General features: G+C 38.4%; 4 protein-coding genes, 1 long non-coding RNA gene and 2 pseudogenes across 7 annotated transcripts; 2 read left to right on the plus strand and 5 right to left on the minus strand.

Annotated features, from left to right (window-relative positions):
- Positions 1-35,033: 35,033 nt before the first annotated feature.
- LOC144375024 (uncharacterized) lies at positions 35,034-41,389 on the minus strand. Its single transcript, XR_013434318.1, has 2 exons — positions 40,999-41,389; positions 35,034-38,421 (listed from the first exon to the last, which is right to left on the minus strand). It is a non-coding gene; the product is annotated as an uncharacterized LOC144375024 (long non-coding RNA).
- A 220-nt stretch (positions 41,390-41,609) lies between these two features.
- On the minus strand, positions 41,610-48,605 carry Hhex (hematopoietically expressed homeobox). The gene is made up of 4 exons (XM_005333728.5): positions 48,084-48,605; positions 45,694-45,872; positions 45,344-45,394; positions 41,610-42,709 (listed from the first exon to the last, which is right to left on the minus strand). Exons 1-4 carry the CDS (start codon positions 48,448-48,450, stop codon positions 42,488-42,490), a joined length of 819 nt encoding a protein of 272 aa, XP_005333785.1. The 5' UTR covers positions 48,451-48,605; the 3' UTR covers positions 41,610-42,487.
- An 18,782-nt stretch (positions 48,606-67,387) lies between these two features.
- On the minus strand, positions 67,388-118,742 carry Kif11 (kinesin family member 11). Its single transcript, XM_005333730.5, has 22 exons — positions 118,347-118,742; positions 107,141-107,273; positions 106,816-106,913; positions 106,642-106,720; positions 104,586-104,771; positions 104,348-104,472; positions 103,254-103,344; positions 102,632-102,874; positions 101,062-101,157; positions 97,265-97,353; positions 94,311-94,398; positions 92,075-92,263; positions 91,222-91,429; positions 89,987-90,159; positions 87,126-87,251; positions 86,750-86,908; positions 83,198-83,304; positions 77,937-78,216; positions 75,137-75,359; positions 73,792-73,943; positions 73,347-73,463; positions 67,388-68,954 (listed from the first exon to the last, which is right to left on the minus strand). The coding sequence occupies exons 1-22, from the start codon at positions 118,421-118,423 to the stop codon at positions 68,823-68,825; spliced, it is 3,171 nt and encodes a 1,056-aa protein (XP_005333787.1). The 5' UTR covers positions 118,424-118,742; the 3' UTR covers positions 67,388-68,822.
- On the plus strand, positions 80,298-80,740 carry LOC101978706 (large ribosomal subunit protein eL36). The gene has a single exon (XM_040272867.2). The coding sequence runs from the start codon at positions 80,359-80,361 to the stop codon at positions 80,662-80,664; it is 306 nt and encodes a 101-aa protein (XP_040128801.1). The 5' UTR covers positions 80,298-80,358; the 3' UTR covers positions 80,665-80,740.
- Positions 118,743-134,875: 16,133 nt separating the features above from the next.
- Positions 134,876-223,105, plus strand: Ide (insulin degrading enzyme). Of its 3 annotated transcripts, XM_078038060.1 has the most exons (26): positions 135,217-135,365; positions 144,706-144,935; positions 154,505-154,689; positions 156,191-156,398; positions 159,357-159,526; positions 170,794-170,916; positions 173,463-173,575; positions 174,635-174,797; positions 175,647-175,739; positions 176,177-176,268; positions 177,250-177,330; positions 178,811-178,914; positions 190,987-191,089; positions 192,583-192,705; positions 195,589-195,671; positions 199,231-199,375; positions 201,917-202,027; positions 203,014-203,134; positions 204,952-205,043; positions 206,029-206,140; positions 210,114-210,281; positions 211,845-212,117; positions 214,317-214,378; positions 219,421-219,493; positions 220,163-220,230; positions 220,845-223,105. In XM_078038060.1, the coding sequence occupies exons 3-26, from the start codon at positions 154,530-154,532 to the stop codon at positions 220,938-220,940; spliced, it is 2,937 nt and encodes a 978-aa protein (XP_077894186.1). In that variant the 5' UTR covers positions 135,217-135,365; positions 144,706-144,935; positions 154,505-154,529; the 3' UTR covers positions 220,941-223,105. The 3 variants fall into 3 exon arrangements, with proteins under 3 accessions (XP_013217601.1, XP_005333788.1, XP_077894186.1); XM_013362147.4 differs by lacking the exons at positions 144,706-144,935; positions 199,231-199,375 and adding an exon at positions 199,862-200,006 and having other exon boundaries at positions 134,876-135,365; XM_005333731.4 differs by lacking the exon at positions 144,706-144,935 and having other exon boundaries at positions 134,879-135,365.
- A 1,980-nt stretch (positions 223,106-225,085) lies between these two features.
- Positions 225,086-225,920, minus strand: LOC101966925 (cell division control protein 42 homolog pseudogene; annotated as a pseudogene).
- A 183-nt stretch (positions 225,921-226,103) lies between these two features.
- On the minus strand, positions 226,104-226,915 carry LOC101967217 (CDP-diacylglycerol--inositol 3-phosphatidyltransferase-like; annotated as a pseudogene).
- Positions 226,916-288,358: the final 61,443 nt, after the last annotated feature.

Consider the following 288,358-nt stretch of genomic DNA (forward strand, 5'->3'; position numbering starts at 1 on the left):
CACTGTATACACTCAATTTTTTTCCAAATTTTTTATTGGTGCAGTGTAGTTGCACATAATGATGGAATTTGTTGTTACATACTCATACATGCACACAATGTAATTTGGCCAATATCATTCCCCAGCACTTCCCCCCATTCCTCCCCACTTCCACCCTTGGTCCCTTTTCTCTAGTGATCTCCTTTTGACTTCTACTCATAAAAATCCATCCCCGCCTTTCTTTTCCTTTTTCATTTCCAGCTTCCACATATGAGAAAAAACATGAACTTTGACCTTCTGAGTTTGACTTATTTTGGTTAACATAATGTTCTCTAATTCCATCTATTTTCCTGCAAATGACATAATCTCATTTTTCTTTATGGCTGAATAAAACTCCATTGCTACACACTCATTTGGGTATTTCCCCTCCAACAATGTGTCTTCTTCACATCCCTCATGTAGATATTTGTTTGGCTAGAAAGGGAGCAATTGAAACTCTCCATGCATCCATCAAATGAAAGAGCCAATTCTGCTGTGAACTGGGAAATCAAAAGATTTTTGTAAGATGAATCAAGAACGCAAAGAATGGCTCAGTGGGTAGCTCAGTGGTAGAGCAATTGCTTGACATATGCAAGGCCCTAGGTTCATTTCCCAGCACCACAAAACAAAATGAAGGAACACAAGGGATTCATAAAGTAACTATTCTAGAGAGAAGTTAGAACTCAGGGGCTGGAGTGACTTGTGAGGAGGAAGATGGTTTCCTTAACAAGGACATGACAAGTGTGATAAGTCAAAGGCTCAAGCAGATGAATCATGAAGCATAGGCAACAAGAAGATAACCAACAGGACATGCCCTCATCTGAGAATTTTTTTTTCATTTATTACTACTGCCTTAATTATCTCAGTTCATCAAACATGCATTGACCACTATCTATGTGCCAGAAATTCTGGTAAAATCTGATATTCTTCCCTGCCCTACAGGAGAGGAGAAAAAATATTACTGCTAGATGGAACTCCAGAGGACACCTATTCATTTTAGAGTTAAGGATAATATGGTCCAGAAAAATTGAATGGCTCCCTATTTTTGAGCACAAAGATTCAGACTTTTCATAAATGGTGCTAAGCCATGCAAATGAAAAGCGAAAAAGTCCCAACGGGGTTTCATTATCTATGTAATATTAAACATATTAATATTAAACATATTAATTAATAGAAAAAGTCACGACAAGATCCTGGGTCTTCGGAGTCTTGAACGCATAGAACCCTAAACAAAATCCTGGAGATCTGGGTGGAGACCATCTTCTCACCAGGGCAGTTCCTCCGGGTCAGAAGAGACAGGGTTTTGTGGTTACCACGTTGTTTTGTTTGTTTGTTTACAACTGACTTACCATGTTCAAAGTCATACCATTTGAAAATTATCCCCACTTTTCAACCTGCTGGGTTATTTTTCTTTGCTTTGCTGTCATCAAACATGTACCAGCTAAAACCTGGTTGACAATTCCTCTCCACCACGCCTGGATGAATCTACCCAAAGCCAATCACTCTGTTCTGCTCCCAGCCCTTTCTCCTGTATGCAGCTTCCTCTGGTTCCTCCCTTCTCTTCAACACCTCCAAGCACATCCACCAGGTTGATCTGCACTTGCTAATTTTAATGGACCCGTGATGCTCTGATGTCATATCAGAGGCTCCTTCATCCGGGAAACAAAGGCAGCACTGCTCATGGGCTAAAGGTTTGCAATGAAATTTCAATTGGACTTCTGCCATTTTCTGTATGGACTTTGGGAAATTATTTAACATCATGGAGTGTCAGGCTTTTTGTGTGTATTATAATAAGGATAACTACCTACTTTATAAGAGTGATGCAAAAATTTACTGAGACAACATATCATAAAGCACTGATTGGTATAAAGAGTCACACTAGTATGAAGTCAGGGTTCAACATGTACCTATTATGATTGTTTTATTTCTTCCCACTATGGCTTTCCTCCAAAGAAGATCTATCCCATTTTATCTTCCAGACTTGAGTTCAAATTCCTAGTTCTTCTACAGAAGCAATTCCCATGACCTCTCTGAGTCTCCTAGAACAAAGCCCGGCTGTGGATCACACCCAGTACTTACCAAATGAATACAATACAGTTTCCTTATGAATAGCCCAGGGATAATAAATCTCATCTCACCTCACTTTTTGCCAGAGTTAAACAAAGTACCTGCTTTGTTTCTCTTCTTTAGCTTAATTGATGAACTAGTTGCCTAGGAAGGGAGTAGATTCCATCGAGAGTCATGTGATGTCTTATTACTTATCCATATTTTTTATTTCCCCAAATAGCTCTTGGGGAACAGTGTGTTGAAGATATGTAACACCCTCTTCTCCATCTGAGTTCTAGTTAAACTGAGAAAGAAGATAAGAAATAATTAAATGGGGGCCAAATAACCACTTTACTAAGCTGATGTGAAGATGGTGGCTGATAAGGGAAAAAGTTCTCCTCAGTGTTAGGTAGACCTATCTACCCTGAAGGCCTTCCTCACCCTCTCTCCTGAAGAGCTGCCCCTGGAGGAGCAGAACAAAATGTGAAGAAGATAGGCCATGTCTGACCCTTTCCCGTCCCTCGCAAGTGACCCACTCAATCTCCCCAGGGGAGGAGTGAAGGTGAGATAGAGGTTGGGGTGTTCAGGCGAACCTCTCATCTTTAAAACAAAAAGTGGGCAAGAAGCAATTCCTGCCTAGCCTTCTCTATGCAGTATGGATTGCATGAGCATGCTTAGTTCCTCAAAAAAAGTTAGGAGATACATCAAACAGGGGTTAAGAGCCAGGCTGGGGACAGGCTGCTTGGTTTTGAATGTAGGTTCTGACACTTACTAGCTATGTGACCTTGAGCGAGTTATTTATCATTTCTGAGCCCCTTCCTTCCTTCCTTCCTTCCTCTCTTTTTAATTTGAAGTTTTGATATATATCTTGATATATTTAGGGAAGTGATTACTATAGACAAAAAAAATTGTCATAGCTCATATTTCATAGTTACTTTTCTTTTTTGGCCTGGGGTAGGAGAACTTAAAATATACCCTTTGGGCAGATAGCAGTGTACTATACATTATTATTAACTACAGTGCTCGTGGTCTGCATTATATCTCTAAATTTATTCATCCCATGTAACTTTGTTTTTTTAAGTGTGTGTGTGTGTGTGTGTGTGTGTGTGTGTGTGTGTGTGTGTGTTTGAAATAGGGTCTTAGTATGTTGCCCAGGCTGGTCTTGAACTCTTAGGCTCAAGTGATCCTCCCAGTTCAGTTTTCTGAGTAATTGGGACTAGAGGCAAATGCCATTCCTGGGACTGTATATCTTTTGTGAGCCTCTGTCTTATCATCTATGAAATGCCGGTAATGATAGTAGCTTCCTCACAGGATGGTTGTAAGATTAAATGAAAGAAGTTCTACAAAATACTTAAAATAGAAAAGGGTAAGGGCAAAATAAATATGAGTTTTATTACCATGAGGTTAGTGACTTTGTCTTATAAAAAAAACTTTAGGCTGGTCTGGGGATATGGCTGAGTGGTAAAATATGTGCCTGGCATGCATGAAGCCCTGGGTTCGATCCCTAGCACCACAAATAAATAAATAAAGATATACAATAGTGCTTCTGGCTTTGTGTAGGTACCTGTAAATGAGGGGAAAAAAATGTTTTAACACTGCAGGCTTCTGTATTTTAAAAGGTGAAATAAAATACCATCCTAGTTAAGAGTTGCAAATTAATTAATGCACTTGAACCCAAATCAAAAATAATTATAGTTAATTCCTGATCATTTCTGTGATCTTGTAAGAGTAAAATAAATTGAAGTAAAAGACCGGGTATTGTAAAGTTTCTAAGCTGCAGAGCCTGAGTTAAAATGTAAAGGACCAGGTATTGTTAAGTTCCTATGCTATACCCAAAAACCTGAAATTCCTGTAGCTGTTAGGACAATTCCCAGGACTGCCCAGTAGATATTCCCCCTGACCATTTAGTTGTTTAATAACCTAGGACCCTGTGCAGCTTGGCACGTAGGCATTCAGGGCCCAAACCAATCAGTTTGAATGTATCCCCTCCTTAGGATTGACCTATCACTCCCGCCCGACCTGTTCCGGCCAATGAATGTACTAATCATGTTCAGGAATTGTTGTTTGATTTTGCCATGGTGTATGATGATTTGTTAAAGGGGACCATGACGTATGTAAAGTTCCTACCCTCCCCAAAAAGTGTACTTAAGCACTGCTCAACCCCTGCTCGGGGCTCTGGGCCGCTCTCCCTTGTTGAGTGAGCACGGAGCCCCAGCAAGCTGGATTCTCAATAAACCCCCTTCTGCGGTTGCATGAGTTGGTCTCTTGGTGGTCTCTTCCTCCGACGTTTGCTGGACCCTTACAATCTCAGACCATGCAAACCATCTCTCTCAAATGTGTAGATAATTTTGTATCACTGTGACAAAATGCCTGAGGTAAACAACTTATAAGGAGGAAAAAGTTATTTTTACTCAAAGTTTCAGAGATTTTAATCTATGGTTACTTGGCCCTGTTGCCTTTGGGCCTGTGGCTATGTAGCACATCATGGTGGGAAGCATGTGGCAGAGGAAACCTATTTACCTCATGGCAGCTGGAAAGCAAATAAAGAGACAAGAAGAGTGTGTGGGGGGAGGGGGTCCCAAGATTCCCTTCTAGAACATTCCCCATGATCTAACTTCCTCCCCCTAGGTCACACCTCTAAAGATTCCACCATCTCCCAACAGCACCACAGGCTAGTGGCCAAGTCTTTAATGTATGGGTGTTTGGGAGACATTTAAGATCCAAACCATAACAGAGAGTCACCACTTCCTGCCCTAAACTCCCCCACAAAATTACATTCTTCATGTTTTTAAATCGAAGTCTCTTTGATCCTCCCAAATCCCATCACATAACTCTTTTGTCTTGGTCCTTTTAGATTACTGTCTGCTTTTATAGATAGTTGTGAGGGGACTGTTTAAAAAGAAAAAAACCTTATGAGATATATACACACAAACACACACATATATACATATATATATATTTTTTCATTCTTCAGTCAGTGCTTCTGCTAAGCAGTGAAGTTGGCTGAGATAAAAAGCTATGGCTGTTTTGAGACTTGTGACATGAGTATGAACTGTGACTCACCAAAAAGGAGTGGCCAGTTAGCTGCACTGCCCAAGGAAGATTTCTGGTCATCAGCATTATGAGGGCAGTGGGTATTTAAGAAAGGAAAATTGAGAATGATTCCAACTTGGAGGAGACTGGAAATTGTTTCCTTTTCTATCACTTTTTAATATTTTAATATTAGTCTAAATTTTATGTTGTAAGTATCCATTCAAGATTGAGACCTGATTACATAGATCCTTCTTCCCAGAACAGACATACATAAGATGATAGTTTTATGTGTGCAAGTGTTTTTTGTTTTTGTTTTTATTTTTGGTACTGGGTCACTTTACCACTGAGCTTTTTATTTTTTTATTTTTTTTAAATTTTGAAACAGTGTTATGGTTTAGATATGAAGTATCCTCCAAAAGTTTATTTGTGATACAATGCAAGAAAGGTAAGAGGTGAAATGACTGGGTTATGAGAGATTTAACTGAATTAGCACATTAATCCACTGATAAGGATTAACTAGGTGGTAACTGTAGGCAGGTAGTATGATTGGAAGACCTGGATCACTGGAGGTGTGCCTTTGGGGTTTATATTTTGTCTGTGATGAGGGGAACTCTCTCTGTTTCCTGATTGTCATGTCCTAATCTGTTTTTCTCTGTCATGCCTTTCTTCCGCTCATATTCTGCCTCACCTCATACACAGAGCAATGGAGTGGGCCATCTGTGGACTGAGACCTCTGAAACTGTGAGCACCAAATAAATTTTTCCTCCTCTAAAATTTCTTGTCTTTTGGTCATAGCTGCGAAAAAGCCGACTTAAAACAGACTGGGTCTTGCTAAATGGCATAGGCTGCCCTTCAACTTGGGATCCTCCTGCTTCAGCCTCCTGAATTGCTGGAATCACAGGTAGGTACCACCATACCAGCACCATTTCTTTCTCTTATGACTCTGGGTGACTCAATTGTCAGTGTCCCTCTGCATAAAAGTGAAATAATACTGTCTCTTTATGAGACTATGAAGATAATTAAATAATGCAATGCATGTAAAGTTTGCACATATCTGTGCCCACTAAATGAAAGCTGTTACTATTACTATACATAATAGTGAAAGCAATGAATATGCTTCATATGGAAAACTTCCAGGTTTATTCTTAGAGAGCTATGCAGAGGTTATTTTCTTCCTCATTGTGGCAAGTGGATCAAACTTAACTCCAGAAATTAAGTCTAAGAAATAACTCCCAGAAATTATCATGAATTCTCATTGTTTCTGGTCCACATAATCTATCAAGTCACAACATGTATCCTATGAAGGTTATGCTTCTAATTACCATACTTGTTTCCTATGTTGAACCAGTTCTTATATTCTTACTGCTATCAAAACTTTAGGGCAAGGGGAAATACTGAGGAATGCTATTGGCCAAATTATATTGTTACAAAATTGTGTGTAGGTATGAATATATAAGAATCCCTCCATTGTGTACAATTAAAATGCACCAATAAAAAATATGGGCGAAAAAACCCTTAAGGCACTTAGAATTTCATCAGCTGAGTAACCGGAGACATGGAGAGAACAAATGGTGAACTTTACACATAATCCAAAATTTTAATTTGGCCCAACAGTTTAAATTATCGCTCTTTCCTTTCTTTTCCAGATCTATCTAGAGGGTAACCTTGAGCTCACACATACGATGCCTTTGTAGCCCACAGCCCTCAGTGGGTCTGCAGTGGGAGGCTTGGAAAGAAGAGGGAGCCTCTTCCTTAGGGTTCCAGAGCCCTGGAAGGAACCAAAACTTGGCAGGTGGGGGTGGGCTGGATCTCAGCTCAGTCTACCTTCTCAACCAGGTGTCCTTGTGAAGCACACAAACTGCACAACTGTACACAGCAGCCCTGTTTAGCTATCGTGGTAATTTTGGATTATGTATCTGTTTCTCCCCTCTCTCCAATTCAAGATGAAAACAGTCTTGCTCCAAAGGAGTCATGAAACAGGTCAAGTGGAGAAACTCTGAATAATGGACTTGACTATTCTGAACCCTCAACATCCACTGATCCACCTTCCTTCTCTCATTCTAAACCCACAGACTCAGCTGAAAAACCAAGAGTGTATTTGCCTAGGATGGATTCCACCACAAACTATCTGAATTAATGTGGGAAGACCTGACTCGACTTTGATCTACCAGAGCAGAAACAGTGCTAATCTGGCTCACCATTGTTTCCCCAGCTCTTCACTAGTACTTGATCAATTAAAAAGGGTTAGATAAATACTTATTGCTGAACTGATTTTTTAAATAGGGGAATAGTAAAGCCAATTGTGATTCTGCTTATCACTGTTATTCTTACAGTTTAGGCATGTCAAAAAATGCTTCAAACAATTCTTAAAAATGTATAGGGCAGTGGGAAAGAAATGCATTGGATTAAATCTTCAACAAGCCATGTTTGGTAGTTAAAAACAGGAACTTTGGCTTCTCAAATTTTTATATGTTAAGGTGGGGACACTACAGTCTCAGCTTCCTCATCTCTAGAATGGGGCTAAGAATGCTGAGTTCAGTTGAGATAAATTAAATGACAATATATGTGAGAAACATTTAGTACAGTTACTGGCATATAGTAAACAATCAATGGTAGCTGATGCTTCCATGCTTTCAAAAGGCTAGAAAAAAAATTAAGTAAAAGAGGAAAAAATATCATATAAACATGGCAAAATCTGGACAACTGATGATCCCTGGGCATGTGCATGTAGAAGTTCACTGTATCATGCACTCTACTTTTATGTACATTTGAAACCTTTCATTTATTTCTAAGCCAAAAAGCAGTAAATCTGCAATTTCCTCTAAACCACCCAAATACTCAGTCAAGACTTCAACTATTGCCTCAACAAATATTTATTACATGCTGCCTGCCAGGACTTTGTGTGGTACTACTACATGGGAGGGTGGGGGCCCTACATTCAGGGCACCTATAGTCCAATTGGAAGAAAGACACTAAACACATAATCCCACATCCCACAAGTTACAGAAAATCCTCTAAGAGAAATGATCTGACTCTGTTGAGAGTGAAGAACTGTGTTCAGAGAAGAAAAGTAAGAAAGGCCCCTCTGAACAAGTGATGTGAAAACAGACTTGAAGGAGCTTCTCTAGAAGATGGAAGAGGGGAGAGCACAGGTGGTTGGCTGTCAGTAAGAATGGAGCCTAATACAAGCAGAAAGGTGCTCTGAGGGGAGGCTAAAGAACTAGCAGAGCTTCGGAGGCCCCAGTAGCATTCAGACCCTTGTTCTGCATGCATTGGGAAGCCTCAAAAAGGAATAACAGAGTCGATGTTCATTAAAAGAATGCTCTCTGGTCACAGAACAGGTTGAAGGGGGATCGTGAATATGCATTGAATCTCCAAAGGATACACAAGAAGCCATTAGTAATGGCTGCCTCCGAGAGTGGGAACTGGGGGACTCGATAACAGAGGTTGGAGAGGGAGATGTGATTTTCATTGTAGATGCTGGGATTTGTTTTTCCTTAGGGATAATTTTATTATTTTCATGTCAATAAAAAACTCAACAATGGAGGCTGGGGTTGTGGCTCAGCAGTAGAGCGCTCACCTTGCACGCGCAAAGTGCTGGGTTCAATCCTCAGCACCACATAAAAATAAATAAATAAAGATTGTCTCCAACTATTATAAAAATTAAAAAACAAAAAAAACTCAACAGTGCACATTTAACCCAGTTTAGTGACAAGTTCTTCAGCCTCTGCTTTTTCCAGTTTGGCAAGGTGAGCCTCAGAGTTTTGAACACAGGACACCCTCTCCTCAGTGATCTATTATTGTGATTGATATTGTTCATTGGCTTAGCCAGAGCTCCTGGATTCCAAGTTGACCTGTGTAAAGGCAATTGTGACTTACTTCTTCCGTGGACTATGTGTTCCAGTCTAGCTTTCTTTGATGGTATGGTATCCAGCTAGATAGAATCCACCTCATGTACAGTTACCACCAACTGAGCCTTCTTATTCACCCCAAGGTGAATAAGAAGCTGACAGTATTAACCCCTGCTGGAAGGACGGATGATCTCTTAATAAGGATACCACCTTTGCCTACAGCTTTCTTCTCAGCCAGGGACTCTGCTCTTGCTGTGTCTCTATACTTCTGGGTTAGCTTCTGCAACTGAGTGGCTGTCTGGTGGTCCCAAGCTTGAGCATATGAATGGCAGAAAGCATCTTCAGTCACTGAGAGAGGGAATCCTTTGCCACTGCAGCCAAGGTAGCAGGCCCATTTGACAAAGCTGGTAAGGTTCCTTCTGGGCTGGATGTTCTATTCGGTGCCAAAATCCTTAGGCCTTTCCTCAAATGGGATTTATCACCTGCTTGGCCTCCTGCTTCTTCATGGCAGCAGAACCTGAGCCACCTTCTTCCTCTTGGCCTTCCTTCCTCCCAACATCCTGGGCAGCTGGAGGAGAGTGATACCCATGCCCTTTTGTACCGTTGATGGGTTTTCTATTAAAAACAAATAAAAACTCATTGTAAGAGAAAAACAATCACCTCTGTCAAATGAAAAAAAAAATCTAAACCACACATCACAAGCACACACTTACACATACACACACACACACACACACACACACACACACACACACACAGCATCGCAATAGAGTAGAAGACAGGCTGACAACAGATTTCCGCCAAACAAAAGCTTCCCCAGTGATTTGACTTCATTTGTCTTTTTGCCTTCCGGCAGCATGGCCCTCCAGAAGGTCCACGAAGGATGTTTCCAAAGAGAATGCTGGAGTTTTTGAGAGTCTTTTAAGGCCATGACTCTTGGAGCACTATTCCTGAGAGACTGCCTGAAGAAAAGTGTTGAAGCACTCAGAGGTGGCTGGTTCCTGGAGGGTTTTTCTAGGGCAGGTGCTGGGCTTTGGAAGGTCCTTGAGAGGCTTGCCCAAGGCTTGGAGATGGGGCTTAGAGCAAGGTAAAGATGATGCCTATGGGTCAGGGTGAAGGAGGGGCCTAATAGGGTCCTCATCTTTGGGAACTGCCATTCTGCTGGCAGCAAAATATGCAACTTACTAAAGGAATCAGATGGTAGCTGATTTTATTCTGTGTGACCTTCCCCATGGCCTTTCTTTTTCTCCCTGTCATCCAATCATTTGATTACAATTTGCTTGAAGATTTTCTTTGTGAAACGTAAGAATATGGCTCAAAATATGTAAACCAGAGACTGCTTCGTGGTGGAATTACAGGTTACATGTTTGTTCTTCCTCATATCTGAATTTTCTCCAACATGTCTACTTTTTTAGAAGAGATGAACATTGACCTTATCTTTCTCAAAGTTTGTATGCACTTTGTCACCAAGAAATTGGAAACTTCAACTTCATGCTTTCGTATCAGAAATACAATATAAAAAAAAAAATCAGGGTGTAGAACAGGTAAGGGATAGATACTGCCAAGGCTTTGAGCTTACATCCATACTTTTGTCTTTTCACCTTTTTTTTTTTCTTTTTGAGGTTTCTTGTACCTCAAAGTTACAAGATTTTTTTTCTTGAATCTCCAGCTCTACATCCCCTGCCCCCACCTTATTCCCCCAACACCTGCAGCTGGGTCACCCTCTTGAACCATATTCTTCACTTCAGCTGCCTTTATAAATTAACTTTCTAAACTGGGAAAGCAATACTCCACACCGCTAAGCAGAAGCAGTTTCACAAAGGCAGATGGAAACAGAGAAATGGGACCACATTCACTTGGTGATTTGCATAGGGCCAGACTCTGAAAGCAGGGGCCTCTATATTCAGCCAAGGCATTCTCACAACTCCTGAAAAGTTACCCCTCCCCTTGGTATGGGGCCTTATCTGATGATCCTCCACCCCTTTAGGGCTGTAGCTGTAGGAGTAAGTAGGTAGGGGCTGAGTACTTGCCCCAGAGCCAAGCTGCCTGGTTTCAAATCCTCACGCTGCCAATTCAGCTCTGTGCAATCAAATGACTTCATTTCACTGAACCTCTATTTCTTCATTGGAAAAATGGGGGCAATATGAAATAAGTGAGATAATGCACGTGGCACCTAGTGAGTTCTTAGTGGATGTGAAGTATTTTAAATTTCAGTAATTCTTCCACTTCTTCCTGCAACTTCTCAACTCTCAAATATAAATTTCTCTCCTTTAGATGTCAGTTTTTAATTAAAGAAAAAAAATTATATATATATATATATATATTCCCCTTCTCCCAGGGCATGGGGGTGCACACTTATAGTCCCAGGTATCCAGGGGGCTGAGAAAGGAGGATTTCTTGAAACCAGGAGTTCAAGGCCAGCCTGGTCAAAATTTCATCTGGATTGCTTCTGACGTGTCACTAGCATAAGCGAGAAAGAATAACCTGATTATTTGTTGAGCTATGATTGAATAGTTTCTCAGAACAGTGTTCTGTGTGTGGAAGAAGAAGAAAGCGGAGGAGGAGACATTGTAGACTGAGTTCTCACCAGAGAGGGGACAGATGAAGGAATCAGTCAGGAAGGCCCCCTGCAGGAGTTCAATGTTTAATTGTCTTAAATGATGGTATGATAGTGCCGCAGTCTGGCTGGGCACAAGATCACGAGCCACTCACAGCTTTGTAGATTCAAACAGCAATTCTTTATTCCCGAACTCACACCGGCCTCTACACACGTTCTGGGGAAATCCAAGTTCTGCCCGCCCAATTCACGTACTCCACCAGGCTTTTTTATCCCAAATACTTTCTGAATTCCACGAGAACTCAACGGGAACTCAGGCAGCAGGAATCGCCCTATTCCCAGTAGGAATAATCTTAAACCTGGAACTGCCCTAAACCCAAGGACGGGATACTCCCTAAAACCTGATCAGCTCTAAACCCGGATCCACCCTGGTCCTTGAGCAAGGTCACCTTTCTCAAACATACATGCAATGTCACAGCGAATGTTCAAGGCAAGTCCATTTCCACGAGTCCTTCCTCTAAGCAACATGGGGTACGCTGGCAAAGAAATTTCAATGCGTCATTCCTACTTGGCAATGGCCCTCAGCATGATAGGACAGACAGAGCCATGGTCAGTGATTCGAGATTTAGAACTGTAGATCTCTAGAACAATAGTTCTCAACTGGTGGCAACTTTGCTCCTCAGGTACATTTGACAATTTCTAAAGATCTTTTTCTTATCACAACTGGATGGGGGAGGGGTGCTACTGGCATCAACTAGGCAGAGGATAAACATCCTACCTGCCCAGGACAGCTCCCTACAACAAAGAATTGTCCAGCCCCAAATGCCAATAGTGCCAAGAAAATGAATTAGTAGGTTTTTGCTTTTTGAGATAAATAAATAAATGTATGCATTGAGCACTTATTATGGCAACTGCTCAAGGCACCCTCCTTTGGACCATTTAATTCTTGCAACATCTGTGAGGCCAGTTATTATACATCTCTGCATTACAGACAAAGAGAGTCTTTGGAAACAGGGATCAGAAGCCCTCCTTTGTTCACCAGCATTCTTAAAATATGTTTTCAATTTTTTTTTTTTTTTAATTTCTGGCAACAGTGTTTTCAGACTCAGCTGGTAATAGCAGCCTCTTTTCCCATCATCGCATCTAGGTCTCATCCTCACTCACCTAATGCCCATACCCCTACAAATGCTTCTTTTTCTTGGAGAAAGGAATCAAAATGCAGAAAAGCAGTAGCCACATGTGTTAATGATTATGTGATATCACCATAAAATTCCAGTCCCAGCAGCCTTCTCATCAATGCGTCTTTAGATAAGTCAAGATACTTCACCCCAATGGGCTTCTGTCCAAGCAGATTAAATTAAAAGAGCTTATAGCACACTAGAAAGAAACTTATCAACATGATTAATCAGAAAGAGTTTCCCTGGCTGTTTGTTAACGCATTTTACCAATCAAACAACTGAGGAATGTGACTGCTGGCTGCTGACCCCGGTAACCCAACACCACTGTGCTGCTAAATTGATAAATTAGTTTAAAAGAATGTTTACCTTCTTTACTGTATGGCTCAACTGGATATACTTTTATAAGAGGATGAGCCTGGCTTCCAAGTGTCTGGTGTGAAAGGCAAAAGACACAAAGAAAACTGAACTTACCATGTGAATGTACCACCTCAGACTCAGGTCCCTTGAGGGCAAAAGGCCACATCCTTTCTTAGAAGTCCCCAAGGAAGAATATAGATGGTCTTTCCATAAAGCCATGAGTGTCTCAGTCGGGAACATTGGGATGTGACCTCCAATCACACTCCCTTTCAGAACTACTTGACTTTGGTAGCTAATTCAGGTCTGAGATGTGCAAAGCAAACACAAACGGTATTGCATCACTGAACAGGAATTTAAGTAAAGCAACAGCTTAGTGGCATTTGTAAGAGCTAATGAACATGTTGTAGTTTAAGGACTGAGTGTTTGAAAGGAGCTGGCACTCCTGAGCCAGACTGAATGACTTAATGGCTAACAACCACAGCTACTATTTATTGAGCACTTATTATGGCAACTGCTCAAGGCACTCTCCTTTGAACCATTTAATTCTTGCAACATCTGTGAGGCCAGTGTTATTCTACATCTCTACATTACAGACAGAGAGAGTCTTGGGAAACAGGGATTAGGAAGAATGCTCACAAAATTTGCCTCTGCAGATCGGATTGAGTGGCAGGTGTGGTGAAGTGCTGGCTCAAGAGCCCTGAGAGAGAATGCAAGAAGACAAAGTCAGAAAGGGAGGGTGCAGCCTGGGCACTCAAAGTAAGGCAAAAGAGGCTTGAGTGGTCTGACTAGAAGACCATCTGCCAGGGTCCAGAGCTCCAAAGTGTAGTGTGCAAATATTTTTGGTATAAAAGGTCAATGTAGGTGTTTAATAACAGTAAATCACTTAAAGAAGTTATTCACTTTTCAGTTGTCATGCCTTTGGATTAATTCAAGGTGGAAAAATATCTGAGTCTGGTGCTGATATGTTTTTAAAGTTTAACGCATGATACTTTTTTTTTTTTTTTTTTTAGCTAAGAGAAAGTAGGTCTTAGAGATTCTTTCTCTCATTACTGTTTGTGGGATTTTGTTTGTTTGTTTTGCTTTGCTTTTTAGACATGGTCTCACTATGTTTCCCAGGCTGGTTTTACACTCCTGGACACAAGGTATCCTCCTGCCTTAGTCTCTTGTGTAGCTAGGACTACAGATGCGCACCACTGCACCCAGCTTAGCTTGAGATTTTTTCCTTCTTTTTGGTTGGGGGAAGTTCAGGGAGTTAGACCCATGGGCACTTTACCACTAAGCCATACCCCTAGCCCATTTTTATTTATTTTTTTTTATTTTGAGATAGGGCCTCACTAAGTTGCTTAGGGGCTCACGAAGTTGCTGAGGCTGGCCTCAAACTTGTCATCCTCCTGCCTCAACCTCCTGAATCGATAGGATTACAGGTGTGTGAAACTGTGCCTAACTAGACTGAGATTCTTCATAGGAAATCCAGCTAGAATCTAGGAACATTGTTTTGTTTTCATTGTATTTATTTTTTATGTTACCTTTTATTTATCATGAGTGATAACTGGTTACCATAAATAATACTTATGGTAATTATATAAAGTCTTATTTAAAGATGAAGAACTCCCTTTGAACGTGGGAGGCAGTGTGGGGACCTCAAGGGAAAGAAGAGAGGACCCTGAAGCCCACTGTGCCTGCTTCCTCATTTTGCTCAGGGTCACGCCAGCTGGGATTAATATGAGCCACCAGCGGACATCTGTCAAGGATAGCTTGGTTCATCTCTGTTGTGAAATATTTCAAACATATAAGAAGTTAACGGAATACTCTAATCATTAGTTACATAGTCATCACCTACATTGAATATTATTAACATTTTCAGCTCTATTTCAAGAGTCATCTTTGAGAATGGTGTTAGAAGTGTGGTCCTTAAGAGGCTCTGGAGTACATCACCTGGGAAAGAAGGCCTTAGATACTGTCCAGAGCTACCCCAATGTTACTAAACATAATTCACATGGAATTAATGCTCTGATGAGAAGAGACCTGAGAGAGCTTCCTTTCTCTCCCTTTCTCTCTGCCACATGAGGACAAAGACAGAAGACAACCATCTATGAACCAAGAAGCAGGCCCTTACCAGCACTGGATCTATCAGCACCTTGATCTCAGACTTCTCCAGTCTCCAGAACTAAGATATTAATGCTCAAGTCACTTAGTGGGTGTTATATTAGAGCAGCCCAAAGTGATTAAGAGACCCTACAAATAACAAGAAATCAAAGGCCAAGAGTAGTGAAGGTGTGGCAAACACCCAGAGCCACACCTACACCCAGGCCTCCTGACTCTCCTTGGAGCCTCTTCCCCTCCACAGCCACCCACAGTTTTCCAGTAATGGATGGATACCTGCTCCCCCCTCTGCCCTTCAGAATCCTCAGGCTCAACCCAAAATCTGACTTCTCTATCATCTTATTTACATTTTTCTTTTCTAAATCTAGAATAAGTTCTACTGGCCTCCTCTCTCTCATAAAAGCTCTTTGGATAGAGCTATTTCCTGACCTATTAATCAGAGAGGCTCATGTTTCTTTAAAAGTCACACTAATGTTAACAGTAATCATGGCAGTAATTAACATCCATTCAGTGCCCACTCTGTGCCAGGCCCTCTGCTGAGGGCTTTGTAGGCCTTGTCCATTGACCCTCCACAGAAGTATTCTGAGGTCATTACTAGATTTCCACTTTAGAGCTGAGGTAGCAGAGGCTCTGAGATGTTAAGGCTCAATCATGGGCACAGCTAGAAAGAGCTGGGATGCCACACCTGCAGGCCCCACTGGAGCACGGGTGGAGCTCATGTGCTTTGCCAGCTGGTCTCCTCTTATCTCCTCTCTCTCCTCATCACCTAAACCAAGGGGATCCCCAGGCCTAGCTGCCTCAAGAAACACTCAGGAGTTTCTTAAAAACCAGGCACGGTGGCGCACTCCTGTCATCCCAGTGACTCTGGAGGCAGAGGCAGGAGGATTGAAAATTCAAAACCAGCTTCAGCAATTTAGCAAGATCCTGTCTCAGAAAAGAGGGCTGGGGATGTAGCTCAATGGTTAAGTGTCCCTGCATTCAAATCCCAGTACAATCAATCAATCAATCAATCAATAGCTATCTACTGAGGGCTGAAGGGGCAGCTCACTGTAGAGCACTTGCCAGCATGCACAAAGTCCGTAATTCGATCCTCAGCACTAAAATGAAATAAAATAAATAGATTCTGCCACATAGACACACACAGGCTCCTTGCCCCTCACCACGTGATGCCCTGCACCACCTGGGGACGCACCCTCAAGAAGGTCATTGCCCAGTGGTGCAAGCCTATAATCCCAGAGTCTCGGGAGGTTGAGGCAGGAGGATCTCAGCAATGGCAAGACACTAAGTAACTCAGTGAGTCCCTGTCTATAAATAAAATATGAAATACAAATAAAATAAAATAAAAATATAAATAAAATATAAAATATAAATAAAATGAAATATAAATATAAATAAAATATTAAATATAAATAAAATAAAATAAAAATATAAATAAAATATAAAATAGGGCTTAGTGGTTGAGCATCCCTGAGTTCAATCCCTGGTACCAAAAACAAACAAAAAAAGGTCATTGCCAAATGTGGCCCCTCAACCTTGTACCTCCAAAGCCAAATTGACGAGTGAATCTTGTATGAAAGTGCAGACAGTCCACAGAATCTTTTTTTTGTTAATATACTCTTTTTTTAAAAAAAAAATATCTTTATTTCATTTGTTTGATTCTCTTGTGATGCCAGGGATTGAACTCAGTGCTTCACGAATGCTAGGCAAGCCCTCTGCCACTGAGCCACAACCCAGCCCCCAAACAATCTTAACAAAGACGAAGTTGGAAGACTCACACTTTTCAATTTCACAGTTTACTATATATCATCTATTGTTATTTCCCCAGCTTCTGAGTTGTATATAATTGCAATAAATATTGTAAGCAATTGGTTAATATTATAATAATAATTATTCTTATAATATATAATATAAATTTATATAATGTAAATATTATATAATATTTATATAGTTATAATCTTATAATATTTATATAATATTATATATAAAACAGAATATTTATATAATAATGATAATTATTATAATATATATTATACCATAGGCCCACCATTCGCTCGCTGAATGTTCTAGGCCACAGCCCAAGAATCTGTACTTAGAACAATCTTCCCAGGTGCTGCTGGGGCACACCAGGCTTGGGGACCTCTGTTAGAGCTGTTGACTTTTCCAGCTGGCTGGAGCCAGGCTGTGAGACCTCCTGCCCTTCTCTTCCCCCTCACACTGGCTGCTCGGGTAATTTCATTTATACCCACTTGTCATGTCCTTTAGTGAGAACAAAGGTGCTGTGTCAGGACTGGAGTCCTGTAAAATACCTGGCTGCTTAAGAAAATTCAGACGTGGGACCCTCCTGCCACTTGCCCCCTACAGAGGGAAAGCTGTTATATGGAAGCAGAGGCCAGGGGCCCAGGAGCTGGGGGAAACATAACCACCACCAATTGTCTCACCTTCTCCTTTTCCTGGGGAAGACAGTTCTTCTCTGCACATCTTTCAACCCTCCTAGTCAGTGGGTATCCAGCCAGGTCTTGAGTCAGGAAGTCTAGGACATTTGGGTCAATATTATTGAATTGATTTCATAGCATCCCAGGCGAGGCAGAGGCATGAGAAGTTAGAGGGGAGACTGAGAGTCATTTGGTCATTTTATGGATAGAAAATTTGAGTTTCAGAAACAGGAATATGCTTTCATTTTGGAGGAAGGTATCCAAATTTTAACACATATTTACCTATGAGCAGATTCAGGGCTTACCCTGAGCCAGATAATGTTAACTTAGCAAGTAGAAGAGTTGGTTAACTATCCATAACAAAGAATAGAGTGTTCCCCTGGGGTTACCAAATTAGCTCTCTGAAGTGTTTGAAACTTTCTCTCTGGTACATATTGATTGGGTAGATCTGGAAAGTATTTCACTTGTCAATGGGTACACAATTATTTGGAAAGTCATTCTCAAAAGCTATATTCATATTACTTAGAAACTTTGTCCCTACAAAAACTTCCTGTCAATATCCAGGATTGGAATTGAAGAGTGGACCGTGGACTCCAGGTATGTGACAAACCCAGGACTTGCCAATACCTGGGCCTGAGCTTTCCTCAGTCATGTCTTTGTCCATGATCTTATGTGATTGGTATTATTCAATGGCTCTTGAACTTTGTCAGCTCAGCTATTACTCAATCAAAACAATCTTCCTGTTGAAAAAAAATTTAGAATTGTAGACAATCAAGTGCCACACGGTTTCCTGTCTGTGCTGTAAAATCTCCAACTTTTTCAGGAAAAAAAATAGCCAATGTCATTGAAAATGTTGAGCATTTTCCATGCACTAGGCACTGTTCTAAGCACTATGTGTGCCCTCTGTCACTGGACTTTGCAACAATCTTTTGAAATAGTTACTTCTATTATCCCTTACTGCTATTATCATTTTATAAAGTAAGGAATCTGAAACTCCATCCCTGGGATGCAACCCTAGCCAATCTTACTGCCAAACCTGTCCCCTTGAAGATAGTACACTTCCTCATTCTGGAAGTGAGATTTGAGATGTTGAGAACTATCTACTTTATAATGATTTTAATGAAAAAAAAAACTTATTGAGTGTCTTTGATAGGGAAAATCGTGAAGTGGATACAAAGGTATTTAAGAGACAGCACTTTCAAGGGGAGTCAAATAGGTATTCAATTAATATATTAAAAGGCAAAATATTCAAGGACTACATTGGAGGCCTAGATGAAGTGCAATAAAAACATCAAAGAGGGATGGTCAATGGGCAGGCAGTCCGCAATGATTCCCTGGAGGAGGTAGCCTTTGTGATCTCCTTGAATGACAAATAATGTACTTTTGGTGAAAAGAGAGGATGGGTAGTCCCCAGCTGCCGGACAGTGTGGACTCACCAGCTGTGAAGCTTCATCTTGGGACCCCAATTTCCTCCTCAGGCCAAGTGGAGGGTAGTTCTGTGGGTCATTGTGAAGATAATGCATCTCCAACAGCACACAAGAGGGGTTTACTGATGCTGTGTTCCCTTTTGGGCTCACTGAGTCATTTCCGAACCCATCGCTCTGGGGCCCCTGCCCAGCAAAGCTATACTCTGGCCAAATATTCAAAAACAGCTGAGCCACTTAAACTCAACAGGATTTGTAAAGGAAATGAGCACTGTGGCTCAACCTCAGTGGTGTGGCAAGGAGCTATCGTAACAGGACAAATGGATTGTTTATCAGCTTTCTATCTGTCCCTAACAAAACCATGTGAAATGAGGCATTAAACCGGGTTTTTTAAAAAAGATGACAAACACTGGCTAATTTACTGGAGTAGAACATATTGAGCCAAATGTTTAGTTTTGCATTAAATCTATATCTAGCATTTGCATTAAAAGGAGCAAAATGTAGACTTTATTGATGCTTCAGCGCCCATTTCAGATTAATGCTTAGCATTGAAAACTGTGCATGAAATTGCAAATGTATCAGCAAACACATCAGAAGGGGCAGGCTAAGTGCTCTGTGCTTATTCATAGCCAGCCCTTGCCAAGGCTGCCGATGTGTTATTGCAGGGCTCATTTGGCCACGCTTGCCTAGGCTGTGTATAATTAATACCCCTCATTGCCTAGCTAAATATCCTCCTAGATAGATAGATAGTGAGGAGACATAGAAGACATGGGGGACCATATCATTTTTGTGTAATAAACAATTAAGTCATGGTATACTTCTTTTGTTGTGTTGTTGTTGTTGTTATTTTGGGGTGAGGGGATTGGCATTGGGGATGAAACCCAGGGGTGGTTAACCACTCAGCTACATCCTCATCCATTTTTATTTTTTATTTTGAGACAGGGTCTTGCTCAGTTGCTTAGGGCCTATCTAAGTTGCTGAGGCTGGCTTTGAACCTGCCATCCTCCTACCTCAACCTTCCAAATCACTGGGATTACAGGTATGAGCCGTCATGCCTGGCTATGATATACTTTTTGATTCATACTTGATGTTCTCAATATAATTAGATTAGTATCTTCTGAACAAGCTGTTAGCTTCCATAATCATTATTTATGGTCACAGTTTAGCTGACATAGCCAAGAAATAAAAAGGACTAACAATCAATAAAATAAAATAATAAAAATAATCATTTAAAAAATAGAACCTGGGGCTGGGGTTGTGGCTCAGAAGCAGAGCGCTTGCTTACCATGCGTGAGGCACCAGGTTCGATCCTCAGCACCACATAAGAATAAAGTAAAGATACTGTGTCCACCTATAACTAAACAATAAGTATTTAAAACTTTTTTTTTTTTGAGAATTTTTAATATTTATTTTTTAGTTCTTGGCGGACACAACATCTTTGTTGGTATGTGGTGCTGAGGATCGAACCCGGGCCGCACGCATGCCAGGCGAGCACGCTACCACTTGAGCCACATCCCCAGCCCTTAAAACTTTTTTAAAAATTAAAAATAGAACCTAATTTTTGCCATGGCTAAAACTAGGAAGATGAAACTTTTTCCCATTACGAAATGAGAACTTTTATTTATTTTTTTTTATACTCTTAAATCTTGATTCTGGCATGCGTGCAGCCCGGGTTCGATCCTCAGCACCACATACAAAGAAGTTGTGTCTGCCCAAACTAAAGAAAAAATAAATATTAAAATTCTCTCTCTCTCTCTCTCTCTTTCTAAAAAAAAAAAAAAAGATATAATAATGTAACTGAGGAAATAGAGGGCAGGAACAAAGGCCCACTCTTAAGTCCATAGGGCTAACCAAAGCCAAGAGGTTAAAGATTTAATAAAAAGCTGAGGAATCATTTCTGACAACAATGAGGATCCATAAAATAGGTTCACATCCAGCCCTAATTTACCAAACCAACTCCATATTCAGCGTTTGCCCCACCCATTGCAGGTTGGTGATCACATCAGATCAAGCTGTATAAATATAGTGGCCAGGAAGAGATTTCTTTTTTAAAAAAATTTTATTTCTTGAGCGTAGATGGACACAACACAATGCCTTTGTTTTTATGTGGTGCTGAGGATGGAACCCCGGTTCCACGCTAGGCAAGTGCTCTACTGCTGAGCCACAATCCCAGCCACCCCCCACCCCCAAGAGATTTCTTGTTGGTTTTAGAGAGCAAAGTGGAATATGTCAGAGAGGAGAGGTGATAGAATTGTCTACAGACCTCCAGACACTTCATTTTGATTTTATGTTCCATCTTCGTGTTTCACTCAGGCAGGTAGTCTCTCTGAAGTCATAGCATACCAGATTAAATACTAGGACTACTGACATACGCCATTGCTGAGGGTGTCAGTATCACCCAGGACTCAATTTCAGGGTGCTTTGGTTCTAGGAATATCTCCCAAGGATTCTTGTACTGTTTTGAGGGATCCTTGCTCTGTGTTTTGATCCCAGAGAATAGAACACCATCAGCAAGGTCTCTATTTCCCAAAACTGGGTTCAAATTATAGAGATACTTTGTTAAATATATTTTTGTCTTCTATAGAACTCAGAGCTTTCAAGATGTTAATGTGCTGCATAAATATCCAAAAGAGAGTAAGATACACCAAATTTAATCCTGGAATAACTCTCTTAGGCTAGTCTTTCTTTCTTTTTTCCTTTCCTTTTATTTTGTTTGTTTGTTTGTTCATTTGTTAAGAGATAGGGTCTTCTTATGTTGCCCAGGCTGGCCTCAAATTCCTAAGCTCAATTGATCCTCCTGCCTCAGCCTCCCAAGAAGCAGGGACTACCGGTATGCACTATCATGCCTGGCATAGGCTAGTATATTTCTAACATTTCCTATGAAAGCCATTTTTCTAAGCTTTGAATGTGGGAGGTTCCACTTTTACTTAATGTAAAAAGCCAAAAGGGGATGTTCCTTCCACATTGATAAGCAGAAGATAGATAACCTACAAAACCATAAATTGTTTGAGCCCATCAGAGAAGTAACCAAGGAAACTAAATTCCAAAAGATGATAGACCCTTCCAAGGAGACAGGGCATATCAACTGTTTCTCTTTTGACAGAGAATGGGAATAAGAAATAAAACTGGTTAAGAAGAAAACAAATTCTTACAGGCTAAATGTAAACTAACATGGCAGATTAGAATTCCTGTGTACTCCAGATCCAAGAGAAATCTCCATCTACTTTCCATCCCTTTTCTGTTGGCCTCCACTTGGTGCCCATAAGAAATATCGAAAGCTGGACCTGAGAGGACTTTTCCCTGTGGTGGTACAGCCCTGAAGCACCTGCTAAGGTTTGAGGATGAAGCAAGAATACCTGGAGAAGCCCATTGGAGCTCCGGCCCTGTATGAGAACAAAGTGGTACTTGTCTGCCCTAGAAAAGGGACAAGAAGCACATTCACACCTTGTAGATTCAAACAGCAACTCTTTATTCTCAAACTGTCACTGGCACTCTACACACACGTTCTGGGGAAAATCCACACGCACTCTGCATCCCAAACACTCTCTCAATCTGGCGAGAACTCAAGGGGAACTCAAGGAGCGGGCAGGCCGGTGCCTGAGGCAGAAGGATACGCCCTATTCCCAGCAAGGTCCACCTTAAACCTGAAACAGCCCTAAACCCAAGGAGCAGGATACTCCCTATTCCCAGCAGGGTACACCCTAAACCTGGACCCACCCTAATCCAGCAGGATCCTCCCTAAACCCGGATCCACCCTGGTCCTTGAGCAGGGTCACCTTACTCAAACAAGCCCAATTCCACAATGGAGAGTCCTCCCTCTAAGCAACATGGGGTAGGCTGACAAGGAAATTGCCATGCATTATTCTTACTTAGCTATGGCTCTTTCAGCATCTCCCCCCTTCTGATTAATTAAACAACAAGCAACGTGGCTTAGGGACCATGCCTGGTAGGTTGTCCAATTCAACATATGGTTTCTTACCCATCATGGGATGAACTGACCTCTAGGTGATAGCCTCCTGTCAGGTTGATACCACTGAAATTGGATCATACCCGTCACTGACTACCGGTCCAGCATACAGCCATGCTTGTGGATAGGCCTATGCACCAGTGGGGGGGGGGGGGTCTTTGCCTCACCTCTGTTGGCCCCCAAATTTGGCCTTGGTGCCAGTGGGGGGGTGAGGTTCTTTGCCTCACCTCTGTTGGCCCCCAAATTTTAGACCATCACTAGCAGAAGGGAAGAGGATACAGAAATGCCACGACACGAAGCCAATTGACAGCTCCTTTGGAAAAATTGCATCACTGGTGACACCATCAGCAAAGATATGCCAGCACTACCACAATTCGATGCACCAAACAATAGTTCACAATGTATACAAGTGATACATAGTCCAGGCAAGTTCTGCAAGCAGTTCAAAGTGGAGGAGTCTATCAATATGTCCATTTCCTCCCAAAGTAAGTTGACTCCTTGATTGAGCATTACTTGTTGAGTTATATTCATTGATGCATCAGTTTATACAGCTTACTGTGATAGCTATCATAGAAGCTGTAGTTTGGTTCTATCTTTGTCTTCACTGGCACTGGGATGAAGATAGGAATTCTGGCAATGATGCTAAAGAGACATTATCCTAAACAGAATTATTAAATATAATGAAAAGGAAAGGTGAAATTAAACAAACAGATCTGTTAACCTCCTTTAAAAAAATCCTTAACAGCTGTTTACCTAATTTAAATTAAACCATTAAAATCACGTGAATAAAAAAAAATCGGATCCATTTTTTCATGAGCACTCCTCATATATGAAATGTGGACATAGGCACATACAGACATACAACACAAAACACAAGAGTGCACACAAACGTACAACACACAAGACAATAGTAAAGGCCTTGTAGCTTTACCTAGGTGAAATCTCCATTGCAATGTTTTAAAACTCCACAGTCAAAAAATAAAACTGATCAGAAAAACATTAACCTATGTATGAGCTCAAAAAATAAAATAGAACTTTATGATGTGGGAAAAGGCAATAATAAAATAGATATTGAAAAAAGTATCTGGTTAATCACTGTCACAGATGTAAGAATAGCCAAGCTGGAGCTCTGGATATCAGCTGTTATGGATTTGAGTCAAATCATCTTCTTTTTGGTCTGTAGAAATTGTTTTGGTTAGTCTCTCTGGAATCCAAATCGGCTGCTAGTCTCCCTGTGGAAACACACAAACAGAACCCCGACTCCAGACAATCACTGGGTCGGAACCTTTCCATTGTCCTGTTAGAATATCCTTCCAAAGTACCTTAGGCTTATGTACATTTTTTGGACACATATGGCTTTCCGCAGCACCAAGCCCTGATGAATCCAAATTTAAAAAGTTTAGAGTAAAAAGGGTTATTTTAAGTTTATCTTTGGGGGATATATACCCCTTTCCAATTCCCTCTTTTTGCTTTAATAAATACATTTTAATAGTTTGATGAGCTCTTTCAACTCTGCTTTGTCCCTGTGGATATTATGGGATTCCTGTTAAGTAAAACATTAACTGATTTTTCTTCAGGGATGATGTTCCAAAATATCCTATATGTATCCTTTGGAAATTTAAAGATCCTTTTAAATTTAAGTCTTCCAAAAGCATTTTGCCTTAGTTTTTAGAATTACTTTAGTCCTTTTAATTTTTTGATGTGGTTTTAAACCAATTTCCTTCTAGTTTAACATTTTCTAAATTGGCTCTTGTCTATAAATTTTAACACCCTCATCTGAGACTTCTAATTTCTGCACCATCAGAAATTAAAGTTGATGGGCTTTTTGAAAAAATTACTAATAATCTCCTTGTTCTTTTATTTTATCCAATATTTGACTTTAAACTTCTCTCTTCTACCTTTTTTTATCTTGAATGCCTGTATCTAACAGTTGTCTCAGCTTTTTGTATTTTTTATCTGAAATACCTTTATTTGACATTTTTAACCATCTTTTTTATCTTGTTTCTATCTTCTAAGGTTTGTACATTCACCCTTAGTTGCTTCTTTTTTCTCTTAGTTTTTTTTTGTTTCCTATTTTGTGGGTTTAAAATTCTTGTCTTCCTACATCTTTTCTACCTTTCTACATCTTCTTTATCTTTTTTTCTTTTTAACTTTCTATACTTCTGTCTTTAAAGTTTTTCACTTCAAATTTTTAATCTTCTTTATCCAAATATCTTTTATCCTATTATCTTCCCATTTTCATGGGTTTTCTTTCCTCAGTCATGAAGGCATCTTAACCACCTTCAATTTGACCTTTTAAAGCCTTTTGCAACTTTCTTAGACATTTTACAACTTTTTACTTTACCACACAAAGATTATCTTGTAAGGGACCGGCGAAGTGTCAGAGGAAGAGACCACCAAGAGACCACTCATGCAATTGGCAGAAGGGGATTTATTGTTCCAGCATGCTGGAGCTCCATGCCCACTCAAGAAGGGAGAGCAGCCCAGAGCCCCAGGCAGAGGTTGAGCAGTGCTTAAGTACACTTTTTGGGGAGGGCGGGGACTTTACACACATCACAGTCTCCTTTAACAAATCACCAGACACCGAGGGAAAATAAAACAAGAAGTCTTAGACTTGATTAGTACATTCATTGGCGGGAACATGGCGGACGGGGGTGATTGGTCACTCCTAGCGGGGTATACATTCAAACTGATTGGTTTGGGCCTTGAATGCCTACGTGCCAGGCTACACAGGGTCCTAGGTTATAAATCAACTAAATGGCCAGTAGGGCATTGTCTTAACTGCCTCAGGAATTTAACCCAGGCTTTGCAGTTTAGAAGCAGGTTTACAATGCCTGGTCCTTTACATTTTAACTCAGGCTTTGCAGCTTAGAAACTTTACCCTTTCAATCTCATCTAGAAACATTTCTTTTTCTTTTAACCTTCCATATTAAAATATATTTCCACATCTTGAATCTTTTTATATCTCTTTTTTCTTTTTTCTGCCATGAAGGTATCTCAACCACCTTCAATTTAACCTTTTAAAGCCTTCCAATTATCATCTATACTGTACTTTTAAATGTACTTTTTCACCACCTACAGCTTCACTCTTTTAAACGAGGCTTAGATTCTATTTAAATCGCTTAATGTTAGTTTACGTGGCTGCCCTTCAACTAAAGGCTTTTTTTTGTTTTTACTCCATTAAGAAGCTTTGTCTCAATCTGCCATGTACAAATACCTTCTTTTTTCTTTTTTTCTTTCTCAAGCTTTTAAAGTCTAGTTTCCTCAAAATCTTTTGTCCAGAGTTCAACTCTGATATAAACCAGTGATCTCTGGTGATGGTGAGAGACAGGAGACTGTTGAGCTGGATCCTCTATCAATAAAAAAACAGGTGAAATAGGAGGGGGGTCAAGACATCTTCCTGTACTCTAGATCCAAAACTTAATTGCCACAGTCTGGCTGGGCACAAATAACCAAACCACCACAAAGCCTTGTAGGTTCAAACAGCAATTCTTTATTCCCCACTCTCACGGGCGCTGCACACACACTACTCGGGAACACACTCCTTCGGCCGCCCAATCTCTCCGAACCTGCCAGGACTCCAAAGTAACGGGCAACGGAGGCAGATTCCCGGAGCCACTCTATTCCCCGGAGCAGGGTCCATATACAACTCAATCAATCTGACTTGGCTATGGCTCTCAACACTTAATAGGAGCCAGAGGTCGTCTGCCATTGGGGAAAGTGCTGAAATACTGATGACTCCAAGCCCCACCCCAAGAACGCATCCATGTCAATGAAAGGGTCAAGTTGAAGTAGAAAGAGAATGGGCTGTCTGGTTCATAGTAGGGGAAAAATAACAGCATGTATAGTGACTCCTGGGGTAGGCACTGAAGTCAGAAGATCTGGCCTGGGATCCAGGGTCCAAATCTTAGTTCTCCATGAAAATTAAGGATGAGAATAATACTATCTTCTCCAGAGGGTTTTGAGAAATTTGGGGTCATATAAGACACCTGGGACACCATCTGGCCCACAGAAAGCTCTCGATAAAAGGTGGTCACTGCCTCAATTCAGGTGGTTGTTGGAAACTGATAAAAACAAATTGCAAAATGGGAAGGGGGCAGATAGCTCCTAGGTTCAGTTCCTCCATACTGCAAAATTCAAAAACAAAAACATGTTAAGATAACAATAACATAAGTTCCAGACCACGAAAAAATATGTACAAATCATATATCTGACAAAACAATTATATCCAGAACATATAAAGAACTTTCAAAACTAAGTAAAAATAAAGCACCAATTTTTCTTAAATAGGCAAAAGATTTGAATCTACACTTCACCAGATATACAAATGGCAAATAAGTATATAGAAAGATTCTCAACATTATCAGACATTACAGAAATGCATCGCCTAACCACAACAAGACACCATTACTCACCTTTTAGAATGGGCTTTAAAAAATAAAATAAAAAACCTGACGACAATGAGTGCTTGAGGGAGAAGCTGGAACTCTCTGACACAGCTGGTGAGAATGGAACATGGTACAGCCACTACATAGAAACAGTAGGTTGAATGGTGCCCCCCCAAGATTCATGTTCACCCTAACCCTCAAGATATGACTTTATTTGAAAATAGGGTCTTTGGGCTAGGGATATAGCTCTTGGTAGAGTGCTTGCCACACATGCACAAGGACCTGGGTTCAATCCCCAGCACCACAAAAAAAAAAAAAGAAAAAGAAAACAAGGTCTTTGCAGATTTAAGACCATACGGGATTAGGATGGGCCTTAAACCCAATGGCTGTCTGGCTGTCTCCTTAAAAGAAGAAAAGAAGCCAGGCGCAGTGGCACACACCTGTAATCCCAGTGGTTCAGGAGGCTAAGGCAGGAGGATCCCAAGTTCAAAGCCAGCCTCAGCAAAAGCGAGGTGCTAAGTTCAGTGAGACCCTGTCTCTAAATAAAATACAAAATAGGGCTGGAAAGATGTGGCTCCGTGGTTGAGGGCCCCTGAGTTCAATCCCTGGGACCCCAAAAAAGAAGAAAAGAGGACACAGAGAGGCACGTAAGAGAAGGCTATATGAAGACTGGCCTCCTTGACTGCAAGTCAAGAGATGCCAAGGATTTCCAGGAACCCCCAGAAGCTCAGAAGAGGCAAGGAAGGATTCATCCCTAGAACCTTCAGTGATAATATGGCTCCATCAACACCCAGATTTCAGACTTTTAGCCTACAGAACTAAGAGGTAATTGTTATAATTTATGGCAGCTCTAGGAATCTGAAAAAAAAATCCACAGTTTCAAATTCTGTTAACACTGCATTTATCACATAACTCAAGAATCCTATTCCTAGATATCTTCCCAAGAGAAATGAAAGCTTATGCTTATACAAAGACCTTTACATGAACAGTTTATAGCAGCTTTATATGTATCCACCAAAGATTGGAAATAATCCAAATGTCCTCCAAGTGGGAAATGGATAAAACAAACTGTGGTATATTCACACAATGGAATATACTCAGCAATAAAAGAAAATAACTGTTGATAATCATAAGAACATGGAGGAATCACAAATGCAGTCTTCTTCTTGAAAAAAATACATTCAAAAGACTTCACACTTTATGATTCTATTTACATGACCTTCTAAAAGAGGAAAAACTATAGGGACAGAGAAGAAATGAGTGGTTACCAGTGACTGGGCTTAGGACTTGGCCTCAAAGGGACAGCAAGAAGTGGAGGGGATTTCTTGGGATGCAGGAACTATTCTATATCCTGTGTGTTGCAGGGTTACCCAATCCTATGCCTGACTCCAAACTCACAGACGATTGAACAACGAGTGAATTTTACTGCATGTAGAATATAAATAGATCAATAGAAACTACATCAAAGATATAGAAACGTTCAGGCATAGTGGCACATCCCTGTAATCTCAGCAGCTCCAGAGGCAGGAGGATCAAGAGTTCAAAGCCAGCCTCAGCAACTTAGCAGCCCTAAGCAACTTAGTAAGACCCTGTCTCTAAATTAAAAATATAAAAGAGGGCTGAGGATGTGATTCAGTGGTTAAGCTCCTCCGGATTCAACCCCTGTACCAAAAAAAAAAAAAAAAAAAAAGATATAGAAACAGCTTGCTGGTATAAAAAATGCATCTTGTATTTACTTTTTTAATTTTATGGATACTTACAACAGAAAAAAAAATTTTTTATAATGCTCTGGTCCACCTAAAGAAGTTGAGACTTCTCAACAATCAATTAGCTTGAAACACATTAAAGCCAAACATGGTGGTGCACACCTGTAATCTCAGATACTCGGGAAGCGGAGGCAGAAGGATTGCAAGTTGGAGGCCAGCCTGAGCAACTTAATTCACTGTCTCAAAATAAAAAGGACTGGATATGTGGCTCAGTGGTAGAGTACTTGTCCAGCATGTGCTAGGCCCTGGTTCAATCCCCAGCACTCCAAAAACAAAACAAAACATTCTTGGGCATCACCCACATGCAGTAGTTTTCCATCCAATGAAGGAAATTAACAAGAGCTCACGGTTTGACAATGCAGAAGACTTCAACAGGAACCACTTTTTGAGCTGTTGTGATAATAAATCAGATTTGTGCAATTTTCTCAAAATAGATAATAACCTCAAAACATCCATCTGAAGAAATAAGATCACAAAAAGAGGAAGGCAGAAGAGGATGCAAAACTATCAGAGCAGTCACAAACCTCATAAAAATTAAGTCTTGAATGTGAAAAGAAAAATGGGTTTCAGTGTATTTATCAGTCTGTGGGTTACCAATTAAGAAATGTTCACTAGTACAAACAGATTTTTAACCTTTTTGTTTACCTAACCTTTTGTAAACCTAAAGTAAATAACATCATTAGCTCCAGTGGTCTCTCCTCTTTGACAGACAATATCTATAATTCTTAAGAAAGTGGGCTTGAGAGTGAGATAACCTTGGCTTTAATCCTAGACCTACCACCAGATCTGTAACCCTGGACAAATTGCTTAGCCTGTCAAATGCAGATGTGCATATCTACGGTACAGATTTGTATTATTCAGAACAGAATTGCACAACTCTGTTATATAATTCATCACACAGATTATATAACACAATGTATGCTAAGGTTCATAATAGTATCTAGCATATAATCAGCTCTTAGCCAAAACAATCTTGAAAAAGAACAAAGTTGGAAAACTCATACTTCCCAATTTCAAAATTATTACAAAGATACAGTAACCAAAATAGTGTGGGACTAGCATAAGGATAGAGCTAACGACCAATAAACTAGAATGAAAAGTCCAGACACAAATCCATACATCTATTTTCTTTCTTTTTGTTTTTGTTTTTTGGGCAAGAGTCATATGGGCCAATTTATTGTAGATAAATATACATATCTATCTATCTATTCTATCTATTTATCTATCTCTCTTTCTCTTTCTCTCTCTCTTTCATTTTTCCATAAAGAATATTAACACACACACATACACACATACACACACCTACACACACACACACACACACACACACACACACACACACACCAAAGGGGAAGCAGGGATTCAGAATCAAGAGATAGAGTGGTTAGATAACCTTGGCTTGAATCCTAGACCAGATCTGCAACCCTGGACAAATTGCTTGGACCAACTGATTTTCAGCAAGGGTGCCAACATCTTTCAATAGTGCCAACATCATTCAAAAAGAATCTTTCTAAGTGGTGTTCAGACAACTGGATACCTGCATAAAAAAGAATCATGTTGATCCCTGCTTCATGCCATAGCCAAAACTTAAAACTGATCAACAACTAAAATATAAGAATGAAAATCATAAAACTCTTAGAAGAAATCATAAGGGTAAATCTTTATGACCTTATATTTGGCAATGGATTCTTAGATGTGACACCAAAAGCATGAGCATCAACAAATAAGACTTCATCAGAACAAAAACTTGCCAGGCATGGTGGCACGTGCTTGTAACCCAGCGGCTCAGGAAGCTGAGACAGGAGGATCTGGAGTTCAAAGCCAGCCTCAGCAACTCAGCAAGGTTTTGTGAGACCCTGTCTCAAAATAAAAAAATAAGAAGGACTGGGGATGTGGTTCAGTGGTTAAGCGCCCAGGGGTTTGCTCTCCGGTACCAAAAAACAAAACTAAAAATTTTTGTACATCAAAGGACATTATAACAAAATTAAATAGGACAACCTATGAAATGGGAGAAAATCATTGCAAGTTATATATCTGGTAAGGCTCTTATATCCAGAAAATGCAAAGAACTCTTACAATTCAACAACAAAAAGACAAATAACTCAATTTTTTAAATAGGGAGAGGAATGGAATATCTGTAGGGAGGACAGATAGTTCTACAAAGAAGATAAATAAATTGCAAGTAAGCATATAAAAGATGCTCAACATAATTATCATTAGGGAAACATAAATTAAAACCACAATGAGATACCATTTCATACCCATGAGGAAGACTATACTTCTAAGAAAATGGAAAAGATGTGTGAGTGAAGATAGGGAAATTAGAATTCTTGTACATTGCTGATGGGCATGTAAAATAGTGCAGTAAAAGTGGAATACAATTTGGCAGTTCCTCAAAGAGTTGAATATAGAATTACCATATGATCTAGGAATTCTACTCCTTAGTATATACCCCAAATAACTGAAAACTGATGCTCAAATAGATACTTGTTCACACATATTCAGAGCAAAAAACCAAACAGCCCTGTCAACCGAAGAAAGGATAAGCAAACTTTGGTATATTCATACAATTGAATATTATCCAGTCATCAAAGGAATGAGATACTGATATGTGCTACAACTTGGATGAACCTTGAAATATTGTGCTAATGTATTAGAAACTAAACACAAAGGATCATATATTGTATTATTCAATTTATATGAAATTCCCAGAATAGGTAAATCCTAAGATATAAAAAGCAGCTGGTGGGCTGGGGTTGTAGCTCAGTGGTAGAGCACTTACCATGCATGAGGCACTGGGTTCTATCCCCAGCACCACATAAAAATAAATTAATAAAGATATTGTGTTCATCTACAACTAAAAAAAAAATTTTTTTTAAAAAGCAGCTAGTGGAGCCAGAAGCTGGACAGAACACAGAAACCTACAAACAGTGGGTTTTATTTTAGAGAAATAGAAATGTTTTGGAAGTAGATAAAGGTGATGGCTGTACAACATTATGAATGTAAAAAATGCCATGGAATTTTTCAGTCTTAAGTGGTTCATTTTATACCATGTAAATTTCATTTCAATAAATTTTTAAAAATTAATGAGTATGAATTATAAAAGAAAATCTATTGAGGACATTAATAACGATTTAAAGAAATGGGGAAAATACAAGCCTTCAGTAAGTGTTAGCTATTTTTTTTTAATCTAAGTTTTTTTTTTTCCTAGTACAATGCTGAAGTGACTTAATTTAAAATATGAATGGACTGGAGGGCGAGACTTGACCCTGCATGTCAGAGATTTCAGCCAAGGACACACATAAAGCTTCCTAAGTTCTATGCTTATCAAATTTGGTGCTTTGTATGTTTGACAGTCCTTTCATCTATAGTGCAAGAGGCAGGAACAGCAAGACCCAGACACAGTAGAATCTGATGCAGGGCTAGCTATTGCCATTTAAAAGTCAGCCCACACCTTAGAAGGAAGAGAAAGCTGATTATCTGTTGGGAGGACCAGAGACTCTCCTCCTTCTATAGCAAAAAGTAAATTCTAATCCTAGCCTAGCCAAGAGGCGCACTCACTGTAGGAACCAATTATAAACACATTGCAATTAGCCCAGAAACTCATGTATTTTCAGACATCTAATGAAAGAAAAGGGATAAAAAGGAATGATTCTGGAATTAATGGGACAGTTGGTTAGATCTTTGAGGGGAAAAAAATTTTTTTGGGTTCCTCATTTGATACTGTGGAGCCAAATAAATTCCACCATCAAGTGGAAAGTGGGGAAGAGGAAGGAGAAGAGTCTTAAAGGAAGGGTTTTTGTTCTATTTGGGTTTTGTTTTTGTTGTCTGTTTATTTTCTAACGCAGGCAGGTGTTGATTTGTTCTCTGAATGAAGAAAGCCTTTAACCTTAAGAGAAATGGAAGCAATCATAGAGGGGACATCGTTACACTTGATAACACAAAAATTTTCAGTTTTTCTAGATTGAAAGTAGAAGTACAATTTTTAATAAATGTGAAATATTTTGCAGTAACTTGGGGGGAGAAGCTCATCTCCTCCAACAAAAAGAGTTCAAATAAAACTCTAGGAATAAAGGACTAAGACACGAAAGTCAAAATGCTAAAGGAGAAAAAGAAATAGCAAGAGTTAGCATACAACATAATTCAACCTTAGTTATAATAAAAGACATGGAATACAAAACAAATATAATTCTTCCCCACAATTAAGAATATTAGGAAAAGAGTATTCCCCAAATAACCGAAATGAGGCAGCTGGTGGGGCCAGAGGCTGAACAGAACCCAGAAACCCACTTCCTAAAATGATAGAACTTTCTCCAGAAATCATTTCACAGTATTTATCAAATATTCATCCCTTTTGGATTAATGAACCATTTTCTATTAGTGCACTCTAGAAGAAATTGGACTGAAATGGAGGCAATTGTGCTAATGTTTTTTAAGAAATTGTAACTACAAACCAGCGCAGGGGCTGGGAGTATAGCTCAATGGTAGAGTGCTTGCCCAGGGTGGGCAAAACACTGGATGGATCTCTGGTAACACACAAACACACACACACACACACACACACACACAACTCAACAAAGGAATTATGGTATCGGTATGTGAGAACACATTATGCAACTACTAAAATCATATTTAGAAAAGAATATATTTACATACAATATTAGCATTTTTTAAAACAAGAAATAAAATTGCATGTTCAGTATAATCTCAATGATGATAAAATATAGAGTGAATGGGCAACATTTCTCTGGATAAAAAGTACACATACCTCAATTCCACTTCTAAGATTTTGTCCTAAATATGCCAGAGCAGACATGAAACATGTACAAGATATTTATTGTAACATTGTTTGTAGTAGCATCAAAATGGACAACAAATGGGTTAGAATTCAGACATGAAATAACCTAAAAACACAACCAGCCAAGAGTGGTGGGGGGAACACCTCATTCTATATTAATACTATATCTTTATTGATATGGAGTGTCTTCAAGATCTATTGCTCAATGAAAAAAGCAAGATGTAGGGGGAAAAAGTATAGTCCACAATCATTTGCATTGAGGAGAAGGAGCTAGTTACAAGTGTGCTCACCTAAACACACACATACACATATATATATATGTATTTATATATATGTATGTGTATATATACATTGTATTTATTTATATATTTATTGGTACCAGAGATTTAATCCAGGGGAGCTTAACCACTGAGCTACGTCTCTGGATCTTTTTGCATTTTATTTAGAGACAGGGTCTCACTAAGTTGCTTAGGGCCTCGCTAAGTTGCTGAGGCTGGCTGAGAACTCGAGAACCTCCTGCCTCAGCCTTCCAAGCCTCTAGGGTTACAGGTGTGCACCACCACACCTGGCTAGTCATTTGTTTCTTGACAATTTGATGTATGCCTGGTCTTTTTGCTCCCTTGCATTTGTCTGTACTAAGGATTCTCAGAATAACACATGGATCATGCCTTTTGAAAATAAGCATAGGCACTGGGAAATGATGTTAGCCAAATAATATTGTTATATCATGTGCATGTGCAAATATGTAACAATGAATCCCACTATTATGTATGATTATAATGCACCAATAAAAATATGGGAAAAAGAAGTGTATGGTCAGAAAATGTAAACAGCATTATTTGTAAATTCTATGATATAGTTCTCACACTTAGATCTAGTATTCAAAGTAGCATAAGAGAACTCGGGGTGTGGTTCTGTAATAGAGCACTTACCTAGCATGCTCAAGGTCCTGGATTTGGTCCCCCACACTGTCCACAGGAGAAGAAAAACAGCATGAAAATTCATAAAATGGGGCCTGTTATTGTAGCTAAGTGGTAGAGTGCTTGCCAGGCACGTGTGAGGCACTGGGTTTGATTCTCAGGGCTGCATATAAATAAATACAATAAAGGTCCATCGACAGCTAAAAAATTTTTTTTAATTCATACAATGGATTACTATACAGCAGTAAACACGAACAAACAGCACAAATGAATTTTATCAACAAAAGAAATTAAAAAGTGGAAGATAAAAGGGAAAACACTGTCATTGTATTAAAGTTCAAAAATTAATCCACACCATTTAGAATCAGGATAATGGTGTCCTTGAGGTGGTATATAGGGATACTGACAGAAAGGGCCTTCTAGGTGTCTGGTAATGTTCTATTTTATTACAGATTCCCAACTACATGGTATATTTGTTTTATGGCTACATACCTATCATGTGTGATTTTCTTGGTTTGTTTGACTTTAATAAAAAGTTTCTTTCAAAATAAAATCAGGGGCTGGGGTAGGGGCTCAGTGATAGAGTGCTTGCCTAGCATGTATGAGGCACTAGGTTTGATTCTCAGCACCGCATAAAAATAAATAAATAAAATAAACGTATTGTGTCCACTTATAACTAAAAAATTAATAAATAAATAAAATCAACATGCCCATCTTTTTAAAATAATTTTACTTGTTAAAAAATCTATATTTTGTAAACGTGGTGCTTTAATATTTTTAAGTAAACCACTGTGCAAATGTAAATATATTTTAGTGCTCCAGGTTCAGACAAGATGGATAATACTGAATAATATGTACCAGTAATTGCATGCTTAAATTCTCTGGTCACCATTAGCATTGTGTATTTCTTAATGCCTGAAATAATATCTAAACAAGGGGCAGCTGCTTCAAGCAAAATGACATTTAGGTGATTTTAAAGACTTTAATGAGATCAGATAATTGCTTGGTGAAGCTAAAAATTTTACCTTCAATTAACTAATCAACAGCACCATACATCATCATAACTATTTCACTCCCTTCCACCTACGTACCATCAAGTCAACATAGGGGAGGCAGGTGTCTAAGAAACCACTTCCTCTAGATGTCTGAACCTGCACTCAGGGGTCATATTTTAAACATTTATTGAATTAGTTCAGTCTAATTTACAATTAATGGAAAGTCTGTTGTAATGCACATTCCATAAGCAGCTAAGGAAAGCTAAAACTTTGAATCAGTATGTGGAGCAAGCACACTATGTTCTCTGCAATTTATGAAATATTTTCAGAAATCATTTAAAACATCTGGGTTTCCTGTTGCCACTTGTTAAATTAATGATACTGATAAAAAATAATAGTACTAACAGGCTATTTCAAATGGTGTCATTTTTCAGTCAATTGGTATATGGTAAATAAAACTCTTGACTGAAATTGAGAAGTGCGAATTGGACATTGAAAGACATTGCCAAGTCTAAAGGGAAAGATGGCCAATATAAACCACAAAAACACTTCCTCTTGAATGCATGTCGGTAAAACAAAAAGAGGGGGGCGGGAGAACATCTTTTAGTGCTTTTTAGGCTTAAATAGACCTACGCCTGTCTTCTCCCACAGTGACCCAAACCTGGTACAGACTCTATGGTATTTGTAGCCACTACTTACTGTGATTTATGCTGTGCTCCTGGAACCACTTAGGGAAGCCCTGTTTCCTTGTGGCCAAGGAATGGGACATACAATGAGGGTGCAGGGCTCAGGGAAGGAGGAAAGTGTCTCTCCTCTCTTTGGGGAAGGACAAACAGCTTTCAATTTCATTCTAGTGTAATATTTTTTAAAAGCTTACTGTAATGCTAGATACTGGTCACATAACAGTAAGCCACTATGCTACTACTGTGTTTAGAGTCCTTTGAGGAACATGTTATCAATGGGTCAGACCAAATAATAGGATACTGAACAGTTTATACAGGGCAAACATCAAATTAATGGACCAAAAGGCAGACATTTTTTAGTGCTTTGAGAATTATAAAGTGTATTTTATTATGCTCATTTCCAGCTGAAAACAAGAGGAAAATGGTGCCCCAAATGGGTTAGTTTCCCAGTCTATAATAGAATAAAGGGCAACATCCACAAAAGCTGCTATCACCTATTTTGTACTGCAGTGCCTTCTGGATTTAATGCTAGACTTGAGTTAAGATTAAATAAAATTAAAAAAAAAACAACTCAACTCTCACCAGGTACAATGGTGCACATCTGTAATTCTAGCAGCTCAGGAGGCTGAGACAGGAAGATCGAAATTCCAAGTCAGCCTCAGCAACTTAGCGAGAGACTCTGTCTCAAAATAAAAAAATGGAAAAGGCTGCATTTTATTTAGAGACGGGGTCCCAATGAGTTGCTTAGTACCTTTCTTTTGCTGAGGCTGGCTTTGAACTCACGATCCTCCTGCCTCAGCTTCCCCAGATGCTAGGATTACAGGTGAGCATCACAGCACTTAGCTCCATTTTCTATGCTTTTTTTTTTTTTTAGTTGTCAATGGACCTTTGTTTTAATCATTTATTTATATGTGGGGCTGAGAATCAAACCCAGTGCTTCACACATTCAAGGCAAGCGCTCTACCACTAAGCCACAACCCTAGCCCCCATTTTCTATTTTTTTAAAATTTTTTTAGATGTTGATGGATCTTTATTTTATTCATTTATTTAAATGTGGCGATGAGAACCAAACCCAGGGCCTCATACATGCTAGGCAAGTGCTCTACCATTGAGCCACAACTCCAGCCCCCATTTTCTATTCTTCATGGGGAAATAAGCTAAATGAGGAAAAGGAATCATAAGAGGGAGGTGGAATATAGGGGAAAGGGAATGAATAAAAAGAAAAATAGAGAGAAAAGATGGAATGGCATAATTCAACTATCAAAGGAAAAATAAAAACAAGGTGAGACAAACTCAATAGGCATCTCTCTTCTTGCAGGTATTTATGAATATGGGGAGGGAACCCTTTACCCTGAACTCTTTTCTGTGTTCATCTGAGATGTGTCTTCAGAGAGTAATGAGATTTGAGAGGCAGGGGATGGGTCTGCTAAATTCCAGAGACTGGCCTCCAACTCAAGATCTTGTCTCAACCTCCTGAGTACTTGACATTACAGTGGGGCACCACCATGCCCAACTGGAGATTTTTTAATATTTAAGATTTTTCAATAATATCAGCCTCCCTTTCAAATTAAAAAGTATTCTAATTAATGGTTAGAAAATATGCATTCAACAACAACGACAAAAATTAAATGGGAAGCAGCCCCGCTGGCTTTCATGTGGAAAATCGCCTGAAGTTGGCAATGACTTTTCTTTTTTTCTTTCATCATCTTGGTCTTTTTTAAACCGCTACACAGGAAAGTGTTCGTTCGCCTCGAAAACCTCATGGGCGACCGCCTGCCGGATGCTCCAAAGTCAAGATCCTCCACAGACAGGAAATGCCTTTGCCAGCTCCAAGGTCTCCTTCCCTCTCCATTGTCTGCAGAGATCTGTGTACATCCGACTTCTGCAGAGGTTTCCCGCCTGTAACTGTGAATCAAAGAGCTGTCTCAAAAGAAGGGAATCACTGAGGCTTTCTAGCTTTGGGGCTAACACTTGGCGCCTGCTGGGTGCCAGGTATTGATTCCTACTCTCAGGTGTGCTGCCCACAACTCCAGGAACTGAGGGTTGGAGGCTGAAAATTGTTTGCCAAGGGTTCTCCACACCTGCCCCACCCACACCAGCAAGGGGCTTGCAGGGGACCCCATCTGTTTTTCTTCCATCTCGGCTCTTATCCAGGAAAATATCTGTGGAGAGGAATTTCCTACAACCATATTGAAAGGGTAGCTGGTGTTCTAAGATCTTGGAGCCCAGATACTTGGGTAAGTAGGAGGACTCTGCAAAGTGCTTCTCAATGCAACTTAACAACAGAACCAAAAAAGTATCAAAGGACAAAATTAGATGAGATGCTTTCAGAATGCATCTGGAATTTCATAAAACCCAAAGGGATGAAAGGTAAAAATGTAAGTAGAATATGTTATTATTTTGACCACAAGATACCAAACTCCTAACCATTTTCAAGCATCTGGGTGATTTTTACTTTTCTACATTCTGTCCCATGTTATCCAGAGTCACATGAATATGACCTCCAATCACAGATTTAAAGAACTATTAATTAGTAGATTTTAAAGAGAAATTAAAAGGGTGAGCTGTTGAATTCATGTTCTCTTCCACAAGGAAGTATAACTAGAAGGGGAAGCTTGGATCTGCCCCCAGCAACATGCATTTCTCGCAAAGTCCAAATATTCATGTTTTCTTGAATCCCTGTCCTGTTCCCACTAAGATGAATATTCACAGTAATAAGCCCACAAACAAAAAGCATGTCAGAAATATTGAAAGAGAATAGGTACTTTCACTATCAGAGATGGTTTCCTCTTTTCCCACAAGATGTCTTATCAGCTTTCACCCGAGAAAACCATAAAGAGCAAGAAAAAGAAAACTTATGCAATAGTTCTGTAAATAAAATACTATACAACAGGCTAGTCATCCCTAAAAGTGATGTTGTTTAAAGAGTCAAAGTACATCATCCAACAAAATCAATATCCTATTAAGTTAGAAAGTTTTCTGAATATCAAAGACCAACAAACTGAATAACTGAAAGTATGAGTACATGACCCAGGGGATTAATCACACACTGTCATGATGAAATTAGGGCAATTCTTCCAATCATTAACGTTTTGCTTACAAAAATGTGCTTTTCTATTTGACTTTCTGCTAAATGATAACCGTTTTCAAGTTGAATCTCCTGATAAAAAGAGTTAAAAACAAGACAGGAGTTGTGCTGTAAAGGTCATACATGCCGCTTCAACATGAAATAGCCAAAAGACAAACAAATGAAAAATGCTTGGATTGTAGGAAGAATTTGTAAATATTCATTGGCAGTCTGCAGTGGGGCACTATAGAAGAGTTAGAGCCAACCTGTGTCCTTGGGAGTACTGAACCTCCTCCACTTAACATGCTCTTGATTCTGAAGGACATGTTTAGATTCAGATGAGCAATTTGAAGGGAGCTGGGGTTAGCTTTAAACCTGGTTTCAGGGAAGTGTCTACTTTAAAACAAGAATTCTCAAGTTTTCTAGTGTCAATCAATACATAAGCTGGTATTTCTCTACTTAATAGTTATGATACAATTACTCCTAAGAATAAACATTAACCAGAGGTTATCTCTGGTAGCAAAACATACAAATTACAGCATTACTTTAACTCAATATCAGATCCACAAGCCTCCTATTCTCCAAAAATCTGATACAGACAGTTGCTTTTTCAGACAAGACTGATTGTGACCTTTGAAACCTTGATGTAACCTGTTAGGCAGAGTCAGGAGCTTGGAGCCTGCAGCCCATGGGAAGGAACACTCTCCCACTGGCTGGCTACTTTCAGCTCCAACACTGAGTAAGGGGGAATAATAAAGAGCATAAACTGAATTGGGGATTGGGAAGCAAGAAGAGGTCACGTAAATCAAGTAGGCCATCTTTGTTTTACAGATGAGAGAACTCAGGTCAAAGACTAAAACTGCAACTCAACTCTTCAAACATCCAGGCCTATCCACACCTCTCCACTTAAGGACCAGAACTAAGAACACAGGATGTGACAACCACTAAGAGCAGTGACTTTTTCAGTCTTCACCTGAGTGTCGCTGTCTGGAGAGCCACAACCCTGTCAGCCAGGTCAGGGATAGGGTCATTCTGTCACAGGCTCTCACCACAAAAACTAGAGGACTCTATAGAGGCCAAGGCTAGAGGTTGAGGTTTCGGGCTCTCCCTCTAGAGGTCTCTCAAGGTTTTCCCGGAATGTCAGAGACCCAATGGCTCAACTAGGCAGGTAGATGGATGAGAGCTAGCAACCAGGACTGTCAGAAGTCTCAACCCACAGCCACCTTCACCTCAGCAATATCATTCTCCCCCATCTCACAATTCCAGAACCCTGAACCCTCCTCTACTCAGCCATCAAGTCTCACTCCCACCCACTTCCCTCTGTTCTCTCCCTCTCAGACCCTCATCTCCCAGGTTAGAGTAGCTTTGAGGGAAGCAGGCAAGCGAGGCTAGGAGTGGAGAAGTACTGGTCTCACCTGCTTCTTCGTGGTAGGAGCACCCTAGAACAGTGGCTTTCAGAGTGTGCGCTCTGGGTCAGTAGCTTCGGCATCACCTGGACATTTGTAGGTATGCAATTCCCGCGCCCACCCTACACCTACCAAACTGTAGGGATGCGGCGGGAGTGTGTGACCACCTGCTGTTCCTCCCGCCGGGGGTCCCCCATCCCCCACCTGCCGAGCGGGCTCCAGAGCCTGGGCCACTCAGGGATGACGCAGTGTTGACTCACACCGGTCAAGGACAGCGGCCGGGCCAGCCCGGCAGCGGAAGCTAATCGATGGGGCGCAGGCGGTCCTGCGCTCTGCGGCGAGCCACCTGGGTCCGGGCTCCTCCCGCCACCCGCAGACCGCGGGTCCCGCGAATAGGAGCCGCCCCTTGCCCCCGAGACTTACACGTCCCCAGGTCCCCAGCAAACACCTTAAGAAAGGCTCACACTCGTGTCCCAGGCGACCCCCGCTAGCCCACTCCAAGAGCGCTAGGAGCTGGAGCCCCAGCAAGCTCAGCGCCCAGCACCGCTCCGGCACCCGGGGCGCTTTAAGGGAAGGTGTGGGTTTTGTTTTGTTTTTAAACCAAAGAAAGAGACGTCCGACAAGGTCAGTCGTCCCATGGACGGGTTTATTTTATAAACAAGTAATTCATTAAAAAACAAAACAACATTTTGGTCATTTTTTTTTACAGTGACAATTCTATATACACACTTTATAGACATTGTTTGATATAAAACACAATATCTACAATCTACTTACACTTAACCTGCGAGTTCTAGTTTATCTGTGATTAATCACCAGCGAGTCAGTTTCTCTGCCTGTAGGACGGTACTATATCCCCTTAACACTTTGGTCAAATGGATACTAAATGACAGTGCAAAACAACCATTTAGGTCTAGTCTTACCAATTCTTGCTTTTGAAACAAAAGGAACACACACCCCAAGACAAGAGATGGCTTTGGATTTAAGGCAGCAGTGCAAGAATGTCATAGAAAAGTAAAGAATGTCTCTCTTTATAGTATTCCAAGGCTGCCTGAAACATGGGTCCCCTTTCCAAGGCGTACCTATGAATTTGGGGTATTTCTTTGCTTTCTCATTAAGTAGGATGTAGACACAGATTATGAAAAGTCTTTCAAGAAAAAAAACCCATTAAAACCATTAAAGTTATAACTTAAAAATTTAACAAAAGTTCAAAATTATTTTTTATGAATAGAAAATATCAATTTACTTTTTTAAAAAATGGGGGTGAATTTAGTCACTTTATCAAAAAACCTAAAATCAGTACATATGCCATTGGTTAAGTCAAAATTAAGGTTTCAATGTAGGTTTGTTAATTAGCCAGTGCACCAAATATTTTAGGTTTCCAGAACACCAGAAAATTGATTTCCCTTTTTCATATTGCTTTCTAGTTCTTCTGTGTTTTCTGTAGCAAAATGTTATTTCCCATCCAATTTTCTGAACATGCTAATGCCAGTGATCATCATCCAGTGTTAAAATAGCCTTTGTCTCCCTCGATGTCCACTTCCTGATCAGAATCCTCAGAAATCTCTGAATCAAGGTCTTCCTGGGAGGCAGGGGAGGGCGAACAATGAGAACTATCCAAAGAAGCACCTTTATTCTGTTCACTGGATAAGTCTTGCCTCTGCTCACAGGGATTGTCCAAACTTTCCAGTTCATCCTTTTTATTGCTTTGAGGGTTCTCCTAAATGAAGAGAATGAAAATGGAGATTGGTAGGATCTTGAAATATGAAGAGGCATAAATCAAAATGACTTTTCATCCAGCACCATCCTTTCAATATTTTATTTATCAAATGTCTTCAGCTATAGGGGCTGGGGTGGTGGCTCAGTGGTAGAGTGCTCACCTAGCATGCATGAGGCGCCGAGTTTGATCCTAAGCACCACATAAAAACACACTAATGTATCCACCTAAAACTAAAGATACATAAATAAATAAATATTTTTTAAAATGTTTTAAAAATACTTCAGCTGTAATCTTTTTACTTAGAAAACACATACTTGGGGGGCTGGGGTTATAGTTCAGCGGTAGAGCACTTGTCTCGTGCATGTGAGGCACTGGGTTAGATCCTCAGCACCACATAAAAATAAATAAAATATTTTAAATAAAGATATTGTGGCCATCTTTAAAAAAAAAACTTTTCTTTAAAAACAAGAAAATACATACTTGGGATTCCTTATTTGAAGGAGAAGCTTGTCACTTCAGAGAAAGATATAGTCTTATAAGACTATCAGTCACAAATATAAGGTATTATAGCAGTGAAACACTTAAAACCAGCCCTGACCCATGTTCTCAAGAGTCTTAAAAGCTTAGGGGGAAACCTTAGATCACTATATTATCTTAATTTTTTAAATACTTCAAACTTGGGCTAGCACTCAGTGGTAGAGTTCTTGGTAGCACTTGTGAAACCCTAGGTTTGAGCCTCAGCACCGCATAAAAATAAATAAAATACAGGTATTGTATCATCTCCAACTCAAAAAGAAAAAAAGGATTTAAATACTTGAAGTTCTCTAGACATTTTAAGAATAAGAATGTTAAAAGCTAGGGGTATATCATATGTAAATCCCTGAGTTCCATAACACACACACATACACACACACACAGACACACACACAGACACACACACAGAGTGAAGTAATTAATGATGAATTAAGAAAAAAAATTAAATTATTAATTATTAGACTGAATTCCTTTTCAATCATTTTCTGGAGTAAATTCATGAACATCTACACACACAAATCATGGATGGCAAAGAAAAATGCAGAATTTGAAGAATGCTGCCAACTAATAAGAGAAACAATTAACTACAATTTGCTTAAAATCTGAGGCGAATTTCTGAAAAAATCTTCCCATATTACATAGAAACTAGAAATCCCTGGCAAGTCAGGTGTGACAGTGTGCACCTGTAATCCCAGCAGCATAAGGATCACAAGTTCAAAGCCAGCCTGAACAGTTTAGTGAGGCCCTAAGCAACTTAGTGAGACTCTATCTCAAAATAAAAAATAAAAAGGGATGGGGATGTGGCTCAGCAGTAGAGTACCTCTGGGTTCAATCCCTAGAAATGAAAAGGAAGAATGCCTCTAGGTACACTATAGCCAAGTCTTTGAATAAAAACTAATCAGTGAATTTTTAATTCTGAGTTTGTCTAAAATGGATATAAATATTACACAGGGACATTATGATATACTAAGTGTTTTGAAAACATATACTAAGTTTTTTTGAGTAATATATTCACCAAATTTGCAATTACAAAACAAGGTCAGCAACTGAGAGGAAATCTGTGAATCTTTTAAATCATGTTAGAATAATGAAATTACAGGAATTTTATTTTCTGTTTCAGAATAGCCTTTGGGATGGGGCTGGGGATGTGGCTCAAGCGGTAGCGTGCTGGCCTGGCATGCGTGGGGCCTGGGTTCGATCCTCAGCACCACATACAAACAAAGATGTTGTGTCCGCCAAATACTAAAAAATAAATATTAAATTATCTCTCCCTCTCTCCCTCTCTCTCACTCTTTCTTTTAAAAAAAAAAAAAGAATAGCCTTTGGGATATCATCTTGTTTTAATAAAAAAGAAATAATTAATAAATTTTAAACTACACATTAAATTTTCCCACTCACATTATTTCAATGTGTTGTATTTATTATTTAAAAGCATATATACATTGGCAAATAAACAACTCATCAATTGTCAGACAACTTTGAAACATCAGGAATAGGACATTAAAAAAACCCCTTTAGCTTTAAGTCAATAGAGCTTCTTTAAAAACTGAATTAGCCTTTACTTGGATGTTTTCTTGTATGTTTAATATTCATTTTAAGAGCTAGCCTTAGCAGAAAAATAATTTTAAACTCTTTGATATTTAATTATTCTAAAAAACAGTGCAAACAAGACTTAAAAGTGTTTGTTTCCTTCTATTTACCCTTGAGTTCTGCCTGGTTTTATTATGGCTGTGTAAATAAAAGAAACAATTTTCTCCCAAAGATAACTGCTTAAGTCATTTACTGTCAATTACTTTATCTTTCCTGCGTTAATTAGATAAACAACATATGGGGGTTTATAAAACAATTAGCTGGGAGTTTTACTAGCCAGTGTGTGAAAACCTAAGCATAATTGATATAGGACCTGCATTAGGTGCTTTTAGCATTACTGCCACCTGAGCAACTCATCCTGAATTTCAGCAGGACTATTTGTCTTTTTAATCAAGGTGAAGAGGTTAAATAGTCTCTCAAATGACTTTTGCATACAACCCATAACAGGCCTCGCATTGAGATAACATGATACAAATATTTATTTCCATAGAAACGGAATCATGTCGATACCTGCTTTAGTCTTCTCCATTTAGCTCGTCGATTCTGAAACCAGGTTTTGACCTACAAGAGAAGAAAGAAATAAAGAGGGGGACACAAAATAAAGAGGGGACACACACACACACACAAAAAAAAAAAAAAAAAAAAAAACCACCAAACTTGCAAAGAGCCCAGAATCTCGAGGGACCCAGGGAGGACAGGGGCGATGGGTGCAGATCGACGGATGGAACCGGGGTGGAACCGAATCGGACCTTGCCGACCTTGCCGGAGCGCACAGTGGCTTCAGCCTGTCCACTGCTCTCTTCAGCCTTGATGACCCCAGCCCCAGCAGCCTGCCGCGGGAGGAGACCCAAGTAGCCTACCTGTCTCTCGCTGAGCTGCAGCATCTTGGCCAGACGCTTCCGCTCGGGCGGGGAGAGGTATTTCTGGGTCTCGAACTTCTTCTCCAGCTCGATGGTCTGGTCGTTGGAGAACCTCACCTGGCCGCCTTTCCTTTTATGCAGAGGCCTCTGTAAGAAGGGACTCCAGAGCAAGGGTTTGCCTGCGAGCAAGAAGAGCGGCAGTTAGCGAAGGCTCTGGAGCGGCCTAACCAAACCCCGGACCTGCCTGGCCCAAGGGGTGACAAGGTGAGGAATGAGAAGCCAGGAGACCACGCAACAAGACGCGTGTAACGGGAGCCCAACACGCTCCCACTAATCTCCCCCAACACACAGACACACAGAGCTACAGATGACACATAGCAACCATAACACCTATGTCTAGGATACAAACACAAATGTTTTAATCTCCAAAAGAATGCTCAGTACAAGCTGCGCTTCGAACACCACGACGCGCTTTCACCTGTCGCTCTTGAATTTATGCACAACTTTTTTATACCCCTAAGTCCTCTCCCATAGTGAACCGCACTTTCCAATTATCCGAATATGTGCGTTTTGGGGAGCAGCGGGGTTGGGACACCATCAAAGGTAATGCTGCGCGAGAACAGCTCAGGCTCAGACCCAGGCCCGCGCCGAGTTCGACCCACACGTGGATCCTCCTCCAATCCTGGCCCCAGGGGGCCGTGGCCTCCTCTGATTTCACACCCGACCCGCGGGGGCGGCCAGTTAGAGCCACGCCGTGGGCTATGGCAACATTTCCGTCAATGTGTTTCCTGTTGGTCTATCTCAAAAAACCCTTTGCTTCCTCCTGCGCGGTCCCAACAGTAACCCAAGGAAACCCAGGGCGCGCTTTGTGAAAACGTTCGCCCCCAGACCGGCCCTTCTGAGGGTCTGTCTCCCTCTGGGCCTAGCAGAAGAGCAGAGCTACACCGGGGCCCATGGCACCAAATCCTGGAGGCTGGAATTTTGAAAATACAAATGTAATAGCCAAAAAAAAAAAAAGCTGTAAGACACAAATCCCAGAATTCTGACGGTGAAAAGGAAAAGTGGAGGACTGAGCTAAAGATCGCGCTTAATAACACTGACATTCAAATGTTAATTGTCGGGGCTGGACTTTTGGCTCAGTGGTAGAGCACTTGCCTGGCATGGGTAAGGCCCTGGGTTGGATCCTCAGCACCTCGTATGAATAAATAAATGTTATAAAAGATCCACTTACAACTAAAATATATTTTTTAAAAAAATGTTAATTGTCTCTGGGGTCCCTACTGAATCTGCCAATAACAGTTGATTTAAAACCCTGGTGGCCCCAGGCAAGGCTCCCGTTTCCTTATTTACCCTAGGGCTTTAGACCCCAGAGGCGCCAAGGGCCACCGGAACCCAGTCACTTATTTCTCAGGCACCCCACCCCCTGCACTGAGGGGACAAGTCCCACAAATTCTATGTGCCCAGAGTGTCCACATTGCCCTTCCTAACTGGTGCCCGGGGTCTGCATCTTCCTACTCCAAAGAGTTGTCTGTCAGTCCGTCCGTCGGTGTGTCTGCAGGCCTGCGCCTAAACGCTTTGAAAGCTGGCATTGTTTTTTCGAGATTTTGCTTGCGTCAGGCTTCAGACTGGTGCAAAACAGCCTCGAAAAAAAAAAATAGGAAGCAACTGGTTATTTTAGCTGCCATAAAGTCACATCCCACACAGAGGAAATGAACAATATCAGAAAAACGGATCCCGGCTATCAGAAGTCGAGTGTTTCCTGAATTTGTCTGTATTGAGGATGTCGATAAAATAATCAGCAGCGTGCACTACTCCGGGGGAAGGGTCTGCTTCGTGCAGCCAGGAAAACACTTAACAGCTTCTGAAACCAGATTTACTCCTATCGAGAACTCAAGATTTCCTGTATGAACGGAAAGGGTCAGGCTCTTTCACTACACAAGCTTGTTGAACCAAGTCCAGCCCCGTAACCACCCGGGGCCCAGCAGTTATCCCTGTCCCGCAGAGGCCGGCCCAGGACGCCTCAACACCCTCCTCCCCGTCCCTTTCCTAAAGAGGCACCACCCCGGACTACACGCGCAGCCCGGGGCTATCCTCCTCCGCTAGCTCTGGCGGCAGCGCCCGAAGTCTCAGCCAGGCCCGAGTGCCCCGACGCCTGCAAGGTGCAGGAAAACCAATCTGAGTCACTGTGCGGTCAGCCCCGGCTGCGCGATGCCGGTGTCCGCGCCTCCTGTCCCTGCGCGCGCCCGAGAGCCGCTTTTCAATAGCTTTTGCCACAACTTTCTATTGCCTCTCCCCTCCGCCACCGCCGACTCCCGGGCGCTGCCACCTGCCGGGTGGCGCCTTCCCAGCCGTCGCCCCGACTTGGCCTCACTGTGACCTGGCCGCCTTACCCAGGGGGTCGTGGCGAAGCAAGGCGTGCGTGTAGTCGTTCACTGTCCGCGGGAAGGGGTATAGAGGACCTCCGAAGCCACCGGGGCCGTAGGCGGCGGCCAGCGCAGCGGCGGGGTGGTGCGAGAAGGCGGGATGGATCGGCGTGGGCTCGTACACTGGGGTCCGGTAGGAGGACACGAGGCTGGTGAAGGAGGAGTTGGGGGACGGCAGCGTGGGGGTGGGCGTGGGAGCGGCGGGCCCACGGCCCAGAATGTCCTCGATGTAGAACGGCGTCGGGTGAGCAGGCTGCAGCAGCGGCGTGGGCGCGTACAGCGGCACCCCCACGGCGCCCGCCGCGGCCGGCGGCCCGGGGTGAGGGTACTGCATGGTTCCGCTGCGCTCCGGCCCCTCGGAGAGCTGCCCGCCCGCACTTCGGCGCTACATTTATCCGCGCTCCGAACTCCCGGCGATAGGCTCCGCGGGCCACGGGGTGGGGCCCGCTCACTGGCCCCTTCCTGCCGCCAGGCCCTGCGGCCAATGGCGCGGGGACCTAAGAGCCGCCTCCCGCCCCCAGCCCTGGCCCGCCCCCGCCGGCCGAGCTCCCCGCCCCCGGGACTCGCCGGTTCCCTGGCTTCTGGAACCCTGTGCCCAGGTGATCCGCCACCGCCAACGCCACTGAATCTCCGACACCCTTGCCGAGGACCCCCTCCAGGAAAGCCGGGCAGCGTGAGTGCGTCGGAGAGGTGCGAGGAAAGAAGCTGTCAAGAGCCAGGACCCAAGCAGCTGTAGCCCCAGCCAGGAAGCATCTCTAACGAAACTCGGGAGCACTGTCCAGGCCTGCCTCAGGGTGGCAGGAGACGGGCCTAGGCGAGGGGCGCGGAGGATGGTAACAGGGCCGTCCCTTCACGGACCCGAGAGAAACTTCCCTTGGTTGGCGCGCTCCCTGGAATAACGGTGGTACTGGCTATTGCCTCAGGCGCCTCCCAAATTCAGAGCTAGATTGTACCAGCAGTTCCTAGCGCTGTCCCAAAGTAAAAGAGCGGCAGTCCTTAGGTGGTGCAAACGACTAGACTTCAGGTGTTCCGGGCTTCAGGCTGTTGCAGCTAGTTTCATTTGGGGACCCCCCGGACTCAGACTCTTCCCTAGGATGCTGGCAGAAGCTGATCTACAGGACTCAAGAGAAGGCCGGGATCCTGAGGCTCCAGGAGGAGGCTATGCAATCCAAGAAAGCTGACCCATGTCCTCTGTCCCTGAGCCTTGGCGGTGGCAGCTACGCGCAGCCTTGCTCCTGCTTTTTGCACGTGTTTTCTATTGGAGAGGTGGCGCTGGCCCGCGTGGCCGCGGCCCAGTGCGCCTCTACTCGCCTCGGGGGCAAAGGGGAATTTTCTTGATTGACGCCCTCCTGCGGTGGTCACACCTCTCGGTGAGCTGTTTCTGCTAAGGTTCTCTATTAGTCGTGTCTATAGAAAGACTTATCGAGCTTTTTCTGTGTGTCTTTTTCTGTGTAGGGGTTAATTTACATCCTTGAAATATTATTTCTTCAACTGAAGTGGGTCCGAAGTAGGAAGAGTTGACTGGGAGCCGGACATCCTGGATTCGAGTTTCACTTCGTACATTTTGAGCAATTGTTGTGTGCCAGCAGTGAACAAGACAGATCTAATCCCTGAATTCACGGAGACAGGAAACATTTAACACTAATATATACGTGCTGGAATCTTACAACAAGGGACATCACCTAGTTGTGGGGGCAGGGAGGAGGGAAGAGCATTAAGAAAAACAAAGACTTCCCCACAGAAGCTATGTTTGAAAGATGAATAGGTGACAACAAGCCAAAGTCAGAGGACCAACATCCAAGTCCAGAGTGTTACCAAAGCTGCATGTGTTAGCTCATGCAGCTTTGGTAAATTTACCACCCTGGACTTTTCTCATCTGAAACATTTAACCTAAAGGGTCTTCCTAATCGTTCTGGGATAGGTCATAGGCATCTTTCAGAATCTAATGACAATGAAGAGCTACAAGTACAGACAACCCCAGTAAATGTATATGTTATAATTTAGTCAAAATACTGGGGACCAGTAAGAATATATCTGTGTATTTGCTTTATTACATAAACTATCTATGGAAGAATAACAGAAAATTAATACCTTTGGCTGTCCATGAAGAGAGGGATGAGGTCAGAGGGAGAATATACCTCTTGAATATTTGGAGAATTGAGCCATCAGCATCTGTGACCTATTCATGGAGTAAGTCCTTGAAGTAACTAATTCTAGGTCTAGGAAGATACAAGAAATGTTCATGGATACCCTTTGTCAGAAACCATGGAAAGAAAACAGGCTGCCTTGAAGGGACTCCCACTGGCTGAACTTGGGAAGATTTAAGCTTCAAAAATACATTACAGATTTTTACACTTTAATTATAACAATTCATGAATCCATAGTGATGCATTTTTAAGTATATTTTTTAGTTGTTGATAGACCTTTATTTTATTTATTTATATGCGGTGCTGAGAATCGAACCCAGTGCCTCACACACGCCAGGCAAGTGCGCTACCACTACTGAGCCTCAGTTCCAGCCCCTATAGTGATACTTAAAGTGAGAGAAAGGGATGGTGGATGGGAAAACTGCAAGAATTCCTTCCAACAAATGTAGAAAATTTGCTAAAATCGGAAAATATAATAATTCATTTAAGAAAAAAATCATTGAACACCTCAACTCATGGGTAAAATGTTAAAGATGAGGATTTCCACAAGGTCTCATAGTATCACCCCAATTCATTGGATTCTGGGTTTTTTAAAAACCCATGGGAAATTTAATATGAATTATATGTTAGACAACAGTATTAATATCCTCTTAGATGTGTGTTATATGAGAAAATGTTCTTATTCTTGGGAAGATGCAAACTAAAGTTTTTGGTGGTGATGGGTCATAATATCAGCAACTTACTTTCAAATATTTTAACATTCAACACATGTGCACACATTGTATATATGCCTATGTATACCATCTGTGTAAGTATGCATAGATATATACATGAAGAGGGAGGTAAACCAAATATAGAAAGTTATTATTTGGTGGCTTGAGGTGAAGAGAATATGGATTTTTAAGTTAATTAATTTATTTATTTTAATTGGTATACATGACAGCAGAATGCATTTTGATTCAGTGTACACAATTGCAGCACGACTTTTCATTTCTCTGGTTGTACACGATGTAGCGTCGCATTCTATGAGAGAATATGGATGTTTGTTGTAGTATAGTTTCAGCTTCCCTGTTTTCAATATAAAAACTGGGAAAAAATAAGCATGATTTTATCTTTAAAAATGAATGTACCACCTCATTCTGTAAAGGTAAAAAAATTTTGAATTATTTGTTAAGTCTGTATATAATTTCAGGTGGTGCCTTGCCCCTGGAAAACATCAGTGAGGGGACTGGATTGGAGAATCTTCAATCTCTGTGGGTCAACTCTGATGTTTGTTAGTTCCACCAGCATCATTATCATGTGGCCTGATGGAGAATTAGGTATTTTCTTCGGTGTTCCAGGGACAGGCACAGTCTCTGAGGACTAAGAAAGGACAGTACCATCTAATGTTTAAATGTGCCTTCTAAAGTTATATTTGAGTTTTCAAAGAGTGAGACCTCAGCAAACTAAGCAGATAACTAATTGTTTTTCTCACAGAAGGTTTCCCCTCCTATGTTTTTCTCCTTTTCCCTGCCCCTTCTATCTAGCAAATACCTGGGATGATTCCTCTAATGCATTTAATGCCTTTACAGAAATTACTATTGAACTTTCATTTTCCATCTTCAATAATAGTATGTGTTGGGCCAGGGACGGTGACACACACCTGTAATCTCAGCGGCTAAGGAGTCTGAGGCAGGAGGATCTGGTGTTCAAAGCCAGCCTCAGCAAAAGTGAGGTACTAAGCAACTCAGTGAGACCCTGTCTCTAAATAAAATGCAAAATAGGGTTGGAGATGTGGCTCAGTGGTCGAGTGCCCCTGAGTTCAATCTCCGGGACTCCACCCCCCCTACAAAAATTGGTATGGGTTGGGCTGTGGATGTAGCTCAGTGGCAGAGTGGTTGCATGAGGCCCTGGGTTCAATCTCTATACCGCCAAAAAAAAAAAAAAAAAGTATGCATTTATAGTACTTGTTTATTCTGTGCTTGATGCAGCCACCATCCAAAAAGGTCTAAATCTCTGAACTTTCAAAAATGAATATTAGACATGCTAAGAAAATAACCAATAATATAGAATTAGTAAATAGTTATTAATAAAGGAAGACCATTACTTTCTTTGATGTAGCCATAGGCCCTGGGAAATGGATGGAGATCTTACAGTCATTGGTATAACATTCCAACTCAGCTACATAATCCTCACCAACAAATTGAAGCACTTAATTCTTTTAAGCTATATAACACTACCTTTTCTAAATCCAATCATCAGATCCATGTTCACTTTGCTGTTGTTTAAAAAAATTACAACCACATTTGTGAATGTCACATTTATTGAACTACATAATTTTTAATATCACTTGTGTAGGTTTTATAGTTTGTTTTATTGTTTTAAAAGTCATTTGGGGCTCTAAAAGAACTAGATTTTTCCAAAGTTGTCCTTATGATTTTTTTCACACAGTCAGAACTAATAAAACAAAACTGTTGTAGCTATTTAATTCAAAATCTCTTGGAGTTTCAATATTTTTTCTCTGCTGGATACTAAAACCAATAAAGCTACATGAGATTTTAATTATATACTGAATTAAACAAGACTCCAAAAATTTGGCACCATTTATTCTAGTCATTGCTATTGTGCAAGGAACCAAATTTTGTAAGAAGAAAAGGTAGTTCTCACCTCCAATTTATCAAGTAGGAATTTAGGTGTTTTGCAACTTATTTTCAATAATTAAATATACGCAGAGGTAAAATGTCAAATTAGCTATAGCTTGAAAGCATCAGTACATTTTGTTATAGCAACTTAGTTCTGTTTGATAATACAAGTTTTATTACCTTCAACTGTTGGAATGGCATTTAATTAATTAAATAATTTCATTATATTTTATTTAATATTTGACAAAATCTAATTAGAGTTTTCATGTTTTTCTAACTTATGAAATGCAAATCTGAACCACTAGAAACATCTATGTCATGAATGCCTTGAAGTACATGGGCAGTAGTCACCCTGATATCTCTTCCCCGTGTTCTTTTTGCTTATTTTGCACACTACAGTGTGCTTTACATAGCACTGTGATGTGGGTGTGCTTTACTGACCAAGGAGCTTTAGGTGGAGTTCATGTTATTTATTTGTTCAGTTTAAAAAGTGATGAAGATCTAACTCAATAATAAGATCATCAATTTTTAAAATATTTTTTTAGTTGTCATTGGACCCAATATCTTTATTTTATTTATTTTTATGTGGTGCTAAGGATTGAACCCACGGCCTTGCACTTGCTAAGTGAGCACTCTACCACTGAGCCACAATCCCAGCCTCTGGAGCACCCAGTTGTTAAAATGGGCTCAAGATCTGAATAGGCAGTTCTTCAAAAAAGATATACAAATGTTCAATAAGCACACAAAAAGATGTTCAGCATCATTAGTCATCAGGGAAATGCAAATCAAAACCATAATGAGATACCATTTCACACATGGTAGGATAACCATAATAATTTTTAAAAAATGTTGATGAAGATACGGTGATTTGGAACCCTTATCCTTTGCTGGTGACAATGTAAAATGAAATGGCTGTTTTGGAAAACCATCTGGCAGTTCCTGAAAAGGCTAAACAGGATAAACAGCACCTGGAATACCAGTTGCAATAGACTACTATAATTCCACTCCTAGAAATATACCCAAGGAATGAAAACATGTTCACACAAAAACTTGTTTTCAAATGTTCACAGCAGAATTATTCCTAATAGGCAAAAAGTAGAAAGCAGCTATTATGATTTGCATATGAGGTGCCTTTCAATCTCATGTTAAGTAATGCAGGGATGTTCAGAGGTGATATGATTGGATTATAACCAGGGATTATTCCATTTGATGAATTAATAATTTGAATGGATTACTGGGTAGTATCTGTAGGCAGGTGGGGCATTACTGGAGGAAGTAACTAGGGCATGAGCTTGCGGAGTATATTTTGTCCCTGGCTCTTGGCTAGTGTTCTCTCTATCTCTACCTCTATCTATCTATAGCTCTATTTCTATCTTCCCCCTGCCCTCACCTTTCTGGTTGCCATAAGCTGAGTAGCTTTCCTCCACTATGCCCTTATGTCATGATGTTCTGCCCAGAGCTGTGGAGTCAGCCAACCATGGACTGAAACTCTGAAACCATGAGCCAAAATTGACTTTTCCTTCTCTAAGTTGCTCTTGTCAGATCTTTTGGTCACAGTGATACAACACTGACTAAAACATCCTGATTTTAAAGTTTTCATGAAGCCATTTGAGATCTCATGAACACAAAATTCCCCCATCCTTAACTCTAAAGATTCTGTTCTGAGAAAAGGAAAAAGCAACGACTGTCACAATGCCAGGTCCACAAAGAAGTCACAGGACCTGTGTTCTTCAGGGCTGCTGGTGTCGGAGACCTCAATTCAGAGAGAATGGCAGGAAAACATTGTGGCCATCTGAGGTAGGCGGATCTATGAAGGGTGGCAATGTTCTCCTAGAAAAATGAAGGCTTCTGGGTAAAAACACAATAAGTTAACCTACAGGAACTTACCCTGCTGTTTCACAAAGACTTCCTCTCAGTTCAAACCATCAGCTGTCCTCCAGAGGTCATGTTTTCCACTAGCTGTGAAATGGGCCTGAAATACTGAATTATTTAAGATTAGCTCATCAAAGAAGTCTGGGACTATTAGGAGAGTTGAGGGATATTACATCAAATCGACCTACTGTAATGGTCAACTTGAATTATTCACCTGATTTGGATTAAGAGTTTTATGGGTGTGTCAATGAGAGTGTGTCTAGGAATGATTGGCATTTGGGATAGCCAACTGAAATGGAGACCCTCCCTAAGCATGGGCAGCACCGTCCAAGAGGATGATGGGTTGGATGGAATAAAAGTTGAAGCACAGGGAGGCCCCAGCAGATGCAAGCTCTTCTACCAGTTCTGCTATGGTCATCTGAGGATATCAGACTCTTGCCTCTTCACTTTTCCAAAGCGGATTCTCCAGAAGCCTTCCATCTGGGATTAGGGTAGTGCCATTGATCCCTCTTGTTCTGGGACTTCAGCCCTTGGACTTCACAGCTACTGGTTCTTCCAGCTCTCCAGCCTACAGATGGCCATTGTGGACTATCCAGTCTCTGGTTGCATAAGCCAACCTGATAAATTCCCTTATTATACTTCCTGTTGATTCTGTTCCTCTAGAGAACCCTAATACACATACCTAGCTGAAATGACAGGTCTCCCAAGAAATTGGCAGCATAGGTTGCTTAGAAGAAGAAAACTGGGTAGTGTGGGGACATGGAGGAGAATAAGGTAAAAAGTAGCCTTATGAAGCATCCCATTCTGCACTTTCTGAATTTTGAAGCCTGTCCCTAAACTGGTATGCAGGAAGGGAGTAAGGGCTTGATGGATACTTTTGAAAAAGTGAATTAGTGTAGTATCCATCATTTTTACTTTGGTTTTTATTAGGTTTAATTTGTTTATTTGGGGGGAACTGGGGATTGAACTCAGGGGCACTCAACCCCTGAGCCACATCCCCAGCCCTATTTTCTATTTTATTTAGAGACAGGGTCTCACTGAATTGCTTAGCACCTCACCATTGCTGAGGCTGGCTTTGAACTTGTGATCCTCTTGTCTTAGCCTCCCAGATGTTACTGAGCTACATCCCCAGATCTGATGAATTTCTTAAAATCTCTGGGCTCCTGTTTCCTTAATAGTAGCACATGGATTGTAATACTCTCTCCTCATTAAATTATGTGGATTAAATGAGTTGTTACATGTAAATCGCTAGTATACAGTAACCACTCAATACATGGTGGTCACTGTGATGATGGTAATGCCGCTGTTGCCAATCACGACTACAACGATGGAGAAGAAGTTATCTGAGGGGCTCTCCTGACTCTTAGGATAATATGATATTGATCTAGTTAAATAATGCTTGGAATTAGTACACAAAATATGGATTTTGGAAATCTTTGACTAGAATAAAGTCCATTGTAAATTCACAGTTCTAACACACGAGATTTAAATCTTTAGTGGGAGCTATAAAGGTTGATAGGACAAGGTTCCTGCCCTGGAAAAGCTTTGTTAGACTAGGATTAATAAATAAATGTCTCAAAAACAAACTCAAGATTGTCTGATATTTTTGTTATTGTAATGGATTTAATTATAATGAACACATAACATGAAGATTCAAAATTAGAAATGCAATGAAACTGCTACTCAAGATTCTGTAGTCAGTAGAGTGGGAAGGATCTGGATATCCATGGACAATATTCTAATCTTCTTAGGTTTCTTCGCTTAGCATCTGGACATTTGTGTAATCTTTATATATATTCATAGAAGGTAGGTGGCCCAGTGTTCTCTCTCAATCTGTTTTGTATTATTGTTTTGTTTTCAGCCTTTAAAAAAGAAGCCAGGCTAATAATCACACCTTCATCATATGGTTATAAGAATTAAATGTACTATGCTTTAAAAAGTTTTAGTCTCCATGCCCAAACTAGTAAGTTCTCAACTTCCGTTTGAGGGGAATAAATTTTGCCTGGTGGCAGAACAACAGCTGTTACTTCAGCCCATCTTCCCTTCTCTGAATTTGAAGGGTAAAATATTTTTGGCTGATTTAATTTTTTTAGCCTGATAAACTATGCAAAAAAATTGTTGTGCATGACTTTTGTTGAGGAAAAACAGAAACTGACAACAGAGATAGGTTTCCTAAGCCTTTGATAGTTTGAAAAGATTATTCTGAATGGTTCTTCATGGGTTCCCTTTCTTGACTATTGGTATCTCCAACCACACAGTCACTCAAGCTAGAAAGGAAAGAGCCATGTTTGATATCTGGAAGAGGGAAAGTAGAGAGAAAAAGGGATTGAATGGTTAAAGCAGAAATAGCTTAAAAAGGAAAAAAGCTGATGAATGCCCAGATTGATGTAGGGGACTGGATTTAGTAAAATAGGGAATAGTCCCCAAGATCAGAGAGGACACCATTGGACTAATGGTTCTCAAAGAGCAGGCACTATGTCTTGGTTATCCCTGTCCCCTCATCCCCCAGCACCGTACCTGGCACCAGGTAGGCATCATCAAGCGTGGGTCACCATCACCCCTGCAGGAGTACTCAGGCTGAAAGCCCAACTTTGTGTACAAGGGGCTTCATGGGCTTCTAGTGAGAAATAGTCTATTATGTTTCTCTAGGAGGTAAGGTGAATATCCAGTGGAGTGGAATATGGAAGAATTCTCAGAAGAAATGAGGACACAAGGGATATAGACAGGAGCAGCAATAATTGTAGTGATAGCTGTGGCATTGCTGTTGTGGCTGCAACAGCAGTAATGACAATGACAATATCATTACAGGATGGAAAGTAGCTTCTCCTAAACTCTAATGACTCATGGCACTGAGCTAGAGTTTATAAGACCCTTCTCTTTCATGATCTTCAGGAGCATTGGTTGTGGAGGTAGACAGGAGGTTATCACATGGAGTTCCAGCCTTGGAACTGACGTGAGACCAGCCACCATGTGACTACAGGCTCATTATTTTCAACCTACCTTCAAGCCTGGCAGCCTCAGAAACTTTTGCTACATTTTGAGAATTCAGCAGACAATAATTCCATTTTACAAGTGAGGAAATAGGTCTAGAGAGGTTAGGCAACTTGTTCAAAGGCACAGAGGTAATAAACAGTGAAGCAAGGATTTAATCTCAAGTAAGGGCTTTCTGTGGCTCCAGAGACCCTTCGGTATTGTTTCAGCAATGGTAACACATGGAAGAAACTTTATGAACTAGAAACCCATAGCTTTCTGTATTCCCTGGATGTGCACCCATATGGGTCAGCTTAGATATAAAGGTGAAAGCCAGGAAATCTCTACAAAAGAAAAAAAAGCAAAGTTTTTTTTTTTAATCAAATCTAAATGTATATGCAAATTATGTTGCCTATTATAATCAGGCACCTAAGTATATTATTCAAAATTATTTAAATAAATTTGATTTCTACTTTTTATTTGAAAAAATACAAAAATTACAAGCTACTTAAAATATCACATATTATGTATAATATTATTATGATACATAATATTTCAATTACTGAATATTTTAATTAAGTAATTTTTTCATACTAAAGATATATATAGGCTCATTGTCTCTATAGAAGACTCAGGAAAGATTATTAGGTTTACCAATTCATAGTTTAATCCTATTGATAAAAAGAAATATTGGAGTGATTCTAGAAGGGTAACTGATTTTGTCTTTACCAGCTTAATTTTGACTTATCCAGCCAACTCATCTACAATTGACAGTAACAACAGTGAGAGGGAACATGTCCTAAATGAGATCTGCCCCTGATGCTTCTGCTGAACAAAAACCACCTGCTTCATTAGTTATTTTACCAATCTAAGGCATAGCAGCAAAGGTTTAAGTCTCCTTCAAAACAAAAGCTTTTGAATAAGGAAGTTAGGTTAGATTAACAGGATATCAGATCAAATACTTATTTTCTTAGGTTTTTCAAGTATACATTGGAGATGTATACTTGGAAGGCAAGGAAGGGATCCATGAAAGACTTTGGGTGGGCAAGAGGCTAGAAGATAATATAGTAAATAGACAGTTAAAAAGGCAAGGACATTTGGGGATGGTGCCATTTTGTTAGTCTGTTCAAGCTTTTTATTTATTTCTCTTTTTAGTCCTGTGAACTTTTGCTTTTTTGTGTTTTAATATTGTTAGTTGCTTGCAATGTCATATTTTCCTAGTGGATTGACTTTTACCATCTATAAATTAAATATTTTTATTTTCAGTACTACTTTTTGACACTCTGTGGTGATTTGGTTTGTTTGATGTTTTGCAACGAGGGATGATGGTTATAAAACCCAAGGCCTCAAAGGTGCTAGGCAAGTACTCATCTACAGAGCTACAACCCAGCCCTCAACTTTACTTTGATTAGAAGAACTTTTCACATCTTTGTAAAAGATGACTCTTGTAGGCAATATATAGTTGAATTTCACTTAATCCATTTTTTATAATCCTTACTTTTTAACTTGAATTATTTTACCATTTAGATTTAGCATAATTAGATATATTTGGTTTAAAAATCTACCCTCTTATCTATTGCTTTCTAGATGTTCCTTTTGTGTGTTCTGTGTTTATTCTTTCTCTCCTTTTGGATTATTTGGAAAATTTCATCTTCCCTTTGTATTAGCTTTTTAGTTTAGATTCTTTTACTATTCTTTCAATGGTTATCTGAAACAATTAAAATTTTACTTATCAATGTCTAAATTTACTTTATACTTTACTTACGAAAGTCTAACATTAATCAGAAACTTTACCATGTCCCTGACAACCAAAGGAGCTTAGAAACTCTTGCCTTTTTCCCATCTTGCAGATTTTAATTTCATACAAATTTTAGGCTCTACAAAACATTGTTATTGTTTTAGAGTGATTAATTTACCTTTTCCAATGCATTTATATTTTCCATTGCTCTTCATTCTTTTCTAGGTTTCTGAGATGGTATTTGGTAATTTTTTTTTCTGCTTAATGAACACATTTTACTATTTCTTTTAATTAACATTGGCAGTTTCATGATGCCAAGCTCAAATTTCATTTCTTAAGACACATGAACTGCCAGGTATGATAGCACATGCCTGTAATTCCAGCTTCTTGATAGTTTGAGGCCAGCTGGCCTCAGCAATTTAACAAGACTCTGTCTCAAAGTAAAATAAAAAAGGATAGGTTGGGATGTAACTCAGTGGTAAAGTGCTTGTATAGCATGCACAAGGCCCAGGATTTGATTCAGTACTTAATTCCTTATCATTCAAAGAAAATACTTTTATTAGATATACAGTGCTATGATGACAGTCAGTTTTCTTTCTCTTCTTCTTCTTCTTCTTTTTTTTTTTTTTAGTACTGGGCATTGAACTCAGAAAGCCCTCTACCAATGAGGTACATCTTCTCCCTTTTTAAAATTTTGAGACAGAGTGGCTGAGGCTGCCCACCAACTTGCCGTTCTCTTGCCTTAGCCTCCCAGGTAACTGGGATTACAGGCATTTACCACCACACCAAGCTGTTTATGATAATCTTTAATTATTTCTTTCTTGGGTTTCAAGTTTTGCTCTTCTTTTTTCCTACCTTCTTCTTTCTCTTCCTCCCATAACCCATTCCCTTTTCTCCCCTTCTCCTTCTCCTTCTGGAGATTTAACCCAGGAGTACTTTATCACTGAGCTACATTCCCAGCTCTTTTCATATTTGAAACAGGGTCTCACTGAGTTGCTAAGGGCCTTGCTAAGTTGCTGAGCTGGCTCTGAACTTGTGACTCTCCTGACTTAGCCTCGAGCTGCTGGAATTATAGGTGTTTACCACCTTGTCTGGACCTTTTTGTAGAAGTTTAGGCCTTTGACTTAAGAACTTTCTTCCTCTTTGCTTATAAGCACTGCTTAAGTGTGTCCTGTAAGTTTGATATTCTGTGTATTTGTTCTCATTCCTAAGTATTTTCTAATTTCTCTTATGATTTCTTCTTTGAACACCTGGTTATTTAGGAATATGGATTCTAATTGCCACAGATTTGTGAATTTCTCAAATGTCCTTCTGTTGTCAATTGTTTTTAGTTGTGGTCAGACACAATACCTTTATTTTATTTATTTATTTATTTTTGTGTGGTGCTGAGGATCGAACCCAGCACCTCCCATGTGCTAGGCGAGTGTTCTACCAATGAGCCACAACCTGAGCCTCCTGTTGTCAATTTTTAATTTCATTCCATTATGATTGAACAACCTACTCTATGATTTCAGGTTCTTTAAATTTGTTGAGGCATGTTTCATGTTTAAGACCTAACCTATGGTCTATCCCAGAGCACTCCATAAACATTTAAGAAGATTGTGTTTTGCTACTATGAATGAAGTGTTCTATAAATATACGTTAGGGAGCTGGGGTTGTAGCTCAGTGGTAGAGTGCTTGCCTCACATGTGTGAGGCACTGGGTTCAATCCTCAGCACCACATTAAAAATAAATAAAAACAAAGATATTGTGTCCATCTACAACTAAAAACAATTTTTTTTTCTTTTAGAGAGAGAGAGAGAGAGAGAGAATTTTTTAATATTTATTTATTTTTTTCTTAGTTTTCGGCAGATACAACATCTTTGTTTGTATGTGGTGCTGAGGATCGAACCCGGGCCGCATGCATGCCAGGCGAGCGCGCTACCGCTTGAGCCACATCCCCAGTCCCTAAAAACAATTTTTTAAAATGTCTGTTAGATCTTTTTTCCCATTTTAATATATTAATATATTCTTTTTTCTTTCCACATCTGTTACTTCTAATTGGCATTTTATTCCTGTTTTCTATTTCTTTGGACACAATACCTTTACTAGGCCACTGAGCCACAATTCCAGACCTCTATTTTTTTTTTTAGATATATACTTTTTTATAACTTACATATTTATTTATTTAATGTGGCGCTGATAATTGAACCCAGGGCCTCACAGATGCTAGGCAAGCACTCTACCACTGAGCCACACAACCCCAGCCCTCTATTTCTTTCTTGACCTCCTATTTGTTCTATTATGAAAAGTAACAAATTGAAGTTTCCAACTGTTATTCTTTGTTTCTTTTTTCAGTTCTATCAGTTTTTGGAGTATTTGGGCTGTTAATTACATATGCTTATAATTATTACATCTTACTGATGAACTGATCCTTTTATCAATAAAGTATGTCCCTTTTTCTGGACATTAGTAGTATATACCTACAGCCCCAGCATTCAGTGGGCTGAGGTGGGAGAATCATTTGAGCCCAGGAATTTGAGACCAGCATGGGCAACACAGTGAAAACCCATCTTAAAAAAATGCCAGCCCAGTCATTTATTTTCTTTACGTGTACATATATTGAATCATTCCTTTTGTTTATAAGGATTATAATTAATATCTAATATAACAGTGTAGTTCAGATTAATGCCAATATCAACAGTGTACAAAACCTTGCTCACATATAACTGTCCCCTTCCCCTTCTGTGATGTTGTCATGCAAATTACATAATCATACATTGGTGACCAACAGCACAGATTCATGATAGTTATGTATGCAGTTGTCTTTTAAATCAGAAAGGAGGAAAAAAGAATTATAAACAAGGGGCTGGCGTTGTGGCTCAGTGGTAGAATGCTCATCTAGCATGCATGAGACACTGGGTTTGATCCTCAGCACCGCAAAAAATATGATAAAGATATTATGTTCACCTAAAACTAAAAAATTTAAAAAAGATTTACAAACAAAAATATATTATATTGTCTTTTATTAACCTAGTTACTTTAACCAGTATTCTTTGTTTTTTTCACATGGACTCGTGTTACTCTCCAGTGTTTTTTCATCTCATCACAATGGACTACCTTGAATATTTCTTGTGTGGCAGGTTTCCTAATCACAAATTGCCTCAGTTTTGTTTTTCTTGGAATGACTTATAGTCTCATTTTTGAAGGATAGTTTTGTCAGATGTAGAATTTTTGGTTGACAGTGATTTTCTTTCAGTACTTTAAATGTCTTTTCATGGACTTCTGGTCTCCATGGTTTGTGATGACAAATCAGCTGTTAATCTTCTGAAAGATCCATGTGATCAAATGCTTTTGTCTCTTTTCTTTTGGGTATTAGTAGTTGAATTATAATAGTATGGATATGGACCTTTTTTGAGTTTGTCCTACTTGGGGTTTGATGGGTTTCTTGTGTATATAATGTTTTCCAGCAAATTTAGAAGGTTTTCATTGTTTTTTCAAATATCCTGTCCATTTCTCTTCTTCTAGGACTCCAATGATGTCTAAGTTAGTATGTATGACAATGTCCCATAGGTTTCTGATGCTCAGAACTTTTCTTCATTCTTCTTTTCTATTTCTGGGTCAATCTCAGCTGACCTATTTTCAAGTTTGCTGAGTCTTTGTTTTGCTTAAGCAGATCTGCGCTTGAGTCTAATAAATTTACTTTAGTTATTGCACCCCCCCTTTTTCTTTTGTACTGAGAATTGAACCCAGTGGTGCTTTACTGCTGAGCTACACCCTCAGCCCTTTTAATTTTTTTAAATTTTGAGACAGGGTATCACTAAATTGCTGAGGCTAGCTTTAAATTTATAATCCTCCCACCTGAGCCTTCTGAGGCACTGAGATTACAAGCATGTGCCACTGCACCCTGCTAGTTATTGCAATTTTCAACTCCAGAATTTCCTTTTGGTTCCTCATCATTTCTATCTCCTTATTGATACTCTCTATTTGTTGAGACATTAGTTTCTTACTTAAGAACTCTTCAATCTCATGCTTCTCTTGATTTAACAAACAAACAAATATGGTATCCTTTAGCTCTTCAAATACATTTAAAATAGCTGAAAACTACTAAGTTTTTTGAGCACACAATACATTGCTTAAATTGTACTATTTTTAAAAAAAATTAATCTGCCAACAATATCGATGTCTTGAATTTTTGATGCTGTTTGATATTTTCAATGAGTCTTTTTAGGTGAGTTCATATTATATAAAGACAACCATTTTAAAATATGTAATTCAGTGGCATTTAGTATATTTTAATAAGGTACCTGGGTAGCTCAGTTGGTAGAGCATAAGACTATTAATATGTTCAAGTGTTTTTCATCTACCACCTCTACCTATTTCTAATACCCTAAAGAAAATCACATATCTCTTAGGTAATCACTCCCAGATTCCCCCCTCACTCCAGTCTTGTTTCTATGTTTACCTATTCTGTTTCTATGTATTTACCTATTCTGAATATTTCATAAAAATGGAATCATGCAATATGCAAGCTTTGTCTGACTTAATTCACTGAGCACAATGTTTTTGAGTTTCTTCCACATAATGCACCAGTACTTAATTTTTATGGCTAAGTAGTCCATCACATGTATATGCCACATTTTGTCTAGCTATTCATAAACTGATGGATATTTGGCTGTTTTAAGTGGTGCTGCTATATTTATCTACTGATTTTTGTATGGGTGCATGTTTTATTTTCTTGTGGCAAATACCTATGAGTGAAATTGCTGAGCAATCCTAATTTTTTAAAACTCACCTTCTTTCACAGTGTTAGGCCATTTTACATTCCCACTAGCAACATACAAGAGTTCCCCTATCCCAAAAGCCTCATCAACACTTGATCTTTTTCTTTATTTTTTAGTGAGGTCATTCTCATGAACGTAAAGTGATCTCTCTTTTGTGGGTTTTTTTTTTTTTTTTTTTTGTACCGGGGATTGAATTTAGGGGCATTTGACCACTGATCCACATCCCCAGCCCCATTTTGTATTTTATTTGGAGACAGGGTCTCACAGAGTTGCTAGCACCTCGCTTTTGCTGAAGCAGGCTTTGAACTGCCTTAGCCTCCCAAGCCACTGGGATTACAGGCATGTACCACCACGCCCAGCTATCCTGTGGCTTTGAGTTGCATTTTTCTTATGATTACTTTAGTAGCATGGATTTCTTCTGAATTTATCCTGTTTGGAATTTGATAAACTTCTTGGGTATGTAGATTCAAAAATTTTTTTAACAAATTTGAAGTGTTTGGGATCATTATTTCTTCAAATATTCTTTCTGTCCCTTTGTCTCTCTTTTCTCTTTGAACTCCAATTTTGCAAATGTTGATATGTTTGTTGGCACACCACAGATCTCCTGTTGGATAATTTCTAACAACCTAGTCTGAGCTCCACTGATTCTTTCTACTGCTTCTACAGTTTGCTCACATCTGCTATTAAAATCCTTTAGTGATTTTTTTCACTCATTATTATACTTTCCAGATCTTAATTTGTCCATCTCCTTTTAATAATTTCTTTATTGATAGTCTGTATTTGTGGAGACATTGCTTTCCTGGATTCCTTTAGCTCTTTGAATATATTTGAAATAGTTGCTTAAAATTTTTTGTCTAGCACTGATAGGAGTAAGAGTAAGAAATTATGATGTCCTATTGCACAGTAGGGTTGACAATAGATAACATTATACTGTACATTTCAATAAATCTAGAAGAAAGGATTTGGAATATTTGCACCATAAGGAAATGAAAATTGGCTGGGTGCAGTGGTACACACTTGTAATACAAGTGAGTTGGGAGGCTGCGGCAAGAGTATTCCAAGTTTGAGGCCAGCCTCAGCAACTCAGCAAGACCCTAAGCAACTTAAGTGAGGCCTTGTCTCAAAAAATAAAAAAGGCTAGTGGTAAAGTGCCCCATAGTTCAATCTCCAGTACAAGTTAAAAAAAAAAAAAAAGGAGATAGATATGTTGAATTGATGGTAAACATTATACAAGGTATACATGTATTGAAATATCACATGGTACTCCATAAATGTATGTACTTTTTAGATTTTATGTATGTTTAAAAATTTAAAGAAAAATCACTTTCAGAATTAAAAAAAAAAGTCCAATGTGTACTTTCTCAGCGTTTATTCTTTGTTCCGTGAATGAGTCATGTATTATTTTGTTGAAAGGTGAGCATTTTGAATCTTTAATATGGTAAATCAAAATCATCCTTTAGTTCTCAGAGGCTTTATTGTTTGCTGTGGGTTATAGTAGCCTAGTGACTTTTTTAAGCTGTTTTTTTTTAACTTATGTGGTCTCTAAGGTCTCTTCTTTTTGCTTATGTTCAGCTCATGTATTGACAGGTTTCCTTGAAGACCCAGTCATCCAAAATATAAATAAAACAAAAACCCTCCTAGATTTGTAGATTGGCTGTATTGGGCTGCACCTTCAGCACTTAGCCAGGCCATTTAAAATCTGGCAAGGCCTTTACTTCTTTTTTTTTTTTTTTTTTTTACTTCTTGCTTACACAGCCTGGAGAGCTGACAGGTGGAAGCTAAGGCTCAGATCTTTTCTCACTTTGCAATTTGCCATGGGCATGTAGCTTCCTAGATTCTCCAGCACATTTGTGGGTACTTTGGATGATCTAATTTCCCTAAAAAATTCTCTCCACTGCATTTCCTCTCAGGCTTTCAGCACTTCTTCCCTTGCCTCAATTGTAACTGTTGGCCCCAGAGGGCAGTGAGTTGTTCATTTGCCTTATGGGTGTTTTTTGTTGTTGTTTTGGTTTTTTTGGGTACTGGGGACTGAACTCAGGGGCACTGAACCACTGAGCCATATCCCCAGTCCTATTTTGTATTTTCTTTAAAGACAGGATCTCACTGAGTTGCTTAGTGCCTTGCTTTTGCTGAGGCTCGCTTTGAACTTGCAATCCTCTGTCTGCCTCAGCCTCCCAAACTGCTGGGTTTACAGGTGTGCACCACCATGCCATGTTGCCTTGTTTTTGAGAAATGCTTGCCTCTTTTCTACCTTGAGTTTTGAGTTAGTGAAACAAAAGCAATTCCCTCAGTTGTCTCAAATTAGAACAATCTTTTGAGAATAAAGCCTCTTTGCTCCCTAGAAACCAGGGACCACCAGAAACCCATGAGGAGAACATGGGCTGCCCTTTTTAGGACTACTGAAGAGACTTCAAAATGGGGAGGGGATGGTGAAGACCACATAAAACACAACACTTTCCTACTGTTTTGGGATTACCTTCTTCTTGACTCAGCATATAAACTGTTTTCCAAGTTAAGACATTGTTTCTCAATGTTTTTGCTTCATTTTTTTTTTCATTGTTTCTGTGAAAGAACATGTCCTTGTAGTAATAACTACTACAAGTAATACTTACCCTACCCTGCTTTTAACAGTCCTGGGAATTGAACCCAGGAGTGCTCTACCATCATGCTACATCCCAGCTTTTTTTTTTTGAGACAGGGTCTCACTAAATTGCCTAGGCTGGCTTCCAACTTATGATCCTCTTGTTTTCAGCCTCCTGAATTGCTGGGATTACAATACTATGCCACTTTAGTGGATGCAACTCTTGGTTACTTTTTGAGTGCCTAACACTGTATATGAATATTTATTTGTATAGCTAATTTATGTCTCTAGAAGTTAAAATTTTATGGATTGTTTTTCCTTCTGTCAGGCAGTTAAATTAGGTGCATTAATAGTCTCAAGTTTAAAATAGATAGAATGAGATGATTTAAAGCTAAACTGCAATCTATTTCTCATTAATCTTATACCTAAGGAATAGCCCCTTGGAATGCAACTGGAAGCTTGGCATGTTTACCAGGGATATTATTCCTTGGTGGTACCTATGTAGAAGTACATTTTAGTAGTACTAAGGCAGTTTGTTAAACTCAATAATTGCCAGATAAGAATTATAAGGCAAGCAAATTAATGAGGAAACCAAATTTATTAATTATGGATGTTCCAACGGCATTTTATTAGATATTATGATAGTTTACGTTGACACCTGTTTGCAGAAAAAATTATATCCCTTATTTCTATTAAAATAATTAATACTTCTGCGAGGTAAATTTAATTCCTTGAAGTAGCAAATTTTCTAATTCTCCAATATGGCACAGTTTTATATCATTAATCAAAAATCATCTTTCTAAAATGTATATACTAAACTTGATGTAGACACAAAATTCTATATGCTCTGGTTCTTCATGTTGAAATACCTCAACTTCCAGAAATATGGTCACCAGATCAAAAATGCCAGGGTTCTTTTCAAGGTTAAGATTTCAACAGAGAAGAAGAAGAAGAAGAAAAAAAAAATATATATATATATATATATATACACAAATTTATTATATACAAAGATAAGCAAAAGAATATAAACTTTAGTCATAATTGACAGTTTTGAAAATTCTTTAAATTATGGTGACCTTCTCCAAAAGACATGGCCTTTAGAGTGGTGCCACAAAGCCATGAATCAGAATTCTAGGCAGTTTGCCCATAATAGCAATTTATACTGTAGAAAAGTTGGGTTTTGTGGGGGCTAATAAAGGAATGAAATGCTTTTATATCTAGGGAAAAGCAATTAAAATATCCCTGAAGAGGGGCTGGGGCTATGGCTCAGTGATAGAGCACTCACCTGGCACACATGAGGCACTGGGTTCAATCCTCAGCATCACATAAAAATAAAAAAATAAAATAAAGATATTATGTCCACCTAAAACTAAATATATATATATAAATTTTTTTAATTATCCCTGAAGGAAGGGATACTCTCAGGGGTATATTTATCAGTAACAGTAATTTTAGACATAATCACTGAACAATAGTTTAAGATTTCTGGGTAAAATTCTGGTTTTCTAATAATAAGAAAGGAAACTTTGTAGTTCAACATATGGTTTGGTGACAAATTAAAAGGGATAAAGTAAGCTGAGGAGAAGGCAACAGGGTTTATGGAAGAGGCAAAAAAATATAGATAAGTCTCATCAAGAAAATAAATGAGTTGGTCCTTTCCAAGGCCAAGTGTTGGAAATATTTATCTACGTAAGTTCAAGCCTAAAACAACACAATTCACATACGTTTTATATTTAATAATATACAAGAAAAATACTTTTCATTTGTTGTAGAAAGGCTACTTTATATGAAAAGCAAGAAACATACTATACTTACTCAATAAAAATCCCAAATGAAATCCAACTTAATATAGGAAATTATAGGGATGACCAAACAATTGATTAAAATTCAACTACATTTACTGTACTGTCTTGAAATATTCTACTCCTTTTTAATCTGTACACAAGGCTCAAGTTCTAGGGTTTCAGGTTTTATTTTTGATTTTTCTTAAAAATAATATCAACTCTCAAATTAACTAAATATTTATCTGGGCTCGTAATGGTAATCTGCTCTTTGTAACAGAGTTCTCTGTAGATTCTTCCACTTTAGACCTCTCCACTGGGTTAAAGCCTTTGTTTTCTTTGTCTTTTCCATGTGATTTTTTATGCTGTGGATTTAAGAGGAGAAATTAAGTCAATATAATGTTTTTTTTTGTTTTTGTTTTTGTTTTTTGGTACTAGGAATTGAACTCAGGGACACTCAACCCACTGAGCCTCATCCCCAGCCCTATTTTGTATTTTATTTAGAGACAGGATCTCACTGAGTTGCTAAGCGCTTTGCCATTGCTGAGGCTGGCTTTGAACTCCTGATCCTCCTGTCTCAGCCTCCAGAGCTGCTGGGATTACAGATGTGTGCACCGCACCCGGCAATATAATGTTTTATACACATTAATTATACTTTAATTTCAAAGTTTTCTGGGTTGTAGGCATGACAGCTTAAGTATGGAAAAATTCAGAAAAAGTTCAACACAAATTTGAGCAAACTGTATTTCTGGCAAGTACAGGTGAATGTCTTCTTTATAATACCAATGGAAGGAATCGGATAAAAGAAATATTAGTTTTCTGCATTATTTTCTAAGACAAAACTGCAAATTATACTGTACAGTAGTGGTTCTCAATAGGGAGTGATTTTTCTACCCAATGGACATGTGGCAATGTCTGAAGACATTTTGGGGCAGTTAACTAGGAAGTGGGTGCTACTGAATTCTAGTGAGTAAAAACCACAAATGCTACTAAACATTATACAATTATAATAAAATTTATCCAGTTTAAATATAAATATTGCTGCTGAGATATCCTGCTTAGGGAAACAAAGATTATTTATAAAAATCAATTCTATTTTTGACAGAGAAGCTAGTACATAGGCTATTTAAGAAACTTATTTAGAAACAAACCCATATACATACAGTTATCTCATACTAGACAAAGCCACCATAAATATATATTAGAGAAAAGGTATCCTCTTCCAACAAATGAATAGATCTGGGAAAACTGGAAACCCACATGAAGCAAAATGAAATTAAACCTCTATCTCTCACCTTGCACAAAACTCAACTCAATGTAGATTGAGGACCTACGCATTTGACCAGAGAGACCCTGTGCCTCCTAGAAGAAAAAGTAGGCCCAAATATCTAGCATGTCAGCTTAGGAACTAAATTCTTCAACAAGACTCCTAGAGCATAAGAAGTAAAATCAAGAATCAATAAGATAGCATCAAACTAAAGAGCTTCTTCCCAGCAAAGGATACAATCAAGAATATGAAAAGAGAGCTCACAGAATGGAAGAAAATCTTTGCCACCTCAGAGCATTATTCTCCAGGATATAGAGAGAACTCAAAAAACTTTACACCAAAAAAGCAAACAACCCAATCAATAAATGGACAAATGAACTGAACAGGCACTTCACCAAAGAAGAAATATGAATGGTGAACAAATATATGAAAAACTATTCAACATCTCTAGCAATTAGAGAAATGCAAATTAAAAGCACACTGAGATTCTAGCTCACTCTAGACAGAATGGCAATTATCAAAAATACAAAAAATGCTGGCGAGGATGTAGAGAAAAGTTACACTCATACATTGCTGGTGGGGCTGCAAACTGGTGCAACAACTCTGGAAAAAAGTATGGAGATTCCTCAGATAACTTGGAGGAATCAACATTTGACCCAGCTATCCCACTCCTCGGTTTATACCCAAAGGACTTCAAATCAACATGGTACAGTGACACAGCCACATCAATGTTTATAGCAGCTCAATTCACAATGTTTAATCTATTGAACCCACCAAGGTGCCCTTCAACATATGAATGGAAAAAGAAAATATGGTGTACACACAATGGAATATTACTCAGCCATAAAAAAGAATGAAATTATGGCATTTGCCAGTAAATGGATGAAACTGGGGACTATCACACTAAGTGAAATAAGCCAATCCCCCAAAAATAAAGGCCAAATGTTCTCTGATATGTGGATGCCAACACACAATGGGGCAGGGTTAGGGGGTGGAGAATAGAAGTTCAGTGGAGGGGCTGGGATTATGGCTCAGTGGTGGAGTGCTCACCTAGCATGCTAGAGGCACTGGGTTCAATCCTCAGCACCACATAAATATAAAATAAAGATATTGTGTCCACCTAAAACTTAGGAATAAATATTTAAAAAAAAAAAAAAGTTCAGTGGATTAGACAAAGTGGAGTGAAGGAAGGGAGGAAGGATGGGAATAGGAAAGACATAAAATGAATTGGACATAACTTTCCTACATTCATATATGAATACATAACAAGTGTAACTCCACATCATGTACAACCACAAGAATATAATCCTAATTAGAATAAGTTATATTCTATGTATGTATAATACATCAAAATATACTTACTATACTGTCATGTATATCTAAAAAGAATAAATAAAAATATTTTAAAAACTAAAAGGTTGAAAAAACAAAAAAGAGAAACTTTGGTGTATCTTGTTTTTAAAAATTTATTTCACATTTCTCATTTGAGAGTTTTATTTCATTGGAATCCTCCTACTTGCCCATAAGAAATTGGTGATAATTGGGTGTATAATTATACCTATAATCCCTATAATTAAACCTATAATCCCAGCAACTTTGGAGGCTAAGGCAGGAGGATCAGAAGCTTGAGGACAACCTTGGCAATTTAGTGAGATCCTGTCTCAAAATAAAAAGATGTAGCTCAGTCATTAAGCACCATGGTTAAGCACCAATCCCTAGTACTACTACTAAAAAAAAAAAAAAAAAAGAAAGATAGTGGTGACATTGATTGTGTACTCAGTCGTCGATGTTAAGACAAATCCTAAACTAACTTTCAAGTTTTAGACCCAGCACAGGGCTGGGGATGAGCTCAGTGGTAAAACACTTGCATAGGGCTGGTATTGTGGTTCAGCGGTAGAGCGCTCGCCTAGCATGGGCGGGACCCAGGTTGGATCCTCAGCACCACATAAAAATAAAGGCATTGTGTTGTGTCCATCTACACTTACAAATAAATATTAAAAAACAAAACAAAACACTTGCATATATATCAGGCTGTGGGCTCAACCCCCAGCACAGCAAAAATAAAGCTCTCACAAAAAAAAAAAAAAAAAAAAAAAATTTTTTAGACCCAGAGAAATTTTCCATATCACTGTCTTTTAAATCCAGCAAACACTCCACATCAGACTGCTATTAGAGAAAAAATCACCTCTAGATTTCACCTAAACATCTAAAACCAAACCCCAAAGCCTTCCAATACTGTAGGGACTTCCTTGCTGTAGCTAAGTCACTAAGTCTAACCTTTAAAATGCCACAAACAATACAATTAAAGGATTTCTGACCAGGGATTAAGTGATCACTAAGGTTCTATCTTTCCCCCTTTCCCTAACTTCATAAGAAAAAGAAAGGGGTCAAAAACTAAAATATACTCACAGTTCTTAAAAAACAAAAAAGTAAAGCAAAAGATAGGAAGAATTTGGAGATGAAATTGCCCTGAGGTAGACAGAGAGGAATTTAAGGGCATCTGTGCTAGAATTTTTAACAGTTTAAATCAGGGATAGAGGAAGAATGTTTGGACCTTGAGGAAAAAAGACCTGCAAATCTATTAAAAACAGGTACCCGCAATACCTATCAGAAGCAGCTCTCTAACTGAAAACTGTAGATGTCAATGTCTTACATAAGGAAATCCATATTTTACCTATGCTCATATCTTCAAAATAGAGGGAAAGATGATAATTTATAGTGCCATGTTTCTAACAGTGTTAAAAAGAGGATAAGGAGAGGTCATAGGATTTAACTGCATAAGATCAGGGCAGTTAAGGAGCTCAGGAAACTTTGAGGAATAGTTAATAAGAGGAGCCTCAGGCAGGATAAATCACTAATAGAAGAGGACTTCACTCTAAAAACTGCTTAAGCCTTCAAAATTTAATGGGCAGATACAAGATCTAGGCCTTCCACGTCAAGATCTATAAGGTTTGGGAGAAGGAAGGCAGAAGGAAGAGAAAAATGACTTCTCTTAGTATCTATTCTGAGTATATAAGGAGGAGAAAGGGGATAAATGTAATAGCTAAAAATTACCAGCTAAGTATATAGATTAAGTAAAAATTTGCCTTCATTTATCCAATAGAAAACCCCTTATCAATATCAGACTATAGGGCTGGGGATGTGGCTCAAGCGGTAGCGCGCTCGCCTAGCATGCGTGCGGCCCGGGTTCGATCCTCAGCAGCACCACATACCAACAAAGATGTTGTGTCCGCCGAGAACTAAGAAAAAATAAATAAATGTTAAAAAATTCTCTCTCTCTCTCTGTCCCCCCCTCTCACTCTCTCTTTAAAAAAAAAAAAAAAAAATCAGACTATATAAATAAGTTAAATCAGAAAAGTCAATAAGCCATCCCAAAGCAATGACTGAAAATTTGTTATGGTACACCAAGAGTAATGCCTTTACACTGAATAGTAAGTGACTGACTTGTGGGAGATGTGGAAGAATTATATGAAATTATATAATCAGATACCTGGAAAAACGGAACCCCACCACTTGAAGAACAATCCACACTGGTATCTATAGATGGCTCTTGATTTAGAGGTTCTTCAATGTATTGCACCAGAACCGTCTTTTCTTCATCCATGTCCTAAAATAATAAGTCAGATGAGTGATTAAGTCCAACGCTTAAAAATCATCACAAAAAAGGGTTAGATAGGGACTGGGGTTGTGGCGTAGTGGCAGAGCACTTGCTTAGCATGTGTGACGCACTGAGTTAAATCCTCAGCACTACATATAAATAAATTAAAAAATAAAGGTACATCAACAACTAAAAAAATATTTAAAAAGCGGGGGGTGGGTGTAGATAACTATGAGATGCAGGGCAGGTTTGAAGGGTAAATAATAACATTTTTCACGTGAAATCAATCACGTCAAGATTAAGGGAGATTCTAAAATTATGATACTTTAAATTTTACCTGATTATTTTCTTCTTTATTGTTTTCTGAACAACCCGTCATCATTAACAGCTCAGGCTGATTCTTTTTCAGCTGATCAAGGAGCTGTTCACGTGGTTTGGTTCTTACTAATGTTGATGGGTATGAATAATTCTTTCTCTGTGGTGTTGTGCCTATAGTGAACATTAGACAAGTACGGAAAGTAGAAGTTTGAGATATAAATAATTTTTATTTTTTAAAATAAGTTAAAAAAAAGTTTGGTGGTACTCGGGATTGAAATCTAGGGGTGCTATACAATTAGCTACATCTTCACACCTTTTTATTATTTGGCTCTTGCTTTTCATTCAACATTTTAACAAAATTCTTAATTTCACTGATAGGTGAACAATAACCTTATAGGTCTTTGGCTGAAAAAATAAACTAACTTTTTTTTTCTTTCAGAGATGGGGTCTCAGCATGCTGCCCTGAGTGGTCCCAAACTCATGGACTCAAGTGATCCTCCTTAACCTTCTGAGAAGCTGGGACTACAGGCATGTGCCACCATGTCCAGCAGCTAACCCAACATCCTTTAGCACAATCTTCTTTTATAGTTGCTTCTTTAAAAAAAAAAAAAAAGCTTTGAGGTATAATTCACATACCATAAAGTTCACTTACTTTAAATGTACAATTCAATGATTTTTGGTGAATTTACAGGGTGTGCAACTATCACCACAATCTAAAGAATAATCCAATTATTTGTCCTGCATAAAATCTTTTTCATGAAGGACTCTGAATCATTATGATCTACTGATATTTGCCATGTCTGATCTCTCAAATGGTAATAATTCCTATTTGCTAATAGTCCACAACAAAATGAGAGGGACACATAACAAAATGCACAATGTGGTAAACTTTGCATTAAACTGGATTTAGTCAACAAATTCCTCCAATACTCTTGATATTCAAATATTATTTTATAGGGTTGGGCATTTAACTTAGTGGCAAGAATTCTTGCCTAGGACACACCCTGGGTTCAGTCCTTGGTCCTGAAAAAAAAAATATCATTTTACAGAGTGCTAGATAGATGGCTGGTCAGTTTTATGATTTATTTTTAAAATGCCCTTTCTTAGATTAGTCAGTTCCTTGAATGTGAAATTTTACTAAATTATGATGCTAAATTTTGTATATACCAGCTATATCATGACACCTAATACTTGATATTAAACTATTTTGAGGTTCTAATTTTTCCATTATTAAATTGATTACAGTGAGGTGAAAAATTCATATCATGCAATTGATCAGCATCAGTTTTAAATAACATCTAACACTGTATAGCATTAAATTCAATTTCAAAAAATTTAACAATTCTATTTCCTTTTGAAATTACCTGTCGGGATATCCAGTTTCAGATCCTGTTGCAGAAAGCAATTAAGCTTAGATAAACCAATTTTTATACTTTCATTAAGCTCTAGACTTTGTTCTATCAACTGCTTTTCATCAGTAGTTATCTGACCAAGAAAAATATTATGTTGGTTCTCATTAGCTTCTTTATGTCCACTTAATTTTTCAGTGATCTCTGAACTTGAAGTCTCACAACATTGGTTTACAACCTGTAATTGACACAAATAAGCTTTCATTACTAAAATTAAAGTTATCGAGTGCTTTATTCAACATGTCATATCCCTTTACCTTGAAACTGTCCATTATAAAATTTAAAAACGTATACAAAAGTAAAGAGAACAAGATAATTAACCTCTTGTATTCATCACCCAGTCTCAACATTTATCAACACGTGGGCACAGATAAAATAAGACTGACCTCCCAGTCCTCATCATAAGGATCATTTTGAAGCAAATTCCACATCATTTCATCTATTTACTTCAGCATATGTCTAAGAATTAAGAGCACTTTAAGACAAATATCCTATTTAAAAATTTAACATTTATTCCTATAGATCAAATGTCTAGAGTATTCAAATCTCACCAAATGTTTTCCCCAATTGGTTTGTATGAACCAGAATTCATCACTAGACACTGAATATATCTTAATTAAGTGACTATATAATTTTTATCCAAACTAGGACACTTTTCAAAGCAATAAGCCCTATTCCTAATAATTACTCCAACATAACAGATATAAGGAAGGATTGTCTCAAGCAAACTAAGACTTAAGATTCTTTTGATCTACAAGTTATCCTTCCTCATCTTTTTTCCTTTAAAACTATTGTTGAAAAAAATCAGGTTTTTACCCTTTTGGATATCTCAAATTCTGGATTTGGTCTATTGCATTGCTATCCCATATATATTCCTATGTTCATCTGTATTTTCTATAAACTGGTTAAATTTACAGGCTTGATCTAATTCAGGTTTAATTTCTGTAGGCCTATTTCACAGGTGGTACTTCAGGCATACAATGCCCTGGTTATATCTGAAAGATTAATAGTGGGGCCAGATGAGGTGGTGCACACCTGTAATCCCAGAGGCTTGAAAACCTGAGGTAGGAGGATCACGAATTCAAAGCCAGCCTCAGCAAAAGCGAGGCACTAAGCAACTCAGTGAGACCCTGTCTCCAAGTAAAATACAAAACAGGGCTGGGGATGTGGCTCAGTGGTCTAGTGCCCCTGAGTTCAATTCCTGGAACCCTGACTCTTTATATTATATATATATATATATATATATATTAATCACTGGGTTCAGAAGTAGTTACTCTATTAGAAAGTTCCTCTTAATCTCTCCCTTAACTCTTGAACATCTGATAAAATGATTTACCAATCATTAATGGCCACAGAGGTTATTTCATTGGGAGTTGCAAAGTGATGATATTCTAATTGTATCATTTTTCCTTCATTTTACTTGCTGAGATTCTATGAAATACTTTTCTTTATCAATTATCCTGTTAAACCAAGATATGGCTCTTTGAAGAAAAAATAAATGGATGTTGTTTCTCCTTATTTACCTGTTTTCAAAATAATGCATTGTTTCCCTAGCATGATCCAAAAGAAACCCCTGAAATTTTAATGAATTAATTAGCTTTAATATAATTGATGTGTTTTTATCTATTGTAGTCATTAATTTTTTTTTTTTTTTTTTTTTTGGTGGTGGTAGTGCTGGGGCTTGAACCCAGGTGCTTGTGCATGCAAGGCAAGCACTCTACTGAGCTATATATCCCCAGCCCTCATAATTGTTGTTTTTTTAATGGTTTTTTTAGTTGTCGATGGACCTTTTATTTATTTATTTATTTATATGTGGTGCTGAGAATCCAACCCAGTGCCTCACACATGCTAGACAAGAGGTCCACTACTGAGCCACAACTCCAGCCCTAATTATTCTTATTGATGCTCCATTAAACCATCTTAGAGCAGGGGAATGCTAGCAGGTTGGCTATTAAATTCTTTGGACACAACTTCAAGATTCTTTCATAGCTTCCTTCTGGTATGACTTGTTGTCTAGGCTCATAATCCTGTATGTTTTATTGTCTGTTATTTCTCTATGAACCCTGGTTCTTCTCCTTATCCCAGGTTGTTTATATAACTTAAAATACTTAAATTCTTTGAGTCTACTTTCTGAGAACATAGTGAAATCCTTTTATTGATCAGAAAAGAAAAACAAATCATAAAGGGCTTAAGCAAGTGTTAAGTTCAAGCAAACCCACAAGCCTATCAAGTATCCTTTGAGCAACCAAACCAAATCCTAAATTCTTAAAACAACAATAGGCTTGAAAGTACCTGGAGAAAAGTAAATACAAATGGAAAGTATTAAATATTTAAAGACAGAGTGCCCTTCCCTAAAGAAATAAGTAAAAAAATCAAGGTTAGATATAAGACAGAAATTGGATATTACATTAGGCATGTAGAAGACACATACCAAAGCATAAAACAAGATCATGTATAAGCATACCAAGTATTTTACTTAAAAGTTTAAGTCGGGCTTGGGTTGTGGCTCAGCAGTAGAGCGCTCACCTAGCACGTTCGAGGCCCTGGGTTCGATCCTCAGCACCACACAAAAATAAATAAGTAAAATAAAGGTATTGTGTCCAACTACAATTGAAAAATAAATATTTTTTTTAAAAAGTTAAGTCATTATGTCTTAAAATATAATTTGTTTTGAAATCAGTTCTAAGCTAAGAATATTTAATTTTCTGATTATAACTATTCTCCCCAAAGTAGGTTCCAGGTACAAAATTATTACCTCCAACATGTTCTGGAGTTCCTCTTCCCTTTTATTTAAGCAAGATACCCACTGTTCAGAAAAACAAGCTGTGCTTGTAGTCAGAGACTTGCATCTCTGTTCAGTCTCTTGAAATATTTTTTCCAGGTTACTACTGAGTGTATCACAGTGTTTCACAGACTCTTCAACCAATTTTCTACCTTTTTGGTTAAAATGTCTGAGTTCTTGAGACAAACCATCGGAATTAGTACCAAATTTTTTACTGTGAAAAGTTGTTTTCTTGATTATATCCTTAGATTTCCTAGAAAAAAGAAAATATCATTGTTGAAATGGGAAACTAAGACTCAAAGGATATATACCTTCCCAAGATTATATACCTCTCAAGTGACAGATTTGATGCAGGTAGTGTGGCTCCTGCTCTAAATGAATCTTCTAAATTCATAAAGAGCAGACTGACATCACCTCTACCATTAAATGACTTTTGAAAAAGTGGTCATTTCTCATAAAACCTTTCCCAGCCCTCTTCCAGATATGATGCTTCTGTTTGTAGTTCTCACAGTATTTATCTAGATAGTTACTAAAATGTCAAAAGCAGTTATAATCATTGTACATGAGTATCACCCAGATTTCCTAGGTAATTCTAGTGAGTATACACATAGCATATATAAAATATAGGAAAATAATGACACAGGCACAGGAAGAAATGGGAATATACTATTATAAAGCCATTTTATTAACATGAAAGAACAGATTATTTGATGATAGATTTAAGTTATTTTAAAACACTATATGAGGTATAAGTCAATGTAAGAGAGAAAATGAAAATATAAAAATGTTCAATTTAAATTAAGAAAAAGAAAGGGGAAAAATGAAATAAAGAACAAATGATGCAAGAAATAGAAAACAGCAGATCTACAGATTTTAATATGATTATGTTAACTTTCATTTTAAATGCAAGTGGTCTAAATATATGATTAGAGCCACAAATTGGGGGCTCTGGCATGGTAGCACTTGCTTAGCATGTATGAGGTCTGGAGTTTGCTCCTCAGCACCATACAAAAGAAAAAAGGAAAAAAAAAAGAAGTCCATATTGTTAAGTTTGACAAAAAAGAGCAGCTAGCTATATTTTGTCTATAAAAAACATATTTTAAATATAAATATTTAGGCCAAAAGTAAAGGGATGGAGAAAGATACATCATGCAAATAGCTACCAAAGGAAAGCTGAAGTACCTATATTAATTTCAGATAAAACAGACCAGAACACGGAGGATTACCAGGGATAAAAAGGGATCTTTGCTGGGAATGGTAGCACATGCAATAGAGGCAAAAGGATCCTAAACTGCCAGGTGCTGTGGCACACACCTATCATCCCAGTTGCTTGGAAGGCTGAGGCAGTAGGATTGCAATTTCAAAGCCAGACTCAGCAAAATCAAGGTGCTAAGCAACTCAATGAGACCCGTCTCTAAATAAAATACAAAATAGGGCTAGGAATGTGGCTCAGTGGTCAGGTTCCCCTGAGTTCAATCCCTGGTACAAAAAAAAATCCTAAATTCCAGGCCAGCCCCAGCAACTTATAAAGTTGATTATAAAATAAAAGTTACAAAATGGGTTATAAAAATGCAATAATAAATAAAATACCTTACTGATGAGTTCAACAGTAGTTTAGAAATTATAGAGGAAGACTAAGTGAACTTGAAGAGAGGTCAATAGAATTGACTGAATTTGAACAAGAAAGATGTATGTTTATCTACTTATCTGAATAAAAGATATAAAGCTTTCTCTTCAGGGGCCATAATAAAAGAGCTAACATTATGTCATCAAAAGTCACAGAAGGAAGCTGGGTGTGTAATCTCACAAGCCTTAATGTAATCCCAGTGACCTGGGAGGCTGAGGCAGGAGGATAGAGAGTTCAAAGCCAGCCTCAGCAACAGCAAGGCACTAAGCAACTCAGTGAGACCCTATTTCTAACTAAAGTACAAAATAGGGCTAGAGATGTGGCTCAGTGGTCAAGTGCCCCTGAGTTCAATCTCCAGTACCAAAAAAAAAAAAAAAAGGTCACAGAAGGAGAGGACAGAGTGTACGGGTCTAGAAAATATTCAAAGAAATAATAGATGAAAATTTCCACATTTGGTGAAAGGCACAGCCAACAGATTACAGAAGCTGAACAAATCGAATAGGGCACACTGAAATAAATACATTAAATAGACATGTAATTATATTTCTAAAAATTAAAGATGAAGAAAAAATTTTTAGAAGCAGCTGCAGATAATCTGCCAATAGGGGAACAATTACTTTAATAATGAAAATCTGATCTTATGGAGGCCAGAAGGAAATGGAAGAACATATTTCAAATACTGAAAAAAAGAACTCAATCCTGAATATTACATACAATAAAAATATCTTTCAGGCTTTCCGCTCCGGGAGCCATTGGAGAGCAGCAGCCATGGCTCTGCGCTACTCCACGGCCGTAGGCCTCAACAAGGGCCACAAGGTGACCAAGAAAGTGAGCAAGCTGAGGCACAGCCGCCGCCACGGGCACACCAGGTTCGTGCGGGACATGATCCAGGAGGTGTGTGGCTTTGCCCCCTATCAGCATTGGGCCATGGAGCTGCTCAAGGTCTCCAAGGACAAAGGGGCCCTCAAGTTCATCAAGAAAAGAGTGGGAACACACATTCGGGCCAAGAGGAAGCGAGAGAAGCCGAGCAACGTCCTGGCCGCCATGAGAAAGGCAGCTGCCAAGAAGGACTGAGCCCCCTTTCCTCAATAAATCATCCCAGAAAACCAAAAAAAAAAAAAAAAAAAAAAAAAAAAAAAAAAAGTCTTTCAGGGATGAAGGTGAAATCAAGACATTCTCAGACAAAGGAAAACAGAATCTGTGGCTTGTAAACTTGTCCTATTCTAAAGGAAGCTTGAGATTTCCATAAGGAAAAATTAAAAGGGTAAAAATATGGGTAAGTAGAATATCCTTCTCATGAATTTAAAATATACATAGGAAAAAAAATTGAAACTTAACAAATCTTATGAACTTTTAAATACATATGTATACATACTTTAAAATAGATCATGGACTTAATGACTGTAAAATATTGAGATGGGAGTGGGTATAGCTCAATGGTAGAGCACTTGCCTATCATGTGTCAAGGGCTCTAGGTTTGATCTCTAATACCAAACATACATACACCAACCTAAATTTAATTTCAAGTAAAACATGAAATTCTAAAACTGCTAAAAGAAAACATAGGGGATACAGCTCAGTAGCAGGGCACTTGCCTATCATTGAGGTCCTGGGTTCAATATGGTAAGTATACAGGACTGACAAGCAATGAGGCTATAAAACCACAGAAAACCCTAATGCAGGTATAAGCATTAGGCTTTTTCTTAAAAAGCCAGACGTAAAGTATTTTAGGTTTATGGTGCAATGATTCTGATGACAACTATACTGCTGCAGTGCACAGGCAGTCAAAGACAACATGTAAACAAACAGGTAAATTATAAACAAATTGTTTATGATTACAGGAATCCAGCCCATCAGCCATTGTTTACCTAACCCTATTCCAGTTAGTAAGCATATTTTTTTAATCAGTGATGTAGATTAGAAATTTTGAAATTACTCAACATGTATTTTAAGACTGAAAAATAAGAAAATATATTGGGCTGGGGTTGTGGCTCAGTGGTAGAGTGCGTGTCTAACATGCGTGAGGCCATGGGTTCAATCTTCAGCACCACATAAAAATAAATAAATAAAGTAAACGTGTTATTTAAAAAAAAATAAGAAAATATATTAACTCTTAGCATAAGAGTTAATAATAATGGGACTTACTTAAACTAAAAAGTTTTTTCTCAGCAAGAGAAACAATAAGAGAGGTAAATAGGGAGCCTACATCATGGGAACAAATTTTGACTCCTCACACTTCAGATACAGCCCTAATATCCAGAATATACAAAGAACTCAAAAAATTAGACAATAAGATAACAAATAACCCAATCAACAAATGGGCCAAGGACCTGAACAAACACTTCTCAAGAGGAGGACATACAATCAATCAACAAGTACATGAAAAAATGCTCACCATCTCTAGCAGTCAGAGAAATGCAAATCCAAACCACCCAAAGATACCATCTCACTCCAGTAAGATTGGCAGCCATTATGAAGTCAAACAACAATAAGTGTTGGCGAGGATGTGGGGAAAAGGGTACTCTTGTACATTGCTGGTGGGACTGCAAATTGGTGCAGCCAATTTGGAAAGCAGTATGGAGATTCCTAGGAAAGCTGGGAATGGAACCACCATTTGACCCAGCTATTGCCCTTCTCGGACTATTCCCTGAAGACCTTAAAACAGTGTACTACAGGGACACTGCCACATCGATGTTCATAGCAGCACAATTCACAATAGCTAGACTGTGGAACCAACCCAGATGCCCTTCAATAGATGGATCATCAATGGATTAAAAAAAATGTGGCATTTATACACAATGGAGTACTACGCAGTACTAAAAAACGACAAAATCATGGAATTTGCAGGGAAATGGATGGCACTAGAGCAGATTAGGCTAAGTGAAGCTAGACAATCCCTAAAAAATAAATGCCAAATGTCTTCTTTGATATAATGAGAGCAACTAAGAACAGAGCAGGGAGGAAGAGCAGGAGGAAAAGATTAACATTAAACAGAGACATGAGGTGGGAGGGAAAGGGAGAGAAAAGGGAAATTGCATGGAAATGGAAGGAGACCCACATTGTTATACAAAATTACATATAAGAGGTTATGAGGGGAATGGGATAATAAATAAGGAGGAAAATGAATTACAGTAGATGGGGTAGAGAGAGAAGATGGGAGGGGAGGGGAGGGGGGATAGTAGAGGATAGGAAAGGTAGCAGAATACAACAGTTACTAATATGGCACTATGTAAAAATGTGGATGTGTAACCGATGTGATTCTGCAATCTGTATTTGGGGTAAAAATGGGAGTTCATAACCCACTTGAATCTAATGTATGAAATATGATATGTCAAGAGCTTTGTAATGTTTTGAACAACCAATAAAAAAAAAGAAAATATGTGAACAAGAGTCAAATTTTTCACTGCCTGAAAAAGAAGCACAAATATGGATAGAAAGCTATTTATGTGTTTATACACTTAAGTTATACCCACATACATACTAACTTGTTAACAAATGAGAAATTTACTTGAAAATATATAAGAACTATATGCACTATTTGAAACTTTTTTTCTAAAATAATTCAGAAGACTTATAGAAAGTTGAAAAGAATTTAAAAATAGCTTACTGCTCTGTATTTTCTTGGACATTCTTGAGTGGTTTCTGGATGTTTTTACACTTTTCCTCCAAAGTACAGAATCTCTCTGCCCAAAGATTGATTAACTGGCAAAGCTCCTATAAGAAGATGGGAGAAAGGGAAAAGACTTGTAATTATGACAGTTGAACACTTTTTTCTGCATATGACTGATGGATGACATGAAGTCTTCTTCTCTAGGTGAGAATAATATAAATTCTTGAGAAGCTCTTTAACTTCACTTCTCTCCCATAGAGGAAAGAAGTGAAAGTGATTCCAAAAGGGTAGTATTTATAGATATTTTTTAAAAAGTAAATAATTATAATTGCAAACTTTGCTGTTTTAATTGTTAGTAACAAATTACTTTTATTATACTTCAAAACACATATCACATTATGTTTGAGAACCATTGTGACAGGTACATAGTTACTTTCTAACTGATGATAATACCAGAAAGGGAAATTAATGATGATAACTTAATGGGTCAAGCAATCCAAAAATATTAATTACTGAAACTAAAAAAATTTATAGGATCTAGCTGAGTTTTATTAATAAAATATAATTAGATTCTTATATTTTTACTTATACATAATATCTTTAAAAACAAGTTCTTATAGGCACATAACATGCCACATTGCAAAATGAAGAAGCTACACTAAAGATTACAAGGAGGGCTGGGGATGTGGCTCAAGTGGTAGCGCGCTCGCCTGGCATGCGTGCAGCCTGGGTTCGATCCTCAGCACCACATACAAACAGAGATATTGTGTCCACCGAAAGCTGAAAAATAAACATTAAAAAAAAATTCTCTCTCTCTCTCTCTAAAAAAAAAAAAGATTACAAGGAAGAGTTGGAAACATATCCAGGACTTATATTTACTGTTCATTCCACTTAATATCTCTTAATATATACCTAACATTCTGATTGTGAAAAAGTCTGTTAGTAATTCTACTAGTCCAAAAGTAGAGGGTAATACAGTATTATCAGATTTATCTACAATATGTGTTCAAAGTTTACACAATTGTTTCATTAGTGTTCACTTTAAATTCTAGAAAACCTAAGGAATAGTTCACTTAGTAAATTTGCTTCTTTAAAGCCAGGGAAATCAAAGCATTCATGTAAGATATATTTTGGATCAAGTTTCCTATTTGGCTACCAATTTTAAGCATTACAAAACAGCTAATTTATTAAAAAATGATCGGCCTTAGAATATGACATATATTTTTTTGCAAGCTTAAAAGTAGCTTAAAGACAAATCGATGGAATTTACCAAATCTCAACAACAAATCTATATACATATATATAAAAGAAAGAGAAAGATCTATACAACTCTTCCCTCAGGAATTACATACAATAAAAGATCTATATATGTATAGGTATCTACAAAGTTGTAAATAGATTTAAGGCAGATACCCTACATAGAGGTATAAGAAATTACTGCAATTTCAAATTGCCAAGAAATGTATAAAAGAGGCACTCACAAATGAATGCCTTTTAGGCATATGTAATATGTAAAATGAAATATTGTTTGAGCTCCCAAGGTCTCAGTGTCATCATTAGAAAACTAGGCAAGTCATAGAATCTGTATCTGTATTGATGGGAGGAATAAACAGAATACACAAATGTTAAGTATAATTTTTACTAATTTCTGATGTTAATCCTCCCTGAAAAGTTTCATGCTTATCTATTTCAAAAACTAATATTCTATTTTAAAGTTGTTGTATTTCATAACTAAAAACCTTGATGTGTTTCCCCCTCTCGTTTTGATTGACATAGATATGAATTCCTCCCCACCTCCAAAGAAAAAGAACTCTTTTTTGCTCACTAAATCATGTCAACAGTTTTCAGTTTTATTGACCACAGTGCTGTCATTTCATGATAGGCTAATTTAATAAAACTTTAGATTTTCATTATTACTCAAATCTTTTTTTTTTTTTTAGAATTTTTAATATTTATTTTTTAGTTTTTGGTGGACATAACATCTTTATTTGTATGTGGTGCTAAGGATCGAACTCAGGCCGCAAGCATGCCAGGCAAGCGCGCTACCGCTTGAGCTACATCCCCAGCCCCATTTCTCAAATCTTAATCATAATAGAAGTTTTTTCCCATATATCTGGTAATAGAGATTATGGTTTGAAGGTTTGGCTTTAGTTTAAAGCTGCACATATTGAAAAATAGTTTACATGGAAGAGAAGTCATGAATTATATTTATAATCAATCATTAAAAATTAAAAATTGTATTAATTTACTAGAATTTAAATATCTGTCACCAATGAGACAGAAATAATAAAGAGAGCAGGTGCAGTGGCGCACGCCTATAATCCCAGCAGTTGGGGAGGCTGAGATAAGAGGATTGCAAACTCAAAGCCAGCCTCAGCAACTCAGCAAGGCCGTCAGTAACTTAGGAAGACCCTGTCTCAATATGAAAAATATAAAAGACTGGGGATGTGAGTCAGTGACTAACTGTCCCTGGGCTCAATTCCCAGTACAAAAAAGGAGAAAAAAAAAAGACATAATGAAGAGAAAGTAGGGCTTAGTTTATGAAAGATACTAACTACTACCCATGTCATATAAGAGAAAAGAACTTGCAACATCATGTTCAGTTTAACTGTTATAATCATCTTTCTCTAAAGATATTTTTTTCTTTTTTGCTAATCTTTCATCTTGGTGTAAAGAAAGGCTGTTGTGTCATAATGTGCTTCAGCATAGGGTTCTACATGTAGCAATTTCTCAAATGTTAACTGATGAAGAGAAGTATTTTCAAATATTTGACATTAATTATTGTTATAAGAAACAATGGCTATGGAACTTACAAGCTTCCTGCCTCAGCCTCCCCAGTCACAAGGATTACAGATGTGCTCCACTGCACCTGACTTTGCTTTGATTTTGGATTCTCTGTTTTGGTTACTAAAATATACTGCATTCCACTGGGACAGGTTTTCTAAATTGGTTTTACAACATTCAGATTGTGTAACAGATCATTAAACCATATCAAGCCATCACAATGGGGCTGGGGATGTGGCTCAAGCGGTAGCGCGCTAGCCTGGCGTGTGTGCGGCCCGGGTTCGATCCTCAGCACCACATACAAAGATGTTGTGTCCGCCGAAAACTAAAAAATAAATATTAAAATTCTCTCACTCTCTCTCTCACTCTCCTCTCTCTCTTTAAAAAAAAAAAAAAAAAAACAAAACCATCACAAAACTTTCGTTTTACATTCTCATGTCAGTTAAAGATGATACCTGTGAGGGCTGGGGCTGTAGCTCAGTGGTAGAATGCTTGATCTAGCACGTGTGCACTGGGTTCAATCCTCAGCACCACATATAAATAAATAAAAAATAAAGGTACATCAACAACTAAAAGATATGTTTTGAAAATATTTATTTTTTAGTTGTAGTTGGACACAATATCTTTATTTATTTATTTATTTTTATGTGGTGCTGAGGATAGAACCCAAGGCTCCATACATGCTAGATGAACACTCTACCGCTGAGCCAAAACTCCAGCCTCAACAACTAAAAAAATTTTAAAAAACAAAAAAGAAGAAGATACCTGTGAATGGGATTGTTTTATGGTATTCAGGTCTTCACTTAAGTTTTCACAAAGTGTCTGTGATTCAATCAAGGAGGAAACTGTATTTTCTTGTAGTTCATGTAGATTGTTACACAATGTACTGAGAAAGCCATCCATCTCTTTTTTCTGATCTTCTATCTTTGAAGGAAAAAAACACGTTAGTTTCTTTCTTAAATAGCACATAAATTTTGACATATAAAGAACATAAACAGGGGCTGGTGTTGTGGCCCAGTGGTAGAGCGCTCGCCTAGCACTTGCAAGGCACTGGGTTCGATCCTCAGCACCACATAAAAATAAATAAAGTAAATAAAGGTATTTTTAAAAATTAAAAAAAAAAGAACATAACATTTGTTACCTTATCAGCCACTGTCAATGAAGTCTTGAAACTATGCTTCAGTTGACTATTGATCTCCAATATATGCACCACAGCAGGTTTTAAAATTGTCTCCAGTGAACTTAGAATGCCAGTTGAAAATTCATTCTGGTTTTAAAAATAAGCAAACAGGTCTTTGTAAAAAGTATTTTACTTCCATAATCCTGGCTGGTTATATAATAATATCTTAAAATCTTCAGCAACTAAACATGAACATTAAAATTCTAAACTGACATTCTCTATTTTTTATAATCTACTAAGATATCTGATCTGTATATCTAAAATTAATATTCAGCATAAGTCACTTAGTCCTACATCTAGTAATTAAGAAAATGGTCAGTTGGTCCATAATATATTCTTTTTATTTTATTTTTTAGTTGTAGATGGATAGCAAACCTTTATTTTATTTACTTTTATGCAGTGATAATGGATAGAACCCAGTGCTTCACACATGCTACTAGGCAAGTACTCTACCACTGAGCCACAATTCCAGCCCACATAGTATATTCCTAACAGTCTAATGAAACAACAATTTCAACTAAGTTTAGGTTACCAGTCAGAAAGATTGAGTACAAATAGTTACCAAGAGTAGGCTTTGGGCTAGAGGTGTTTGACTCTGAAGGTCTGATGACTAAGAGGCTAATCTATCAGAAGAACTTGTGAAGTTCTTGTTCTTATCAAGTTATATGGAAAATTAACAATGTAGTGTAGACTAGAAAGTTCTATAAAAAGAGAAAAAAAGCTGGGCACTATGGAGCATGCCTATAATCCCAGCAGTTTGGGAGGTAGAGGTAGTAGAATCCCAATTTCAAAGCCAGTCTCAGAAACTTAGTGAGGCCCTAAGCAATTTAGCGAAACCCTGTCTCAAAATAAAAAATAAACAAAAAGGGCTGGGGTTGTGGCTCAGTGGTAGAGCGCTTGCCTAACATGCGTGAGGCACTGGGTTCGATTCTCAGCACCAAATACAAACAAATAAAATAAAGATCCATAAACAACTTTTTTAAAAAAATTTTTTTAAAAAGGGCTGGGAATGTGGCTAAGTGGTTAAGCACTCCTGAGTTCAACCCCTAATATCAAAAAATTAAAACATAAATTCTGATCTAAACTTCTTTTCACTAAGGAAGGGAAAACAAAAACAGAAATAAATTAGTAAGTACTTAAGCTTGAATAAATAAATAAATTAGTAAGTACTTAAACTTGAAAAACTAAATAAATAAATTAGTAAGTACTTAAAAGAATACTGGTTTTCTTTGGAAAACTAATTCCAACTAATTCTGTGGGAGCAATAGTCATCTCTTCTTTTGATTTAGGCAATGTTTTCACCTTGTTATCCAGGAAAACATCCATAAATAAAGACTACCATTTAGTGAATAAATCAATTTCTGAAACATTAGTAATGACAAAATATGTTTAACTTTGTCAATTTCAATGAGGGTCAGCTAACATTTATAATATTTATTTGGAAAATACTGAATAAATATTGTTAACCTCAAAAAGGGAGGCAGAGAGCCTGCATAGGAAAAAAACAGAATATGATCAAGAACTTCCTAGCAATCCATATAATTATAGTATAAAAAATATAAATCAGGTATGAAAGAGGTAATATTAAGTATAATTACATGAGTGATTTCTATAGAGTCATGGGGAAAAGCTTTAGAATCAAAGGTTTGGGATTGGGGTTCAGCAGTAGAGCACTCACCTAGCATGTGCGAGGTTTGATCCTCAGCACCACATAGAAAAAAAATAAATAAAGATATTGTGCCCAATCACAACTAAAAAATAAATATTAAAAAAAGAAAGAAAGAAAGAAAAAAAGACTTGGTCACACAGATCTAAACCTGGAAACTGTTATATGTACTCCTAGAATTCGTTTTTGTTTTTTTGTTTTTTTTTTTGGGCAATGGGGATTGAACCCAGGACCACTTAACCACATAAGCCACATCTCCAGCCCTTTTTTATATTTTATTTAGAGACAAGGTCTCAGTGGAGTTACTTAGGCCCTCACTAAATTGCTGAGGCTGACTTTGAACTCACCATCCTCCTGCCTCTGCCTCCCAAGCCATTGGGATTCTAGGCGTGCACCAGCATGCCTGGTTGTGCTCCTAGAATCCTATTTACTATTTTTCTTAAATTACTATTACATATGACTATTACTATCACACATTACTATTATTATCATACACTATATAGTTTAAAAATTATCCAATATCCCCTTTCTGGTTGAAAGTTAGTTTAACAAGATTATGCCAAAGACCCTTGAAATGAGGAGGGCGTGCCAACTAACTAAATGAGTCTCTTTGATTCATTTTGGAGTTAAAGCTACCCTTTACTTATTAGAAAGCTTATTGATAACTCCTATTCTTAACCATACCAGATACAAGTGAAAAAAGTGTCAGAACTTAATTACATACATTTGGAAAACATTCTTTTGGGGAGGTGGGGGGGAATATAGTGGAAGCTGGCATGGTGGCATATGCCTATATAATTCCAGTGAATCAGGAGTCTGAGACAGAAGGATTTCAAGTTCGAGGCCAACCTCAGCAATTTAGCAAGGCCCTAAACAACCTAGTGAGACCTTGTCTCAGAATTTTTTTAAAAAGTGTGGGTTGGGGGGCGGGTGGCAATGTAGCTCAGTGATAAAGCATCCCTGAGTTCAATCCCTAGTACCAAGAAAAAAACAAAACAATGGAGAGACTTGTCTCTAAAACTGTAAATATACTCTTTCAAAGAGATGTATATCATTGTGTCTAGCAAAGCTTAAGATAAAAGAAGAGTAGTTAACATTGTTTTTTGATGACTTATCAAATAAAGCCCTTCAAAAATAATTAAAGATATTTACTAACAATAAATTTCTGCAGTACAGTTTTAGTTTCTGCTGCTAATGATTGTTCTTCTAATATCATATTAGAAATTTGAGAAATATGTGTCGACACATTTTCTGGAACAGATGTGAGAGATCCAAGTGCTACTGTAGTAATAGTGTCTAATGCAGAGACACTAGAAGACATCAGATTTCCTATAACAATGACAAAAAAAAAAAAAGGAAAGAAATATGTAAATTTTGACATAAATAAACATATTTAAATACAGATAGACCCACTTCAAAAAGGTAGCCAAAATTATATCCTTGTTGTAGAATTTGTAATAATACAAAAGCTTAAAAGAAATGGCTCCCTACTGAAGGAAGAAAAGATTTTAAATACATCTTATATATGTCCTATAGTGTTCTATAAGCCCTTGACATATTTACAAGTATATCAAACTTAACTATAACAGTAAACCAAAAATTAGAATATACTAAAATTAATCTCTAAAATGTAGAAGAGAAATGAACTAGAAATCAATACAAAAATTTATAGTGATTGGCTGAATGTGACTATAATCTAGATGATTTAAAAATTTTTACATTTCTGGACCTTCTAAATTTTCTGAGTATATTTTAAAAAAAAGTAAACTAATACTTTTAGGCATGTTCTTTCTAAAAGGAGAGAGCAATGGAACAGTTAAAAATAATGACACACATATATATTCTGAGAGTAAAGCAAACTTTTAAGATATATATTCCCAAAAGAGGAAAAAAAATAAGAGTTGCAAAATGTTTGTGTGGAGGAAATTTCTATAATAAGAGCTCAATAAATTTAAGAGTACTAAATCCCCAGGGTCAGGAAAAAAGGGAACTTCTAAATTTATATGATTATTTAACAAACATATATAGAAAACAGGAGGAATTTACCCTTAAGGTTTGTTTTGTTTAGCTCAAAAAAGCATTAATCTTGGGGCTAGGGTTGTAGCTCTATGGTAGAGCACTTGCCTTGCATGTGTGAGGCACTGGGTTTGTTCCTCAGCACCACATAAAAATAAATAAAAGTATTGTGTCTATGTACAACAACAACAACAACAAAAAAAACAATTAAAAAAAAAAAGCATTAATCTCCACTCTAAATAAATAGTGTGTGCCTTGGGGAGAGTACTAGAGATACTGTCATCTGATTATTTTCCTATATTAAATTATTAGTTTTGAAATTCGCCTCACATGGAACACATAAAGTCTAGAATAATTAGAAATACTGAAACTTACCAAACAAAGTCTTGTGAACTTCTAGCATGGCCTTTTGTTTTGAGCTGCCATCCTTAATTAATTCCTCCATATCATTAAATAGACTATTCAGGTTTTTGCCAAAAATATCCTGAGCTTCTGCATTATGTTGGTCAATTGCCTTCTTACGATCCAGTTTGGAATGGAGACCAGATACATCTGTTGTTGTTTCTTTAACTGTGTTGAGCAACTATATAAAATTTAAAAAAAAATAATAAATATTGAATAACAACAAATCTGACCATTATGTACCAATAAAAAAACATGGAAAAATGTTAAGATAAAAGCAATCTAATGAAAATATGTATGCTACATAAGAATTTCTCTATGAGAACTGGTAAATTTTAGACATCAAAAGAAATGCTTATATGGTAATTTATCCAAATCTCTAGTAATGTTTATTTCTCCTCAGCCATCTATACAAGGAAATTGACTTTGCAAATTTATTGCAGTAATCATATCCCCTCACATTTTTTTCTATTATGTTTTACTATCTCCTCAAAGTACACCTAATTAAAAAATGCAATACTTTCATCATCTTCCATCATTAGAAGACAGCAAAATCTTAATGACTATTTAGTTTGTCTTCACCACAAAGCAAAATATAAGTGTCCACAAAATATAAAGTCATGCTCCATTTTAACTTTTGACTTGAGTCAGCATCTAATGTGAGAAAAATATAGATAAAATAGTACAACAATATTCTTTAAATTGACACAAATGTCATTTATGTTGAATAAACAGAATCTCATAGTTAATATGTAAGCATAGAAAGTTACTTCTACCCATTCTCTAATTTCTTTAATACAAGTACAAATCAAAACAAAGGACAAACCTTGCTGGCAGTATCATGAAGTTTCTCTTCAGTACTTTCCAAAGCTGATGAGATATATTCTTCTTTAACAAGTTGTAATTTAGTTTCTTGCAAATGTTTTTGAGTGGTTTCAAGTTCCTGTGTCTTATTTTGCAGGTCAGATTTACATTGGTCAAGTTCATTTTTATTATCCATAAATAACTCTGTAACCTAAATATAATACATTAAACATTTAAAAATTTTAAAAATCCTGGGGCTAGCTAGGCATTGTGGTATGCACCTGTAATCCCAGCAATTTGGAAGGTTGAGACAGGAGGATCACAAGTTCAAGACCAGTCTCAGCTGGATGAGGTGGCTCGTGCCTGTAATCCCATTGGCTCAGGAGGCTAAGATAGGAGAATCCCAAATTCAAAGCCAGTCTCAGCAACAACGAGGCACTAAGCAACTCAGTGAGACCCTGTCTCTAAATAAAATACAAAACAAAGCTGGGGATGTGGCTCAGTGGTCAAGTGCCCCTGAGTTCAACCCTGTACCAAAAAAAAAGACCAATCTCAGCAACTTAGCAAGGCCATAACTCAGTGAGACTCTGTGTCAAAAATAACAAGTCCTGGGGACATAGATCCAGTAGTAAAGCATCCCTGGATTCAATCACCAAAAACAAAATGAGGCTGGTGAGAGAGCTCAGTCGTAGAGTTACTTGCTTTACATGTGAGGCCCTGGGTTTGATCCCTAGCACCACAGCACAACCAAAAAAAAAAAAAAAAAAAAGCAAAGCTGAACTCATTGGTTAGTTACCTGGTTAGTTCAGGAGAATAAAACAAATTATTCCTAGGTAAAAGTTATAACAAATTACCAGGCAGGTTAGCACATTTTATATGGCATCTGGTTTCTTCCTGTAAGTTTACTCAAAACTTTAGAAATTATATAACAGATCTATGCAGTGGTGTTAATTCTTCAGTTTTCTTCCAACACTGTCAGTGGATCTGTGTTATAAAGGTGTTAATGTGAGGACATATGGCAGAGTCAGGTCTCCCCCCTAATCTAATACTTTTATTTAACACCCAATCTCTCCCAATCTCTGTATTCCTTTATCTGATAAACATGTTAACAAAAACTCCTCAGCATTAACTTTACAACTTTAACAACTCTAAAAGTTCAGTTACTCATCTGCTGCATAATGATGTTTCAGTCAACAACAGACTGTGTGACAGTCCTATAAGATTATAACAAGCCAGGGACTAGCAGTATAGCTGAGTAGTAGAATGTTTGCCTAACAGGCATAAGACCCTAGATTCAATCCCCAGTACTGATGAGAGAGAAAAGATTATAATGGAACTGAAAATTTTCTATCACCTAGTGAAGCCAGAGCTGTCATAATGTTATTACTCATGTGTTTGTGATGATGCTAGTATAAACAAACTCACTGTGCTGCCAGTCATATTAAAAAACAACACAATCGTGTATAAACCATAATAAATGATAATAAATGACTATGTTTCTGGTTTATGTATTTACTGTACTATATACTCTATCTAGAGTGTACTCCTAGTTAATAATAAAACAGCCATAGGTAGGTGCTTAGGCACCTCACTTTAGAAGGTCAAGGCATTATAATCAAAGGAGATGACAGCTCACTGTGTGTTTATTGCCCCTTTACTTGGTTCCTTTCCAGGGAACCAAGATGTGAAGGTAGAAGAAAATGATATTCATGATTCTCACCCTTTATAGGCCTAGGCTAATGTGTATGTTTGTCCTAACTTTTAACAAAAAAAATTTGAAAAGTAAAAGAATAAATATATAAATAAAAATTGGCTGTACTGTATATTCTAGATGTATAGGCTTGTATATGATATTTGTGCAACAAAGAAATCACCTAATCTAACAATGCATTTCTCAGAAAATATCCCAGTCATTAAACAACACCTGGCTAAATTTTTGTAGCTTTTTCATTAACATTAATAATAGTAAAATTATGATATAATTTACTTTCAGCATAAGAGCCAGAAAAAAAAAATCCTTAAAAGAGAAAAATGGGGGGCTGGGGAGGTGGCTCAAGCGGTAGTGTGCTTGCTTGGCATGCGCAGGTGCTGGGTTCAATCCTCAACACCACATAAAAATAAAAAAGATATTGTGTCCACCTAAAAAAAAAAAACAACCTAAAAATTAAAAAAAAGAAAAGAAAAATGGGTCCTTCCCATTCTAAAGTTTTATTTTAATATTTGCTTTTCAAGTAACATTTAAAGTTTCGAATGCTTACCCTATTTAGTTCCTCCTCAACAGCACCAATTTTTTCAATCAATTCTACAATTTGTTCTTCTTGAATAGTTAATTTTCCATTCATGGCTCTAAAATAAAGTTTAATGAGTTTAACAGTTAATATTTTTTTCCAATCCTACGAAATATTAGAATATAACATAATGATGACAGTTACACAAACTCATCTCCACCACTTAGCACCATTATGAAATAACACCTAAGTTTTGATAGGCAATAAACATAAATTGCAAAAAACAAATGTTTTCTCAGTCTTTGTTTTATAAATGAAACATTTTTCTTTTGACTCCAATTCTGAAACTGAAACCAACATATAAAGGTAAAGCATGTGTGTGTGTACATCAAATTTGAGAAGCCAGAAAGCTAAAAGAGGGCTGTAATTCACTTACAATAGAGACAGGAGGGATACAACCTAAGAGTCTATAATTAGGGATATGGAATATAAAGATGCCTTCCCAGAATGCTGAAAAGACTTGATACTTGAAGACATCTGATATCACGAGAGGAAGAGATAAGGGAGAACTAAAGCAGCAGGCATGATAATATCATCTCCTAGCCCCTGTATGTTATGCCCACCCCAAGAAACAAATATCATCATCACACCAGCACATAAACCCTCATGAGATAAAAGGATTATACAATAGGGCAGCATTTTTCAGCCTCAACACTACTGACATTTTGTGCCAATAATTCTTTGGTATGGAAATATCCTATGCATTTTAGGATGTTGAGTAGCATCCACTGGTTGCCAGTAGTGCTCCGCAACCCTACCAGTGATAACCATCAGAAATATACTAGCCAGGCATGATGATGCATGCCTGTAATCCCAGCACTCAGGAGGCTTAAATAGAAGAAACCCGAGTTCCAGGCCAGTAATTTAGTGAGGCTGTAAGCAACTTAGTGAGACTCTATCTCAAAAAAATAAAATAAAATAAAATTAGAAAAAAAGAAAGAAAAGAGAAAGAGGTCTGTGGATGTAGATCAGTGGTAAAGGCCCCTGGGTTCAATTCCTAGTACCAAAAAAAAAAAAAAAGATATTATTGAATATCCTCTAGAGGGCATCATCCCCCCTTCCTTGAGAGCCATTGGTCTACCTCACTACCTGAACTTCCAGTGTCACTTTCATTAAACCCAAATGGGAGTGAAAATAAGGCTTAGGGTCTGGAGACTGGCATTTAAATGAAAATTCACATACTAAATAATGGGCTAATTTTATAAGTGATGTTACTTAGCCAGTTTTGGACAGAAGAAAAGGACAGACAGTTTCTCATCTGCACTGGGCATAATGAGAAATCACAGAACAACTATGTGGCTGACCATTGTTCATGATGAAAAGCCAGCCCTATGAGAAAGCCACCAATCAGGAAAGCAATGTGAGGAGACAGAAACTGGACCCTACAGCCCAGATCAAATAAGTTCACTGGGTTTTTCATACTTATGAGCCAATTAAATCCCCTTGTTATTTTTAAGACAGTTTAAGTTGGAGTTTCTACCAGGCAAGGGAATTCTGATATCAAACTTAAATATAAACAATTTTTACTGAATAAAAATCAAAGTATAAAAAACATAAAAGTGGTAGATATAGGGACTTCTGTAAAATGAAGCAATTAAAAAACATAATATAACACTAAAAAAGAAAAGAAAAAAATGAAATGTTTACTATGATGAAATATATATGAACACTACAGAGAAACAGAAAAAAAATAATAAAATATAAAGTTTTAAGAAGTTAAGTACAGACAATAGAGTTTTATTTAGCCATAAAGAAGAATAAAATTTTCAGGAAAATGGATGGATCTTGAGAATATTTTGTCAAGCTAAATAAGAAAGTCAAAAGTCAAGGGTCATGGGGCTGGGGTTGTGGCAAAGCACTTGCCTCACACATGTGAGGCACTAGGTTCAATCCTCAGAACCACATAAAAATAAATAAACAAAATAAAGGTATTTAAAAAAAACTCAAGGATCATATGTTTTCTCTCATATGAGAAAGACAGAGAAGAAAAAAAGAAAAAGAACAGGGATGGGCCAGGGATCTCATGAAAACAGAAGGGATACCAGTAAAGTAGAAGACCAGGGCAAGGGAGGAGGAAAGGGAAAAGAAAAGGTACTGTGGAATGAAGCTGACAAACATTACCTTGTTCTGTTGTGTACATTTATGAATATGTAACAATAAATCCCAGTACTGTGTATAATTATAATGCATCACTAAAGAAAAAGGAAATTCCCTCTTTCCTCTCCCACAAAAAAAACAACAAAAGAAAGAATTAAGTGCAAGGGCTGGGGATGTAGCTCAGTGGTAGAGTGCATGCCTACCACAGGAAACCCTGAGTTTGATTCCCAGGAATCTCTTGACCTGATTTCATTTTTCCCATCGAGTATCACAGATGTATAAAATTGCATAGAACTATATACACTCATCCTACCAATGTCAATTTCCTGGTTTTGCTATTAAGCCATAGGAAGGTAAGAGGTAATAATTGGGGAAAACTGGAAGCATAATACATTGGGACCTCCCTGTACTCTTCTTGCACTTTCATGTAAATCAATAATTACTTAAAATAAAAAGTTAGCTTGGCGCAATAAAAAATCAGCTTGCACACCGATAATCCCAGCTACTTGGGAGGTTGAGGTAGGAGGATCACAAGTTCAAGGACAAAATTAAAAATAAAAAAGGCTGAGGATTATAGTTCAGTGGTTAGAGTGTCTCTGGGTTCAACCCCAATTACTACAAAAAGAAAATAAATAAGTAAATAAAAAGTCAGATAAAAGATTTTCTAAAAACTCTTTGATAACTACCTTTAAATGTTAAAAACAAAAGAAGCATTTATAAACATTAGATATACTTTTCTTATTGCTATATTGATAAATTTTATTTCAAACAGCCTGTTATCAGCAAATGCTAATTCTTGGAAATTAACTCCATAGCAAGGGATTTACCTAAAATTTTCTTCAGAAATGTATACTCCATTTTTCTCACGAGCTGCAGCAAGATCTCGTTTCAGACGCTCTATCTCTTCTGTATATTCCTGCAAAAGAGGAAGGTTGTAGGTGTTAATTTAGTATTTTTTTTTCCCATTCAGTTTGCGGAACACATACAACAAATAAAATATGGTTCAATTTTTATGTTTGTCTTTTTTAAAAATCACCACTATATTTTTAATCAATATTAATTGGTTTAGAAACAGTCTTTCAATGGTCTTTAAAGTTACTTTTAATGTACTCATTATATACTTCCATTTAAACTGTCCACCCAATTTCAAGAATCATTATATAGCTCCAACAATTAAAGCTGGGTAATACTGGTAGAAGGACAGATGAATAAATCAAACCTCAAATATATGCAAACCTTTGTATGCAAAAATTAGTATTTAGAATATATTACAAACTCTCAAACCACAACAATAAAAAATAAATAATCCAATTAGAAAATTGGCCTAAAGATATGAACAGACATTTCACCAAGCAAGATATACAAATATCAGATAAGCAGATGAAAAGATGTTCAACATTGTTGGCCATTAGAGAAATATAAGTTAAACCATAGTGAGATATCTAACATGATCACACATATCAAAATAGCTAAAACAAAAAATAATTATAACATCAAATGCTGGTGAGGATGTGGAGAAATTATATGACACATGTTGCTCATGGAAATGTAAAATGGTACAGCACCTAAAATACGGTTTGGGAGGGCTGGAGTTGTGGCTCAGTGGTAGAGCGATTGCCAGGCATGTGTGAGGCCCTGGGTTCAACCCTCAGCACCACATATAAATAAATAAAAGATCCACTGACAACTAAAAAATATTAAAAAAAAAAAAGTGTGGCAGTTCCTTAACCCACTTTGTCCCATCATTCCAGATATGGAACATCTATAAATCTGAAATAGAATATACAATATATAATAAGAAGAATATAATTATAATATTTATAATAATATTAATAATCTTATATATAAGCTCTAGACTATGATTTCCAACCATTTTAATGTACCTATGTCAGTTTCTCTGAAATATTGGCAGAATTGAAAATTTGGGGACTTACTGGGTTGAAAAAATGAAACATTCAAGTTGTCATTCAACCCAGCAAACATATTCAAATAATAACCCCAAAGAAATAAAAATTTGTTTATACAAATCACTATAAATGGATGCTAATAGTTTTATTTGTAATAGCAAAAATTAAAGTCATGTTTCAATTACACAAACTATATCAAGTACACAAGTAACATGGAATATAACAATACTAAAAAGGCTTACTGATACAACAACGTGGTAAATCCCCAATATTTATTTAAAGTAAAAAAATAAATTAAATAACAAAAATTTATATATTGTACAATTCCATTTGATAACTTTTAAAATGACAAAATTTTATAAATAGAGGCAAGATTAGTGGGTAACAGCAATTAGGGATGGGAGGTAAGGGGTAAAAAAGAGGTAGTCATATGAGGAATCCTTGTGGTGATAAGCTGTTAATATCTTGACTGGATGCTAAACCCAAAGGACCTACACACAGACACTCATACAACTATAAGGAAAAATGAGAAATAAAATCAGTGGATCATTATTGATGTCAACATCCCTGTGGTAAAATACCCTAGTTTGACAAAATGCCCAAAGAATCTATTATTTCTTACAAAGGCATGTGAACCTCCAAAGACCTCATTAAAACTTTGATATTAAAAAAGAAAAACACAGGGCTGGGGCTGGGGCTGGGGCCAGTGGTAGTGCACTCAAGATGCTAACAGGTCATCACCACAAAGATCCCTCATATAACTACTACCTTTTTACCCCTTACCATCCATCCCTAGCATGTATGAGGCACTGGGTTTGATTCTCAGTACACATATAAATAAATAAAGGTCTAACAACAACCAAAAATATATTTAAAAAAAAAAAACAACATGAAAAAAACATGAGAAGCCAAGAAGGAAAGGAAATATTTGCAAGTCATGTCTGGAATATATGAATACTTTATAAAGTACCTGAACAGATATTTCAATGAAAAATATACAAATGATATTATAAGTATGTGAAAAGATGCTCACCGTTAGTTATTAGGGAAATACTAATTATAACCATATGAGGTATCAGTTTACATTAACTTTAATTTTAGGGCTGAGGTTGTGGCTCAGTGGTAGAGCACTTGCCTGACACACGTGAGGCCCTGGGTTCGATCCTCAGCACCACATAAAAATAAACAAATTAAATAAAGGTATTATGTCCATCTACAACTTAAAAAACAAAAAAAGAAAAATGTTTAAAATTTTAGAGTAGCTAAAATTAAAAAGTTACAATAACAAGTATTAAAGAAGATATTGAAGAAACTGCAGCCATCATACATTGCTAGTAGAAAGTCAAGCGGTAAAATCTCCTTGAAAAGGTATCTTATAAAGAATTAAGCATTCGGGCTGAGGCTGTAGTTCAGTGGTAGAATGCTTGCCTAGCAGGTGTGAGACACCAGGTTCGATCCTCAGTACGACATAAAAATAAAGAAATAAATGAAATTAAAATGTTGTGTCCATCTACAACTAAAAAATAAATAAGAGTGTGGTTGTAAAGGCCTGTAATCCCAGAGGCTCAGGAGGCTGAGGCAGGAGGATAGTAAGTTAAAAGGCAACCTTCGCAATTTAACAACGCTCCAACAGCTTGGCAAGACTTTGTCTCAAAACAAAAAACAAAAAGGGATAAGAATGAGGCTCACTGGTTAAGTGCCCCTGGGTTCAATCCCTGGTACCAAATAAGAATAAAGTATAGTGTCAAGGTAAGGTCAGCACCACAAGAAAAAGAAAAAAACAAAAGAAAAAAAGAAAGTTAAGGATAAACTCCTTATGTAATGCAGAAATTAAATCCCTAGGTGTCTAGCCAAGAGAAAGTAAAACATCAACACAAAGGCATGTATGAGAATGGGAATGTTCATAGTGGCATTTCTGGAAATGATTCAAATGTTCACTGATTGGTGAGTGTATAAAAAAAGATACAGTGTTATCCACACAAAGGGATATTATTCAGCAATAAAAAGAATAAACCACTAATACATATTACAACATAAAGGGAACCTCAAATGTTAAGCCAAGAAACATTAGATACAAATATTATATAATTCTATTTATAGGAAATATACAGAAAAGGCAAATCTATCAACAGAAATTCTATCAGTATCCACTCAATTGCAAAGGGCAAAGGCGGACTAGAAAAATAAAAATTTCTAAAACTAAATTGTGGCAATGTTATACAATCCATAAATGCATTAAAAATAGATGAATGTTAAAGTATATAAATTATACCTCAAAGATGCAAATAAATAAACAGAACTGTAACTGTAAATAAATGCAAACTGTTAAGAGTGCAAACTCAGGAATAATACTGGTAAATTCAACATATCAGCATTAGAAAAAAATACTAACATATCATTTAAGCATTCAGTTTAAATCACTAAATAAAATGTCAACCCCAAGAGGCTGGGAGTATAGCTTAGTAGGAAGCCTTAGGGCCTAGCATGCCAGGGCTCAATCCATAGCACCACAAAAAAAATGATAATAACTCAAAGGGGGGAAAAATCTTAAGCAGGACTTAGATTCTGGGGAGGCCATAGTGAGCCCCTGTCTCAACAACAACAAGGATGTCTATCACAGGCAGTTTAACAAATCTTGTTTAACAATCATCTGTTTCAGTTCCTTGTTTTCACACTTCTCAAACAAAATCATATTATACCATAAAAACTCACAATACCTTAATAAGAGCTTTTTTGGTGAGTTTCTGATTAACTTCAGGCTTATTCAATATGTTTTTTGCTCGATGAGCATATTCCAGTGTACTCAGAGTTTCCTGTCATAAAAAGGAAAGGTCAATTAGGGAAGACATCGTGAAGATAATGTACTTTTTGTCACTGAGGATGTACTATGTAATTTACAAGTAATAATTCATGGTTATATCTAATCTATAAATCTTAAAATAGACTATTATGCCAAACCTTTTTATCCTTCCTTTAACACTTTCTTCTTTATTCTTCTATTCAATTTTACTTTGTGTTTTCTTCCTTCTCTGTAATTTTCAGGGTCTTTACCCATATAATTTGACCATTCAGAACAGTCTTAAACTCAATGAGCTTCACTAACTGATGAATAACAAAATGTCATATATCCATATCCATGTGATAACATATTATTCACCCATGAAAAGGAATGAAGTATTGATACACATTACAATGTAGATGAACCTTAAAAACATTATGCTAAATGAAAAAAAAATTCACATGTTGTATGATTCCATTTATATAAAATGTCCAAAAAGGCAAATCTATAAATACAAAAAATAGTAATCTAGAGCTGGAAATGGAGTGGATGAAAAATGCTTATTAATGAGCAAAACTCTGGGGATGATAAAAAAAGTTAAGTGATGGCATAAGCTTATAATCTCATCAACTCAGGAGGCTGAGGCAGGAGGATCACAAATTCAAAGCCAGCCTCAGCAACTTAGCGAGGCCCTATGCAACTGAGTGAGACCCCACCTCAAAGTAAAACATAAAAAGGGCTGAGTAACTGTGCATTATGGCCCATGCTTACAATCCCAGTGGCTTCGGAGGCTGAGGCTGAAGACCTCAAGTTCAAAATTAGTCTCAGCAATGGCAATGTACTAAGCAACTCAGTGAGACCTTGTCTCTAAATAAAATACAAAATAGGGCTGGGGATGTGACACAGTGGTTGAATGCCCCTGAGTTCAATCCCTGGTAACTGTCCTCCCATCCCCGGAAAAAAAAAAAAATTTTTTTTTTTGATGATTGCACAACTCTGAATATACTAAAGTCACTGAATTAATATAATTTTCATGGGTGAATTTTATGGATGTAAATTATATTTCAGTAAAAATATTTTTTAAATGAAAGGGGAATTGGAGCCTTTAGAAAAACTTTTCTAATATCATTTAAAGCAGAGGATAACAAGAAAATAAGAGCAGAATTTACCATCTTTGTTGCTTTGCTGGGGTTCTCAAACATTCAACTTGGTTCAACAGTAGAATTCACTTGATCCTAAGTTCTCAATGAAATTACAACACCCACTGCTATTGACCCAAAGCAATTTTCTTGGAAGACTGTGGAAAAGCCATTTACAAAATTGGCTTTCTAAGATTAAAAACTGTATATTTTCAGTGTTGTCCTCCAGAACATATTCATATGCAATGTACAGATTCTTTTATCACAGTATAAAATTAATGAAACTAGTAAATGAACTTTTAAAATATATGATAGCTAAATGTAGAATTATAACTTCTACATTTTGCAGCTTCCTTTTTAAGGGTTTACCTCAAGATTGAGAGATGCAGGAGAAATTGTTGCAATGATAGATGTTCTTGTTCGGCCCCCTAGAGAATCTTGGAGGATTCTAGTTAGTTTAGATTCTCGATAAGGAACATGAGGTGTTCTTTCTACAAGAGCAGTAATAACTCTTCCCAAAGTCAACAGAGATTGATTGATATTTCCAGCTTCCCGAGCTCTCTTGTCAACTGCTCCAGATCGACCAATGTTTTCACTTCCTGCAAGATCAACCTTTAATTTTAAAAATAAAAAGTCAACCTATTGGAACTGAATTCAAAGATATGCATTCTCACACATAATATACTAAATTACCAGCAAATCAATTTTCTACACAAACTTCTTCTCCCTCTAGAAAGCTAATAACCCATGGACCTGGGGCTGAGGCCCAGTGGTAAAAACACTTGCCTTGAACATGTGAGGCACTGGGTCTGATCCTCAGCACCACACAAAAATAAATAAAGATACTGTGTTTTCATCTACAATTAAATAAATATTTAAAAGAAAAAAAAAAGAAGGCTAAAAATCCAGTGACTACAGAAATATTATCTAGAAGTAAAAATGTCAAGCCATTCCATAAGAATGAAACAGTGGTATTAAGGTAGATGCTTACCAAGTTCAACTTTCCAATTTTAACAAGTTCTTCTCCGTCAATTGTAGTTTCTTTCATATGTATTGTAACAGAGAAAACTGAGTGGGAACGACTAGAAAACAAGACCACATTGCCCATTCATTATAAAGTAAAATATTGTTTGCTTCCTATAAAACACTAAGACCCAGAAAAGACCAAAATCCATAAGGGTAAAAAAAAATATTATCAGACAGGAGATATCATTAAGATTTTAGAAGACAGAAGGTATAGAACAATGAGTAGGTTTTTCCTTTCTTATATATACTGCCTATAGGGGAGACCCCAATAAGAAGCTACCTGAAAATAACCTAAAATAATTATTAACTAGAATTTTTAGACACACCTGGAAAATGGGTATGTGGTGGGATCAGAATAATTACTTGGTGTGTCAGAGCAGAAGGCTTCCAATCAATCAATCTATTTGTAAGAACCACTTGAAATATGTCATTACCATAAATTCAGATACCACCAGGCAAGCCATCAGACCATTCTTCCTCCATGTCTACTGTTGTATACAAGTATATTTCTGTTTTGAAAATGTTATCAGAAATAAGTAACTCCTTCTCTTAAACAGCAGAAATAGTAAATAGCAAGCCTACAAAAACACCATAAAATAATCCCTGCTAGACCATAAAGTGTTCAAAAGTATACCTTAAGCTAAATACTGACATTTAAGTATTTATCTGAGGAAAACAAAAATCATATAGATAACCAAAGACATCCTTATTTTCTGTATTAAAATGTGCACTTGGTGAACATCACTATGTTTGTTAATGTCATTGACGGTTGGCAGAGAATATGATAATGTTTAATTTTCTTCTTTGTGCTTTCATACTATTTTTAAAAGTTTATAAGCATCATTTTTGTACATTGTGGTGGCTGGGTGCTATAGCTCAGTGCTTGCCTAAAATGTACGAGGTCCTGGATTCGATCACCAGTATTACCAAAACAAAACAAACAAACATACCTAGGAATGTAATCCACACACCTTGAATCATCCCAATTGGATTTCCCCTAATTTCCTAATTTTTCTAAAAAAGAAAATGGAGCTAGGATGGAAACTATGGCTTTCTTACCTAGAGTATGCATTCATCAAAGTTGCTGCAGTTGTTCTTTTTGCTGCCCCCTTCTCTAAAATTTGATAGACTTCATCCTTGTTATGTACAGTAATTTCTTCTAAACCTTTGATTATCACTCCCCTCTGATCAAATATCAAAAGAACATCAATTAAATTGGTTTTTTTTTAAAGGACACTGACTTCTTAAAGCCTTACACATTAAAATATGGAAACATATCATTCTCAAAGATAGTTACCTTGTTGCGGGGATCATCAAACATCTGTAGTCTCTCAGAAACATCAGAAGATGGATTAAGAAGATCAAAAAGTTCTTCATTATAGATTTCCAACAGGGACACTTTGACTGAAAATTCAGTACCATTATCAGTAAGTTTCTCAAAAATTTGATGAAGGGTTCGAGGAATTATACCAGCCAAAGGATCCTGAAATTATGTAATGAGGATTAAAATAAATGAAGAATGCCATTTACTATGGCACTTAAAACTCATATAACTATAAAGGACCTCCTTTACATTATATTTAAACAGAAGTACAATCAGCCCTCTGTGCCCACTGGCTCTGCATTTTACCAAATATGGATAGAAAATATTAGGAAAAAAATTGTAATTTTATATTTTGTATTTCCTAAGCATGATGGAATATGAGCAATTTACATAGCATAGACATTATATTAAATATTATAAGTAATCTAAAGATGATTTAAGGTATACAGGAGATATACCTTAAATCATCTTTAAGCATTCAATGACAAACATAATGATGTTCACAAAGTGCCATTAATACAGAAAAGAAGGATGTCTTTGGTCATCTATATGATTTTTTTTCCTCAGTAAATGCTTAAATTCCTAGGTATGTTTGTTTGTTTTGTTTTGTTTTGGTAATACTGGTGATTGAATCCAGGACTTCATACATACGTTATATATAAATATAACATTTGACTTAAGGGGCTTGAGCATCCTCAGATTTTGGCACAAACCATGAAACTAGCAATGTGTGCATACATAGGGGACATAGCAGGAAGGTTATCCTGGAACAAACTCCTGTGGATTCTGAGAGATACTGTATACTAAAGCAAGTTAAAAACAAACAACTTAATGTTAGACAACTCATTTTCAACAGTCTGTTCAACAGTATTCTCCAAACATTGCACAAATATGTCTTACTGTTTATCCATCTTCCTATCTGAGCATTACAGAAACCAATTAAATCATATTACTTATAAAACCAAATTCAATTATCCTATCTAATTATCCTCATGAAAATGTAATACGTTCATTTTAGTCAGAAAAAAAACAGAGATGTTTCTCAACTATCAAAGCATCCTTAATAGAACTGTTAAAAGAACTTATCTAAAACTCAATAATTTGAAGAATTAAGTTATTAAACACATTTGGTGAAAATCTTTGTGAAATATTCTATATGTTTTCTTCAAAACTAAACCATACAGTGGTCTTAATTTCTTGAACACTCAAGGTCATCATTAATAAAACACCATACTGCTCTTTGTAACTTTCATTACCTCATTGTAAAATCCTTTCCTGTAAGTTTTATTCATGCTCCAACTTTTCCACAATACAGAAGTCCCCTTTCTTATTCACAGTTTTGTTTTCTGTGGTTTCAGCTACTCATGATCAACCACAGTCCAAAATATTAAATGGAAGATTCCAGAAATAAACATTTTATTCCAATTTAAACTGTGCACCATTCTGAGTAGCATGGTGAAATCTTCACCATCCAGACAGGGACATGAAATCATCCACTTATCCAGCACATCCACACAATATATGCTTCTTGCCTATTAGTCTCTGGTAGCCCTGTTGGTTATTAGATCAACTGCCCTAGGATTCAGGTACCACTAATTTTATTTAGTAATGTCCCCCAAAGCATTAAGGGTATCAGTGGTAGCAATTTGGAAATGTCAAACAGAGGCCATAAAGTGCTTCCTTTAAATGAAAAGGTGAAAAATACAATAAGATATTTAGAGAGAGACCACAGTCACATAACTTTTATTATAAAACATTATTGTCATAATTATAATGTGTCATAATGCCATAATTATTCTATTTTATTATTAGTAACTGTGCCTTACTCTTGCTGTGCCCAATTTATAAAACAAAAGAAAGGATTTTGCAGTGAGGCAATGAAAGTTACAAAGAACAGTATGATACCCCAGTCCTAAATTCATGTTTGACATGGGTATTCTGAACTTCTCTATTTCATGAGAGACTCACACACAAGTTTTATTCTGCTAAATTTCTGCCATATTAGAGATAAATGTGTTATAAAAAATACCTCCTCCCAGGTATATGTTCCATTAGGTGACCTTTCACCTTCCATAGTAAAGGTTTTTCCAGTACCAGTTTGGCCATACCTGTCAAGATTAACAAAGTGTTTGATCAAAAACAAATACATAAACCTTTTCATAAATTTGAAAAAACACATACATATAAATTTTCATCAACTTACGCAAAGATAGTACAATTATAGCCCATAATAACTTCATCCAGAATTGGACAAACAACACTGCGGTAAACATCGATTTGTTTAGTAGATGCTCCAAAAACCTATTAAGATAAAGAAATTTCTTAAAGAAAATGTAAAAGATATTCATTTTAATAATTTTACTTGTAATATGTTAACTAATTCAGCTCATGAGAAATCACTTAACAACTGGAAGAGATAACTGAAATTCATAAGAGTATGCCATTTTCCAGGAGAAATATGTACATTAGGATTACTCTACAGTACTGAATAATTAAAAAGTAGCACCCTTTTATAAGAAAGTAAGTACCATGTCAAAAGTATATGTCTTCCTTGAACTCTTATCAGCCAATCCTCCAGTTCGTACACTAACTTCTTTTCGAACGTGATCACACTCCACTACTGAATGGGCATTAACTTTCCGCTCTGCCAAATTAAATGGTCTGTAAAAACAAAAACCCAAAGTTATTCAAGAACTCTTAATTTGGGATGGGGATATGGCTCAGTGGTAGAGAATTTACTTGGCATGCATGATGCCCTGGGTTCCATATCATAACCACAAAAAACAACAAGAGTTTTATCAATGACATTTTCACTAACAACATTGTTAAGAAAAATGTGAAGGGGCTTGGGATGTGGCTCAAGTGGTATCGTGCTCGCCTGGCATGCGTGAGGCACTGGGTTCGATCCTCAGCACCACATAAAAATAAAATAAAGATATGTGTTCACCTAAAGAAAAAGAAAAAAGTGAAATATGAAGCTGTGACTCACTGTTGGTAATGAGGATTAAGTGGGGACTAAATGCTAAAGCAGAGAAAATTATAAGGATTTAGTCCCAGATATAAAATTCTTTTTAAAAAATTTTTCAAAGATATATAAAACATTACAATCCTAACAGTTTTGCAGGGTGTGGTGACACGCAGCTATAATTCCAGTCATTCAGGAGGCTGAGGCAGGAACAATGCAAGTTTGAGGCCAGTCTCAGTAACTTCATGAGACCCTGTCTCAAATAAAAAATAAAAAGTACTAGGGATGTATCTCAATGGTAAAATGTCCTTGGGCTCAACCTCCAGTATGGTTTCCCCCCAACCAAATTCTAACAGTTTCTTCGAGTGGATGCTAAGTTGTCAAAAATGCTGTTTTTCCCCCCGAGAATTCTATTTTCACTATTCTTACAATCTAATCAAGTTAGGTTATGAAGGCATAGAAAGAACAGGTCAATTTTTATTCAAAATGCAAAACTTCCAGTGTATATCTGGCATAAAATAAAAAGTAGATTAAAAAATAATGACAAATATGTTGAGCACCATGTGCCAAGTACTCATTGTTCCCAATACTTAATATGTGCTAACTCACTTTGTCCTCACAACATTGTAACATTTATAGTATCACTAGATTCATTTTTCAAATGAAAAAACTGGAATAGAAGGGCTACTTTGCTCAAACATATAGGATCACTGCCTAAAAAAGGTATTTCACTTAGAAGATTATTTCTTCAGGGAATTCTTCTTAGGACACTTCCCTCCCCCACTTGTCTAAAGATCACACTGAATTGTGCCCTATATTCCTAAAGCACCTTTTAGGTACCCTTTCTTTCTTTAAAAAATAAAATAAATATGTGTATTAGTTTTAGGTGGACACATATCTTTATTTCATTTATTTATTTTTATATGGTGCTGAGGATCGAACCCAGTACCTCACACATGCTAGGCAAAAGCACTCTGCCACTGAGCCATAACCCAGCCCTTATTTATCCTTTCTTAAACATCACTTCTCATATAATAATTTGCCAGTGTTTCTTAGTAGACCTCAGACTGCTAGGGAAAGAAATCCTGTTTAGTTTACTGTTTCCCCGGGGCTCACTACTATGCTTAGCATACAATAGGTTCTCAAATATTTGTGTTACTACTTTACTTAATAAATGTCATTCTAGGGGCTGGAGTTGTGGCTCAGCAGTACGCCTCTCACGTGTGAGACCCTGGGTTGGATCTTCAGCACCACATAAAAAATAAATAAACAAAATAAAGATATTGTGCCCATGTATAACTAAAAATATATATTTTTTAAAAATGTCATTCTTTTTTTTTAAATTTTAATATTTATTTTTTAGTTCTCGGTGGACACAACATCTTTGTTTGTATGTGGTGCTGAGGATTGAACCCGGGCTGCATACATGCCAGGCGAGCGCGCTACTGCTTGAGCCACATACCCAGCCCTAAAAAATGTCATTCTAAGAGGAATGATGGGGAAACTAAAAAGAATCACAGTCCACTGAGCAGCATCCATTAAGACATTTATACACATAATGCACAGTTGGGCAAAAGGGAACAACCTGTTATTCCAAGTTCATTTCCCTCACTGAGTAGTGTACATTTTGGAAGGAACAGCCAAATAGGAAATTATCTTCCCCTTATCACTAGACAACCCAAGTTATCATTTATTTTAAAAGGATACCTCAACTCCCCATAGCATACCTCATGTCATTAGCTTACATATATATTTTTTATATTTGCAAACTCCATTTTATTGTGTGGTTTCTTGGTTTTTGGTTTTTTTGGTGTGTGTGTGTGTGTATGTGTGTGTGGTTAATTCACAATCTGGTACATATAGGCAGTTAAAATTGGTTACCATTACTCATCAGAAGCCGCTTTGTATAACAGGCTTCATGAAAACATCATAAAACAGAATATGTAGTAACAATTTCTTAATGGTTGTAAACATTCATGTTTCTAAGAAAACAACTTTACATATACATGTTGGGTTTTTTTTTTTTTTTTTTTTTTGGTGCTAAGGATCGAACCCAGGGCCTCGAACGTGCTAGGCAAGCGCTCTACCACTGAGCCACAATCCCAGCCCACGTATACATGTATTTTAAGAAAGCTATACCTGTTACATAAACTCAGACAACAGAAGGAGTGTGTAATTTCACTAGCTTACTTTTGAGTGATCAGAAGACCAAATATGTGGGCTAGGATTCAGGCTCAATGATAGAGTGCTTGACTCACATGTGTGGGGCACTGGATTCTATCCTCAGCACCACATAAATAAATAAAATAAAAGTATTATGTCCATCTATGACTAAAATTTTAATTAAAAAAAAAGAAGACCAAATTTGTGATATCAGGAAACTGAACAATTCCCAGAAAACATCTCATAATGATATTATTTGCCAATTGTACTAAGCCTACACAATGCATACAACACAAATGAATATGCAATATTATTAAACATTCTACTTATCAACAAGTGGGGTGAACTGCTCTCCTATGGCTAAAGCCAATTACTCTATAATGCCTCGCATCCCTGAACTCTCTTGCCTGGGCACATGATTAAGTTACCAAGTAAATATGAATCAAGTTGTCAGAATTGAGTCATAGGAAATTCATATAGATCACACATTCCTAAAAGTCATCAAAACTCCTAGAGGAGCTTTTGGAACTATCTGTACTAGTAGAAAGAGTACTGCCGAGCCACTATTTTCCTATCCAGATTTCTCTAGCTAATTCAAAACTGCAAAATTACCACTGATTACGCTAACAAACACATCAATTTGTTGCTCTCAGTATAAAAATTTAAACAACCAAAATGGTGAGGAAAGAGAGATTAATGATTTAAAAAAAAATTTTTTAAGGTTCTATCCTGTGGAGAAGTATAAATTCAGTCTACAAATAGTCATCAAGTGCTATTATATGGCAGCTACTGGGAATATAGCAGTGAACCAAACAAAATTTAAAACAAACAAAATATAAAGTTCCTGTTCTTAGGGAGATTTTAATCTAATGGTGGGTAAAGAGGGAAAGACAATCATCAAATAAACAAATAAATATATTAGGTGTTGATAAGAAATGAAAATATAGCATATGAAGGGGGATAGGAAATGATGATAGGGAAGACAGGTGGGTGCTACTTTATGCTAGTCAAGAAATGCTTCTGATTGATAATATTTAAAATCTAAAATATGCAACCTAGGGGCTGAGGATGTGGCTCAAGCGGTAGCACGCTTGCCTGGCATGCATGCGGCTCAGGTTTGATCCTTAGCACCACATACAAACAAAGATGTTGTGTCCACCGAAAACTAAAAAAAAAATAAATAAATATTAAATAAATAAATAAATAAATAAATAAATAATATAATAAAATGTGCAGCTTAGTGAAGCCCTAAGCAACTTATTTCAAAATAAAAACTAAGAAAGAGCTATTTTGCAATTTAAATTCTATTTCTAACTCAATGGCAAAGTGTCCCTGGGTTCAATACCCAATACCCACCTACCTACCCCACCCCTGGCCCCAGCCCGCCACCAATCTAAAACCTGAAGGAATAAAACAAACAAAACCCACAAGAAAAACATTAAAATGTGAGGGAGCCATTCATTGTAGATCTTTGGGAGGAAAAGCTCTTCTGGTAAAGAATAGAAATTGCAAAGGCCTCTAGGCACAGCGGGTGAACAATCCCAGAGACTCTGGAGGCTGAGGCAGGAAGATTACAAATTCCAGGCTAGCCTTGGCAAATTAGGGAAAACCTGACTTAAAGTTTTAAAAAAAAAAGAGGTAGGGGTGTAGTTAAGTGATAAAGAACACAAGTTAAATCCCCATTATCACTCCCCCTAAAATAGAGAGAAAGAAAAGAAATCCCAAAGGTACTGAGATAAAAGTATAGTAGATGCATTAAAAAAAAAAAAATGTGTGTGTACTTAAGTGACCAAGAATCAAAGAAGAAATCACAAGGGAAATGAGAAAATACAAGACAAATGAAATTAAAACAACATATCAAAACTCATAAGATACAGCAAAAGCATTGCTAAAAGGAAACTTTATAGCTATAAATCCTATATTAAATCCTATATTAAAAAAGCAGGAGCTGGGTATGGAGATGCACACCTGTAATCCTAGCAACTTGGGAAGTGGAGGCAAGAGGATTGCAAACTTGAGGCCAACCTTAGAAATTCAGTAAGATGCTGTCTCAAAAAATAAAAAAGGCTGGGAGTGTAACTCAGTGGTTGGGCACCCCTAAGTTCAACCATCAATACCAAACAAACAAATAAACAGGAAAGATCTCATATCAACACTCTATTTTTGCAATTTAAGGAACTAGAAAAAGAATGAATTAATCTCAAAGACAGGAGAAGTAAGAAAATAATGAAGATTAAAGATAAAACAGAGAAAAGGAAAATAATATAGAAAATTAATGAAACAAAAAGCCAATTCCTCAAAAAGATCAACAAAGTTGACATATAGCTAGATCAACTACGGAAGAAAAGGCTCAAATTACTAAAATCAAAAGTGAAAGTGGGAACATTACTACTGACTCTATAGAAGTAAAAAGGATTGTTAATTGTTATGAACAATTGCACACCAACAACTATAACCGAAATGAACAAATTCCTAGAAATATAAAACCTATCAACACTAAACCACAAAAAATAGAAAATCTGACCTATAAGTAGTTGGTAAGCAGATTGAAGCAATAATCAAAAATATGCCAAAGGCCTAGACTAATGAGTTCCAGGTAATTTCTACCAAACATTTCAAAAAAGAACTAGTACCAAATCTTCTCAAATTGAAGATGAGAGAATATTTCCTAGCTCATTCTATGAGAACAGCATTACCTTAATACCAAAGTCAAAAACACCATTTGAAATCTATAGATAAGTAGATCTTATGGACACTGATTCAAAAATGCTCCACAAGGGGATGAGAGTATAGCTTAATGGTAGAGCACATAACTAGCTTGTATGAGGCTCTGGATTTCATATCCAGCACAGGGGAAAAGAAAGGCTCACCAAAATACTAGTAAACTGAACTCAGTAGCATATTAAAAAGATTATATACACTCCCAAATGGGAATCATCCCCAGAATGCAAGGATGGTTAAACACACAAAACCTGATTGATGTGATATAGAATGAAAGGAGGGGGGAGACATAGAATCACATCAACTGGTGCAGAAAACAAAAACCCTTTCATGATAAAAACAATGAATGGGGAAATAGAAGGAAAAGTACATCAACATAGTAAAAGTCATACGTGACAAATCTACCAGAAATATCACACTCACTGGTCAAAGACTGAAAGCTTTTCCTTTAAGATCAAGTGCAGGGGCTGGAGTTGTGGCTCAGGGGTAGAGGGGCCTAGCACATGCAGGCTCTGGGTTTGATCCTCAGCATCACATAAAAATAATAAAGGTATTTGCCCAACTACAATTATAAATAAATAAATAAATAAGATCAAGTGCAAAGCAAACTGGGCATGGGTGGAACATGCCTGTAATTCCAAACTCCTGAGGCTAAGATAGGAGAATCCTAAATTCTGGGCTAGTCTTTTTTTTTTTTTTTTAATATTTTTTAGTTACAGATGGATATAATATTTTTATTTTATGTATTTATTTTTATGTGGTGCTAAGGATTTAAGCCAGTGCCTCATGTGTGCTAGACAAGCATTCTACCACTGAGCTACAACCCCAGCCCCCTGGGCTAGTCTTGACAACTTAATGAGACCCTGACTAAAAAAAAAAAAAAAAAAAATAGGGCAAGAGATATAGCTCAGCAGTGGAGCACTGCCTAGTATGCATGAAGCCCTAAATTTAATCCCCAGCACTGCCAAAAATAAAAAGAGCTGAGGGGGGGGGGGGGTGCTGGAGTTGTGGCTCCATGGCAAAGTGCTTCCTTTACACATGGGAGGCAGGGACTCTCAGCATGGCACAAATAAATGAACAAAATAAAATTTAAAAGGTCTATCAACAATTTAAAAATATATTAAAAAAAAAAAAAAGAACTAGGGATGTAGCTCAGTGGTAGAGCTCCCCTGAGTTCAATCCCCAGTAACTGGGAAGGAAAAAAAAAGCAAAGATGTCCACTTTCACCAGTTTTATTCAGCAAAGTTCAGGAAGTTCTAGGCAGAAAAAATAAATAAAAGACATTTAGCTGCAGAGAAAGAAGTAGAATTATCTCTGTTCAAAAATGATATTTTATATGTAGAAAGCCCTAAAGATTCCACAAAAAACTGTTTAATAAATGTATTCAGGGCTGGGTTGGGGCTCAGTGGCAGAGCACTTGCCTAGCATGTATGAGGCACTGGGTTCCATCCTCAGCACCACATATAAATAAATAAAAAAAAATAAAGGTACATCAACAACTAAAAAGTATTTTTAAAAAATGAATTCAGCAAAGTATAGAGTCAACATGCAAAAAAGTCAGTTGCATTTCTACATATTAAAAAGGAAGTTACAAAAACAGCTCCATTTAAAATAGCATCAAGAAGAATCCAATACTTAACGAATTAATTTAACCAAGGATGTAAAATGATCAACATAATATATCATATTAATACAATGAATGAAAACACTCACAGGATCACCTGGGTTGTACTTAAAAATGAAACATATCTATGTTCATGAACTGGAGGAGTAATATTAAGACATTAAGCCAAGTGTGGTAATCCCAGTGACTCTGTAATCTCAGTGACTCAAGAGACTGAGGCAGGAGGATTGCAAGTTCAAGGCCAGCCTCAGCAACTGAGGCTCATCGAGACCCTGTCTCAGAGTAAAAAAAAATAAAAAGGGCTGGGTATAGTTCGGTGGTTAAGTATCCCTGGGTTCTATCCTCAATACCAAAAAATAAAAAAATTTTAAAAAAGATATATACTCAAAGTGATCTACAAATTGAACATAATCCCTATTAAAATCTCAATGGCATGTTTTGCAGAAATAGAAAAAGTCATCCTAAAAGTCATATGGTGTCTCTAGATAACCAAAATAATCTTGAAGAAGAAAGCTGGAGGACTCATAATTTTTGATTTCCAAACTTACTACAAAGCTATAATAAGCAAAATTGCCAGGTAATGGCATAAAGACAGACAAATAGACAAAAGGATTAGAATAGAAAACCCAGAATAAATCCTTTCATATATGGGCAAATGATTTTTTACAAGGAAGACAAGACCATTCAGTAGGGAAAGAGTCTTTTCAACAAATGGTGGGGAAAACTGGACATCCACATGCGAAAGAATGAAGTAACTTATAATGGATCAGACTTTAAATCTTTAAACCTATAATTCTAAAAACTCTTAGAAGAAAGCATAAGGCAAAAGCTTCATGAGAATGAACTTTTCAGTGATTTCTTGGATGTCACACCAAAAGCAAGGCAACAATTAAAATAAACAATTGGACTTAATAAAAAATTTAAAATTGTAGGCATCAAAAGACTGTATCATTGGCATGTAATCCCAGCAACTCATGACACTGAGGCAGCAGGATCACAATTCCAAAGCCAGCCTCAGAAAATGAGTAAGGCCCTAAGCAACTTAGTGAGACTCCGTCTCAAAAAATTAAAAGGGCTAGGGAGGCCACTCAGTGGTTAAATGCCCTTGTCAATCACAAGGCATACAAAAAGACAATCCTCAGAATGGGCTAAAAATTGTGCACATCATACATCTGAAAAGGGATTAATATAATATTCAGAATATGTAAAGAACTAAAAGTGAACAACAAAACAAATCCAATTTAAAAAATGAGCAAAGGACTTAGACATTTTTCCAAAGAAGATATACAAATGGCCAATAAGTACATCAAAAGATGCTTAACATGATTAATCATTAGAGGAATGCAATAAAAAAAATAATGAAATACCCCACCTCATACCCATTAGGATGGCTACTATCAAAAAAAGCAGAAAATAATAAATGTTAATACAGACACGAATTAATACCGACACGAAGAAAGTAAAACACTTACACTGTGTGAGAAATGTAAAATGATGTAGCTACTGTGGAAAACAGGATATTAGCTTCTCAAAACAATTAGCAATAGAATTATCATATGATCTAGCAATCCTAATTCTGACTAAATACCTAAAATAATTGAAAACAGGGTCTCAAAAGAGATATTTGTATACTCATGTTCCTAGTTGCATTATTCACAATAGCTAAAATATGGAAGAAACCCAAGTATCCATAAACACATAAATGAAGAAACAAAGTGTGATATATACATAATGGTGTACTACATAGCCTTAAACATAAAACTAATTCTGACATGTACTACAACATGCATGAACCTCAAGGACATTATTCAAGTGACATAAATCCATCACAAAAGGATAAATACTACATTATGATTCCACTTATATGAGGTACTGAGTGGAAAAACCATGGACAGGGGCAGGGGAAAGGGGGAAATGTGGAGTTATTGTTTAATGAGTATAGAGTTTCAGTTTTTCAAGATGAAGAATTATGCAGATGGATGAAGATGATGGGTGCACAATATTATGAATATATTAAATGCTACTGAAGTTGTTTCCTTAAAAGGATTAAGGTGGTAAATTTTATGTTATATGCATTTGGAATATTTTAAAAACTGGGGGAATAGAAAAGAGGGAAGTTGTTGGAAGGGGGAACACAGGAGGTCTGTATAAAATCTGGCTCTTGCCCTGCCAAAGATCTAGAATAATTTTTACAGTTTTTAAAGTATTGTTCAAAAAAATAAAACCAGAGAATATGTCACTGAGACCATGTGGAGCCTGCAAAGTATTTAAATAAAATAAATACTTATTTATCCAGACTCTTTACAGAAAAGATTTGCCAATCCCTGAAGGCATAGTAATTCATGTTATTATTTATTTATGCTTAATGACAGACTTGCACCAGGAAGGCAATCTGAAAGAGAAAAGCCTAACCAGAAAAGAAAAAGTAGAAACCCTCTCTATATAAAAATTATTGTACATGTTAGATCTGAGCATTTTTCATTGGTGATAAAGTAAAAAAAAACCTCCTTCAGGCTGGGGCTGGCATGTGTGAGACACTGGGTTTGATCCTCAACACCACCTAAAAGTAAATAAATAAAATAATGGTATTGTGTCCATCTACAACTTAAAAAAAAAAGTAGATTTTTTTTTTAAAAAGGTAAGGCTTGAAATATTTTAGGATAATAAACATCAAGGTCAAGAAAATGGTTAACTGTGGATGGATGAGGAGGCATAGGGAGAGGTCCGTGGGAGACTCCAGCTATAAGGATTATTATGTTTCTTAATTTGGGTGATAGATACACAATGTTTGCTACAGTGTTCTTTATAACTTTTTATAATTCTGAAATCTTTTTTCTACGGAAGGCACATTTCCTTATATTTAGATATCAAAATAAAAAAAAACTACATTTGGAAAAAAAATTTTAAAAAGCCCAAGAACCTCAACTAGCAAGTGTCATCATTGACTAGGCTTAAGGTTCCTACATAATTTCCTCTCTGACACCTAGTTTGGAAACTCAGTGATCACCTTAGATACCTACAATTCAAGTCACCATATTTGAGTTAACCAAAATCAAAGAGTGTTTGTTGATATAGGTTTTTTTAAATAACCTTTTAATTTTAGGATACTTCTGGGTATAGAAAAGTAGCAAGAGCAACTTTTAACAACAGCAACAAAAACAGACACACAGATACATATACACTATACGTGAAGAGCCTCTAAGAAACTGAATAATTCAATCTCTAATTAAGCAGCAGTTTCTACAACAATTATGTTCTACTAGTTAAATTGGGGCGCGGTGGCGCACTTCTGTAATCTCAGCTACTTGAGAGGGTGAGGCTGAAGGATCCCTTGATCCCAAGAGTTAATGCCAGCCTGACAAAATATCGAGACCCCAGTTTCTTAAAGAACACAAAGATTGAGAAGTTATCTGGAAAACAGTCAGGAGGAGTTGAACACACCCCTAAACAACCCTCATCCAGAAAATTCTGTCTCCTTTGGTATATGAACAAATGATTCCACAAAGGAAAGTCAAGTTGCCGCACAACCAGACACCTACACTAACTTAAGCTGTCTAGTTCTTCTGTAACGTAACTTGTAATGTTTAAATTCAGCAAGGTTGGGACTGGGGATGTGGCTCAAGCGGTAGCGCTATCGCCTGGGTTGCGTGCGGCCCTGGTTTGATCTCACCACCACATACAAACAAAGATGTTGTGTCCGCCGAAAACTAAAAAATAAATATTTTTTTAAAATTATCTCTCTCTAAAAAAAAAATTCAGCAAGGTTTACTTAACAGAGATGTAAAAGATACTGCATCTAGAATAGTTAAAGAAAGTCAGCAATTTCTTTTTTCGAAGTGATGGGAGATAACCCCAAGATAAACGCTAATCAATCTGCAAAGTAGGTATGCAGTGCTATTTCTAAATTGACAAAATGCATGGAGTAGCAACAGCATAAAACTGACACCTAAGTCTTTATCGATATTAGTCCAAAAATAACGCACCTTCCCGTAAAGAACAATGATCAAAAACTCTCCTGGATAGCAGTTTAACCATAACCTGTAACAAGCATCCTTTTTTTCGCCTGAAAAACAGACCCTACTTTACATCTTACACCAACTAGTATAATTCTTATTGAGCAGAACGTAACCATGTACAGACCGAGAAACCCGTAAGCCGCATCCCCTCGGGAAACGCAAACAAAACTCTTCTCTCCTGGAACTGCGCAGGAGGGAGCACAGCAGCAAAGACCGACTCTCAGAATCCAATAGGTCTCTCCTACCTGCATCTCACCACCACCTGAATGTTCCTCCCTTTCTCCTCTTTCTTCTTCGCGGAGGAATTTATCTGGGACGCCATGACTGTCCCCGCCAAAAAAATCAAGGCCTGGCGGCGGACTAGGGGTCTGTGAGGCTCGAAGAGGTCCGGCGACCTATGCGGGCCCGCGTGATTGCCTCCTCCGCCGGTTGCTGGCGCGGACAGGAGGACCGACGCACGCAGCTAGCCGTCCCGGATCTCCACCCAGGACTCTGACTGGCGGTGGGTGACCTGTCCCGCAATAGCCGGACAGAATACCCAATCTTGTCACTGCCCAGAAACTCTGCAACGACTCGGCGCCACAATTTGAAACAGGAGCCTATTTGCCAAGCCAATAGTAGCGCGGGCGCGCAAAGCACCATGGGACGTGACGTCCTCGACGGATTTCCCCCCCCAGGGGGCGTGGCCCGCGGGAAAGTGAAAACCCCGTCTGTCCGCGCTCCCCCGGAACTCGTAGTCGGGGAAGAGAGATCTGGGGTCAAAGCGTCACCTTCAAGCTTGGTCTTACATAACGTTGTTAAACCAAAATTCCCTTAACTACAAAATGGAAATAATAGTAGCCATCTCAGAAGGTTATGGTGAGAATTAATGAGCTTGTGCGGCTCAGTAGCTTAGATCAGCACTTTATAGTAAGTGCACAGGAAAGGCCGACCGTGGTTGTAATTACAAGAAATTTTTAATTTAAAGAGAGTGATATTGGAGTACAGAAGAGAAGTCGGAAACGAACCGAACTTCCGGAGACAGTCCACAATAATTAGGAAGTGTTAAGAGGTAAAACTATCACAATCGTGATGAAATAGACATGATGAGTGTCATGGATGGACTCTGAACTTTATCCTTTAGCAGACAAGAAGTCTCGCTAAATGATTCCAAACAAGAAAGCAAGAGTGGATTTGTGATTTTTAGAACAACCCGGGTGCAGCGCCGGACACACCGCAGTCCTCCGGCGTCCGGAGGAGGTTACGCAAACACGCAGCAGCGGCCTACAAAACCCAGCATGCCTTGCTCACCCGCGCCTGCCAGTCTCGGGCGGCCTCCGGCCTTCTGTAGGCGCTCTGTGAGCGTCTTTGATTCGCCCAGTTAAAGTGTGGGTCGCTGGGTCTGGAAATGCTGAAATCTGTCGCTACGCGGTAGTCAGTTCCAGGAACCTAACTCACCGGAACCTAGCTGTTGTTGGGGACTCATAAGTAACGGCTGGGTGCGCTAGAAAACTGTCATGTCCCTTAAGCATCTAACGTTCAGGCCCCTGGTCATCTCTCTTCTGCAGTCTGTCAGCTTATAGTTTAGGTGGCTCACTGACATAGGTCTGTACCCCCTTACCTCCACCCTAATCTTTCTCTTCTGGACAATTGGTGCTAACTAGAACCTTCAGCTCTCTCGGGTAACAAGTGTCCCTATTTCTACTCTTTTCTCCTCTCCCTCCTGTATTCACTCAGCATGGGAAGTATCTTTTAAAAAATAAAAATCAGATTATACCCTTTGTCTGCTTTTTTGCCAATCCCATGAACTTCATTCACTTTCTCCATACCTCACTACCATGCAAAACAGCTAAGTGTCAACACACACACACTCCCACCCACTGGTCTTGCATCCAGACCTTTTTATACTTAGTGTGCCCTCTGCCTGAAACTCTCTGACTTTGCATAGCTTACTCATTATTATCCTTCAGATCTCAGGTCAGCTTTTCTTTCTTACCAGAGATCAAACCCAGGGGTGTTTGACCATTGAATCACATCCCCAGATCCTCACTAAGTTGCCTGGCTAAGAAAGGTGTTTTAAAACACAAAGCTGGGAAAAAATAAAATAGAAAGCTGGCCTGGCATGGTGGCATGCACCAGTAATCCCAGTGACTCCCCAGGCTGAGACAGAAGGATCACAAGTTTTGAGGCCAGCTTTAGCAACTTAGTAAAGCGCTAAGCAATTTGGGGAGATCCTGTCTTAAAATAAAGAGGGCTGGGAATGTGACTCAGTGGTTGAGCTCTCTTGGATTCAATCCCCAGTACCTAAAAAGTAAGGTCTGGGGATGTAGATCAGTGGTTCAATCCCCAGTACCAGAAATAAGATAAAAGGACTTTCTTTCTTAATCATCCTGTCCAAAGCTTGTTCCTTTTATAATTTTCTACCTCAGGACTCTGGTTATTTCCTTTATAACACTACAATCTGTAATTTGCATTGTCTCCCTGGGTAGAATATGTTTCATTAGGAACCCTGTCTTGTTCACTATTGATTTTCGAGTATTAAAAAAAAACAAAAACAAAAAAACATTTTTAGGGGCTGGGGATGTGGCTCAAGTGGTATCGCGCTCACCTGGCATGCGTGCGGCCCTGGTTCGATCCTCAGCACCACATACAAACAAAGATGTTGTGTCAGCCAAAAACTAAAAAAATGAATATTAAAAATTCTCTCCTTTCTCACTCTCTCTTAAAAAAAAAAACATTTTTAGTTGTAGATGGACACAATACCTTTAATTAATTTATTTTTATGTGGTGCTGAGGATCCAACCCAGTGCTTCACACATGCTAGGCAAGCGCTCTACCGCTGAGCCACAGCCCAGCCCCTCGAGTGTTTTGAATGGAGTCTCTCACACAGTAGTTGTTCAATGAGTATATATTGGGTACCTACCTGCAAGGAAATTATTTAACATCTCTCAGCTTTGATTTTCTTATCTTTATTATTGAGATAAAAATAGTCATTGTTGGGCTGGGATATTGGTTCAGTGGCAGAGCACTTGCCTTGCATGTTTGAGGCACTCAGTACCACATAAAAATAAATAAATAAAATAAAGGTATTGTCCATCTACAACTAAAAAAAATTTTTTTTAAGAGAGGGTGAGAGAGGAGAGCGAGAGAGAATTTTTAATATTTATTTTTTAGTTCTCGGCGGACACAACATCTTTGTTGGCATGTGGTGCTGAGGATCGAACCCGGGCCGCACGCATGCCAGGCGAGCGCGCTACCACTTGAGCCACATCCCCAGCCCTAAAAAAATTTTTTAAAAATAATAATCACTGTTGCCCTTCCTGGTGGATCACACCTGTAATCCCAGTGATTCTGGTGGCTGAGTCAAGCAGTCCTAAATTTAAGCCAACTTCTGCTTCTTAGTAAAGCTCTGAACAACTTAGTGAAATCCAACTTAGTGAAAAAATTGAAAAACGGCTTGGGGATGTACCTCAGTTGTAAAGAGTACTTGAGTTCAATCTCTAGTACCAATAATAATAATTATTGTTGTTAAACAGTTTAAAATAATAATATGTATATGTATAAAGTGCCCCCGTGTGGTGGCACATCTCAGAATCCCACCAATTTGGGAGGCTGAGGTGGAAGGATCTAAAGTTTGAGGCCAGCCTCAGCAACTTAGTGAGGCTCGAAACAACTTAATGTGACCCTGTCTCAAAAACAAAAAGTTCTGGGGATGTGGCTCAGTGGTTCAGCACCCCTGGGATCAGTCACAGGTATCAAAAAAATCAATAGCATGACACAAAAATAATCTCAAACTTCTTCTAATTAGCAAATATCAAAACTTTTAAAATTCCACCAGAAAACTTCTAGAACTAATAAATGAATTCAGCAAAGTAGCAGGATATAAAGTCAACACCCATAAATCAAAGGCATTTCTGTACATCAGTCTTTCAAATTCTCTGAAAGAGAAACTAGGAAAACTACCCCATTTACAATAGCCTCAAAAAAAACTACCCCATTTACAATAGCCTAAAAAAAAATACCGAGGATAAGTTAAAGAGTGAAAGACTGCTACAATAAAAACTACAGAGCACTAAAGAAAGAAATTAAAGAAGACCATAGAAGATGGAAAGATCTCCCTTGTTCTTGGATAGACAGAATTAATATTGACAAAATGACCATACTATCAAAAGCACTATACAGATTTAATGCAATTCCCATCAAAATCCCAATGACACTCCTCATAGAAATAGAAAAAGCAATCATGAAATTCTTCTGGAAAAATAAGAGACCCAGAATAGCCAAAGCAATCCTTAGCAAGAAGAGTGAATGAAACAGGTAGCATCACTGTTCCAGACCTTTAACTATACTACAGAGCAATAGTAACAAAAATGGCATGGTATTGACACCAAAATAGACTTGTAGACCAATGATACAGAATAGAGGACATAGAGACAAAGACACATAAATACAGTTATCTCCTACTAGACAAAGGTGCCAAAAACATATTGGAGAAAGATAGCCTTTTCAACAAATGGTGCTGGGAAAACTGGAAATCCATTTGCAACAAAATGAAAATAAGCCCCTATCTCTCACCAGGCACAAAACTCAAAGTGGATCAAAGACCAATGAATTAGACCAGAGGCCCTGTGCCTAATAGAAAAAAAAAAAAAAAAAGTAGGCCCAAATCTTCATCATGTCTGATTAGGCCATGACTTCCTTAATGAGATTCCTATAGCACAAGAAATACAATCAAGAATCAATAAATGGGATTGATTCAAACTGAAAAGCTTCTTCTCAGCAAAAGAAACAATCAGTGAGGTGATGAGAGAGCCTACAGGATGGGAGCAAATTTTTACCACACGCACATCAGATAGAGCACTAATCTCTAGGATATATATAAAGAATTAAAAAAAAAAACACTTAACACCCCCAAAACAAATAACCCAATCAATAAAGGGGCCAAGGAGCTGAAAAGACTCCTCAGAAGATGATATACAATCAATCAACAAATATATGAAAAAATGTTCAACATCTCTAGCAATTAGAGAAATGCAAATCAAAAACACTCTAATATTTCATTTTACTGCCGTCAGAATGGCAGTTGTTAAGAATACAAACAACACGACTGGGGATATAGCTCAGTTGGTAGAGTGCTTGCCTTGCATGCACAAAGCCCTGGGTTCAACCCCCAGCACCACAAAAAGAATACATACAACAATAAGTGTTGGCAAGAATGTGAGGAAAAAGGCATACTCAAACGTTGCTGGTGAGACTGCAAATTGGTGCAACCAATATGGAAAGCAGCATGGAGATTCCTTGGAAAACTCAGAATGGAATCACCATTTGACCCAGCTATCCCACTCCTTGGTTTATACCCAAAAGACTTAAAAACATCATACTACAGGGACACAGCCACATCGATGTGTATAGCAGCACAATTCACAATAGCTAAATTGTGGAACCAACCTAGATGCCCTTCAGTAGATGAATGGATAAAGAAAATGTGGTATATATACAATGGAATACTACTCAGCTTAAAAGAGAATAAAATCATGACATTTGCAGGTAAATGGATAGAGTTGGAGAACATCATGGTAAGTAAAGTAAGCCAATCCCAAAAAACCAAAGGCTGAATGTTTTCTCTGATATGTGGATGCTGATCCATAATGGGGGCAGGCATGGGAGGAATAGAGGAACATTAGATAGGGCAAAGGGGAAGGAGGGAAAGGAAGGGGGTTTTGGGGTAGGAAAATAATGGAATGAGATGGACATCATTACCCTAAGTATATGTATAAGACATGAGTGCTGTTACTCTACTTTGTGTCCAACCAGAGACACATGAAAATTTGTACTCTATATATGTACTATGAATTGAAATGCATTCTATTATCATGTATAACAAATTAGAATAAATAAATAAATTGTTTTTAAAAGATTTTTAAAAAACAGTCTTTTGGATTGATGCCAGAAGTTCAAGAAAATAAAAAACCAAGGAACTCAATTTCCATTTGATAATAAATATAGCTATCAGTTATCTAGTGTGGGAGGCCAACCTTATGGGTGGCTGAGTTACACTCCCCAGCTGGGTGTTGAGGTGCTCAGTCACAGAAATGGGTGTGTCTTGCTACAGCCCCATGGGTGAAGCTATGCTCACCTGTTCCTTTATAATATAACCCCTTGCCCTGTTTAGGATAGAATCTTCCATGGAAGTGCCTTGTGTGTGTCCCCTCCTCTTACTGTGCCCTTGGGTGTGGCCTACCCAGGTGTCAGTCAACCTGCTGACAGTGGACATCATGAAGATACTCAGCCCCCTGAAACCTGACCCCTTGCCTCATTTGAATAGCTTCTCCTCAATAAAAGGGGTCAGTGCGTGCTCTTGCTCTCTCTCTTTCTGCAGACCCTTAAGGTCAGAGGAGCCGTCACAGCGACCTCAAAGAAAAAGGTATTTGTGTCTCTTGTGTGGTTATTTTGTGCAGCCCAGTTAGCCCAGTTTAACTAGAGTGACCCCTGAGCCTCTTAGTCGGAGAACAGAAACCCGGCAATCTAGGGCTTATCTGTCAGACTATGTTAAAGATTTTATATATAATATCTCATTTAATTTCTAGAAAAACTCTATATTTTATCAACAGATCAAGTAAGCACATTGTAGTCTTACAGCTATTAAGTATCAGGAAAGAAACTCAGAATTCTTTCTGATTACAAATTCCAACCTGTTAACACTTGTCTTCTCTACCTAATTTTTCTTTTTTTTTTTTATTTGTTTGTTTTGTTAGTACACATGTGTCTACTTTCATCATATGCTTATTGAGTGCAGACTATGGGCCAGCCCCTGAAAACAGGCTAAATTATTGTCGGCTCTCAAGACTAAGTCTAATGAAGATGACTGGAGTCTTATGGGCATTTGTAAGAATTTTGCGCAGTAAGCAGGTGACTGTCTCTGAAACGTTCTTTTCTACTGTCCTTATAGAGCTCAAACTAATCAGGCTAATAATCAACATTTCTTGAAAGTCTACCCACAATTAGAAATTACTTTTTAGTACATTAAGTGTAGTTAACCTTGATTCTACCAATGCAACATCACTACCCATTGAATTTCTGTTTCAAGAGTGTGTATTTTTTATATAAGTTATTTTAAATTGTTTTTTTTTTTTTTTGAGGTATCAGGGATCAAACCTATGGCCTTATTCATGCTATGCAAGCACTGCACCACTGAGCCACATCCTAAATAAAGGTATAGATATAGTTTTTTAAATATAGTTCTAAAAATAGTTCTAAAAGTTTTATAACAACAAATATGTTCTGTGCCTTATCCCATGCAAGGCCTCCAGGCATTTACCCCTGAAGCAACCACTTTCAACTCTTCTTTTTTTCTAGCTTTTTCACCTTTGCAAGAAATACTGTTACTTTTGGGCAGTTTTAGGCATTATTAACTTCTGGTAGATGAGGATTTAGTTTACCATCCTCTCCAATTTCCCCACCCCATATACCCAATATTACAATTTTTTGTTAAATCAGTAATTTGCATTTAGGTATTATTCCTATTCACAGCTGAGCATTTCATGCTAGTGATTGGACTAGAAATTTTGCAATAAAGTGCTTTGGTGTAAATCTATTTTCATCCAGTGGACTGAGCAGAGAATCCTTTCAGTCTGGCAACACTTCCTTCAGTTCTAGGAAATGGTTTTGCATTATTCATTGAACATTTCATTCATTTTCTCCTTTCATTCTGGAACTCCTATATATAGGATATTAGATTTCCACTTCCTAATGATTATTACTACTAATATTTTGATGTATTTCTTTTCAGTTTTTTTTTTTTAAATATTTTGTTTTTTAGTTTTCGGCGGACACAACATCTTTCTTTGTATGTGGTGCTGAGGATCGAACCCGGGCCGCATGCATGCCAGGCGAGCACGCTACCGCTTGAGCCACATCCCCAGCCCTACATGAATATTTTAAATAAATGAAATCATAAATGATATACAGTTTTACATCCAGAATTATTTAAGCATTCTGACAAGACCTTCAAAATTCTTCATAAACCTCATGTCTATTTTGTGATTTTGTAAGGCTCTTGAAAAACATCTGTGCAATTCTTTAATGAAAAGTTGATAACTTACTTGGCTTTTGCCATCAGTTTTCATAATTGCCAGAGTCATATTAGATCCAATTGTCTGTGAGTATGAATGCTAAGGAAAACAACAGTAAGTATGTCTACATGTGCTTACAAACTAAGGGGAAAACACACTTCATGAACTGCTTACAAACTTGTAAAGAATGGCCCTATGTCACTAACATCTAGAGTTTCTCCAATTCCAGATTTTGGTTACTGTTTTTAGCTTTCCAATAGCAGAATCTTACTAGCCAAAGTTATTGGGGGAGAAAGAGAAAGGTTTCCAGTTCCCCCAGAACTGCAACATGTCAGACTCTCTCCTGTCCCAAACCTTTGTGACTAATGTTTCCCCTCTGTTTTTTTTCCTCACCTGTTCTCCCTTTTACCTTTCAAACCACAACTGTGGCTTTCTATCTTTATATTTTTCTCACATAGCAAAAGAAGATGTTAAAATTTTATTCTTTGCCAAACCCCAGGGCCTTTCCTTAGAGACCAAAGGGTAATTAAGTCTTTGCCATTTGAATGTAAAGCAAAAATAATAATAACTCACTGTTTATAACTCTTGAAGAGGCTCTTAAGGGAAGATCCTGAAAGGAGCCCAAACAAGAAGTGAAGAAGAAAAAGCATAAGGCTTTCCCTCTCCACTTTTCAACTCAGTTGGTGAGAAAAGCCACCAAGGCTGGTCTCCACAGCCCAAACACTGACCTCTTTCTTTAAAATTTTGCTGAGCTTCCGCCTAAATTATAACATGTGCTCACTTCCATTGTTAACATGCATTAGCCCCCTTAATACACATGATGAGATCTTCCTTGCCTGTTCCCACCTGAGGAACAGTAGTAACGACAGAAAAAAGGCCTAGAATTATTACTTGGGTGAAGTTGGACAACGGGAAAACCCACCCTGGTTACCCAAATATTATTTTAATATCATGCTTATAATATAATTTTAATATAATGTTTAGTTATGTAAGTAGTAATTTACCAGTTTATCTTACTATAGTATATTTAGAAACCTGGTTGTTCTTTTCTCTGGTATATGCTCAACATTGAAAGCAAGACCTGGGCTATTTGTTATACACATAAATCAAGGGCAGTCTTGGGCTGGGGTTATAGCTCAGTGGTAGAGCACCTGCCTCACATGGGTGAGGCACTAGGTTCAATCCTCAGCCTCACATAAAAGTAAATAAAGATATATAAAAAAAGACTAGTCTTAACTGGGAAAAATATGAATTATTGATTTTTTAATAGTATTTCAAGTACTGTTCATAAAGTAACTCAAATTTATCCTTAAAGACTAAGCAAATATGAGTCATTTAGGAAAACTCTTAATAAGCAAATTCATAATTAATAAATCATTTTTAAAAATTTATGTTGCTTTTAAGAATTTTATTACTATCATCTTAAAAACTATATATTAAAGCCTTTTATTATGGAAAAATTCAAATATATAAAAAAGTAAAGAGAATAGTATAATAAATACCTCTATGTCCATTATCTAGCTTCAGTAATGATCAGTTCATGATCAATAATGTTTTATCCATACTTCCTCCTACCTCTTCATCTACTAAATTATTCTGAAACAAATTCCAAGCATTATATTATTTCATCTCTTCATATTTCAGGATGTTTATCAAAGGATTCTTTTAACAAAAACACAACCTTTGCACAAAATTAACATGATTATTTTATATCAAATATATGTGTTCCTACTTTCCTGATTATGATTTTTTTAATCTTTATTTTATTTATTTTTATGTGGTGCTGAGGATGGAACCCAGGGCCTCTTACATGCTAGGCAAGCGCTCTACTACTGAGCCACAAACCCATCCCTCCTGATTATGATTTTTTTTCATGATGGATTTGTTCAAATATAAATTCAAATAAGTCTCAAACATTTAATTTGGTTAATGTCTTTTTCTGTTTTGCATTTTTGAAGATTATCTGGTTTTAGATAGTTTATTGAGGTACTGCAAACAGAAAAGTAAACAAATCCTAAGTGTACAGCTCAATTAATTTTCTTTTTTTTTTCTTTTTTTTTTTTTTAGAGAGAGAGTGAGAGAGAGAGAATTTTTTTAATATTTATTTTTTAGTTCTCGGCAGACACAACATCTTTGTTTGTATGTGGTGCTGAGGATCGAACCCGGGCCGCACACATGCCAGGCGAGCGCGCTACCGCTTGAGCCACATCCCCAGCCCCTCAATTAATTTTCAAAAACAGTACACACCCATATAAAGCACACCTCAAAGGCCCTCACCTTATTCTCCCTTTCTATTACTGCCACCTTAAGTCAGGTAACTACAAACATCTTTATATGTGTGAGAGCTGTGCTGGGAATTGAACACAGGGGTGCTCCACCACTATTACATCCTGTAAGGATAACCTTAGCCTAAGCAACTCCATTTTAAAAGAAATCTGCAGTCTCACCAGGCACAGTTTACAGAGCTCTTTAATATGTCAATAAGGCATAGCCTGATAAAAACAAGTCACTTTCCACAATCCTGATGAGATTCAGGGTGAAGTCACATGTCAGAGGTGTAAGATCAGCGCGGAATCACCGAACCATATGACCTGACTCCAAGATGAAAGATATCACTAAGAAACCTGGTAACAGCTGATAGGGACTGAAAGGGGGAGCAGAAGCCCCCAAATTTAGTATAAATGATGGAGCAAATCAACAGACATTCAGACCACCTGACAGTGATGCACATGCTGGAGAGCCTGATGGGGACCTGGACTGACATCCCAACTCTTCTCTTCGCCTCCTGATCCTCTGCATTGTCCTCACCTCTCTCAAACTCTACAGCAGCCTTTTGACCCTGGTGAAGACAGAGATCCCTCCTTTTGACCATCTCTTTGGCCAACAGCCAACTCCATATCAGGAGAAGCCTCCATTAGTTCCTGACCTGATCACTGCAGTCTGAGTGAGTGTGCATCGACTAAGACTCGAGACTTCAGATCTGGCACTTGAGCTTAGCATGCAGAGGGAATGTCTATAATAAGTCTGTTGTGATCAAGTGTGTTTGCAGTGCTTAGAATTAACTTAGAATTGTTGGCTTTGAATTGATTTTGTCTATTGCAGCGCCCAGCATTAAGGATTGTCATTTTCTTGATTAAAAACCTATAGAGTGAAATTGTATTGAGTGATTTGAGTGAATAAAGTGTTGAAAAATGGCAGAAGCATGTGGGCATTCTTTATTTCTCTGCCTTGACGGCATAAGTCACACCTTTGCCCGTAACGACATATCACAGTTCTTTTTACTTTTTTTATTTTGAGGCAAGGTCTGGATAAATTGCCAAGGCTGGCCTCTAATTTGAACTCCTCCTGCCTCAACCTCCCAAACAGCTGGGATTATAGGCATGTGCCACTGTGCCCATCTACCACTAACCTGACTTCTTAGGCTATAGATTGGTTTGGTCTGGCTTTCAATTTTATACAAATGGATCCATTCAATGGATACTCTTTGGGGTCTGGTTTCTTGTCTTTCTGGCTCTACTGCTGAGCTACAACCCTAGCCCAATGCCATGTCCTTTTTTATTAATTCTTGTTGTCTTTTTTAGGAGTTTTCTTGAGGAAGGATATGCCTACACCTACATATTGGAGTGCTGTCCCTATATTTTCTTCTATTACTTGTAGAGTTTCTGGCCTTAAATCTTTCTTTGATCCACTTTGAGTTGACTTGTACAGGGTAAAAGAAGTCAAGTTTCATCCCCACTCCCCACTGTGCTGATGGAACCCAGGGGTGCTTTACCACTGACTTATATTCCCTGACTTGTTTGTTTCTGAGACAGGATCCCTCTTAAGTTGTCTACACTGAGCCTGAACTTCAGTGCTTATTGCTCAGTCTCCCAGTACCTAGAGTTGCATGTCTGCACCACCATGCCCTACTCAAGTTTCATTCTTCTACATATGGATATTCAATTTTTCTTTTTTTTTTTTTATTTATTTATTTTTTTTTTTATTTTTTTTTTTAAAGAGAGAGTGAGAGAGGGGGGGGGACAGAGAGAGAGAATTTTTAACATTTATTTATTTTTTCTTTGTTCTCGGCGGACACAACATCTTTGTTGGTATGTGGTACTGCTGAGGATCGAACCCGGGCCGCACGCATGCTAGGCGAGCGCGCTACCACTTGAGCCACATCCCCAGCCCCTGGATATTCAATTTTTCTAGCATTATTTATTAAAAAGGCCATCTTTCCTCCAACGTCTGTTTTTGGACACTTTGCCAGGATCAGATAACTATCTGTATGGGTTTGTCTCTGGGTCTTCTATTTTATTCTATTTGTGCATATGTCTGTTTTTATGCCAGTACCACGCAGTTTTTATTACTGTATCTCTGCAGTATAATTTGAAGTTGGGAATTGTGATGCTTCCAGCATCGCTCTTATTGTTAAGAATTGCTTTGGCTATTCTGGATATTTTATTCTTCCACAAGAATTTTAGAACTTTTGGGGCTGGGGATGTTGGCTCAAGCAGTAGCGCGCTTGCCTGGCATGCTCGATCCTCAGCACCACATACAAATAAAGATGTTGCGTCCGCTGAAAAACTAAAAAATAAATATTAAAAAAAAAGAATTTTAGAACTTTTTTCTAGAATGTCATTGGTATCTTGTGGAGACTGTATTGAATCAATATATTGTTTTTGGTAATATGGCCATTTTTACAATATTATTCTGTCTATCCAAGAATATTGTCCTTCAGTACTCTAAAATTTTCATTGTAGAAGTCTTTCCACCTCCTTTCCACCTCCTCCTTGGTTAGATTTATTCCTAGGTTTTTAAATTTTTGAGGCTATTGTGAATGGAATTATTTTCCTGAGTTTTCAGTAGATTCATTGTTGGTATGTATAAAAACTATTGATTTTTTTTTATGTTGGTTTTGTACCCAGTTACTTTGCAGAATTTATCAGCCCTTGAAGTCTCTGGTGGAGTTTTTTGGCTCTTCTAAGTATAGGATCATATGCATTTCTTTAATAAGTATGTTAGGCACATAGAAGACACAATGAGAAATAAGAAGACATTGGGAATGTCCTTTCTTTTGGAGAATTGTCTTCTTTCTATCTAGCAAAAGCTAAAGGGCATTGATTTTTAAAAAATATTTTATTAGTTGTTGGTGGCTCTTTATTTATTTTTTATGTGGTGCTGAGAATTGAACCCAGTGCCTCACATATGCTAGGCAAGCACTCTACCACTGAGCCACAACCCCAGACCAGCATTGTTTCAGTGACTATCATAGGATAATTTACCTATGCTCAGTTAAACACAGGTTGAAAAATGAAAACTAACTTTAAATTTCAATTCATAATTAATTCTCTTTTCTCTTTAGCTACTAGCACAATTTTTTTTGTTGTTGTTGTTCCAAGGATTGAACTCAAGGGCACTTAACCACTGAGGCATGTCCCCAGCCCAATTCTGTGTTTTATTTAGAGATAGGGTCTCACACAGTTTCTTAGGGCCTTGCTAACTCGCTGAGGCTGGCTTTGAACTCATGATCCTCTTGCCTCAGCCTCCCAAACTGGGATTACAGGTATGTGCCACCATGCCCAGCTGCGACAAAATTTTGATCTGATAGATTCAGAATTCTGGAGATTTTATTTATTTATTTATTTACTTATTTATTTTCAAGGTTGACAGTCTATGGTAATTGAGAGGAAATAGGCTGTAGCATATTAGGTGGATTGAGAGTCACCAGCAGCCAAAGTCAGGGGTTGTGCAAACAGCTGTGCTTAGGGCCCTCTCTGCCTCACATGGTGAAGAAAAGAAAAAGAAGGAGGTCAAGTTCTAATTCAGATGAGAAAATGGTCCCTAGGATTATTTTCTATTTTATGTTTTTTTAGTCCTAAGGATCAAACCCTAGGCTCTGCACATGTTAGGTAAGTGCTCTACTACCCAATCCAGATTAAATTTTTGTCTTTTAAATTTATTCATTATTTATTTATTTATTTTTGCAGTACTGGGATTGAATTCCAGGGTGTTCTTCCACTGAGCTACATCCCCAGCCTTTTTATTTTTTTTTATTTTAAAACAGGGTCTCACAAAGTTGCTGAGGCTGGCCTCAAATTTGAAATCCTGCACCAGTCTCCGAAATCACTGGGATTACTGACATAAGTCATAGTGCCTGGCTAGATTTTATTTTTTTTAATTTTTAAAAATTAACTGATTAATTAATTTTTTGGTATCAGGAACTGAACCTAGGGACACTTAACCACTGAACTACATCCCCAGCCCTTTCAATATTTTTATTTAGAGACAGGGTCTCACTAAGTTGCTTAGGGCCTCATTAAGTTGTTAAGGATGGCTTTGAACTCATGATCCTCCTGCCTCAGCCTCCTGAGCTGCTGGGATTACAGGAATGTGCCACCAGGACAGGCTACTTATTTTTTAACATATAACAAAATAGTTTAGATTAGTTCAAAGGATGTTACTTTTATGAATGTTACCAATTAGGAAATAAGTGGCAATCTGCCATCACTGGATTTTGGTTTTTCCCCTTTCCAATTCATTAGGAACTCCTGAGTCAGCTCTAAAGTGGATTCTATTCTAACTGGGCTAATCAAAGGGACTTATAGCACAGATGAACCAGAAGCAATTTATATCTGTCTTAAAGTATGTTAGAATACTCATATTTCCAATTTTCTCACCTGGGGCAAGGAATGACTTCAGACCATTAGTATTTTCCACTTCTCAACTAGGTGTTAGGTGAGGGTGGGAAATTTTACACCCCAGATCCTCCCACTATCCACTTTTTATCATCACTCTGGGCTTACCTGAAATGGCACCTCCTCAGAGAGGCCTTTTCTGACCATCTCATTTAAAGTAGCCCCCTACTGCATTGCTTCCTATTCCCTTATCCTGTTCTTCATTTTCTTCATATCATGTCGTCACTTACTTGATTATTATCTGTTTCTCCACCAAATAGCTGGAAGGTAAGTTCTATGAAGACAGGACCATTGCCCTATCCTCAGCACTTTTACAATCAGAAGGCACTCAATAAATAGCTGTTCACTCAACAAATGAATGAATGAAAAAAGTCAGGTTTTGCAATCAGACAGTCTGGATTCAAATTATAATTCTACTATTTTTGAACAACTATAGGCAACTTACTTAATCTCTATGTCATGGCTTTCTCATTTGCACAATGCCCCAGACAGAGAGTAGAAGAGGAGAAGCTAGTTGCTGTTCTGGAGATGGAAGTTGCTATGCTGTACAGACTTTGTATCACTAAGCTATACCCCAACCCTTTGGAAGCATTTGTATGTAAGCATTTTTTCTTTCTTTCTTCCTGCCACACATCCCGCGGACAGTACTGGGAATTGAATTCATTTGCCCAGTCCGGGTCTCCCTAAGTTGACCCAACTGGCCTTGAACTTTTGATCCTCCTGCTTCAGGAGCTCCGAAGTAGCCCTGATTAGACATGTCTCTGTGTCCAGTATGTGTAAGCATTTCTTTTTTTTAAGAGAGAGCGAGAGCGAGAATTTTTTAATATTTGTTTTTTAGTTTCCGGTGGACACAACATCTTTGTTTGTATGTGGTGCTGAGAATCGAACCCGGGCCGCACGCATGCCAGGTGAGTGCGCTACCACTTGAGCCACATCCCCAGCCCATGTGTAAGCATTTCTAATAAATAACCTAAAGATAAGTCAGACTTGAGCCATTAGTTGTGATTTATTTTCCCTTTCTAAATATTGTTGTTTCTTAAATTGGATTTAGTGTTTATTGTTTTTAAAATATAGTTTTATTGATAATTTTGTAGTTTTAATTTCTATTCTATTTCTTAAGAAGATACCCCCAATTGTATGTTTCAGGACCTACAAATTTAATCCACTCTTAACCCAACCCATTTATAGATTCCATTAAGATAGCATTAAGTGCCTTCAGGGAGTCTGTATTAACACTTTCATAGTAGCTGCTCTGAGATGATTTTCTGGTCTGCAATGGGACTAGTATGTTAACAGTTCTTAAAATCATGTGTTTGCAGTAATTTTTGTTTTACCCGTTTTCAGCTCAAGGTTAGACTTTAAGTTGAAGTACATTATAAAATAGGTCCCTGGGTATCTTATGAAGCACCAACTAGATTAAGTGATTCTCCCTTCTGAAATTTCTATTTGAAGTAATAATAGGATTCAGAACATTGTGTTTGGCTACAGTGTTCAGTGGGCCTAGAGACTTGAAAGTCCACAAGTCTGGGAATCACCATTCTGAACTTCATTCTTTCCTTAAAGACATCTCCAACCCTATAAACTGTAATGGAATACCACCCAATCTATAACAACCATTAGATTATTTGTGGATGCAAAGTACCATGAAGCCCTCAGAGAAAAGTCTTGTCTTAAAACTAATGCCTTAAGTAGACTGACAGTAGTGGTATTTGTAGGGAGTAGTAATTTCTACTCTGGATTTGAAGGTCCACAAAGCCTTGTTTTGCTGAGGCCTGTCCCACCCCACCTTCCTCTTTGGAGAACAGCTAGCTTCCCCAGGATGGAAATTTAGCCCTGGGTTCTGGTCCCTCTCTCTCGTGGACCTCCTGTGGTTTGAATTCCCCTACTCCCCAGCTGGGTCAGGTCGTGGCGCGTCCGTGCTTTCGCGGCCCACGTTCCTTCCACACTCTAGAGGGAGCCCGAGGGCCTTGCGCCCGCCAAGGGTTCATTTTCGGTGAGGCTGTGGTTCCCAAGGACTTTGTTCCAACACCTCCGGGGCCGCGTCCTCAGCCCATTGGGTGCCTCGACAAACCTGCAGTGTGTGCCCTCACCGTATTCAAGAGCGCTCCACCCCACAGCCAGACTGATGCAACGGAGACGCCCTGGCAGGTGCGAAGGGTGTGACCTGCTGGGACCCTCCCTGCCTAGGAAAGCCTGGTTGGTGGGCCTCTGAAGCTCCCCCGCCGAAATTCTGTCCCACCTGCCCGCCAGTTTGTACAAGGCTCAGTGGGTCCCCGCAGTCCCCTCCCTGTCCGGCTCCAGGTAAAACCTGGAGTGGAAACCTTCGGCCGCTCCCGGGAGGTGGCGCAGCGCAGAGGAGTGAGCATGCGCAGTACGCAGGGCCGGCTCTCAGCGCCAGAAGGAAGCGTTCGCCGTGATCCCAGCGGCTGCGCCGGGGTATGCGGTACCGGCTAACGTGGCTGCTGCACCCCGCGCTACCCAACACCTTCCGCTCCGTCCTTGGCTCCCGCCTGCCCTCCTCGGAGCGTCGCTGTGGGTAAGTGGACAGAGCGCTCGGGCCCTCGGGGCTCTCGGGTCACGGTGGTTTGGCGCTCGGGTTGCAAAGTGGTGATTCAGCACTTAAAGCCGCCGCCGCCCCTCACGCTGCGGGTCCCGCCGGCCTGGGGCGCGGACGGCCGCGCTGAGGCCGCCCCAGGGCCCGGAAGGGCGGCTTGCCTGGCGGGAGCGAGGGCCCTGGCCAGGCGTGGAGGGCGTCTCTCGGGCGGCTAAGGGCAGACGGGGGGCAGTGACCCGCGGACACGGGACGTGTGCCACAAGTGCACGGGGCGCGGGGTCGAACCGAGTGCCCCCGGCCCGCCCTCAGGAGCCGCGCCACTGTCGGGCAGTCTGCCGTCACGGGCCGGCAGCCTGAGGCGGACTCCTTTGCCAAGAGGTGAAGGAATCCGGGGAGTCCGAGGAGACCGATGCTCACCCTGCTCTGAGCTTTTCCCCGTGCGGACTGTGTCCAGGACGAGGGAAATGCCCGCGCTCTGAACTGTGAAAGTTTGCCTCCCTCCGCGGTAGTGAGGAAACAGTGTTGAGTTTCCTGTCGAGGGAAATTTGGGAGCCGAAAGATAACCTTGGGATCCTCCGCAACAGCTGTGTTGTTTTACACCTGAAACAACCGAGGCCTAGGGAGATTGTGTGATTTCCCCACGATTGCAGAGATTGTGGTAAAACCAGGATTAGGACGCGGGTTTTTGGCCGTCCTCCGGTGGCGTGCTCCCTTCACTTCTGCGCTGCTCTGTGTGCACTACAAATTTTCAGTCTTGTAACGAACGCTAAATACCCCTTACTGTGAGTAGAAGTAGATTAGTTCACCCTCCGGACATTCATCAATAATGTTTAGGACCAATAAATGCAGGGCACTGTGATAACACTGTGTAAGTATGTGGTCTGGCTTGGTTGGAATGGTTTCATAGGCCATGAAAGTACAGCCAGCAAAAAAAGAATGAGTTTGACAAGTGTTAGAAAGTGGGCAGGATGGGCAGTGTGTACTTTAGGAGCATGGTGAGGGGCAGAGATAGATTAAGGGTCTAGGCTGTGCTTTGAAGGAATGGCACAGGTGGTGGAGTGTGGGCAGGTGTCGGTGTAGTCCAATCTGGGTGTGCAAGTATTTTGTGTTGGGAGGACAGTGAACAGATTAATTTGGTTGAAGCTTTAGAGAATTTCCCTGGGAACACAAGTCCTATATCATAAGAGTAAAACAGTGCAAGCCTGGGCCTTGAATTTTAATTGGAATTTTCACCCCAATTAAGTAGTTGAAAAATAATGAGTATTAGGTAAGGCGTCATTAAGAATTTTGATCTGGGGTGATCTAATGAAACCGGTAGTTTAGAATCTTTGGTGGCTATGTGCAGGATGTAAGGGAGTAAGAGAGACAGTCCTGGGGCAGAGAAACCTGCCCATTGGGTCTTAGATTTTACTGCATTGGGCTCTGATGAGAGTAGCAATAAAACTAAGATGGACTAATACAAATGAAGAGTCTATAGAATTTGTTTTCCCTTCTCTATTCTCCACTGTGCCACTGAATCCTACTACATTTGAAAAGATCCCTGGACATAGAGAAGTGGCAGGCCCATTTAGCCTAGGCAGGGTGCCTCTTTCTGTCCTCTTCCAGATCAGAAAGCTTTCTTTTGTTCTAAATTCATCTATTGATAGACTAGGCTTTGCTCATATTGTCTCCAGCGTACAGAATTTGTAGTATGAAAGGAAGTATCTGTTTTAATAGTTTTATACAACTAAATAATTTGTGTGTTCTAGTTATAATTAGATTTTGTCTATGGCTTTCTCCCTCTGCGCTTCATTTTCATTGATGAAGTTCATGACATAGATTGACCAATCATACCTTCAAGATAGGGTTCTCAGAGAGAGAATTTTGGAAGATTCAAAGCATAATGAATGAGATCAACCATCTAGAAAGCTCCCTTCTAGAAATGAGTGAGGGTATTAAGGAAAATACAGTTTTAATCAAAGGCATCAGGACATAGTTTTAGAAAGGAAAGCACCACATGACCAAATCTTTTTATTGTTGTTGTTGTAGATGGACACAATACCTTTATTTTGTTTATTTATGTGGTACTAAGGAATGAACTCAGTGCCCCACACATGCGAGGCAAGTGCTCTTCCACTAAGCCACAACCCCAGCCCTGCATGGTCAAATCTTAAGGAACTTAATCCTACTGTCTATAGTGGGAAGAATGTGTTAATGGAGATGACCATAAAGCTATTTGACAGGAAGAGCAGTTTGGCATGAGAAACTTATACTTCCTTTGCCAGTGTTTGAGCATCTATTTTCTGGTCTTATATCTTGAGAAAGAAATGTGTAAGATTAATTTATTTTAAAGATCTTCATCTGTTCAGCCACATTAGGTAAATTGGGACTGTGTAGAATTATTTGAACTGTTAAGGAAATACGGAGGTAATAGCCCATTCCCTGGCAACCACTTGAGATACCTGAGGATCAGTCTTCTGTCTCTCCATAATTTAATCCTTATCCTCACTGTCATATTAATCCTACTAATATACCACTTTCCCCATGCCAGTATCTTGCTAAGCCACCACCAATGGTTCTGCACTGCTTCAAGATCAAGTACACACTTTTTTTTTTCTTACAGTGCTGAGGATTGAACCCAGGGCTTTCTCGAACTATATCTCGGAGCTACATCCCCAGGTTTTTTGTTTTTGTTTTTGTTTTTAATGAATGATATCTTTTTATTTTTTATTTTTATGTGCATAGAAATAATACCTTTATTTTTACTTATTTATTTTTTATGTGGTGCTGAGGATCTAACTCAGTGGCGACTCAGATGTGCTAGGCATGTCCTCTACCACTGAGCTACAACCCCAGCCCCATCCCCAGCTTTTTTTGAGACAGGGTCTCACTAAGTTACCCAGAATGACCTCAAACGTTCTGTCCTCTTGCCTCAGCCTACTGAATAGCTGGGTTTACAGGCATCTCCCACTGCATCCAGCTCAGAATCCAGATTTATTGACCCAGCATTTAAGCATTCTTTCTGTTTGCTGGCCCTAGCCTAACTTTTCAAACTAATTTTCCTCTTGTCTTATCAGACTGACCAATTTGCTCTTTCCTGTATAGAATCTACTCATTCCCAATTCTAGAATGCCTTACCCTCTTTTTAAGACTAAATTCTTCCTTCTCTTTAGACCTTATACAGACAGGACACACAGATATTTCCCTTTTCTAAATCTAATTACCTTTTTTTTTAAATCTACTTTTGACCTTTATGGAAATTTTTCTTCTGAATTGCTTTTTTTAAATTAAATACTGTTTTTGAGACCCATTCATGTAGATCTATGTTCATTGCTAAATGGAAGTTATATGTTAATGTACCATAGATTTTTGACTATGGCTTTCTCCCTCTGCTCTTCATTTTCATTGATGAAGTTCATGACATAGATTGACCAATCATAGCTTCAAGATAAGGTTTTTAAAAATATCTTTATTTTTATTTATTTATTTTTATTTGGTGCTGAGGATTGAACCCAGGGCCTCACATGTTTGAGCAAGTGCTCTACCACTGAGCTACAACCCCAGCCCCCCTAGCCACATTTTAAGACTCATATGGCTAAGTGGATACCATATGGAATAGTGCAGATGTAGAACATATTCATTATCACAGAAATTCTTTGAGGTAGACCTGATATTGACAATTCCCAAATATGTGTCCTGAGCCTTTCCTTAGTTAATACACTTCCCATCCGACCTTTCCCCTTGGATGTTTCGTATATATGTTATTTTTGTTTGGTTTTTACTGGGGATTAAACCCAAAGACGTTTAACCACTGAGCTGCATCCCCAGCCCTCTTTTTTTTTTTTTAGAGAGAGAGAATTTTTTAATATTTATTTTTTAGTTTCCGGTGGACACAACATCTTTGTTTGTATGTGGTACTGAGGATTGAACCCGGGCCGCATGCATGCCAGGTGAGCCGGCTACCGCTTGAGCCACATCCACAGCCCCCCCAACCCTTTTTATATTTTATTTAGAGACAGAGTCTGGCTAAGTTGTTGAGGCTAGCTTTGAACTTGTGATCTTTCTGCCTCAGCTTCTTGAACTACTGGGTCAATATATATTTTAAACTTATCACTTCTAAAATACACCTCTTTTTCTCCCCTCTCCACCCACCTCTCTATATAAAACAGATAAGTATATATATTACTCCCCTCCCCCTCTCTTCCTCTGGTGAGCCTTGCACATGCTAGGCAAACACTTTACACTATTATGTCCCCAGCTGAGAAATAGATTTTTGAGATATATTTCTTAACCTTATGACTATAGTTAGTATATGTATGTTTCCAAATTGCTAAGAAAGTAAAATTTAGATGTGCTCACTACAAAATATAATTGTTATTTTTCAATTTAAAAATGTAGGACAAAACAAAACAGAGGAACAACAAATGAGAGAGGGAGGAAGAGAAGGGGAAAGAAAATTAGCATTGATACATTACTACCATTTAAACCTCAGATCACTTGTCCCAGTATGTTGTCTTCAGTTGCTTAAGTCTTCTCAAATTGGAACATTTCCAGTCTTTCCTTTCATGACCTTGACTCTTGGAATTTAGACCAGTTACTTTGTAGAATGTCCCTAATATGGGCTTGTCTGATTAATTATTCATCATGATTAATTACAGGTTACTTAATTTTGGCATGAATATCACAGAAGTGATGCTGTGTTCTCATTGCATTCTTTCAGGTGGCCATCAATTTTGATATGTCTCTTTATTGACAGTATTTATTTGGATCAGTTTAAGATAGTTCATCCAACGCTTTTTCCCTCTAAAGTTAAACTTTTCCCCTTTGTTATAAGTATCTTTTAGGGAAGTACTTTAAAACTATTGAAATGTAATGTTCCTCATCAAACTATTAACTTTTTCATCTTATTTATCTATGTCATGTATTTATGATGTCCTATTTTATAGAGTTTTAATTAAAAATTCATTGTCAGGCTGGGGTTGTATCTCAGTGGAAGAGCACTTGCCTAACATGTGTGAGGCACTGGATTCAAATTCTCAGCATCACATACAAATAAATAAAGATCCATCAACAACTAAAAATTATTTTTAAATATTAAAAAAATATAGTTATTGTTTAGTCTAATACTCAAATTGTCCCAAGTATAGGCATTGGGAGCCTTTTAACAGTGGCTTCTGTCCATTTAACATTCTTTTAGCACTTAATTTTTAGAGAATAAAATCTAGAAACCAAGTTCTGCGTGCTTGGCGTACTCATTGCTGTTTAGGGAAGAAGAGAAGATTTGAGGACTCAGACCCTTTTAGTAGACAGATAATAGAACTAGGAAATATGTGTATGTAAACAAATAAGTAGAGTGTGTGCGCGCGCGAGTGCATGTGTGTGTGTGTGTGTGTGTGTGTGTGTGTGTGTGTATGAAGATATGTGTGTATATTTATTTAAAAGAATTTTTTAATTGTAGATGGACATAATATCTTTCTTTTTATTTGCTTATTATTATTATTATTATTAAAGAGAGAGAGAGAAAGAGAATCTTTTTTGTAGATGGACACAACACAATGCCTTTATTTTTATGTGTTTCTGAGAATCCGGGTCCCACCCATGCTAGGCTAGCGCTCTACCGCTGAGCCACAATCCCAGCCCAATTTGCTTATTTTTATGTGGTGCTGGGGAGCGAACCCAGGGCCTCAGGTGTGCGAAGCAAAAACTCTACCACTGAGCTACAACCCCAGTGCCCTGTGTATATTTATTCATGTACACACTTGTGTGTACATATTTGTGAATGTTAGTTTAAATACATAAATACACAGACAAGTTTTATATTTATTTCTGTATCTGCCTATATATATTGAAAACCAAAACTTCATGGTTCATTTAAGCTTGTGTCCTTTCTATATGTTTAACTCTGAGGATCCTAGTTCTCATTATCCTTAGTACATAACACTTATTTAATGCACTATACCCCCAAGTGTGACCAGTATCTCTTCACTGCTGCCATCCTCTTGCTTTTGAAGTTGCTTTTCATGTTGTCACCCCACATCAGGCTGCTTCATAAAGTGATGACTCTATTGATAGATTCTGTTTAAACTTTTTGATTTGGGACTATTCTCTTGCAAATCCATGTGGAAGTACGCCTTATTCTACTCAGGCTTTGACTACCATGTTGGACCACCAGGGGGCAAGAATACTCTCCTCATTAAGGAAGGCAGATATTTCAAAACTTGTATCACGTGTTTTACATATTCTTTAAGATGATAAATAGAGTTGAGTACAGGGCCTAGCTTTATATGTTGTCTACAGAATTCAGGGAACAGAGTGATGGAGAAAAGGATGAGTAGCATTATACTAAAAAAAACTTAGTATCTTGCCTTTTTCCTGGGTATGCTGGTTGGTGGCTATAAAACAGGTGCTATGATGAGTGGGAACTCCTTGGACTTACATTTGTAACCATTTATGTAAGAAAAGTATTAATGTATAAATACATTTTCTAGAAAGAGATACATTAAGAACGTTTATCTTGGGTATTGAAAACTAGGCGATTTGTATTTCCTTCCTTATAGTTTTTTTTTCCCCCTAAAGCTTTATCTGCAACTGGCATAGTTAACTTTGTTTCTTTATTATATGGAATTATAAAATAAAGGAAGTTAAAAAGAAAACCAAATTCTTCAAACTCCCAGAATAAACTCTTGCTTGATGGTCCTGAGAAGGGGTGAGGATACAAAAGTAGCATATGGCCTTATTTTTGGAAAAACCTTTGATAAGCATAATTAAATTTTTTTGTTATATTCTGGGAGTTATTTATATATTCTTGAATATTTACCCTTTTCTCAGATTTAATTTACAAAGATTTTCTCCCATGCTACAGATTGCCTTTTCACTGTCGATTGTATTGCTTGATACACAGAAATTTTTAATTTTGATGTAGTCCAATTTATTTTTTCTTCTTTGACTGTGCTTTTGATGTCATATTCAAGAAGTCATTTTTGCCAAATCCAATGTCATGAAGTTTTCCCCCTGTGTTTTCTTCTAAGTGTTCTATGGTTTTGGGGGGAGTTGTTTTGTTTTGTTTTGTTTTCCTCCTATAATACTGGAGATTGAATGCAGGGATACTCTACCACTGAGCTACATTCCCAGCTCTTTTTATTTTTTTATTTTGAGGCAGGGTCTTTACTAAATTACGGAGGCTGGCCTTGAATTTGGCAATCCTCCAGCCTCTGCCTCCCTGGTTGCTGGGATTACAGGTATGTACTACCACGCCCAGTTTAGTTTTAGGTGTTTGATCTATATAGCTCTAGATTTTTTCAGTCAAGAGTTAGAAAGCCGGGCTGGGGATGTGGCTCAAGCGGTAGCGTGCTCCCCTGGCATGCGTGCGGCCCAGGTTTGATTCTCAGCACCACATACAAACAAAGATGTTATGTCCACTGAAAACTGAAAAATAAATAAGTAAATAAATAAATAAGAGTTAGAAAGCCTTTCTCTACACCATTGTTAAAGATGAATTTAACCATCTTTTCTTCTAATACTTGTGTTACCGCTGTTGACCGGTGACCTTGCTTCCCCAATGTTGAAGAATAACAGCAGAGAAGCACGCTGAGGCAAGCTCAGAGTGGAAAATTAGAAGTTTATTAAAGGACAGCAGAAAAGACTTCTCCCAGAGGAAGAAGGGGACCCAAGAGGTGGAATCCGTTGAAGGGCAATTATGTTCCCCTTTTTATAGTTTTTGGTGATGGAATGTAGGTGGGAAGGCCTGAAGGGCAGGGACACAGGTGGGCCAAAGAAGTAATCTGGGCACTTCTGAGTCAAGTTTGCTGTTCATTAACATTTCTTTGGGACTGGCTATCTTCAAATCTGTTGGGGGCTGTTTCCTGGGCTTTATTAACATTCCAAGAGTTGCTCAACTTTTCCAGAAAATTTATTCTTAACATGGCCTCCATTTTAGATTTCACTCGATATTAGACCCAATTTACCTAACTACACTCACTACCTAATTTTAAATCTGGCTTCACTTGGATATTAAGAAACTTTAATATTGTGGTCTTATCCATTGAGACTTTATTTTTGTGACTGGAATTAGATATAAATCCAATTTTATTCTTTTACAGTGGCTACCCAATTGTCCAAATATTATTTGTTAAAAAGTCAGTCTTAAAGTGAGTTGAAATGCTACCTTTGTTAAATACTAAATTTCCATGTGTATTTGGGTCTAATTCTGTGCTTTGTAAATTTTTTTTACTGATATATTTGTTTTTTAATATTCTAGTACCATTTTGTTTTCATTACAGTCTTTCTAGTATGTTTTAATGCCAGGTAAGTCTATTCCCCCACTTCTAGCTTTTCAGTGTTTTCCTAGTTATCATTCTGTTTGTTTTTCCCAGTAACCTTGGTATCAATTTGTCCAATTCCATAAAATAGCTTTTGGGTATTTTTTGGCATTCTGCATTAATTTTTTGTTTGTTTGTTGTTATTGGGGATTAAACCCAGGGGTGCTTTACTTTTTTATTTTATTTTTTTTGTTGTGAGCCAGAGTCTCACTAAGTTGCTAAAGGTTCAGGTTGCTGAGGCTGGCCTTGAATTTGGTGATCCTCTTGTCTCAGCCTCCCCAGTCGCTGGGATTACAGGTGTGCACCATTGGCCTGGCTCCGAATTACACCCCCCCACCCACCCTAGCATGTGTAAGGCACTGGGTCCAATTCTCAGCACCACATATCAATCAATCAATCAATCAATTAATTAATTAATTAAAGGTCCATTGACAACCAAAAAAAAAAAAAACAACTTCTTAAAAACATTTTTGAATCTAGGTGTTGTGGTACACACCTATAATCCCAGTTACATGGGAGGTTGAGGCAGGAGAATCACAAGTTTTATGCCAGCCTCAGCCACTCAGTGAGACCCTAAGGAACTTAGGGAGACCCTGTCTCAAAATAGATAATAAAAAGGTCTGAAGATGTAGCTCAGGAGTAAAGCACCCCTAGTTCAATCCCCAGTGTCCAAATAAATTAGAAAACCAATCAAGCCGCTGAAGTTGTAGCTCAATGGTAAAAAGCATTGCCTAGCATATGTGAGGCACTGGGTTCAATCCTGGGCCACATAAAATAAATAAAATGAAGGTATTGTGTCCATCTACAACTAAATTTTTTTTTAAATCAAGAAAAGGCTGGAGTCATGGCTCAGTGGTAGAGCATTTGCCTAGCATGTGTGAGGCACTGGGTTTGATTCTCAGCACTACATATAAACAAATAAATAAATAAAGGTCCTAATAAAAATATTTTTAAAAAATCAAGAGAAGCAAGCACTAAATTAATATAAATAAAAACAAAATGATTAACTTTTGTTCTGTACACAGGGATATATATCTCCACTTAAGGGCTCATCTGCATCTATTTGTACACCCTGGTTCTGACTGAGGACCTCTTGGCAGCCTTATCATAACCATAATTATTACAGTTCTATGAGGGGTGAGATGCAAACAGACCTCCTCCAATAATCATCATGTTTTTACTAGCACTCTTAACACTCATGGAAATTCCAGTTGTATATTGTCATCTCCAGAGGACAACAACATTCATTGCACAGGTTAGTAATAGTATGGTACCTTATATGACTATGAGGAAAACAGGTAAGTAATTATCCCTGCATAATTGCTGTTGGTTAGCTAATGTTTATAGTTAGTAGTTCTCAATAGGTGACAATTTGCACCCTCCCCCAGGGGACAGACATTTGGCAATGTTTGTAGACATTTTTGACTGTCACAAATGAAGAATGCTACCAGCTTGTTTTATGTAGGGCCAGGGATGCCTCTAAGTATCCTACAGTGCACATGACAGCCCCTACAACAAGGATTCATCTGATCCAAATTGTCAATAATGTTGAGGGTGAAAGACCCTACTTTATAGAGCTGACTTTAAGATCCAAAAATAATAGATGAAAATCACTACAACCAATTCTATCCATGATTATGATAAGGTTGCCATTTGTGGATATCTAATATGTAACAGGCATCATGCTTTAGCAAAGATTACTTAAGCATATTTTACAGGACAAACCCTGTGAAAGATGCTCAAGTCTGGTGCAGCTTTAGGTGTCTCTGTCCATTTAATGGACCCATATGAACATTTCACCTGACTCTTGATTGACAAAAGTAGATGAGATCAAAATGTTCAGTTGGACCAAAAGAGTTCAGTAGTATCTAGGATCTTAGGAGCAAAGATGTCATTTGTAAAGTGTAATTAGTAAACATTGGTTAAAATTGGTTAATAGCTCAGTGTAGATTTGAAGAAACATACTAAAGCAGGGTAAAAGTCAGGTTTCCTGAATCAGCATTTTATGAGGTAGACAGATTGTCCTCTGTCAGTTCCTTAGGGTCTCACTGAGTGGCTGAGGCTGGCATCAAACTTCTGATCCTCCTACCTCAACCTCCCATGTAGCTGGGATTATAGGTGTATGCCACAACACCTAGATTCAAAAACTTTTTTTTTAATATTTATTTTTTTAGTTGTAACTGGACACAATACCTTTATTTTATTTGTTTTTTATGTGGTGCTGAGGATCAAACCCAGGGACTTGCAAGTGCTAGGTGAATGCTCTACCACTGAGCTACAACCCTAGCCCCCAAAATTGTTTTTAAGAAGGTTTTTTTTTTTTTGGTTGTCAATGGACCTTTATTTTATTTATTTTTGATATGTGGTGCTGAAAATTGGACCCAGTACCTCACACATGCTAGGCAAGCACCCTGCCACTGAGCCCCAGCCCAAGAAGTTTTTATTGAAATACAGTAATATTCAGTCTGATGCATTTTCATCAAGGAACATACCTGTGTGCACATGATCTTGAAACCCTCCTTAGACTCTATTTTGATCACTACTGCTACTACCCCAAGGCTAAAATTCATCCTGACATGAAGGTATAGCTTGATATTACTTGTTCTTCTTGTACTTTATATAAATGGAAGGATAAAATATTTATTTTATGTCTAGCTTCTTTTATTCAACCTTGTATTAGTGAGATGCATCCATATTCTTGTGCTTTGTTCTGTATTATTCACTTTCCTTGCTGTATGTTATTCCATTATGTGATTGTACCACATTTTATCTTTTCATTGTTGATGGGCATTTGATCATTTCTAGTTGGGGCTATCACGAGTAGTTGCTCTGAACATATAAATTCATTTATTTTGGATAAATATTAGGATTTTTATACCACATTGTCAACTTTATTATATTGTGCTAGGTTTTTTAAAAATATTTTTTAGTTGTAGTTGGACACAATATTTTTATTTTACTTATTTATTTTTACGTGGTGCTGGGATCGAATCCAGGGTCTTGCGCATTCGAGGCGAGCGCTCTACTGCTGAACCACAACCCCAGCCCATATTGTGCTAGTTTTTGAAAATGGTTGGACCAGTTTGTAACTATGGCAGTGTATGAGAGTTTGGATTGCCTTATAACTTCTCTAACACTAGATATTTACCATGTTTTTGTTTTAGCTATTCTGATAGATAGTCTCCTGTAGAGAAAATTAGCTGGAAATTGGTGACCTCTTGTGGCTTTATGCATTAACCTCAATTCACCACTAAAGACTTAATGAGATCCCTTCACCTAGTAGAGTCCTTCTGTTTGGGCCAAGCAAGACCTTTAATCCATACTCAGAATTAGCAGATACCCCCAAAGAAGAGTTTAGGAGATGATCATCAGTTTACCTTGGAGGCTCTCTCATCTCCAGAATTCCAGGTCATCCAATCCGAAGTTCTTCCTCTACACCCCAACATGTGTTTTTTTTTAAAAAAAAAAAAAAAGTGATTTTGTAATATATCATGGCCTTTTCTAGATTTTGAAGCTGAATCACATGTTTCATGATTCCTTTATTTTTATTTTTTTTAGTTGTAGATGGACACAATACCTTTATTTTGTCTAATTATTTATTTTTATGCAGTGCTGAAGATTGAACCCAATGCCTCACACAACCCCAGCTCCATGTTTTGTGACTTCTGTGTCCTATGCCTATAGAATTTTTTGTGTACACAGTCATGTTGCGTGTGAATCATGTTAGTTTTTTCCCTTGCCTTTCTCAACTTCTTGTGTTTTACTTCTTTTTCTTGCTTTGGACTGGTTAGAACTACCAGTACAATGTAGAATAGAAGTGATAGGCATCCTATTTGGGAGACTGGGAATATTTGCTTTATTTCACCAATGAGTATGATAATGGCTATAGTTTTTGTAAATATTTTTTCAGATAAAGGAATTTTCTCCTTTTTTTCTACTTTGCTGACTTCTTAAAAGATGTGAATCATTATTAAATGCTTTTTCTGATCTACCAAGTTGATTATGATTTTTCTTTTTTTCCTGTTCATATAATTCAATGTATACTTTCCAAAAATAAGTCACCCGTAACCCCCCATAATTACTATAGTAATTATTTTCATGTTCTCTAACTCAACATGAGAGAGTTATGTATAATCTCTTTTTCTCTCTTTCTCATATACACTTTTAATCCTGCCACATATTAGCCTTTTAATTCAGACTCCTTCCACTACCTATCTTTGTTTTTTATGAGAAAGGAGTAAAAAAACTGAAAACTTTCCTTTTTTTGTTTTGACCTACTTTAATTTTTGGTTTTTGTTATTTGGGATTGTGAGAAAGGAGAATGGGGTCAGGGAAGGACTGTGAGGGTGGAAACTGGGAATTGGAAAAGAAAGCCTTGTGTGATTTCTTTAAGCACCACCAACTGCTCCTCCCCTTCCCACGCTTCCTCTTTCTCTGTAGTTCCAGCTTTGCCACAAATCAATTGTGTGACTGTCCTTGGGCAAGTCACTTAATCACTGAGCTCTTGTTTCTCATCTGAGATTGAGGAGTGTGACCCTTACAGCTGTTGTGAACTACCACTTAGGAAGAATGGAAAGATTAAATGAGCAGTGTATAAAGTACATACTTTTTCAAAAATGGGAATGATTTTTAGGATTAGTTTTATACAGTGGCATCTGTCTCTAATAGGTTGAATACTATTTAGAAGGGTACTTGTGAAATACTTTGTCCCCAGCCTATACCTGTAAGAAACCTATGTAGTTAACTATGGTAAGAGGTAAAACTGCAGTGTACAAAATAAAAGTTTGGTTCATTTGCTTAAACCTTTATAAAGTCTGTAGAAAGTGTTTGTTGATCATAAACTACTTTTCAGAGGACCAGGGCCACAGAGTTAGAACAGCTAACATTCTTCCTGGAAATAAGGCATACCATAGGAAAATAAGATTGAGTTGACAGGATTTTGATCTATGAAGTAAGGAATACCTGTTCCTACAAGAAGAACCTGAAGAACCATAGGTAGACATGCTATTATTTAGATCAAGTCACACTTGGTAATTGTGTTCTTAAACTATGTTAATATATTAAGATATCTTAGAGCTCACACCACTACCTTGACACCTCTCTGCCCTGGCTTCTTAGGGAAGAAGGCATGTTTTGTGGTTTGTTCTGATCTCAGGCATTTCATCTCTGGGCCTCTCCTCCATATTCAGGAGTGCCACAGATCTCAACTTCCACCCATGGTTTGGGAGTGGATAGACAGGTTCCACAGAAGGTTTTGATTTGTAAATTTGACTATTAGCATGATCACTCACCTGTTTAGGTTTATAGGTCATAGTTTCTAAATTGGGCCTAACTTTATATTTGTGGTGTGCTATGGGTGTGGATAGGGAACAAAAGGTAAAGTAAAATTTCCCAATCTATTATTAAATAGGCTGTAAAACAGAAGGAGATGGGGAGGGTCATCTAAATAAGATTATTCTTCGTTATAAAATTTATTCTTGTTGAGGGAATATGGGAATGACTTTCTTCTTGGGGATTTGTTTTTATCAGCCTGAATTTTAAGGCTTTATATGTCTGTGTACATAATTTTTCTTTCTTTTTTTCTTTTGTGTGTTGCGGGGGGGTGGGGGGGGCAGTGCTGGGGATGGAACCTGGAGCCCTGTGCTGTATAACGAGCTCTGCTTTGAGCTGCATCACTAGCCAAGTCCATGATTTTCATGTGGAGGTTCTGGTTGTGGTTCCATTAACAACAAGCTTCCTTTTCCCCACCATATTCCTCTTGCTTTTTTCTCATTAGCACACCCCGCTCAGTGTTTCCTTCTAGTTTGATTGTCCCCTTGCTTTTTTTTTTTTGTGGTGCTGGGGACTGAACTCAGGGCCTTGTGCATGTGAGGTGAGCATGTACCAACTGAGCTATATCCCTAGTCCCTGTCCCCTTGCCTTTTATTAGTCATGTTTCTTACCTCCTTTCTCCATTCTTCTCTCTTAGACAGGGTTAGGTTCCCCACCCCCTATTTGTTACTCTTATAGTGCCCTGGGGACAACTTTGTCAGCACTCTTAAAAGATAATGACCTGTTTTTCTCTGTCTGTTAGTGGTCTGGATTCTTTTATGGGGAGGGGTCTGATGTGCTCATCTTTCTTGATAGCCAAAGTGCATGTTGCAGTGCCTGGACCTTAACAGGCCTCCTTAAACATTTGTTCGAATATGGTAGGTGAGGCTGAAGACAGGAGGGAGTTAAATATGGTTCTAATTGTAACATTTTGTGAAATTATTTTGGGCAAAGTGACTTAAGTTCTTTGAACTTCATTTTTCTTATGGGTAAAATGGGATTCGCCCACCTGGAGATCATGTTAACATGCACATTTTGGCTCAGTAAGTCTGTAATGGGTTCTGATATTTTGCATTTTTGATAAACCCATGAACTGGCAGGGAGGCTCTGCCAGTCCTTGAACTGCAAAAGATATATAACATAATGACTCTTCCAGCTTTTACCTTCTGTGGTTATATTGTTTTAAATTCTGAACAAGATCGAAAAAATATGTTGTAATTACTAAACATTTCTCCATCTTATCAGAATGCTGAAAACTGACAATTCTGTACCTAAAATTGAATGTAATGTCCCTAAAATCAAAAGTAATTTTATTATGCCTAAAATGTTGACTTTGACAAATTAAAAATATCAAATAAATGTCTGGGAAAGCATTTGACTTAATACTTGCTTGTCATCTAAGACATCAGATTGCTTGCTTATTGGAGAACATTTGCAATAAATAAAATTACTGTTGAAGGCTTATGCTAATGAGGGAGCTGAGATAGACATGTGATCTCATGAGTATAAATATAAATACAGAGACAGACAAGCTGTTGATTAATTCATCAAAGGAGGAGGAGGAGGAGTTCCCAGTCAGTTCCCTCAGTTTTCCAGAAGGTAAGAATCAAATCTTCGTAGGAAGTCTTTAATATACTTACTATAGATAAAGCCAGACTGAATTTTTGGGAATGGGTTTTATTTGAAAATACTATTATAGTTTCTTTTGGCTTTTTCTATTTCCAGAAGTCATGATATAATTTAGTAGCATTGGCAGCTTAGAAATGTATAGCTGTTCTTGATCCTGTGTCTTGTGTACAAATGTCTAAAAGTAGTCAGACTGATTTTTATGTATACCTTACGAATATTCCTTTACTCTCAGCCACACCAGGGAAATTAATCAGGCATAGCTTCAATGTCCAAATAAGTTATAGCCGTGCCTGTGGTGGACTCTGATCATTTATAAATGGTTCTTATTGGGCTAGGAACTCCCAATCTTATATTAACTGTCTACCTGTGTCCTACTCGGTTTCCATTTTAAATATTTTTTGTTAAGAAAATGAAAATCTGGACAAGGGACATTGAAACCCTGAAAAAAGTATAGAATGTAGACTATAGTTGAAGGTGATTATCTTTATATAATGAGTTTTAAACCTTCCTCAGAATGAGACAGTTTATACTGCCAAAGTGTGCTGTATTTGACCTTCTCGTAACTGTTATGGATTAGACAGGTTTTAGAACCTCATCATCATCACATTTTAATCATTTATAATCCTTGGTTCCCTATCAAACTAGCTGGGGCAAGCACAGTAGAGTGAGTTGGTCATAAATTATAGCTATGGAAACAAGTAGCCTTTGGCTTTTTTTTTTTTTTCTGGGTACCAGGGATTGAACCCAGGGGCACTTAACCACTCAACCACATCCCAACTCCTTTTTAAATTTAATTTTATTTAGAGACAGGGTCTCACCGAGCTGCTTAAGGCCCTCACTAAGTTGCTGAGACTAGTTTTGAACTGGTGATCCTCCTTCCTCAGCCTCCTGAGTCAATGGGATTATAGGTCTGCACCATCTTTTTTTTTTTTTTTTTTTTTAATATTTTTAGTTGGAGATGGACACAACACCTTTGGTTTATTTATTTATTTAAATATTTATTTTTTAGTTTTCAGTGGACACAAAATCTTTTTTTTTTATTTGTATGTGGTGCTGAGGATCGAACCCAGCACCCCGCGCATGCCAGGCGAGCGTGTTACCGCTTGAGTCACATCCCCAGCCCTGTTTTATTTATTTTTATGTAATGCTAGGGATTGAACCCAGTGCCTCACATGTGCTAGGCAAGTACTCTACCATTGAGCTACAACCCCAGACCCTCTTTGAAGTCTTAAATAGACCATTTTCTATCATCTGAGATTTTTTTATCACTAAACATCATTTTTTAGACTTCACACTTAGATATTTTCATCTCTGACATTGAATTTAAATGTCTTATTGTTAATGAAGCAGAAAATAGTTGTTAATAATGACTTTTCACTTCTAGATTGCTTTGAATTTCCCAACTGTGGCCTTATATCCCCAAAATGTTAGTATTATATTTTATGCTTTGTTTTTCAAGAAATTATTTTTACTATAAATAGAATAATACTATTAGCACTGTTTAAAATATTATGTGATAAACCAGTATTATGCTTCTAATATGACTTACAGTATTGATGTTTAAAATTCCAAACATCACCTTTCCAAAGAAGATTAAAGGGGCAATCTTTCTTCCTTCTTCTTTCCTTCCTTTCTTTTACAAGGAATTAAACCCAGGTTGCTTAACCACTGAGCAATATCCCCAGCCCTTTTTTTAACTTTTTTTTTTTTTTTTGGTGGTGCTGGGGATTAAACCCAGGGCCTTATGCATTCGAGGCGAGAACTCTACCAACCGAGCTATATCTCCAACTAACTACCTTTTAAAAATTTTTTTGATATAGGGTTTCACTAAATTGCTTAGGGCCTCACTAAATAGCTGAGGCTGGATTTGAACTTATGATCCTCCTGCCTCAGGTTCCCAAACCACTGGGATTATAGGTGTGCACAGTCACACACAGCCAAGGGGACAGTCTTAATAGGAACAAACTTGTTTGGTTTATCAATTTTTATTCAGAGTTCTGATAAAATCAAACTAGATTTTTACTCCCAGAATCTCTCATGCTTTTAACATGATATTTTATCCAAAATAATTGTATTCCTGTTTATGCTACCCCTGATTTACCTTTAAATCTGACTACCAGTCCTTTGACAGTCAAATCTACTTGTGCTATCTTCTAGGTAAGAAGCCAGTGTGCTAGCTCACTTTTCCTCTGTAGTTTCATATATGCTCTTATGTTTACCTAATGAACCTGTTGGAGTAGTAGGTTCAATTTGTGTGTGTGTGTGTGTGTTTGTTTGTGTCTTTCTGTCTCATGCTCTTTCTCTCTTTCCCTTTTTTTTGGCACTCAGGGGTACTTTATTCACTGAGTTACATCCCCATCTTTTCTTTTGAAACAGGGTCTCACTAAGTTGCCATGCCTGGCCTTGAACTTGGTGATCCTCCTGCCTCATCCTCCTGAATCACTAGGATTATAGGTATACACCACTGCACCAGGCTGTCAATTTTTTTGTCTCTTAGGCAGTCCCCAGTATAGACAAAATTAACAGTTGAGCTGAGTGTAGTGGTACAAGCCTATAATCTCAGCAACCCAAGAGGATGAGTTGGGATGATCATGAGTTCAAGGCAACCTTGGTGACATAGTGAATTTAGAAAGAACTGGGGCATCGGAGTGGGGTAAGAAAAAAAGAAACTGCCTTATTTTCAGAAACCGTACATGGAGAGCTGAAGATGAGAATGTAACTCAATGGTAGAGCATTTGTCTAGCATGTATGAGGCCTTGGGTTCTATCTACAGCACCCCCAAAATACATGCAGCTACTTAGAAAGGCAGGAAGATTTCAAGTTCTAGGCCAGCCTTGGCAAGTTATTAGCAAGACCTTGTCTGAAAAAATACAAAGGGCTGGAGATGAAGCTCGGCGATAAAGCACCCCTCGGGTTCAATCCCCAGTATGGCAAAAAAAAAAAAAAAAAAGAGAGAGAGAGAGAGAGAGAGAGAGAAACATACATGGAAAATCCCTTTACTGCATTAATACCAACTAACACCTTTACAGGATTCTTCATGCTTATAGTCCTTTCCCGTCACTGTGTCTCTAACTTTCCTAGAGAAGACAGGGAGACCTGTTAGTGGAAGCCCTTTGTAAGAGAATTGATCTGACATCTCTGTTAAGATTGTCAGACTGTTCTTGCACTGGCATGTAAGTCTTCAGCAGATTAGAAAATTGTCTGGAATCCTCCCAACTTTTAATTTATTTATGTCCTTGTTTTTACTGCTTTCATAGGACAGCTTATGTCTCTTATATTGTATTAAGATTTCAAAAGATTGTTCCTTATTGTTCTGAGCATGTGCATATCTGACCCATGAGATCTAGATATGCTGTATTTTTGAATGTCATCAGTTGAGCAATGTTTTGACTGACCTAGTAATAATTCTTACACAACCTCTCACCTTATTTACTCTATCAGATAGCCCTGAAATGTATGTAAGTAGTTATTGGTAAATTGAAAAATTTATTCTAGGTCAGCACACTACCAACTCATGGCCCAACCCACTGGGTGTTAGAACCCCATCCATGTACTCCCATAGATAGAAATATGTCTCTGTGAAAACAATGTTAGCATTTCTCTGAAAGAATGAGGGGTAAGTCATAGGAGAAGAATGACTGTACCCTATAGATAGACTATAAAAAATTTCCTCCCGGGGCTGAGGATATAGTTTTATGGTAGAGCATGTGCTTAGCATTAACCTGAGGCCCTTGGTTGGATCCCCAGCAACAACAAAAGTTTCCTCCAGGTGTTTCTTTTATCTGGTAATGTATTACATAGATTTGCTTGATGTCATTCTTTGTCTTTTAAAAAATATTTAAATAAGTAGGCACATGCAACAAGTAATGATCTTTTTCTTTTTAGTTTCCAAAAAAAGACTTACAGCAAAATGAATAATCCTGCTATCAAGAGAATAGGAAATCATATTATCAAATCTCCTGAAGACAAGCGAGAATACCGTGGACTAGAGTTGGCCAATGGTATCAAAGTACTTCTCATCAGTGATCCCACCACGGATAAGTCATCAGCAGCACTTGATGTACACATAGGTACAGTTTAAAACTGTGAATTAAACTTTGTTCAGTTTAATTAATCTAATGTTGACATTTATTATTACTCTCCATATGAATAATGTAAATAAAGACCCAGTAGTTACCAGTTCTATGCATCTTATTTATTTTTAACCCATTTTGTCCCATCATCCCAGATGTGGAACACCTATAAAAATTTAAATTGAGCAATAAATATACCACTTATAATAACTTTGAAATAATACTCAAATATTTGTTATATTCACAGAATTCAAAACATTTATTAATGGGCTAATACATTATTTTGTACCAAAACCCTTGTATATCTATTGGTAAACTATAATTGTCTATGTCAAATTAATCTTAAATTTACTATGAACATTTTGTTAGGTTCCCACCTAAGTTGACCTCGCAGCAAGAAAATTTCATTCCTATCCTTTACAGTTCTGATTTTCATCACTTGTTACATTAATGTCATATTTTGTAGATTCTAGTATGCACATTTCTTCTACATTTAATGTCACTTTAATTAATTGGTTCTTACCTATGTGTGCTTTTACCAGGACAGTGCTTCTCTTTTATAGTGTTAAATGAAAACTTTTATTTGACTCATTGGCATCTTAGAATTGAGAAAATAAGGTAATATTGAACAAATAACTACTGCCTGCCATTGTGCAAAGTGCTTTGCAAATATCTAATTTGTGTTCTTACAATCCTCCAAGATAGGTATATATGGAAGAAGAAAGTGAGATAAGTGTTGTCCTTAAAGTTTCATAGCTATAGAGCTGTTAATCCCCAAGTCTGTGCTCTTAACCTTGTGATATATGGTTTCCTACAATACAATAAAACTGTGACAAGAATGTTCTAGCTCTTGTAATATCTAATTCAGCTGCTTTATTCCCTCTAGTGTGAGGAAATTAATGTCCAGTGTCACCAACTAAGTAATGTCAAGAGTAAGAGCTAGGGGCTGGGGATGTGGCTCAAGCGGTAGCATGCTCACCTGGCATGCGTGCGGCCCGGGTTCCATCCTCAGCACCACATACAAACAAAGATGTTGTGTCCGCCGAAAACTAAAAAATAAATGAATAAATATTAAAAAAAAAAAGAGTAAGAGCTAGAATCCAGGTTGTCAGACTACTGATTTACTTTATAAATAATACTATTTTAGAACAGCCTGTGCTTAACTTTCTCTGACTGTGTAGTTGTAGTTATCATGATAATAAAAATTCTAAATCAGTTGGCCAGGTTGGTACATGCCTATAAATCCCAGTGATGGGAGGCTGCAGAAGGATTGCAAGTTTGAGGCCAGCCTCAGCAACTTAGTAAGGCCCTAAGCAACTTAGTAAGATCTTGTCTCAAAATGAACAATATAAAGGGCTAAGGATGTGGCTCAGTGATTAAGTGCCTCTGGGTTCAATCCCTGGTACCAAAAGAAAAAAAATTATTCCAAATCATCTTGTAGTTCATCTCTGACTTTTGACATAAAAATAAGATTTTTTTAATGTGTTTTCTCTTTCAGGTTCATTGTCAGATCCTCCAAATATTGCTGGCTTAAGTCATTTTTGTGAACATATGCTTTTTTTGGGAACAAAGAAATATCCTAAAGAAAATGAATACAGCCAGTTTCTCAGTGAGCATGCAGGAAGTTCAAATGCCTTTACCAGTGGAGAGCATACCAATTACTATTTTGACGTTTCCCATGAACATCTAGAAGGTGCCCTAGACAGGTAATGCTGAATATCCTATAAATTTTCCAACTTTGTATAGTTAATCACATTAATAAAAATAATAGTTATTATTTTTACAAAAATGACTTCATTAAGTTTTTTTTGTTTTTTTTTTTTTTTTTAAGAGAGAGAATTTTTTAAAATTTTTTCGGTGGACACAACATCTTTATTTTATTTTTTTTTATGTGGTGCTGAGGATCGAACCCAGCACCCTACGCATGCCAGACGAGCACGCTACCGCTTGAGCCACATCCCCAGCCCCTACATTAAGTTTTAACAAACGACATGTTAACTAGTTTTTCCCCTATGGTTTATTAAAAGGAAAAACAGTATTATAAAAAAATAATTAATGACATGTGTTTACTTTGTGGTAGAGGAAAAATAATGGCATGAGTTTAACCAGCCTTCAGGCCTACAAGATATTATATTGACTTATAAAATTCTCATCGACACTTCCCATTTTAACAAGTGTTGCATCTAAAGCACATTATGAAGAATAACCTGTTTCAAAATGTGAGTCCTTAAGTAGACCTAAAAGACTCTTGGGTCTATAGGCATCTCAGTTACTATACCTCAGCCTAGCTTCAAAGGGGCTGTTGTCATTATTTGATATTTATTTTCAGTGTGAAAATTAATATGTTACTTGTTTACTTCCTCACATTCTCAAGGGTAATTAGTAGAATGTTTTGACCTGCTGTTTCAATCTTAGGGATATTTTGAAAGAATTTTTTGGAGTAAGCTCCATTAGGCCAGTTTAATTTCTTGTTAATTTTTTATATAGCCAACACCTTCTAATTTTTTGTTGTATTAGTGATTCAATTTTATTATTCACTGTAATTTTTTGTGGTGAATTTTTATCGTTTTCTCTGTTACCAACATATAATTCTGTACATTTGAATGGATCTGTAATGAAGTTTGACTTTGTAGTTTTGAACATTGTCAGCTTTATTTGCTTAGATTATATTAATAGTAGTAAATTGTTTTTAAGAATGAATAGTTCATATTTATTCCTCAGCACAAAGTACAGTAACTGGACAAGATGTGGTTTACAATATGTGACTGGATCAAAGCAAATCTGCTTCCTACTTATTCTCTTAGATTTCAGTGTTTAGGCAGCAGCTTTGAGATGTAATCATCTTTTATATACATTCCAAAAGATTTTCCTTAATTCCATGGGATCATACACTGAATTTAATTTCTTGCTAGATCTCTATGTGGTGGAGGATGTCTTGTTATTACTTGGCTTATGACAAAAAGCCACGTGTATAAAAGTGTCTTTTTAAAAATTTGATTATTCTATGTCATAAACATGACTCTCTGGGCCTGTACAACTTTAGTATGTAGCTCTTAGGCACTTTCCCCATTTTCAGTATATTGAAGTAAGTAAGCGAGGTTACATATTTATAAATAATTCTTTTTTTATATATCTTTAATTGTAGAATCCAAATAGATGTTGTTTTTCCATGAGTAAAGTACTTAGCATAGTATCGTGTTAATTTACACACTTAAAACAAATATCAAATGACAACAGTCTCTTTGACAGCTAGACTAAGGTGTGGTAAATGAGATGCCTATAGACCCAAGAGTCTCTTAGGTCTATTTAATAGTAGTCTTGTATTCAGAACCTCTGCTCTTCATTGAATCTGAATTCTGGGCCTCATTCTGGTAGGATAGGATCTAAAATTTCTTTCTTTTTTCTTTTTTTTTAATGGTGTGTATATGCCTGTGTACATGCTGGGGATTGAACCTAGGACTCACACATGCTAGGCAAGCCCTCTACCACTAAGCTACAGCCATAGCCCTTTTACTTTGTTTTTTATTTTGAGCAGAGTCTCACTGAGTTGTTGAGGCTGTCCTTGAACTTGCAATCCTCCTGCCTCAGCCTCCCATGTTGCTGGGATTGCAGGTGTGTACCAAAGGATCTAAACTTTCTTGAGAAGAATACTAAATAAAATCATGACTTGAGTTGAGCATTGTGGCACATACCTGTAATCCCAGTGACTGAAGAGGATGAGGCAGGAAGATCTCAAATTCAAGGATGGTTTCAGCAACTTAGTGAGGTCCTAAGCAGCTTAGTGAGTCACTATCTCAAAATAAAAAACAAAAAATGCGGAGATGTAGCTCAATGGTCAAGCACCCATGAGTTCAATCCTCAGTACCAAAAAGAAAGAAAGAAAAAGAAATCATAACTTAAATCACTATCCAATATAGAAAAATGAATTTATTAGCTAAGGATATTTTGGTTAAACTTTGGTACTGTTATTATAGAATAGCCTCAAGAAAAGTATAGTGGTTACTTATGTTAGAGTTAACACACCATGTTAGTTGTTGAATCACTGATTATTAAAAATTCATAGCCTGTTTATCTTACTAATTCATAAAAACCCGTAATTACTGCTTAATCAAACTGCTGTGTTATACCTTAGGTTTTTCACTGCATTTTTTTCCTTGTACTTTGTTTTTCTGTAAAAGAATAAAAAAGTATTTAAATCATGCCTTTTAAAAGTAGATCACTTAATTTGTCCTGAGGTTCCTGAGTCTTGAAATTGCACCTAAAACTGTAAATTTAAGATTTATTCAACTAAGAAGTGTCATCTGCCCCCTTTTTTATTTTAGAGAATTAGGTACACAGAATAAGGTTTTCATAGACATGCCAAATTGCAAATCTTACATAGACTGCTATTATCTTTGTAAGTCTGCCTTTATTTATTGGTGTTAATCTATTTATATTTCTACTAGTTATTTAGCATGTCTGGAATAGGACAGGTCCTCTGAATTCACATATGCCTAAGTTATATTCTTATTCTATGGCTTACAACTTAAATTTCTTTTTTATATTAGCAATGGTGGTGTTTTCTGTTTATATACAATTAATATCCTAATAAGTTTCAAAATATTTTTTAAAGACTATTCTTTTAAAAATGACAGTTTTCAAATCGTTATGTTTCACACCCTTAGGTTTGCACAGTTTTTCCTGTGCCCCTTGTTTGATGAGAGTTGTAAAGACAGAGAAGTGAATGCAGTTGATTCAGAGCATGAGAAGAATGTGATGAATGATGCCTGGAGACTCTTCCAGTTGGAAAAAGCTACAGGGAATCCCAAACACCCCTTCAGCAAATTCGGGACAGGTTTGTCAACAGCGACTTTCATGCATTAGTTCTCTTTGACCTCATTTAAACCCACAGCCTCTTTTTACAGCATTGTATTTTACAGTTAATGTTGGAAGATTTCAGAATTTCCCACTCCTGCTTTCATCCCATTCAGATAGGATTCTAAATGTTTAAGAAGCAAAGCAATCAAGTTGTGATAACTAACATTTCAAAGGCAGAAGATAATTGATTGTTTTATTCTGAAGTCTACCTTCCAAATGGAAGTGCTTTTTAAAGGCTCATTTCAAAGCTCATTGAATGCTGCTATCACATGTACTTGTACTCATCCAGGTGCGCAGCATCTGCCATGGGGCAGTTGTATGGGAGATAGAACACAGGAAGATGTACATAGTCCCTGTTCTTCAAGAGCTACTGTCTCCTGGAAGGAAATAAGAAGGGATGACAGGGAACAGAATAAAATAAATGTAGAAATTCTTTATTTTATACTTACACCATTTTTCTTTATTCAATTTTTCATTAAAAGCTACTTAATTTAAGTATTTAAACAGTTCAAAATATTTAAAGTAAAAAATAAAATCAAAAAGATTCTCCCTTTTTCTCATCTACTCTTGCCAGTCCCACTCACCAGAATATTATTGACAGGTTGCTGTGCTTTTAAACTACCACTTTGGGTATTATAATATTTCATGAAAACGATAATAGATTATTATTTTTTTTTTTTTAAGAGAGAGAGTGAGAGAGAATTTTTAATATTTATTTTTTAGTTATCGGCGGACACAATATCTTTGTTTATATGTGGTGCTGAGGATCGAACCCCGACCGCATGCATGCCAGGCGAGCGCGCTACCGCTTGAGCCACATCCCCAGGCCGTTAATAGATTATTTAGAATACTTATGACTTTACTGTTTATTAGAAGTTAATTCTGGGAAAATTTTAAGACTGTAAAGACAACTTTCTTCAAGTTTGGATACATTCTATTAATATATCCAGTAGCAGTTAGGGAAATGACCATAGCTTTACAGAATTAAGAGTTTTCAAAAATTGCAGTTAGAAGCAGTGATATTATATTCTTTAGATTTATACTACACGGTATTCAATATCAGCATCATTATTAAGATAAATACTGTGGTCCCTAAAATGTCTGTAAAATGAAAGGTGGTTTTCATGAATCCATCAGCATACATACTGTGTCAAAAAGGGAATGTGAATTTTAAAAAACAAATTTCCAATTTATTGTATCCAAATGAATAAAAATTAATAGTACCTCCCGTGTGTGTGCGTGTGTGCGTGTGTGCGTGTGTGTGTGTGTGTGTGTGTGTGTGAGAGAGAGAGAGAGAGAGGGAGATTGATTAATTGATCTTGAGGATTGAATATCAGGTCTCCCTCAGTTAGGCAATTTCTCTCCCACTAACTTATATTCCCAGCCCTGAAATAGTCCCCTTTGGTAGATAGATACTTAGACTAAAAGTGTTATTATCATGCAAAACATGCTAGAACTCAGGAGTTCCTTTCCTTCAAATACCTCCCTAGTTAGTGATAAATGATAATCAGGAAGTAGCCACAAATCTTTCAAAAATAAATCTAGTGAGTAAGATGAGTACTTCTAGTCATAATCAAGGAACAATCTTAAAATGTCCTAGAGGGGGTTTCAGGAGTGATAAGCAAAGAGATAAATGCATTGCATGGCAAAAAGTGTATGGGTAGAGTTTGAGGAAATATTTGTTTTTGTGATTTTACAAGGTTAGGCCATTAGTAAAAAGCAAGATAATATAAATAGCTAAGAGATCAGTGAGCTAGACTCAGTACACAAATACAGAAAATGTGATATAAGTAATGCAAATGTCAATACTTTCGTTTTTCATAGAGATTCTCTCCATTTTTAAGGGTCTAATCGTGTTTGCCAATATGATGAATGCCATACACCTCCATTCCAGAAATTATACATATATAAAATTTTGTGAAAGTAATCCTTGAAGAAGAGTCCTTGTCAGAAATTCATGTTTAATTTACTTCTGTTATTTTTTAGTGGCCTTGGGTGTTTCTGTGAGTGTGAACCATTTTGTCCATCAAGGGACTATGATTTTAAATAATATCAAGAAAATGAGTATTTTGGCGCTGGAGTTGTGGCTCAGTGGTAGAGCACTTGCCTCACATGCATGGAACACTGGGTTCAATCCTTACCACCATATAAATAAAAAAATAAAGGTATTGTGTCCATCTACAACTAAAAAAAGAAGAAAGAAAGAAGAAAGAAGAAAATGAGTATTTTTAAATGAATGAAGACTAAGCATTGTATTATCTATTTAAATTTCCAATAAGATGTTTGACCTTTACAGTGTTTTTCATTCTTCAGACATAGTATAGATCAGTGGCTTTCAAACTCTTTTTTTTTTTTTCCAGTAGGGATTTAACCCAGGGGTATTTTATTACTGAGCTATATCCCCAGCCCTTTTTATTTTTTATTTTGAGACAGGTTCTCACTAAGTTGATGAGGGCCTCACTAAATTGCTGAGGCTGCCTCTGAATTTGAGATCTTCCTGCCTCAGCCTCCCAAGCCACTGGGATTACAGATGTGGGCCACCATGCCTGACCGACAGGTTTCTTTTATCAGTTTAAGAATTTGTTATCGTTTTCTTTGCTTTTTCTGAGTGTCTCTGTCTCTCTCTCTCTCTCTCTCTCTCTCTCTCTCTCTCTCTCTCTCTCTCTTTCTTTTTTTGTGATACTGGGAATTGAACCTTGCAACACTAGGCAAATACTCGACCAGAGAGCTATATCACCAGCCTAAGACTTCACAACTTTTAGAAGAAAATACATGAGAATTTTTTTGTCTTATAAAAGGAAATTTTCTTAAGTCCCCAAAGAACCAACCAGGGATAAAAACCAGATTTAAAGATAAATCTGACTACACTAAAATTTTAGATTTTCTATTTAGAATAGGCAGAAAGGCCATGTAGTAAAGATATTTGCAAGACATAAAAGAAAAACTTCTGCAAGTTAAAAAAAAAAAAAGCTCACTGAATAAGCAAAAGATATGAATATGGAGTTCAGAGAAAAAGGCATTTGGCCAATAAACATAAGAAAAATGCTGAGATCTTTCCTAATCAGGGACATACAAAGTAAAACAATGTTATCATTTCACACTATTAGATTGGCAACTATTTAGACAAAACCAAGTATATTGGTGAGGACATTATAAATCATAGATTCATATACTATTGGTGGGGAAGTAAATAGATTCAGCCACCTTGGAAAGCAATTTGGCAATATCTAACAAAGTGATATCCTTTGCCATTCAATCCACAGAATCTGCCTCTTGACATATACCCTGGAAAGAAGCAATTTTTGCAGTTGTGCACAGGGAACACATACAGAAATGTTCACATGACATTTTTGTACTGATGAAAAATAGGAAGTGACTTAAATATCCATCAGCAGTTGAATACATTAATACATTTTGGTCTATTCATACAGTAGAATGTTTTATAGCAGTTAAAATGAGTGAGCTAGAACTCCTGTATTAAAACTAAAGAGGAAAACATTTTGAATAAAATACAAGTTGTAGAAAATGTTTAGTGTAGTATCTTTACATACAAGTTGGAAATAAGCAAAACAATACTATATAAATGTATAGAGTCTATGTATAATAAATTTTAAAATCTGGGGATGCTCAAACACCAAATTCTGATGGAGAACAGATTTTAGTTCTGTCCCTAATAGAGAAGAAAAGATTTGCATCAAACATGGCAAACTGTAGATTGATAGAATTAGATAGTGAGTTCAGGGATATTAAGTATTCTGTGCATTTAAATACTTAAAAATAGAACCTGGTGCAGCAGTGGCACACATCTATAATCTCAGCAATTTAAGAGGCTGAGATAGGAGAATCATAAGTTTGAGGCCAACCTGGGCAACCTAATAAGCAAGACCCTGTCTCAAAATAAGATACTGGGCTGGAGGTGTGGCCTAGTGGTAGAGCACTTGCCTAGCATGTGTGAAGCACTGAGTTCAATACTTAGCACCGCATATGAATAGACAAATAAAATAAAGATCCATCAACAATTTAAAAAATTTATTAGTTATACATGGGCACAATATCTTTATTTTGTTTATTTTTATGTGGTGCTGAGGATCGAACCCAGTGCCTCACATGTACAAGACAAGCTCTCTACCACTGAGCCACAACCCCAGCCCTTAAAAAATATTTTAAAAAATAAAAATAACAAAAAAAAATTAGGGCTGGGATTATGGCTCAGCGATAGAACGCTTGCCTAGCATGCGTGGGGCCCTGGGTTCAATCCTTAGCACCACATAAAAATAAATAAATAGAATAAAGGTATTGTGTCCAACTATAAAATTAAATATTAAAAAAAAATTAAAGGGACTAAGGATGTAGCTCAGTGAAAGCACCCTTGGACTGAAGCCCCAGTAACAATAAGTATTTTAAAATAATTAACAATTTTTTAAAGTTTCAAGTAAAATGTAAAATAGTTTTTGTATCATTATCTAAACAAAAAGGGAAAATAAAAGACTGAGGGTACAACACTCTTCAAAATAAGCAGGGAGAGAGCTTTCTTTTGTGTGTGTGAGGACTGTTTGTTTACTACCCAGGTATATCTGTGTCAGAAGAAATTTGTAGGTCATCTGTTGTGTCTTAATTTTTGATTTTGCAAACCTTTGATGAAGTGCAGCATGCTCTCAAGATGCTATTTTCTATGTCATGGATTCACATGTTCTGAGTTTTCACATTCTCAAACTGATACCTGGTGTAAATTTTTCTGGTTTGAGTGAGTTACTTTGACTGTTGTTGTTGCTTTAAAAAAAAAAAAGTTTGTAGTTGTAGATGGACAGAATGCCTTTATTTTATTTGTTTATTTTTATGTGGTGCTGAGGATTGAACCCAGAGCCTCACACATGCTAGGCAAGCACTCTGACAGCTCTAGCCCTTGACTATTGTTTTCATAGACACTGTTTTTAAATTGTCTCCCTGTAAGTCTTCTTGAATCCCTCTAGCTGAAACTTCAACTATCAGTCCCAGCTTCTTAAGTGATTTAAAGTTTGCCTCTGAAGTTGAGCGGTACTGTGAATCTCTGCTCTACCATTAGCCTGTTGAGAAACTTTAGACAAGTTTCTTTTTTTTTTTAATATTTATTTTTTAATTCTTGGCGGACACAACATCTTTGTTTATGTGGTGCTGAGGATCGAACCCGGGCTGCACGCATGCCAGGCGAGCGCGCTACCGCTTGAGCCACATCCCCAGCCCCTAGACAAGTTTCTTAAGTACTCTAAGCCTCAGTTTTCTCCCACATCCAGAGGAGAATTAAATGGGATTGTGCACATGCAGTGGATAGACAGAAGTCTAGTTATAATAAGCTAAATAACTTATAGTCATCTTCATAATAACAATGTAACAGCTGATTGGTAGCTGTGCAAAGGACTTGATTAAGACTTTGAAAATGTCCTTGCCATGAGGTGTGATCTGCCAAGTGCTGCTTAAAGGGCCAGTAGGTTTGATGAACTATATGTATTAGTTATTAGAGACATGCTGTTTTATTTTCTTTTAAATTGAACTCATGATTTATATCCACATGGCTTTCCCCCCTCATCTATCATTCGCATATACCTTTATTTTTACTTCTCTAGGTTTTGCTAAATTGGAAGCCTTGTATCTGTGCAGTTTTGTTCTCATTATTTATTTATTTTTCTTTCAGTAGAATTAAAAGTGGGAACAGTTGAAGTCTAAGTGGAGGTGGGGGAAATAAAACAGACACTCCTTGATGTATAGGTAGAATAAAGGTACAGTAGAAAGACACATGGAAATAGAAGGTGGAGCTGTATTTTCAATATGTGTGACATTTTTCTTACTTGTCATATATTCTAGTGTGCTTATAGCAAATACCATAAAACCATAAATAAGTGAAGGAAAATCTTTTTCTATTAGTAGACAAGTAGTTTTTTGTCTTCCTATACATATAAAGTTCATTCGAAAATACAAAGAAGGCTGGACATAGTAGCGGCACATGCCTGTAATCCCAGTTATTTAGGAAGCTGAAGCAGGATAATTGCAAGTTCAAGGTCAGTTTCAACAATTTAGTAAGGCCATAAGTAACTCAGTGAGAGACCCTGTCTCAAAATAAAATATAAAAAGGGCTGGGGATGTGGCGCCCTTACTCATTTATTCCCTAAGCTTTTGCCTCCCTCCTGCCCTGCCATTTTGGAATTTGTATCTATGGAAAAGTAGAAGTTTACTGAAAACAAGAAGTGGATTAATCAAGTGTAGAGATTTTGCAGTGGCACTTAAGAGGCTTTCACTGAAATTCTCCTTTTTACAGTGTGCATTTTGTACTTGCATGTACTTACCCATCTGCAGGGAAATTGCCCTTTTTAATTCTGTAGGAAAATTCATATATATCCAAAGGCTCTTCCAGGATTTTTAGAATATTGCTGTAGCAAGATGAAAGGGCATTTTTAAAAAAAAGTTTATTATGCCAGCCAGGCAGGATGATGCACCCCTGTAATCTCAGTAGTTTAGGAGGCTGAGGCAAGAGGATCACAAGTTCAAAGCCAGCCTCAGCAATTTAGCAAGGCTCTAACAATTTAGCAAGATCCCATCTCAAAAAGGATTGGGGATGTAGCTCAGTGGTTAAGTGCCCTGAGGTTCAATTCCTGATACAAAAAAAAAAAAAATTTAAAATTCCAAACTAACTATAAACATATTAATCTAACCTTCAGAATTTGATTTTCAAAAAGCATTTAAGATTATCATAATTAGAACTTCACAAGTTGACCTTTCCCTGAGAACCTTATTATACACATAGTTAGAAGTATCTCTAGTTTCTAAGACAGATTTCTTTTCTTTTTCTTTCTTTCTTTTGGTACCAGGGAATGAATTCAGGGGCACTTGACCACTGAGCCACATCCTCAGCCCTATTTTGGTTTTTTTGTGGGTTTTTTTTTTTTTTGCTACTGGGAATTGAACTCAGGGGGCACTCAACCATTGAGCCACATCCCCAGCCCTATTTTGTATTTTATTTAGAGACAGGGTCTCACTGAGTTGCTCAGCACCTCACCATTGCTGAGGCTGGCTTTGAACTCAAGATCTTTCTGTCTCAGCCTCCTGAGCCACTAGGATTACAGGTGTGCACCACCGCACCGAGCTCTAAGACAGATTTTCTAAAACATCAAACTCCTTTTTTTTCTTAGTGTAAGAATTGTATTGCTGTATTGCTGGCCTCAGAATTTTCTAGAAAAGCAAATTTTATATAATGGAAAACCAGCGTCTGCATACATGAGTATAAGTTTGCAAGCTTTTTTCGTTTTAAGTAGAATTTTAAATACTTGTTAAAATGAAAATGTACAGTAGCATTTACTGGATTTTGCAGTTCACAAAAACTCTTTTCACATTCATTATTGCTTGCTTGCTTTTTTGGTGCAAGGCAAACCTGTGCCTCACAGACATGCTGGCACACTTTACCATTGAGTTAAATTCTCAACCCTCATTATCACATTTCTTAAGCTTCACAACAACCTGAGTTAATATTGAGTACTTATTGTCTGACAGATTCTATGCTGAGCCTTATTGTGGATTGTTTAGTTTTCATCTTCACAGCAGTGTTGCTAGTGGGTATTTTTCTTATTCCTATTTATGAGTCAACTGTGGCTTAGAGAGGTTAAGAAGTTTGTGTGTGCCTTATAGCTAGGAAGTGAAGGAGTCAGGGATTGAGTCCTTGCTCTTAACCACTAGCGTATATCCATGTCATCTGTATTTTTTTTTATAACTTTTTAAATTTATTTTATGTGGTGCTGAGGATCGAACTCAGGCCTTGCATGTGCGAGGCGAGTGCTCTACCACTGAGCCATAACCCCAGCCCTCATCTGTATTTTTACAGATTAAACAAACTACCCCTTGGATATATTCGGAGACTTTTCCCAAGTTACTTAATTAGTATGTAATGGAGTCAGGACCAGAATCCCTGAATCCTCCAAGTGCCAAGGCAGTGCTTTCTCCCAACAGGCCCCTGGTCAGCAACCCTGGTTTCCTCAGTCCACTGCTGGAACTTGCCCTAACAGCAACAGAACCAGAAAGGTACGATTCAGATTTTAGTAGCAGCATTTTAACTTGATATAAATGACCCAGCTGAATTAGCACTAAATTAGGACAGTACATATCTAGAGACTGAACTAGTACTCGATATCCAAACCACATTCATGTTCTCCACACATTGATTTCTAGGTGGAGCCAGTCATCTGGACCATTTACTCAGCTTTCTTTACTACTTTTCTAGCCACAGTGTCTATTTTTTTCCCTTGAGAAATATGTGCATCTTTTTGATGAATGATCTACCCAGAAGCCAGGAGTCCCTCCTACAATTCAAATTATAACCAGCAGTAGCTGCTATTTATTGTCTGTTTTCTGCTATCCAGAGTATTATGTTAAATACTTAGAATTTTACAAATTTATGATGATGATGTTGTCATACAAAGAGATACCTACCCAGGCATTTGCCAGATCATTCTCTTGTCATACTGCTTAAAGAAACGGAACATTAGAATTTCAGTTTGAGTGTCTGGATACACTTCTCCAACTGTGTTTCCTCCCAACTCCTGAGAGATAACTACTATCTTAAGTTTGGTGATTCTTATTCCCATGCTTCTAATTTTAATGTGTTTTTAGGTTTCATGAAAATTGTATTTTATTATGTATAATCTCTACCACTTGTATTTTTTTTATTCTTATGTTTATAAGAGTTATCCACATTGATAAGTATACCTCTGGTAGTTTTTAATTTTTTATTACTTTTTAAATTTTTTCATGAAATAAGTGTACTACTGTTTATCTATTTTCTTCCTTTTTTTAAAAATTTTTTTTGATATTTATTTTTTAGTATTTGGCGGACACATCTTTGTATGTGGTGCTGATAGAACCTGGGCCGCACGCATGCCAGGCGAGCGCGCTACCACTTGAGCCACATCCCCAGCCCTATTTTCTTCCTTTTTTGAAAATATTTTTTAAATTTTTTTTCAGTTGTAGTTGGACACAATGACTTTATTTCACTCATTTATTTATTTTTATGTGGTGCTGAGGATTGAACCCAGTGCCTCGCACGTGCTAGGCGAGCAGTCTACCATTGAGCCACAACCCCAGCCCCCGTTTTCTTCTTATTAGAACAGTATTGCTATGAGCATTCTTGTACACAGACTTATCTGGGGTACATATATATAAGAGTAGAATTACTCTGTCATAGGAGATATATATCTTCAGATTCACAAGATATTGCCAAATTGTTGACTGTAGTGATTGATTCAGTGTGCACTCTGTTGAGCAGTGTCTGAGTTCTCATTTCTCTGCATCCTAAATAGTAATTGGTATTATCAGAATTTACAATTCTTGCTATTTATTGGATGTTAAATATTAGTCTTATGCTTTTTTACATTATTTTTTTCTTATTTGGTACAAATCTACAATGTCAGGCTAGAAGTGTAAGCCTAAGAGAACTTGCTCAAGGCCATGCAACCAGAAGAGGGCTGACCCTGGATTAAATGATAATTCTGCCAGTACCAAAGCCAATGCCTGTTCTTCTGCATCTTCTTATCTGGAGATCATGCTAATAGTGTCAGCTTGGTAATTTAAGGACTGATTATGGAGTTTTGTGCATTTTCTCCTTTTTCTTTTCTTCATCTATTCCTTGAGAACTTCCATCAAAATATAGAAACATTGTGAAAAGAAAAGCCAGCCTTCCTGTTTTTAGTAAACTTGGATCTCTTTGCTCTACTAATCTACCTTTGATTTTCAGTAGATCCACCCCCACCTGTTTTCCTTTTTCCTCTCTAGCTTCTCCATATGAGAGAAAACATGCTACCTTCTGAATCTGACTTATTTTGCTTCTTAACATGATAGTCTCTAGGAAATCTGGAATTTTAAAAAATATTTTTTGTCAATGGACTTTTATTTTTTGTAATTTATTTATATGCAATGCTGATAATCAAACCCAATGCCTCACACATGCAAGCATGTGCTCTACCACAACCCCAGCCCAGAAATATGGATATTTTTAAGAGTGCCTGAACCTTTAGGTAGAAGGAGAGGATATGTTCAGATTCTGAGTTTCAGAGAAGATTTGGAATTGAATTGAAGCTTAACTGAAAAGGAATAGTATTAATTTTAAAAGACTGTAAAGTTGGGAAGCAAGCTACTTTTAGTGGTTGTGAATATGTGACTGCTTGTTACTAGAAAAGGGCAAGGAGCACTTGCGAGGCTATTTCTTCTATGTTCTTTTTCTTCACTAGATCACTCACTTCAGACATTCTGGGACATGAATCTTGACTCAGTTCTAAACAATACTACTGAACTAAAGACTGGTTCTGAGAATACCATTTGGTGGTTTTCTGTAGATATTCAGTTAGCAAAAAAGAGATATTCTCCCAAAGCCAATTCATTAGCCATTAGAAGAAAGGGGGAAAAAATAAACCAAATGAAGAACACATTTTCCCAGTTTTATCTCTGCACTGAGTAGTGCAAGCAGGACCAATAACAAGGGTTATTATATTAGGATCTTAGAATATTTCTAGTCAAGGTGACATTTTAGAGAGATGTCAACCATTGAAATTTCATCTCCCAGTCCCTAGTTTGTGAGGTCTTTACCAGAAAGTTACTGTTTAGAGAGTTTCACTATTTGTTTTGGACAGGGATGTTTTTTATCCTAATTGAATTAGTTATTAAAGTTTTATGGGAGAGCTCATAGAGATATACATTACTGTAGATTTATAAAAACAACATTACATCCTATTTTTACCAGTCTAGACCAAATCCCTGAGAATTCACACCACAAATGTAATAATGCCTCAGCTCAAAATAGTAAATATTTTCTTTTCTTTTCACAAGTAACTTGGAAAGTTCCAAAAAGATCCCTCAATGACAGTTATTAATTATGGAGAGCATTGGGAATTGAAAAATTAAAAGAAGTGTAATGGAGGCCATGTTGATCTTATTGTCTCAAAAATGCCTAATAGTAATCAGGTAATACCTATCTCATAGGGAATTTAGAAGCATAATTTTTATAAGACACTTTTAGTTCCTTATAGAAAACCATAGTTTAAAATATTAATAGTTTCGTACTATTTGGTCCTGTTTATTATAACACTGAAATTTAAACATTTTTGACTAACATTGTATATGTTAGTTTGATCTCTCCTTTTTAAGTTCATCTTGTAGCAGTGTCAGTGATAATTAACAACACTTTCAAGCCCACACATTTTGCTTTAAGTAATGCCTTTTCTTCCCTTTCAGGTAACAAATATACTCTAGAGACTCGACCCAACCAAGAAGGCATTGATGTAAGACAAGAGCTACTGAAGTTCCATTCTACTTATTATTCCTCCAACTTAATGGCTATTTGTGTTTTGGGCCGAGGTAAGAATTCTTTAAAATTTTCATATAATTGGGTAATCTAAGTTTTTTTTTTTCTCCTCCTTCAACTTTTTTCAAAGTATTAAAAGAAGGATATAAGATATAGGTGTTTGTCTGTTCATCTGTTTAATCTTTTTTTTTTTTTTTTAAATACTGGTGATTGAACCCAGGATCACTTTACCACTGGGCTACATTCTCAGTTTTTAAAATTTTATTTATTTGGTGCCAGGAATTGAACCTAGGGGCTCTTAACCACTAAGCCATATCCCCAGCCCTCTTTTTATTCTTCTGTTTTGAGACAGGGTCTCACAGATTTGCTTAGGCTTCAGTAAATTGCTAAGGCTGGCTTTGAAGTTGATATCCCCAACCTCAGCCTTCTGAGCCTCAGGGATTACAGGTGTGTGCCACCATGTCCAGCTGCTCCAGGTCTTTTAAAAATGATCTACTTATTGCAGAATACATGGATGAGAATTTTTATTTATTTATTTATTATTTATTTTTTGGTTATACATGGACACAATATCTTTATTTTGTTTGTTTATTTTTATGTGGTGCTGAGGATTGAACCCAGGGTCTCTCACATTTCGAGGCAAGCGTTCTACCACTGAGCCACAACCCCAGCCCCATGGATGAGAATTTTTAATTCATTGTATTCCGAAAACAAGTTTATGTGACTTAAATGGAGACCTGAAGAAACAAATTATCAGTAGCTAGTCTCACCAAGTATGTGTAGGGAAAAGAAGTTTGAAGAAAGATGGACAGACTTGACTTTTTTTTTAAATTAACATTTTAAAAATTATTTTTATTTTATTTATTTATTTTTATGTGGTGCTAAGGATCAAACCAGTGCCTCATACATCCTAGGCAAGCACTCTGCAATTGAGTTATAGCTACAGCCCCAAATTTGACTTTTAACAATTTGTTAATCTAGAATCAAAATTTAAAAAGCAGATGATGATGCACTGAAAAAAACTATCTGTAAACAACAAAGGTTTGATTTTTGTTTTTGTTTTGCTTTTTGTTTTTATGGTGCTGAGAATCAAACCCAGGGCCTCATAAGTACTAGGGAAACACTCTTTCACTAATCAGGTTCATAGCATTCAAAGATTGAATCTTTAATATGTGTTTTCTTTCTAGAGCTTAGTAATTCTTGGGGCTGGGTTGTAGCTCAGTGGTGTATGTGCTTAAGGATATGCAAGATCCTGTGTTCAACACCAAAATAATAGTAGTAATAATAGTAGGAGGAGGAGTAGTAATATGTGTGTGAGGGAAAAAATTATCCCACATAGAAAGGTATAAGACAAAAAGTAAGTTCTTCCTCTTTATCATGCATCCCCTGACAGCTATGCCCTTTCCTCAAAGATCGTCAACTTAAGGTTTTTGTTGTTTTATTACTTTTTTTTTCTTTTTTTGGTATCAGGGTTTGAACTCAGGGATACTTGACCACTGAGCCACATCCCCAGCCCTATTTTGTATTTTATTTAGAGACAAGGTCTCACTGAGTTGCTTAGCACCATGCAATTGCTAAGGCTGGTTTTGAACTCTCAATTCTCCTTTGTCAGCCTTCCAAGCCTCTGGGGATTACAGGCTTGGGTCACCATGCCTGGCTTGTTGTTTTACTTCTAAACGTAGAATTTTGTTAATATGCTTCTGTGTGTTTGTTCAAAACATTTAAAAATGAGATTATACTACAATTTGCGGTTTTCACTTAATAGCACATGTAGATCGATTCTGTGGGTATGTGTGTGTGTGTATAGGTTTGTAAACTTTATAAGTAAAACCCTTTATAAAAGAATAATGTAGGTAAAAATATAAAAGTAACTCATTTAGGTGGCTATATAATTTTATCAACAGTTAAAAGTCGTTGAGTTACTTTGGCACATTATGATATAAAATCTTACAGATCTTGGAAGAGAGTTTTGATCATCTTACCTGAGAGCCTTATTTTATGGAGTAGTTAAGTTTGTGCAAGTATTTTGTTGTCATGATTGGTAAAGCTGGGGTTAGAAGCAAGTGCCCTGATCCCTCAACTAGGATTCTTTTCATCATTTTATAGTATTTTCCTCCAAATCAAATATTTATTAAACTTTAACATTTGACTTTTAACAGTGAGTTTGGACTGTATTTATAAGGTAAATGTTATACCTTATATTCTGCCAGTATTGGGAATCATAGTTTTATTTCCAAATAAAACTAAATTTTCTATTACTGTTTCTAATACATGTTTTAAGTTTATTGCAAGATAATATTTGTGAGTTAGTATTAATATTATGACTGAGAATATTTGAATGTTTAAATTTTTATACCATGAAAAGGTAGATATGGGTGAAGTGTAATCAATTAGTATTGTTTTGCAACTTTAGAATTTACAGAGGCACTGATAGGATTTAATTGAATGTTTCATCTTTATCAGATGCCTTTTTTTGTTTGTTTTTATTAACAGATTTTCCTACTTTATAAGCCCCTAGACTTTTCAGGAAACATAAGGTCTTAAATACTATTTGCTTTGTATTATGATTAATTAAACTGTTTCAATGTCTTTTTTATAGAATCTTTAGATGACTTAACTAATCTTGTGGTAAAGTTATTTTCTGAAGTAGAGAATAAAAATGTCCCATTGCCAGAATTTCCTGAGCACCCTTTCCAAGAAGAACATCTTAAAGTAAGTCCATGTATTATTGGTATTTTTTTTAAATTTGTGAACGTATATATCTAGTTTACAAGAAAATAGAGGTTTCATTACTTAATGTAGTTTTTTAAAAAATATTTATTTTCTAGTTGTAGTTGGACACAATATCTTTATTTTATATATTTATTTTTATGTGGTGCTGAGGATCGAACCCAGGGCCTCACACATGCTAGACAAATGCTCTACTGCTGAGCCACAACCCTAGCCTCTTACGTAGGTTTTTTTTTTTTTTTCATATTTTTTTAGTTGTAGTTGGACACAATACCTTTATTTTTATTTGTTTTTATTTTTCGTGGTGCTGAGAATCAAACCCAGCGCCTTGCATGTGCTAGGCGAGCACTCTACCACTGAGCCACAGCCTCAGCCCCTTAATTTAGTTTTTAATATTTGTCAGGTTAGCTGAGTGTGGTGGTGACACATGCCTATATTCCCATCAGCTCAGGAGGCCAAGGCAGGACGATTGTAAGTTCAAAGCCTGCCTCATCAATTTAGCAAGGCTCTAAGCAGCTTAATGAGACCCTGTCTCAAAAAAAATTTTTTTTAAAGGGCTGGGGATGTGGCTTAATGGATAAGCACCCCTGGGTTCAGTACCTAGCACCTGTTCCCACCTCCCCAGAAAAATATATATTTGTTAGAATAATCAAATCAATTTTATATTTATTAGGAGTGTGTATCACCATAAAAATACCAATATGTTCTGATCTCTGCATGCTAAAAGCAGTTTTGATGTCTGTAGCCTTAGCAAGGCTATGAACGTATTATATACTACCAGGAGGCAAGCATCCCAAACTATCTAGCTTTAAGGTCCTGGGGTTCTGGGACAGCTTACCCACTATAATGAAATTCTGCTGAGAACCTGATTCATTTATTTCTTAGTGACCAATTCTTTGTGGTCTGGCAATCAATTTTGCTCCTAAATTTGGGATTCTTCCATGAAAATCAGTATTCTTCATAACTTGTAAGTATTTTATTCAGTAGGAATTGAATATAGTGCATTTTTTGTGATTCTTTTGTTTTTTGTTTTTTCCCCAGCAACTTTATAAAATAGTGCCCATTAAGGATATTAGGAATCTTTATGTAACATTTCCCATACCTGACCTTCAGAAATACTATAAATCAAATCCTGGTCATTATCTTGGTCATCTGATTGGGCATGAAGGTCCTGGAAGTCTGTTATCAGAACTTAAATCAAAGGGTAAGTATCTTGAGTGGCACTTTCTGAGTGAAAGTGATTGTAAATGTGCTTTGTTTTTTAGTTTGGGGACTTTTTTTTTCATAATTTTATTTTACTTTTAGTATTGAGCCATGAAGATTAGAAATTTCAAAAGATACCATCTAGCATGTTTTTTATTTTTGTTTTTGTTTTGTAGTGCTGGGGATCAAACCCATAATCTCATGTGTGCTTGCTAGTCAAGTGTTCTCGCTCTGAAGTATATCCCCAGCCATGTTTTGAATAAGAAAAAGGTTAAAAATAACAGCCTATATAGGATATTCTTTACCATCTTGGTGAAATGTCAGTACATAATATTTATTTGCCTACTGTAATCCATCAAATCAGAAGGGTGTAAAATCTAGATAATAGATGATCTCCAGGGACCCTCCCATCTCACACGATTTTCTTTCACATAACATTTAAAGCACACTAGTCATAATTTCTTTCTTTTTTTTTTTAAAGAGAGAGTGAGAGAGAGAGAAGAGAGAGAGATAATTTTAATATTTATTTTTTAGTTTTTCAGTGGACACAACATCTTTGTTTGTATGTGGTGCTGAGGATCGAACCTGGGCCGCATGCATGCCAGGCGAGCGCGCTACCGCTTGAGCCACATCCCCAGCCCAGTCATAATTTCTTAATTGGAAATTAATTTGAAGAATCTTTAGGAAGGCTTCTATCCCATAAATCCCTTAATCCCTTTTCTAATTTTTGCCCCCTGCAATAGGTTCCCTAATCTCTTGGAACATAGACTATAAATTGAAATTTTAAAAAATCTTTTGCCTTGAAAGAAACCACAAATGAATTCATATTAATTTTCGTTGAATGTTGCAGGCTGGGTAAATACCCTGGTTGGTGGACAGAAGGAAGGAGCTCGAGGTTTTATGTTTTTTATCATTAATGTGGACTTAACTGAGGAAGGATTATGTAAGTGTTGGTTGACCTTGGTTTTGAATGAAAATTGAATTTTTATGATTTTTCTTTATTTCTTTATATTGTGGATCTGTTTTATGTGGAAAAGCTATAAACACTTTAATTCATACAACTTATTCATGTAGTTTTCACGTGTTTCTTGGCGTTTGTTTTGTGAATGAGTTTTCCCCCTTAACAATTGATCATTATGTTGCACTTGTAAAATGTGTACTTGGCTTTTCATTTGCTCATTTCCTCCCCAAAACCCTTCTGTCGCATATCCCTGAGCCCAGAGGGCCATGTGTGGGTCACCTAAAAACAGTCAGGGAGGTGAGGACTCTGTTTTCTAAGAGGAACCATCTTTCACTTACCTGACTTTCCCTTAGAAGTGAGCTCACTGCTTTGAAGGATTCAAGGACTGAATGGTTTTTAAGTGTGCCCCTTTTTTCCAGTACATGTTGAAGATATAATTTTGCACATGTTTCAATACATTCAGAAGTTACGTGCAGAAGGACCTCAAGAATGGGTTTTCCAAGAGTGCAAGGTACTTTTGTTTCACCAAAATTTTTCTTAAGGAATCTATTTTTCAAAAACAAATATATGTGAATTAATTTAAATTTAAGGCCCATTTAAAGTTTTTTTTCCTCATTAAAGTCTAAAATTTTGCAATGCATTGTAGTATTAGTTAAGACTTAGTTGCACTAGTCTGATTTGCTACATGGGCACAATTAAGGGTAAGGCATTATGTGGCCTTCTTTAGGAGGGAAAAGGAAAGAAAATGGATTGCTTTTCTATCCCTTAGAAGAAAACCAACAGTTCGTTAAGCTGGTATTTTTCAGGACTTATGTTACTCCCTGCCTGAAGCTGCATGAAGTCTGTCATTTCCAGATCTGGTAATAAAAATCTGTAGCATACTCAAAAGAAATAGTGAATTGTTTTATGTATGATTGTGTTCTTAAAAGTGATTTTATTATTGTATGTATGGAAAAACCTAGCTATTCTTTTTTTTACATTTATTTTACATTAAACAAAAGATGTTTTCTTTTGAAAGTTTTTTTTTTTTTTTTAATACATGTATACTTTGTATTTAGGCCTATCAAGGTTTGAAAACATATTTTAGGTTGAGAAACATCCTCTCTAGGTAAAAGTTTAAAATGTTTTAATCTGGTTGCGGTTCTTTCACCAGGTCACCAAAATCATCATCTATGAAATAGTTGTATCGAGCAAGGTTCTTTTGCAGTTTCTCTAATTCTTTGAGTAATAATTCTAAAAATTGAAGCTATAGAATTAAATCTATTTTACCTATTGTTCACCTATTTTACTTTGATTTTAAGTCTAAATTGATGGGTTGAGTTTGATACACATTAAGAAGTTTTCTTTCCATATTCTATGCATTTCTAAATTAAGCATAGCTATTTTTTCAGAAAGTGTGATAAAGTTAAATGCTGAGTAGAAAGTTTATGGTTCATCTGAAACACAAAAAGTATCTAAATAATAGTTGACTTTTATTCACTTTCTATTTTAGGACTTGAATGCTGTTGCTTTTAGGTTTAAAGATAAAGAGAGGCCACGAGGCTATACATCTAAAATTGCAGGAATATTGCATGTAAGTTTTTTGTTATTTTCCTTTTTATATTAGTGTATACAATATCTCAAATAGTGCATAGAACTTTAGACATAATAGCAATGAGGCAAACTAATGACCACATATGTTTCAATTCTTAATTTTTATTATCCTAAAAATTACCATCTATAATATTTTCATTACATAGATATTTTGTTTATTGGCTTAATTTTTTCCATATTTTTATTGGTGTGTTGTGATTATACGTAATAGTAGGATTCACTGTAATGTATTCATACATACACATGACATGACAATATAATTTAGTCAATATCAATTCCTTGTATTTCCCTATTATATTTCACTTCTATATATGTCAAGTGTTACCTCTGTGAAAACTTTAGATCATCTACTTTCTTCCATTTCCTTTGTTACCACTCTAGTCTAAACTACCATAGTTTTTTCTTACCTAGACTGCCATTGGCTCTTACCTGGAGCCTTGTTCACCATCTTGTTCCCCACTGTGGGTTTTTTCCTATAACCTTGGTGATCTTTCCAAAACTAAAATCAGATTGTTTCCCTCCTCTATTTAAAGTCCTCTAATAATTTTCCATCAGAATTCACATAAAATTCAAATTTTTCTTTGGCCTGTAAGATGGTCTGGCCAATATAACTGGAGTGAATGGGAATAGGACAAGTGGGACGGAGGAGAGTGGTTCAGAACGTGGCCACACGGGGCATGTGTGAAGCCCTGGGTTTGATCCTCAGCACCACATATAAACAAATAAATAAAGGTCCATTAACAACTAAAAAAAATATTTTTAAAAATATTGTATCAATATATTTAAACTGTATCAGCATTTCACTATCAAATTTTCTTCATTACCAAGTACTGTACTCACATTTTTCCTTAAAAGAAATGTGATTTTGCTATCTACACTGAGAGTATATTTGGAGATCAAAAGTATATTGGAGCTGGGCTTGATGGTATATACCTGTAATCCCCATAACTTGGGAGAGTGAAGCAGGAGGATCTTGAGTTTAAAGCCATCCTCAGCAACTTCGCAAGGCCCTAAGCAACTTAGCAAGACCCTGTATCTAAATAAAATATTAAAAAGGGCTGGGTATGTAGCTCAGTGGTTAAGCACCTCTGGGTTCAATCCCCAGTACCAAAAATTAAAAATTAAAAAAAAGTGTATTTGGCAGAATCATCACACAGTATGAGCCTACTTAAAGATGTGTTAGGTAGAATTTGTATGTAGCTCAGTGGTAGAGCACTTGCCTAACATGCTCAGGGCCCTGGGTTTGATCCCCAGCACTGCAAAGGAGTGAAAAAAAAAAAGTGAAGGAAAAGGATTGAAGAATACAGATTTTTTTCCAGTACATTAAAATTTAACTTAAGAAAGGGATGTGGGGAGGTGAAATAATGAATTTAATATACTAGAGATCTGTTTGCTTTAGTAAATGAAGCTCTATGGTAGCTTTACAAATTTTTATTTATTTACATTTTCCTTTTTCAAAGTATTATCCCCTAGAAGAAGTACTCACAGCTGAATATTTACTGGAAGAATTTAGACCTGACTTAATAGAGATGGTTCTTGATAAGCTCAGACCAGAAAATGTCCGGTGAGTCATCTACAGATTTTACTATTACATTAAAAATTTTCAATAATGATTAGAATCTGAAAATTTGAAATGGTGAATGAAATACTTTCAAACTTTTTATCAAGCATGATTACAGAAGTTGTTGAGAATAGCATAATGAACCAACACCAAGATTCAGCAATTACATGGCCTATCTTTTTGTCTGTTTTCACCCTTTTTTATTCATCATCCTGATTTCCTAGATTATTTTGAGGAAATATTTCTAAAAGTTGAAGTAAAAAAGCAATCATAATTGTATTATAATGAATGAAATATAATAAATTTTCTTAGCTTGTCTTCTTTTTTATTTAAGTGACCAAAGTATTAGCTCACCTATATTATATGGCTTTTATAAGTATGAGGGCACCTTTTTCTTTTCTTTTTTTGGGGGGGTACCTGGGATTGAACCCAAGAGTGCCTAACCACTGGGCCACATCCCCAGCCCTTTTTTACATTTTATTTAAAAACAGGGTTTTGCTAAGTTGTTGAGGATGGCTTTAAACTCAAGATCCTCCTGCTTCAATCTCCCAAACTGCTGGGATTACAGGTATGCACCACCACACCCAGGTGGCACCTCTTTTTTTCAAGGTAAAGTAAGGATTACAATCCCAGAATCCTTCTGACTAGTGAATAACCAGGAAATCAAAAATTCAAGGTTTATATTAGCAGCATTTTTGCTATAGAGAGATTATTATTCCCAAAAGAGCTTGTGGGCTACCACATATTTCTGCCTTAAAATTGAATTTCATGTGTACAGTCTAAAGTTAAGTGATGGATATGACATAGAGGAAAACAAACCAAATTCAAACTCAGTTTCTCCTATACTTCCACTCAATATACACTTCTGACACCAGGTATGTGGGAGTCTTACGCTCACCCACCAAGCAAAGAGTGCTGCAGCAGTAGACACCAGCAATATAGCGCAGATCTGACATGACCTGAAGCTGGATTTAGTTAAATACTTTATTTAATAGTAGAGTATTTCAGTAAGTACAGATAATTATTAAACTTGGAATTTTTAATTTGTAATAAGATTTCTTGATTTCCTAGTTTAAAAAATACAGTAAGCATCAAAATTTACAAATCTTCTTCAGTGAACCAGGCACACATCTGTAATCCCAGTGATTTAGGAGGCTGAGACAGGAGGATCACAAGTTCTGGGCCAGCCTGGACAACCTAGTGAAACTGAGTCAAATAAAAGCAAAAAGGTTTGGGCATATAGTTAAGTGGTAGAACTTCCCTGGGTTCAATCCACAGTCCACTGCCAAAAAAAAAAAAAAAAAAAAAAAACTTCCTTAATGATAATAACTGATGATTGTATAGAAATTAAATCTCTTATTTCACGTACCCAGTAACAATAAGTTATAGCAGGTCTCACAGTCATTCTTGTTGCCAGTATTTTAATTACATATTTGTTGCCTAATCCTTAATTAATCAAGACTTGATTACAGTATGGAAAATCCTATTGAAGAACTAGTAAAAGTTACTGAAAGATAAAGATAATAAAAAGATAAAGCTAATCTTTTTTTGTTTTTTTTTCCTCCTACTGGGGATTAAAACCAGAGGCAGTATACTACCCAGCTACATCCCTAGCCCTGATAGTCTCACTAAGTTGCTCAGGCTGGCCTTGAACTTGTGATCCTCCTGCCTCAGCCTTCCAAACTACTGGGGTTATAGGTGTGTGTCACTGGCCATTTATTAGTTCTTTAACCCTCAGCTACTTTTTCTCCTTCTCTTCATTAATACCCAAACTCTTCTCACCTTTGTAGTGAACATTTGGTTCAGCCACCAGGCTGGTCCAGACTGCTGACAGCAATACTGGTATAGCAAGTGCCTCCCCTTGGTCCTCTTCCAGATAGGACAGAGTTACATAGGTGCAGAATCAGTGGGCTATGCTGATCACTAGACAAATTGATGGCATTTACTTTTAGTGCTGACTTTTCTTAACACAGTAAAGACATAATTCTTCCTCATTAGGCCTTTAGGAATTCTGACATAGAGATTTAATGGTATAATAAACAGTTTCTTGTATTCCTGTTTCTAGCATTTGGGGTTATAGCCCTGGTCCTGCAACCACTGTATTAGATGGAAGTGGGGGAACAGAGTATGTGGGGAAGGAAAAAAAAGTCATTATACCAAGAATTGTATGGTCATACCAACCCTTCACCAGCCCCTCTTCCCAGATCTAATAAAATGGAGAAATATCTAGTAGTGGAGACACTTCTTTAGTATACCACTCATGTTGAGGGTGTATACACACTCTTAAAGGCACATAAGCCAACCCTTAAGGCCTGTATCACCTCCTATTTTAGATAACCAACCTTTCAGTTGTCTGTTATATTTTTTTTATTAAACTATTTCTCTGTAAAGGAAGTTTTTTTTTTTTTTTTTTTTTTGTTCATAGTTGGACATTACAGTCTGCACAGTGTGTTTCTTAGTCTGAGAAAATGAAGTTCTGCCATCCAAATTCTTCTCCCATTCTGGTTATTCTGAGGCATTGCATGTTCCATCAGATAATTGAAGCACAGTCCAGAGTTAGTATTTATTCCAGTAAGACCCATTTTTAGCCTTCTCCCTGCCTCCAGGGCTATCCGCACCATTCTCACTTGCCAGCTATGTTCAGGGGCTTCCCACCAGAGAATCTGCTACACAGCCATTGGCAATCTCTCTTTCGCTGGCAGGCAGTACAGTTTCTTTTTCGGAATTTTGTTCTACAAAGTGTGCCTGAGGAACATGTGTAGATTCAGTCCATCTCTGAATTGCTTTAGTATCCCATGTCCATTTATTTCATGGGCCCAGATGGTCATCCTAGGTGACACTTGGAAATATCTGCTCGTCATTTCCAGTTGCTTTCTGAACCTGGAAAGGAATTTTTCTGATGGACATCAGAATGCCCTACTTTAATGAGCCCCTCAAGTTTCTACCCGGCCAAAGCCATACAACATCCCTTTAATAGGCCAGGTTTCCATTACCTTCCTGTGTGAGCATATAGTCCAGGTCTTTGGCCATTGTAAAAAAGCTAGTTTAAAAAAAAAAAAACAAAAAAACACAGGGGCTTTTACCACTGTTTAGTCCTTCAGCATGCAGTTTAGCCCACAAAACTGATTTGTTTTTACCTTCTTCGAGTGGCATCCTTCCCCAAAAAGAATACTCTTCACAGTAGAATGAATTGGACATAACTTTCCTCTGTTCATATATGAATACACCACTAGTGAAACTTCATATCACATATATCCACAAGAATGAGATCTTAATTAGAATAAGGTATACTCCATGTATGTATAATAAGTCAAAATATATTGTCATGTACATTTAAAAAGAACAAATTTTTTAAAAAAAAAAGAATGTTCTTCATTCACCTTGAAACTAACACCTATACACTGGGCACCTCTTTGTCAGTCAATCAAGAACTGTTTTAGGACACCATCTAAGTGTCATAGAATCCAGCTGCTTCTCACTCAGTTTCAGAGTCAGTCCTGGGCAGAAGGGGCTGCCTTCTGCCTTTGAGTGTCTCCTCCCTGTGTTCTTTAGGTGACATGATTCTGTATGAATCATTTCCATTTTATTGTGGAACTTTTCTGGGGAATGCTGTGCCATCAGAATGTTTGTGGGTATTTCAGTTTCAGGATTATTTTATGTCCTTAATTCATTGAGACAGTCTCAATGTTTCATTGCAAACTACTGAATGCCTTTCAAGTGGAAATTCTCTAGTTAAAAGTCCCAGGTGTTATCCTGGAGAGGACCGTTTATTGGGTTTTATTCTGAGCCCCAGGCTTCATTCCACATAGGGCTATCAAAGAATTTGTCCATACTAGCACTTCAACTTCCTTTTTGAACTATGTGTGGATTTGGGCCATCTTAGTTTCCACTTAGCATGTGTAATTAATATTGCTTAAAGGGGGCTTCTATTTTATAATACTTAGTAAGCAAAGTTTTCCCCAGCCAGGCATAATATCCATTCCCATAAAACATTTACGTAAAGGAGACACACTTTCTTGATATAAAGTCTATTTAAGAATTCCAACTTTTGTAATCTTATCAACCCTTACATTTTTATGTTTTAATCCCAGAAACTTTTCTTCTCCACCCCTAGATTATTTTACTCTCTCTTGCACAAAAGGCTTTGGGTCCTTGACAAAGGCTTGAGCAAAGAGACCTTGGCCCTTTCCTTAATCTTTTTTTTTAATATTTATTTTTAAGTTTTAGGTGGACACAATATCTTTATTTTACATTTATGTGGTGCTGAGGATTGAACCCAGTTCCTAGTGCATGCTAGGTGAGCACTCTACCACTGAGCCACAACTCCAGCCCCCTTTTCTTAATCTTTATCTTAATTAATTTGTTTGACATTGCCCCAGGTAATTTCAGAATGTATCTGTCATTGTAATACCTGCCTTCTTTTTTTGTTGTTGTTTTTTTAATATTTATCTTTTAGTTGTAGTTGGACACAATACCTTTATTTTATTTATTTATTTTTTTATGTGGTGCTGAGGATCAAACCCAGGGTTTTGCATGTGCTAGGTGAGCACTCAACCACTGAGCCACAACCCCAGCCCATAATACCTGCATTCTGACTGAATTCCTCCAAGTTGGGATAACACAACAAACTTGTATACAGTCCTTTAACATTGGGAGACCATCAGGGGCTCCCTTCAGTTCATTTATTCTTCAGTGGGACCATATTAAAACCTGTGTTTTGCGGGTATGGTGGCACAGGCCTGTAATCCCAGCTGCTGGGGAGGCTGAGGCAGGAGAATCACAAGTTTAAAGCCAGCCTCAGCAATGGTGAGGTGCTAAGTAACTCAGTGAGACCCTGTTTCTAAATAAAATACAAAATAGAGCTTGGGATGTGGCTCAGTGGTTGAGTGCCCCTGAGTTCAATCCCAAGTACAAAAAGTAAAATAAAACCTGCATTTTAACCTCATCAGTGTCATTTTTTTCTCCCACTCTTTTTTTGTTGAGGGCACTAAGGATTAATATGGGAAGGAAGAGTTTTAAGTGTAATAATAGAACTCTGTAGATGATCTGTAATCTTATTTCCAATGACTAGTTTTGTGGTTTTGTCACCTACTAGTCATGAAATTTTGGATAGATCACCTGTTTTCTTCAATCCAGTGTTTATTAAATTACTAATGTGAAACTCAGGTTCAGAGTTCTGTAAAGGAGACTTATGAAAAGTTAACTCAATATAATGTTATGAACGCTGGCTCTCACTTAATTTTCTTGAACCTGCAAAATGGGGATAATATTTTTATCTTTTGTGTCATGCAAAATTATTTACCAAATTTTAAAGGTATTATTCAAATACAAGCTGTTTTATATTATATCATGCAATAAAAATGCTTTTTTGCAAGGAAAAGAATTATTTTATTTATTTGGGTGCTAGAGATTAAACCCATAACCTCTTGATACTAAATACTGAGCTACACCTCCATTCCACCAAAAGTCATGAGTTAAATCATGTCCTAGACTTAGTAATTTGACCCAGTAACTCTTTGTAGGAGTGAATTTGCTGGAGTATACATTTTACTTTTGTTTAAATTGCATGTTTCTAAATTTGATGGCAAAGTTCAAAGCCAGCTTGGACGATTTAGTGAGACCTGTCTCAAAAGAAAAAAAAATTTTACCAAAGGATTGGGGATGTAGCTAAGTGGTAGAGTGCTGGCCTAGCATGTGTGAGATCCTGGGTTTGATTCTTAGCACCATCAACAAATAAACAAGGGGCTGGGGTTGTGGCTCAGTGGTAGAGCACTTGCCTAGCATGTGTGAGGCACTGGGTTCGATTTTAGTACCACATATAAATAAACAAAAGTAAAGGTCCATTGGCAATTTAAAAAATATTTAAAAACAAACAAACAAACTGAAGAATAAATAAAATTAATTAAAAATAATGAATAAGCCAGGCATTATTTAAAAATGAATAAATAAATAAAATTAATTCCTCCAAGAACAGGGAAATCTATTAAATACCAAGGTGTCCAGTTCCATTTCTCCAGTCCAAATTTTTGGAAAAAAATTTGACCTGTTCAAAAGGATTTGCAGTATTGTTACCCTCTTTCCTTGATCTATCATTTGGTGCCTGTTTTATCATACTAAGTCTACAAGTACACAGAGAGTACTAGGGATTGAATCTGGGGTATTTCATCATGGAGCTACATCCTCAGCCATTTTTACTATTTTATTTTTTAATTTTTATTAGAGCATTATAGTTTTTACACAGTAGTTGGGTTCATTTCAAAAAATCCTTACATGTATGGAATTCAATTTCAGTTCATATTTCTCACCTTTTCCCTCCATTCCTCCCCTTCCCCCTTCCACCATTCTCCTTCCTCTACTCTACTGATATTCATTTCACTCATTTATTTATTTTTGATTTTTTTTTCTACTTATACTTCAAGATAAAATTTCCTGTGGCGTATTTATGTACAAAATAACATGATAATCTTTTTTAAAAATTTTTTTATTCTAATTTGTTATATATAACAGAATGCATTACAACTCATTACACATATAGAGCACAATTTTTCATATCTCTGGTTATATACAAAGTATATTCACACCATTCGTGTCTTTATACATGCACTTAGGGTAATGATGTCTATCTCATTTCACCATCTTTTTTACCCCCTTGCCCCTTCTCTCTCTTTTACCCTATCTGGAGCTCGTCTAATCTTCCCATGTTCCCCTTCCCAACCCCACTGTGAATCAGCTTCCTTTCAGAGAAAACATTTGGCATTTAGTTTTTTGGGATGGGCTAACTTCACTTAGCATTATATTCTCCAACTCCATTTGTTTACATGCAAATGCCATGATTTTATTCTCTTTTATTGTTGAGTAATATTCAGTTGTATATATGTACCACATTTTCTTTATCCATTCATCTACTGAAGGGCATCTAGGTTGGTCCCACAGTTTAGCTATTGTGAATTGTGCTGCAATAAACATTGATGTGGCTGTGTCCCTGTTGTATACTGTTTTTAAGTCCTTTGGGTATAGAATGAGGAGTGGAATAACTGGGTCAAAAGGTGTTTCCATTCCCATTTACTGGTTTATTTTGAAACAGAGTCTCACTGAATTGCTGAGGCTGTCCTCAAACTTACAATCATCCTGCCTTATCTCCTGAGTTACTGGGCTTAGAAGCATGTGCCATCACACCAGCTAGCAGGAGAGTCTTTACAACATGACTGTAAATAAAGTTCCATTTTGAGGAAAGGAGTTATTCTTGGTAAATCCACTCAAGTCCTGCTAATAACTTGTCTTCTTATCTTAAAATTTAATAGTCTGGCTGTTGAATGTAGGATTCCATCACAATCCAATGCCTAATTCGTGGTATTCAAACTCTTACCTTTTGGAAAATGAAAGCCTTTGCCCATCTCTAGCCTTCTTTCTTTTCTACTATCTTCCAGCATTTCTAAAAGATGATGGATAGTGATTTTCTTAGAATTTTTTAGTTGCCTAAGCATCAGAGAATATGACTTATATGCTTTGAAATGTGATATCATTTGAATCACTTGGCTTACTTATCCTGGATTTTACCTTTTTTCACTTTAGTCTTCTTTTACAGTTTAAAGACCCATGCTTCCTTAAAGACAATATAAATAAGGAGTGTAGTCCTGTCATCTACTAACAGGAGATCAGCTCATCACATTTTGCTTTAAGTCATGTATCCTACTGATTGTGGGTTTCTTTCAGACAGTAACTGTATTTTTATCTTTCCCAAAATGTAAGCTGGTTAGGGCTCAATAAAAGTTGATTGAATTTTTTAAGCTTTTAGCCCAACCTTTCTTGATTTGTTCCTCCTTGACTCTTTCTTACTTTAAGAAACTTTAAAAATGGTCTTTGGCATTTTTCATGGCCTTAATTTCTTCAGCTCTAAAGCCTTCTTTTAAGTTTGATTTTAAATTTCATCAGTATTGTTGAGTTCACTTCCCCTACACACACATCTTTTTTCTTCTATTAGGTTTCTTTAACCTAATGTGAGGGATTGAGGGCATCACTCACTGGACTTAGTGTGTGAAAGACCTTTGATCTCCAGCATTGCCTCCTCCCCAATTTTTTTTTAATTTGATATGATTTTGTAGGATTCTATTAGTGGGAGGATAGAGTTTATCTAATTTGAATCTCTATTTAAAAAGTCATGAAACTGAAGCCCAGAGAGGCTAACTGACTTGCCTGATTTAGATATTTTATTTTAATATTTATTTTTTAGTTTTTGGTGGACATAATATCTTTATTTTATTTTTATGTGGTGCTGAGGATCGAACCCAGTGCCTCACCCATGCTAGGTGAATAATCTACCACTTGACTCACAATCCTAACCCCTGATTTAGATTTTGGCAAGGTCTCAAGAAAGTGAGTCAGAATGTCTACCAGAATTCAAGTCTCTGATTGCCAGGTCTGTGCCCTTTCCACTGATCCTGTTTGAATTTATCACAGTTACCTATGAGACCTGTTCTCATTCGTTGGCTGTCTTCCTCTTTTTCTCTCAGGGACTTTTTGCCATTCTCTGGGAACTGCAGTTTAAATGTGCTGACTTGAAGTCAACAGACAGCATTCATTCTAGGCTGACGTTTTCTTGTCTTACTCTTTAAATTTTTAATATGAAAAGAAATGGTCATTTTTTTGTCACCTTTCCAAGGATCATGTCAGTTCTTGCTTCCCCCATGTGTAAAAAGAGCCTGTCATCAGAACAATTTTTTAGGCTTTTAAGAGATGGTGTGTAATACACCTGTTTTCAGTATACTTCAAGTAATGTGAGTTGCCTTTTTTTCCCCCTTTTCTTTGAATTTAAGTGTTCTTCCCTGTACTTCCACACTTCGCTTCATAGATCTTTATATGGATCTGATTTGTGTATAAGCTTATCTCTACTGCCATTCCCTTCCCCAACTTTTATTTATTTATTTTTAGTATATATATCCTTCCATTGTATATTTCAGTTTTGAAATTCTTAATAATATACAAACTTATGGTCTACAAAGTTGTCTGTTTTTGTAGTCCAATATTTAATATGTGCCTAGTTTGAGGAACTATGTTTTTATTTTCACTTCCTTCCTTCCTTCCTTCCCTCCCTTCCCTCCCTCCCTCCCTCCCTCCCTCCCTCCCTCCCTCCCTCTCTCTCTGTCTTTCTTTCTTCCTTCCTTTCTTTCGTACTAGGGAACCAGGGGCACTTTAACCACTGAGGTACATCCCTACCCTTTATTATTTTTTACTTTGAAACAGGGCCTTGCTAAGTTGATCCTCCTACTTCAGCCTCCTGAGACACTGGGATTAAGGCATGCACCTCTGTGCCTAGTTGAACTGTTTTTCTACTTATTTACTTTCTTATGATATTTCAAAAGTTACCCATGTGCTTACTTTTTACTTGGTGTGGAATTATCTAAATCCCTAAGAATTATACCTGACAAATCTCTCTTCTTCTCTTTTTTTTTGACCTGAGCATTACTGGATGGGCTTCAGTATTTGCTTCTCTCTGTGTCATATAGTCTTCTCCAGAGCATCAGACTTGGCAGCGTTTCCTGAACTTTTTACTATCTCTTTGAAATGAGTTTAAAGTTTTATTTCAGAGGGCAGGTTCACTGCCAAATGAATGTGTCAGTCTTTGTTAACTTGTGTTCATTTTCCTATCCATTATTCTGGTGCTGGTGGTTATCATCCAGAGAAACCAAAGCCACCCATGTAATGAACTCTTCCAAAATCTGTCATCTCATAGAAGAGAAAAATGGGAATACACATTTCAACCAGGTTCTTCTACTTCCTACATATGTTCTTTTTTTAAACTATTTTTTAAATTTTAATATTTATTTTTTTTTAGTTTTCGGTGGACACAACATCTTTGTTTGTATGTGGTGCTGAGGATCGAACCCAGGCCGCATGCATGCCAGGCGAGTGCGCTATCGCTTGAGCCACATCCCCAGCCCCCTTTTAAACCATTTTTTAAAAATATTTATTTTTTAGTTTAGTTGGACACAATACCTTTATTTATTTATTTATTTATTTATTTTTTAATGTGGTGCTGAGGATTGAACCCAGGTCCCCACACGTGTGAAGTAATGCTCTACCGCTGAGCTGTAACCCCAGCCCCCTACATATGTTCTTTAGTGGTCTTGAGAATCAATCTACTCATTCTTTGAAAGATTCAAACAGTTGAATCTTTGAGAGAGTCACCTGTTTCTAGGGCCATCTCAGTAGGCTCTGTCATGTATTGAATGCTCTTAAGAAATAGGTCGCACCCTTCAATTGACCAGGTGAGTTCTATATATACCCCACAAAAGGTATTCTGGAACTACCAACACACATCACTTCTTCTGGAAATAATGACAGAACTGTTTCATCTACTAAACCCTTGGATTCCTCCTATGTTTCTATGGAATATATTTCTCCTTTTTTAGCATGTTTTCTAGAACTTGTAGTGGTCACGGCAGGTAAATCAGACAAGGAACAGTAGGAGCTGCAAAATGAGTCAGCCATATTGACAACAAAGTGAGTAAGATTGCTTAGTATTTCCACCCAAAAGCAGGTGATAAGATTAAGTCCAGTCAGCCAGGTAGAACATCTTGTCTAGAATAAATAAGAAAAAAACAAAGTAGTTCAGACAACTAGATGTTACAGCTTGGAATGTCCAAAAAGGGTCCAAGGTTTGGAACACAGAGATCGGGACTCTAAAAATGGATGTGTGTTCAGTAGAGAGGTGTTTTGATTGCATATACTAAGCTTTGGGCTGCAAGGCCAACATTCAAAGGCTAGAACCAACATCTAGGAGGACAGGTACAAGCAAGTACAGACATGGATCTAGTAGCAGAATTGCTTGACATGGTGGCGTACTTCTGTAATCTCAGCCACTTAGCAGGCTAAGGCAGGAGGATTGCAAGTCAAGTCCAGCCTTGGCAACTTGGCAAGACCTAGTCTCAAAATTTATTAAAAAAAAAAAAAAAAAGGCGGGGGGCGGTTGGGGATGTAGCCCAGTAACAAAGTACCCTTGGGTCCAGTCCCTAGTATTTAAAAAAAAAAAAAAAAAAAGCAGGAGTTGGGGATAAGCAGAACCAATTACAGGGGAACTGACTTCACACCAAACCATCCAAGTGAACTAGCTAGAATTAAGTTCCTCTAATAAAGAACTTCTTTTGCTCCTCTGTTCTTAAAATCTTCTGTTCATTTACCTTTGACATTGTTTTACCTCGACCTTCCCTTCTTGAGTCTTTTTTTTTTTTTTTTTTTTTAAATTCCCATTTGACTTCTTTTCTGGACCATTTCTGCTCTCTTAACAAAAAAGTTTTTAGCCTGATACAGTGGTACACACCTGTAATCCCAGTGACTGGGGAGGCTGAGGTAGGAGAATCCCAAGTTCAAGGCCAGCTGCAGCAATTTAGTGAGACCCTGTTCCAAAATAAAAAATAAAATAAAAAGGGCTGGGTATGTAGCCCAGTGGTAAAGTACCCCTAATTTTATCTCCCAGTATCCCCCACGAAAAAAAAAAAAAGCTTTTATAAACCAAAAAATAGGCAGTTTTTGGTCTTGTCCCCTTCTTCTCTAGCAGCAGAAAAGACAAAGGGCATATAGTGAATATATTTGATGCTGGTCTGTGGCAAGGAAAAAAATCAAACAAATAAATTTAGCAAGTAATTATAAAGGTTCCTTTGATGTGTCTCATCTCTGGATGAGTCATCGGGTTTTCTTAGCCATTCTTCTTAATCCTGAGCCTGAGCCGCTCTTGGGAAAGAGTACTGTTTTGTTTGGACTATTATCAATATGCTTGTTCTATCTTTTTCCTTTGCTACTCTTTTTAAATTAGTCAATAGCATTCCTATAAGAATATCTGCTGTAAGCACTTTTTCACACTAAAAATACTGGGCTATAACCAAAGGATAATAGCAACTATAATCAGAAACCTGACACATATTACCTGTTTAGACTAAACTTTACAGGATTTGTTGGATCTTAAGAGACCCATCACATTATTGGATGTTTACATTTCCTTGAATAAGATTCTATAAATTTGTGTATACAGTTAAATGAGTTTACAGTTTTTTTCTATTTGTTTTTTCCATCTATCTCTAGGGTTGCAATAGTTTCCAAATCTTTTGAAGGAAAAACTGATCGAACAGAAGAATGGTATGGGACCCAGTACAAACAGGAAGCTATACCAGATGAAGTCATTAAGGTAGGGTGAACACACTTATAAATAAGCCTGATATGTGAGGAACCTCAAGAACATGAGCTCCCTAGATCCACCAACTCTGGGCTCTAAAACAACTCAAGGCCTAGAGTGTGGAGATCGATGGCCTTCTGTTGTCTATACTGCCCTGAGAGGAGTAAACAAGGAGCTAGAGAGGTGGAATTTATGCTTTTGCATAAAGAAATGGCTCTCTGGTCCCTTTCTTGTGTGTCTGCCAAACAAGCTGGCCTGTAAAGTAGACTCCTAATCTCATGCAGTCAAAGAGCATAGGAGTACAGGGTACACTGAGAAGCACAGATAAGAAGAAAGATAAGAAGCAGTGAGGAAGTAGGGAACATGAAAAACAGATGCAGGGGCTCTGGAGGGCTCAGAAGTCTTGTTGGGACAGTGGGTAGGAGTAGTCTCTGGGATTCATACTGTAATTGCTTTATTTAGGAAGTGAATTATACCTCCTAATATATCATTGCTCTTTTTGTCCACATAGGAGAATTAGGATTTATTTCAAAACAGGTGTGTTTAGATAGTATTTTATCACACTCATCATGCTAAGTGAAATAAGCCAATTCCAAAAAACCAAAGGTCGAATGGTTTCACTGATATGTGGAAGTTAAACCACAATAAAGTGAGGGAGGAGAAGAAGAAAAGTTCAATAGGTTAGACAAAGGGGAACAAAGGAAAGGGAGAGGAATAGGTATAGGAAAGATAGTAGAATAAATCTAACATAATTTTCCAATGTACAAATATAAAAATACCTAAGTGAACCCCACCAACATGCCCACCCACAAGAATGGGGTCCTAATTAGAATAAAATGTATTTCATGCTTGTATAATTTTATCAAAATGGATTGTACTATCATGTATAACTAAGAATAACCAATAAAAAATAGAAAAAATAAAATAAAAAACAAATAAAAAAGTCCTCTTTAATCTGGCTTTCAACCCATGTATGGGGATAACCTAGCCAAAAGTGTGACTCTTATTTAAATGACCTATTATCTCACAGTTGTGGAAATATATCCCCTGTACAGATTATTCTTTCCTCTTTAAAGAACTAGAATAATCATGATCTTCATGTGGACTAGTCAACTTCTTTGTGTTTCAGTCTCAGATGATTCACGGAATATAGGAGTAATGGGGATTGAACCCAAGGCAGGGTGTATACTAGACAAGTGCCCTACCACGGAGCTACATTCCTCTAGCCCATTCAGGTTTTTCCTTAACCTCAGCTGGTCATTTTGGAGATGTGGAAGGGAAAGACAGATGAATACAAAAATCTTAATTTGTGCCAGAAAGACCAACTCAAGTTTCATAAAAACCCACAATAGGTCCCAGTTGTAGTCTTTTTATATGTGATGGAAAAGAATGCTATGTGACATTTATCCCGTTTATTTGTTTGGATATTGAACAAAAGCACTGTTTTAAAAACTCTTAATCAGATTCTAATTGCTTTTGTGTGTTTGTGTGTTTTATTCATCTAGAAATGGCAAAACGCTGACCTAAATGGGAAATTTAAACTTCCAACAAAGAATGAATTTATTCCTACAAATTTTGAGATTGTATCATTAGAAAAAGAAGCAACAGCATACCCTGCTCTTATTAAGGTAATGTGCTAGAACAGTATTTATTTATTTATTTAAGATGGAGTCTCACTGTGTTGTCCTGGCTTGTATTTGGTACTTAGTTGATTTGTAGAATTCACATCTTTTAGAAAATGTCACAGAAAAAAAATAAGAAATATAAGAAGTTTAAAAAAGATTCAAGCAAGGAAGCAAACAAAGCTACTAAACAGCATAGAATCTAGAGAATTGCTTTCTTTTTTAATATTTATTTTTTTAGTTGTAGAAGGACACAATACCTTTATTTATTTATTTTTATGTGCTGCTGAGGATCGAACCCAGAGCCTCACACACATTAGGCAAGCGCTCTACCACTGAGCCACAACCCCAGCCCAAGAATTGCTTGCTTTCTTTTTTAATAAATATTTATTATATTTTTAGGTATAGATGGACACAACACAATGCCTTTATTTTTATGTGGTGCTGAGGATCGAACCTGGGTCCCGCCGGTGCTAGGTGAGCACTCTACCGCTGAGCCATAATCCCAGCCCCAAGAATTGTTTTCTTTACAGAAAAAAACATCTGGGCTATAACCACAAGTCTGTCAAAAGGTACCAGCCTCGTTTCCATACCCTCTGAAGACCCAATAAGGAAGTAGGTTTATGTTGCATCATGAAAGTTAGAGATAAGAAAGAATTTCTGAAACAGAAGAGAGCCTCCCCAAGAAAAGCTTTGGATTTTCTCCTCTTAAAAATAATTCTTGGGGCTGGGGATGTGGCTCAAGCGGTAGAGCGCTCGCCTGGCATGCGTGCGGCCCGGGTTGGATCCTCAGCACCACATACCAACAAAGATGTTGTGTCCGCCGAGAACTAAAAAATAAATATTAAAAATTCTCTCTCTCTCTCTCTCTCTCTCTCTCTCTCTCTCTCTCTCTCTCTCTCTCTCTCTCTCTCTCCTCTCTCTCTCTCTCTCTCTCTCTCTCCTCTCTCACTCTTTCTTAAAAAATAAATAAATATTAAAAAAAATAAAAAAATAATAATTCTCAGGGGGCTGGGATTGTGGCTCAGCAGTAGAGTGCTCGCCTAGCATGTGTGAGGCCCTGAGTCCGATCCTCAGCACCACATAAAAATAAAATAAAGATATTGGGTCCAACTAAAACTAAAAAGTAAAAATAAATATTTTTTTAAAATATAAATAATTCTCAGGGCTGAGGATATAGCTCAGTTGGTAGAATGCTTGCCTCACACGCACAAGACCCTGGGATGGATCCTCAGCACCGCACACATAAAATAATAATTCTCATTATGACACAGTGGCTATGTGATGTTAATGGTGTTATAAGTCAGTGGGAAGGGTGACTGAAAAGTGTATTTTTCTCACTTTTTCAGAATTTTTTTTTCATGTCATTGTTTCACACCTTGGATAAAGAATGTAGAAAAATGAATCAAATTATCACAGCATATTCTCTTTTCTAAACTTAAAAACTAAAAGTCATTACTGTAGATATGTATCTTTCATTGTTTTTATCTCGTCTAAATGACCTAACATTCAGATTAAATCAATGAAACAAGAATCACTGTTTAGGAACATGAAATTTAATTTATCTTGAGTAACTAGTTTATTAAGGAGACAAGTATTTATCTTTAAAAAGAGGAGAAAACATTCAAGTCATCTTTATGTGATATATATTAGGTTATACAAAGAGAAAGCTTGTTTACCTCCTATTTTTTATTGGTTGTCTTCTTAGGAGTGGGGATTGAACCCAGAGCCTTGTACATGCTAAATATGTGCTGTTACACCCCCAGCCTTTGGCTGTACCTCAGTAGTAGAATGCTTTTCTAGCATACATGAGGCTCTGGGTTCAATCCCTAGTATTATAAATAAAACTTAAAAAAGGAACTGGGGGCGCTGAGGTTGTGGCTCAGTGGTAAAGCCCTTGCCTAGCATGTCCAAGGCCCTGGGTTCGATCCTCAGCACCACTTAAAAATAAATAAATAAAATAAAGGTGTTATGCCAACTACAACTAAAAAATAAATATTAAAAAAGTGGGGGGCGTCGGAGTGTAGTGGCCCACACCTATAATCCCAATGACTCAGGAGCCTGAGGCAGGAGGATCACAAGTTCAAAGCCAGCCTCAGCAACTTGGCAAGACCCTGCCTCAGAAAATTAAAAGGGTTGGGGAATGTAACTCAGTGGTTAAGCACCCTTGGATTCAATCCCTGGCACCTAAATAAATAAATAACAAAAGGACTCACGCGTATTAAAAATAAATAAATAAATAAACATTTACTATGTTTATAAGTATCTGAGGGTCAGAAATCTGGAAGTTTCATAATTGTGTATTGCTTTATCCATCTGAGGTTAGAGTCAAGCTATTGGCCAGAGCTAACATCATCTGAATACTCAGTTAGAGCTAGAGGATTCTCTTCCTAGTTCAGTTATGTGGTTGTTGGCAGCCTTAGTTCTTCCCCACATGGGTGTCTTCATAGAGTTGCTTGACATGACAACTAGCTTCTCCTGAAGTGATTGATCCAAAAGGGAAAGTGAATGATTGAGATGGAAGCCAAAGTCTTCTATAATTTAATCTTGGAGGAATCATACCATCACTTCTATCATATTGCCTTACATCTTTTGCCTCTTGTGTCCCGAAAGATGAGCACAAGGTAGTTGGTATTGGCTTCTTTGCTATAGGCTTCCATCTCCCTAATAGGAAGCTGATTTCTCTCTATTAAAGGAGTCAACAGACGACTTTCTCAAGTTTCCTGCTTTCAACAGGATCCTCTGGTTATGCTTTAAGACCATGGAATACCCACCTCCAGTACAAAACATCAGCTGTTGATTGTTTCTGTCCTCCTGACAAGTGATTTAATTGAACAGTTTTGCTGAATGTGTCCCTATTTCCCTAACCAAGTTGTTTCTTCATCATAGGATACAGCTATGAGCAAACTATGGTTCAAACAAGATGATAAGTTTTTCTTGCCAAAGGCTTGTCTCAACTTTGAATTTTTCAGGTATGTAAGATGAATATAGCTATAAAGCTTCTAACGAGTTACATTTCTCTTAAGTTTTCTGTCATTTTTGATCATCTGTCTCTAAAAATAAAAAGAATTATAGTTATTTACCCTAGAAAGGAGAAGATATACTGTAAGAACCAAGATTATTAATTATTCTTCCTTTCCATTAATGAGTATACCCTTTTACTGAAATGATCTGTATTAGCTGCTTTTAAGAGGACCTTCCTAGGGCTGGGGATGTGGCTCAAGCGGTAGTGTGCTCTCCTGGCATGCGTGCGGCTCGGGTTCGATCCTCAGCACCACATACAGACAAAATGTTGTGTCCGCCAAAAACTAAAAAAAAATAAAATAAATATTAAAATTCCCTCTCTCTTTCTCTCTCTCTTTAAAAAAAAAAAAAAAAAAAGACGACCTTCCTAGCCTTCAGGATTTTGAAATCTGGAGAGGCTACAGACTCACCCAGAAAGTTACATAATTTGGGGTGTTTTTGTTGCTTTGGTTTTATATTTTTAGAACTTGGTCAGAAAAGGTAGTAGTTGCACAATGATCTTGAGTCCTTTCCTGTCCTTTCATTGTCTGGAGCTCTCTCTGTTCCTGGCTTGGGTACTTATAAGTTATTTAATAAAAAGGAAAGTGTTTATTAAAATTTATGAATAATGTTTCAGTTGTCATTTCATCTGTTTCCTTTTATTTATTTGTATAGTAAAAACATTTAATTATTTGTATAGTTGAAATTTTTCAATTTTACTTTGTGAATCTATACTTTATAACTTTACATTTCTAAAATTCATTGCTATGAGTTTGTGAAATCATGTACTGATGTTTATAATGATCAGCTTTTTATTAGTTTTTCGTTATTTGAATGGTTAGACATGAAATTAAAGTGAGGTGCATTTATAAGTGTTTGGGGAAAAGAATCTGTAAAGAGAAAGTTAATATTCCATTAACAAATATGTTGAGATTGTAGGGATATACATATAAATAAAATAAAGGTGTTATGTCCAACATCAGATGCACATATTTTCTAGGATTGTGCTAATATTTTAAAATTTTAGGCCAGACCTGGCTATCAGATTATGGCTTACTATTGGTCAAAAGCATTACAAAGTCTGCTTTTATTTTTTGATAGTTCAGAGTAATATTTTTGAGACTCTTAGCAGTTTTGTCACTTTTCTACTTGGCTGCTATGATTATGAGTATTTTCGTTAATTATTAATCTCTTTTGAGTGTCCTCTGGGTTGCCTAACATAATTCTTAAAAATGGAAATATCTGTGTCTCACAAATCTACCTATCTTGGTCTGGTCTTCCTAGAGGTAATCACTATTAGGTTTTTTTGTACACTTTAGTAGAAATGTGTATGTGTGTGTCTGTCTATGTGTATCCTTTTCATCTTTCTCAAAAATAATAGGATTATATTCTGTGTACTTAATTACAAAACCTGTATTTAAGTATATAGTATCTAATTACATTTTGTGTCTGTGGTACTGGGAATAGAACCCAGGGCCTGGCGCATGCTAGGCAAATGCTCTACCACTGAGCTGCATCTCCAGCCTTTTTTATTTTATTTGAGGCAGAGTCTCACTTAACTGCCCTCATTGTCCTAGAATTTGCAGTCCTCCTGCTTGAGCCTCCCAGGTCACTGAAATTACAGGCCTGTGTCATCCCTTCTAGCCAAAATAATATATTTAAAAACTAACAAATGAACCAAAATTTACGTATTGCAATTGAATCATGTTGTATTTTAAGTTAGTTTAAGGCTTGCTTCAGTGCACTAGCACAGCTATTGTGGATGCAGCATTTTAAACACTTGTTAGAATCATATTCTGACCTCAATCACATGGCTTTGAGGTCCCAGACTTGGCTTTTCTGACTCTGCAGTTCCACCTAAAAAGTGCACAGTTGCCTATGGGGCTCAGTCACAGCCTCTCTTTGATGATTTTGTTTTTCTGAATCATGTCTTAAGTTTTTGAACTGTTTCACCTAAAGAAGGAAATCTATCATTATATCATGTTTGAAAGAATTAAGTAGCAGGAGCTGAAGATGTAGTTCAGTGTTACAGTGCTGGGTTCAACCCCAGCATGGCAAAAAAAAGGAGACAATTAAAAGTGGCAGAATATTCATTTAGGTTTTCCATTTGTAAAATTTTTGAATAGCTATAGAATATTCTGATTTTAATTCTCTAAGTAGACAAGTATTTTACCTCTATTTTTGCTTTATTATCAGCTTTGATACAATTGTTGGCTTTACTATCAATACATCATATTGTGTTATATTTATCTATATTTACTGAGCTACATATTAAGTGAAATTTTAATTTGTTACTACACAAACTGAGCAGACACCTGCCTCAAGTCTGTGACTCCCTGTTTCTTCAGCCTGTAAGGTTCTCCACCCGCTTCTCCAGATGTCCCCTTGGGCTTGCTCCCTTGCTTCCTGCAGGTCAAAACCTAGGTGTCAAGTTATCAGAGTGGCCTATTAACCATATTATATAAACTCATAGTCTTCCTTCCTGGCTGCCACCACCTTATCATTCCCTATTCCTCTTATTCAGTTTAATTTTTCTCCATAGCACTATTACCATATGTTGTATCAGGTTTGAATTTATTATCTCCTCTGACCAGAGTGTAAGCTCTGTGAGGTCAGGGACTCTGCCTGATTTGTTCCTCCTCCATTCTCGGTGCCTGAAGAAGAGCCTGGCACTGTAGCAATATCTGTGTATTGAATGAATTAATTTTTTACTTGCTTCTGATAAAGGTAAGCAGTGTCATAATCAAATGCATAGGTTGTTTGACTTGCATTTGAATCCCATCTCTGATCTCTGCTGCCACCAGCTCAGGTGACCTGATAACAAGTATGTTTCCTATCTGGGAAATGAAGATTTTCTCATCTGGGAAATAAAGATTAGTTGATCTCCAGTTCTGTTTAGCTTTTGTATACTATGATTATTTCTTCTCTTTCTCACTTAAATATTTTCCTATTTTAATATTTTCTCCTAATTCTAGCTCCAGTTATATGATAGAACTTGTCAATTATTCTACTGACAAGTGATTTTGGCTTTTTGATTTTGGGAAAAACTCAGGGATTAGTTTATGTTTTACAGTTCTTCTCAGTTTTTCTCTTTTAAGTTCATATAATTGTAGTATACAAATTTCTCCATCTTACATTCTTGTCGACCAAGGGTGTGACTTGCTTGGAGGGAGAGAGAGGGAACCTGCAAATGCTCTGTTAGCCTAAGGACAGGCATGTCTTGTGTCCCTTTCCCACTCTTACCTGCCTTGCATTTCTAATTTATCAGTTCTGCCACGCCACCTGGGGTAAACACTTCTTTTCTCGTCCTTCACTGCCACCAGGACACATATACATGGGATATTTCAGGCTTCTTTTTCAGAAATCATATTTTTTTTTTCTCGTGAGAAGAAGAAATAGACTCAAGAATTCAACCCTATCCTCGGGAAATTATATTAACTGATATGCAATTTCTTGATCCATCTCAAAAGTCCACATCAGAATGGGAAGTAATAAATCAGCTATTTTACTGTCAACGTTTTCTTCCAGCCCATTTGCTTATGTGGACCCTTTGCACTGTAACATGGCCTATTTGTACCTTGAGCTCCTCAAAGACTCACTCAACGAGTATGCATATGCAGCAGAGCTAGCAGGCTTGAGATATGACCTCCAAAATACCATCTATGGGATGTATGTAAGTACCCACGTCTTAGAGCCTTCCACTCATCAACATTTTTTTATATTGATTTGATGGAAGCATTTTTGATTGAGGGTATGAGTTTTATTTCTTTAAAAAAAATCTTTATACCTAATCATATTTTCTCATTTACTTTTTAAGTTAGCTCTTATAAGTATTCAGATATATATACATTCATATTATACAGATTTTCCTTGTTTTTTTTTTCCTTTTTCTTTTTTTACATCTTTCATCAGATTGTCATATTTTTTTCCTCAAACAAAATTGGACTCTGGTATAGGTTTAGCTTTACCCAAACTGTATCTGAAGTCTTGATCTTCGGCAAGAGAATGAAGTCTCTTTGTAAAACATAAGGTTGGCCTGTACTATTTCCCTAGAAAACCAGATCATGAGGCTGCATATCCATACTCTTCGGTCATGTTTCTTCATATCATGCCACTGCTTGAGGTATCAAAGCATTTCTTTTGTTTTTCTTTTTGTTAGTCGCTACATTTATGCTGATCCTCTCCATTGCAACATGACATACCTGTTTATCAGGTTATTGAAGGATGATTTAAAAGAGTATACATATGCAGCACGCCTCTCAGGTTTGAGCTATGGCATTGCATCAGGAATGAATGCAATACTTGTAAGTAAAATGAAAACCAAAGAAAGGCACCACACCATTGAACCATTATATTCAGCTTGGAAAAACTATTAACTTCTGCATTTTTAAACAAGAAGATTGGTGGTTTTTTTTCCTTGCACCTTTTTAGTGATTGAAGAACTCAAATTAGTATTAGTTCCACTAATACATGATTTAATAATGCTTAGTGCATATTATGAACATATATGTGTGCTACATTTATTTGCATGTTCTTCTGCTTGAGATGTTTAACATACTAATCCTAAAAGCATGTTTTTCTTTCTATATATTTGATTATATTGCCATCTGAAGTAAAAGATATACATAGTTATTGTTGTGGTGCTTGAATTTTACTTAAGCTTTTTTTAGTTCTGTGGACAGTGATAGAAAGTTCCGGTGTTCAAACACACTTGAAATTTTATTTTGTAGCATGCATCATTAACTATTTTACATGTGTTTGTTTTTTGTTTTTAAAGCATTATTAAGTACATCCCAAGAAAAAATTAGATCTTCAGTAGTGTTTCTGATTTTTCCAACCTTGATTATATCTCAGTTCAAATTAACACCTTTTATGGCACATATTCATTTTTCATTTTTCTTGAAAAAATGTTTTCTTATTTTAGAAAACTAAAATTGGAGCATTTATGAATACTCTTTCTAAAAAAATTCTCACACAAATGGTTTTAGGATTTTTAAAATTTTATTCATTTTTGCAGTGGCTTTTTTCCTTCACATATGTTTTCTAGTAGCTTTTGTTGAGTGTATAAGAATCTATGTGATCTAATTATTCTCAGAATCCACAGAAATTTTTAGATTTAGAGATCAAAATTAACTCCAAGTATAAAATTAATAATCAGTTTTCTAATTGTTGCTGTTAACATTTAGTGGTATATTTACATTAAAACAAATAATTTTTATTTATGATGTACAATTAGCTTTCTGCTAATTGTTAGTCTGGTTTCTACCAAGTATGATATGCTTTCATTGGTCAGTGATTTTCACTCATGCTGAGGCTCTTGACTATTATTCTTCTCAGGATAAAACTTTCATAAGTATTCTAGTTGCAGTGTCTTAAACTGCTGTGGATACTACTATATGAAAATATGATAATAGCCATTCCCCATTCACTGCTTTCAAAGTGTTAGACTTTCAGAGATTACTGAAGTAAATTGTCCTAAGGCAAATTCTAACTGTCTCCTTCCTAAACATTTATTTTGACATCAGCTTTTGAGATATCAGCAGAACTTGTGAAGTAAGCAAATATTTAGAATTTGGGGTCCTTCTTGGGTAATATTGAGTGTAATACATCATTTGATCTGCCTGATTTCTCCAAAGGTGATTTTTAAAAAATATACATTTATGTTCTGTTTTGGGACTTGCCCAGTAGTTAGCTAGATGATAGTCCCCTATGATTTTTATTTTCTTACTAGCTATAAAAACTTTTAAGCCTACCATTCATTAGAAATTCTTTTTTAAAATAAAACTTAGGGCCTGGGGATAAAACTCAGTGGTAGAGTATGTGCCTAGCGTACATGAGGCCCTGGGCTCTATCTCCAGCACCAAAAAGAAAAGAAAAATAAAGGAAAAACACTTTCTGTGATTAAATTTGATATAATGAGAATATGATTTTGATGATTTAATGTGTGTTGCCATAGTTTGGCATCAGGTGAGTTTATCTACGGTGTTTAGGAAATGTGAAATTGTGTTTTTTGGCATTAGTTATTATAAAGATAACTAATGTTATCTTCTCAGTTTTAAATTATGAGAAGTTAAATTCTTTGAATGTCTTGTTTTTATTTCAGTATACCTGGATTTAGGATTTTTTTCTAAATGTGTAAAAATCAAGTTTAAGATGATTACGTCAAAGTTATTGGATAATTTTAGACTTTTAATATGCCAAACTCTTTCTGTAGCTTTCAGTGAAAGGTTATAATGACAAGCAGCCAATTTTGCTAAAGAAGATCACTGAGAAAATGGCTACCTTTGAGATTGATAAAAAAAGATTTGAAATTATCAAAGAGGCGGTAAGTTTTCTGACTCATTTTTGTGCTTTTTTTGAATTCATAAAGCTATTGCTATTTGGCATATTTTGAAAATTTTTGATAAAGGAAGAGAGGAGTAAATGAAGCATTCATAATCCTGTTGCATTCATCTCACCTTATATTTGCTTAATCTATACCAGAAAGAAAGCTGACTCTGGTGCATACCTGGCCCCCTTCTCTGTGGGCTTCAAGAGCTCATGCAGTTGCAGTACTGACTTTCAAAGAGAAGCAGCTAGTGGCATTCAGGGAGTTTCAGATGAACACATTTGAACAGACTGGGTTCTGCCTTACCGCAAGAGCTTTGTCACATTAGGACAGACTATTTAAGTTTGATATATCTTCCATTCAAATTCACCCCATATTAGACCCAGTAATGAAAGTATGGGATGGATTGTTGCTTTCATAGCTCAACTGTGGTCTTCATTGTACATCATAAAAAAATTACTGTCTGTTATCAATTGAAGATCCAGAATATATCTATCCACGTTACTTGCTTACCAAGACTTTCGAAATGGCTGTATATATACTATCTAAGGATGCCAAAAAGACGAAGGCCCTAGAAACCAGAAATAACTTTCTGAGAGGTGAAAGATGTCTCATAGTGAAAGCATTTAGAGTACAAATCAGTTGCCAAGGGTAAAGGTGCCACCTTCACCTTGACAATGAAAAAGCATGCTGGAGCCTGGGGCTGGAGCTCAGTAGCAGAGCACTTGCCTAGCATGTGTGAGGCACTGGGTTCGATCCTTAGCACCGCTACAAAAATAAGCAAATAAAGGCATAATGTCCGTATACAACTATAATTTTTTTCTTAAGCATGTCAATTAGTTTAAGGATTAGAGAGGTGTATGCCCTATTCTTAAATATGTGACTTCAGGAGAAGAAAGAAGTAAATATTCCCACATGCCAGTAACACATAATTCATATAATGAGATTTATAAAATTCATGGATCCATATCTCCCTTCACTAGTATATGCGGTCTCTCAACAATTTCCGGGCTGAACAGCCTCACCAGCATGCCATGTACTACCTCCGCTTGCTGATGACTGAAGTGGCCTGGACTAAAGATGAGTTAAAAGAAGCCCTGGATGGTGAGACCTTTTTTGCTTAAAGCCTAATTAATGCTGTCTCGATTTTTTTTCTAAGATGTTTGTGGTTTATACTGGTATCAAGTGTTATGTTTTTTAATAATATAGTTCTGTTAACGCCAACTGTGAGCCAGGCATGATGGCGTGTGCCTGTAATCCCAGCGATTTGGGGGACTGAGGCAGAAGGATGGCAGGTTCAAGGCCAGTCTTAGCAATTTAGCGAGACCCTGAGCAATTTAGCAGGACCCTGTTTCAAAAAATAAAAAGGGCTGAGGATGTAGCTCAACGGTAAAGTGCCCCTGGGTTTAATCCATACTACCAAAAAAAAAAAAACTTGCCAGTGTTGTATGTTTTTCATAAAAACATTGGTGGTCTTTGAAGTAGCTTTTGCATTTGGCAGGTTAGCCACATTTGCTATTTCCAACCTGAACCTATACGGTTAATTATTACTGTTCTTAGCTTTCTGAACATGCCTAAAATGCTCTGACAGCACTTTACCTTGTTAATATCAAACTTTTCAGAAAAGAGGGAAAAGACTGAGCTTGAAACTCTTATCACATAGAAAGTATGCTCAGGCATTTTTTCCAAGCCCTGGCATATTTAGATCTGTTAAGCTCAGTTAAAATTTTGGAAAATATATTAATGCCTAAAGAGTGGTCCTTGTTTTTTCCTAAAGATCTTCAATCTAATTCTCAGGGAGTTTGCTTGAAAGTCCTAAATTGTTTTAGAATTGTGATTATGTCTTCTTTTTATCCTTTTATTTGATGCCTAGTTTAATGTAATGCCTTCAATGTGTCTATTGAATGGAATAAAATACTTTCAAAGTTGCTTTATTGGACAGACTGATTATATCATCCATTATTTATATTTTTCATTTCCATCATTACTTTACTTAATCTTTTCTGTATGCTCATTAATAAGAATTTTTAAATAATTCTTGGGGATGTGGCTCAAGTGGTAGCGTGCTCACCTAGCATGCGTGAGGCACTGGGTTCGATTCTCAGCACCATGTAAAAATAAAATAAAGATATTGTGTCCACCTAAAACTAAAAAAAAAATAAATATTAAAAATAAAAAATAGGGGCTGGGATTGTGGCTTAGCAGTAGAGCGCTCACCTATCATGAGCAGGGCCCAGGTTCAATCCTCAGCACCACATAAAAAAATAAAGGCATTGTGTTGTGTCCATCTACACCTAAAAAAAGTAAATATTTAAAATTAAAAATAATAATTCTTTTGCATTTTCAGCTAATTGTATTGTATCAGTGTTAATTTCTTAAGTTTGATCATCTATGGTGTTTAGGAAATGTTGAAATTGTATTTTTTGGCATCAGTTATTATAAAGATAGCTCATGTTATCTTCCTCAGTTTTAAATTATTTATGAGAAGTTAAATTCTTTGAATGTCTTGTTTTATTTTTTATTTCAGTATACCTGGATTTGGGATTTTTTTCTAAATGCGTAAAAATCAAGTTTAAGATGATTATGTCAAAGTTATTGGATAATTTTAGACTTTTAATATGCCAAACTCTTTCTGTAGCTTTCAGTGAAAGGTTATAATGACAAGCAGCCAATTTTGCTAGAGTGGTCCTGGTTTTTTTCCTAAAGATCTTAAATCTAATTCTCAGGGAGTATTATGGTTAGGAAAGATGTTAACTAGTTAGGAGAAATTGGGTGAAGTGTATAATAAAGGAACTGTATGGTATTTTTGCAAATCTTCTGTAAATCTTAAATTATCTCAAATACAAAGTTGTCTTATCTGCTTGCTTGGTTTTTGTATTTACACTTAAATGTAGATGTCAACATTTTTTATTCCTTTACAGATGTCACTCTTCCTCGCCTTAAGGCCTTCATACCTCAGCTTCTGTCACGGCTGCACATTGAGGCCCTTCTCCATGGAAACATAACAAAACAGGTGAATGGTTGAGGTTTTAGTGGTCTGATGTGGACCACTGGAAGAAATTTTTTTCCTTTAGTCTATCTTAAGATTATTAACCAGCACACTGATAAGCTCATTAGAGTTCGCTCAATGAGTAGATGAGTAGAAAGATAATTCTTCTCTATTCTGTGGAGGAAGATGAGAGAAGGCAAGGATGAGGTGGAAGACTATAGTTAACTGAATATCTACTTTCATTTCGTGTCTTGTGCAATCATAGGAGAAAATGGGAATAATTGCCTCTATTCTGTAGATTCACATAATGTGCATTCAAGTCTTGACCCTGCCAAATAATAAATATGTATGTAATCTTATGAAAATGCCTTAACTCTGCTCCGTTTACCTATCTATAAAAGTAGAGTTAGAGTTGCCAGCTACATTGTGGGTTGTAAGAATTAAATAGTACATGCCAAGCGCTGAGCACATGGAAAGCACAACAAAATTTCCATAGCAGTCTGTCTCAAGAGCCTTCACTTTCCACCACTCTGCAATACTGCCTCCAAAATAATATGCCCAAAGTCAGATTCCAGTAAGCGGTAGAGACAGGATTGTTGCCAAGGTTAGTTCCATGCACAACAAAACTTTATGCTCACCTTCTTTGCTGGGCTTTGACCCCAGGTGCGACAATCAAGGTCATTTATTAAGGACCAGCTCTCCATTACCAATTCCTCTTTAATTTGGGCAGTGTTTTTGTCCCCCAGCATTGGCATCAGTATTAATAATTGTGTGGGTCTCTCTTTCTCTTCATTACTACCGTATTGACTGATAGATTCAACTTTTATCCATTTGAGTGGGATTCAAACCTATTTTTATGATAAACTAAGCTACTTTATTTTACAAGCATGTTTTCTTTTCTTTTTTTTTTTAATATTGCAATAGACTGTCCAGTATACTCTTCTTATTTTCACAGACCAGATACATTTTTTTTTTTTTTTTGTAATGTGCTATGGCATCTTTTTCCCAGGCTGCATTAGGAATCATGCAAATGGTCGAAGACACCCTTATTGAATATGCTCACACCAAGCCTCTTCTTCCAAGTCAGCTGGTTCGATATAGAGAAGTTCAGCTCCCTGACAGTAAGTGGAAATGTTAAAACTTTAGGTATTCGGGGCTGGGGATGTGGCTCAAGTGGTAGTGCGTGCGGCCCGGGTTCAATCCTTAGCATCACATCGGTTGTGTCCGCCGAAAATTTAAAAATAAATATTAAAAATAAATAAATAAATAAAATAATATGAGTGATGACAGGTAGGTTGAATTCACTTTGATAGAAAGAAAAACTATTTCACTGGAAACCCATAATAATCTTTGGCAGAAAAGGTTTTAGTAAAGTTATAGGTGCAGGTAACATTTATTATAAGAATATTTTCATAGCTGGGGCTGGGGTTGTGGCTCAGTGGTAGAGTACTCGCCTAGCATGCATGAGGCACTGGATTCGATCCTCAGTACCACATAAATGTAAAATGAAGATATTATCTCCACCTAAAACTAAAAAATAAATATTAAAAAAAAAGAATATTTTCATAACTGGGCACAGTAGCACACTCCCATAATCCCAGTGATTCAGGAGTCAGGCAGGAGAATCACAAGTCTGAGGCCAGCCTTGGAAATTTAGTGAGAACCTAGCTCAAAATAAAACTAAAAGTGGGCTAGGGGTGTCACTCAGTTGTATGCTCCAGGTTAAATCCTCAATGCCACACATAAAAAAGAATGTTTTCTGGGGCTGGAGTTGTGGCTCAGCAGTGGAGCACTCGCTTAGCATGTGTGGGGTGCTGGATTCATTCCTCCGTGCCACGTAAAAATTAAAATAAAGGTATTATGTCCAACTACAACTAAAAAACAAAAGCAAAAAAAAAAAAAAGAATGTTTTCATAGGGATCAACATCAATAATTGATTTTATTCATGTATTTGGCTTTGCAACATTGGGTAACTTTTACATTAACAATGATTTTGTTTTGTTTTGTTTTTACTACTGAGGATTGAACCCAGGGGAACTTTGCCTCTAAGTTACATCCCCAGTTCTTTTTATTTTCAGACAGGGTCTTGCTGAATTGTTGAGACTGACCTCAAATTTGCAATCCTCTTGCCTCAGCCTTCCAAGTTGCTGAAATTATATGTATTGGCCACCACACCTGGCAACAATTGTCTATTTCATGTAAAAATACATTAACATTATTTAATATTATTCCAGACTGTATCATGAGAGGTATATTAGACCAAGAATGAGAGCATTGATGTTTCTTGGCCGCATTTCGTGATATTTTCCCATTCATGCAGCATCTGTGCTTTTCTTCTCTCAGCTCTTTTATCCTCCTAAATTAGTGTTCCCCTCAGCCCCTTCTTCCCCATGGACCTTGTCTACACCCTACTCATTCTTCCAAACTTATTATATAAACCACCTACTCCATTGTGTTAGCTTTTTGTCATTGACAAAATACCCAAGATAAACAACTTATAAAAAGGGTGGGTGGCCAGGTGGAGTGGAGCACTCCTGTAATCCCAGTAGCTCAGGAGGTTGAGGCAGGAGGATCTTGAGATCAAAGCCAGCCTCATCAAAAGCAAGGTGCTAAGCAACTCAGTGAGACCCTGTCTCTAAATAAAATACAAAATGAGGCTGAGAATGTAGCTCAGTATTTTGAGTGCCCCTGAGTTCAATCCCTGATCTCCCACCGCCACCAAAAAGAAGGAGGATGAGTATATTTTGGCTCAAGTTTTGGAGGTTTCAGTCATGGCCTTTTACTTTGTGGCCTGTAATCGAGGCAGTACATCAGGAAACCTTCACCTCATGGCAGCCTGAGGAAGAGGAGAATGGGGTCCCAATAACCTAACTTCTTTCCACTAGACTCTACCTCCCAAAAGGTTCTACTGCCTTCCAGTAGCAGCACCACAGGCCAGGGCCAAGCCTTCAATACATGAGCTTTTTGCAGCTTTTTTGCTGCTGTGTCTGATGGACCAACCAGCACAATTGTAGAGGAGAAAAGGGCTCACAGTTTCAGTGGTCTTAGTCTATAGAAGGCTGGCTCCATTCCTCAGGGCTCCAGGTAGAACATCATGGCAGAAGAGTGTGACAGAGGGAAGGAGCTCACATTGTGATCAGGAAGCAGAGAGAGACTCTACTGGCCAGATACAAATATATACCCTATGGCCCTGCCCCTAGTGAACCACTTCCTCCAGCCACACCCTACCTGCCTCTAGTTTACCACCCAGTCAATCCTATCATGGATTAATTCACTGATTAGATTAAGACTATAGCCCAATCATTTCTCCTCCAAACCTTGCTTTGTCTCATATGTGAGCTTTTGGGGGCACCACAACTAAACCATAACTGAAGCATTCAAGATCCAAACTATAACATCCACTAAACTTTTTCTAAAACTCTTATCTACAAGTAGTCGCTTCTACTTTTAGACTCCTAACAGTTTTCTGAACCTCTGTTTTAGCTACTCAGCATTTCTACTCTTGCATTTGGATTAAAGTGCACCACCAAGGGGCTGGGGCTGTAGCTCAGTGGTAGAGCACCTGCTTTGCACGTGTGAGGCCCTGGATTTGATTCTCAGCACCACATAAAAATGAATAAATAAAGACATTGTGTCCATCTACAAATAAATAAATAAATAAAAGTGCACCACCATCTTTTTATTAGACTATGCAGTCCTTAAAACTGAAGTCTGTCTCTGTCTCTAAATAGCTACACACTACCTCAGAATATCTTTGTTGAATGGGATATCTTGAGCATAGCTCTGCTCTTCTTCAAGCCCAGTCATCATGAAGTTGTCGATCTTCTAGTTTGTTTCTCATTACAAATAGGGCAAAGAGGAAGAATCAAGATCTGTTTTTTAAGAGCCATAGCATTGGGGCTGGAATGCTGCTCAGTGGTAGAGTGTTTACTTACCTTGTGCAAGGTCCTAGGTTCATCCCAACACAAAAAAAGAAAGAAAGGTCTATAACATTTATCTTTAGGCAAACTGAGCCCAACTAAAAACAAAATTTCAAAGTGAATCTTTCATAACTCTTTCACTCTACTTTCTGCTTTTCTTAAATTTTTTTTTTTTTGTAGTTGACAGAATGCCTTTATTTTATTTTTGTTAATTTGTATGTGGTGCTGAGGATTGAACCCAGTGCCTCATGCATACTAGGCAAGTGCTTTGCCACTAAGCTATAGCCCCAGCTCATCTTCTTTCTTTTTCTTTTCCTAGGACCCTGTCTTTTGGGCCCCACATTGCCTCAAGTCCCAAAATAGCCCAGTTTAATCCAGGCTCAGTGGCAGAAGCCTATGATCCCAGGTACTCAGGAGGCTGAGGCAGGAGGATTGCAGGGTGGAGCCTAACAAGGGGTAATTTAGCCCAACCATGTCTCAAAGGGCTGAAAGCATAACTGAGTGGTAGAACACTTGCCTAACATGTAAGAGGCCCTATATTCAATACCCAGTACCCCCCACACACATACACACACAAAGACAAAAACAGTTTACATCGATCATATTCTCAAAATGCCAGGTGTTAGGAAATTATTTCAATTTAGCCAAGTGATCAGATATGAATGCCTTAAATAATCCCTCATTTAACTCTCCATGGAAAAGCATTTATGGTTTAAAAATTAAAAGTTGCTAGGCACAGTAGCATACATGTGTAATTCCAGCAACTTGGAGGCTGAAGCAGGAGAATTACAAGTTCCAGGCCAGCCTCAGCAACTTAGCAAGTCCCTAAGCAACTTTGTGAGGTCTTGTTTCAAAACAAAAAATACAAAGGACAGGGGATGTGGTTCAGTGGTAAAAAGAACCTCTGACTTCAATCCCCAGTATCAAAAAATAAAAATTAAAAAAGAAAAATTTTATGCACTGTGAAGGAGACATTTGTTATATAAATGAAAAGTCTGAAAATGGAAAGGGTAGGGTTTTACAGCTCAGATTCTCCTCTATCTCTTCTGATAAGAATTTAGTGCTGCCATTTTATGATCAGAAAGTTACATATATTAATGGGTAAACATAGCATTGACTTTATTAAACCCTAAATTAATTTTTTACCCTGTTGCTCTCTTTTTGAAACTTCTAGGAGGATGGTTTGTTTATCAGCAGAGGAATGAAGTTCATAATAACTGTGGCATCGAGATATACTACCAAACAGACATGCAGAGCACCTCGGAGAACATGTTTCTAGAACTTTTCTGTCAGATTATTTCTGAGCCTTGCTTCAATACCCTGCGTACCAAGGAGCAGCTGGGTGAGAAGGAAGTGGGGTAATAGCAAGATACTATAGACCTTAACGAAAAACAGTTGTCCTCAGAAAACACTCTCCACATGTAGAAGAGAGACTTGTGAAAACCTTGTTGACAGAGAATTCACTTCTAAAAGATAAGCAACCTGGGGATGTAGTTCAGTGGTAGAATGCTTGTCTTGTATGCATAGGATCCTGGGTTCTATCCCCAGCACCTCGGTATAAATAAGATAGATAAGCAGTCAATATCTTGTAGATATCAAAGCAATTCTTAATGAGATGACCCTGTATTTATATTACATACATGTCAATAAAGAAGACATTTCAGGTAGAGGGGAGAGAATGCTGAGGGCAGACTCAAGAGTAGCAAAATAGAAAGCAGCCCTTCAGAGGAGCTTGGATTCACCAAACAAGTTCCCTGAGGGCAGGTATTCTCTCTTATTCATCACTATATCCCAAACCTGGAACACATACAAGGTACTCGGAATGTATTTGCAAAATTTTAGGCACTGGTAAAAGTCTTAGACTTCCTGGCAGATTTAATAAATGAGTAAAGACGTTCAAGAAGCCAAGCGCCATGAAGCATTCCTGTAATCCCAGTGGCTTGGGAGGCTGAGGCAGGAGGATCTTGAGTTCAAAGCCAGCCTCAGCAAAAGTGAGATGCTAAGGAACTCAGTGAAAGCCTTTTTCTAAGTAAAATACAAAATAGGACTGGAGATGTGGCTTAGTGGTCAAGTGCCCCTGAGTTCAGTCCCTGGTACTCTGCCCCACCCCCCAAAAAAAGTTCAAGAAGGCCCTTATTAATGGCAGAGGGGAACCAGTGAAAGAGGATTTGGTAAGTCTCTCTTGATACCTGTAATTTTTTTTAAAACACCATGCTAGGAACTAGACAAATAGTCTTTAAGAGTGTTCAAAGTATAAAAGCTCTGCTGAAGATAATGACTTCCTCAGAATTAGAGCCCAAACACAATGAAGTTGTCAGAGGTGCAGAACAGCAGAAGGAAGCAAGCCAAGAACTCAGTTTAGAAAGTCCTTGAAGCAGTGTTCATGGCATCACCAGATGCCAATGGGAGTATAACCTTTAGTTAGCCCAGTCTCTGTAGAGTTACAGTCTGAATAGAGTAGTTCCAGGAATGGATTATCTAACAAGAAATGCAGTGGTAGAGCCAGGTTCATATAAGGAACTTAGATACTAAAAGCAGATAACTGGGACAGTAGTTAGGGATGAAAATGAGTACAGCATGTCATGGGAATGGGAATTACTTAAGCTTAGATTGAAGGGGATTAACTAACAAAAAGTGAGGAGGTGGAATGTGAGTTCAAATGATGAATGGGGTTGTTTGGAGATTTTTTTGTTTTGTTTTTCCCAAAGAAGAAAAAGTCATCTCCAACTTTCTAACTAGTTTTCAGTGAGCTCTTCTGTTCTGTCTTTAGAAACTGAGACTGTCTTAGTATTTTTCCAAGGATAGATAATCTAAAATTCTAAAGTAGATTTTATTGCTCCAAAAGATTAAAAGTGATCTAAGTCTCAAATGCCAAGATCCTGACTGGTTGATGTTTGTGTTTTAGGTTACATTGTCTTCAGTGGGCCACGTCGAGCTAATGGTATACAGGGCTTGCGCTTCATCATCCAGTCAGAAAAGCCACCACACTACCTAGAAAGCAGAGTGGAAGCTTTCTTAATTACTATGGAAAAGTCCATAGAGGACATGACAGAAGAAGCCTTCCAAAAACATATTCAAGCATTAGCAATTCGTCGACTTGACAAACCAAAGAAATTATCTGCAGAGTGTGCTAAATATTGGGGAGAAATCATCTCCCAGCAATACAATTTTGACAGAGGTAAGGTAAAATTAAAACCCCAATATATTATGGCACTTAAATGTAAAATTTGAGAACATTGAGGCCATTCTACAAAATGGTATATATTTTGTGATTTGGCAGTAGAGTAGGGATGGCACTTTAAAAGAACTGTTATTTATTTATTTTTTTTAAGAAACCTTCTTGTTATTTAAGATTCACACTAATTAGATGAATAAAAAATACAAAAGTAGCATTGGGCTGGGATAGTGACTCAGTGGTAGAGCGCTCGCCTCGCACATGGGAGACCCTGGGTTCGATCCTTGGCACTACATAAAAATAGATAAGTGAAATAAAGGTATTGCGTCCAACTACAACTAACTAAATAAATAAATAAATACAAAAGTAGCATGGAATTATATCACAATTTTAAAAAGTCTTTTGTTTAATTCTAAGTTCTTCCAAATGTATTTTCTAACAAATACAGCTTTTTGATGAAATGAAATAATAGTGTACACATTGCTTTAAATACTTTTCATGATCAAATATAGCAGAGCCACATTTTAATATCCATAAATATGTACAAATACTTTAAGTACTAATGACTTTTTCCTATATTGGACATTCCAAAAATGGAAATAAATATGTCAAATATTATGGACATATACTAAAATGTGAACATTCTATATTTAACATTGTTATTAGTAATAATATTGTGGTAAACACCTATGTACAGTAATTTATTTATTTGATTTTTTAAATAAATGACAGTGGAATGCATTACAATTCATATTACATATATAGAGCACAATTTTTCATATCTCTGGTTGTATATAGAGTATATTCACACCAATTCATGTCTTCATACATGTACTTTGGATAATGATGTTCATCATCTTCCACCATCATTGCTAATCCCCTGCCCCCTCTCTTCCCATCCACCCCTAAAAATTTCCTATTAGGAACCTTATCTCCTTTTCTTCTCCAAAACTACAGCTAGATCTCCCTGTAACTCACATTGATATATTAATAACAAATCTAATTTCACTTGTTTGTTTGTTCTATCAGTGTACCCCTGAGACTCTGAGCACAGATACATAGGTACCTATTTCCCATAACACTGAAAAAATGAAAAATTTGTAGATTGAATTCCCCTAAGGCGAGGAATGATGGTGCACACCTGTAATCCCACAACTCCAGAGCCTCAGCAATTTAGTGAGGCCTTAAGAAATTTAGCAAGACCCTGTCTCAAAATAAAAAAGGCTGGGGATGTAACTCAGTGGTAAAGACCCCTTACCATCCCCCTAAAAAAAGAATGAATTAATCACCTTGAGCCAGGTAGTGCCCTAGAGGCATGGAGTTTCAAACATTTTCTTTAGGGTTCTCCTAAAAATTTCACAGCTTTCAGATTTGGAAGATCTGTGCTTTCTGAAGTCCCCTGTCAGCTTCCTCTTACCTTTCCTCTAGAACAGAGATCAATAGTAGAGTGCACTAAGCCACACTAGAAGTTAGGGGAGTTGAGTAGTGTATATATTCTGATATCGACAAGTTGAGGATTTTGGCCAAATCACCTTTTTGAGGCCTCAGTTTCCTGTAATTTTTCTAGAAGTTGGATTCACTACGAATGTATCTAGCATTTATTGAGCATTTGCCATGTGCATAACATCACATGTCATTTTCTTGATTTTCTCACTACAGCCATATTGAGTAGTTGCCCCCAATTTCTAGATGGGAAAACTGAGGCTCAGAAAAGTTGAAGTGAGGGTTGGGGATGAAGCTCAGTTGATAGAGCACTTGCTTGGCATGCACAAGGCCCTGAGTTCAACCCCCAGCACCACAAAAAAATAGAAAAGTCAAAGTGACTAACCCAAAATCCAGCAGCAAATAGCAGAGAGCCATGATGTGTAACCAAGGCTGGCCTCGTTTCTAAACCAAGGTTTTATTTTTAGCCAGGTTTGGTGGTGCCTGCCTATCACCTACCAACTTGGGGTGCTGAAGTAGGAGGATCACAAGTTTGAAGCCAGCCTCAGCAACTTAGCAAGACCCTGTTTCAAAATAAAAAATAAAAAGGACTGGGAATGTAGCTCAGTGGTAGAGTGCCCTTGGATTCAATCTCTAGTACTTAAAAAAAAAAAAACTGGATACTTGAAAGGCTTGGAGTGAAATGTATTGTAGTTTGTTAGTATTTTTGACTGCTTAATGTGAAAATATTAGAAAACTATTGTTTGATTATTTTTTCAGATAATATAGAAGTTGCATATTTAAAGACCCTTACCAAGGAAGACATCATCAAATTCTACAAAGTAAGTTGAATATATTTATTTACATTTTGAGTGAAGGAAATGTGCTATATGTTGTGTTACTGTTTGACATTTAGCTTGGATTTATGAAGGTGCTTTTGTGAGTTTAAGTATTTTTGACACATTTTGACCTATTACTCTTAGAAAAAAATAGACAATTTTTATTGAACCCAGTAGTGTCTTGCTTTTCTTCTGAACTGAGGTCTACATTGGCTCTTCCTGCCTTCTAAATCCACCTCTCTGAACTCTCCCTCACCTCCCTTTTTTTTTTTTTTTTTTTTTTTGGTACCAGGGAATTGAACTCAGGAACAGTCAACTACTGAGCCACATCCCCAGCCCTTTTTTATATTTTATTTAGAGACAGGGTCTCACCCAGTTGCTTAGCACCTTGGTGTTTTGTTTTTTTTTTCTGGGCTGGCTTTAAACTCATGATTCTCCTGCCTCAGCTTCCCAAGCCTTGGGATTACAGGTGTGTGCCACCGTGCCCAGCTGTTCCTTTGTTTCTACTCCACTACAAAGAACATTGCTAAGCTTGTTTGGTGAGGAGGAAGAACAAAAAAAAAAAAAATTGGAGAATCAGATTATTTTCCAGGCTCTGACAACTATTGTTTTCACCTACTTAGGCGTAACTGTGCCTCCTTTTTTAAATACATAATTACTCCCCTTTGAACTGTGTTCAGAAATCTTATGAGCTTTAAATGCCTGTGCTTAATGAGAAAGTTTATCATGCAGAGAAAAGAAGCATTAAAGTCTTCCCAGAACAACTTTAAGAAGTTCACATCAGGGGCTGGGGTTGTGGCTCAGTTGTAGAGTGCTCGCCTAGCATGCATGAGGCACTGGGTTCAATCCTCAGCACCACATAAAAATAAAATAATGTGTCCACCTAAAACAAAAGAAAAGAAATAAATATTTTTTAAAAAAAGAAGTTCACATCATCTAAATTTTCCCCTCCATAATAAAATCTTAAGAATAGCAAAATTTGTAGTAAGTAGTCATATAATATAAATAGCATGTCAAGTACAGAAATTCAAAATTTATGCTGCAATGGACTTATACTAATTTTAAATGCTACACATGTTCTTTGTAATTTATTGGGACCACTACTTTATATAGAACACTTTTGTGCCTGGAAAAAAATAATACTCTGATTACTATAACACCTTAGAATTGTCTCTTAAGTGGTCTAGCCATTTTGCCTAGATTATATCTGTGATTAGAAGCTGTTTCATCGGGAACTCAATCCCATCCCATTTTCACAACCCTTTAGAGGAGAGATCATTTACTTAAAATGTCATTTTCCAGAGGTATATTGTAGCTGCCTGCATAAGAATCTGTTTGCAGTCCTCATTAGCATGATTTTTGCACAGTAAGGCCTTATCACATTTTTCTCATATGTTAGGGCTTTCAATGCCCATTTAATTTTCATAGGGGAAAGTGGTTCTCTTACGCCATCTAGAAGTTATTTACACCTCTTCCCCCAAAATCTGCAAAACTGCAAGACTGCTGTACTCTTACGTAAAACATGATTAATGTAGCTGACAACACCTTATTGATAAAAAAGAGGATGGATGTAGCACCATAGTTTCAGAATTTGACAACAAAAACCAATATTTTGAATGCATATTTTTAAATATATTTTTTAATTGTAGTTGGGCACAATACCTTTATTTATTTTATTTGTAGGTGGTACTGAAGATCAAACCCAGGGCCTTGTACATGATAATAAGCAAGTGCTCTACTGCTGAGCCGCAACCCCAGCCCCACATTTTTTAAAAATATTTTTTAGTTGTGTACCTTTATTTTATTTTTATGTGGTGCTGAGGATCAAACCCAGTGCCTCATGCATGCCAGGTGAGTGCTCTACCTCTGAGCCACAACCCCAGCCCTTGGAATTCTTATTTTTAGGCAGTGAGAATTGTGCCATTTGGGTGGTGGAAATAGATAGCTGCGCAAGTTATTTTCTCCCTTTGTCTTGTGTAGAGGAAGGCATCTCTGTCTTATCTCAACTATTCATGCTCTTTTGCAGTAATAAAAATATGAAACTTTTTTTCCACATTTTTTATTCATGCATTATAGTTGTACATAATGATGGGATTTGTTATACGCAAATGTTTGCTCATATATACACACAATATAATAATATAATTTGGTCAATATCTCATCCCAGCAGTTCTCCCTACCTTTCACCTGCTGGTCCTTTTTCCTCTACTGATCTCCTTATGATTTTCATGAGATTCCCCTGTATACACACCTTTTCCTTTTTCCTCTGTAGCATGTGAGAGAAAAATGAGACCCTGACCATCCTGAGTTTGACTAATTTCATTTAACATAATGTTCCCAAGTTCCATCCATTTTCCTGCAAATGACATAATTTTATTCTTTTTTATGGCTGAATAAAACTCCATTGTGTATATATGCCACATTTTCTTTATCCATTTATTCACTGATGGATGCCTACACTGGTTCTGTAGTTTAGCTATTGTGACTGGTGTTGCTATAAACATGGGTATGCATGTATCAGAATAGTATGATGGCTTCAGTTCTTTAGGATAAATACTGAGGAGTGTCATAGCTGGGTCATATGGTGGTTCCATGTGTAATATTTCTTTTCTTTATTTTTTTTTATACAATACCTTTATTCATTTATTTATTTTATGTGATGCTGAGGATCAAACCCATTGCCTCACATGTGCTAAGCAAGAGCTCTACCACTGAGCTGCAACCTCTGTCCCATGCCTAATCTTTTTTTTTAATTGATTTTATTTTTTTAAATACATGACAGCGAAATTCATTACAATTCTTATTACACATTTAGAGCACAGTTTTTCATATCTTTGTATATAAAGTATATTCACGACAATTTATGTCTTCATACATGTACTTTTTTTTTGCTTTACAATTCTTACTACACATATATACCACAATTTTTCATATCTCTATTTGTATATAAAGTATGTTGACACCCAATTCGTGCCATGCCTAATCTTTCAAAGAGGCTCCATATTGATTTCCATAGTGGTTGTGTTAATTTACAGTCCTGCCACAGTGTGAAAGTGGTCCTTTTTCTCTACATCCCTTCCAGAATTTATTATTTTATTCTTGATAACTGCCATTCTGACTGATGTGAAATGAAATCTCAGTATAGTTTTGATTTGTATTTCCCTAATTGCTACAGCTGTTGAACATTTTTTCATGTATTTGTCAGCCATTTGTATTTCTTTTGAGAAGTGTTTGTTCAATTCATTTGCCTATTTATTAATTGGGTTATTTGATTTTTATGGTGTAAAATTTTTTGAATTCTTTAGGTATTCTAGATATTAATCCTCTATCAAAAGAGTAGCTAGCAAAGATTTTCTCCCATTTTGTAGGTTCTCTCTTCACATTCCTAATTGTTTTCTTAGCTGTGCAGAAGCTTTTTAATTTGATGCCATCCTGTATATTCATTCTTGGCGTTATTTCCTAAGCTTTAGGGATCCTGGAACAAAGTTTTTGATATGAACTATAACCTCAGGAGGTCTTCATGTACATGAAAAGAGAGCTATAGTAGGGTAGTGAGGAGCAGAGGATTGGGGATAGGGCATGTGTTTCTTGATAGACAGCTCAATAAGTGGTCTGCTAACCTACTGTCATCTTACCTCCTTCTGAGGTTCTTTTGTTTGTGGGGCAGCAACAGGAACATGTGGAGCCAGGCTCCACCCCAACACCAACTGGTAGTTTTGTGACCTCAGCCAGGTTACTTAAGCCCTAGCCCCTCCAGCATCCTACTTCCAAGACAGGGTGCGGATGTGGTAGGGGAATTGTGATAAGGTAGGAGGAGATATCTGATGCCTTAGCCAGATGTGATGTTTCACAGACTAAAGAGATCACTGGGCAAGCCAAATTCACCCAACAGTTACTTATGGAGCAGTTATTATAAGCCTGGTCCCGTGTGGTTACAAAGGAAGGCCTGATGATGTTTCACAGCAAGCCTGACCATGGTTGCCCCTGTCCTCGGTTGACAGGATGGCCCAGATGACCCCCATAGGCCTGTTCTGACCTCTCTAGCTTTTTTTAGGGTCTTAGCCCAGGCCTGCCTCCAGTAATATGTAAAACCTCATCTAAGAATGTCTTTCTTTTCTTTTCTCTTTTTGCAATCTGGGGACCAAACCCAGGACCTTGCATATGGTAGGCACTGAGGCACACCCCAGCCCTAAGAAACACTTTTTCTTAGATGCCTCTGTTAATATCTTGTAGAATACCAGCTGGAGCACAACTAGGGAAATGCTACTCTAGATTCATCTTAAGCAAGTTACATTAGAACATCATCTTTTGTGAACAACTGTAACTAATAATACTTCAAGATGAATATCTGAGAAACCAAAAAATACAGAATGTGATAACCTTTTTTTGTAGTTAACTGAGGATAAATACCTATCCCCACAAAACAAAATGGTCTTGAGTGGCAAATAAGTACAACTAAAATTTATTTTGTAACATCAAGAAGTAAAACATGGACTGGGGTTGTGGCTCAGTGGTGGAGCGAGAGTGGTGCCTAGCATGTGTGAGGCACTGCGTTCAATCCTCGGCAAAATATAAAAATAAATAAATAAATAAATAAAAGGTATTGTGTCCATCTAAAATAAAAAAAAATTAAAAAAAAAGAAACAACACATTCTGATTTATAGCACCAAAACCTTCAACACTACTTATTAAATGCTACTAAGTGCCAAATATTTTAAATACCTCATTCCTATAATATTCCAATCAATTCTACTTTGTAGATAATGAAACAGGTTTTAGCAAACTTGCTATCCCCCTGTTTCATCCTCCCAAGTTGCTAGGATTCTAGGCAGGAGTCACCAAGCCTGGCATTTTGACCCCCTTTTATTTTTAATATTGAGATGGGATCCTGCTGAAATGCTCAAGCTGGCCTTGAACTTGTGATCCTCCTGTCTCAGCCTCCTGAAGTTGCTACAATTATAAGTGTGGTTCACCATACCCAGCAGCACTTCATCATAATTTGTACCCCTTTGGAAAATGGTGACCTTGCTCTTCTTTCTGCCTAGGAAATGTTAGCAGTAGATGCCCCAAGGAGACATAAGGTATCCGTTCACGTTCTTGCCAGGGAAATGGATTCTTGTAAGTATTAAATATTGACTTTTTTTTTTTAAGTCTGTGTTTTAGGCTCATGTTGAATCATATGATGGCTATTCATTGCCATAGCCATATGACTTATAGAGCATTAGAATATAGACAGATAAGGGGAAATAGAGTCTGCTCTATGGAAGCAAAAATAAGAGGGAAGGGGAAATGAAGCTGTGAAGGAAAAAAAAACAGTACCAGGTGACAGTGCCAGGGTAGCCACAGATTCACAGGAAAACACAGCTGATGCCAGTGGGCTGACTCCAAAGAAGCTTTATGGTATCACTATGTGTGGGAAGCAAGATTCAGCAATTTACCTACTTGTCTCCTCCTCTTACTATTTAGCCATTAACCCCCCTGACCTTCTGGGTTTTACTGCATCCTTCTGGGTGTGTGGAGATCCATCCTGTCAAATCAAACTTGAGCACTAAGCTGCTGCTGCAGCCAGGGTTTTATGACCTCAGTAACATCATTAACCATCATTGAGGACACTCAAAAGGCAGGACAAGCAATCAATTACTTGGGAGCAGGCAGCCTGAGAGAATCTGAGATGCACATGAGTTAGACCTGATTGGATCTGGCTTGGATTTTTTTTTTTTTTTTCAGATTTGCTCTTGTATGCAAGTATGAGTATAGCAAAGCATTAAACCTTTCATTTTCTTATAGGTCCTGTTGTTGGAGAGTTCCCCTGTCAAAATGATATAAATTTGTCACAAGCACCAGCCTTGCCACAAGTAAGAAACATTATGTTAGCTTGTACTGTCAGAGGACTTAGAAAAAGCTTGTTCATCAGGACACATAAGACCTAGAGGTTTCAAGTCACCAGGAGTTTGAGCTTCTACTTTAGTTCCCCCTACACTGTCTGATTACTTAAGTTCTGCCCTTGTCTTCCTTTGCTTCTTGTTTGAACAGTTGTAGCACTTTGCATTGAGTCATCTCTGGCCACATGTATCCCCAGAATATTAGAGTGAGACCTCTTAGTCTTTTCCACAGTGCCTCTGTGGCAAGTGACAATATGAGCAGGCCCTTGCTAGATGGGCATACCAGCTTGTGCTGCTCTGCTGAAGCCTTGGTGCCCAGCCCCTGATGAGCCAGCCTTTGTATGCCCATTTGAAAGCCAGGAGTCTGCCTGCTGGCCCAGAATCCCACTAGTGACACTCACCATAGGTTTGCATAAACCAATCTATGACCCCTTGCCCCTACTGATCTAAAAAAGATCAACAGATAACAATCTATGGAGTATCCCCTTATATGGTGTACTTTCTTTCCCTGAAGAAAAATTGGTGTCCTCTTCAGTCTATTTTTAAATTAAATACACTAAAAGGAAACTTTTTTTTTTTCTTTGCAGCCTGAAGTGATTCAGAACATGACTGAGTTCAAGCGTGGTTTGCCACTATTTCCCCTTGTGAAACCACATATTAACTTCATGGCTGCAAAACTCTGAAGATTCCCATTCACTGCTGGGAAAGTAAAAGAGGATGTATTCCTGAGTCTTCCAGAGCCTAGGAAAACAGTCTTGGCCACTTTAATAGTTTCTGGTTCATTATCAGAGACACAGACAAAAAGAAGTTGTCATATGTCATTATGTAGAAATATTAAAAATCCAAAGTAATTAAATTACAGTCTTAGAGATGTAGAATATTTTTAAAATACATGCCTCAAATATTTTACATTTTTCTTTTCATTACTAAGAGAAATTTCCCTTATATAACTGCTTAAAATGATGAATGATATTCCTATAGAATCTTTCTTCCCTATTCTGTAAAATAGTCACTTGTCTGAAGAAAATAAAAGTTAGCTTTTTTATAAAAGCCTCCTAGGTTGGCATAGAAGGCTTTAAAACATTTAAAAAGGTATTACCTTTTTAAAAATTGATCTTCAAATTTGCTTTCTACTTGATGGTTTCATGTAAATCAATGGAGAACATGACATTTGGCAGATAATGCACAAAGCAAAGTCATTTTCTTTTATTAGTGAAATTGCTGGTTATATAAGGCATGGTTTTAATCTTTTTATAAAATTTGAACATGTTTTTTATTCCAACTAGCAAAATGCTGGAAAAATCTAGAATACCCTACTTATTTACAGTGCTAGAAATACAGATTTACCCTACATCAATTTTGTCCCAAACTGAATTTCTCAGGATTACTGTGGTTTGTTTTTGATTGAATTATATTGCCATTCTTGTTCATAGTTGGTTTGCAGTGTTCTGTCAGTTTTACCATTTCTCATCAACATGTTGCTGTATTTACTTAACAAGTACAAATAGAGTCAACTGCAGATTCTACTGAGTGTGTGACATGCTTTTCCAACATCAGCTATTGTTACCACCCTTAACTTTTTACTACAGTGAAATTGCAGTCAGTGTGTGAACCACAATATTTTGCCCCTTTATGAATTTAAAAGGCAGCAAATACAAAGCCACCTTTTTGGAGATATGCATTCTTAAGTAGTGAGTTCCATAAGATTAAATCCCTCGTTGATACCAGTCTGATCTTGCCTTAAGTGTTATTTTTTTTAATATATAAATATAAACATACATACAGATGACTGGAGTGGACTTTTAAAAATATTTTTTTCATGAGATACTATTTTAGGTGAAATTGTTATTGTAGATTTAACAGCTGTTTTGAAATATTTACTATTATTAAAACTTGCTTCAAGAGAAATTGTGAATATATTTCCACATACAGGCACTAGTAATAGTAAGTGGTCCTGTTGTCCACTAACTCAGGCAAAGAATGGCATTTTCAAATGAAATGTAACCTCCCCTTATGACTTGATTTGCCAGGACTTCTTTCTGTGGAGTCATGTCTTTTCACATCTTAGGTTTTTCCATTTTCCAAATTATCTCAATTTGGGGCAAGAATGATACTAGTCACAACCTAGGAGACTGCTTTCAAAAGCAGGGCTCCCTTTCTATTGTCAGGTCAATGTGGTGCTGTAACTGTCTTTTTATCTAACTTCAAGAGCCTCCTTGTGTGAAGCTGTCTTGGTCCATCAGAAGGTGTATGAAGTTATCACTTCCTTCTGGTCTCATGCATTTGTAGACTATGCAGCTTTTCATCAAACTGCAAATATATACAAGATGAATCTAAAATTTGTCCTGAGTGTTTAAATCCATCACTGTAAAAGTAAATGAAAATCCACCTACCTTTTCTGTGGAAAATTATGTGCTATTGAGTAACTTTTAGCTCTTTAAAAACAAAAATGAATAAAATTTACAAGTGTCATTTGTATGAGGAAAGGCACCTGAAGAGATCTGAAAGCAATTCCTTGTAGTCTTCCATGAACCTGCACTTGTTTAGTGTGCTCCAGCACTTTCTGGTTTCCAAATGGGATCTAGAGCTACTGTTGGGTCACTCAGGCATACTAATGGATTCATTTAAATGGATCCCAGCTGCAGTCCATGAGCAATAACAGACTACCCCAAATACTTCTATTTACTCCGTGTTTAGCAGATGAGATTTGTGAAACACATTAAGTTATTAGTTACTGGGGACTTTTTAAGTCTTGTTTTTGACTAGTTGATGTGAAAGAGCATGTGACACAGCCAGTATGATAGAGTCCTAGGGTTTTCCTGTTTACAATAAATTGGCTGAATTAAAACTCTGGAGTTTGCATTTGTATTATTTCTACAAGTTTTAGTGAACTAAATCCTAAACCAATCCTCAGCCTATCTTTCAACATCCCAATTTGACAAGATTCCTTGCTTTCATTATTCCTAATGTGGAAAGCAGTTAATTCATATATAAAGTATATCTGGGAAACAATGATTTGCTGAAATAAATGACTCAATTTCCCACTCTCTTTTTTCCCAGAATATTTATTAATCAACTACTATGTGTCAAGTTAAGGTTAATGTTCATTTTAGACATAAAGGAACAAGAAAGAAAAGTCTTTGCCCTCATGGAGTTTACACTGTAGGAGGGATAGCAAATATAAAAGCAGACAGTCATGGACATAAAGAAAGTGGGCTGAGAAGATGTGGCATGAGCTTGGGTGGCAGGAAGGGCTTCTCTCTGTTGTGAAATGACAGGAAGGAGCCAGCAGTAAACTGGGAGAAAGCATCCAGGTAGATCTTCCTTTTTTCCCCTGTCTCCCTTTACTTCTCGGCTTGATCCAAAATGTCTCATAGGAAGCCAAGTCCAGAAGAGAAAGCTCTAGCCTTTACTATCAGGGCTTTCAGGGTCTGGGTAGACCGACAGAGGAGATTGCCATGGAAGAATCTAGATGGCCCCTTCCCTCCTGGGCATGGTGTGGGGCTTCCTCTGGCCAGGGGCAGAGGTCTGACTGACATGTCTTTTGGGAAACCTAGTCCCAGGACCATCTCTCTCACTCAAGTGTCCCTAAAGTCCCAGGCCAGCCAGAAGCCAGGGCTGAGCCAATAGGGTGCGTGGGGACGCCCAATCCTCAGGTCGCCTGGCACCCAGGAGCACTGGCTTAAGGGTGGGGCCTCTTGAGCATCCTTTTTTTTTTAAGGCTTTTTGTTTAATACATCTGAAAAGAATGCATATACAAAGAATTGAGACAGAAAAAAGCATTGGTTCAACACTAATGAATCTTCAAGTTTTAGGATTTGGGTTAAGTGGAAAAAGATTAAACATTTTTAAAAATTGGAAACTGCAACCAAATAAGCTGAAAAAAATAATCCCTATTAACACTTATGAAGACTCTCCACAAGACTCAAGCCATGATTTTCACTGAAGAATATCACTGGGCTAGGGGGGCCTCATACTCAAAACAGAAATAAGGGGATTCCCAACTGGTCAGTCCCCTTGTAGGTAAATGTTCTCCCACCCCATCCACCACCAGCTTCTTCATGAAGCAGGCCCACATCCTCCAACCTGAAAGGATGCCAATCATCCTGCAGGCATCTGTCTTCTAGCACCACCCCTCGAAGTTCTTCTGTGTGCCAGGTCTTCAACTGGGTTCTAGGACCACCACACAGTGAGTTGCAAATCTATGCTAAGTATACAAAACAATGACTGACGGGAAAAAAAAAATTGTTTTTTAATTACAAACTAAATTCATCTGGTGTATTTCAAAAGGTGCAATACTATTCTTCATTTATCAATGAAAGAAGTTAGAAATTAACTCCCCCCCCCCAAAAAAAATAGGCAAACAAATTTCCTTGAAAGTCATAGTCACATATAGGAGTGCGTCTTAGAAAAGAGGAGGGCAAGACAGCTGCCACCCATTTTCATGAATTTCATCAAATATTGGATCTACTCAAGGGTGGAGAGAAAAGGCAACTTTCAAAAAGGAATATATTATTAAACGAGGCATTTACTGTACTCCTTCCTAAGAACACTAGGTGGGGAACACATTTTTCTAAATTAGATCTAGGAAGTGGAATGTGGAATCAATTTGTCCTCTCCTAATGGCTGTCCATCAGTTAATTTTTTTAAAAAAAGACTAAAAAATAAACCCCACACACACTCCCCCTACACCAAAAAAGGCTGGGGGGGGGTGTGTGCAAAAGTGTCCCAGATTACTCATTACTCTCCAGGTTGGAACCAGGGAATGGCTTCAACAAATTAGTCTGTCATCACAAGCATGCCTTGCTTTTAAACAAAAAAAAAAGTGTTGTTTTTTTTTTTTCTTTTTAAACAACAAAAACTAGTACTGATCACTTTCTGACAATACACAATTACTCAAAGTTAACTAGTATGGCGAGTGGGGAAGCATACCTATGGGCCTTGTCTCATGAGTGCATGTTTGTAGTTGCAGGGCATTTGTCATTATTGCAGAAACAAATTTTAATTTTTAATCTTTAGTTTGATTTAAACAATGCTTTTAGTGTGATGCCGACACCAACTCTGCAGAAAGGGCTCTGAAGAGATGTTCATAGCAGCACACACCTGTGGCTCTGCTCTTCTTTAGTTCTGGAGGCTCCAGGGCAGCTAATATTGCTTCATCGAACACATTCTTTAGGCCTTTCTGTGTGAGTGCAGAACACTCCACATACTTGACAGCCTTCAGATCATGGGCCAGCTTTTCAGCAGTCTCTGGAGTGATAGGCTTCTGTTTGTTCTTGGCAAATTTCTCAATAGTAGATGGGTCATCTCTGAGATCAATTTGGGACCCAACAAGCAAGAAAGGAGTCTTTGAACAGTGGTGAGTTATCTCAGGCACCCACTTTTCTTTCACATTTTCAAATGAGAACGGAGAAACCACTTAAAAACAGACTAGAAATACATCTGTTTGTGGATAACTCAGCAGTCGCAATCTGTCATAATCCTCTTGCCCTGCAGTATCAAAAAGTCCAAGAGTATATGGCTCTCCACCAATCATAACTGTGACTGCATAGTTGTCAAAAACAGTTGGTACATACGGATGGAAATTTGTTCGTTGTGTAGGATATCAGGAGGCGTGTTTTACCAACAGCGCCATCGCCCACAACACATTTAATTGTCTGCATTGTGGAAATAGTTTTGTATCCACTTTAAATATTTCAAATATGATGACCTCAGTTTCTCCACCGGGGTGTTCCATCCTTTCTGATTTGTAGGCCAGGTCATCAAGCATAACAAGGGTGGACCTGGTTCTCAGGATTACAGAGATTGTGATATCACCAAAGAGAGGCTGACCCCCATCCCAGCCCGTTGGAGGACACATTAGGAAGACATGAGGATGGACCTCATAAGAGAGGAGGACGAGAACAGAGGGGGACCCTGTGTGCAATAAGATGCCCAGGTCAGGTGGGGATACCAGGAGGTGCCAGGGTCATTTCTTGGCACAGTTTGCTGGGTCCAGGGCAGCCATGTTATCAGCAGCTGTGATCAGGTGGATAATGCTGATTAGGGACTTGACCAAGGCGAATGGGGCAGTGACCCAGAGGCCCATTCAGAAAAGCCCCACAGAGCTGGAGCCAACTCATGGTCCTTCAGAGAAATTGAATAGGTACAGGAGGCAGGAAAAGAGCTCATTTGCAGCACAGAGGGTGAACAGAGCAGGCCTGGAACTATATAGATCCAAAGCACTGGATTCCCTAACAGGTCCATCATCTTGTGACTCTCACTGCCTCCAATCACAGAACTGCAATGGTGCATCCAGTGACTGGCCACCTCCAAACTCATGCTGAGCTGGAAGAAAAGGGTAGGGCAAGGGTACAGCAGGGTCAGGTTGACCAACAGACACATGGTGGAGCAGCATGTCCAACATGGCCCCAAACCAGGTTCCTTGATAAAGGGCTCTAGCAGCGAGTCCATCAAAAGTGTCCAGAATGCATTCTGCTGTCAGTATAACTAATTAGAACAACAACAACAACAAAAGCTTCCAGAAGTCTGCTGAGCAGGTAGAAGGAGTAGACTGAGCAGGCAGGAGGGCATGACTTTTAGAAAGCAGTGATGGCGAAGGCAATCCGGACATTACAGATAAGGTTAGGCACCAAAAGAAGGTATTTTCGCTTGGCATCATAGTGGTCCCTTTGCTGTACTGGGCCCACTTGGGAGGTGCCAACACTGTCCCAGCTATGTCTTAAGCTGTTCCTTGCTCAGTTAGAGAATTTCAAACAGCCTCACTCTTCAATCTGGCACCATGGCCACGCCCCTGGTGCCTAGCCCCAGATATTAAAGCTCGCAGCTGGCAGGAACATGGGCCAACCAGATGTGCTCTGGGCACATGGGCCATGCTCAACACACCCTTCTGTTGGGCAGCATCTCGCCTCCTCCCTCCCTGCAGGTCCAACCCCACCCAGCATCGATCCCTGTTGCTCCAGCTGTGCTCTGCTTCCAGATTGGAGAATGGAAGACGAACCAATTTCACACTCCTAGAAATAGATCACTTTTGTAAAATAGAAACGTCCATATTTCAGGGCTGGGGATGTGGCTCAAGCTGTAGTGTGCTCGCCTGGCATGTGTGCGGCCCGGGTTCGATCCTCAGCACCACATACAAACAAAGATGTTGTGTCCCCTGAAAACTAAAAAATAAATATTTTTAAAAAACTCTCTCTCTCTCTCTCTCAAAAAAAAAAAAAAAAGAAAAAAGCATCCATATTTCAGATTGTAAGTATTGTCACTAACCTGAACCTCAGAAAGGTGTATTTCCTGGCCTTGAAAGGGAAGAAAATAATAAAATCTCTCTCCTTTATGGTTAATCTTTACATCTTCTTGCCACATCTCCAGCTGCGGTTAGGCAGATGTCCAGTCTCTGGTCTCTGACCCCATCAGTATAATCCTACTCATGCTGGCCATCTGGCTCCATTCCTCTGTTTTCAGCCTAGGACATTTGTTCAGCCCACACAGACAGCATTGTGCTTAGGAATGGATGATATGGAGGTCAAGAGCAACCCCAAGTTATGATCTAGGGCTGTCTTCCTCTCTTTCACCATCAGATTCCTTTATAGTTTTCAGTACCTTTTTTTTTTTTTTATTCAAACCTCCATTCAGATCTTTAGACTACAGGTCTTATTGATCCATGTGATTTCCTATAATAGCTTCCAAGTCCATTGATTTATTCGTGAAACAAGAAGGGCAGTTTTTTTTTCTTTTCTTTTTTTTTTAAGTATCTTACAAATTTTAATTTCTAATCAAGTAAATATCAATTTCCATAAACCACTGAAGTCTAAAACTACTGGACTCCTTTCTTATTATTAAAGTGGAAAATGTCCTGCAGGCCAAAGTAAGGTGACCACTGTGGTTCATGCCCAGCTATGACTTAAGCCATTTCTTGCTCAGAAGGAATCAGTTAGAGAATTTCAAACATCACCTATACAAGGTCCTGGCTGCAGCTGATTTTTTGTTCATAAGCTCAGGGGGAGCTCTTTGTGGGTTACCTGTTGGACTCATGCATAGCTGCCTCGTTTGGTGGTTCTGGTTTTGGTCTTTTGATATTAGTTTTTGGACTTGGGGTTTTGTTTCTTGTTGTTTGTTTTGGGGTTGTTGGGTTTTGTTGTTTGATTTTAGTTTTTGTTTTTGTTACCAGAGACTGAACCCAGGGGTACTTAACAATTGAGCCACATCTCCAGTTCTTTTTATTTTTTGAAATAGGGTCTCACTGAGTTGCTTAGGGCCTCATTAAATTGGCTTTGAACTTGTGATCTTCCTGTCTTGGCTCCTAAGTAGTAGAAATTATAGGCAAGCATCACCACACCTGGATGTTTTGTTTTGTTCTGTTAACTTTTTTTTAGTTGTAGATGGACAAAATATCTTTATTTTTATTAATTTATTTATTTTATATGGTGCCGAGGATCGAACCCAGAACCTCACGCATGCAAGGCAAGCACTCTACCACTGAAGTACATACAACCCGAGCTCGATTTTGGTTTTCAATTTTGATTTTTTGTTTTGTTTTAGCTAGCATCCTTAGTACTGCTGCTTAGGATCTGAGTGGTAAGGTTAAGATAGGGCCTCTCAGTCAGTTCACCCTCATGGACCATTATAGGGTCCTGAAAGACATCAGGCAGGGCAACTTTGTCCAGGTGAAATTGGCCTACCATCTCCTCACAGAAACTTAGGTGGCTGTGAAAATTCTGCCCAAAACAAAGCAGAACTTCCCTTGCATTATATTCAAACTGGTTATAATGGAGACCTTGGAATACCCAAATGTGATTCAGCTGTTTCAAGTTATTGAAACCATTGAAAATATCTACCTGTGTGATGGAGCATGCAGGTGGATGACATCTGCAGCACTACATCCTGGAGGCTGGTAGCATGCAGGAAGAGGAACTCAGAGAGTGGGGAGAGATTATACGTGCCATGAGCTGCTGCCACAAGAAGGACATCGTGCACAGCGATCTGAAGCTGGAGAACATCCTCATGGATGCCAGAGGAGACATCAGACTATTGACTTCAGCCTGGGCAGAAGCTGGACAGGATCTGAGGAACTCTCTGGTACTGTGCCCCAGAAATCTTCCCAGGGTTAAGAATATAACAGCCCTGCCGTGGACATCTGGAGCCTGGGTGTTATTCTGTACATCATGGTCACAGGTTGTCACCCATTTAACAGGACTACTTTATCTCAGCTGAAGGAGCAAGTCCTGCACACAAGGTACAACATTTCCTCTCAAATTGCCACTAATGTGAAATGCCTCAACAAATAGTAGCTGTGGACCCGACGCAGAGGCATATACTAGACCAAAACATGGCCACCTGCCAAGCCAGGGTGAGGAATTCTAGTGAGTCAGTCTAGGGAGCCACTCCCCAACCACCTGGACCCCACAATAATGATTATCATGTTGGACATGGGTTACAACCCATTCAATACCTGGGTATTTTTGGTAAATAGAAAATGTGATGAGGTAATAGCTATCTACCTGATACTCTAGCACCAGACAACCCAGAGGATAGGTTGGGTTCAGTTAAGCCTGGCATCCACAGGTTTGACCTTGCCCACACCCCACAGATCCTTACACTTTCCCTCTCTACCCAAAGAGGGGTGCTAGTAAGCCTGCCCTTCTCACCTACCCTTCTTTTACTTTGAGCATCAGCTGCCTGAGGAGACCAAGCAGTCAGGGCAGAAGGGAAGCAGAAAAGCCAACCTGCCTGCCATTGCTTTCTGTAGCCCACATGCGTGGACCCCTACTCCCAGCATAGCCCCCCCCAGCATGTCCTTCTGCCCCCAACATCTAACTCCTTGGCTCTCTTCACCTGGCAACCCCATGCTGGGCCCTCAGCCTTTACCCATGACAGCAACAAGAACTGAAAGGGCGTGACTAGGAGGATTGCCACCTGCATTCAACGAATATGTTTCTGTGTGCCATTTTGCTCTGGGCCAGCCTGAAAGATAGGCAGGCCCAAGATTCAGGAAAAAAAAAAAAAATTGGCTCCAATGAAAGTGAACAGCTAAAGACAGAGGGGAAAAAACAAAAGACAGAGAACCAGGAGCTCTGTGGATCCTGACATCATGGTGTGGGTGTTGGCAAGGAGCGGACTCAAACAGCTGCAGGAAGGTAGTAAGCAAACTGCCTCAGGCTTCTCCACATGGATTCCAGTAGGGAGGACAACAAGAGCCACAGGGAGACCCTGGTGGGTTGGGGGAGCATTTGCCCCAATCAGGCAGTTGCTTTTCACCTTTTCACATGCACCATCTTAATTGACCCTCCCAACCTTTGCCTATTTTGGACAGCAGAGGACTAGATCTCACAGTCTGTGCTCCTTTCCCCCCACCCACTGTTGTTTCCACTTTTCTAGGCTTAATTATCACCACTGCCTGCAGGATCACCCAGCGTGTTGAGATTAATCCAGATCTACACATCCTAGCCTGCTAAGACCTTAAATCCAGTGAAGCTTCCTTCCTATTGCCCCTGGAGTAATAGAGAGCACCTGGGATCTTTTTAGAAATTTGGAAGAAGCTGGACATGGTGGTACACACCTGGAATCCCAGCAACTCAGAGAACTGAGGAGAATTGCAAGTTCAAGGCCAGACTCAGAAATTTAGCAAGACTGTAAGCAATTTGATGAGACCCTGTCTGAAATTAAAAACTAAAAAGAGCTGGGAATGTGGCTCAGTGGTTAAATGCCCCTGGGTTCAATCCTTGTGTTATGGTTTGGATATTCAGATATATGGTTTGGATATCAGGTATGTAGCCATTACCTCACACCCAAATGGTTGAGCTGATCATCAATGGTCGATTATATAATCCATCATGCACATATAATGAAGCCTCTGTAAAACCCCGAAGGACAGGCTTCCGAGAGCTTCTGGATAGCTGAACACATGGAGGTGCTGAGAGGGCATGGAAACTCTGTGCCCCTTCCCCACCCCCACTATACTTAGCCCTGTGGATCCCTTCATCTAGCTCTTCGTCTGTATCCTATGTAATATCCTTCATAATAAGCAAGTAAATGTAATTGTTTCCCTGAGTTCTGTGAGCCATCACAGCAAATTAAACCCAAGAGGGGTGCAGTTTATAGCCTGTTGGTCAGAGGTACAGGTGGTAACCTACTACTTGTGATTGGCATCTGAACTGAGTGGGGGCAGACTTGTGGGACTGAGCCCTTAATTTGTAGGATCTGACGCTTGAGAATTGAATTGTACCCAGCTGGTGTTCACTGCAGAATTTCTTGGAGTGTGTGGGGAAACCCATACACATTTGATGTCAAAGTTCTTTGTTGAGTGTGAGCTAAAACAACTTTTTTTCATCCAAAGCCCCTATAATAAAGGACAAATTAACAAAAGAAAAGCATACAAACTTATTTTGTATAAGCTTCATACAACATAAGAGCCTTTATAAGGAAATAAAGACCCAAGGAAATGGGTGAATCCTTTTTTTTTTTGTACTAGAGATTGAACCCCAGGATGTTCCACCACTGAGCAGCTATATCCCCAGATTGTTTTTATTTTTTATTTTGAGACAGGGTCTCACTAAGTTGCTGAGGCTCTCATTCAAGTGCTAAGGCTGTTCTCAAATTTATAATCCTCCTGCCTCAGCCTCCCAAGTTGCTGGGATTATAAACGTGTGCCACAGTAGCCAGAAAAATCCAAGTTTTGGATTTTTGTTTGTTTTGGGTGTGTGTGTGTGTGTGTGTGTGTGTGTGTGTGTGTGTGTGTGTTAGATTTAATGAAACAGGTGTGTCACGAGGAGAAGAGATGTCTCTGGAGAAGAGTCTGAGGAGTTCCCAGAGGGAAGGAGGAATCCAGGACCACTGGGGTTCTTGGCATGACAGAAAAGAATTTCAGCAAGACCCAGAAAAAGGCATAGACAGAGGTTTATTTTGGAAGCAGATACATATTCAAGCGAGCATGCAGGGTGTCTTGAGAGTGAGAAGCCCTGCCTTGGGTTAGGGTCCAGTATTTACAGAAGGGCAGTAGTTAGGGGCTGGACTGGAGGTGGAGCCAGGTAGAGCCGCACAATTTTCACCAGTTTTTCCTGCGCTCCTATATTTTCTTCATTCACAAGGGTGTAGGCCCAGGCCATATTGCTAGAGATTTACAACTTGTCTTTCTGCATCTTGATGGCTCTTGGGTGTTTTCTTTGAGAATCTATATTTTATATCCCTTTATTATTCTCCATCCCCAGACTTAGATCCCTTTTTCTTAAGGGGTGCAGAAGGGGGTAGTTCCGTCTTCTGTATCTGCTTCAGGCTGATATGGGTCGTTGTCCCTACCTACCCAGGGGTCTCAAGTTTTCCTGCCTGATTTACTGTGTTTAGTCTCAGTTGTTGAAATGGGTTCGAATCCTTGCTTTGTCATCGTCTTAACATGTATTTGCTGTAATCTGGAAGACACAAACTTTATTAGGAGATTAAAAAGACAAGGGCCAAATAACAGGAGCAGAAATATAGTTACCAGGGGTCCCAATAGTGGGAATAACCAAGTGAAGTTAGGTAAGTAAGAGCTAACAGTTTCCCATATATCCTTGGTATTACCTGGATAAACATTTTTAAGCCAAACAGCTTTTTGTAAAATTTTTTCAGCACTAGTTTCTATTTGTCCTGACACATTGACATAAAAGCAACAAGAGGTATTTGCCAGAGCACAAACTCCACCTTCCTGGGCCAGCAGATAATCCAGAGCCAGCCTGTTTTCTATCACCATTTGTGCTAGTGAATCCAGAGATTTTGCCAGCAGTTTAAAATCTTGTCCGGTTTCTATGGCAATTTCCCCCATGGTTGCTGCAATGTTTTTGGCAGTTACTGCATTATAAGTTATTCCTCCTGCTAATCCAATAAGAGATCCAATTAGGGTTACTACCCCAGCTATAAGTAGGCCTGGACCTCTTTTGGTCCTGTGCCTGTGTAATGTAGAAACGGCGCCTTGAGGGTCATTGGTGAAAACTTGTATTTTATCTGCTGGAGAGACGACATACCCTACTCCCCATGTCCCAGTCATCTCTTTCCAATCTATACATTGTACAGCATATCCTTCATATGTCCCTAAATGACTTTGTGTTTGCGTCATGAAGAACATGCCTCTGGGTAAACACAGAAGTCCAGGCTCAAGACTAGCATCTATCTTATCTTTAGGAATCAGAGAAGGGTCGCTAGTCCATTCGCTTAAGGGCGACAGATGAGTGTTTTTAAGGAGGCCAAGGAGGCCTCTTCTGCTGATTGACTGATGTAGACTGTCAACCCACTGTTTCCAGTGGTCGTGAATCTTCCATGTGTTCTCACAGCCAAGAGTGGGAGGGACACAGGTACAGTTGGAAAAACCTGTAGCATTGTATAATGATGGTTTCGAGGAATGGTGGGGCAATTTGACCGAATAACACCCAGTCTTGTTACAACAGGAATCTATGGTTTTATCACAAGAGAAGAAGGCCTTAGACGGTTTCCTAAATATGTGAATGGACGCTGAGTTTGAAAACCCACACCTGGGATTTCTAGAGTGGCTAAAATTAGATCCAGCTATATTAGTCCACCAGGTCAAGGTGGAGGGTTGAAAAGTCCATGTTGGGGTCTTTGTGGGGATCGCAATTTTAATCGTCGGGTTTGGATAGGTGGCATTAGCTCGGTAAGGTAGATTATGAATTATATCAGTCTCATTTGCCCAAATACCTTCTAATATTGGCTTGGATTTCCCCCCCTGGGTGAGTTGGCGATGGCAAATCCAACATTCAGAAGTGAGATTATTACCTTTTAGCACATCTTGGGTTAACATATAAAGAAAATTATTTTGCCAGTGTTGAGCCAGGAAAGGAGACATGAACATGGAGATGAGCAGTAAGGTGAGCCACATGGTAATTACCCTTGGCATATGCACTTCTCTGGAGTAGCCCGAGGGTCATGCAAAGGAGGATATGACAGAGAAAGAGCAAAAGGAACGAGATTAACTTAGCTTAAACAGGTTTCTTATTTCTTTTGAACAGAATCCATAGATCTTCTGGTGGCTCACATGAATAGGAGTCCTTTTTTTGTTCGTCTCTGGGGTGATGCGTGGTCCTGCAAAACCTCAAGAAGGACAGAATTAATTCTTGATAAACAGGTCCATGATATTTGGTCCTTTAGTTTGACAGCTGTCAGGGTGCTCAGGAGGACTTTGAAAGGACCCTTCCATTTTGGAAGGAGCTGATATAAAGGTGAGTCCCTTTTCTAGGTCTTGAGTTGGACTTTGTCACCAGGTCAAACTTTTGATATACGGGTTGAATCACCAGGAGCCAGGAAAATATTGCTGGCATATTCTAATAAGGCCTTTAGTACTTGGCTCAAATTAATTACATACTTAATAATTTCTTGCATTCTAGGGATCTGAGGTCTGGAAAGGTCTCCTGTAAAGCATTTCATAAGAGCTCATTTCATAAGAGAGTTTTTTTTAGGAGCAATCCTGATTCTTGACAGAGCAATAAGTAGTAAATGTAACCAGGGCTCTGAAGTCTCTTGGCATAGTTTTGTCAAGGTGGTTCTGATATGTAGATTAGCTCTCTCTACTTTTCCTCCTGATTGAGGGTGCCTGGGGTGTGAAGATAGTGATTTCCAAAGCTCATGAGACCTCCTGGGTTACCTTTGAGACAAAGAAAGGTCTGTTGTCACTTTGAAGTGACCTAGAAATACAAAGGTAAGAATAATTTCTTTTAATAAGGCTTTAATGACTTCTTGGGACTTTTCAATTGGGTTGGGTACACTTCTATCCACCCAGAAAATATGTCAGCAAAAACAAAGATATTGGGGCTGGAACTGTGGTTCAGCGGTCGTCAGCGCTTGCCTAGTATGTGTGAGGTCCTGGGTTCAATCCTCAGTACCACTTAAAAATAAATAAAATAGCTAAAAAAAAAAGTTTCTTAAAAAAGATATTTATATTCTGGACATGGGGACATTTGGGTGAAGTCTGATTGCGATCTTTCCCAGGGAAAGTGTCCCACTGTTGTATTGAGTTAGTAAAAGGCAGTGGCTCGGTTCCCTCCCTTGGCTTATTATGAAGGCACGGGGGCAAGCTCTTGTGACCTCTTGTATGGAGTCTCGAGGCCTTTTCCTCTGAAGGCACGGATAACCAAGGTGCTCAGTGCCTCTGTCCTCAAATGACCAAACCATGGATTCCTTTGATAATATTCCATTGGTCAGCCTTGGTAATCAAACTTTATAATCTCTTTCTCCAGCTCACCATGCATTTTCTGCTAGTTTACATCCCCTCTGACTTGTCCATTCCCTTTTGGTTTCTGTGTACCATAAGCTAGTCTTTAAATTTGCAGGTAGAGGAATTAGAGCCATTTCTGAAACATTTCAAAGGACTGCTCATCTCGCACTTGGATCTGTGGGTGCATTTCTCTGGTCTACGGGGGAATTGCCTTTTCAATGTCTTTCGAAGTGCATGACTGCTTCTCAGGGTAGGTAACCTCACGGCTTCCAAAAGAGAGAGGATTTCAGATCCATGTTTGATCAGGGAATTTTTTTCCTGTTGAAAGTCCCTTTCCTGCCGGGTGCAGTGGCTCATGCCTGTAATCCCAGTGATTTGGGAGGCGGAGGCAGGAGGATTGCGAGTTCAAAACCAGCCTCAGCAAAAGGAAAGTGCTAAGCAACTCAGTGAGACCCTGACTCTAAATAAAATACAAAATAGGGCTGGGGATGTGGCTCAGTGGTTGAGTGCCCCTGAATTAAATCCCTAATACCAACAACAACAACAAAAAAGTCCCCTTTCTTTCCAGAAAGTTCCCCTTTCTTCAGCATGAGAATATGAAGAATTCAGAAAGTATATCTAGAATTCATATTTATATATGGATATGAATTTTGTTTATCTTTTCCCAATTGTAAAACTCAGGTGGGGGCCGTTATTTCAACCTTTCTCAGCTGAGGTGTTTGGAGTAAGCAGCTTTGCTTCTGCAGTTCCCTGGAGGGTAACAGCTGCGTAGCCTGCTTTTCAAGTCCCCTTGCTCATGTAGCTGCTTCCATCTGTGAACAGTTCTTTAAGGTAGATCGACTCTACAGCTTCCACACAAGAGGGAGGCAAATTGCCAGGTGTGGTGGTGCACACCTGTAATCCCAGTGACTCAGGAGGCTTGCAGGTTCTAAACAACCTTAGCAACTTAGTGAAGACCTAAACAACCTGTGAGATCCTGTCTCAAGTGCTGGGGATGTCACTCAGTGGAAAGCACCCCTGGGTTCAGTGCCCAGCAAAAAAAAAAAAAAGAGTGAAGCAAATTGTCCCTTTCTCCTAGAGTGAATAGGAGAGTTGCTAGATTTAGAGTTTGGCAGACCTTGAGAGTAATCTCTAGGGATTCTAATAGGGAGGGCTGGATTTTTAGATAACCATTCTCCAGTGATTTTTATATAACTGTCCTCCAGTGAGCCACTGAAGACAAGAACACTCTGAACCTGTTGGAGGGTCAGGACCTCTAGTGCGTATCCTATGGTTAATTGTTAGCTTCTTTTACCAGGAGTGCAGTAGTGGCCCCATCTCACAGGCATCCAGGCTATCTGCGTGACACTGAATCCAGCTGTTTAGAAAAGTAAGCCACAGGTCATGGATGTACCCCATTCTTTGAATAACGACTCTTAGTACCACACCCTGTCGTTCTGCCATCATAGGGTAAATGGTTTATCAGGATCAGGAATTCTCAGGACACGGGTGGGCAGCAGCAACCCAGAGTTTTGTTTTTGTTTTTTTTTAGAATTTTAATATTTATTTTTTAGTTATTGGTGGACACAACATCTTTGTTTGTATGTGGTGCTGAGGATCGAACCCGGGCCGCATGCATGCCAGGTGAGGGCGCTACCGCTTGAGCCACATCCCCAGCCCCAGACCCAGAGTTGTTGAATAGCCATCCAGTCTCAGGGCTCATGCTCAGGCCCTTGTGAGGCTTTGTAGGGTGGCTTAGCTATAAGCCCACAGCTGGGAATCTAAATTCTGGAAAACTTAGCCATGCCTAGGAAAGGTTCTAAGTTGCTCTTTTGTCTGCAGTGTTCCTATCTTTAAAAAGGCTTTTTTTTTTTTTTTTTTCGGGGCTGGGATTGTGGCTTAGTGGTAGAGCGCTCACCTCACACGTGTGAGACCCTGGGTTTGATCCTCAGCACCACATAAAAATAAATAAGTGAAATAAAGGTGTTGTGTTCAACTACAACTAATAAATAAATAAAGAAAGAAAGACTTCTTTTCTCTCAGGGGTGAGAGTTTGTTCCCTTGGACTTAGGATGTGGCCTAAACATTTTGCCCTTTGTTAGGAGACACTCAATAGCCTTTTGTGGAGACACTCAATATCCAGCAACTCCCTGGAAGTTAAGTGTTGTTATCAGAGTCTTGTTTATTAGGACTGCGGATAAGGAGATCATCTACATACTGGAGCAGAGTCCCTGTTTCAAGAGTTGAAGATCCTAATTCCTTTGCTAACACATTTCCAAACAAGTGGGAGCTATCTCTAAACCCTTAGGGAGCAGTGCCCAGGTATACTGGGCAGTTGCCAAGGTATCCAAAGCAAACAGGTATTGAGACTCAGGATGTAATGGGATGCAGAAGAAAGCATCTTTAAGATAAAAAAAAAAAAAAAAAAAAAAAAAAAAAAAAAACAGTGAATCAGCCGGACACAGTTGTGCGTGCCTGTAATCCCAGCAGCTCAGAGGCTGAGGCAAGAGGATCATGAGTTCAAAGCCAGCCTCAGCAAATGGCGAGGCTCTAAGCAACTCAGTGAGACCCTGTCTCTAAATAAAATACAAAATAGGACTGTGGATGTGGCTCAGTGGTTGAGTGTCCCTGAGTTCAATCCCCAGTACCAAAAAACAAACAAAAACCAATGAACCACGCAGATGTGCTGGGTTCTGAGGCAAAAATAGTATGTGGATTAGGAATTACAGCATGGATTGAACTACAGCCTCATTAATTGTCCATGAGTATTGAACTCATTGATAGTCCCCATTTGATTTAATCACAGAAGGATGGGGCATTACATAGGGACTGGCAATGAACTAAAAGACCACATTTTTAAAATATATTTTTTAGTTGTTGATAGACCATTATTTATTTATATTCAGTGCTGAGAATTGAACCCAGTATCTCACAAATGCCAGGCAAGTGCACTACCACTGAGCCACAGCCACAGCCCCTAAAAGACCACATTTTAAGAAACAAGAGACCAAAGTCCTTGAAGGGCTTCCTGGTTTGACAGGATATTATTTATGGGGATAAACTTTTAGCTACAGTCCCAGCCCTTGGGTTTTTTTTTTTTTTTTAGACTAGAGTTTCATTAAGCTACCTACGACCTTGCTAAGTTGCTGAGGCTGGCTTTGAACTTGCAATCCTCCTGCCTCAGCCTCCTGAGCTGCTGGGATTACAGACGTACACCCGCATGCCTGGCTAACTTTGGGGTTCTTTAAGGAAATAGAAACAGGCTGAGAATTAACTGCTTTTCCTGGAATTTCAAAGTCCTAGACTTGAGGATCGACTTGCGATAGAACATCCTCAGGTATGCCTTTATCATTTGTTGCAACTAAGAAAGGGGGAGGATGTCTTGGTGCTAAGTGAAGATTTGTACCCAGAGAAGCTAGAAAATCTCTTCCCAGAAAAGGAGCAGGATCTGGGAGAGCCAGGAAAGGCTGAGTAAAAACTAACTCTCTGAACCTGCAAATTAAAGGCACTGTAAATCCTTTGGCCTTGGGGTGCCGGCAATACCAATTACACGCCAGTTCGATTAGAATCGGGTCCAGGAGGTTCAAGCAGAGAGGAAAACTGAATCCTCATATCTAAAAGGAAGTTAATATCTTTCCCTGCCATGTCAAGAGTTACCTGAGGCTCCTCTGAGGTGATCAAAGGGGGATTTGCAAAGACTTGGGCATCCTCAGTCTTCCAGGGCGGCCGTAATGGGACAGATGACTTCTCCCTTTGGAGGAAGGAGCAATCATGCTGCCAATGATTTCTGTCTTTATAGAAAGGGCATAACTGAAGGTGTAGGTCCCTTTAGGGCAGTTCTTGCTCCAAAGCCAAGGCTCTTTGCAAAGGTAGCAGTTTCCAGGTCTCAAGATTTTACCCCTTTCTCATTGGGAGCCTTTGGTGACCCTGAGGGGGCAGGGGCTTACTGTCCAACTCGAGGGCAAGTAATTGGACTTGTTCTTGTGCCTGCTTCCACCCCTTTCAGTCCCTAATATGTCCTTCTACCTACTCCTTGTTGAAAATCCCGAAAGCTAAATTCAAAAGTTGATTGAGGGGAGTCCTAACACCTATTCCTGGAGTTTTTCTCTAATATGGAAGCTGATTGGCTAATTGAGTCCCTAAAAAGATTGTGTCTCTTTTTTTTTTTTAAAGAGAGAGTGAGAGATAATATTTATTTTTTAGTTATCGGCGGACACAACATCTTTGTTTGTATGTGGTGCTGAGGATCGAACCCGGGCCGCACACATGCCAGGCGAGCGCGCTACCGCTTGAGCCACATCCCCAGCCCAAGATTTGTGTCTCTTGTGAGTCTGATTTGTGTACTTCTGGAGGGTTTCAGTTAAGCATCCCTAAAATGAAGCAGGATTTTTATCTTTATCTTGTGGGTTTTTTCCCTGGTCTTTTCATAATTAACTTAAATATACATCTTCTCATTTCCTCTATTAAATGCGAAGAATAGTTTCATAAGTTCTCAGCTTAGGTTTTGATAATTCTAACTAGGATTTTGGTTGGGGACAGTGTCCTCGCCAACAGGGCATTCATGATTGTGAGCATGACTTCACCCTATGTGTATGCTGCTGCCCATAGACAGGTCTTTTCTGCGGGGTTGAGGCAAATGGAAAAGTCTACTTGCATGCCAGCTCGTGTTCGATTGCACATGATCATCAAGGGCTTGGAACTCAACTGTCAATCTGTTAGGGTCCTCTGAGAGGCCACCAATGTTTGTTTACATTGTGTTAAGTCAGTCATGGAGAAAGGAACTTGTACCCTCAATATATTCCATTCCCCATCTGCCACCTCTCAAAACAAACATTAGAAGATTTAGAAGTGGTTGGATGATAAAAAGTGCCACTTGTTACACCAGCTGGGTTGGGGTCCTCTGGTAATGGAGGATAAAGAGGCTGATATGCAGGCGGTAAGGAGGGGGAAGTCATTGGAGAAGAGGGAACAGATGAACCTGTAGAACTTTGTCCAGAGGTTTCATTCAAAATACCCAGGGAGGGGCTGGGGATATGGCTCAAGCGGTAGCGCGCTGGCCTGGCATGCATGCGGCCCGGGTTCGATCCTCAGCACCACATACCAACAAAACTAAAAAATAAATATTAGAAAAATTGTCTCTCTCTCTTTAAAAAAAAAAAATTCTGATTTAAAAATAAATAAATAAGTAAAATAAAAACCTACAGGGAGGCTACTGGTTCTTCAATTTGAGCTGTGGGTGCTGGAGGCCTGTTTAGAGCTCTTAGAAATAAATCCTCCATTGGATCTGGTTCGCCTTAGTAGGCTCAAGGGGAATATGAGCATAACAGATCTTAGCAGAGTCCCATGACTCTGGGTTTTGGTTTAAGGCCATAAGGGCTTGAACATGTGAGATTTCTGTGTTTTCCTTCCGGCTTAACAGAATAAATCAAACTGGCCATGTTGTGTTAAAGTTTAGATTTCTAGCCAGGCCCAGTGAGGCACACCTGTAAACCTAGCAACTCAGACAGCTGAGATTACAGGATTACAAATTCAAGGCCATTAGCAATTTAGTGAGGGCCTAAGCCACTTAGTGAGACCTAGTCTCAAAATAAAAGATAGAAAAGGCTGGGGATGGGACTGGGGTTGTGGCTCAGAGGTAAAGTGCTCACCTAGAATGCATAAGGCACTGGTTTTGATCCTTAGCTATCACATAAAAATAAAATGAAAGATACTGTGTCCACCTATAACTAAAAAAATTTTTTTTTTTTTTTTAAAAAAAGGGCTGGGGATGTAGCTCAGTGGTAAAGCACCCTTAGGTTAAATCCCCTATACACCCCCCCAAAAAAATTTTAGATTTTCATTTTTAGGCCATATTTTTCACTCTAAGTGGTATTGAGGCCAAACTGTATTACAGGAAGAAAAAATCAACTTCTTTCTTTTATGACCTCTGCTTTAAAATAATTCCAATTATTTATTATGTACCCAAGTGGTGGGTTCCCAGAGATAGACACAGAATTACCCATCTTTAGTGATTTTCTGAAAAGAAAAGAAATACAAAACAAAAACATAGCCTTCAGGGTACTCCTTGAGTCACTAATCAGGACTGGATTTTTAAGTCTGCAAATTATCAGCAGGATGAACATACTTGTCCCCATTATGCAGTTTCAGGGTACTCGATAGCCCCTACTTAGACCTCAAGAAAAGAAGCCCTCTATGAAGAAGAGGAAAAAAAAAAAAAGAAAAGAAGGAGAGAAAAGGAAAAAAAATTCTAAAAGAACATCCCTAAGATCTCAAGTAACTTGTGTGTGCTTAAGAACTTACAATTTTGTTGTTATTATTATTATTGTTGTTGTTGTTATTTTAAATAATAACAATAAATAAAGATAGACAAAAAAAAAAGCCTTGTAGAGTTTTGAGGCACTTTGGGGATGGTACAAAGTCACTTAAGTTTCACTAGAGATTTGTCCCTATAACAGGGGTCCACTCCTTGCTTTGGACATAACCCTTACTGCTCTTCCACCAGGGTCTACACTAAAACTGACATCTTTTCCTCGCCCCCACCCCCATCCTAACCATGGAGAAAGCAGGATCAACCTTCTTCCCATCCCAGGCCCAGCCACCCATCCTTTAGTTTGCAGACTATAGGAGTAGAGGGCTGGCAGCTGGGGATCCAAGAAATGGCTGTTGCTCAAGGCTACAAATGAATCATGACTCCTAACGACACACGGGGCACAGCTGGAATGCAACCCTTGCATCACCTCTTCAAAAGGTTTCCCTTGACAAGTGAGAAACACAGCTGCTGGGACAGGAGTCTCCTGTGTCCCTCCTTTGCCAGCAAAGCCACAAACACCCTCCCCACCCAGTAATGTTATTCCTCACTGGAATGACATTGGGGGCAAGGACTCAGACTTGGTATCAATTGTAGCTGAAGGTCACTGCATGGGACAGAGTAGGAGCAGGTGACATGAGAATGTACAGATAGGTTAGAAAAGCTGGGGGAGTGGAGAGTCAGGAGGGTGACCTCAGAACTGAGAGTTATAGCTGCAGCTTAAGGTTGGGAGATTTAGAGCTGAAGATAAAGTGAGTGGAGAGATTGGGCCCTGAGTGCATTGGGTCTGAATGTGGTGATCAATGGAGCGTCTTTGATTGCCACATTAAGGCCAGGTCCCTCCAACACTGTGTGTTGGGTTAACCCTGTACTTGGTGAAAGTAGGCACTCAAGGGGGCTGGGGATGTGGCTCAAGCGGTAGCGCGCCCATGCCTGGCATGCGTGCGGCCCAGGTTCGATCCTCAGCACCACGTACAGACAAAGATGTTGTGTCTGCTGAGAATTAAAATAAACAAATATTAAAAAAAAAAAAAGAAAGAAAGTAGGCACTCAAGAGGCTGAGAGACCTCATATGTGTCTTTTGGATAAGGAATTTATGTTCCCCCGGATCCAGGTATGTTGGCCTTAGGGCACCTCATATGCTGGGTGCTTTTATAAACAAGCACTCATCTTCTAAGGGAGAAAAGGGGTCTTTGCCAAGGAAAGGAAGAAGATAAAGAGAGAAGTCCCAAAGACTGAGAAAACTATGTGATCTGCTGTGCAGTGTGAGAAGAGAAAGAAGGGATTTTAGAGAAGACTACTAGTAGACTACTGAGCTCCCCCACAGTTTTTAGAGTTCAAAAACCCTTACCAGATCCCCAGGACCACACCAGCTGTCACCTTTTTGCCAGGCGAAATCTACACTACTTGAGGGTGTCCCAGCCATCCAAGAAGGGCTGCCATGGCAAATGAGACGGATACAGGTGATGCTCTCTGGACTTTGAAAACGAGGAAAAGCAGAGAGAGAGAGGTTATTATAGGTATAGGAACCAACAGAAGAAATCATTGGCAAGACAAAAACAAAATGTTTGAGAACACTTACCAAAATCGATGCCTCTGAAGAGTCCTGTAGGGGCCGAGAGATGTCTCCAGAGAAGGGTCTGAGTAGTTCCCAAAGGAGAGGGGGAATTCGACTCAGGACCTCTGGGGTTCTTGGGTAAAGAATTTCAGCAAGATCCAGACAAAGGCATAGACAGAGGTTTATTTAGGAAGCAGAGACACAATCAAGGGAGAATGCAGGCTCTCTCAAGGGTGAAAAGCCTTGCCTTGGGTTAGGGTCCAGTATTTACAGAAGTGCAATCGTTAGGGGCTGGGCTGGAGGTGGAGCCAGGTAGAACCAAACAATTTTCACCAGTTTTTCCTGTGCTCCCTTATTTTCCTCATTTTACAAGGGCATAGGCCAAGGCCATGTTGCTGAAGATTTAAACAGTGCTTTCTGCATCTTGATGGCTGTTGGGTGTTTTCTTTGAGACTCAGTATCTCTCTCACTTTATCTTAAATCCCTATCTCAGGTAGTCATGGAAAAGTATGATTGGATAAGAATGTATGATCCAATGGCGAAAAACCTAAGGAAATGTAAGTAGGTTATTTGTTCAGTCTTCTGTGTTTACCTTATATCTTCAGAGATAAAGGGTGTTTTCTTCCTCCTGGTATGGGGAGGGCACCTTTTGAATGAATCTCATGACCGGCTTCAGGAGAATGACAGAAAGTCGTTCCTAGGCTTTGGGGCCCATTCCTGGGCAGAAGGGTGAGGGAAGGTGAGAATGACCTTCCTGCTTCCTGCTATTGTCTCAAATGCCAAAGTGCCATGTTTTGGGGCAGTGTGTCCCGAACCTCAACAAAAATATTATTAAGATACCCGTTCTCCAGCATTGATCTATAGGTTCTAAGCAATGCCTATCAAAAGCCCAGAAGCTTTGTTGGTAGACATTCACAAACTATTTTAAAATTCACATAGAAATACAAAGAATCTTGAATAGTTAAAATAATTCCAAAAAGCTGGACGTGGTGGCACAGGCCTGTAATCCCAGCAGCTCTGGAGTCTGAGACAGGAGGTTTGCAAGTTCAAAACCGGCCTCAGCAAAAGCAGGGTGCTAAGCAACTCAGTGAGACCCTGTCTCTAAATAAAATACAAAATAGGGCTGGGGAGGCGAGTGCCCCTGAGTTCATTCCCTGGTACCCAAAATAATAATAATAATAATAATAATAATAATAATTCCAAAAAGAACAAAGTTATATTTCCTGAGAGGAATGCTTATACAAAGTTGTAGTAATCAAGACAGTGTGGTATTAGCTCAAGGACAGACATAGATCAGTGAATAGAATAGAAAGTGCAGAAATAGAGCTACATGTTGATTTCACTTTTGGCAACTGGACTTTTTTTTTTTTTTTAAAGAGAGGAGAGAGAGAGAGAGAGAGAGAGAGAACTCCTTAATATTTATTTTTTAGTTTTCGGCAGTCATAACATCTTTGTTTGCATGTGGTGCTGAGGATCGAACCTGGGCCGCACGCATGCCAGGCGAGCGCGCTACCGCTTGAGCCACATCCCCAGCCCCAGCAATTGGTTTTTGACAAAAGTGGTTTTGTAATTCAATGGGGGAAACATTTATCCTTCAGCAAATAGTTCTAGACTGAGGGGTATTCTTATGGGGAAATTGAACCCTCACCCCCACCACTTAGTATTTACAAAATTAACTCAACAAAGACTACAGATTAAAACAAAAATTAAGCTGGGTGCAGTGTCATATGCCTATAATTCTAGTGACTCTCAGGAGGTTGAGGCAAGAGGATTGCAAGTTCAAGGCCAGCCTGAGCAATTTAGTGAGGCCCTAAGCAACTTAGTGAGGCTCTGTCTCAAAATAAAAAAATAAAATAAAATAAAAAGGATTGGGGATGTGGCTCAGTGGTAAAGTCCCCTGGGTTAAATCCCCAGTACAAAAAAAAAAAAAAAAAAAAGGCCAACACTATAAAACTACAAGAAAATAGGAGAAATGCAACTGGAGGCTGGGGGTGTGGCTCAGTGATGGAGTGCTTGTCTAGCATGCATGAGGCCCTAAGTGTGAGCCTCAACAGAAAACCATTAAAGAAAACATTAAAGGAAAGAATGGACAAATTGAAGTTTTCAAATTTTAAAAATATCTTTTCTTCTAAAGATACCATTAAGGGGCTGGGGATGTGGCTCAAGCGGTAGCGCGCTCACCTGGCATGCGTGCGGCCCGGGTTCGATCCTCAGCACCACATACAAAGAAAGATGTTGTGTCCGCCGAGAACTAAAAAATAAATATTAAAATTTTCTCTCTCTCTCTCTCTCTCTCTCCCCCCCTCTCACTCTGTCTTAAAATAAATAAATAAATAAATAAATAATAAAGATACCATTAAGAAAATCCAAAGGTTCCAGGAGAAGTGGTACATCTATAATCCTGGCAGGCAACTCAGAAGACTGATGGCAGGTTTGAAGCAAATGGTGAGACCCCATTTCAAAATAAAAACCAAAAAGGGCTGTGTGAGCTAGTGTGTCATTAATACAGACACAAATATCAGAATGCATTGAATAACAAATTCACAGGATACACCATTTTCAGTGGTGACAGTTGACTGACTGCTTGTGGGTCACCTGATAGTCATACGCTGGCCAAACTCAAGTTCTTTTATGCCAGTCTTAATTTCTTATGTCTACAACACTCAAGTCACACATGACATGACACTTTACATGATTACATACATAGGTTACAGAAAGGCTAAGAAAGTGTAAGCTGCTGCTGGGGTTTTGGAGGCTGAATTGAGGGCAAAGGCCTTGGTTGAATATGGAAAGCAGATCCCAACCAAAACAGTCAATGTAGGTGGTCAGATAAGATTAAGGACCAGCCAAAAAACTTGTTTAGGAAGCTGTCAAAGCAAGAACTTACTCTAGGCCAGAGTTCATCTGGACAGCAGTTCAGAGCATCAGCTTAAAGTTTCAACTTGAGATATTGGCTTGGAGGGGGCTATGTGTGGTCCCGATGGGCAAGAGAAACCATGCTCTGCTGAAGTCCAAGGACAGACAGAGATTGAGTGGCTCTTGGCTGAGGCAGTGTTCCTGGGCAAAGCTCCTTATGAGTGACCAGGTGATGGGATCAGGGTGCGTCCTGTCTCAGGTGTGGGGGTTGCTTCATTTGGTTGTTTGGTGTGTTCTATTAGCTCATGGGTCTGGTTTTCCAATTTAAGTTTGATGTGTGCATACACCTATGTTCTTCTCATTAATTGGATTAAGTTCATAGGCAGTTATTTTTAAAAAATTTAGTTGTAGGTGGACACAATACCTTCATTTTATTTATTTATGTGGTGCTGAGGATCAAACCCAGTGCCCCAGGCATGCCAGGCAAGTGCTCTACCACTGAGCCACAGCCATAGCCACAGCCTGCCGCAGTCTGACTGGGCACAATTCAGGAGCCATTTGTCAAAAGAAACTAACTTTATTTTTAGAACTACAAACGCCAAACAAAACAGCTCCTCAGGAAAAAACCCTCAGAGCCCAACTGCCACCACCGGCTTCCCACAAGCCTCTCACCCCCACCCCAGCCTCTCCACCTCCCACAATCCTCCTGCTCTTGAGGCCGATTGTCTGGGTCGCATGGGCGGAGCCAAAGAAGTCCCCCAATGAACAGCTCCGTGGTCTGAAAGGGCAGGGAAACAGCCCAATGAGCATCACCGCAGAGGAGCCAATCAGCTAGATGTTGCTGGGGCCGCTGTGAGCCAATCATCAGCCGGCAGCTGGAAGTTTGCTGGGGCCCCTTTGGCTGTGGCTCTCAACAACAGCCCATAGGTGGTCATTTTTATTAGCACAATTTATTTATCATTTTGTTCTTTATTATAGTTGTACTACTTGGGAGGCTAAGGAAGGAGAATCTCAAGTTCAAAGCCAGCCTCAGCAACATAGGAAGACCCTGTCTCAAAATAAAAAAATAAAATAGATTGGGGAGTTAGGGATGTGGCTCATTGGCTAAGTGCCCCTGGACTTAATCCCCAATACCAAAAAAATAAAAAAATTATACACACACATATTTTATATATATATATATATATATATACACACACACACACACACACACACACACACACACACACACATAAATATATGTATTTACAGAGGAACTTTTGCTAGGGGCTGGACTTGATGTGGAGTCAGGGTGAGTTAGAGTGATTGTTTTACTTGTACAAACAAGGTGTAGAGTCTATCCCCGCATTTGCACTCAAAATGGGGAAACTAATGGCAAACTGCTGCTTTATAAAATAGAGTAACTCAGGGTAAGATAGTCCAAGAACTACTGTTCTATACACCATGGAGTAACTCAGAGCAGGACAACCTGCTCTTCACAGGTTGGGGATGTAGCTCAATGGTAAAGTGGCCCTGGGTTCAATCCTCAGTACCACAAAAACTAAAAAATAATATTAAAATAATATTAAAAAAAAAGAAAATAGGAGAAACTTAGCCAAGCCCTAAGCAACTCAGTGAGACCCTGTCTAAATAAAATATTAAAAGGGGCCGGAGATGTGGCTCAGTGGTTAAGTGCCCCTGGGTTCAATCACCAATACCAAAAAAAAAAAAAAAAAAGAGGGCATTAGATTTCATATTAGCAGAGCAGGGAGGAGTTTTATGTTGCATGTGGGCAAACACCTTAGGACCAGTAGAGGTCAACATTAAGGACATATACAAGGAAGAAGAACAGCTACATAAATATAACCAGAAAGGATCCATGGAAGGCATATGCCAAAAGCTAAGATAGGAATTTGGTGATACAGAAAAGGGAGAGATAATGATGAGTCTCAAAGGAAGCTCCCACTAACCACTGGAATACAGAAAAAGGCCCTTGAATAGTTGGAATTATTGAGCCACTGGGCCTGCACTCATGACCCATGCCACTGCCTGCAAAAATAACATGAGGGCAATGTACAAATATAGAAAAACTGGCAAGAAATTGTGTAATTCACCCTGATCCACCCCTAGTCCAGCCCCTAGCAAAAGTTCCTCTATAAACAAACAAACAAACAAACAAACAAATAAATATGTGTGTGTGTGTATGTGTGTGTGTGTGTGTGTGTGTGTGTTTGTATAATTTTTAATTTTTTTTTTGGTACTGGGGATTAAGCCCGGAGGCACTTAGCCAATGAGCCACATCCCTAATTCCTCAACCCATTTTATTTTTTATTTTGAGACAGGGTCTTGCTAAGTGGCATAGGGCCTTGCTAAGTTGCTGAGGCTAGCTTTGAACTTGAGATCCTCCTGCCTTAGCCTTCCAAGTAGCTGAAATTACAGGCATCTGCCACTGCATCCAATCTCTTTATAAATATTGACACCCCACACCAACAGGTTGCTGCTTCTTCCTTTGGAGATAGCCTGCTTTCTCTCTTCAACTTTTTAAAAAATTTTTTAGTTGAACATGGACACAATACCTTTGTTTTACTAATTTATTTATTTTATGTGGTACTGAGGATTGAACCCAGTGCCCCAGTGTGCAGGGTAAGTGCTCTGCCACTGAGCCACACCCCCAGGCTCTCTTCAACTTTTTATTCCTGCTTTTACTGCCCCCCCCCGCCCCCGCCCCAAAGTGTCTCTCTCTCTCTAGACAGTTTATGTTGTCCCTAGAACATGCCTCTTCTTTTCTAAATAAGCCTGTCTTTGTTGTGTGCTGAAATTTCATGTATGCCTAGAGCCCCACTGCTCCTGAGTCGAGTTGCCCCTTCTCTCCAGGAACTCCCTGGACTCTTCTTCAGACACTTCGACACCAGAGACAATGCTACTGAATCTCACCTGGCTTCTACCACTTTGGGGGCCATTACTCACTATTATCCTACTTTTGAGTTTCTGGCTCTGCCTATTTATGCATGCTTATACGATTTTCATTGTCCAGACTTCATTTCCAAGTCAAGCTGAAGCTTGCTGGCAGTTTTCAACCCGTTCCAGACCAGAAGCCTGTATTGCAAATCTTGTCCCCCTTTTTAGATCAGGGAGTGAGATTTGATAACCTCCAAGGATAGGTAGGATTGACATCCACGTGTCAGCCTGAAGCAATTACAAGAAGACACAGACCTCTGCCCTTTTCCCCTTAAGAATAAAGAAGATAGAAATCTCTCAGTGGGGAATGAGACAGACAGAGACCAGAACAGGGGACAAAAGGGCACATAAACTCTCAGGCCTTAATTCATAAGCTGTTACCGGCTAAAAATCTCTCCCTACTCCCTGACTCTTTCAACAGAGTGTGGACCATGCCTTCTCCACCCACCTGTTCTTAATCACATCAACCACAAGCACCAGGCACAGGATGAAACCAGAAAATATTATCAGAATCTTCCATAGGAAGAAAATCCTTTACAAAATCAGCACAAAAATGAAAGACCCTTCCCCGCTGTAGCTGCTTATAACAGGCTAGTCCCTTCCTTTGTTCAGGGGCAGCCTGATCTCTCTCCCAATCAGTGCTGCCTCTCTTTTCTTTTCTTTTCTTTTTTTTTTTTTTTAAGTGTACTTTAATTTTTTTAAAAAAAAAAGAGAGAGAGAATTTTTTAATATTTATTTTTTAGTTTTTGGCAGACATAACAATCTATTTGTATGTGGTGCTGAGGATCGAACCTGGGCCGTATGCATGCCAGGTTCGTCCACTACCGCTCGGGCCACATCTCCAGCCCGCTGTCTCTCTTTTCAAGGTCAAACCCCCTTTCATTTTCCTCCTCCGTTAAAGCCTTGTGCTCACTTGACTTGACCTCAATTTTACTGATGCCAAGTCAGAAGTTCCCATCTCCACTGTCAAAAGTCCTTCATTTATTATAGGTAACAGGCACCTTTGAACCAGTATCTGAACTCTGACAGTTTCACAGGTACAATAATAATAAAGTCCTTGGCTTCTAAAAACATGGAACTCATTAAGGAAACTTAGGCTTTTTTTTTTTTTTAAGATCTGTTTCATGACTAAGTAGACAAATCTTGTGTAAACGGGATTGTTCATTTCAACTTTCTGAACCTAAGGCTTGAGCTAGCATAGCTCCATAGTATTCATCACATGCCAGGCACAGTAGTGGAAATAAAATAGTCAAAATAAAATATAAAAAGAAATGGGGATATATCTCAGTGATAGAGAGCCCCTTGTTTCAATCCCCAGTGTCACAAAAATAAATAAATAGAAATAATATAAATACAAAAATAATGGTGTATGACATAAAAATTATTATTATTTTTTTTTACTGGGGAGAGTGGTGCATGCCTGTAATCTCAGTGATTTGGGAGGTTGAGGCAGGAGAATCACCAGTTAGAGGCTAGCCTCAGCAACCTACGGAGTTCCTAAGCAACTAAATGACAGGCTGTCTCAAAATTTAAAAATAAAGGCAGAGTGCGGGGGCGGCTGTAGCTTGGCCATAGAGCACCCCTGGGTTCAATTCCCAGTCATCTATCCCCAATTTATTTTTTTTCTTTTAGAGCACAGATAAAAGCTTGGTCAGTTTGGTCTTTGGGTTGTTTTTATTTTCTCTAGTTATACCTTTCATGCATACCAAGAACATAAAACCATGTACAATAGCAAAATGAGCCTTGAGAACTATAAAAACTCTCAGCACACTGTTCAAATCCTTGTCCTAGGAGACTTGAATGTGGTTTCTGGAAGCATAGCGCCGCACAACCACTTTTCTTTGTAAAGCACCCAGCATCAGGTATTGTGTTATAGCAACACAAAATAGACTCATAAGCATACTCTAAGGGCAGGGCTGAGCCAAAGTAACAGAGACTGTATGTTCTGAAAAGCTTAAATATTTACAAACTGTCTTTTTACAGAGAAAGTTTTCCAGCTCTGGTAATAAAAGTCATAGAAATCCAGTTACTAAATGCTACTTTTTCAGCATGGTGTCAAATATCTAGTTTCCACCATCAGATGATTAAAAAAAAAATCACTTCTTGGCACATTCTTCTGGATTAGATAAGATAGTTATTACAGTATCTGGCAAATGCTGTTTAATCACCAAAAGTGAAGAAAGAAGTTCCTGACTTTCTAAAGCTGAAACCAAAGCAAAGGCTTTCAGAGCCAAGAAGGCAGTGTTGAAAGGCCTCCACAGCCATAAAGAGATCTGCATGTCACCTACCTTTCAGTAGACCCAGACATCGAGGATCTTGAGGCAGCCCAAGGATCCTCAGAAAAATGCCCCTAAGAGAGACAAGCTTGATCACTCTGCCACCAAGTTCCCCTGACCACTGAGTCGGCCCTGAATAAGATGGAAGACGACACACTTGTGTTCACCATGGATGTCAAGGCCAACAAACACCAGATCAAACAGGCTGTAAAGAAGCTCTGGGGGCTGGGGATGTGGCTCAAGCGGTAGCACGCTCGCCTGGCATGCGGGCGGCCCGGGTTCGATCCTCAGCACCGCATACAAACAAAGATGTTGTGTCTGCCGAAAACTAAAAAATAATTATTAAAATTCTCTCTCTCTCTCTCTCTCTCTCTCTCTCTCTCTCTCTCTCTCTCTCTCTCTCTCTCTGTCTTAAAAAAAAAAAAAAAAAAAAAAAAAGAAGCTCTGGGACATCAATGTGGCCAAGGTCAACACCCTGACCTTAGAGAGAATAAGGCATATGTTCAACTGGCTCCTGATTAGATGTTGCCAACAAAACTGAGCTCATCTAAACAGAGTCCAGCTGCTAATTCTAAATATACATTTTTTTTCAACATTAAAGCAAAGGTCACTGGGCACAGTGGCTCTCACCTGTATTACCAGTGACTCAGGAGGCTTAAGGCGGGAGGATTGCAAGTTCAAGGCCAGCCTCAGCAACTTAGCAAGACCCTGTCTCAAAATTAAAAAAATTTAAAAAGGGCTGGGGATGTGGCTCAGTGTTTAATAAAGCACACCTGGGTTCAATCCCTGGTACAAAAATAAAATAAAAATGAAAGTACATATAATTTAATTAATTCTCACGAAATAAACAGATTTGGGCAAAAAATACATCATTGTCCTTTATTCTGCCTCTCTGGTCTCTACCCCTCTGCATTTCCTAAAGGTAACTACTATCTTGACTTTTTTCTGTGGTAGTGGGAATTGAACCCAGGGATGCTCTACCACTAAGATAAACCTTCCCCCTTTATTATTTTAAATTTTGAGACTGGGCCTCACTAAGTTATCAGGCTGGCCTCAAATTTATAATCCTCTTCCCTCGACCTCCCAAATAACTGGGATTACAGGTGATTGCTCACAAGCCCGCTTAATCCTCTTGACTTTTAACAGTACAGATTAGTTTTGCCTACTCTGAACTTTATATAAATGAAGTTTTAAAAATATTTATCGGGTGTCTGACATTTGTGCAAAATTGCATTTGTGAGATCTACTCTCATTTATTGTGTGGGGGGCTATGTTTTTTTTCGTTTTTAATTGTTCTTTACTATTCGTTGCTTGTCACAAGTTGTCTACTGCTGAAGGGCATTTAGCTTTCTAATTTTTGGTTATGTATTTGTAAATAATGCTGCCCTAAACATTTTTAAAGATGTCTTTGGGAACATACCTGCATGTACTTCCATGGGTATGCCTAAAATGTGAAATTGTTGGTTATAGGAGTTCTATAGATACCACCAAAGAAATTTTCTGAAGTCCTTGTACCAATTTGTACCTAATAACCAGCAGGGTAGGGGATGCAATTGTCTACCACCAGTCTTTTTAATTTTTGTTATTCTGATGGGAATAATAGATGTATACATTGTGATTTTAATTTGTATTTCACTTTTTTAAAAAATTATTGTTCTCACTCTTTGGCTTGCTTTTTACTTTTTTAATGGTATACATGGTACTTTCTTTCATTGCAGAGACAAAATGGCTCGTAGGCATTCTGGGCATCTTTTTGGAGACAAGACTATGTCTAAAGGAAAAACTGCAGACAGATCAAGCAGACAGGCCAGAGCAGAGACCTAGCAGGCCCTGCCTGCAGTCCCAGACCAAGTGCCAGTTACATATAGAAACAGCAGATCATAAAGACCAGAACATCACCAATTCCCTCATCTGATCCAGTACTCAGATCTCCCGGGCACAGCCCTGTTGGCTGCTCTACAGTCTCACAGCAGGACAGCTGCCCCTCATCCCCAGTGGCCAGGTGGGAGCCCAGAGAGATTCTGCTGGGCCTCCATCTGGTGGGCAGCACAGATGGTTGTGGGACAAGCTCTAGTTCTCCTTCTGCATATGTAAAGGACAATGGAAAAGCTCCTTAAACTCAACAAGCCCAAACAACCATTTACCTGTCCGAGATTTTATTAGCAGGACCATAGCGGCCAGTCGCAGAAGAGAAGGGAGGAGAGAGAGAGAGAGAGAGAGAGAGAGGAGGGGGGAGAGAGAGGAGAGAGGGGAGAGAGAGGGGAGGGGGGAGAGAGAGTAAGAGGGGGAGAGAGAGAGTAAGAGGGGGAGAGAGAGGGGAGGGGGAGAGAGAGTAAGAGGGGGAGAGAGAGGGGAGGGGGGAGAGAGAGTAAGAGGGGGAGAGAGAGGGGAGGGGGAGAGAGAGTAAGAGGGGGGAGAGAGAGGGGAGGGGGGAGAGAGAGGGGAGGGGGGAGAGAGAGGGGAGGGGGGAGAGAGAGTAAGAGGGGGAGAGAGAGGGGAGGGGGAGAGAGAGTAAGAGGGGGAGAGAGAGGGGAGGGGGAGAGAGAGTAAGAGGGGGAGAGAGAGGGGAGGGGGAGAGAGAGTAAGAGGGGGAGAGAGAGGGGAGGGGGGAGAGAGAGTAAGAAGGGGAGAGAGAGGGGAGGGGGGAGAGAGAGTAAGAGGGGGAGAGAGAGGGGAGGGGGGAGAGAGAGTAAGAAGGGGAGAGAGAGGGGAGGGGGTAGGAAGAGGGGAGAGAGGAAGAGTAAGAGCAAGCACTAACAGGGTATTGATATTTATGGGCTTAACACAGGATGAGGAGGAGCAAGGCCAGTGGGCTGTTAACTTCTTCATTGGCTGAGAGTTTGCGCCACTTCAGGGATTGGAGGTGCGCCATTCAAAGTGATATACAGAAATATCTTTTATTTATGGGTGTTGATTTTATAGCCTGCTACTTTGCTAAATTCATTTATTAGTTCTAGAAGTTTTCTGGTGGAATTTTTTGGGTCTTCTATGTACAGAATCATATAATCAGCCAATAGTGCTAATCTGAGTTCTTCTTTTCATATCCGTATCACTTTAATTTCTTTCATCTGTCTAATTGCTCTGGATAGTGTTTTAAGAACTATGCTAAATAGAAGTGGTGAAAGAGGGCATCCTTCTCTTGTTCCAGTTTTTAGAGGGAAAGCTTTCAATTTTTCTCTATTTAGAATGATGTTGGCCTGGAGCTTAGCATAGATAGCTTTTAAAATGTTGAAATATGTTTCTGCTATCCTTAGTTTTTCTAGAGTTTTGAACATGAACGGGTGCTGCATTTTGTTGAATGCTTTTTCTGCATCTATTGAGATGATCATATGATTCTTTAAAAACTTTTTTTTTAGTTATACATGGGCACAAGATCTTTATTTTTTTTATTTATTTTTATGTGGTGCTGAGGATTGAACCCAGGGTCTCACAAGTCGAGGCGGGTGCTCTACCACCGAGCCACAACCCCAGCTCCACCCCCATCATATGATCCTTAAGTCTATTTATGTGATGAGTTACATTTATTGATTTCTGTATGTTGAACCAACCTTGCATCCTTGGGATGAACCCCACTTGATCATGGTGCACTATCTTTTTGATATGTTTTTGTATTCAATTTGACAGAATTTTATGGAGAATTTTTGCATCCATGTTCATTAGAGATATTGATCTGATGTTTTCTTTCTTTGATGTGTCTTTGCCTGGTTTTGGAATCAGGGTGATATCGGCCTCATAGAATGAGTTTGGAAGTGCTCCCTCTTTCTCTATTTCATGAAATAATTTGAGAAGTATTGGTATTAGTTCTTTAAAAATCTTGTAGAACTCAGCTGTGTATCCATCCAGACCTGGGCTTTTCTTGATTGATAGGATTCTGATGGCATCGTCTATTTCATTGCTTGAAATTGATCTGTTTAAATTGTGTATATCATCCTGGTTCAGTTTGGGCAAATCATATGACTCTAGAAATTTGTTGATGCCTTCAATGTTTTCTATTTTATTGGAGTACAAATTTTCAAAATAACATCTAATTATCTTCTGTATTTCTGTAGTGTCCATTGTGATATTTCCTTTTTAATCATGGATGTTAGTAATGTGAGTTTTTCTCTTCTTCTCTGCATTAGCATGGCTAAGGGTTTATCATTTTTATTTATTTTTCAAAGAACCCAACTTTTTGTTTTGTCAATTTTTTCAATTGTTTCTTTTATTTCAATTTCATTGATTTCAGCTCTAATTTTTTAAAAAATATTTTTAAAGTTGTAGATGGACACAATATCTTTATTTTTATTTGTTTATTTTTATGTGGTGCTGAGGATCGAACCCAGGGCCTCAAGTGTGTGAGGCAAGCACTCTACCACTGAGCTACAACCCCAGCTCTTTAGTTCTAATTTTAATTATTTCCTGTCTTCTGCTGCTTTTGGTGTTGATTTGTTCTTCTTTTTCTAGGGCTTTGAGATGTAATGTTAGATCATTTGTTTGTTGACTTTTTCTTCTTTTAAGGAATAAACTCCATGCAATGAACTTTCCTTTTAGTTCTGCCTTCAAAGTGTCCCAGAGATTTCTATATGTTGTATACCTCTAAGAATTTTTTATTTTTTTATTTTTTAGTTGTAGATGGACACAACACAATGCCTTTATTTTTATGTGGTGCTGAGGATCGAACCCAGGTTCCACCGTGCTTGGTGAGCGCTCTACTGCTGAGCCACAATCCCAGCCCTCTAAGAATTTTTTAATATCTTCTTTGATGTCTTCTGCAACACATTGTTCATTCAATAGCATATTTTTTAGTCTCCAGGTGTTGGATTTTATTTTTAATTTTATCATAGATTTCTAATTTCATTCCATTATGATAGAATGCAGGTAGTATCTCCACTTTTTTTGTATTTGCTAAGAGTTGATTTGTGAAATAATATATGGCCTATTTTAGAGAAGGATCCATGTACTATTGAGAAGAAAGTGTATTCACTCATTGATGGAAGAAATATTCTATATATGTCAGTTAAGTCTAAGTTATTGATTGTAATATTGAGTTCTATAGTTTCTTTGTTCAGCTTTTGTTTGGAAGATTGATCCAGTGGTGAAAGAGGTGTGTTCAAGTTACCCAGAATTATTGTGTTGGGGTCTATTTGACTCTTGAACTTGAGAAGTGTTTGATGAATGTATATGCTCTATTCTTTGGGGCATATATATTTATAATTGTTATGTCTTATTGATGAATGGTTCCCTTGAGCAGTATGAAATGTCCTTCTTTATCATTTTTGATTAACTTTGGCTTAAAGTCTACTTTATTTGATTTGAGGATGGAGACCCCTGCTTGTTTTCACAGTCCAAATGAGAGGTATATTTTTTTCCCAAACTTTCACCTTCAATCTGTAGATGTCTTTTCCTGTGAGATGAGTTTCTTGGAGGCATATTCTTTATATTAATAACATATTCTTTAGTCTCCAGGTGTTGGATTTTATTTTTAATTTTATCATTAATCCAAACTGCCAGCCATTAATCCAAACTCTTTTGATTGGTGAGTTTAGGCCATTAACATTCAGGGTTATTATTGAGACATGGTTTGTATTCCCAGCCATTTTTGTTTATTTTTGGTATTTAACTTGACTTGGTTTCTCCTTTGATTAGTTTTTCCTTTAGTGTAATCCCTCCCTCTGCTGATTCTCATTGTTGTTTTACATTTCCTCTTCATGAGTATTTTGTCAAGGATGTTCTGTAGTGCAGGCTTTCTAGCTGTAATTTTTTTTTTACTTTTTTTTTTGTCATGGAAGGTTTTTATTTTATCATCAAATCTAAAGCTTAATTTTGCTGGATATAAGATTCTTGGTCAATATCCATTTTCTTTCAGAGCTTGGTATATGTTGTTCCAGGATCTTCTAGTTTTTAAGGTCTAGGTTGAAAAATCTGCAGATATCCTAATTGTTTTCTCCCTATATGCAATCTAATTTCTTTCTCTTGTGGCTTTTAATATTCTCTTCTTATTCTGTAGGTTGGGCATTTTCATTATAATGTGTGGATCTGTTGTGATTTTGTACATTTGGTGTCCTGTAAGCCTGTTGTATTTAGTTTTCCAATTCATTCTTCATGTTTAGAAAATTTTCTGGTATTATTTCATTAAATAGATTGTTCATTACGTTGGTTGTATGCGTTCCACTATCCCAATAACTCTTAAATTGGTCTTTTTATGTTATCCCATATTTCTTAAATGTTCTGCTCATGGTTTCTTACCATCTTCACTCTGTGATCTATATTCTTTTCAATATTATATATTTTGTCTTCCTTGTCTGAGTTCCTGTCTTCCAAGTGGTCTAATCTGTTGGCAATGCTTTTTATTGAGCTTTTAATTTGGCTTATTGTTTCTTTCATTTCAAGGATTTCTGTTTTTGTTTTGTTTTGTTTTGTTTGTTTGTTTGTTTGTTTTTTCAGAACCTCTATCTCCTATTTGAAGTAATCTTTGGCTTCCTGTATTTGCTTATGTAGCTCTTTATAGAAATGATCTTTTGCTGCCTGTATTTGTTCTCTTATATCATCTTTTAATTCACACAATATTTTAATTATGAACATCCTGAACTTCCTGTCTGTAATTTCTTTTGTTGTGCTAGCCATGGATTCTAATAATGATTTGATTGGGGCATTTTTTTCCTTGTTTTTCATGTTGTTCATGTGTCTTCCCTTCTAGCACTGCAGATCCGAGGCATTACCATTTTTACCCTATAGGCTTCTGGTGCCCTTGCAGGGTTCTGATACCTCTCCTTTGAGGGGAAGAACCATGTGAATAGATCCCAATATTAACAATATACAACCTTAAACCAAATAGTTGCTATTCAGATGTTTACAGTTTTGTCACAATATACATAAATAGTAAGTTCAATTTTTATCTACAATATAAACAGTAGGTTTGCAAAAAGGGTTTACAGTTTCTGATGGTGGACAAAGAACAGGGGGTGAGGTTTAGGATGAGATGTTAAGGAGGTAGGAGGTGAGGATATAGAGTTATTAGATCTTGGAAGTGTGAAAGAGAATCTAAAGAAGATGGTTAGTAGCAGGAGAAAAGTGAGGAGGTGATTTTTGGGGACACAAGTAAGTGGGAAGATAATAGAGTACATAAAACAAACACACATAAATATTAAGAAAAATAAAAAATGTAAAAATAGGAGATAAAATAATATACAACACAGTAATATACTATTCAGACATCCCAGTCCTCAATATCCTAATTCATGCAAAGTACTTGGTTTCACAAGTGTTGGGGATGTGAGGGCAGGAGAATGGAGAGATAGAAAAAAGAAAAAAAAAAACTTGAAGAAACAAGAATTGTTTTTGTTGGAGATCAGTATCTTTCCTGCTTCCCTTCTCATCCAATAGGTGGGTTTGTCTGTTTTTTTGCTGGTATCTCCACCCTCAGGATGGTGAAGGTTATCAGGGTGGGAGGGTTGGTCTTGGGTTCAGGGCACATGGAAGTGAGCTATGGCACCAGCTGGTCCCCTATGGGAGCCTATACCCTAAGGATCTCCTTTGTAGCCTGCTTGTGGGATGTGGGTGCCTGGTCTTACCTCCTTATATCACCTGTAGACCTCACAGTTTCTGGTCTCTAGTCTCCAAACTATATCTCATTCTCTCCCTTTCTTCTTCCTAATTGGGGGCCTTTCTCTCTGGAGGTCTTGTGGGTTGCACTCTGGGGGCTGCACACCTGTCTTAGAGAGCTGTTTCGCATTGGGCAGTCACTGTGCTGGGTTAGCGACTGCAGGGGAGAGAGGGGAGTTGGGGACTATCGGTACCTGCTCCATCAGTGTTCCAAGCAGGGAGTTGCCAACTAAAGATGGAGAGGAAAGTATCTCAAGATGGAGGCGGCTGCTTTCAGCGATGGAGTGTCAGGTGTGTGTATGTGGGGGGGTGGGGGGTGGCATTGGACGATGTGTTCAGAGATGCAGCTCTGTGGCATGCAACATTGTGGCTGTTGGCTGTCTCTGGACCCAGCGTGGGTCAGCGGGCCTATTCTGGGCCTGCCTGGTCACCAAGGGTGTCAGAGGGCTGTCCTGGGCCTGGTCAGTCTTTTTTCTAGATACACATTCCACTCTCCCCTTCTTTTCTTTCCTTAAAAAAGGATAAAAGTATACAAGCTGCTTCTTCTTTTTTTTTTTTTTTTTCTTTTTTTGGTGGGGGGGATATACTGGGAATTGAACTCAGAGGCACTCAACTACTGAGCCACACCCCCAGCCTATTTTGTATTTTATTTAGAGACAGGTCTCACTGAGTTGCTCAATGTCTCACTTTGGCTGAGGCTGGCTTTGAACTTGAGATCCTCCTGCTTCAGCTCCTGAGCAGCTGGGATTACAGGCCTGTACCACCATGCCTAGCCTGCTTATTTTCTTGAGTGATGTGTTCTTACATTTACTCTGCTAATTCTCTCCCAGGTGGTTCTGTAGGGCTGCAGAGACCTACCACAGGACTGTGCTCCCATTTATCTATTCAACACCCTAAGGTTTTTCCAATTTTGATCATAAAGCATTCTGTAGTGAATATCTCTGAGACTACCCAGAGAACCTGCTGTTTTAGCTCTTTTCAGGGAAATTGGATACTCAGGGAGATCTTCATAATAGAAAGAGCTTAGAAGAAGAGGACCAGTCCATCAGTGTCGTTTCCGAAACTAGGGCCTGGGGGCCAAGGCCAGCAGACTAATGCTATTTCTGAAAGGTTCAGACTTCTACACTTCCTGGCAGTGGCCCCAGTCTGGCGTGTCCCCAGGGCCCAGTGCCACCGACAACGCTGAGTACAATTTTTTAGTTGTTTTCAGGAAGAAGTTTTAGAACCCTCTAGCCAAATAGTGCCAAAGCCAGAGTGTTCCCTCCCATCTCCTCCCCTCTCCTTGAGGTGGGATTTCACTTTGTTGTTCAAGCTTCCTTGAATTCCTTGGCTCAAGTCATCCTCTTGCCTCAATTTCCCTTAGAACTACAGGCACACACAGCCACCATTACTGGCTCAGTTTCCTATTTTAATTACTAAATTATGTTCCAATAATGGATGTATCATGGTGAAGACTGAATCATTATCAACAAGAAATAGTTTGAAAAGCTTCTGTCAAAAGATAATGAGTTGAGAAAGAAACAGATCCCAGAAAGGAAGTTTTAATGAACCATGAGATGGAGGGAAAAGCAGGATCTGAGTGGGTCCCTGGGCTCTCCAGGGATTTGTGGTTTTCAGGGACAACTGGTATTCATGGGAGGAAGGAACCTTAACTGGTTCTTGAGATAATTAATGAGAAAATATGTAACAAAAAAGTATCAAAATCAGATTGAAACTACTTGAAAGTTTTGCCCAGGGCTAAGTCCCAGCATGTGTGTGTGTGTGTGTGTGTGTGTGTGTGTGTGTGTGTTGCATTTCTTTGCTCAGTACATTCTGCCTCATCACAAGATTCACACAGGAGCTGGGCGTGGGTGGTGCCACCTGTAATCCCTGCAATTTGGGAGGCTAAAGAGATGTGCAATTTCTAGGCCAGCTCAGCAATTTAGTGAGGCTCTAAGCAATTAGCAAGATCCTGTCTCAAAATAAAATAAATAAAAATAAAAAGGTGGTAAATCACATTGGGTTGAATTCTCAGTACCAAAAAAAAAAAAAAATCAAAAAACAAACAAACAAGAGTCACACAGGAAAGATTTACATTTAGATTTAGATATCTTTTCTTTGAATTTACTTATTTATTATTTGTTCTAATTAGTTATTCATGAGAGTAGAATGCATCTTGACACACTGTACACAAATGGAGCATGACTTCTCATTCCTCTGGCAGTACTCGGTGCTGAGTCACACCAGTAATGAGTCATACATGTATATAGGGTAATAGTGTCTGTCTCATTCCACCGTCCTTCCCATCCCCACAGCCCCCACCCCCCCTTCCTTCTGCACAATCCAGAGTTCTTTTTTGGGTTGATCATCAACTCCTTGATGGTCTTCACACTGGAAGGCATAAAAGGGTGGAAGATTATATAATTTGCCTAAGTAGAACACTTTCTTCTTCTTTCTTTTCTGGTATTGTGGATTGAACCCAGGGATGATTGACCACTGAGCTACATCCCTAGTCTTTTTACTGTTTTTGAGACAGGATCTCACTAAATTGTTGAAGCTGGCCTGGAACTTTCCACCCTCCTGCCTCTGCTTCCCACTAGGATTGCAGGCATGCACCATCACGCTCAGCTCCATCACTTTTATTTCATGGCTGTCTCATAGGCAGAGTGGCTATTCAGCATACATAACTGATTTAGAGTTTCTAGCTTACTGTTTCTTAACTCTAATTGCACATTAAAGTTGGCTACAAATTATTTTGTTTTGTTTTTTGGTACTAGGGATTGAACCCAGGGGCGCTTAATCACTGAACCACATTTCCAGCCCTTTTTATTTTTTGAGACAGGGCCTCACTAAATTGCTTAGGGCCTCGCTGAATTGCCTAGACTGGTTTTGAATTGGGGGATTACAGGTGTGCGCCACCTGGCGGCTACAAATCTTTAATGAAAAAAAGAAAGAAAGAAACAGCACTCTAATCCTGGGTCCTATCCCAGCCCAGCCTGCTGGGCAGAGGCCAGGCTGTTGGATTGTTTACCAGCACGGCGGTGATCCTAATGCACAGCCCGGCTGCTGTACAGCCGACATTGCAAAGTTAAGATCGCCCACCAGATGGAGACAGAGCACTTCTTAGCTAAAGGCTCCACACGACTACCCTCATTCTCCGACTTTACATCTGCACCAATTCCAATTTATGTAATATACCAAGCAGGGCAAAAATGTGGGAAGGTAAGTAAAATTATCTTTGGGATTGTTGCTTGCCAACCAAAGGAATTCTTGCCCCCACAGTGGAAAATCTGAGAAACTTACTCAAAAAAAAACGTGGCTAAAAATATTTTATTTTCCCAATTACCTGAATTTGCATATAAAAATATTTTCAATCATTTTCCCATTTCACTCTTATAAAATAGAGCATATAAATTGACACAAAGTCTGAAAATAGCTGGGGATGTAGCTTAGTGGTAGATTGCCTACTTAGAATGTACAAGGCCTGGGGTTCAATCTCCAGCAACAACAACCAAAAAAAGATAGCAGACTGGGGAATAGGGCGCTCAGTGACAGGGCACTTTCCTAGTACACATGAGGCCCCTGGGTTCCATCCCCAGCATTGCAAAACTAAATAAAACAAACAAACAAACAACACCTGAAAATAGAGAGAGGAAAATACTTTTCAAATATTACATAGTGGAAATTTTTGAAATGAGATCATCCCAGGAATTATGTAAATAGAAGTCAACATCTGCAGAAATAAATCAGCTTAACATATGTTGCTCACATGATTTCAGAAAATATGCAGATGTAATGATGTGGTTCAGACTTAGTCTTAAGTAACTGATTGGCAATTCCGACTTTCAATTTCTTTCATATCTCTTGCTCACTTGTGGATTTTTATTATTGAGGTGCTGGAGGTTGAACCCAGGGCCTCATGTGTGCTAAACACACACTCTTCTACTGAGCAACAGTACCCCCAGCCACCTTTCCCTCTTTCTTGTCCAGCACTATCATGGAAACTATAAAGGCTGCAGACTCCATCTCTCTGCCTTGTTGTAGGTGGAGATGGCCAATGAGATGCAGGTGGAAATCACTGGGGATGCTCACCTTCCTGAATCAAGTGGCAAAGCCTTACTGCAAGAAATATCTTACCTCCCCTGTCCCCCCTGCTCCTCTCCCCCCATCTTTCTGGAGACCTGAAACTTGCAATTGGAGCAGCCTTCACCATGATGGCAAGTGTGAGGACAACAGCCATTGTAACTAAGGATGGCAGAAAGGACAGGCAGGAGGATCCCAGGTCCTCCATTGATTGTCCCGTCCGGCAGGACACATCAACGTGGGCAGCGAACCTAGATGGGGAGGAATGAAGGGGCGAGAGACACAGGTGACAGCAAGACAAAAGTTCTGATCAAGCTGCAAACTTTTATTGTTCACACAGGGGTATTTATATGCTGGGGATGGGGAAGCTCTCTAATCAGCAATTGCTGGATGTGGGTGGTAAAACTGCCAGGTGCAAAATGTCTGATGATCCTGATAACCGCAGGATGTTCCAGGGAGATAGGTAGCTGCAGGATGTCTTCCAGGCAGGATGTCTCCCAGGGGGCTGTCAGGCTATTCTTTGAAGGAGAATTTCCTTCTAGTCCTTGACTATTGATGTCCACCCTGAGCAGCTGCTATGATAGGAACTGTCTCTAAGCTTGGTTTGAGGCAGGAAAGCCACAGATCAGTCTTCTTGTTGTTGACATACAAATGTATTCCTAGCTGATCCATCACTGAAAGTTACTATATTAGTACATAGACTATAGTATAAAATAATTATAATGTTGACTTTTATTTTGCAGTGCTAGAAATCAAACCCAGACCCTTGTGTATGTTAGGCAAACACTCTACCACTGAGCTATATCCCTAGTCCCTATAAAAACCAACTTTAGACATTATCTTTTCTAGCTAAAACAGCCCTGTGACAAAGCTAAGATTTTAGAAATTCAATTTTTATCTTATTGTCCTTATGATTTGTAAAAACTTTGTATTAAGTGTCTAATTATAAATACTAGGCAATCAGCCAAGAGTTCCTGCCCTAACATTTTCCTTCCTTCCTTTTGCTTTTGTTTCTTTTGTTTGTTTGTTCTTGTTTTTGTTTTTGTTTAGATGCTGGTGATTGAACCCAGGGTGCTCTACCACTGGGCTATATCCACACCCCTTTTTCTCTTCTTTTTCTTGTACTGGAGATTGAACCCTGGGGCATTAACCAGTGAACCCCATTCCCAACCCTTTTTAATTTTTGAGACAGGGTCTCATTAAGTTGCTTAGGGCCTCATTAAGTTGCTGAGGCTGGTCTTGAACTTTTGCTCCTCTTGCTCTAGCCTTCAGGGTCACTACTCCTCCTTCTTTTTTTGAACCTGAGTCTTGCTATGGTGCCCAGGCTGGTGTAACTCCTGGACTCAACTGATCCTCTGCCTCAGTTTCTGGAATACTGGGACTACAGGCACTCTCCAGGGAACTGGGCTTCCTTTTCTAACACATGAATTCAATGCTATACGTTTCCCTCTAGCAGTGTGTTTGCTACATGTCACAAATTTTGATAAGTTATATTTTCATTTTCATTTACTTATTTTTTAAAATTTCTGTTCGACTTTGTTGACCCATGTGTTGTTTGAAAGTATGCTTAATCACCAAATATGTGGGGGTTTTCCACTAGCTTTCTGTTTTTTGTTTGTAGGATTTCCTTTCTTTTAAATTTGCTAGTGTTTTATGCCCCAGAATATGATCTATATCTTGGTGAAGGTTTCATCTGGTTTGAAAATGACAAGAATCTCCTGAGACATTTTGGATGAAGTATTCTATAAATGTCAATAGATCCAGTTGATTAATAGGTCTGCTCAGTTCTACTATATCCTTACTGATTTTCTGCCTGTAGATTTGTCAGTCACTCTTTAAAAAGACTGCTAATGAAGTATCCAGACCTAATGGATTTGCCCATTTTTTCCTTGCAATTCTAGGGTTGTTGCCTCATATATTTTCATGCTCTGCTGTTTGGTTCATACATACGAAATTGTCTTTTTGAAGAATTGACTCCTTTATCATTTCTTAATGCCCCTCCCCATCTCTGATAATTTCCCTCACGCTGGCTCTGCAGCTGAAAGACTGAGTTTGTGCACTCTGAACCCTGTTCCTGAAAGCTCCCATCCCTTTGGGGAGGAGATGGATGTGCAGTCCTGTGAGGCTGGGTCAAAGCATCTTGTGATCCACAGAACAGCAACTAGGGACTAGTGATAAAGTGCAAAATGTCTGAGGATTGAACCCAGGAGTGCTTTATAAACACTAACCTACATCCTCAGTCCTTTTATTTATTTATTTTTATTTTATTGAGACAGGGTCTGGCTAAGTTGCTTAGAACCTAAGTTGCTGAGGCTGGCCTCGAACTTAAGATTCTTTTTTCAATACCCCCTCTAACCTTCCCCCTCCCCCGCACCAGGGAGGGGATCACAAGCTTGTGCCCCCCATGCGGATGCTGGCTCCCTCTACCGTTTAATCTAACAGGGTGAAACCATGGGCCTTTTCTTCTGAACTGTATTCGGCAATAGCCTCTGCATCTGGAGGCAGCCTCTAAGACCTCTTTTTCCTTGTTGAGCAATTTACAAATGAATTTTTCCTTGCGCAAATGTCTTTCCGGACTCTCCAGCGCTTCCTCCAGCTCCGCAGAATCCAGGAGCCGGGGCCTCAAGCCTCCAGCCCAGCACATCTGGCCAAGGCTGGCAGGTGGAGCACTCAGCACCGCTGTGGCCAGGTGAGGGATTCCAGGGCCCTTACCAAACCGCCATCCAGAAAGGAGTCACGATTTGAATTTTGTCAGAAATGGATATTGCAGAAGGACTGATTCTCATTTGGGTTACCTACTTTGCTCTGTTTAATATTTGATGGAGGGTGAGTTCTTTTGTTTTATTTTGTTTTGTTTTTGTTTTTATTCTGTACCAGAAAGTGAGATCCAATTCCTAGTACTGAATCTGCCCCAGACTTGTGGATGGGCAACTCGTTGAGATGACAGAAGCACTAAGGTCTCCGTGGTTCAGGATGTGGGCTTAGACTTTACAGCCAGACACACTTGGATTCTGAACTGACATTTATTACTTATGTGATCTTAATGGCAATTGTTTCCACTTAATGTGTTTAGGCTCCATTATGTCTACACAAAGAGCAGATGGTTCTTGGTCAGTTTAGTTGTTCCAGATGTTATTTCATTCTTTTTTTTTTTTTTTTTAAAGAGAGAGTGAGAGAGGAGAGAGAGAGAGAGAGAATTTTTAATATTTATTTTTTAGTTCTCGGTGGACACAACATCTTTGTTGGTATGTGGTGCTGAGGATCGAACCCGGGCCGCACGCATGCCAGGCGAGCGTGCTACCTCTTGAGCCACATCCTCAGCCCCTTATTTCATTCTTTTTGTGATGCTGGGGATTGAACCCAGGGCCTCACACATTTGAGGCAAGAGCTCTAGCGCTTGTAAGGGTCCGGCGGAGCGTTGGAGGAAGAGACCACACAAGAGACTGGCTCCATGCAATTGGCAAAAGGGGATTTATTGGGGATCCATTCCAGCGCGCTGGGGCCCCATGCTCACTCAAGAAGGGAGAGCAGCCCGGAGCCCAGAGCAAAGGTCAAGCAGAGCTTAAGTACACTTTTTGGGGAGGGTGGGGGGCTTTGCATACATCAGAACAAATCATCATGAGGCGAGGGAAAATTGAACAACAACTCTGAGACGTGATTAGCACATTCATTGGCGGGAACAGGTCGGGCGGGGGTGATTGGTCATTCCTAAGCGGGGTACACATTCAAACTGATTGGTTCGGGCCCTGTGACAAACTGCACAGGGCCCTAAGCTAAATGGCCAGTAGGGTGTTGTCTTAACTATCTCAGGAATCTGGGTGTAACAGAGGAACTTAATAATACCTAATCTTTTACATTCAAGCTTTCCAGCTTAGAAACTTTACCCTTTCACGCTGAGACACACCCCCTCCCTGGATATCATTTCACTGATTGAGCAAATCACAGGTTTAGGCCTCTGGTATACCTAAACTGGAAGTCGTTTACCTCCTTAATTCTGTTTGTTTACATAGTAAGTAATACATGTCATTGTAAAGAATTCAAAACAAATGGAAGAAAGTAAAGGTGGCCTGAAAGCTGCACCCTAAATTAAGCATCAATATTCTGGCAGCCTAGAGGACGAAGGGGCCAGAGGATGTCACTCTGTGCTCTCACTTGTCCCCTTGTTTTCAGTATAGCCTCATTTCCTTGCTGGAGTGACTTGGGTCCTAAAGTCTAAAGCTTTGCTGAGTTGACATTTAGTACAGAGAGGACATGGGCTTCTAAGCATAGGAAATTCAGACCTCGAATGAATCCCCCTGTGGTTTTATTGTGTTTGTTTCTGTTTTTTGTTTTGGTACTGGGAATTGCTCCTGCCAGCATTTTACCACCCAGCTACACCCCCAGTCTTTTTATTTGTTGAGACAGAGTCTTGCTAAGGTGCTGAGCCTGGTCTTTACTTGCAATCCTCCTGTCTCAGCCTCTGAGTCTCTGGACTTATAAGTGTGTGCCACCACTCCCCCCCCTCCCCACCTGTGTTTTCATCCACCTATTCTGCCACAGGTACCTGATGCCTCTTTTTTTTTTTGTACTGGGGATTGAACTCAGGGGCATTCAACCACTGAGCCACATCCCCAGCCCTTTTTTAAAATTTTATTTAGAGACAGGGTTTCACTGAGTTGCTTAGTCCTTCACCATTGCTGAGGCAGGCTTTGAACTTGCGATCCTCCTGCCTCAGCTGTTGGAATTACAGGTGTGTGTGCCCATGCCCTGATACCTGATGCCTCTTGATCAGAGCTTTTGAGGGATCTGCATCAGGAATGAGCTGCCCATAGTTCTTCCGTGTAGGCTTAGACTTGGACTTTCTCATGTTTACTAAATACTCATATGTCTGCATTCTTGCCTCCAATACTGTATTACAATTGTCTCCTTGACACATGTGTTTATTTTGTGGTTTGACTTTTAAAATTATTCCCTTGTCCTCTTTTCTTTTAATATGCTTATTTTTTATTTGTAGTTGGACATAATACCTTTATTTAATTTATTTATATGTGGTGCTGAGGATTGAACCCAGGGCCTCACACGTGCTAGGCCAGGGCTTCACCTCTGAGCCACAACCCCAGCCCCTCCCTTGTCCTCTTAATGGAGTTATCCAAGGGAGTAAAGGTAAATGGCCATGTTCATTCTTTGATGATTATTGGAAAGTGCCTCATAGATCTTCCCCCCACACCCCAGAACTGGGAATTGACCCTCAGGGTCAGGGTCATAGCTTTACCACTGAGCTATGTCCTCAACCCTTTTTGCTAAGTTGCCTAGGCTGGTCTCGAACTTGGAATCTTCCTGCCTCAGTTTCCCAAGTAGCTAGGATTACAGGTGTTCACCACCAGGCCTAGCTCTCAAAACTTCTTGTACACATTTTATACACTATGTAAATTTAATCTACTTTCGTTCTAAGAAGTAACTGTTTTATGCATGTGTGATTTGAGGATAAGAGGGCATCAGCACTAGTCTTATGTGCTCTGTTGAACCTTAATTTTATGTGATTACTCTATTTAATCACATATTTTAATCTCCTTTATTCCCTTGCCTCTCATAAATATCACAAGTTTTAAAATTTGTTGCTTCATACATTAAACCAACATTAAATGTTGCTTCAACATTAAACCAAAGTTCTTTCCTTTCCAGAAACAAAAAGTATTTGCACTGTATGGAATTTAAAGATTTTTCAAATTATAGCAAGACCTCATTCTTTTTTTTTTTTTTGTTAAACATACTTCTGTCCCATTTACATACATTACATACATAGAAAAAACTAAAAAGCTAAGAAATAATTGTAAAAAATTTATTGAAGCTTTCACAAGATGGAAAGTTATAAAAGTCTACAATCATTTCCTGACTTGGTCCCCATTTTGTTCTCCTAAGACTTAGGTACAGGAGCCCAAACAAGTACAAAGGAGTAAAATTAACAACATCAATTAACATAGGCTAAGTGCCAGGGGTTAGTGTTGTTTTGCTTTGTTTTGGGGCTGGTATCTTGTTCTGTTACCTAGACTGGCCTTGAACTCCTCCTGGGCTCAAGCCTTTCTCCTGCCTCAGCCTTAGGGGTAGCTGGGACTACACTGGGCAGGGGCTGCTACCATCTGATGCCCAGAACCACCTGCTCTCACACTGGCCTTGAGGTTAGCACATGCGGAACCACTTTGTCCTGCTCATTCCCTAGCCCACAGACCAAGAGATGAGACAGCGTGGGACCCAGGTTAGTGCTAACCAAGAGAAAAGCAAGAACAGGGAGCTGGTAGTGGCTGCTTTCAGACAAAAGGCTGTCCTAGAATGGAGAATGCTTAGTGTCCCAGGCAGTGTTATGCTTGAATTCGGGACCCCCAAAAGACCACCAGAATCCCAAGATCCATGTGAGGAGCAAAGAGGTGTTTTTTGCGAGCTAGCTCAGTCCTCCGCGCGCACACAGCAACTGGTGACGCTGAGAGGCGCTGAGCCCAGGGTTTGCAGCAGTTTTATACATTCTTTGGAGAAGGCAGGGACCCCCACATACATCATAGCTTCTCTTAGCAAATCATCACACACCGCGGGAAAATCAAATAACAACTCTAAAACATGATTAGCACATTCATTGGCGGGAACAAGTCGGATAGGGGTGATTGGTATTCATTTGAACTGATTGGTTTAAGCCAAGAGGGGTGTTCCTGCTGAACTACATGGTTTCCCAACATGTTATCAACCACCATAAACTACTGGGAGGGTCATCTGGCATCCCAGGTATTTCCCTGTCTCCTGCTGATTGGTGGCTCCTAGGGGGTTGCTATGGGTCCCCACTTAGCCTGACTGAGTCAGGGACACCTGGGGCAGCAGATCTCTCCTGTTATTTGTAGATAAACAACTTAGCAGGGTGGGAATGTGCCTAGGAGTGCTCTGTGGGTCTTTCCAAGGACAAAGGTGATGTGGATTCCTTGGACAGGCTTTGCTCTGAGGTAGAGACTGGTTTTTCAGCAGCAGGGAGAAGGTGCAGTCTCCACTCTCCACCAAGCAGGGAGGAAACATGGTGGAGGGGCTCAGAGCACACGGGGAGCTTTCTCTTGGCCTGGAGCTTTCCAGATCCCCTGCCCACCTTGGGGACCCTACACTACACACGTTCTGGTGGCCGACTCCACCCGGAAACAAGCTCTGATCAACAGTCCAGTTGTGCCCGTCTGACGTGTCTTTGTTTATTTTACAGAACAGAGCGGAGCTGAAGGCTGGAGGCCCCTCCTCTCGGCAGGCAGGCGATGGGGACGGAGAGGCGATGCTGGGGAGGCCACGGAGGTGCTGGCTGTGCGTTTCCAGGGAGCCCGCGGGGAGGCTGCTTGGGGCTTGCTACGTGCGTGGTCCTCCAGGACCTGCGGCCAGGCTCCTCTGGGCTCATTGTTCTAGTGCCAGCAGGCGGCCATCTGCTCACCTGCTCGGACGACCCCGGAGCTCGGGATCCTCAGCCCCACCCACAGCGCACTGAGCTGGCTTGGCCTCTGGGAATGACTTCATTTTTAAATCATTTCCTCCGCTGGCCGCCTAGTGCGGTTTGTAGTGTCTTCCCTCTGCCTTTGCTTTCAGGTTCATTCAGGTTCCTCTGGCAAACCTGAAGTAGATTTCTTCTTGTAAATGTGAACCTGAACTTGTTGAAAAAGCTCCGATTGGGCCCCTGCTGGCTAAGGCGGTTTCCAGGGGGTGACCTTGGCAGAATCCCCAGAGCTAGCACCGGTCAGGGCTGCTCTGTAAGGATGGAATTTCCTTTGGACACACCCCGCAGAAACTAGTCCCCCCCCCCCCCGCCCTGGGGTCCCACCATCTCTGTTGACATCATGGGTAGAGAGCAGCGAGGCCACAGAAAGGGCTTGGGGGCTGTACCAGGCAGCCGCACGTCACAGCTATTCATCGTGGGACACAGACCAGATCCTGGCAGGTTAAGCTGACTTTACTGTTCTGGATGGAGGTCTGGTCAAGGTTGGCTCCGCACAAAGTGGGGTATTCCTGCTCTGATGTGTGCTGATAAGGTTACTGGTCACAGAGGTGACAGGGTGGTCTTCTCTTTAAGCTGGCTACGGCTAGCTGGCACGTATGCTGGGCTGCTTGTCCTCTGCCCTGTCTCAGGTCCTCTTCAGGATCTGTGTTGCTCTTCTGAGTATTCTTAGAGTGGCAATGAGAGGTGGGGATGGCAGGCTGGAAAACTCAGCTTTAGGAGATTGGCAGAGACCTAAACTGTTACCTAGTGGGATGGGGAGGTGTGCCATTGGTCAGATCAACTGAAGGGCAGGGCTTCAGGTGATGGGGTAGCTCTCCAGCTTGAATCTCATAGAACTCAGTAGTAGACAGAAGCAACCATTTTGCCCCACTTTTGCCCTTCAGCGGCACCAGGATCTCTTCCTGTCTGTAACCCATGGGTACCATGAACTTAGTCTGCCTGGGGTCTTTGTAGTCAGGAAGTAACTCAACTAGCACTTAAATTCTTCATGTTCCGAATCTATATTCATCCCTGGATCCTTCATAATGTGCTTTAAAGTGCCTCTCTTGCTGGGACTGAGAATGACATTTCTTGAGCAAGTTTTCAGCCTCCATGGGCATATAGGATGAATACACTCTGCTCAGTACCCTTTTGGCAGCTCCTTAAAATTCTATCCATCAAAAGGCAGGTATCTGCTTACCAGTGCATATACTACCTAGATTCCATATATCAAACAGATCATACTCTTGGTCCTAGAAGATTCCAAGGGGACAAAAGGAAGACTTCCACAGAAAGTATCCAGCTTGTTATAAAAGGTGAGCTTGTTGCTGAAGCCAAAGTCTCATGATGTTCCTTCAGTATCCAAGAACAGTTTTTCTGCCTTTGAGTCTCTATGGACATAGCCCTCTGGCAGCAGCTTGCACAAGAGACACTGTTGATGAATTTGCCTCGGGTCTGTTTTCTTTCCTACCACCATGAGGCAGTAGGTACTCAAATATCTTTCCTCCACTAGCATACTTCACAACAAGGCAGGATTTTTTTTTTCAGTCTTGATCACATCAAATATTCCACTCTGTTGAGGGTAATCTGAGCCTCCATGATTCCTATTTGGCAAATGGTCTTTGGAGGCTGGAAGAGTTCTGCTGAGTCTCCACCATGAACTTCATGCGTACTGCTTTCCCAGGGAGGATATGTCGAGCCAAGGTTACCCTGGCTGAGGGTCTCCAGGAGCCTAGTTGCCAATATGAATCTCTTCCTCAGCAGGTATAACCGAGAGGCCCAGCTGCACATTGTACTTAGTGCCAGGTTGGATTCAAGGTGTACCAAGGTCAATTTAAATTTGGGAGAAACTAGTGAGAGCTGGCTCAAAAGAAACTCTGAAATTCACTTGATGAACTTATCTTAATAATGGAATGAAAACACAATACTGGAGAAAATTTTAAATAAGCAACACATTTAAAATGAAAAAAAATTGATTACAAAAATAAAGGGGAAAAAAATAATTAGAGGGACTGATAAACCTGGACCAGTTAGGGACTTCTATAAGTGATTGCAGTGCTAAAATAATGGCTTCAGATGAGGTTATGGGAAAAAAATAAACCTATTGACCAAATTGGAGATAATCCACAGTGATTTTGCTCAAGAACACTTTACTCTCTTTTAAAAAATATATTTTACAGTACCCTAAAAAGCTTTTTGTTTATGTGGGTTATAGTTATGAAAATGTATCTTATTAGAAATCATAAACTGTAGGATGTTTCTGTGGCCTTTTCATTTCTAATTTGAAAAGGTATCATAATTTTTGGCTTTGAAAGGGCTAATAATAACTACATTCGAATACACCATTCTTTGTAAACTCTAAACATTTGGTTTCAAAATGATGCCACAACTGAACCGGCATTATGATACTATGCAAAAGTGTTCTGTTGTAGAAGATGCAATAAGGTAACATCTTGATTAGTAATGCCTATAATACTGAGGGGAAGATCACTTTCATATCCTATTGTTTATAGTATTTTCACAGTTTCTTTGAAATGGATTCCTCCCTTTCAAGAGCCAGAGAACTCGGTGAGCATTTCCATAGTTTACATGAAGCCAGGTGCAGTGGTGAGTCCCTGGAGTCACAGCTACTTAGGAGGCTGAGGCCAGAAGGATTGCAAGTTTGAGGCCATCTTGGGCAACATGATGAGACCCTGTCTCAAAAAATAAAAATTTTTAAAAATGTAGAGGAGGTCGTAGCTGTGAGTAGAGAAAGTGTGTGTTCTGCCCTTTCTTTTTAAAGCCAATAATCCATTTTTCCCCATGCCCCTCTTATTCTGAGTGGGATAGGTGTACCATTGGTATCTCAAGGGGCAAAACCAAGATGCCCCTTCATAATTTTTAGAGAAAATTTTTAGAAGTATGACATTAATACAGAAAAGTACACAAATTGTCAGCACATGGCAACTGCTCACAAATTCTATTTAACTAGCATCCAGATGGAGAAATGGGGCATTACATCTTCCCAAAGTTCTCCTCTCCCTTCCCAGTCATTCTCTCCCCAGTAGTTGCCACTATTCTGTTTTCTAGCAGTGTAATTGTGCTTATTTTTGAGATTTACATAAATGGAATCCTACAGTATTGAATTCTTTGATTCAGTTTCATTTGCTCAATATTTTTGTGAGATTCATCTATATTGTTTATCATTCTAAATGCCCCTGGGAGGCCATAACAATTTGTTTATCCATTTTACTGTTATTGGGTATTTGAGTAGTTCTTGGTTTTTGAATACTAAGCAGAGTTTTGCTCTAAATGTTGGAAATACACATGGTTTTCTGTTGAATATGTAAATTAAAGAGAGGAATTGCTGGGTTGTGAAGTGTTTTTAGTGTTAGTACAACTGAAAGCAGTTTGTACCAATTTACACATCCATCAGGAGGATAGGAGACTTCTGTTCCTCTTGTAATACCTGGTATTGCTTAGCTCTTTAAATGGTAACCTATCTGTGGGTGTGTGGTGGTATAACATTGTGATTTTACTTTGCATTTCCCTGATGCCTAATGATGAAATGGCTACTGCCCATTTCCTTTTCTGTGAAGTGCCTGTTCCTGTCTTTTACCCATTTTTTTTTCAATTAAATTGCCTGCATTTTTCTTATTGGTAGGTATTCTTTGTATATATAGTCTATGTCCCTGCATTCCTCTTCTCCCCGCTCATCCCTGTTATCCTTCTGATGCCACCTCCTACTGTTTCACCCCTTGCTCATCCCTTTCTGCCATTGGGCTTCTTGTTCCTTGAACATGCCAGACACACCCCCACCCTGGGCTATACACTGGCTCTTACTTCTGCTGGGACATTCTCTCAAATATCCATATATTTCTTTGCCTACCTCCTTCAAGTCTTTTCTCCCAATGTCACCTTCTTAACGAGGCTTTCTTGGATCTACCCATTTGGCCTCATAACACCCTTTGCATATCCCATCTGTTACCCCATCCATCACTTTCTTAAAACAGAAAACTTTTTACTGTGGGACTCTCAATTTTGCAGGGTTATTGAGAGAATTCGATAAAATGTGTATAGTGTCTAACCTCTACTATACTCTCAGAGTGGCTACTATTTTTATAAGCAGATAAAAAGATGTATAGTAAAGAATTTGACCTTGCCTTAACAGAGGTATGGCTCTTGGTTTTCTGGAGATAAACCCCTAAACCTTTGGAATTTCTTGAGTGACATGAATGTCTTTGTTATTTATGGTGATCCTCAGCCATGTTATTTTAAGGGATCCTCAGCCCACTCCTGATGTTTATGCTAAGCAGGTAACTTATGACAGGACCCTAGGCCAGGTGATCTCAACCTGACCTTTAGGGAGTGGAGCTAGGGATAGAAACTGAATTCAGTCATTTGAACAACAGATCCATCACCCACATCCTAAGTAATGAAGCTTCAGTAAAAACTCTGGAGACTGAATTTCAGATGACCTTCCCTGGTTGACGATATTCTATTGATGTTACTGTCAGTATTGGGAGGGTAAAGCATTCTGAGGACAATAAGAATTTCATATTTAGCACCCTTGAGACTTTGTTCTCTGTATCTTTTCCTTTGGTTAATTTTGATCTGTATACTTTCCCTGAAATTAAAAAAAAAAAAAAACTGTGAGTAAAACAACTTTCAAAGAGTTTGTGATTACTTTGGGTGAATTATTGAACCTTAGGGTAACTTTGGAAAGTTTCTCAAGTTGCAATTGGATCAGAAGTGAGGGCAGTCCTGAGACTGTGCTCTGTAACCTTGTAGTTGGATCCCATTTCCTTGCAGATGGTGTTAAAAGGCTGGACAGATTTAGCTCTGGTCCTGAACTGTGTCCCCCCAACTTTAACTGTCTTCAGGTAGTGACAAGTGGGATCCATTAAATTGTCTCTGATTCCTAAAGCATGGCTTGCAAGAGAGGGCAGGGGTTGGCAAAACTTTGATTCCTGGATAGCCATGAGGTCATCCATGGAATGAGGTGATTGCTTTGTTGTGATCAGTTATTAGAGTTAAAAAGTTATCAATGGAATTTAGATGTGATAAGCCTAACTCCCAAGGAAATACATAAGCAAAATACACTATCCCTTGTTACCTGTATTAGCTAAATGAAAATAAGGGAAAATGTTAGGGCAGATACCAACACTGGACCAAGCTTGGATTCTGGTTAGTCTCAGATAAAGCCACTTCTAACAATGGTCCACTTTATGCTTGGAATATAACCCTTGGTCCTCTGCCATTTTTAAAATGGACATGTTTCTTTCTCTTCCTCTCTCCCTGCTCCTCGCTATTCTGTTCCCCTCTCTAATCTTAGGGAAACAGGATTCTCTTTCTTCCCTAGCCTAGGCTGAGTTATCTGTCCCCAAGTACATAACAACCATAGGAAGGAAGTGATCCAAACTTTGGGGATGGTACCAGAAGATCTCAGAAATGACTATTTCCAAAATTAACAAGTGAAATACAACTCTAGCAGAGCACAAGTGGAATATAGCCTTTGAGTCTCCTTAAAAAGCCCCCTGGTCCTGCTGATGGGTAGACTCACAGCCTCGGGGACAGGAATCCCCTGTGTTTCTCCTTTGTTAGCAAAGCAATAAACTTTCTTTTTCCTTTTCCCTAAAACTGTGTCCTCATTTCTGGATTGGCATCGGGGACAACGACCAAGCTTTCAGCAACACACTGACCTCAGAGTCTCTTCCAATGGGAAAAATTTTGCTGCTAAAACACCAGATCACAATGAGGACTGGAATGACTCATGAGAGAATAAGGCAAAGGAGGGACAGAGAAAGTGGAAAGTCAAGGGATTCATCTAAGCCAGAGTATTATTTTTATTTTTAATTTTTTGGTGCTGGGGATAGAACACAGGAGCTCTTAACAACAGAGCCACATCCTCATTCCTTTTTAAAATTTTTATTAATTTTTTTTAGTTAGGGTCTCACTAAATTGTTGAGGCTGGCTTTTTTTCTTTTTTAATTGATTTTTTAAAAAATAAATGATTGCAGAATGCATTACCATTCTTTTTACACATATAGAGCACAATTTTTCTCATCTCTGGTTGTGTATAAAGTATGTTCACATCAATTCGTGTCTTCAGACATGGACTTTGGATAATGATGTCCATCACATTCCACTATCCTTGCTAACACCCTGCCCCCTCCTTTCCCCTCCCACCCCTCTGCCCTATCTAGAGTTCTTCTATTCCTCCCATGCTCCCCCTCCCTACACCACTATAGGTCCGTCACCTTATATCAGAGAAAACATTTGGCATTTGTTTTTTTGGGATTGGGGCTGGTTTTTTATTTGTGATCCTCCTGTCTCAGCCTTCTGAGCTGCTGGAATTACAAGCATGTGCCACCTCACCCAGTTACCAAGCAAAAGTCTTAATGCAGTGTTCTTAGGGTTTGGGTGGATTGATGGGAGGCTCTCCCAACGATGCCCTAAACAAAATTGCTTTATTCACCTTAGTTTGGAAGAATCTGGAAAGCCCTAGGATAAACCTGAACTCCAGCTCCCTGGGGTGCTGTTCCCAGATCTCATCAAGAAACGCAGAAGGCTCTAGGTCCCCTGGCCTGGCCTCTACCTGCAGAGCCAAGGCCGTATGCACATAATGAATGAAATGGTCAAACAGTGACATTTCGGGACTCCCTGACTCCCCCCCCCCAATGCACTGTGATTTCAAAACCTATTGGTAAAGTTTTAATCAGGGTTATAGTTAGATGGGAAGAATATAGAAATACAGGGTTGATGGCATTAAGGTGAAAGTTTGGATGAACAGTGATAAGTTTGAACAGGATTTATGTAAAGTGCTTGTGTCTCCTTTACCTGAATGTGTAATTGGAATGGGTGTATCTGACGAGGGAACACTTGCCCCACCTACCTGTGTATAACAGGATATAAACCCACTCTCTGCCCATGCTGATTTGACCTGCCACTAAGGCAAGGAATGCCAATAAGAACTCTTCTGTCTCCATCAAGAGGTGGAGGCGGGGTGGCTACGGACAGAGTCCTTGGTAGGAAGGCATCATGCATAGATGGCAAGTCAGGCTGATGCCAACAGCCCTCTGAGGCTACAAATGGATTCTGACACTCTGCACTGGGCCAGGCTTTGCAAATCTGGCGGTAGATGTGAATGATCCCCCAAAAGTGACCAGAACAGAAAGTAGTACACCAACTTGAACCTCTGAATCATTTCTTCAAGCCAAGGAAACACACTTTACCGTTCAGGATGTTCAGCCCTGGGCAGAGAGAGATCCTCAGAGTAATAGTTTGGTCAATTTGGAGGACCGCTGGAATATTTGCCATCTAAAACAGGTAGATAAGGACAAGAGGGCTGGTTTATATGGCTTCACCAGTGTCTGCTTACACTCAACTGAGTGGGGGGTTAAGAGAGGGTCCCCACCAGGTATTTCCCTCTCTTTCTCTAGTGAACTTGGTGGAGAGAATATTGGAGATGATGCTGCACAATTTCTTCCCTCAGTGGAATGATGCAAGTGGAATGATGCAAGATGCAAGTAATTCTTCCCATGGCAGGACGATGGTGGTGGGACCATCTTTAACCCTCCCCCCCCCAGCTCCTCAGCTTTCTTCTTTTCCTACCATAAAAATAGCAGGGATGATTCCTAAGCAAGAAACTGTCGTTAGCCTTTTAAACCTCTATGGCTCCATTTCTTCATCTGAAAACCAAGGAGCTAGGGGCAAAGATCTCTATGTCCTGCCATGGAAAATGTGCCTAAGTGCAGGCTACAGTCCCATTTCTGACTGAGGACATTCAGTACCAACTCTTAGCATGCTGGCTTTGAGATAAAGCTGCAGCAAAAATCAGGACAAAGAAGTGCCAGTATGACCCACATTCCCCGACACTCTCCTTTAGAGAATGTTGTGATGTATTATGAATGAGTCCTTCTGAAGTATGGTTTGAACACTTAGTTAAATAATAATTCATTCTTGGATATGAGACATTTTGAATGATAGGCTCTAATAGAATAATATTATGAATTGCAAATTGGAATACTAAATTAAATATGACATTACATTATTTTCTGTCATGTCTAGCTTTCTTATTGGAAAAAAATAAATTTCTATGGAAAGCAGAAGTTCCTGAGCTTTTTTTTTTTTTTTAAAGAGAGAGTGAGAGAGGAGAGAGAGAGAGAGAATTTTTAATATTTATTTTTTAGTTCTCGGCGGACACAACATCTTTGTTGGTATGTGGTGCTGAGGATCGAACCCAGGCCGCACGCATGCCAGGAGAGCACGCTACCGCTTGAGCCACATCCCGAGCCCCACCTGAGCTTTTTTTTTTTTTTTTTGGTGTCATTAACAAGCTAGTGGGGTGGGAATAGGAGGAATCAAACAGAATCTTGTTGCAGAATTTTTATTCACATATTAAAACCTGACCCTCTGCAAATGTCTTAGTCTATTTAGACTGTTATAATATCTAAAGTACCATAAACTGTGACTTAAATAATAAACAATTTACTTTGCCCAGTGTGGTAGCGTATGCCTGTAATCCCAGCAACTCAGAAGTCTGAGGCAGGAGGATCATAAGTTTAAGACCAGCCTCAGCAATTTAGTGAGGCTCTAAGTAACTTAGTGAGACCCTGTCTCAAAATTTAAAAAAAAAAGAAAGTGGGGAGGACTGGGGATGTGGTTCCATTACTAGTACCAACGCATATACATTATATAATTATAATTATTTAATATATTAATTATATAATAAATTATATAATACCTTATTAGATAATATATATTGGTACTGGGAGTAGAACCACATCCCCAGTTCAATATATATTTCTTACAGTTCTCAAAGCTAGGAATTCCCAAGATCAAGGCATTAGCAGGTTTGATGTCTGATGAGGGACCACCTGATTTGCACGTAGCCTTCTTCTCATTGAATCCTGACATGGCAGAGAGCAGAGAGAGGAAAGCAAGCTCTGATGTCCCTTTTATTTTTATGTATTTATTAATTTTTGTGTTCCTGGGGACTAAACCAGAGGCACTCTACCATAGAGCTTTATTTCCAGCCCTTTTTATTTTATTCTAATGTTGTGTCCCTCTTTGTTTCTAGTGTTACTTTTTGTCTCAAAATCTACTTTGTCTCTGATATTGATCTAACCACTCCAGCTCTCTTTGGGTTATTTACATAATTTATCTGTTTTCATTCTTTTACTTTCTGAGAAGGTTTACTTTTCTCTCACTGTCTCCCCCCCCCCCCCCCCCCCCCCCGCACCCTGCCCCCAGTGCTGGGGATCAAACTCATGGCCTCAGGCATGCTAGGCAAGTGCTCTACCACTGAGCTACATCCCCAGACTTTCCTTTCACTTTTGAAGGATCATTTTACAGGATATATAATTATACGATTATAGATTGGCTTCCCTCTCCCCTCTACACTTTAAGCATTTCATTTCATGCTATTCTTTGTGTGCATATGTGTGTGCATGTGTGTGTGTGTGTGTGTGTGTGTGTGTGTGTGTGTGTGTGTAAGCACCCACATGCTATTGGGAATTGAACTCAGAAGTGCTCTGCTACTGAGCTACATACACCCCAGCCATTTTAATTTTTTAAAACTTTATTTAGCTCTGGGGATTAAACTCAGGGGCAGTTTACCACTGAGCTACAACCCAGCCCTTTTTATTTTTTATTTGGGGATAGGTTCTCACTAAGTTGCTGAGGCTGTCCTCAAACATGTGGTCTCCCTACCTCAGCTCCCTGAGTCTCTGGGACTACAAGAGTGTGCTGCTCACCCACTTTTTTTTTTTAAAGTTGGAATGGACCTTTATTTTTTATTTATTTTAAAGTGGTGCTGTGGGGTTGGGGTTGTAACTCAGTGGTACAGCGCTTGCCTTGCATGCGTGAGGCACTGGGTTCGATCCTCAGCACCGCATAAAAATAAAGAAAAATAAAGATATTGTGTCCATCTACATTTTTTAAAAATTTAATAAATAAATAAATAAATTTGGTGCTGAGAATGGAACCCAGTGCCTCACAAGCACTCTACCACTGAGCCAGAGTCCTGGTCCGATTCTACTCTATTCTTGCCTGCATGGTTTCTGCAGTAAACTTGGATGTAATTCTGTGCACCTGTACAGGTGAGGTCCTCCCCCTACCGCCTTTTGGCTTCTTTCAGTATTATTCTTTATTGTTGACATTCAATAGTTTGGAGGTTGTGTGCCTACATACAGTTTTTTTGGCACTTGTCCTTGTTGATGTTGTCTGAGCTTCCTAGATCTGTGAGTTTGGATTTGACATGAATTTGGGAAAATTCTGTCACTGTCGCTTCAACTGTCATTGCTTCAAATATTTCTTCTTTCCTTTCTCCCTTTCTTTTCCTGGTGTTCTCACAATGTGTATAGTTGTCCCACAGTTCTTGAATATCTTCTCCTACTCCTCCTCCTCTTTGCCTTCTTCCTCTTCCTCCACCTCCTTTTTTTAAAAATTAGTTGTTGATATACCTTTATTTCTTTATTTATACACAGTGCTGAGAATCGAACCCAGTGCCTCACACATGCCAGGCCCTACTGCTGAGCCCCAACCCCAGCCCCCTCCTCCTTCATAATTTTTCTTTTTGCTTTTCAGCTTTGGAGATTTCTATTGAAATATCTAAAATATAAAGATTCTTTCCTCAGCCGGGTCCAGTCTCCTAATGAGCCCATCAAAGGCATTCTTTCATTCCATTACAGTATTTTGGATCTCTGATGCTTCTTTTTGGTTATTTCTTAAAATTCCACACTCTGCTTACATTCCCCATCTGTTCTCTTTCCCTTTTTTATTTTTTGAAATGGAGATCTTGCTATGTTTCCCAGGCTGGGTTATAACTTCCAATCCTCCAGCCTCAGCCTCCTGAATAACTGAGATGTGAGGCGTGCTCCACCACATCTGACTTTCCCATCTGTTCATGCATGCTATCTACTCTATCATAGTTACTTTAAAATACCAGTGTGATAATTTCCACATCCCTGCCATATCTGAGTTGTTTTTTTTAATATTTATGTTTTAGTTTTAGATGGACACAACATCTTTATTTTTATGTGGTGCCAAAAATCAAACCCAGTGCCTCACACATGCTAGGTGAGCGCGCTACCACTTGAGCCACATCCCCAGCCCGGGATTGTTGTTGTTATTGTTGTTGTTTTCCTAGAGATTGAACTCAGGGGCACTCAATCACTGAGCCACATCCCAGCCCTATTTTGTATTTTATTTAGAGACAGGGTCTCACTGAATTGCTTTTTCTGAGGCTGGCTTTCAACTATGAACTCTTGCCTCAGCCTCTGGGATTACAGGCGTGCGTCACCATGCCTGACCTGAGTCTGGTTTTAATAGTTGCGCTGTCTCTTCAAATTTTTTATTTTTTTAATTTTTTTTTGTCTTTTAGTATGCCTTGTAATTTTTTTCTTGCTGGTCAAACGTGATATATTGGATAAAAGGAACTGCTCTAAATTGGCTTTTAGTGAAGTGGTGCTAAGGTATGGGGTAGGAGAAGCATTCTAGAGTGCTATCACTAGCTATCACTAGCTCTCAGCTTTGTTTATTTGCTTTCTTGCAGTGCTAGGGATTGAACCCTGGGCCTTGCACCTGCTGGGAAATTGCTCTACCACTGAACTACACTCCCAGCCCAGGTCTTACTCTTGTAGAGTCTCAAAACTCTCAAAACCCAGAAAATTGGGGGGACACTCACTCCTCTTCAAGTTACTGCGACCACCTGGAGCTTTCAACTCAGACTCCACACTGAGCCTCCTGCAATGCATCACTTCCAATTTCCTTCCCCCAGGTGCTCCTTCCTGAAGCTTGAGCTTCTACCCCAGTGAATGGTGAATTGTGATTCTCTCCACCTGCCTGTTTGGGGGGCTGTGGTTTGCCCGTGTCTTCTCTTTACAGATCTATGAAGAACTCTTGGTTTTTCAGTGGGTTCAACTCTTTACTTGTTCTCAGATTAGAATGTTGATTTCAAAGATCCTTACAAGCCAGACCTGAAAGTAGAACTCCTCCCTTAGTTTTTTAACTCTTTTATGCGTTTTCAGCCTGACTTCCCGAGGGACTGCCCTGTGTCTGCTTCACTTAGTGACCCTCCATGGATGTGGGCAGAGGTTGTGTTTAAACATCTTGAGCCCATGACACTTTTGCCCTCTGCTGGCTGCCACTGTGTGGGGCATGGAGGGCAGAGTTACTGGGGTTCTCAAGTCTACTGCGGCTTTCCCATTTCCCTGTGTCTCCCTGCACATCTGCGGAGTTTCCTAGTCAGCCAGAGTCACGCAGAGAGCTTATTTAGACCTTCTCTTGCTCTATCATTTCCAGAGTCTTCCTATTAAATTTCTGGCTGACTGATCACTCACCCCACTGGGGCCACAGCCTCAGGCCAGCAGAGCTGCAGGATTCTATGTTCATTTTCTACTGAGCTGGCTACTTCCACTGACAATGCTCTCAAGCGCACACTTTTCACTCTTCATTCCAATTCAGGTTTGCCCCCTCTTGCCACCACACTGGCTTTCTAGTCTTGTCCTGCCCTGAGAAAAGGACTAAAGCTGTCAAGCTGGGCAGGGGGTAGGTGGGTAGGAAACAAACACCAGCAAGAAGACTGGAGATTCCCACTGTTCCTACCCAGAGTTCCAGCAGCTTTGATTGATCTCCAGAGCCCTGAAAAAATTTTTTTGAAATGGTCATTTTTGACAATTTCCCCCCCAGTTCTGCTCTTGTTTAGGGGGAGAAAACTTGTGTTTGTGTTTGTGTTTGTTTGTGTATATGTGTGTGTGTGTGTGTGTATATATATATATATATATATATATACACACACACATACACATACATAAATATATATGTATATATATATACACACATATATATGTATATATATGCATATATATTACATGCATACAATTTTATATATTTTATATAATAATTTAAAAATATTATATAAACATTTTATATAATTTTATATATATATAATTTTTTTTTTGTATTGAGGACTGAATCCAAGGATGATGCTGTACTGCTGAGCTACATCTCTAGCTCTTTTTTTAAAAATTTCAGTTAGGGTCTTGCTGATTTGCTGAGGCTATTCTTTTTTTTTTTTTTTTGTAAATGCTTTTTTTAAAATTATTTTTTATTTTTTAAATTTTTTAATTTATTTTTTTATTTTTTAATTTTTTTTTATTTTTTAATTTTTATTTATTTTTTACTGAGGCTATTCTTGAACTTGCGTCTCGGCCTCCTGAGTTGTTGGGATTACAGGAGTATGCCCCTCATCTAGCTTGCCTACATCTTGATATTGCCATAGTTGATGTCCCCATTTGGCACATTTTAAAGTTTTTAATCCCGGGGGCTGGGGATGTGGTTCAAGCGGTAGCGCGCTCGCCTGGCATGGTGCGGCCCAGGTTCAATCCTCAGCACCACATACCAACAAAGATGTTGTGTCCGCAGAGAACTAAAAAATAAATATTAAAAAAAAAATTCTCTCTCTCTCTCTCTCTTTCTCTCTCTCTCTCCTCTCTCACTCTCTCTTTAAAAAAATAAAGTTTTTAATCCCTATAGTCAAACATCTCTCAAAAGGCTTCACTTTGTACCAGCAATATTTAAAAAGGAGACAGACTTTAATATTTTGTCCTAGTCCTAGTGATACAGACCTTGCCTAGCACTAAAAAGGACTTGTATTGTTTTAGTAATAATACTGTTGCTCTTTAATGGCAGGATAGAATTACTCATTTGCCTTTCTTTAAGTATTCATGGAGCATAAGTGGAAATCAGAGAATGAGTTTCAAATAATCATCAATCAGCCAATCAATTTTCTTTGCTCCTCTGCTTCTCCTTCCTGGTCTCTTATTTTTTCGTTTCCATGGAAATGTGGGTTTGGGAAGAAATCTAATCACACTAGCACATGTTCTTAGCTTGGAGAGATAGGAACATTAGGTAGGGAGGAAATGGCTGGAAAAGAGCATATCAGTCCTGGAAGCTTTGGTAAAATGAGCCCAGATTTTGCAAGACAAATATATTTTGGTAGCTTAATAACATTCTAAAGATAATGCATTCACGTTATTTTAAAAATCTCAACCAATGCCAAAAATATACATGGTAAAGCATGAGTCTTTCTTCCAACCTTTACTGTCAGGCTCCCAGTTCCTCACCCCAGTGGCAACCGCTATAATCAAATGCTTGCATTTTCTTCAAGAGATAGCCAACGTAAGGCAGGGATGTAGCTCAGTGGTAGAGTACTTGCCTAGCATGTATAAGGCCCTGGGTTTGATCCCTAGCACTTCCACAAAAAAAAAAAAAAAAAAAAGCTTATATAAATTTAAGTACATGAGTGTGTATATTTATCACTTTATCTTACACAAAGGGTGACATATTTCTTTATGTGACTTTTCCCTTGCTTTTTTACTCAATAATATATTTTAGAAGCTGGATGTGGTAGTGCACACTTGTAATCCCAGTGGCTCAGGAGGCTGAGTCAGGAGGATTTGGAGTTCAAAACCAGCCCAGCAAAAGCGAAGCACTAAACAACTCAGTGAGCCCCTGTCTCTAAATAAAATACAAAATAGGGCTGGGGATGTGGCTTAGTGGTTGAATGCCCCTGAGTTTAATCCCCAGTACCATCCCCTCAAAATATATATGTTTTAGAGACAATTACCAATCCATATCAGTACTAATGAGCACTCTTGTTTTATTTTTAAGTAAATTTTGAATTGTGAAGTAACATAAGGCTTAAAAATAATATTGCAGGCTGGGGATGTAGCTCAGTGGTAGAGTTCTTGCCCAGCATGCACAAGGCCCTGGATTTGATGAGTAGTACTGTTTAAAAGAAAAAAAAATACATAAATAGTACAAATAATTCCAGTATATCCATTCCCCAGCTTCCCCACATGTTAACATCATACATAGCCACAGGACAATTACCAAAACCAGGAAATTAGTATTGACATAACACTATGAAGTAATCCACTGACCTTATTAAAATGTTTCCAATTATCTCACTAATGCCATTTCTCTGGCTCAAGATCAAATCCAGCATCATACATCACATTCAGTTTTCATGTCTCCTTAATGTCCTCCAGTCTGATAGAATTCCTCAGTCTTTCATGACCTTGACGCTTTTGAAGAGCACTATCCAGTAATTTATAGACCTTATACATGCCAGGCAAGCACTCTATGGCTGAGCCACATCTTCAGCCTTTCTTTAATTTTATTTCAAGACAAGATCTCTTTAAGTTGCCCAGGCTGGCCTTGAACTTGTGATTCTCCTTCTTTAGCCTTCCCAGTTCCTGGGATCACAGGTGGCATCGCAGGTGTGTACCACCGTGCCCAGTCAGATTGTACATTAAAACCACAATGACCACAACCATAAAACCCACAGAAATGGCGCTGTGCCTTTCTCATTGTATTGTATCAGGAGGCAGATGATGTTGACATGGCACATTAGTGGTGATGCTCATGTTGTATAATTAGTTAAGTTGGTATCTGGGAGATTTTTCCAATGTAAAGATGCTCTTTTTTCCTTTGCAAGTACCTTATGGAGGGATACTTTAAGTCCTGTTTCTATCATACATCTACCCACCGATTTTAGTATTCATGATGATTCTCAAAGTCTGCTTGGGCTACTGTTACAAAGCACCACAAATTAGGAATATTATAGATAACAAAAATTTATTTTTCACAGTTCTGGAGTCTGGGAGTCTAGGAGCAAGATGCCAGCAGATTTGGTGTCTAGTGAGGGCCCCTTTCTGGTTTATAGAGGGCAACTTCTCATTGTCCTCACATGGAAGGATCAGGGAAGCTCTCAATAGACTCTCGTAAGAGCAATAATCCCAAAGCCCTCATAACTTAATCACCAACCAAAGGCCTCACCTCCTAATACCATCACACTAGTGTTAGATTTCAACATAGGAATTTGGGGGGACCCAAACATTCAGTTCATAGCATCCTGGCTTATAATAATTATTACTCTAGTTGTTTTATATTTCTATTTTTTCTTCTGTTTTTACTAATTCAAATCCTATTGTAATAGTTTTCCCTTGTCCAATATTTTAAAATTCATTCAACTATTTGCATCACTGAGGACCCATGGATATTTATTTTTCTGTGGGCAAGAATCCATTACCATCCATATTTCTTTTGTTGCTCAAATTGTACCAGATTTGGCCACTGGGAGCTCCTTCAAGGTGTCTCTTGACCCCAATGTTTTTCCGACTTTAAATCTCCTAATGATTTTAAATCATAGTTAGAGTAACTTAAATATGCATTTGATGATTTCTAAAACAATTTCATAATTCTGTCGTGTGATCCTAGGCAGATAAGGTGTATTATTCAGGCATGAGATGCACTTCATTGCCTCCTCCAGTCAAGCCTCATCCAGGACACTTTTGCACTCTTGCAACTGTTGGACTAGTGAGGATACTTTAGCCAAACTGAGCCAATTCGTTTCATCTTGAAATACCCTAACACATATGCAATAATCGAATGTCCTCAGGAGCTGAGTTGAAAGAACAACAGGTCACATTGAGCACTCAAATTGTGAGGTCAGGGTTCTGAGGAAAGAGAATGGAACAATCCTATGAGAAGTATAACCATTCAAGAGACACGCTTACACTGCCCCGAGAGAGACAAATGGGAGAAAAGTTTCCCCAAGCCCTACTCTGCTTCACTTCTAGTACTTGGCCTCTGTGAGCTCATTCCACCTCCACACTCATTCCCAGCACATTCACATTTGTCCTGGATTGGCCAGGTGTGGCGCACACCCGGAATCCCAACGACTTGGGAGGCTGAGGCAGGAGGATTGCAGGTTCAAGGCTAGCTTCTGCAACTTAGCCAGGCCCTGTCTCAAAATTAAAAAAATAAAATAAAAAGAGCTGGGGATGTATCTTCCTGGTAAAGTACCCTTGAATTCAATTCCCAGTACAAACAACAACAAAAATTAACATTTTACCTGATTTGGCTTAAATTGTTATAGCCTTCTCACATCTTAAAGTCCCTAGAGTGGAATAAACCCCACTTGAAAGTGGAAAGCCAGGGCTAAAGATGTGAAGTGCCTTGATCTGAACTCTACAGCTATATTAAACTACAGAGTGAGAACCCAAGTCTGGACTGCTATTCTGTTCTCCTTCAGTCTCCAAAATAACATGCAGGAATTTTAGAGAACTCTTTCAAAGTTCTGTGTTCCTCTGACCTGGGATGTAGTGAGGAAGTGTGCAGGTACTGGGAATTTTCCTCAGCTAAACCTCATCATGAATGTTCTCTTTTGGAAAGACAACCACAGGGCTGCAGATGTATCTCAGTGGTAAATTACTTGCCTAGCATGCTCAAGGCCCTGGGTTAGAGCTTTAGCAATGCCCCTCCAACACACACAAAAATTGAAAGACAACCATGGGTCAAGTTAATTAACAAGGTTCAAAGAGAAAATTTTGGTTTTAAAGATATGATAGGTTCAAAATATTTCTATACTGGTGATTAAGCCAGAGAAGTTTTTTGATTTCCAGTATTGCCAAAGTTTATCTCCCTACCTAGGATCCAAGGGTTGAGTCACAGGATTTGCTCCTGGCCAGCCAACTGGTGAGACAAGGAGGTGATCCCACTGCAGAACAGAATAGACTCAGCTAGGTAGGTACATCTTCCTGTCCCAGGGTATGGCATGATCCCCAATTCACCCTTCCCAACTTTCCCCATTATCAAGCAACAACACTAAAAGCAAATAAAAAAGAAAGGGAGAGAATAGCAGCAAGTCATGGTCCAAAAGGAAAATGTTCCGATTATGAAAATGTCCTGCATCTTGACCTGGGGTTGTTCTAATAAATAAGGCCTACTTAAACCATGAAGCCAATCTAGGAACATTTTAAGTAAATCATAAATTTTGTCCGGAACTTATTTCCCCAACAACATAATTAATCCCCACTTCATAGATAACAAATATTGA

Source organism: Ictidomys tridecemlineatus, chromosome 1, assembly GCF_052094955.1.
Source record: "Ictidomys tridecemlineatus isolate mIctTri1 chromosome 1, mIctTri1.hap1, whole genome shotgun sequence".
Lineage (NCBI taxonomy): Eukaryota > Metazoa > Chordata > Mammalia > Rodentia > Sciuridae > Ictidomys > Ictidomys tridecemlineatus.

Coding starts and splice junctions, on each gene's coding strand:
- Hhex (XM_005333728.5), bottom strand. CDS start 48,450: ATGCAGTACCCTCACCCCGGGCCGCCGGCCGCGGCGGGCGCCGTGGGG. Junction 45,873..48,083: donor GCTTCGCCACGACCCCCTGG/GTAAGGCGGCCA, acceptor TCTTGCTCGCAG/GCAAACCCTTGCTCTGGAGT. Junction 42,710..45,343: donor AATGGAGAAGACTAAAGCAG/GTATCGACATGA, acceptor CTCTTCATTTAG/GAGAACCCTCAAAGCAATAA.
- LOC101978706 (XM_040272867.2), top strand. CDS start 80,359: ATGGCTCTGCGCTACTCCACGGCCGTAGGCCTCAACAAGGGCCACAAG.
- Kif11 (XM_005333730.5), bottom strand. CDS start 118,423: ATGGCGTCCCAGATAAATTCCTCCGCGAAGAAGAAAGAGGAGAAAGGG. Junction 103,345..104,347: donor TTGATGAATGCATACTCTAG/GTAAGAAAGCCA, acceptor CTTGTTTTCTAG/TCGTTCCCACTCAGTTTTCT. Junction 68,955..73,346: donor GTGGGGTTCCGTTTTTCCAG/GTATCTGATTAT, acceptor TTAAATCCACAG/CATAAAAAATCACATGGAAA.
- Ide (XM_013362147.4), top strand. CDS start 135,268: ATGCGGTACCGGCTAACGTGGCTGCTGCACCCCGCGCTACCCAACACC. Junction 135,366..154,504: donor TCCTCGGAGCGTCGCTGTGG/GTAAGTGGACAG, acceptor TTTTCTTTTTAG/TTTCCAAAAAAAGACTTACA. Junction 200,007..201,916: donor CAGGAATGAATGCAATACTT/GTAAGTAAAATG, acceptor CTCTTTCTGTAG/CTTTCAGTGAAAGGTTATAA.